The sequence below is a fragment of the Pogona vitticeps genome, chromosome 1 (genome assembly GCF_051106095.1).
Source record: "Pogona vitticeps strain Pit_001003342236 chromosome 1, PviZW2.1, whole genome shotgun sequence".
Classification (NCBI taxonomy): Eukaryota; Metazoa; Chordata; class Lepidosauria; order Squamata; family Agamidae; genus Pogona; species Pogona vitticeps.
In genome coordinates, this window is record NC_135783.1 from 287,885,906 (window position 1) to 288,110,453 (window position 224,548).

Here is a 224,548-nt window from a genome sequence, read left to right on the forward strand (position 1 = left end):
GTATACTAAGGCTTATATTCCATAAGGCTGGAATACTCTGCTAACTTGATTAAATGAAATGAGTTGTTTCTTGAGATTCTGAATATATTCCAGTGGATTCTGCTTCTTCATGCCTTCCCACACACACACTGTGTGTGTGCCTCCCATGCAAGGGACCAAGCATCTCAATGAACATTAGATTTTATTATGCTTTCATTTTCACAATGTTAATGTCATCTCAAGAAAGTATGGACTCCTCCCTCCTCACTACATCCAATATTTTTTAAAAAAGATTTTTAAATATCACAAACAATTATTCCTTTTCCTACCCAATTCATTTCTGGGAACAAAGATCCATTGAGTACTTAATTAATCTCTTAATTAGAATTGCTAGAGGCAGCCACTACCTAGGAGGTTAATTGTCACAGAAGTGAATTCATTTAACTTTCAAGAAAGGCGCACGGGGGCGGGGGGGGGGAGCCAAAACAGGACCAAAGGAAAGTGGCACAGAAATAACAGGGAAATTCTTAATCCAAAACTCTATGGCCCAATTTCAAAGGAGCACAGCAGACCTAACAACAGGGCAAGAAAGTCAAATAAAAGGTTAGCGTTAAGTCTATATTTCCATTTTGAAATATTTCTGTTATCTCTTAATTTAACACTTTCTGATGTTTATTTTATGCTACTATTTCTCTATTGTTAGGTTGTCCTTGTTTATTTTTGATTGTGTGGCCTTGTGGGACAGGAATGGAGTCTTTTAAAGGATTGCCATCATTTCTTGGGGAGAGGAAGAAGTCACACTAGAAATGAAAACATTTATTTATTTTTTTATTTTTTAAAGGTTTCCCCCTGCCTTTCTCCTTAAAAAAGACCCAAGATAGCTTACACCAGTAGAAGACAATATTTAAAAACTAAAAACAGCAAGTATACAAATACAGTGGTGCCTCGCATAGCGATGTTAATCCGTGCAGCAAAAATCGCTGCTAAGTGATTTCGTTGCTATGCGATTTTAAAAAGCCCATAGAAATGCATTAAAACCTGTTTAATGCATTCCTATGGGCTTAAAACTCACCTTAAAGCGAAGATCCTCCATACGGCGGCCATTTTCGCTGCCTCTTATGCGAGTAATCGGCGCAAAAACACAGCGGTGTTTTACCTGGTGGCCATTTTGGAACCACTGATCAGCTGTTTAAAAATCATCGCTTTGTAATGATCGGTAAGCGAAACAGGGAACCGATCATCGCAAAGCAATAAAATCGCATAGGAAACATCGCAATATGATTGCTTTTGCGATCGCAAAAAGTTAATCGCTATGCAGTTTCGTCGCTAAATGGAGCGCCCGTTAAGCGAGGCACCACTGTATTGCAAAAGAATCCAACAAATACAACGTTAAAACGGTAAACAAAATCAACACCAAAAACACATACAAAGCAGCAAGGTGCAACAATGCATTTAAAAACCACTCTCAGATAAGCAGTCACTAAGGGAAAGCCTTTCTGAAGAGAAAGGTCTTCATCTGCTTGCCGAAGGACAGCAAAGCTGGGGCCAGTCTGGCCTCCAATGGGAGGGAGTTTGAGTCTGTGAGCAGCAGCAGAGAACGCTTTCTCCCAAGTCCCCACCATACATACCTGTGAAGATGGTGGAACCAAGAGAAAGGCCTTCCCTGAATATCTTAACACTAGAGCAGCCTTGAAAAGGGAGATGCGGTCTTTAGGGCTTTATAGGTTAAAAGCAGCACAGACTAAATATTAAACTAAATATTGCTCTTTTTATATTGCTGTTTCAAAACAATGGTTCTTGCTATTGTGCTGTTAGATGAATAACCTTAAAATTATAGAACTCTCCTTATACATTCTAAATCTTGATTATATCATCTCCTAACACTTCAGATTTGTCTCATTGTGGGGAAACAGCATGAGCAGACACAAAAATGCAGTTATTTTGCGACACCTGCTGGGCAAATACGAAGATAAAGCATGCATTCAAGACCTCAGTTTTAAAATCTATGCATTTTTAAACTGCTCAGTCCACAGAACAATCCGGGCTGATTTCATAGATTGGAGGTAATTAATTCCCACCCAGTTTCTAGGGGTCTAATCTGGTTTAACTCCAAAAAGACATGAAATGTAACTTTAACTGAAAGGCTGGAAGCTTAAACACATTGACTACAGAAGATATTGCATTGAACTCCGTGGGCTTTACAGCCAGAGAAATGCACACATACAACTGGCTTCATGTCTCCTAACAGCACACTGCATAGATTCATATGTAAATAAATGTTGCCTTTCAGTAATAAAGATGGGATTTCCTTAGAGGAAAATCAATGAAGGGATTCATTCACTGGGCAAGCAACACAATAATTGGTTGTATTGAAAAGGAAGAGAGGGAATCATAAGGAAAATATCATAACACTGTGCAGTGAGCATATGTTATGCCCTCTCTTTGAATAATTCATATAGTCTGGAGCATTTTATATTCAAAAAACATAATATGAATAGCAAATGATAACGGCAATTATTGGAAGCACTAGAGAAGGAAGGAATAAAAGTTACTGTTTACAAATGAGGCAACTTGGCACTCCCAGAGCATCTCTTAATATCTCCCTACAACCTCATGAATCTGACCACTGCAGAGCCATAGAAAAAGAAAATAACAGTTGTCTTTAAAAACATTTATTGGAAATGTGTGTTTGTAAGCCCCTGCTTGTAAAACCCAAATATTCTCTTAGTGTTTAGTGCCTTGCATTCAACCACATAGAAATTAAAAAATGGCTGAAATCTTGTTGCTTAGTGCTGTAAGTCGTAATTCGAGTAGTAGACTCATCAAATCCCCACTGAGTCAATGGAACTAATGTAGTTATGACTTACAGTGCTAAGCCACAGGATTTCAGCCAATGTTTTTAAAAAGAATAGTAAAACGCATTCATAAGAGGGGTAAATATAAATCTGATGGTGGCCTTCTATGAATTGAAGAACTGTACTTTGCCGTAGATATGACCTATAAATTTTCAGAAAATGAGGTTCATTATTTATTCTGACTCTCACAGTTATGTCTTATGTAATGAATGCTACAAGTTTGTAACAGAATATATGAGATTCTGCAAGAGAACTGTTCCCTAGTCCTGAAACTGGCAAATTACCCGCTCAGTGCTAAATTGTATAAACTGGCAGTATAAGAGCCGATGGGTAGATCGAGCCCTCCAAGAAGCACAAGAGATACAATTGTTGATCAGAAAAATTAAGAAAAGTCATGTTCGTCCAAATCAACAGTAGGATACTATACAGTATTTATTAGGACCAACTGACATGTCACAGAATCAGCTTTCCTCAGCCCTTTGTCAGAGTGAATGGAGCAAACATGGAGCAGGGAGAAAAAAGCTGGTTGATGCTTGAAAAGCTATATAGAATGAGTGGGGTTTATTTTATATCACTCAGAATTATTAGTTGCTGCCACCTCTACCTCCCTTGTCCATCTAAGACAGTGGTACTCAACCTCGGGTCCCCAGATGTTGTTGGACAAAAACTTCCAGAAGCTTTCACCACCAACTGTGCTGGCCAGGATTTCTGAAAGCTGTAGCCCAAGAACACCTGGGGATCCAAAGGTGGGAACCACTGTTCTAAAATGAAGGAAAATCTTCCTACCTAGCAGATGGGGAGTTTTCTGATGTGGGGTCTATTCCCTTCCCTGGATCTTAGAAAGACAATAAACAAAAGAAAAGGAAAAAGAATTCTAAGGGCTCAGTCCCACTAGAAAAAAAAAACCCTGCTGTTGTACTGGATTTTTCTTTTTTAAATAATTTGAATTTTAACGTACACACAAGGTGCAGAGCACTGTACCAGGGAAGTGAGTTTTTCTGCTCTTGTGCCAGAGGTCCATTTATTTTGAAGTGGATGTGGTGAAATCAATCCATTGGAAACAATTCCACATACATTAATGCTCCATCCGCTTTTTTAAAAAATCCTGCTACCATATAGCAGGAATAGTATTAATAACAATTAAAAGGAACCGGGCCAGCAACCCACTCCCCCATCACCTCCACATCTGCCTGGTTTTCCCCTCACTTGCTCACTTTCTGAATCATCCCCTGCCCCCTTCCTCACCCCCAGCCCTCAGGTGCCAGTTCCCATGACCTCCCACATTCACCTTGTGCCCCCTTTCCTCTCATTTTCCTCCTCTCCCATTCCTTTCTCCATCGCTCCGCACTCACCCTCTTGTCTGCCCCCCCATTCACCCGACCACTCACACCTCAGACAGCTGTTCCTCTTGCCCCCCCACCTTTGCCCCTTGCCCCCTTATCCTCCTCCCTCTCCCTTTTCATTCTCCTCCTCCCTCAGATGCACCTGAAAGGAGATGGAGATGGCAGAGGCAACAGCGTTAGTAGGGCATCAGGGAGCTTGAGGCAGCAATGGCAGGGTAAGGATGCCCACACGGCCACAGAGGTTTTGCATTTGAGCTAAAGTCCACATGACTTTAGCCTGAATCAAAAAAGGGAGAGATCCCTCTGGTAGCTTATTTCTGCAGAGGGAACAGGCCCTAAGCCCACTGGCTTGCTCTCCCTCTTCTTGACTGTGGAGCTTTCTGATGCATGAACCAAGCAGACAGGCAATGGGCAATTTAGACCGGTTTCTGTCTAAGAAGAAACTAAACTTTACTATATCTTAAAGAAAAGGGTTACAACACAGTCAAAGAAAGTTAATGCAGTGTATGAAAATCAGAGACAGTTTGAATTACAAGAGTAATAAAAGTAGCAAGAAAATGCAGGCATCATCAAAGCATCAAAGAAGAGGGTCCCCCAGAAAGAGCTAATTTAAACATTCCCTCAGAGAACCTGATTGTCCGATATCTGTGAATCACCTGTAACATTACCCCTGACATCACAGGCAGTCTGCTTCAGGGTGTTAACACTTTCCAGGCATATATGTTGCAAGCCTAGAACATGAGAATTGCACGTTTAAATACATGTTGCTGCATAATGATACAGATGGATTCACTGTCATGACAATGTTGTAGTGACCAATTCAACAATCAGTAGTTTATGGATGGAAACAGATGAGATGGGGAGCTTCACAATCAGCTCTGATTTAAGCAGTAGAGGAGGATATGTGATTATCTCCTAGTATCATCTGCTGCTTTGCAAGTTATAAATTAGCTTGTTTTTGTTTGGCAGTCAGTCATTAGGAGGAAACAATAAGTTCTATTTGCATATTGATTGTGGAAAGAATGTTTCTATGCAAAAATAACTCAGTGATCTGCTTTAATAGTAAAACAGACTCTTGAAAGAAATGTGCAGACTTCATGGTTTCTGTGGAATAGCGATAATTTTCAAGGACAAATAACCAGTGAAACAGATCATTCCCCCTCCATTAAAAAAAAAATTACAAAATCTAACCTTTACTCAAATCCCTTTTTGGGTCTAAGTAAAATGAATAATGTTGTAAAGATGAGAAATCAAACAAGGTAGTCTTTTATCTGGAGATTATTTTTTGTTGCTGTGCTAGATTTAAAACAATCAATTGTAGCAAAAGAAGTAAGCCTGCCCTAAGGGATCCATCTAGTTATGTATTTAGATGGTTTCCTTTACACTAGCCCATGGAGTATAACAAATCCCTGTGTAAAATACAGACTAAAATCTTATCAAAATACAAACTATAGTAAAGAGCCTTTCTCTGATAAAAAGGAAGATATCTGAGCAACTCTAAAATTTCTTTATGAAGGCTTCCAACTGAACCATTCAAAAATTCCTTGGGGAACCAGCATTATAAAGGTTTACTTTTGCTTCATTTTAGTTTTGTTTTACATGTCAGATAATTTAAACATTTTGGTCTCTTACTGCACACAAAATAAACTGATGCAGTGCTAGCATTTGGCTGGGTGCAGCCTGTAATAGATTCTTACTGCCACCTAGTAGCCAGTCATAAATATTATTTGGTCTGTGTTTGTCAATCCCTATTATAAAAAGCATTAAGAATCTCCTGACTGCTGTGAAATGTACATGTTGTGCCAGAATCACAACAAAAGCAGTTTGTGATCATGGCACATGGCACAGTAACTGACATTTTCCTTGCCTAAATGCAGAGGTTTCCAAAGTGTGCATCCCGGTGCCCTGGTGCACCATGAACCCTTAGCAGGGGTGTTGTGGACTCCCCCTCACCACTCTCCCTTCTTTTTTTCTTACCCCCACCCACTTTTGCCCATTTAGTGCCCTACAATATTTTGAGATGTGGGTTCCTCTCTTCTTGCCTTCGTTTCTAATCTCAGCTATTGATTTGGGCTGGTTGGGGCCCAGGGGGGGTTCAGTGGGTGCTCCGGATGCCCCACTCCAGTGATGGTGAACCTATGGAACACATACCACACATGGTACACAGAGCCGTCTCTGTGGACACGCAAGCCATAAGTCGCAGGATCACTCCTCCCCCCCCCCAAGAGCCAAAATTCAGGTGGCAGCTGCAGACGCAGTGCCGGCACTTCGACAGGTGGGGGGCCAGGATCCGGAGCAGCTGGTGCTGGTGGCAGATCCGGAGTGGGGTCTCAAGGCACCTCCGTGCTTGGGATTTCCCCTTCCCCCGCCACTTCTGGTTCCACCACCTCCGGTTCTCCCGTCCGCTGGCTGTCCCCCCCCCCCCCAATTTGGGTACTCAGGCCCCAAAAGCTTCGCCATCACTGCTCCACTTTATCTCCTCATGCAGGCAACCAAACAAAGGAGGAGGCAGGACAACGAAGCTCACAGTGCTGCTTCTGATTGGGCACCTGTGGATGGAGGTGGAGCTGAAGGGACAGGTGCATGGGTGTGACCATGCATACGTGCACGCATACGTGTGCACGTTCCTGTTCTTTTTGTTGTTGTTAATAATGGCAGATGGAGATATCACCAATTTTATGGCATTTTGTTGTTTAGTCATGTCCGACTCTTTGTGACCCCATGGACCAGAGCATGTTGAACCCTCCCGTCTTCCACTGCCTCCCGGAGTTTGGTCAAATTCATGTTGGTAGCTTCGGTGACAGTGTCCATCCATCTTGTCCTCTGTCGTCCCCTTCTCCTCTTGCCTTCACACTTTCCCAACATCAGGGTCTTTTCCAGGGAGTCCTCTCTTCTTATGAGATGGCCAAAGTATTGGAGTCTCAGCTTCAGGATCTGTCCTTCCAGTGAGCACTCAGAGTTGATTTCCTTCAAAATGGATAGGTTTGTTCTTCTTGCAGTCCAGGGGACTCTCAAGAGCCTCCTCCAGCACCACAATTCAAAAGCATCAATTCTTCGGTGGTCAGCTTTATTTATAGTCCAGCTCTCACTTCTGAACATCACTACAGGAAAAACCATAGCTTTGTTTATTCAGACCTTTGTCAGCAAGGTGATATCTCTGCTTTTTAAGATGCTGTCGAGGTTTGTCATTGCTTCCCTCCCAAGAAGCAGGTGTCTTTTAATTTCGTGGCTACTGTCACCATCTGCAGTGATCATGGAGCCCAAGAAGGTAAAATCTGTCACTGCCTCCATATCTTCCCCTTCTATTTGCAAGAAGATGGTGGGACAAGTGGCCATGATCTTAGTTCTTTTGATGTTCAGCTTTAGACAGTGTTTTGCACTCTCCTCTTTCACCCTCATTGCAAGGTTCCTTAATTTCTCCTCACTCCTGTTCCTTAGGCCCTCAAAAATGTTGGAACTATCTGGTGTAGCCCTCACAGTCAAAAGCTTAGAGAGCCGTGGCATAAAACAAAGAGCAGCAGCAGAAGAATCCAAAAATATTGGCAAGACATTGTAGCTGTGACATCTCCACTCAAATTCAATCTCCACATGGGAACTGGGCATGTCATTAGTACCTGTACAAACAACAGATTATACCTAGCAGTGTGTATTAGATGGAAAAGCAATGGTGGATCTCTATTTCTAAAAACACAATGTGGTTTCTAGCTTTGAGCAAAAACAGTGACTAGAAAAGAGCTAGAAAACATCCTTAGGCCTAGAGCTGGGAAGTCCTGGGGAAAAACAAGAAAAATGTTTTTCCCCAGATTTTTTTAAAAATGTGTAATATATTCTTTTACAATGATAAATAATATATCTATGACATGGTATTCAAACTATATAACATAGAGAATTTAATGAAATACTTCTGAGACTTTACTGTGTTTCCCCGAAAATAAGACGGGTTTTATATTAACTTTTGCTCCAAAAAATGCATTAGGGCTTATTTTCAGGGGATGTTTTATTTTATTCAGGTACAACAATCTATATTTATTCAAATACAGTCATGGTATCATATTCTGGTTGCCGCATGATGCTGCACAATGGTGGAGGGTGGGGATTCACTTAATTAGGGCTTATTTTTGGGGTAGGGATTATATTACACGCATCCTGAAAAATCATACTAGAGCTTATTTTCAGTTTAGGTGTTATTTTCAGGGAAACAGGGTATGTATTTAAGTTCTCTGTTACTATTATAGATGTGAAAACTGAACATTGAGAAAAGTTGACGGGGGAAATCAGTTTATTTGAACAGTGCCATACAGATACTGTGAGTCATCAAAAAGACAAAAATAAGCAGGTTTAAGATGAAATTAAGACTGAACTTTCACTAGAAATTTAAATTATTAAACTGAGACTTTCATATTTTGGGTGGTAGCATAAGAGGGCAAGACTCACTGGAAAAGACAATAGTGGTCGGGAAAGTGAAAAGCATTAGGAAAAGAGGAAAACCTGACATGAGATTGATTGACTCAGTAAAGGAACCCTGTATTGACAAGACCTGAGCAAGGTTATTATTAATAAGACTTTTTGGAAGTCATTAATTCCACTAGTTCAAAGTGACTTGGCAGCACATAACAACAATGTAATATTCCTAGACCATGCAATTATGCACTGAATCTTGGAACCCTTCAAACCTTTTGCATGTTTCTTTGAGCTTAACATTTCCGCATTCTAAAGCAACTCTATTCTGTTATCTAGCTATTTGTATTGCTTTATTGTTCACCCTTTACAAAACTCTACCATAATGCGTACTATTCCTCAATGCTATCATTGTGTATCTTTGCATTCTCATGTATTCAATAACATTTCTTCTTTGAAATCATTGTGTGTCAGTGGCTTACTGGGAACAATTTGCTTGGATGCCCTACTGTCAAAGTTCAAAGATCCCTTACAGACATATATTCTCAGAAAATATGCAGTTTTATACACCTGTCTTGACAGCATACTTGATAACAAAGCAAAACATCAGAAAACCAGGGTTGAGAGAGAATAGTGAAGTGTATCCTGCAAAAGAGCATGGCTGATGCCCCAAACACGAAATTCCCCAATGTTTCTCCACTATTCCTTCCATCTCTGGTTCTTGCCTGTGAGTGTTTGACTTTTGGCTCCATCTTTGACTCAAGGAAATCAGATGACTTTTAATGCTTAGAAACAGGTGAAAGATGTATTGGTGTATTTAATAATAAACGAGCATCCTGAACATGATCATGATCTCTGTCTCCTTCTGCCAATGGGTCCGGAAGGGGTCTCCATTCTTCCAACAGAAACGGCTTTCCAAAACTATTGTTTCAAGGTCCCGGGAAAATGGGGGGGGGGACCTAGTCTCTTAAGGTCTGCCCTGTTGGGTCATCCAACAGGGGCACAGTCTCCTCGTCCACGCAGTCGTCCTACTGGATCCTTCCTTCGGTATCTCAGCTCTCCCAGGATCCTCCCTGTAACTCCTTCTCTTCAACTCCCATACTCTCCATTCCAACCTTTCCCTCCTCTCTCTCTCTACATGTTCTTTTTCTTCTCTCAATCTTCTCCTCCACTCTCTCATCTCCACCTCTCCCCAATACAAGGGTCTAGGTGGAATGTCTGATCTTCTCCTATAATCGGACTCCTCTCTAGGGACCCCCAACCTCTCCTATTCTCCGGTCCACAGGTCTTGAATCTAGACTCATTCCCCAGCCGAATGGTAGCTGCTCTACTTTCCTTCCTTCCTTCCCTGTTCCTGCTTCCAGCTCCACCCTCTTTTTTCCTCTCTTCCTCCCTGGACTTCCTCCACCTTTGCTCTCTGTATGTTCTCTGTCAATTCCTCTATCCTCACCTCCTGCTGGGATTCCTCTGTCCCTCTGGAGCAGGCCTGGGGGTTTCTTCCTTCGCTTTGCTGTTGAGGAGGGACCGCTCTCCATCCAGCGAGAGGGGTACCCCCTCGCCATTTCTCTCACATTGCCCCCATGCAAGTAATTTGGAATAATTGCACAGTGACCTTTGATGAATTGAAACAAAAGCCACATTTCTCAAAGCATCCTCAACACTACAGTACCAGGCCATTACACTATTAAACTATGGTAATTAACGCTCTTCTAGTGCCTTGATGTGTAATTGTAATTAATCCAAGGTGCTACCAAACAACTGAAAGGCACCAATTACAATGAAGCTTTTCTGTTCTGGTGCAGGATCCAAATGCCTCTTCTCAGGATGATACTTCCCTTAAAATGAAGGTACTTTTTGTTAGCATTCAAACACCTTTGTTACTGGGGGAAAGTGTTCTTCCAAGTACTGCCAAAACATACTCCATCCTTCTCTTTTCAGTAATCTACATCCTGTTAAAGCAGTTGCTATTCTTTGACCTGTGGTAGAGATATGGGTAATGTTTTGTTTTCTTTTAAATGGTATCCAGGGGTACAATAACCCTACATTGCTTCTATGTTTGGCTGCCTCCTCTAGATCTGTAAAAATTACATGTTTGTATAGGAAGCAGAGACAGTCCCATCCTAATGAACCCAGATATAAAGTGCAGAGGAGCACATTCAGTTTGAAAAACCTAACTCCAGAGCAGAATGGATTCACTTAGGAGAGACTGGGGGCTTTTTCTGAGGTTGAACAAGTCTGCCCTTAGGTGTCCCAAGCCTCATTTAGTTTGTTTATCGCCAAAAGTTCTCAATGTAAAGGGGAGATTTTGGATCCAAATCTGCAGTAAACCATTTTCTAAATGAGATCCAAACTAGCCCTGTATTTCGTACATAACCCAAAGAGTAGAATTATTTGGTTTTTAATTTTTTATATCGTTCTTTTATTTTAATGTTGAGTGTCACTTTGTTTGGGGTGGTGATAGGGGGCAAGAATGAGGTTCTGATAAAACATACGAGGTACCGGCTTTACAATTTAAGACAACACATGCTATTTAATTCACATGTACTTAACATTCATAATCAGTATTTTACACAAGAAATCATACCTTGTACCTATAACTGAAATACGAGTTCTATTTCCTTACTATAATGATATTCTATATGCATTTTGTACCTGTACTTTATATGCATTCTCTATAGTCAATGTATTTTGTATCCTCATTCCTGACCCCTCCCGCTTGGCACTCACAGAAACATTCCTACATTATCACACCGCTGTTAAACTGACAGAGCTTTGTGAGAAACACCACCCCCATTCAAGGCCAACTCACAGTGTTTCAGGCAAAGACTGTAATATTTAAAGATAAGCTGCACAATGGGTCACACAAATTCACAAACTTGGCAGCCACTAACCCACAGGCCCAAAGGGGGGGGGGGGACAAATTGGATATTTTCTTACATCTATCACATCCAATAGGATGACCCAACAGGCACCCATAGGGTTCAGGAGACCAATAGGGGATGCTCTGCTTATTGTACTTTGTGTAAGAAACTTATAAAATGCTTTACCAAATGTATGATGGGCCCCCCGGTCTGCCTTTTTAGGAATGAGGCCCAGCTATGTGTGTTTGAATAAAATTTGACTTACATATAGACTGAATCGATGCACTGTCTTTATCTGTTATTCCCTGCCAGAGAATTGGGCCCAAAAATTGGGTGCTAACAGTGGGATGCATGTACATGTGTTTCAAAACAAAGGGGAGCTACTGAATGTTATAAATTTTAAATAATAAACAGAAATTATCTGTGCATTCATCCTCTTTTGCAGCAGCCTTTTTCATAATTGTATTGTATATTAATTGTTGTAAGCTGCCCAGAGACCTTTGGGTAGTGTGGGCGCCATATAAATTAAATGAATAAAAAATAATAAAAAAATAATTACACCCTTATTCAGATGATGATGGTGATAGTAATAATTACTCAATGATCTATAATAGGTACAACCAAAGATTCAAGTAACACATATCTGCTATTAAACTTTCTTCTCTTTTGATTAAAATAAGGTGACATTGACTTTTATAGTCAATTTGCACACTTTTTTCCAAAGCCTTTTGATATTAAATAGTAATAAAAATGAAAAATGCAGCAGCCATATTGCTAACTTAAGGTGGACACAGGGATCACACAACTCAAAGACCACATCTCCTTTTATGAGCCTGCTTGAGTGTTAGGATCACCAGGAGAGGCCTGACAAGAATCCATTTTTAGAAATTCACTTGCCAGCCATTTACTCAGGGAAAGCTTGCCTGAAGAGAAAAGGCTTTGCTGGCTTGCAGAAGGACAGCAAAAATGGGGCCAGCCTAGCCTCCTATAGGAGGGAGTTACAAAGTCTGGGATCAGCAACAGAAAAGGCCTCCTCTTGTGTCCCCACAAAATGTACCTGTGAAGGTGGTGGGACTAGGAGAAAGGTCTCCCCTCATGATTTTAACACTTGAGCATGCTCATAAAGGGAGAAGTGATCCATGAGATAGCTTGGGCCCACACTATTCAGGGCTTTATAGGTCAGAACAAGCACTTTGTCCAGAAATGGATTGGCACCCAGTGGAACTGCTGTAACAAGGGTGTTATGTGTCCCCATAGCCTGGTTGCTATGTTTTGGACCCCCTGAAGTTTCTTGGCATTTTCCTAAGGCAGCCCCATATAGAGTGTGTTACAGTAACCCAGCTGGGACATAACTAAGGTATATGCCACCATGACCAGATCACATCTCTCAAAGAATGGGTGCAGCTGGTGCACTAGTTTTAATTGCACAAATGCACTCCAGGTCACCCCCAAGCTGCACACCTGTGTTTTCAGAGGGAGTGTAACCCCCATCCAGCGCAGGCTGCATACCTCCCTGCTCCTTGATCGGCCTTTCAACTGACCATGAGCAAATCTGTTTTGTATGTATTAAATTTCAATTTATTCACCCTCATCCAGACCATTACTTCAGGTGAGATTACACTGGCAAGCCAAATTGGAGTGACTGATTCAGTTTCTTTTACAATTGTATTTGGTTCAAGTGAACACATGATTCACTTGAACCAACTACAATTGTAAAAACCCTTGATTCTTTTGCTGCCCGTGTCCACACTGGCCTTCAATCCCATGCAATTTGATATGCTCCCACAACCCCTTTCCTTTGCTGCTGCCCCCTGGTGATCCCTAGCCCTACATTCCTCTTCATTTTGTCTGCACAGTGGTGATATAGCACTAATGTACTGATGCAGTGATAATGCCACCTTGTGTTCTTTTAAGGAGAAAGGCAGTATAAAAATAAAATATTTTAAATAAAGTGATGCAATACTAAACTTGCTTTAAAATAAAAAAAAAAGTCAGGTAAGTGAGGCGAAAGATATCAAGTGTGGGTGTTCCTGCTATCCTAAAATGTGATGTCCCAGCTTAATACAGTACACCACCATAACACCATCCAGAGTCATGCCCCATTATCCTTTTGTAGAATGAAACAAACACTCCTGAAGTTTTTGTCAATGTAGGTACAGCCTTCTATTCACAATCTTTTCCCAAAACAGATCACACCAATTCTCACACACTGCCCTTAACAAACTCTTTCCCTCCCAAACACCCAATCACTCGTCACCCACCCATCCCCCGCGCCCAGTTATACAGAACCATACCTCTGCAGCCAGGAAATAATGTGAACCAATCCGCCTGCAGTTCCATTCAAAAACATTCTTCCACATGTCTCAACTGTCACTCTTGGCACACATCCCACGCTCAACAGTCAATCAATTCCATCCACTTACCATGCAAGCCAAAACTACAAACCTGTATGTACTATACCTACATATACCTATATATATTTAAAAAACCACACATTTACAGGGCAAAATCGCCACTAAAGTTTGATAAGATTTCCAGTGAAATAACTGAGAGACCTACAATTAATGGCTATTAACATGATTAGGTAGAGCCAGTTCAGGATTTGTCAAGTTTTCCTGCATGCAGTATTTATGAAACAAAAATGAAAATGAATAAAGGTGTACATAAATACATTTTATTTTATTTTTTAAATTAAAATCGAAAGGGGTGAACCAGGGAAGAACCAGGTGCCCCACCCTTAAGAACGTCAGGTTCAGAAACCCACGTCACCCACTCAGCCCGGCCGGCTACCTGGCTACAATGTGACCTCCACAACTAAAGGGGTCGCTGTCGGCCGAATAGGCCCACCTCAGCCTCTTCCTTCTCCAGCGCCGGATATTGCATATGCTGTGCGCGGCCTGACGCCTGCCTAAGCGGTTCCACTCGTTTCCGTACCCGGGGCGCGAGGGCCGGAGAGAGGCTGTTGTCGTTGTCGTAACTGCCACTGTTGGTGAGGGGTTGGCAGGCAGGCCGGCCGGCCTGTGAAGCAGGACCGCCACCACGATGCCTACCGTGGAGGAGCTGTACCGTAACTACGGCATCTTAGCCGACGCCAAGGAGACCGCGGCCGAGGTGGGAGACAATGCGGGGGCCAGGCTTGCCTGCCTTTCAGTCCGCTTCAGGGGCTCCTAGGCCTAACCGGGAACGAAGGTGGAGAGAGGGAGAAATGGCTCTTTACTGTCAGGAAACCTCCAGGAGGAAACCGCACCGGGCGGGGAGAGGGCTCAGGTCGAGCCAAGGGGCGCCTTGAGGAAACCCACCCTCAGCAGGTGCAGTGCGGCCCTGGGAAGGCTCCTTAAGGCAGGGAGAGGGCGGCCGGGCGCCTAGAGTGGTCTTAAGCGACTACATAGGCGGGATATAAATTAAAAAAAAAAATTCCCCGGTCAGCACCGACAAGAGGCATAAGTGGCTTGCCGAGGTCCCTGCGTTACTGAGGGGAAGTGTCTCGGAGGCCGCTATTTGTAAGCTTTTTGGAGGTCGTCGACCCCTCTTTCTGCCCCCTCACAAATTATCTGGCTGTATCGCTCTGTCTTCATGCGTTGGAATAACCGCCGCCGCCGCCAAGTTTGGCATCGCCTGGCAGCACCCCTGTCGAAAAGTGGCTCTTTGCGCTTCACTAGCTTCCCCAGTCCTGACTGATACGGCTGCTCGAGCGAAATTGGAGTGATGAGATTTTTACTTGAAGGGCTTGAGTCCCTAACGGAAAAATACTGATATAGTGAAGAACTTTGCCATGTATTTCTATTTAGTTCGAACTAAATTATGTCTCGGTCAGGAAATCTTAGTCCCTTGAGAGAGTAGTAAGAATAGCTCCTTTGTCATTGTGTTTAGTCTTGTTTTGTTGTGTCCGGAGTGTAAGTTCTGCAGGTACAGCAGTTTCCTTGCCTTGTCTGCTAGGAGCAAAAATCAAGTTCTAGGTCCACTTTTCATTTCAGGATTTATGCAAGTAGTTTTTGCAGCATAATCCTCTTAGGTTCCCAAACAATCTGCTCAGATTTCAGTATCTTGACATAATTTTCTTTCTGTAAACAAAAATGTGTGCTAGACATAAAGACACTTCAAGAAATCTATTGATACAGTATATGCTGTGGGATGTTATACAATAGGGATTCCTAGTGTGGTGATAGAGTGATGTACTGGGTTTCTGAGGGCAGAGTTCAGATCCCCACTTAACCATGGAAACTCACTGGGCAAGTGTTAAAGCCATTCCTTAAACATCTCACTTACCTTGACAGCCCTGTTAGGATCATTTTAAATTGGTTTCACATTAATGGGACAGCACACATGAACAAACAATGTAAAACCTTTTAATATAGTCCTATGAGGTTTTTTAAGTGATGCACATTAAAGCAGCAGTCTTCTATGTACTCACCTGAGAGTAAGCCAAATCTAATTCAGTGTTACTTTTGTGTAGGCACATGTGCAAGTGCACTTTCCCACTATAACATAAGTATGTATTTTTGAGAATATTTTATTTCTCTAAAGATACAGTACAGTAGCCTTGGGAAAGTGAAAGATCACAAGCAGAAATATTGGCCTTAATAGTTGCTGTCTAATGCATAATCCATGGTTCTGCCACTTGGTTTGTGTGTCACAGGCAATACAGCTCTTAATTTGTTTTAAATGATCTTTGATACCCATGCTTGTGTCACAGTTCAGTCAGTACTTACTGAAAAGTAAGTCTCACCATGTTCAGTAGCTCACACTTTTGACTGTTGGTAAACTGTCTTAGACTAAAGCTTCTGCACCATCCATGTTCTTCAGCCAAGCCCAAAATGATGGCAAAATGTACACATAAACACAGGATTTTCTCATGTAAGAGATCAGAAAGAGACCTTATGTTCCCCCTGTTGCTACCCAGGAGGGTACTTCATTGTTATTTTCAGCATCTGTGGAAAGCTTTCATTAATTTACAGTCTCCAGAGGAACAGGCATGTTAGTCTGTTGTAGCAAAAACAATGAGCAATTTTATGACACTTGAAAAATGAATGAATTAGCCTGTGTGGTTCTACAGCCCATTCTAGATATTTTATTTTACAGGAACATGGTTTAGGAACATGGTGCTGCAAGGCCAGAAAACCAGCAGTTGTAAGATCGAATCCACACAAGGAGTGAGCTCCCGTTACTTGTCCCAGATCCTACCAACCTAGCAGTTCAAAAGCATGTGAAAATGCGAGTAGATAAATAGGTACCACCTCGGTGGGAAGGCAACGGCGTTCCGTGTCGTCGCGCTGGCCACGTGACCACAGAAACTGTCTTCGGACAAAACATTGGCTCTATGGCTGGGAGACAGGGATGAACACTGTGCCCTAGAGTTGGACACAACTGGACTAAATGTCAAGGGGAACATTTACCTTATTAATCTCTGTTTACAGCCAGTTTTCTGTAGAATGTAGCAGATGCCCCATTTTGTCTGTGTGCATTTACACTTTTCTTTATTCTAAAACATGTAACAATGTGTATTTTTAATGTGTATTTGTTTTGTACTCACATATCCCTGCCGAATCTTTCATTTGAATTGCAGGTACAGTGGTGCCTCACATTACAACATTAATTCGTTCCAGCGAAATCGCTGTAGAATGAAAACGTCGTAAAGCGATTTTTTAAAAAGCAAAAAGCGTGCTGCTTATATACCACCCCATAGCAGTTCAAGCACTCTCTGGGTGGTTTACAAGTTAATTATGCAGGCTACACATTGCCCCACCCCCAGCGAGCTGGCTACTCATTTTACCGACCTCGAAAGGATAGAAGGCTGAGTCAGCCTTGAGCCGCTACCTGGGATTGAACCCCGGGTCATGAGCACAATTTTGGCTGCAGTACAGCAGTTTAACCACTGCGCCACGAGGCTCAAAAAAGCCCATAGAAATGCATTAAAACCCGGTTAATGTGTTCCTATGGGCTGGAAACTCACCGTGCAGCGAAGATCCTCCTTAGCGCGGCCATTTTCGCTGCCTGTGCAGTGAGGAATCCGTCCCAGAAAACAGCGGGTGGCCATTTTGTTTACCCAGTGGCCATTTTGAAACCGCCGATCAGCTGTTAAAAAATCATCGCTTTGCGAGAATCGGTTCCCGAAGCAGGGAACCAATCATCGCAAAGCAAAATTCCCCCATAAGCGATCGCAAAAACATCGACGTCAAGCAGTTTCGTCGTTAAACGGAGTGCCTGTCTTGTGAGGCACCACTGTATTGTGTTAATAACTGCAAATTTCTCATTTACTATCAAAATGAATTGTGCAGATCTCTACAACTGTATTCTTTTGTTGAATATATGATAATCTTTTAGTCTTGCATTTGTAATAAAGAAAAGGACTTCTGCTTTCTCCTTTAGCACAAAGATGCTTACCAAGTGATTTTGGATGGTGTCAAAGGAGGAGCCAAGGAGAAAAGATTAGCAGCACAGTTTATTCCAAAGTTCTTTAAGTATTTTCCTGAGCTGGCAGATTCAGCTATCAATGCCCAGCTGGACCTTTGTGAAGATGAAGATGTTTCTGTAAGTGCCTTTTTGTTTCCCACAAGGTGCTGTGCTGGTGCTTGATACTGGTGTCTTGTTCACTGATAATTGTGCTTTATTCTACTACAGATTCGGCGCCAAGCAATCAAGGAATTACCTCAGTTTGCTACAGGTGACAACCTTCCTAGAGTTGCAGACATCTTAACCCAGCTTCTACAATCAGGTGGGAAACACTGGTGCTTGCATTTGTAGAAATCTTGCAAATTATAATTGAAGCAAGGGTAAAAATTCACTTTAGCCTTCTTACCTTATCATCAGCAGTATATACTTTAGAAGAATTCCTAGTTTTTACTTTTCTGTTATTAGTCACATTCCTAAATGCTTTGGATATTTCCTGCATAAAATGTACCATGTATGTTCTGAAAAGTGTCTATAGTCTCAGTTCTTGCCATTAAAATGTTGACATTCAGAGTATAGTGGAGGAAAGTGCTATGCTGACTTGTACTAGCACATCAAATTGTTGTAAGCCGCCCAGAGACCTTTGGGTAGTGTGAACGGCATATACGTTAAATAAATAAATACCCGTATTTTTCCATGTATAAGACGCCCCCATGTATAAGACGCACCCCCCTCCCACTTTTCTACTCCAAAATTAAGAAACCTAAGTGGGGCTTAGCAAGTGGAGGGGAAAGCAGCAATCAAAGCCCTTCGGGATCACTTTGATCCCTGCTTTCCCCTCCACTTGTTTTTGTTCTCTCCTCAGCTTACATCTGTGTATAAGACGACCCTCAAAATTTAGTCTAAAGATTTTAGACAAAAGTATAGCCTTATACACGGAAAAATATGGTAAATAAAATCTTTACAGCCAGAAATGTCCAGGTATGAGCCAGAAGCTACCATAGGTTTATTGGAATTCGTTTTAAGTACAAATAATGAAATGTCCATCTCTCTTTACAACACAGTAGTTCAAGTAAGAGTTATCTGAGTGCAGTTACTAAAGCATCATTGGTCCTTCATGCTGTTTTTTGCTTGTTTCTAATGTAAAATAAGCATTTACACCATAGATGGAGAACGTGACATTTTTAGATGACATTTGGCCAAAGCTCCTATTATTCATCTTCATTGACTAATGTGGCCAAGCCTCAGGGGACTTCCAGTCCAGCATCCCAAGTGCCATGCATTTTCCACCCATGATTTACACTGGCATTGCACATGCCATTTTAGGGGGAATAGTACATAGTCTTATCAATGTAATGTCATTAAAAACATTTTGATCACACCAAGGCTTGTGTAATTTCCACAATGGCCATCCATTGAACTACAGGAAATCCACAACCTGGGAATTAGTGTGCCCTGCCAACTGATATTTAGAGATGAGCACCTGTAGTATAAGAGGTGATCATGACTAGTAGCTATTGATGCCCCCATGATACAGCCTCCACTGTGTCTAGGTTGGTAGCCATTACTATGTTTCGTAATGACATTTGATTTTATGGAATGATTTTAGTTTCTGTGAGAGACATGGATTTATAGCATCTGTGATCTGCAACTGGTCTTGTCTCTGAATTAACTTTTTTCATTTTGGAATCAACATCATCTCATACTTATATATAGTTGTTTCCAAGCATAATAGAGCATCTGTGCTTTCTTGCTTTTATGTGTTATGCTTTGCTTTACTTTGGTAACAGAGTAATATAAAAGAGTTCCACTGAATAAATAGCCTTGCCTTTGAAACTGGAGAAACAAAGTCTGTTGCTCAAGTCTTTTTCAGTCAATCAATCTTTATTGTCACAGACCCAATACAAATCATTTCAAAATTAATTAAAACACTGTATAATTGTTTTAAACCCTTTTTGTACTTCAGTATGTATAAAGAGTTTAGAGAAAGGGTTATTCTTCATTTACTAAGAACTTTATGTAAAGGAGCTATTAAAATGCTGGTGTCTTTCTCTTTCAGAGATCATTGCATCCATATTACCCAGGGAGCCAAAACTGGTCTTCAGTAGAAATTAGAAATTCCTTTTAGCTTCTCCAGTTTTATTCATATTCCTGTTATTTAGTACAGTGGGGTCTTGACTTGAGAACTTAATCCGTATTGGAAGGCGGTTCTCAAGTCAAAAAGTTCTCAGGTCAAATCTGCATTTCCCATAGGAATGCATTGAAAACCATTTGATCCGTAGCTGCTCTTTTCCGTCCATAGAAACTAATGGGAAGCTGCTATTCCGCCTTCGACCACTAAAGGGGGATATTTTGTTTCTTTTTTTCTTAGGTCAAGAAAGGTTCAGGGAAGGCAGGGAAAATACAGTCCAGGCAGTCCAGTACCAGGCAGTCCGAAGACTGTCTCCCAATCCACTCTCTAAATGCTGGGAGGAGTGAGGAAGCAGACAGGCACCCTTTTCACTGGCCAACAGTTAACTGAAAGTTCAAATTTTGCACTTTCCCTGCCTCCCACGTGGTTTTTTTTTCAGTTCTTAACTCAAATCTAAGTATGTAAGTCAAGTCAGTATTTTCCTATGAGAGTGGTTCTTAAGTCAAAATGTTCTTAACTCAAGCCGTTCTTAAGTCAAGACCCCACTGTACTTCATATTGGCCAGAACCCTGTTGGCAATTTACACATTCAAAAGTGAAACTGTATATCACAGTGACAAATGGCTTCTAATTAAAAAGATGCCAGCCACATTTGTGTTTGCATTGCTGTTGTGTGACCAGTACTATGTTAATTATTGGCAGTTTTTCACTTTACTTACTCAAATTCATTTACTTGCATGTAAATTACCTGTAGGATTCAGGTCATCAGGTTGTATCAGTTTTGTAGTATTGCAGGTCATTGGTTTGTGTGTGCAACAAACTATTCATTATTATTATTATTATTATAAGAAGTGTAGAAAAATTGACTGTATCCACTCCTACACACCACACACAATTTTATATGATTTGAGTATTGATTCCTTCCCCTTACCTTTTTCTAATCTAAGGAGCCCCAAAATCTAGTCCGCTGGTTCTTAACCATGGGTTACTCAGGAGTTTTGGACTGCAACTCCCAGAAGCCTTCACCACCAACTGTGCTGGCTGGGGTTTCAGGGAGTTGCAGTTCAGAAACATCAGAGTAACAAAGGTTAAGAATCGCTGATCTAGTCTTTCCCCATAGAAATATTATTTAAGTCAAAGTTCATTTTAGCTATACTTTTCTGCAGCTTTTCTAGCTCTTCCTATTGTAAGAAGATGACAAAAAAAGAGCTGGGAGTTAGTTTCCACTTGCATTTTGTTTTTGAAGTGTCATGATGTATATATTCTGGAAGTGTTTTTTCACGTAAATTATTTAATAGTTTCTTTGTGCAATTTAGTTGTGTTTATCTTTAATGAGCTTAGCAAGACTTTCAATACTTTTTGTTTTCCCAGATGATTCTGCAGAATTCAACTTGGTTAACAATGCTTTGCTTAGTATATTTAAGATGGATGCTAAAGGTAAAGAACCTAATTTTATCCTGGTATCATTTATGATTTGGGTTTTTTTTAATTTGCTTACACACACGGAATGGCTGAAATTCTGTCACTTGGCGTACTAAGGACTCAATCAGATGGGCATTTATCCCACAGTTAGGTATGATTTGCGGTGGGGGTTGGTCTATTTTCCCCCCAGGCAATCAGTTGACCCAATCACTAGAGCAGACCAATCAGTCCCCAGAGCACCTTTACTCACTTGCCCTTTTGGAATACCTGTAAGAGGCTTCTGCTTTTTTGGTGCAAGTAAGTGCACTCTAGTTTGTTCCCAGTGCATGCAGTTCCTTGGAATGGACCAAAATTGAGCTTTGTAGCTAGCAAAGCTGCCAAGGCTCCTTCCGCTCTTTATTTTCAGTATCATAAATTGTCTTAATAAGCTAGACAGTCACTGATGCACTGAATCACTTAGACTAATTTTTAAAAAAACATTCGTTACCCTTTCTATAGTGCTAATCAAGAAGCTACCCATAGCTGCAGTAATTAATCTCAGTGATTCAGTGCATCAGCACTAGTCTAGCACAGGCAAAATAAATTTTTTCACTTCCCCTATCCATCTGCAGAGGAGCAGGGACAGTGTTCAAATTGCCAATATCCTGAAGTGGCTCATTTATTAAGTCACTTCACAGTTCTGGAAATAGAGTTGCTTGAGTTCATTATGCCATTTTGATATGAGGATTGCACCTCCCTCCAACCTCAAGTGGTCCTTATTTTAGACCACACGAACTGGCACCAAAAGGGCTAGTATGGTTGCATCCTAAGTCATAACTGGGTTAGACCCACTGACTCAATGGAGCAACCAACCAACCAATCAAGTGTTGGATGCAATAGCATCCTAAAATGCCAACTGGTAGCTCAAAATTATTGCCCTACTAAACACCAGTGTGACCTGTTTACTATATGCAAGAAGGATCTTGGGGTTATTCTAAATTACAAGCTGGATATAAGAAGGTGCAGGACCTGTTCTCATTCATTCCAGAGTACAGGAAAGGTAATAATGGGCTCAAGTTACTAGAAGCCAGATTTTGGCTAAATATCAAGAAAACCTTTGTAACGGTTAGAGCAGTACAACAATGAAACCAGTTACCTCAGGAGGTGGTAATTGCTCCAACATTGGAGGCATTCCAGAGGAAGTTAAATAACCGTCTGTCAGACATACTTTGAGTTGGATTTCTACATTGAGCCGAGTATTGAACTCGATGACAGTATAGGAACCATCCAGCTCCATTATTCTATTATCTTATGATTGTTTGGAAGAAAATATGGAATTAAATATCATTAGGAAGATATGATGGAAAAGAAACTGGCATAAATGGTTACGTCATTTACTACAACAGTGGTACAACAAGTTGTACAAATGTCAGAAATATGATGTTTTAGTTGTTGTGGGTTTTTCGGGCTCTTTGGCCATATTCTGAAGGTTGTTCTTCCTAATGTTTCGCCAGTCTCTGTGGCCAGCATCTTCAGAGGACAGCACTCTGTGCTCTGGTGCAGTTGGCTTGGGAGTGCAGTATTTATGGCTGTGAGATAGGCTTTTGTCTTTTTCTGTAGATGGGTGATTAGTGTGTATTGTTGTGAGTGTATTGTTGTGCTAAGGAGAAGAGATTATCTGTCACTGTGGTTGATGGGTGTCATTAGCTGATCTTTTGTGTGTCTTTTGTAAAGCTGTCACTGTCTTAATGTAGCCATGACTCTTGCTTTAATCTGTATAACCAAAACTCTGTTTCTTTCTATTGTAAAAGAAATAATTGGGAATCCTTGTTTTGTTTTAGGAACACTGGGTGGTTTATTCAGCCAGATTCTTCAGGGAGAGGATATTGTGCGAGAAAGAGCCATCAAATTCCTCTCCACAAAACTCAGAACTCTGCAAGAAGAAGTGTTAACAAAAGAAGTAGAGGAACTCATATTGACAGAATCAAAGAAAGTGAGTTTGTTACTTTTTAATAGTTACACAGGAAATAGTAGTAACACAGTTGCCTGGGATTGGTAAACTAATACAGTGGTCCCCAACTGTTTTTGACACTGCGGACTGGTTTGGGGGTGAACTGGGTCCGTGTGGATGCACAAAGGGGTGGCACTCGCTCGTGTGGGCGGGCACGCACTAATGTGCAAAGGGGTGGGGGCACTCGTGGGGCTGTGCGGGGGGGGGCGGGGAAGATCTGTGTCACCGCATATTGGCACTGGGCCGCAGAGCAGTGGTTGGGTTCCCCTGAACTAATATATAGAGAGCAGTAGGAAAGCTTTTGATGAAATCCATGTGCAAATAGACTTCTGCTCTCAGACCAGTACATTTTCCCTCCTTTGTCTGTGCACTGCATGCTAGATCTGATCTCAAGAGTCCCCCAAGTCTCTGGGACACATTTTGAAGGCATGTAGGGAGCTGCATGGTCGGAATGTTTTGCTCCTCCCTGGTCTCTTGATCAAAAGAGTTCCATTCTTGGGAAGACTTTACTTGAATGCTATCCAGTATCACAGTTCAGCCATAAATGATAAACACCTCTCAATGCTTTGCAGTTCAATAGATTCATGTTCTCATTCTATACGTTCTAATATAGGGGTCTCCAAACTATGGCCTGTGGGCCAAATCTGGCCCACCTTGCTGTTTTATCTTTTCTGTTCCCTTAATCCTGTGCATGTGGGGGGCATCTGTGCATGCTTGCATGTGTGCTGGGGTGCATATGTTCATGTTCCTTTGGTCCTATAAGATCTTGAAAATATCCATTGTGTCCCTTAAAAAGTTTTGGGACCCTGTTTAAGGTGACATAACACTACCAGATTTGTCTGTGGATTATGTACAAGACAACATAAGATTATTTCATTGCCCTATTTTTCTTCACTTCGTTCCCAGGAATACAAAGATCCTGTTTAAATTAGTGCTTGAGCTAGATCTGAATAACTGTTGGCATTCATATTTGTAGACGAGGAGCAGTCTGTTTTATTCTCTCAGCTTTGCAAAGCACTTTTGTTCGATTATCGGACTACTGCAGGCTAGATCTTTTAATCATTTAATTCATTGGCCATTTCTAGGTAAAAGGTTTCCAGTCTATCTTTTAATTGGTCTTAATAAAAGTAATGTGACGATTTTAAATTTGTATACATAAGTGTGTAAAATTGTTGTGCTGCAACTGTAAGAAATCAGGGTGTCTTTCCTATGTCCATTTGCTCCCATATGCTTCCTCACTAAGGCTTCATCATATTATATCTTGAGTGCCTTAGTGGTGGAAGGTTTGGATACAACACAAATAAATGAAGAAATGAATTTGTTATACCAATCAGTTTCAGAATGACAACTAGACACAGACAACCAATATTTAAGTCTCTGCTCAAATACCAAAAATTGACATAAATTACTTTCAGCCGTTCCCTTAGCATTTAACATTAAAAAATCTTTTAAAGTTATTTTTGCACTTAAATGTGTGAAGAATTAAGGAGCGGTATCCTGTAAAGGAAGGATACTTGTATTCTCTGTTATGTTGATCTCTATCTTCTGTTACTCACTTCTGTTAAGGTACTTGAGGATGTGACAGGTGAGGAGTTTGTCTTATTCATGAAAATTCTGTCTGGCTTGAAAAGCCTGCAGACTGTGAGTGGGCGACAACAGTTGGTTGAATTAGTCGCTGAACAAGCTGATCTCGAACAAACTTTCAATCCTTCGGACCCTGATTGTGTGGACAGACTCTTGCAGTGTACCCGCCAAGCAGTCCCACTTTTCTCAGTAAGTATTTGTGTTAAAAGAGTGTTGCAGGTTTTATGCCTATTTAGCACTGCAAACACGCTGTGTTGGAGTGAATGCTCAATAATGTATATCATGACTATGTAATGCTACAAAATAATTGTGTTTGTGAATTTTATGTATTGGTTTATGAAGTAATTTATATTTTGCTTTTTGATTCTTAAAGGGGAAATCTGAAGTGGCTTACAATAAAAACAAAGAGAGAAAGGGCACAATAAAATGGAGTTAAGATGCAGTGAAATTGATGGGAGGATAAAATTAATCCAAGTGTGGTTGAGAGGAAGACAAAAGATTCAGAGAAGGTTAAAACCAAACCAAAGAATAAAAATGTTTTAGCAGCTCATTTAAAACTTAAGTGGAAATGGGGAACCTCCTAGGGATTTCTGTCACACTATATTATCCATCAATCAACCCTGAGTATTCACTGGAAGGACAGATCCTGAAGCTGAGACTCCAATACTTTGGCCATTTCATGAGAAGAGAAGACACTTTGGAAAAGACCCTGATGTTGGGAAAGTGTGAAAGCAAGAGGAGAAGGGGACGACAGAGGACAAGATGGTTGGACAGTGTCATCGAAGCTATCAACATGGAATTTGACCAAACTCTGGGAAGACAGGAGGGCCTGGCATGCTCTGGTCCATGAGGTCACGAAGAGTTGGACATGACTTAATGACTAAACAACAACATTCATGCTCAGTTTTATAACAATGTGTTTTTCTCTTTTGGAAGGCCTTTTTTGAGGATCAATATTTTAATTCCTGTAGCATGGATTCTTTTTTAATTTTTAAAAGTGAAGAGGCCAACAATTGCTGTTTAAGAGAAGCAGGACTCGTCTTTTCAATTTATCTTATCTCTTAATTCTGCTGACATTTACAGTCATTTATTTCTGAATGTGGGGAGGTGAAACAGTTTGACATTTAAAACACCATGACACAAAAAGGCGTTGCCGAATCTTCCCCAAGTTAGGGTCAGAGACTTTCTGCTTGAACTGTGCCATGACTAAACAACAAAATATTGTCCATCTCTTTAATGTACTCTATAGCAGCGGTCTCCAATTTTTTTGGGACCGCGGACCGGCTGAGCCTCTGAGGAAGGTGGGGCACCCTCCCTGTGTAGGCACTCTCAGACACATGCGCAAATCAGTAGGGGAGCACGTGCACCAGTGCCAACATGAGCACTCTCACACACCTTCGCGCATGCACAAGAGCACCTGCACGCCTACGTGCCCACCTATCCCTTTGCGTGGGCGCTCGGGTGCATGCATGAAGGGGTGGGGGAGCACTCACGCTGGTGCACATGCGCAAAGCAGATGGGAGTGGAGTGCGTGCGGGGGGGCTGTCTCTGCGGCCCAGTCCGACTCAGGCTGCGGACTGGAATCGGGCTGCGGACCAGAGGTTGAAGATCTCTGTTCTATAGCACCTGTTGCAATATAACGTTGTCTTTGCTGGTCATGAGAAGTGGCTAATATGTATCAGATTTCTACATAAGCACCAGAAATGACAGTACATTCAAGAGTCATGCGGTACTATAAACAATAACACATGTACTGTAGCATGCATTATAGTAGGCTCAATTCAAGACAGTTACCTGATGTTATAGTGAACGTTTCGGTATGCCTGCTCCTGACACAGAGACTGGTATTTTCAAAACTCCAGACAAGTTCAAGTACTGTCTCAAGTACTGTCTCAATTACAGTTTCCTCAAATAGGGATTATGCTTATCCTTTCTAGTTATTTTCTTAAACTTTATTCTGGAATCTGTATACTGTATTGGGAAGACTGTGTAGATGGCTGCTCTACATTTTGCTTTCTCCCTGTGTTTGCCTTGGCAAAGAGAAACATCTGTGCTCTTTTGAAAGCCTAACCCTCACTCCACACCAACCTGCCTCATTAATAAGTTAATCACCTGGAAGGGATTTTTCCGTGGCCTGGGTAAGTGGCTATCTGCAGGAATGCTGTGACTTTATGTAGATAGCATACCGGTTTAAATGAAGCTTTTGCTTCCTGGAAATTTTGGTGGTGGTCTCATGCTGAAAATAAGTAAATAAATAAAAAATAAGGCCATGGTTATCCAGTACTTTGATAATGTGTCAGCACTGTGATATATTGATTTCTGGTAATAGCAGTTACCATTGAAATACTGGAATTGTGCATTGGGGCTTGGGAAAAGTTTGCAATAACAACTGCTGTTTTGCTTTTCCACAGAAAAATGTTCATTCTACAAGATTTGTCACTTACTTCTGCGAGCATGTGCTGCCAAATCTAAGTTCTCTTACCACCCCAGTTGAAGGCCTTGATATCCAGTTAGAGGTAAGCTAATCAGTAAATATCTAGCATGCCTTTGGTAGCTAAAATTTAGACTATGTCAAATGCTGGATAGAAGAAATAGATTGCTGAGTTTGATAAGTATGAGTCTGAAGATGCATTACCTCCTGCTGGGTTTGTTCTTTAACCAAACCTTATACACATTTGTGGTGATAAACACACCAAGTTAAATCTTTCTTCTAGAAAGATCTTTATCTGCCCATGATTCCAGTGGCTTAATTTTCTAAAAGTAAGTTTTAAAAAATGTTCAGTCTGATATTTGACACAGGACTTTGTTATTATTGTCAAGTTTATATTTGAATTACGAACATTACTCCCTTATTAGCCTCTTTTGTAATGATAGCAGAATACTGGGATTATATTTATAAACTATTTATTCATTTTTATTCACGTTGGACTGCTGTCATCTTTCCTCCCATAGTCTGTTATGGTTTAAAATTGTAATGGTAGGACATGGCAAACCTTAGTTTTCTAAGGATTATCTGCTTTTTTTCTCCCCAAGGTACTGAAACTGCTTGCTGAGATGAGTTCCTTCTGTGGAGACATGGAAAAGTTAGAATCAAATTTAAAGAAGCTTTTTGATAAACTACTGGTAAGAAGATTCTTTTCCTCAGAGATTGTAGAGAAAGTTTGTAACTGGATGTACTTTATTTGGGATTGAATGATGCTTAGCATGTTGGTGGAAAATAGTTTTTAAAGAGTATGTATATTGTCAGTGTTGCAGTAGCCAAAATTCTATTACTTGTGATTGTTGGGATAAACCTAGTGGTGTAAATCTCAGCAGTGAATTTCCATTGATTAAGAGATCAGCACTTGTAGTTTTTCGTTGTACTGCACACAAGTTCATGACTTAGCATACAACAAGTATAGGTTTTGACTGGCAGCAATCCACTGGTGACATTTGCACTGTGTATAAGTAACAGGATTTTAACCATAGCCTATCTAAAGCAATTGTCTATCTTCCATATCCTTACTGGACCTCATACAAGCCCTGTTACCTTTATGAAAATATCTCAGAGTTCAGTCCTCAGAAGAGTACACCACCTGAAAAGTAGACCCGACCAGTAGCTTAGAGGTAATAAACTTTTTTATTAAACAGCAAGGGTTCACATTTTGTGCTGGATAGCCAACTCTTTGGCTCTATTAGATTAGTGGTAAGCAACGTATCTCCCTCCAGATGTTGCTAGATTACAGCTTCCATTACTTCTAATCAACTGAGCTAATTATGAGGAGTGGCAGTTGCAGTTCAGCAAGTTTGGAGGGCCACAGTTCATCCACCCTTGTACTACACCTTTGGGTCCATTCAAAATATGTCAAGCAGAGAGAGTTTGCCAGGAGTGTGATAGGAACTGGAGAATGGAAGAACAACTCTGCAGAGGTAGCAGTGTAGAGTGAAGCAGAAATTAAACTGAACTATGGGAAGTAAGAGGGAGACCTGAAAGCCTTTTTCAGTCAGGCAGTCAGGAATTGGGGAACGGAGTAGTAAGATAATAGGGGAAATGCTAGTAATTAATTTTAAATTGTGAGGGGGTAAAATATTATTTCTCTTGATTGGACATTGATCGTAATTCAGGAAGAATTAAATTGTTGATGGTTTTGGCTGCTATTTTAAGAAAAACCTGGTTTCTTATTCAAATTTACATCTAATTGATACTGCATAATGGTATAAAATACATGACAAATACAGTGTATATCTACAGTAACAAGTGCTGTGCATATTCTTGTTTTTTTGTTTCCTAGGAATACATGCCACTCCCTCCAGAAGAAGCTGAAAATGGGGAAAATGCGGGTAATGAAGAGCCCAAATTGCAGTTCAGTTATGTGGAATGCTTGTTATATAGCTTTCATCAGCTGGGCCGAAAACTTCCAGACTTCCTAACCACCAAGCTGAACACAGAGAAAGTTAAAGACTTCAAAATCAGGTTATGTTTCTTTCTTAATTCTGGCAGTAACAGAATAATATAAATGTAGATTCTTGACATTCTGTTGATTAAAGTTGATTATGGTGATTGCCTGTCAGGGTAGATAGGAGGGAAAAACCACTTAATTGAAGTAGAAAAAAACAAGCTAATGACAATTTTAGACTAAAAATATGCAGGATACTTATTCGTAGTTTGGGGGAATAGGAAAAATGTTTTTTGTATCAGGACTTTTTCTGCATCCTGGAACTGGTATCGAAAACATGCTTCGGCCAGCAACCACTAAAGACTTATTCACAATTTAGATGCTTCTTAAGTTTTAGTCCTGTAACTAGATTCTTTGGATTGAAGTCCTATGTGCATTTGACCTGGGAATGAGTTCTCTGGATAAATACAGTGGAACCTACATCTCACCAAATGTGCATAGATATGCATGTTAGTTTTGTTGTCTTCACCATTCGCTTTTCTGATTCAAAAGGCCACTTTGATTAATAGCAGCAATACAAATTAAGGATTACAGTGCACTTCCCGAGATAAATCTCAGTTTGTGTCAAGCTAATATTAATATATATGTATATAAATAATACAATATTAATATTAAAGATTTATTCGGCTGAACTAATTTTTTCCATTATCTGAGAAAATGCTTCCATACTGTTGCCTCATCACAATGTCAGTAGTCACCTGAAAATGCCCTTCTAATTTGGTAACTAAATGGTAAGCTTACAATAAATGGATAGAACCAACTGGCCAGTGTGCAACTGTCCCTGCCACCATTGGATAAACTCTTCAGTACCCACTAGCAGAGGATCTCTGGAAAAGTGGAGCCATATGTTCTGTGTTCTTACAGATACAGCAAAGCTTGAGACTGACTTTCCATCACAAGCAGTGCTGCGACAATGGTATCTAAGGTGCTTCTCAGTGACCAGGGATAGAATAGTATATGGCTGCAATGTGAATAATCATCTGTAAAATACTGATCTGTCTATCTGTCTGTCTGTCTGTCTGTCTGTCTGTCTGTCTGTCTATCTATCTATCTATCTATCTATCTATCTATCTATCTATCTATCTATCTATCTATCTATCTATCTATCTATCTATCTATCTATCTATCTATCTATTTTCAGACATATACCCTGCCAAATTATATATCAATGTGCCAGATCTCTCATTTTCTTGTGTCTCTTTAACAGTGAGCATCTTTACTGCCTGTAGATGGTGATGTTGTCCCGCCCATCTAGATTGAGTTCTACTCTGGGTGGCTAACAGCAAATTCATAAAACAATTTCATAAAAACAATAGGTGTATAAGATAACAACAACATAATATGATACAAGATGGCAAAAATAAATTAAATAATGGCAGAAGGGAAGGCCTGCCTAAAGAGCCAAGCCTTGAGCTTGCTCTTAAAAACACCCAGTAAAACTTTCTGATATAAAAATATTTCATTCATAAGTAAATATATCACAGCATTAACTCTCTAAGCAGACACCATTGTTTGGATCACTCTACATGCTGTCTCTGGTGGGTGGTAGGTTAGTTTTGAAGTTGCTAGCTGTCACCATTTTCATTATCATCTGAGATACTTCATTTTGTTTTGAACATACCATTGCATAACTTACCTTTCAACTAATCTGTTTTATTAGACTCCAGTATTTTGCTAGAGGACTGCAAGTTTATATCCGTCAACTTCGTTTGGCACTCCAGGGCAAAACAGGAGAAGCATTAAAGACAGAAGAGGTATGCAGAACTCTTAACAGCACTGTTTCAGCTGAATTATCAAATGCCCAGTTCACATATCACACATTCAAGTCATGACATAGCAAAAGCAAGTAATCCATGACAGGTCTTAGTTTTATATGGCCCTTCCCCCCGAAATCGACCAGAATGAGGATCTAAACATTATTTATTTGTGTCTTCTCTAGATTTCAGGTAGTCACCAAGATTTGGTGGTTTATAAAAAGCTTTGGTTAGTTTTACTTGCCAGATTTAGCAACTATGATTTGAATTTGGGTTGTTCTGAAACTTGCTAGTTCATAATAAACCCCTGCCCGTTCTCCACAGGATTAGCCAAGATTTAGAAAAACTAGAGTTAAACAGTACTGATTTTTTTTTTCCTGGTGGACTAAGTGGAGGTAAAGTGCATGAAACTTCCACTTATTCCTTCTTACTGGGCATGACAAACTGAGATGGAGGAACTTTTTGGAGGAGTGGATACTTATGATTTGAATGCAAGCTAATGAATAGGATCCATAGCTGAGTAGAGCAGAATGATCCCAGAGGCAGAAGGAATGAAGTGGGTCTCAAGAGATTTCCCATCAGCTTTTCTGTCTTTTGTGCCCCTGGTAAATCTGTGAATCTGGATTAGTGAACTTTTGAGACTAGTTAGTGAAGTGGTGCTAGAGATTGCACTGGGAAGCAGAATGGTAGGAAATAGCCATCTTGTCTCTTTTGCTCATTCTTTATTTCTGCCACTAGTAGAGAATTGGTACACATCTGCCATTCTTAGAAATCTGTGCTTTCGTCGAGAACAAAAAAGCACTATGTTAATTTCATCACTGTCTGAAACTGGAGAAAAAAAAGAAACACTAAAATATTGCAGATGTGATGTGTCTTTCCGTTGTCTTATCCTCCACATGAACCAGTGGGTGGTAACTGAATTGCATAACAGGATTTTGCATTAGATTGAAATGCAGCATTCTAACTGGGAAATACTTATCTCCAGCATTTAAAAAGCACATTCAAAAAATCAGCGTAAATCTGAGAAGAATGTATTGTAGCACTTTACAAACTCTTTGTTCTTTTTGCAGAACAAAATTAAAGTGGTTGCATTGAAGATCACAAATAACATCAATGTTTTAATCAAGGTAATTATTTTATATTAAAGCCTTTGTTAGAAACACAGCACTAGGGTAAAACTATAGTATGATTTTTTTCTAATTTATATTTTCTCTTTGCTGTGTTTTATATGAACACCATAGCAGTTTTATAAAGATTGTAGTATGCCTGTCTTCAGAAATAATGGTTAGAATCCTATGAGCATTTGTGTAAGGCTTTTATAACTTGCTGTGGCTAACTGCAGCTAATTGATGAAATGTCAGGTCATATTTTTTATTGCAGACAGGGTTGATCATATGGCCAGGTGCGCAATATAGACATGCTTCAGCACCTTGTCAATTACTCACAGTTAGTCACAGCAAACTTATGCAAGCACTAATAGGCCTTTGGACATGATTGAACATCACTTCCAAAGAGATGCACATATTAATCTGTGCCAATATGTATAGCAAAAAGAAAAAAGGAGAGAGAGAAAAGGATATGTTTTTTTTAATTATTTTTTATTTTTAAAAACTAGGGATAAGGTAAGGAATATAAAAGGTAGAAGAGGATGTAGGGGAAAAAAAGAGGAAGGAGAACATAAAATGTACTATCATCCAATCTGTTTGTTCACGTTGCAATATCAAGTCCACTTTTTGCCTTTTTAAAATTTGATTGCCCTCCATGTAAAGCAAAAAAAGCAAAGTGTGCTGCTTATATACCGCCCCATAGTGCTTCAAGCACTCTGGGCGGTTTACAAGTTCATTATGCAGGCTACACATTCCCCCCCCCCCCCCGCAAGCTGGGTACTCATTTTACCTACCTTGGAAGGATAGAAGGCTGAATCAACCTTGAGCCGGCTACCTGGAACTGAACCGCAGGTCATGAGCACAGTTTTGGCTGCAGTAGAGCAGTTTAACCACTGCACCACGAGGCTCTGTGTACATTTACATCTTAGTTTAATTCTATGGTATTCAAGCTCTATCTGGTGACTCAAGCCATATAATAAATCCCATCATTCAGCTGTCTTTTGTATTGGTTAAAATAGAAAAGGAGAGGTCTTGTGGCACCTTAGACATGAGCAGATTTATTTGTACTATGAGCATTGAGCATTTGTAGATTACAGTCTATTTCTTCAGTAGAAAGTAGAGTACTGTATTTGATTTGAACAAACATGCAAAGAACCAAAAGTGTATTTTATACAGTTATAAAGTATTAGTATATATTATTTTTGAAATAAAATCCTGTTTTGTTTTTAGGATCTCTTTCACATCCCCCCATCATACAAGAGTACAGTCACACTCTCTTGGAAACCAGTTCAGAAGTCAGATGTTGGGTAAGCAGTGAATTACTTTGGAGTGCTTTCTGCACTACTCTGTTTATTGTAAACCTCAGTAACTTTTTAATGTAAAGTGTAAATTTTGTTTTATATTGCTCAGTGTAAGTTATAGAAGCATAGAATAATTGAGTTGGAAGGGGCCTATAGTGACATTGAGTCCAACCCTCTGCTCAGTGCAGGAATCTAAATTAAAGCAGATCTGACAAATGGTTGTCCAATTTTCTCTTGAATGCCCGCAGCATTGGTAGTTCAGTGTTAGTAATGCAGAATGAAAGAAATAACATTGAGAATGCATTTTTTTGCAAAGATATGGCCAAATCTAATAGCTGGTTTCAGAAAGGGATTCTGCAGAAGCCTTGGAACCATTAGGGGGGAATCAGGAATACTTTTTTTCCTGAAAAACCACTGCATCTGAAATCCTGTTCTTCTACTTATGCCACATAAAGCTGATAATGCTATTAGCTATGGTGATTTTTTTTTCAGAAACAAAACATTCTTAATTCCCTCCCTGAAGGTTCTGAGACTCCTGAGGAATCCCATTGTTCAGGGCTATGAGACTGGTAAATTATCAAAAATTGCCACCATTAGTAAAGTCATCTCACTGACAGTGATTTTCAGTAATTAAGGGCTCCCCCCACCCGCTGTTCTGCAGCCTCCAATGACTTTCCAGTGATGAAAAGCATTCCACAGGAGTCATGGGATCTTCAGAGAGAAACTGGAAATATTGTACACTTTTCCCTTCAATAAAACTGAGGCACCAGATACCCATGTAGTTCAAAATCTCTGTATAACTTTTATATGCCCCAAAACATAACTGCAAGCCATAAACAGTTGATTATAACACACACACACACACGCACACAGATGTAGAACCATTATATTGGGGTTCTCTTCCATAGTATTGACAATCCTTTTCATACAGTACCATGTATAAAAAGCCTTAAAGGTCTTTGTGATCCTTTATTTAAGGCTGAATTAGAGTTATGTTTGTGGGCAAGTAGACCACTTCAATTCTTTTGGTGTTGAACCCAGGATTTATTGAATATTTATTTATTGGAGTATGCATTTATTTATTAAAAAAACTAATCAGTGTGTAACCAAAACAGTGCTGCTGGCACCCATATAATTCAAGGGAAAAGCGTATTACCAAAAAAATTGTCATGGCTGTTCACATCATTCCAGTGTAGCTCACGGCATCAGGATTTCAGCTACTATATTTATGGAACTTTGCAAATCAACACAAATGTGAAGTCCCATTGATTAATGGATCTAATGCAGCTGAGACTAGCAGTCAAATTCAGCCCAAAGTGTTTGTTGGAAAAGTGTAGTAGCTCTTTTCTTACTTTGTATGAGTTATGATCCACATTAGTGATAAATTGCATACTTCATATGCAGACAGTTCACCCCCAAGCAGGATTAAGGCAAGAATTCTGCCTGAAATTTTGAAGTCCGTCAGTGTTGTCAATACTGAGCTAGATGGACCAAGAGTCTGAGTGTAAGGTAGCTTTCTGTGTTCCTTCCCCACCCCCTTGCAGTATTCTCTCGATTTTTTTTCTTCAGAAGGTCCTTCACATTCAAGTAGTTCCTTCCAAGACATTGGGGGTGGGGTGGAATAAAGGATATCTCCATTGGAACAAAATCTATTTTGACGACTCCGACTATTCAGGGGAGCTGAATATGAGGGGGAGAAAAGAAAAATTGATTGCACAAATCGCCTTTCACTTGTAGAATAATTTATTACAGTGGTCCCCAACATCTTTGACACCAGGGACCGGTTTAGTTGAAGACCATTCTCCCAAAGACCCGTGTGTGTGTACTTGTTATGCAGTAGGTTGTTGGAGGATAGCTTTGAATCGAGCTCATAAAGGAAAGGGCGAGCAGGAGGTGAGCTGCAATTGAAGCTCTGCCTCCTGTCAGATCAACAGTTGCTTACAATCTAACAGGAGCACAGGCTCCTATTAGATTCTAATGCCACAACCACAGCTGATCTAGCTGCAGCAGGAGAGGAATGGAGAGCAAAGCTCCACCCCCTGTCAGATCAGCAGCAGCATTAGAACTTAATACGAACACACTTACAGGAGGCAGAGCTTCACTCACCACTCAACTCCTGCTCGCTGCTCATCTGTCCCAGTGACCCAGTCCTTCCATGGCCATGGATTGGACCGGAATTGGGGACTCCTGATTTGTTACAACTTTCCTCCACCTTTCTACTAAGTTTTTTGATTGGATTGCGGTTTCTAACCCTGCATTGTATTAAGATTTGAATCTTTATTTTCTTGGTTTTCTGCAATACTGCAATTCTGTTTCCTGTGAAGACAAAAAAGAGCCAGTGATGATGCACCTTCAGACTTGCCAGCAAAGAAGGCTGCAGCAGGACCAAAAAGAGATGCCAGGCAGATTTACAATCCACCCAGTGGGAAATACAGTAGTAATCTGGGGAATTTTTCTTATGGTGAGTATTATGGAAGGTTGTGTTGTTGTGAGCAGCAAGGCGCATTTTAAATATGATTGTTTTGTGAAGCTTCCATGCTTTGTATATTTTTCCACTAGTATTCCTGCTTATGATATTTGTCTCCCTTGGTAATATTTAAAAATAGAACCTCTGTATGATTTTGCTTTAAATATAGTGGATAGTATGGGAGCCAGTTTGGTATGCTAGACAGAGCATGAAACTAGGACTCAGGAGACTTGAGTTCAAATCCATGCTTGCCCATAAAAAACTGACTGGGAGATGGCAATGGTAAAACACACTTTGAACTTCACACATACCTTTAAAATCTTATTTGGGTTGCCATAAATCAGAAGATGTCACGTAATAATAAAAATGTCTTGTATAGGATATTTTCTTTTGATTATATTAGCATATAAAACTATATAAACTTGTAAGGGTCCTAGCATATTTTGAGAGAAGTTAGCAAACATAAAAAATGAAACATTTATATGTATTGGCTAAAATCCTGTTACATAGCTAGATAAAAAGTATAACTTTTAGAGGAAAATTAACCTAAGAAGTCTCCATAGGCATTATTTGTTACATATAGAGTCATATGATTCAGTTTGCCTGTGGAGATTTCTTAGCAGGGCACTTCCTTTCCAAAGGTGATACTTTTTTTTGTAATTTGTGCAATAGGATTTCAGTCACTGAAAGATCCTGTTTCATTTTGTTTGGATAGTCCCTTGTTTATTCTTATTCACATATTCTTGCTTTTAAATGTGTTTTAGTATTGGTTTTATTTACTGTTTTTAAATTTAAATATTTTTAATTTTTTTGTATTTTTATACTTATTCTTTTTAAATATTATCTTTAATTATGTTTGGGTCCTTTTTCAGGAGAAGGAAAAATATTTTAAATAAATAATAAATACTCTGTCTACTATAACTGCTAGCTACTACAAATGTTTTTGTTAGCATTAAGCATTTTTGGGGTTTTATATTTGTTAGCTGACATGAATGACTGAGGATGCTTTGAAATACAGGATATAAATATGTAATTTTTATATGAAATAAGCATTGGACAGGTCAAGAAAAAGTTCGCTTGTGTCCTCTTTTCCCTTTAACAGAGAAGTTGCTAGACAGTATTCATTTCAAGTAAGCTTTAATAGTTTGAGTCATGATTGCAAACCTAATGTGTAAGTTTTAGCATTTATATGTAATTTATATCATCAGTTTTCATTCAGTTGCTAATATACTAGTCAGGTTCCTAAAATGTTCCTAGGAGTTAATCAGAGTTTTCCAGAATTTTGTAGTTGCTTTTAGATGATGTAATGTCAGTGAAGAAGTAGCATTATGGATGTTCCTACATGGGTGCGTGGTTCCCATTAGTTGACTTTATATAGAGGCACAGTTTATTATATGTTCTGTTAAGCCAAGGCTTACAGATTGGTCCACAGAAAACATTTGTTGAGCAGAATCTTTTTGCAGAGTGTATCACTCTACTTGGGTGCAGAATGTAGTTTGCCTCATTTGAAACAACTTGGCTTTCTGATTGCCCAGGTTGTTTGTGGATTCCTCTTTGTACAACCAAAGGAAAAGTTGAACTTAATAAAAAACATAAGAGAGTAAAAATGTACACATATATTTGCAAACTTCCCCTGCAGTCAGTTCTTACTTCTCACAGGTAACTTTGCCATATCCTAACCATGGCATTAGACGTGGGGTTTTAATTGTAGTTTTTATTTTTTGAAACCTATGCTAAGCTCAGCCCAACATTTCACAAACTGAAGCAATTTTTCTTTAACAACTTGTTCTAAAATCTATAAAGGTCGTTTCATCATGTTCTATATAATATGGAGGCACGCCCTGAAAATACTGACTTGCATCTTTCAAATGATTAAAACCTCAGTAAGTCCTTAAAATGTTTAGTTGACATAATTTTACTGGCTAGCAAGAACAACTCCGATTAGCATGCTGCACACTAGCACGTTTCAGATGGTGGGACAAGGGAATGAATGACAGTGTTAGATCAAGACAATTTCACAATACCAAATGGTTCATTGAGTATTGTAAAGTGTATTACCATGTGGGATAAGGATAGTGCAGTTTGAGTGTATCCGCTGCAAGTTTTAGCTCTTTTTGGCCTTGCTCTGCATAGTTGTGTCCCGTGCTGACTCCTTAATATAAGGAATGGTGAAGGTGAAGGAATTTCAAAGTGTGATACAGGTCTTAATTGTTGGATTAAATTAAATATGTGTTTTTAAAGATAAAAATTAGTAATATGTTTTTACATGATACATAATGTTAGATCTAAACTACACACATTGCATTTCCCTTTGTTTTCAGAGCAAAGAGGTAGTTTCCGTGGTGGAAGGGGGAGAGGATGGGGTGGACGTGGTAACCGCAGTCGTGGAAGGATCTACTGAAACCTGTGGCACTTTCCCAAAGCTGTTGTGGTGAAAAAAGTCATTAAAGTGTGAAAGATTTGCCTGGAGGGCTGCATTCTTTAAAGACTGCCTTCTGCGAAAGACTCATTTAAATGTTCTTATACCTTTGTATGTATGATCTACTTTTCTAATGGACTACAAACTCTCCCACAGTGAAGCTACAACTGTATTTTTGGATGTTTAGCAGCTGCATTTTTATTTTATGTTTGTTCTTTTTAAGCATCTTCAGGATTTATTCAGGAAAAAGCATGGGTGTTCCAGCTCAAGCTGCTTCAGTATAGATGTTACATTCATTTCTAAATGTTTAATACAAAGCTGACTCCTTAATGTATAATACTATTCACATGCTAGCAGTGGATGAAAATACCATAACTGCAGCTGAAAATCAGTAGCAGTCTTTCTCCAGACAAAATCATATTTTTTTGCAATAAGTGGGGAAGAGTGATAGTGCACCAACAAAAAAAGTGTATGGTTTAGTGTATGCATTGATTAGGTAGAAATCCTTGATTTTAAAATGTGCAAAATGGATGCAGAAGAATCTGCTCTTAACATATGCTAGTTCATCTACTTGTGTGGGAGATTTGCAGGCTCTAACACCACATCTTGCTCTTCTCCATATATTGTAATATAATGTGTGTTTTGCAAATGGCTTTTTATGTCCTTTATAAATGTGTGTGTGCATGCGCATACATATGTGCACATATATATGTGTGCCATAAAATTCTAAGGAAAAAAGAAGATAAAACTGTTGGAATGGTAATCCACAAGAACATGAAGTTTGAGATGCTAGAGCAATTCTTGAGCAATCTGAAGTAAGCAAGAATAGGATCCTGACTATTTGTTGTTACTGAAGCATCAGTTAAAATGGCTGTTTCTAAATGTTATACATGGCATTAGAACTTAAAATCACAATCACTCAGCAGCACGTGGGCAAAAACCTCAGATCTCTTGAGAAGTGTTAATGTGATAGTGAGATACCCAGTAGCTTTATTTGAAATAATATGGTTTATGAAGTTTGATTTTTTTAAATGTTTTGCATTTAAACAGTTTATTTTTTAAAGAATGAAAAATGTAACACAGGATGGAAAAAACTGCACTGCACAAATTCTTAACTTACCCATCTTCAAGCATCCTTTTAAGGAATCACAAATTCCTTCTTCGCCTTGTCCATATTTTCTCTGTAGAGTTTTGGGGCCCTTAACTGTAAACCAGATTTTTGTATTTAGATATTTCAGTCAAGCTCTTAATGTGTGTATTGGTAAATTATAACTAGTTTATAAAACGGACAAAGATGTCATCTTAATTGTTACTTGATAATTACAAGTTTTGTTTCTTATAGCTAGCACAACCTTTTTTTGTAAAAGAGGTGTTTATGAACAGAGCAGTTAAAGAGGTCAGTTTGTGATTGTATTCTTGTGTAAGGCAAGGAGATTTTATAAGTTCCCACAGCCTAAGTGATTGAAGAAAATACATTCTAAACAAAACAAATAACCAACTTCTCCCATTAACGTATTGGTCTAGAAGATAACTGGTTCAAGATAATAATTGATCATTGATCATAATAGATCTTGAAATTTTTTTGCTAATTCACTATGATTATTTTGGCTGTTATGGCAATTTGAGGGTTTTTTCCTGACAATATGAAAGTCTAATTTTTATAGCTGTTCGATCACTGTGCACAAGTAGCTTGGATGGGCAGTGCCCCTTGAATTACAAGTTGACTGTAGATATTTCTACCCACAAATAATGTGCAGATTGTCCTTAGAAATAGCTAGTTTGCATTTTGTGTTGCAGATGCAGTGAATTATTTCGGAAACATCTCCTAACCATTTTATTTGTAAAATTCCCCTATTCCTTTGCAATAAATCCATTTTGTAATTTTTGTTAGTGATTTGTGATTGGTAATTGTATTTTAAAACAAACCCCTTTGCTGAAAACAAGAGACATGATATCTGAATCTAAAAAATACTCTAAATGTTAGCAATTTGGGGGAAATTTCTTAAGAGGTAATGTATGATATTGTTAAAATGTTTAACTAGAAGAGGCTAGTTGGATGTTTTCATGGTCTAGGAATAAAGTACATCCCATGTGGTGCTTTTGTACTAAAGAAGAAAATGACCACTTAACTAAGGGAAGTGGAGTAGTAATATTAATGTTCTTCCTGTGGACTCTAAGCATCAGCGACAGCATGATTCTTGTACATCAGAATTATTCTGTTGAACTGGACAGTTTGATTGTAAATAGGACAATGTGCCTCACAGACAGGATGTTCTGAAGGGACTTCTCCAAATGTCCTTTTTGAAAGAATTTGGTACTACAGAAAGCTACTTCCACTGGCAGAAGCTGCTTCCACCTATAGGACTGAGAAAGAGTGGGCTGCAGGGAGGAAGAAAAGAAATTGCCACTGATAGCACCCTACTGTCATAGAATGGAATCATACTGTATTTATAGCCGCTCAGAGTGGCCGCATAGACCAGATGGGCGGGATACAAATCAATTAAATAAATAAAAATACTGGCCTAAGCCATTAGTTTATCTACTGTATCTCAGTACAGTGGTGCCTTGCTAGACGATAATTCATTCCACTAAAATAGCTGTTTAGCGAAATCATTGTCTAGCGAAAAGCATTTCCACATTGGAATGCATTGAAACTTGTTTAATGCGTTCCAATGGGGAAGAATCGTCATTGTCTAGCAAAGATCGGCCATAGGAAAGCTGCTTCGTGAACCACCGATCAGCTGTTTAAAGCTGTCTCGCGAAGCTTAGGTCCTGAAAACACCCGTTTTGCAAGCATGGAGGGAGCTGTCAAAATCGTCTAGCGAAAATTGGTTTGCGAAGCAGGGACCAAACATTGTCCAGTGAAATTCCCCCATAGGAATCACTGTTCTACGAATCGCTATAGCTATCGCAAAAAGTCAATGTCTAGCAAAAAAACTCATGCGGGGTAACTGTCTAGTGAGGCACCACTGTACAGTACTGGTTCCAACCACTAGAGCTATGGACAATCCTATTCAAGCTACCAACTCTGAATTTCTGACCTTTAGCTAGTTACTCGATCAGTTTTGCATTATCGGAGGAGGACACTTTCAATCAATTTGTCATTGACTTACTGAAATCACTGGATGATCAGAATACAGTAATCCCAAATTTGTTAGAATAGGCAAATATAAGGATTTCCTTAAATGCTTGGGTTTTTTCCCAGTTCCAGATGTATATAATTGTTCCTCTGTAGCATTTTTGTCTCCACTGTATTCAGATCCTTAAAATACAAAGGGTGTCGATCCACACTCCTGCCTTTGTACTTTTACTGTTTTCCCCAAAGTGTATTTTTCCTATATTTTCATTGGAAACAGCGACTGTTCTGTTATGCCTGTGTAAATTGCAATGTCATAAATGCTAGCAAAATCATTACATATTTCCTATGGTTTGAACAGCATTTATTTCTAAAATTTATGCTCAAGCATTCAGGAGGTAAAATTTTTATTGTTCCAAAATTCAAAACATCCTTGTCCACATTTTAACCCACCCCCTCATAACAAATATGCAAGCTTCTCATATGGAAGGGGCCGCCTTACCTCATCTGGCCTAAGTTTTTTTTCTCTATCGCTGCCTCCTTCATCAGACCCAATCAATATGCACCTACAATATGCCTGTGTTGAGTTTAACTAAAAGATCGCTCCGTTGCTGTTCGATGCAGAACAGTTTAGGACGACAAGCACTGCGGGACTTGCCACGGCAGACCCAACGTAGGTCAATGTTTACATAAATCTCACGGATCAAAGAGATCTAATCTACTTGGAACAAGGCACCGGATTTAGGCAGAAACGCACAAAAAACGTTCACGAGTCCCTCACGAAATCCAGGAGGCGGGCAAGCGGTCCTGCTTCCTGACCACACCGAGCACTGGCGGGTCCGTAGAAGAAAAGGAGCGCCGGCCCCTCCCTCCCTCCCTTCGAGGGGAAAAGGCTGCAGGAAGCCTGAGATGGGCGGCTGCCCTCTCGTTGCACGTCCGCCCCCCTCCCTGCCTACCTAATTGCTCGGCCCCCCGCTTTTTTCCCGGCAACTTCCCCTTTGAGGTACTTTTCCCCCCAATCCTTCCTCGCCGACTTTGCTCCCTCCCATAGAGATAGGAAAAATGAAGACTGAGGGGCACGCAAAACTTACTCTCATTTTTCATTGTAAAAATGAGCTGATTTTTCCACTCGTAAAAGCCAAAGTAATTCCCACGGACAGGGTGCTGCTTCTATATTTGTCTTCCGAGATGTTACTCGGCGGAGCAGAGGAACCTATGACGGACAAGGCCGGCTTCCTTTTCAACCCCAACCTTGAGTCTATGTGTGACTCTACATGTTTCCAAGCGCTATGTGTCGCCCTCCCCCCTCTTAGCGCAACGTGCTTCCTGCTTCAAAATGGCGGCGGAGGCCGTTCCGCTTCCGGGTGGCGCGGTCAGGCCGGGCTTGAGGAAGATGGCGGTAGCAGCCGGAGAGTCCGGGTGGGGAGACCGAGGGCTAGCGTGCGCCTTCTTGCCACGGGCGTTAGGTCTCTTCTTGCTGCTGGCATGGGCGCCTCGGCTGGGCGCCGGGACCACTCACTGGGTGGTCACCGAGGACGGCAAGATCCAGCAGCAGGTGAGGGAGGGGCTCCTCTGGTCGCCCTGGAAACCGTCGCCGTCGGAATACTTCCCCTTCCTCCGCTTTCCCCTCTGGTCGGCTCGGTGTTCTGTCTCCCTCTTTCTCTGCTGGCCGAGCCTTTTGCCCTGAAGTCCCTCTCCAGCAGAGAGAAGGCGCTTCCCGGAGTTTTGTGGCTGCTTCCAGGGAAGTCCCATCGGTCGCCTCCTTTCTGTACAACCGGTTGTCTGTGGTGGTAGCAGGACCCGGGTCTTAAACCGAAGTGAATGCCCCGGCTGGGTAGAAGCTACATTTCAATCCTCCGTGTAGTAATTTATGGCCCGTTTGCTTAGCTTGGCAAGATCTTTTAGGCATACTTCATCGTCTTAGATTTCCTCCAGCCCTGACTATACCCTCTTCAGCCCAAGGCCACATTGCTTAGGTGTATTAAATAATGGTAATCTCAGAAGAGTCTTTGGATACCCCACTGCCTTCAGACAGAGGTTATGGAAAAATCTATTTTTCCTCCTACTCTCTTCCCCTTACTCTTTTGCAAGTTACTGAACTATTAATGGGACACTAACTGCTGTTGTTTTTAGGAGTGCTCATCAGAAGCTCTTTGGAAGTCCAGGTACTTAAAATCTAGTGGTTCTCTAATGGGTGTTCCCCTCTTTGTAGCTGTCAATGTAAGAAAGTAAAAATAGCTCTGATACTTCAGTCCCAAGGTCTGCCTGGTCCAACATTATCTTCCTGCAATGGCAATCCAGGTGCCTACTAGATCTAGTATAAAGCGCTCTATCTCTTTCCAGTCCTTATGTACATTTGTTAATAGTGTTCAACAGTTCTAGTTTTAAGAGTGTGATAATTGTGTCTAGGGTGATAATTACAGACACAAGTTTTCAGTTTCTCCGATGGATTCCTTAAGTGGTTTGAGTTTTGTGCATGATTTTGTCACCTTTGGTCTCCATTTGTTGTTTCCACTTTCCTATGAAGGATTAAGAGATTTGTGGCAAAATCTGAAAAGTACAAAGTCCTGTTTTGCTGTGGAGTGGTGCACTGCCACGTTTGGGTGACCTACTGTTGCAACACAGTGGTTGTATAAATTTAAATCTGCAGAAGAAAAAGGCCAGATTACATAATTGCTTTGAATGGAGTTTCTCATTCATATAGTTTAGTAACATTTTTAACAGTTCTGTAAATCTGACCATGTTCATTCACAACTACCTAAATTGCATTTACAGTGTAGTTTCATTTTTTCCTATCAGGCATTGTATTTATTTAGTGCATATATTTTTGGTATGGTTTTTTTTCCAGTGGAAAAATCTCTTTGAAATATTCCTAAATAAAGACTTTCTTATCATCAACAACCATAAAATTTTTTGGCATTAAGTATGATTGTAGACTGCCCACATACTAACATTGTATACTGCCCAGAGAGTGCTTTAAGTACTATGGAGTGGTATATTTTCAAAGTATTCAGATTATATATTTCTACTCATCACTGTAGTGCAAATGTTAATAACTAGTAGTAATTACATTGTTTATCATAAAAGATATTAACTATAAGTGTCTATAGCATTTATTCTTCTTCTGATTATCTCCTTGTTGGATATAAACTCTGAGAGTTGGAGAAATTCCTATATTGCTTCTGATTGGTTAGAGATAAAGAATACTAAATGTTTAATGTGAGCAGCTGTGGTTATAGTACCCTCCTGCAATATCTTACTGCACTTCTTTCCTGTTAGTGTAGTAAAGACGCGCAAACATCCCTTAGTGAAGGGAAGCATATTAGACTGATCTTCTCTGTGCTATATAGCTCAGGGCTGCATGCATTTACTCGGATGCAAGTGTTCCCTAGTAAATGGGCATAGGATTGCTGCTTTAATCCCTTATTTATGTTGTACCTGTTATTCTGTAATAATCCTGATCTTAATCCTGTCAACTAATTAAAATAAATTTAATGTGGCTATTGATATATGTTTGTGAAATTTGGAAATTATGTGCTTTTTTGTGCTTGTTGTAAAGGTGATAGTGTTATGTGCATTGTATTTTCATCTGCTGTATCATGTTACGTGCATCATAAAATGTCCTAGTATTCAGCTAGAAATGTGGTTGAATTGGGCATATCAACAATATTTTTAAAAGAATGAATGTTGGGAAGGTGCACTATTATAAAGTTATATGCTGAGAATGTATTCTCAAAAGCTTTCATGACCAGGATCCGATGGTTGTTGTGGGTTTTCTGGGGTTTGGCCGTGTTCTGAAGGTTGTTCTTCCTAACATTTCACCAGTCTCTGTGGCCAGCATCTTCAGAGGACAGGAGTCAGAACTCTGTCTGTGCTCTGGTGCAGTTTGTTGAATAGTATTGGAGGGCAGGATCTGTGCGCAGGGGGGCGGGACACCCCCACACTTGTGGGTGGACAGGGCACGCTCATGTGCATGCACAGATGGGTGGGGCGCTCTCGTGGGTGGGCTTTTTAACTTCAGTACAAAATGAGCTTGTCTCTTTCACTTCATGAGTCCTAATTTTTTTTAACAACTGCACTAGGATTTTGTTGTACTTTCCTGTTTCATAGCTCTAAAAATGAAGTGGAAGTTTACAGGATTGTCAATTTTTTAAAAGCATAATTCTCCAGACAAGTGATTGGATAGCTCAGTAGTTTCAAATACTGCATAAACAGTATTTAGGTTTAAACATACAAAAAAGAAGTAGAAACTAAAGAGTTAGTGAATGTGGCATATTACAGTGGTGCCCCGTTTAACGAAAAAATCGCATAGCGATGGCTTTGTTGCCATCGCTTTTGCGATCGCACAACGATCTTGCCTATGGGGAAAAATCGCTTTGCGATTTTTCCCCATAGGCACCATTTTCCCCCAGCTGAGCGGCGGGAGCTTTGAAGCCCCGCTGCTCAGCTGGGGGAAAATGTCGGCAGTGAGCTGCGGCCTCGGAAGGACCCCGAAGCCACTGTCCCCTGCCGACAATTCCCTTCCGAGCTCTCAAAGGGCCCCCTCCGATATTGGAGAAAGCCCTTTGAGAGCTCGGAAGGCTCTCAGTGGCGGCGGGGGAAGGGTACCGGGGTGTCGAAGGCTTTCAGGCCTTTGCCTGGAAGCCTTGCGGACACCCCCCTACCCTGTCCCCGCCGCCTACCCCGGCCGTTCTCGGACGCCTGGAAGTCCGAGAACGGCTGGGGAAAGTGGCGCGGGGAGGCTTCAAGCATCGGGGACAGGCTGGAGGATGGACCGGGGAGCTTGAAGCCTCTCCGCGCCGCCTACCCCGGCCGTTCCCGGACTTCCAGAAGTCCGGGAACAGCCTGGGTAAGCAGCGCGGGGAGGCTTCAAGCTTCCCGATTCACCCCCCAGCCTGTCCCCGCCGCTTGAAGCCTCCTTGCGCCGCCTACCCAGCCCGTTCTCGGACACCTAGGTGTCCGAGAACGGGCTGGGTAGGCGGCGCGGTGAGGCTACCGGCATCGGAGACAGGCTGGGGGGTGGACCGGGGAGCTTGAAGCCTCTCCGCGCCGTCTACCCCGGCCATTCCCGGACTTCTGGAAGTCCGGGAACGGCCTGGGTAAGCAGCGCGGGGAGGCTTCAAGCTTCCCTCTCTTTTTTTGTACTTTTTATTTTTTATAAGGGATAACAGAAAGGAAAAGGGAATTGGGATTGATGAGGAAGAGGGGAGACAATAACATACTTTCATCCATTCTGTACCTATTACCATATCAAGATTTTAAATTATTCTGTTTACTCTTTTCTGCCTTCTAGATTCAGTTCTCCTTTCAATATGTACTGTTCACAAGCTGCCTGTTGATTCTGTCCACTTGTTAAATAGATCCCATCTTTCTGTTGCCTTTTGCAAGGGATAGTCCTTCATGACTTCTGATAAAATGTCCATTTCGGCTATTTCCCGTATCTTTTCAATAAGATCTTCTTGTTTCGGTACCGTTGATCTTTTCCAATTTTTAGCATATAAAATTCTAGCTGCCGTAACTATGTATATAACTATATAGTTCTTTGACTTATCTATATTTTCAGGTATCATACTCAATAAAAACAGTTCTGGGGTTAATGGCACTTTACAGAGCAATATTTGTTCCAACATTACATGCACTCTTTTCCAATATTGTTTCGCTACTCCACATGACCACCACATATGATAATAGCTTCCCACTTGTGATTCACATTTCCAACACTTATTTGATACATCTGTATACATCTTTGACAATTTTTCTGGGGTCATGTGCCATCTATAAAACATCTTATATATATTCTCTTTAAAGTTCACCGATCTTGTAAGCTTTATATTATTTTGCCATATTTTCAGCCATTGATCAATATCAATGTTATGCCCTATATTTTGTGCCCACTTAATCATACATTCCTTAACCATTTCATCTTGCATCTTAATTTCCAACATATAATTATACATTTTCTTAACAGTTTGTTCTTTTGAACCTAATAAAAGTTTGTCAAAAATCGTTTGCTCTAAGTAGAAGCCTTCTATTTTATCTTTTGTATATCTAGATTCTAGCTGTGCTCTAGGCCACCACTCTCTATATATATTCTGTGACTCTAGCTCTTCTTTAGACTTGAAGCCTCCTTGCGCCGCCTACCCAGCCCATTCTCGGACACCTAGGTGTCCGAGAAGGGGCTGGGTAGGCGGCGGGGGGAGGCTACCGGCATCGGAGACAGGCTGGGGGGTGGACCGGGGAGCTTGAAGCCTCCCCGCGCTGCTTACCCAGGCCGTTCCCGGACTTCCAGAAGTCCGGGAACGGCCGGGGTAGGCGGCGCGGAGAGGCTTCAAGCTCCCCGGTCCACCCCCCAGCCTGTCTCCGATGCCGGTAGCCTCCCCCCGCCGCCTACCCAGCCCGTTCTCGGACACCTAGGTGTCCGAGAACGGGCTGGGTAGGCGGCGCAAGGAGGCTTTAAGCGGCGGGGACAGGCTGGGGGGTGAATCGGGAAGCTTGAAGCCTCCCCGCGCTGCTTACCCAGGCCGTTCCCGGACTTCTGGAAGTCCGAGAACGGCCGGGGTAGGCGGTGTGGAGAGGCTTCAAGCTCCCCGATCCACCCCCCAGCCTGTCTCCGCCGCTTAAAGGGTAACCGACTGTTGGTGGGATCCAAGCCCGGGATGCCTGAAAGGTGTCCCAATCCCACCACCCTCCCCCCGCAGCTTGGATTCAAGCCGCAGCGGCTACCCCAGCCATGGCCGGACTCTAGGGAGTCCAGCCATGGCTGAGGTAGCCGCCATGGGTCAGATCCAAGCCGCGGGGGGGAGGGAAAAAAACGGATAATCCGTTCCAATTGGAATGGATTAACCGGTTTTCAATGCATTCCTATGGGAAATGGTGCTTCACATAACGATGTTTTCACATAACGTTTTTTTTTCTGGAACCAATTAACATCGTTATGCGAGGCACCACTGTATTTAGGCATTAAAAATGACAGGGAGGCAGATGGGCCATATTTGTTCAATCAGAAACAAGGTAGTTTAGCTCTATGTTGTTAGTTTATGTTATTAATTAAAATCATATAAACTAACAACACAATTAGCGTCCTTTTAAGTAGAAAGGCAGGGTGATATATTTTAAATAAATAAAATAAATAATTTATGAACCGTTGCTTGATTTCTTATTATGAATGTTTGATTTTCTTTTGCTTGTTACCTGCCCAGAATAAGGCTTTGCATTATAGGGGCAGTATATCAATCTATGAAATTATAAATACAATAAATACAGAAATAGATATAAATGTCATCTACTAGCAAAAAAAGTAATTGGATATAATTTCATTAGTTTACAGCCTTAGAATATGTTTAAGTTCCTCGGGTATACTGATTTCTATTGTTCATCAATACCTGTAGCCCATATTTTACAAATGTCTGGTATTGCTGTTTTAACCCAAACATTAACATTTATCTTAACAAAATGGTTTTCCATAATATGTGAATGGTAGTACTGTATAGATAAAACTCTTGTCTGATTAATCCATACACCCATTCCAAAACCAGCATATACCAATCTCAAAATATGAATTTAAAAGCATCAGAATCATATGACAACGCATCTCATTCTCTCTTGGCCTAATTTTAAGGCAGTTAAATATTGTTTTCTTGTGGTATAACATTACATTATGAATTATATACATTTTAAGAAACAATTTGTTAATTAAGGTAGCAAAGTTCTACAGAAAAATGTTGAAATGCATATGAATCTTTGTTTACTAATTACAGTGGATCCCAACCTTTTTGATACCAGGGACTGGTTTAGTTGACCTTTCTCCCGAGGACTGGGGGCGGTGGCGGTGGGAGAGTGGGTGGTGCAGGCAGGGGGGCGTGTGTGCATGTGGGAGGCAGGGGGCGGGAGTGCAAGTTCGTGTTCCTTGAGGCCTCAAAATCTGTCTCAGCGGCCCGGTCCATCAAAGGCCATGGACCGGAACCAGTCTGTGGCCCAGGGATTGGGGGCCCCTGGAGTAATAGGTACATTCTTTTTGTCTTTTGCACCAGAAGACTGGGATAAGCAACATGTGGCCAATGAGTTACATATGGCTCCCAGGGGCATTTTGGAAACACCCGAGATCCCAACACCCCATACTCCTCATTTTTAAAATGTTGAAAAAAAGTGCTTAGAAAATGTTGCTTTGTGTACAAAGGCCCCAATATCCCCAGAATTTTATTATATAAAGTAAAAAATTGGCTCTGGTCACTAGAGGGCACAAGGGGTAGGTTTTTAAAAACATTATTTTGAAAATGTTGAGCACATTTTTCATTTTCCTTTTAGCCTAGTTGGATGTTCTTTTTAACTGTGTACTAGTTAGAATTTGCCAGCTTGAAAAAAGCTTTGCAAGTCAAGACTTGAGAGAAACCTTTAAAATGATCGTAAGTAGGCAGAAGGCAGATATGACAATTGCACCGTTCTTGCTGGTACACATTCCTGTTAATAACTTCAAAAATGAATGTCCTTACCTTGAATGTACAGTAGCCTCATCTGGCCATTTAAGGTACACTAGCTGATGACAATATAATACTGTATCATCATTTGAAACTATTATGTGACAAATTTAGTTTCAGTACAAGGTGGATGAGTCATTCTATGGAACCCCTAACAGAGATTGTTCCATTGCCTCAGTCACTACTGTTATATAATTGTTCAGCCTTTTTGTCTTGTTTGTGCTATATAAATCAATGGGTGGTTTTGCATGAGGAGGTGGATAATTTCTTAAAAACGCTTCCACACAGTGTATGTGAAGAGTGCTGTTCTCTACTACAACTTCCACTATTTTCTTTTGGACACTGGAAATAAATGAAATAAAGAACATTTGGTAGTCTGTGCTTTCATGAGAGAAAGGTCGGAATAGTTGTTTGCAACTGTGATTTTAAAAAATGGTATTAGAGAAGATACAGACACATTTCTGTCAGTTGTTATAAGCTGTTACAGGTAGAGCCAGGTAGGACAAGGTGCAGAACCTCTTTGCAGTGGTCCTCTTCAGGGTGCTGTAGAATGATATCCCTGCCCATGTTTTCAGGGGATTGGTAGATGCATAAACAAAATAAGCCTGACGCAAATGTTCCTACTTTCCCTTGGTTTCTTCACTAACTCAAATTAAATATTAAATTTTATTTTAGATCATTTTATTCAAGTCCATGACCTAAACTGAAACTGGAATTTTCATTCTCTCCCTATGAAACCTTCTACAATGACTCATGCTACTAACCTGTTGATGATTTGTGGGGAAAGGGGAAGCGTGAAACTGATAATGTAGTCTTGAAACTAAAGGGTTTGTAGAAGTCCTCATTTACTCAAAGGTATGTGTGTAGTAGTAATAGTAGATCCCGTTGAAGCACTATTTTTCAGATAAATACTGTAGTTGCTTCTGCATAGAAGCATAGGAACATAGGAAGTGGTCTTATACTGTCTTAGACCATTAGTCCATCTGCCCCAGAACAGTCAACTCTGACCAGCAGTGCTGCTCCATCTTGTGTCATTGTTGGTGGATACTTTGATTATCACTCACAGTACATTCTCAGCTAAATCAGTGTACTCTACTCTTCTAAAAAAATGAAAGACTGTGTTTTGTTTATTTCAGAATATATAACTGAAGTTGCTTTGTTGATATCTTGTTACTTTATTCTTCTTCTTAACCTAACTGCTTCTGAGTCTGGAGAAGAGGGAAGAAATCCACAATTAGCCATTGACAATAGTCTAAGTAAAAACTGTAATCACTTAATTGTTTCTAATAATGTAGAGCTTTTACTCTTCATATATTACATGTATATCCCTCCTTTCCTCAACATGTTGTATACGGTTATCCTCCTCTCCACCTGATCATCAACCCTGTAAAGTAGTTCAAGCTGAGCAAAGTACTCCAAGGTCGCTCAGTGAAGTCCATGATCAAATAAACCTTTGGACTTGGATTTACCACGTCCTAGTGCTCTAAATGGACAACACATGCAGCTTGAGAACATGGTGAAGCATTCATTCTCATTCCACCATGCTGTAATAAGCCAAAATTGTTGTATCTAAAAGGGCCCCAAGATTTAAAGACAAAACAAACATAATAGTGTTTATTTTTAATTATCTTTCAGGTTGACTCACCAATGAACTTGAAACATCCTCATGATTTAGTAATACTAATGAGACAGGAGACAACTGTTAACTACCTCAAAGAGCTGGAGGTGAGGCTGGCTTTTATGAATTGTGTTTAAAAATGTTCTAGAGAGAGCAGAGAGTGAGTATAAAACACTGATTTTCTATGTCAGACATTTGCCAATCATGCGTTCCCAATTGTTTGAATTACTGTTTACATCAGAGATGGGGAACATGTGGCCCTTCAGATGGAGTTGCTGAGCTGCACCTTCCATTAGGCCTAGCTAGCCTAATGGGTGGTGCATCATTGGTAAGAGATGATACAAACTAGTAGACACTAGATAACTGTGTGTTCCCTGTCACTGGTCCACATTAATAAAGTCTACAGTTTTTGCTATCCTATGCCACAGTAGGTGTAATAATCTAGTAAACCACATAGTAATTTCTATAAGACTAAAGAGCTTTGGGTTTCTTTTTCTTGAAGAAGAGCCCTGCCCAATTCTGAGGATATTTCTTTTGAAACTTTTGATTTTGAACTATCACAGCAAGCTAGTAATTTTAAGGGGGGGGGGAAGCATCGAGATTCAGGACAGAATCCAGGAGTACATATTTGAGGGAGTGTAACCCCTATTATTAATTAATATTTAATTAATGAAATGCCCATTCTCTTTGCTGCAAGCAAAGGACGTTTTACTATAAAATATATTGTGTTCTCCTAGTTGTCTAGGATGTTTTAAAGGGAAAGAATGCATTCTTCCATATAGTCTGTCTTGTCCATTAAGTTGGAAGCCATAGCACTGTATCTAGAGAAATATAAGGAAACTTCTCTAGTTCTTTTGTTCCCTGTACATGCAAACACAGTTGAAACATCTCTCTTGAAGATAGGCAGTCATTTAGAATGGTATGATATATAGTATAGCAGAAATGGTATGGCCGCTTACCAAAGATGCTTCATTATATGTGATACCCTTTGCATTACAGCTATCATTACGTGTGGATATGTGCAAGATTCACACTTCTATATTGAATAGAGATGTAAAGACATTTCTTATGTTCCCTAGCCAATTGTTTGTGAAAAGAAATATGAATGAAAATTTTGGATTGCATACTTCTAGATGTGTGACATTTTCATAGGGATATCAGTTGATAAACACTTCTAGTAATGTTTGTAGTTGAAGCATGTATTTTTATGCCTTTTTTTAAAAGAAACAATTAGTTGCTCAAAAGATCCATATAGAAGAGAATGAAGACCGAGACACAGGACTGGAGCAAAGACATAACAAGGAAGATCCTGACTGCATTAAAGCTAAGGTGCCGTTGGGGGATTTGGATCTCTATGATGGCACATACATCACCTTAGAGAGCAAAGATATCAGGTAGTAATATGAATTACAGTATACAAATTGACAATCCTTATAATTTTAGATGGGCGGAATTGATCGTTGGGGTAGTCTTTGCTCGGACAGAAGCTTTCTATGTTACTGGATGACCTTTGAATTGTAACCAGCTTGCAGTGCTGTAGGACAAAGATCCATAGGGTGGATTTGAGTTAGCTGAATAAAAGAATTTGATCCAGTCCATTAGATTAAATCCAGATACATTCATTGATGGAATTTCATCTACTAGAGGAGTGGATTCTTTCTCCCCTGCAGCCCCACCCCATACTCTCTCAAAACTATGGAGAAATACAGAGTTGATAAACTGAGTTAAAATAGCAAATTTTAGCATTCCTACCTACAGTATTTAGCTTTTGTTGTTAGTAGTTTGTGATCATTATCAACAAGTGCTTTAATATTTTCATTGCTTTTTGGTTTTAGTCCTGAAGACCATGTAGACACAAAATCTCCTTTACCTCCAGACCTAGAACAACCAGAATGTACAAAAATTCTAGATCTTCCATATAGCATTCATGCTTTCCAACACTTAAGGGTAAGCAACTAATTGTGTAAACTTCTGCTACTTTGCCTCTGCTCTGCCACTTTTATTGAGATGACATACATTCCGGTAATCATAACTGTTTTGTCTGTGTTACATATAGAATCTGTTAATAGAAATAAAAATTGAGTTAAGAACTGACATACTTTTCAGAGCAATCCTGTAAGCCTTTTAGCTGACCTGCATAACATTTGAGAGAATATTGTGTGGTTCAGAAACATTGTTCTAGTGCTTCATCTTTCTGGAGAAAATTTTCCATTTCTATAAATTATCATTGCTTCATAAATTTCACAGGAAACAGTGAATGGAGGCCAATACAGTGCTAGGAGACCTTAGCAGTTTCAAAGTTGTCTAAACCTTATCGTTCATGTTATTCTTGTATGTTTAAGCAAGTATTAAATCAGAACCTAGATTGTAATGTAGCTGGCTGTTGCAACATCAACGTTTTTCAGATGATAATCCCTGGGAGGTGTTTGGAGAGTAAATATGTATTTGATAGATATGTAGACAAGAAGTAAAAACCCAAGTACAAATGCAAATAGTAGCCAAATTACCTTTTGGATGTGCTGGTCCAGCCAAACACATACTGTGTAAATTTTACTTCCAACTTTATGTACTTAGATTGCACTGTGACTCTAATACGTGCCTTTAGGAAATGGCATATATCTATATTTATCTCCTTAGAGATTTGGTTAGTATGTGCAACAGTTGGTTTAAAAAGATGAAAGTTGAATACTTGCTGATATCTAGAATTCCTGTAAAGAATGCTGGACTACACTTTCTCTTCTTACTCAGCTGATGTCGAAAGTTAAGATTGATATAAATTAGTAAATTGCCAACTGTGAAGGAATCTTGAGTTTTACTATGTGACTGTAAAATACACTAGTTAATCACAGGATTTCTAGTTAAAAAGCTCAGAACATGCAAAATTCAAAACACTCTAGCCTGGTACTAGAGAACTCCACTGCTTATGTCCAGTCATTGATTCCTTTTCCTCCTTTTCTCTAGGGTATTCAAGAAAGAGTTAATCTTTCAGCACCATTGTTACCCAAAGAAGATCCGATATTGACTTATTTATCAAGACGGCTGGGAAGAAACATCGAGGAAATAGGCCATCGAATTTATGAAGGCCTTATGAAGGTATAACTGCAGCAGCCAGCTTGGTTGTGTTCCAGAAATTTCTAAGACAGATGCTGGCCATCAGGAATGTGCCATTTGGGGTGGGGAGGGTTGGACTCCAAATCCTAGAACTCCCCAAGAATTTCCCAGGCAAAATTCTGGGAGTTCCAGCCCACAAACACACATCTGCAGACACCTTCATTTAACTCACCTGGGCGAAGGCTAGGGCCTCTTCAAGACCTAATACATCCTGGGAGGAAGCTGTTGCAGTGCTTCTTGGGGCTGGTAGTTCTTCCAGAGGTGCACTTCTTATAGATTTGAAACAGCAATAACATCACCAACCCTAGAAAGCATTGAAGCACCTTCTTCCTGGGAAGTATTGGGGCAGGAGGAAAGTCCTAGAAGAAGCCTAGGCCTTTCTTAAGTGAGCAAAATGAAGGTGTCTTGGAGCTTGAGTTCATGGGCTGGACCTCCTATAATTCTGCTTGAAGAACTGTTGGAAAATTCTGGCATGCAAGAAAAAAAAGAATGACAGATATCTGGTGGCCATTTGTATCCTTCCCTAGACCCACTGTTAATGCACATCTGAAATTCAGCATACTGTAATGATAGCAAAACAAAGCAGGGAGCAGTTTTCTGAGTTTCAGAGGTACAGCAGCAAACAAATACTTCAAATAAGGCACTTTTGCATTAAAACAAGGTTTAGAGAGTATTTGTTTCTCTGAAATCAGTTAGCACTCAAGGAAATCCCCCTAGGCACTAATCAGGTTCAGAACAAGGTATTTGCGCCCCTTGCGCCTTTTTTTTAATGAGGTGCCTCATTTAAAGTGGGAAATTGTACATTTTTTACATCAAGCAGTAGCAGATGCAACCCTACTGAGCTAGGTGGACAGCTGTTCAGTTCCCCACCTCCCAAGAGTAGTTGCTTGATAGTCATCAAAATGAAGAAATTTAAAAATAGTGTTTGCTTTTTCTAGAAAGTCTGATACAGCCGAAATGTGCTTAAACATTATATTTGAGTTCCCTTTTTGTATCTGTGAATACTGTTTGTCTACTTGTTATATAGAAAAAAACAACCACAGATTATAGATGTGGTAATAGCTCATTTTTGCTGGACCTGATGTTTCAGTTTTATAGTATTAGACAGTTAAAAACTGGAGTGTATTTGAAATCTAGTTTTACTTTGTCCAATGAAAAGCTCACTTGCAGTTTGTTTTTACATTTCCTCTTCTTTTTACTCTTTGCAGAATTCTTCTTCTTGGGTATTGTATAATATGGCTTCCTTTTATTGGCGAATAAAAAATGAACCATATCAGGTTGTGGAGTGTGCCATGAGGGCTCTCCATTTTTCTACAAGGTAAGTAATACAGTGTTTTGAAAACAAAGTTGTATATTCCTTAGTTTTGGTACCCAGATATATCTGTGTGATAAGGATTTGATTCCTATGTAGATTATCCATAGGCTTATCATCCCTTATGTCTAACTTATGTTAGCTTGTTCTTATGTTAACTTATGTTATGCAGTACTTGATTAATACTGATAGGAATCAAATTGCAGTGAATGCACCTAGCCTAGTTCTGCAACCTTATACCCAGTATTTCTGTTTAGTCACCCTATTAATCTGCATGCTTTTAAATAACTTTTTGTTAGATCCTGTCAATAAAGCATAGCCTAGCAGTACGCTTGTATGAAGTCTGTGACTAAAAGAGACACTTTATATTGAGTCAGATGAGTATCTCAGCAAGCCCAGTGTTGATAGTATGACAAAAAACCAATCAGTTTTTGCAGGGGCTGAAGCTATTCTATATATAGTGGTGCCTCGCTTAGCGATCGCTCCGTTGAGCGACAAAATTGCTTAGCGACGGGGTTTTGGCCATCGCAAAAGTGATCGCTTTGCGATGGTCCCTATGGGGAAAAATCGCTTTGCCATGATTGCGGGGAAGCGATCATGGCAAAGCGACCCTTTTTAAACAGCTGATCGGCTGATCCTATGGAGGATCTTCGCATAAGATTAGTTTTGAAGCCCATAGGAACGCATTAAATGCGTTTTAATGCATTTCTAGGCTTTTAAAAATTGCTTAGCGATGAAATCGCTTAGCAATGTTTTTTCGGGAAGGGATTAATGTCGCTAAGTGAGGCACCACTGTACTTCATTACCTAAATGCAGCAGATCAAACATGGGACTGTACATTTGCGCGCAACATAGAAGTAAATATATAGTAACTTCCTAATAACTGTTGTGTTTTCTCTTTCAGGCACAATAAAGACGTTGCACTGATAAACCTGGCAAATGTGTTACACAGGGCACACTTCTCTGCTGATGCAGCCATCGTAGTCCATGCAGCTCTGGATTACAGTGATGTCTTCACAAGCTACTATACTTTAGGAAACATATATGCAGTAAATATAATATTACTCTTCATTTATCAGTTCATCTTTTCAATTATCAGTAAATGCTTTTGCAAATCAGACAGTAAGATAGAGACAAGAATGAGTTGTATTGCATTCAGTTTACAAAGCTTTTCATCTCTAAATTTTCAGTTTATTTATCCAGCCTTTGTACAGGTTGGGTGGGTAGGAATATTAAGATCTTCAAGTAATTACAACATGTCTAACAGAACTCAATTTCAAGAGTAATTGCTTAATAGTCATTAATATGAAGACGTTTGAAAATTGTGTTTGCTACAATTTAAAAGCTGCTAACAACTAGTTTCTCTTAATCTTTTTTCAGATGCTTGGGGAATACAACCACTCTGTTCTGTGTTATGATCATGCTTTACAAGCCAAACCAGGGTTTGAGCAAGCAGTTAAAAGGAAGCATGCTGTCTTATGTCAGCAAAAGCTTGAGCAGAAACTGGAGGCTCAACACCGGTAGTGTATTTATCCTCATTAAAGAAAAATTCATACCCTTGCAAGGAGTCACATCTGATGTGTGGCTACCAGTGGAGGTCTTCAACAGAATAGGGAAAGGTGTGATACTTAGCTATTATCCCTGCTTCCTGCAGCCTTCTCATTTTCTCTAAAGGATATAGGAAAAAGCATAGAACAGAAGGAATAATTGAAAATCACGCACCTCTTCATTCTGTTAATGGGAGCATTCTGTTGGTGGCAAAAAAAAAAAAAATTGGGTTCTCCCCCTTGTTCACATATACTTACTGGTCTAAATGAAGTTGTTTGTCCCATCTGGAAGAGACCAATTAAAAGAGAAGAAATTGTTTAAAGAACCTGTAAGTAAATTCCATTGAGAGAGTCTAGCCTAGTTAGGACTACCAGTTGGTTTTAAGCCAAGTTGTTATATCCTATTTTATCTATTGTAAACCACATGAGTAGTGCCTTGGCATTAATGAAGTGGTATACAAGCTGAATAAATAAATAAATTTGTAAATAAGCTCAAAATAAAAATTAAAAAAATCTTAACATCTAACAAAAGTACAGTATTGAAGGAACTTAAAAAAACGACCACATGGTAACAAGCCATAGCATAACTGCACCTTGTTAACATAGTGTACAAAATAATAACACAATAACAGCTTTAGTAATAAAGTAAATGTAGAAAATTGACATATGTAGCACCTTTATTTTCATGTTTAATTTTTTCAAGGTCACTCCAGCGAACATTAAATGAATTGAAGGAATACCAAAAGCAGCATGACCACTACTTGAGGCAGCAGGAGATCTTAGAAAAGTACAAGCTGATTCAGGAGGAGCAGATCCTGAGGAACATTATCCATGAGACACAGATGGCGAAAGAGGCACAACTAGGTATTTATGACCCCGGGAAAAAAGCATTAAAATGTACAAGCCCAAATATTATCCAGGACACTAAGTTGTATCTTGGTGATATATTTTGAATAAATTTTAACACTTTTGAGTAGAATACTTGCCAGATAAATGTTTAATATTATCACAATTCTGCATATTGATGAGTTCTTCTCCATTGCATAAAAGCAGACAAGAGTCATGTGTGCACCCCAAGGATATCCTAATCCTGGTGACATATTCCTTTCTCTGACAATTTCTCACTGATTACAGTTAGTGTCCTCATTGTTCACTGTTCACTGCTATTAAAAGTGACAAATGCTGTCTGCATCTGAATTGCTAGTGGAGCATCCATCCTCTCCCCAAGAGACTCTTGTATATATCATGCTTCCATTAATTGAAGGATTACCAAGGGAGGAGGGAGGTTGTCCATTTTTTACCAAGAGAGAAAAGGGTTTACTGGGCTATGTGTCTAATATACACTTGTGTGTGCACACATACCACCACTAATCCTCTGCATCATATTTGATCCTTTGGGGCCAAAAAAGTAGTGCACCTACACTCTTAGCAAAGGCAGCATTGTTAAAGGCCATTTGCAAGTCTTTCAAACTCTTTCAGGCAGTAAGCCTCAAAAGACAACTGAATGAAGGTCAGGAAACTCTGAAGCAACACCTCCTTAGCACCGAGTCACTTCCACTTGGAAAATCAGCATTATGTTTTGTAGCAGACATATAATACATAGAAGCATTGATCTGTTTGGATTCTGGTGCATACATTTATGCTTTTGAGTGCTCTGATCTACTGAAAATACATAAATGAACACAGTTTATTTCATAGTAGTCTTGAGTTTCTTGTGTTTCTTTTGATTGGCAAATACTTTTCATATACACTGGCCAGAATGGCTAAAGCATACAGTTTTAAGGATTAAGGTTTATGGATTAAGACAGAATACTAATAACTAGATGTCCAAAATATTTCTATTCTTTGAAAAACTGCAGTTATTTGAGAAGTAACACCTAAACATAATTAAAAGAAGACTAATAATCATTTCTACTTTCAGATTATTAGTTTGGAAGAATTCTGGTTTGTTATCCAGTTGGCACTAAATGCAGCCAGTGAACATTTGCATTAGTTTTTAACTTATATTTTCTGCTCATCTACTGCAGGCAACCATCAGATTTGTCGCCTGGGCAACCAGCAGCACAGTTTGCATTGCCAGTGGGACCAACCTGTCCGCTATCATCGTGGTGACCTGTTTGAAAATGTTGAATACGTTGAGGTTTGTCTGCAGCACATTAGTATGAAAGAAAGGGTGCATCTGTCCTATCCAACCCTACCCAGTTTGGACAAGAACAGACCTCAAAGTTACTTTGTTCTTGCTTGCCCAAGAATGATCACCTCCTGGGCCAAGGCAGCACCCAGCTCTTGCACCACCCAAAGAAATAGCAAATCAAAGAGAACTCAAGCCTGGGCAAAATTGACCTTGCATGGTAGACTGCTACTACCTCTATAAGGCTCTTCCATCTCAGGCTAGAGGAACCTTGAGCATCTATTGGATTTCTCTTGAGACTCTCTAGGGAACTGAGGCTTGAAATCAGGGAATCATTTTCTCTCAGAGACCCAGGCAAACACTGACATGTAGAAAGCATAATTTTCTCAAATGCTAAGACTCAGTAAACCACACAATTTGTTCGGAAAAATTTGTATTTTATTAAGGCAGTGAAGAAAAGCCATAAAAGCTGATTTGGTCTGATGGAAGCAGTGTTGGGATAAGACTCAAGAGACTTGGGTTCAAATCCTGGTTACCCATGGAAACCCGTGGGGGAGGCAGCATTTTTTATTTATTTGTTTGTTTTTATGCTGGCTTTCTCCAAGCAATGTTAAATCATTTCTTAAATATCTCCGATACTGCAAAAACCCTATTAAGGTCACCATAGATCAACAACAACTTGATGGCAAATGTTTGTTCTGCGCCATCAAGTCAGAACCAACTTATACAGACCCTAATAGGAGTGTCAAGGTAAGACAGATATTTAAGGAGTGATTTTACCAAACACCATATGGTCTTTGTGTCAGCAACACGTTCTTTAATATGAAGCTTCAACACAGTTTCCTGGAGACATCCAAGATCCAAGCATTGGCATCAGCTTGATTTGATCCTCACTAGACATTCTAGCCTTCCTAGTATTACAATCACACCAGTTACCAGAGTGCTGATTGCGATACTGATCACTCCCTGGTGTGTAGTAGAGTAAAACTGTGAACAAAGAGATTGTATCACATGAAAAAGGAAGGAAGACCACGTATTGACATCAGCAAGACTCGCGATCAAAGAAAAGTGGAGGAATTTCACCGAGCGTTTGAGGAAAGCTTTCCAGGCCCGGCTGATGCAAATGCACCTGAACGATGGGAACACTTCAAGAATGCTGTTTATAACACCGCCTTGTCCATATTTGGCAAGAAGACCAAAAATACGGCAGACTGGTTCGAAGCCCATTCAGAGGAGCTGATACCAGCCATCGAGGATAAGAGGAGAGCTCTAGCAGCATACAAGGCCTGTCCTAGTGAGTACAACTTGAAGGCTCTTCGAGCTGCTCATAGCCAAGTCCAACAGGCCAACAGGAGATGTTCCAATGATTATTGGCTTCAGCTTTGCTCTCAGATACAGATAGCAGCGGACACAGGTAACATCAAGGGAAGGTATGACATTACCAAGCAGGCTTTAGGTCCAATACAGAAGAAATCTGCTCCCCTGAAATCTGCTACAGGTGCAGTCATCCAGGACCGAGCACAGTAGATGGACCACTGGGTGCAGCACTACTTTGAGCTATACAGTGGGGTCTTGACTTGAGAACTTAATCCGTATTGGAAGGCGGTTCTCAAGTCAAAAAGTCTGTAGGTCAAGTCTCCATTGACCTACAGTGCATTGAAAACCGATTAATCCCGTAACAGGCCGTTTTTGTTCCATTTTGGTTTTTTTCTGGTCTGTAAGTCAATTCTCAGGCTGCAAGTCAAACCTAAATTTTGCGGCCAGAGAAGTCTGTAACTCAAAAAGTCTGTAAGTCAAGCCGTCTGTAAGTCAAGGGTCCACTGTATTCCAGAGAGAATGTAGTAACCGAAGAAGTTCTGAATTACATCGAGTGCCTGCGTGTCTTGGAAGAGTTGGACAGCGAGCCAACTTCAGCAGAAATAAAAGCGGCCTTGGATTCCCTTGCCTCCGGCAAGGCACCTGGAAAGGATAACATCCCTGTTGAAGTGCTGCAAAGAGTTCATTAGCACCGAACTGTATAAGTCTTTCATCTTTGCTGGAGGGTAGGTGGAGTACCACAGGACATGAAGAATGCAAACATTGTCACATTGTATGAGAACAAAGGAGACGGGGCGACTGCAATAACTACTGTGGCATCTCTTCTCAGCGTTGTAGGGAAGCTGCTTGCCCATGTTGCACTAAAGAGACTCCAGGTGCTTGCAGACAGAGTCTATCCAGAATCACACTGTGGATTCCGAGCTAACAGATCCACCACTGACATGGTATTCTCCCTCAGACAGTTGCAGGAGAAATGTAGGGAAGAACAACAGCCACTCTTTGTGGCCTTCATAGATCTCACAAAGGCCTTTGATCTGGTTAGCAGGGATGGCCTTTTTAAAATACTTTCCAAGATTGGAAGTCCACCTCGACTCCTCAACATCATCAGGTCCTTTCATGAGGGAATGAAGGGCACCATAGTTTTTGATGGCTCAACATCAGATCCCTTTGACATCCGAAGCAGAGTGAAACAGGGCTGTCTTCTCACGCTGACCCTGTTTGGGATCTTGAGGAAAAATTGTCCATATCTACTCATGTAGGTCTGAGGTTCAAGTAACTGGCACGTACTACAGCTTAAAATTATTAATACTTGAGCAATTGATATTCATGCAAGTTTCATTTGGCAAGGAATTTTCCCATGCTTCCCAATGTATTGGAACTATCCCATAGGCATGAAATGCTATAGGACCAAAATGTATGCAGATGACACCTGCTATACAGATATTTATTTACTTACTTACTTACTTACTTATTTATTTATTTATTTATTTATTACATTTATACCCCGCCTATCTGGTCATATTGGATATATATTTTCCAAACTCAGAAGGGAAAGGAAATGTGCTCATGAAGTTTTCAATTTTTTAAAATTTATTTGTTTGTTTATTTGCTTCCTCCTACTTTCTTTCGTAGCCCAAGAGCTATGAAGATTTTCCTTCTCTGGCACACAGAAAATCTATTGTAGCCCATTATTCTTCTTCGTGGCCTCTGTGAATGCACACAATAGGGTTAAGTCCGCGCCTGCGCCGGGCTTCTCGGAATATTCTAGAGCTAAGGAAAAAATTGAATAATTAAGTGTTACCCCTACAGCGCATGCTCCACCCGCTCGTAGCCTCAGTTCTATTTTACCGCCTTCGCGTACGGAATTTCTCGTGCTAGAGCTTTTATATTTCAACCTTTTCGGTGTTTTCGGTTTGACTTTGGCTTTCCAAACAACTATTCTATCTGTTGCCCCTTTACTGGATTATATTGCTTGTGCCTGACCTCAGACTGTCCCTTTGACTACGTTTTTGGCTTTTTCCCGCTTTCGGATTTGACCTCAGACTGTTTCTCGATTCTCCACTGGTCTGCTACCGTGAGTTTTTCCTCCTGGGCTCCCTGATTTATGTCCCCCTCAGGCCCCTTTAGAAAGTGCACCTCGTGTAATCGCAAACTGCCGTTTTTGAACGGACACAAGAGTTGTGTGTTTTGTCTGGGGCATTTAACGCAGTCTTGCAAAGAGTGCAAGAAATTCACGCGGGTGGCTCTCAGAGCCAGGCAACAGAGACCAAAACTTTTTCTCTGGGACGCCACCCTTTCAGCTTCCCAATCTAGCGCTATGGAGGTATCTCCATCCCATTCAACTGTGTCCAGGGCAGATAATTCTACCAACCCCTCCCCCCCCCAACCACCTCCTAAGCCGGGAAGACCTGCAAAAAAATCGTTGTCGACGACGTCTAAAGCAGCCTTACCACCAACTGATCCGTCTAGCAATCCCGCTCAGGGCACATCTAAAGAGGCTCCTGCCGGCAAACCATCCTCCAAGTCAGCTAAATCTACCAAGGAGCCTGCAAAGAAAGAGAAAGTGCCATTAAAACCCAGGAAGGACAAGGCGCATAAGGGGGATGATCATTGCTGCCCGGTCACTACCATCCCTAATTCACCCCCTCCCCCATTCTGAAGGAGGGTGAGGACCCGTACGAGTCTTGTCTTGACTATGGGGATTCTCTCCCACCCCGACAGCTACCGGCAACGGTGGGAACGCAAAGCCGTTCGCCCAGCCCTCACCCGCTAGATGCAATACCAATATCTAGCGCTGGTTCTGCCCTACAAAGACCTGTTTCCACTGGGTGGGCGTCTTCCGTGGTCTCCCATTCTCCAAGCCCGATTTCTCCACCCCGTAAGAGAACAGCAAAGATGAAGCATATTTCTCCGTCTCGGGCCTGGCGCCCCCACCAGGAGATACTCATTCTGCCTCGGCCTTCTTGACGCTGAGACAGAGCTTCCCGGGAAGACTCTTATGTTATTGACCTTGACCGCCATCATCGGCACCTAGGAAAGGACACTGATTCTGATTCCTTTTCTGATGATGGAGCCTACCACTCCCACAAGAGGGTGCGCTATGTTTATGCTTCCACCTCTTCACCATCTCCTTCCCCCCCAAGACATCGGGGCCGGGGAGCATCCTGAGCCCGAAAGCACGCAGATGGACCAAGGCCAGATCATCATAAGCCCAAGCCCAGTCATGATCACAGGGCCAAACCTTCCATTCCATCCGACGCCGTGGGCAGGCAGTCTACCAAGCCCAGTCATGATCACAGGGCCAAACCTTCCATTCCATCCGACGCCGTGGGCAGGCAGTCTACAACTGATAGTGTCGACCGGTTTCACGGGCAAACTCAGGACTCATGGGAAGAGACTACGCTCCCCACCTCCGCCGTTTTTACCGGAGGAAATGGGATCCTCAGTGGGTTTGACAGCACCTCTGGTCACCTCTCTTGAGGAATCGGATAATGAGTCAATTTCAGGGGCCCCCTCAGAGTTGGGCGCTTCAGACATCCATGCCCCTGCATCTGCCGAAGACTTTTCTTCGTATGTGCAGATGGTGTCTCGCATAGCAAAGGCCCTCAAACTTGATATTGAAAACACTCCCCCTTCTGCAGAGGATCTTGTGTTTGGAATTGATGATAAAGGCAAAGCACCCCCACTCAGCATCGCCCTCGTTCCTTCCTTGCTAGCTACGATTAAAGAGTCTTGGTCCACCCTGGCCACCTCTACGCAGGTCACTCGTAGAGTTGAGAACTATTACAAAACACATGGTGAGGATGCGGCTTTCCTAACTAAGCATCCGGTGCCTAACTTGATCATCGTCCAGTCTAACCAATCTAAGGCATCTTCAAAGGCTCAGCTCACCCCTTCCAATAGGGAAGGTAGGAAGCTAGACGTCCTTGGCAGGAAGATGTACTCCTTCACCACCTTTCTTATCAGGGTGGCAAATTACCTGGCAGCCATGGCTGCATATCAACACCAGCTCTGGGAGAGAGTGCTACCCGCCCTTCAAGAGATGCCAGAGGACTTAAGAGCTCTCCTGCTCAACACCTTTGAGGAGGCAACTAATGTAGCTAAGCTTCAACTGCTAGCCTCACGTCACTCTGCTGATATTGCGTATAAGACTGTGACATCTTCCATAATACTGCGTCGCCATGCTTGGCTTCGGTCCTCAGGCATCAACGAGGATGCCAAGAACCGTATTGAGGCTCTTCCCTTTGACGCCACTGGAGTCTTTAATGACAAGACTGACGAGTCAATGGAAAGCTTCCACAAAATGAAAAAGACGGCAAAATCCTACACTATACACCAGCAGCCAAAATTTCAATCTAATGGTGTAAACCATACAGCACGCAACATTACCTACCCTCTACATCTCAAACTTACCGGTCGTTCAAACAGCAGTCTCAATCTCGACTCCTTCATTCTTCCTCCGGGGCTCTTCCCTTCCGCTCTCAAACCTGGGGTCAGAGGCGTCAGTCCTATCGCCCTCCTGCCAAGAAAACAAGACATTATCTTTGACTCCACGACCACACTGGCGCATTATCCAACCCCCCACATCCATCTAGCGCCGTTTCTTCATAACTGGTCTGCTATCACAACTGACAAATGGGTTCTCGACATCATCCAGTTCGGGTATTGCCTAGAGTTCTCAGAACTTCCCCCGTTGGGACACATCAAACATACAGCCTTCAATCTAGCTGTACAAACAGAAATTTACAATCTGCTTCAAAAACATGCTGTGGAACTGGTCCCCCCCGAACAGGCCGCCAACGGATTCTTCTCCAGGTACTTCGCTGTCCCCAAAAAAGACGGGGGCATTCGTCCTATTTTGGACCTCCAGACAATAAACCGTTATCTACTCACAAGAAAATTCCGCATGGTAACAATAGAAACCATACTCCATCTGCTTTGTCGGGGCGACTGGTTCACCATCATAGACCTCCAAGACGCCTATTTTCATATTTCTATTCATCCTCATCATCGCAAGTATCTGCATTTTTGTTTTCTAGACACTGTTTATCAGTTCTGCGCCCTCCCCTTCGGTTTGTCTACCACCCCTCACACATTTACAAAGTGCATGGCCCCCGTTGCCGCATATCTTCGCATAAATGTCTACCCATACATAGACGACTGGCTAATCGTGGCGGACTCTCCAGAAAACGCAGCTCACAGCACCGCATTCATCCTGGAAACCCTCAGACTTCAAGTAAATATGTCAAAGTCCCGCCTCCAGCTCTCTCAGGTCATGGAATACATAGGCACCTCAATCAATTCCATCTCAGCATGTATCACCCTACCCCCTCAGCGCATATCCAAGATCCGACAAGCAGTCCACCGGTTCTGACCTCACAGGACAGTATCAGCCCACCATGTCCAACACCTCCTCGGCCTTATGGCCTCTACCACCGCGGCGTTTCAACACGCATGACTAAAAATGAGATCCTTGCAGACATGGTTTCTGACATTGTTCAACCCACTAATGGACGATCCGAACAAACGCCTCAGGGTGACACCAGAACTCTGGCAACAACTACAATGGTGGACTTTTGCTCCTCATCTCCTTGTCGGTCGCCCATTCCGACCACTCCAGCTCACAGCCCAAGTGACAACAGACGCCAGCCCTATAGGCTGGGGTGCCCATTGTGGCGATCACAACATTCATGCCCTCTGGTCACACAGGGAACAACAACTTCACATCAATCAACTAGAAATGTGGGCAGTCATAAAAGCTGTTCGAGCATTTCTACCACTTCTGCACGGGCAAGCCATCCAAGTGGTTACGGACAATACGACCACAATGCATTATATAAACAAGCAAGGAGGCACCCGCTCCCTTCAACTTCTTTACCTAGCAGTTCTTATGTGGGAATACTGCTATACCAATCACATATTCCCAGTGGTGGTCCACGTACCGACTGCCGACAACCAGTTGGCGGATACACTCAGCCATTTGACCACACAGGCCCACGAATGGGAACTGGATCCATCGGTCTTCCTTCGGATCTGCCAAAGGTGGGGGACCCCACACATCAATATGTTTGCAACCGACAGCAACAAAAAAATGCACCAGGTACTGCTCCAGGGCAGGTCGCGGCCGCGACTCCCTAGGGGATGCATTAATGGTCCCGTGAAACGAGACATTTATCTACATGTTTCCTCCTCTCTTTCTTGTTCAAAGAACTATATTCCGCATTCGCCAGACCTCAGCAAATGCCATTCTCATAGCACCCTTTTGGCCACGCCAGGCGTGGTTTTCCACGCTAAGAACCACGGCGACCGATCACTTCGAGCTCCCATGCATCCCGCAACTTCTCACACAAAACAGCGGCAACCTTCACCATCTGGATGTCCAGTCTCTCCATCTGGCAGCGTGGAGGATTCTCCCATGATTATAAACGTGCCAGAGAAGGCTAGAAAACCTTCCACTAACATTCTGTATACTTGCAAGTGGAAAAGGTCCTGCAAGTACGCTTCATCCAAAGGCTTCCAACCTTCTCCAGTCTCCTTATCGGATCTCCTCCACTACCTCAAACACCTGTTCGACCTCGGTTTATCTGTCTCCACTCTTAAAGTCTACATATCGGCCATTGTGGCACACCAACCACACAATTCCGATGCAGCGAAGTCCTTATCACATCCCACGCTGAAACACTTTCTGAAGGGCCTATCCAACCTCCGCCCTACGGTCAGATCACCTCTGCCTCAGTGGTCTCTACACCTTGTCCTTCATGCTTTGACACAGCCGCCCTTCGAGCCACTGCCATCTTCGGACCTTCAACTTTTATCCTTTAAGATCCTCTTCTTGTTAGCCATCACGGCTAGACGAGCTAGTGAGTTGGCCACACTCAGGGCTGACCCCCCTTATCTTCAATTCTTTTTGGACAAAGTGGTTCTTTACCTGGACACTTCCTTCCTACCCAAGGTGACATCCACGTTTCACCTAAACCAACCATTGGTTTTACCTTCACTTTTCCCCAGCCCGTCCTCTCCAGCTGAGCGATTACTCCACAGCCTTGATGTACGTCAGGCATTGGCGTTTTATATCTCACGGACTAAAGACTTCCGTCTCTCCAACAACCTCTTTGTCTGTTTTCACAGACAATGCAAGGGCCGCACAGCCTGGTCTCAAACTTTGTCACGGTGGCTGGTTTCCACCATTACTCTTGCTTATGAGATGGCAGGCAAAACTCCTCCTACTGGTATCAAGGACCACTCCACACAAGCAATGTCAACTTCTACAACTCTGTTGAGAGGGGTGAACCTAGTGGACTTCTGCAAAGCTGCTACATGGTACAGAGCCTCCACTTTCATAAGACATTACAGACTGGACCTTCGAGCAAAAAGGGAGGCCAGTTTTGGGAGAGCTGTCCTAACGTCTCTGCTTCAGTGATGTCCCTCCTCCGGTAAGATGGCTTGCTAGTCACCCTATCGTGTGCATTCACAGAGGTCACAAAGAAGAACAGGAGGTTACCTACCTGTAACCATAGTTCTTTGAGTGGACCTCTGTGAAGTCGCACTTCCTGCCCAGCCTCCCCTCTGTCCGTCACTGCTTAATTGGCTCTATGGTTTTGGGAGCTTACCACTGGCAGATAAAATGGAACTGAGGCTATGGGTGGGTGGAGCATGCGCTGTAGGGGTAACACTTAATTATTCAATTATTTTCCTAAGCTCTAGAATATTCTGAGAAGCCCGGCGCAGGCGCGGACTTAACCCTATCGTGTGAATTCACAGAGGTCCACTCAAAGAACTATGATTACAGGTAGATAACCTCCTCTTCTTTCACTTGTTCATCTCTTTCATTTTTCATATCTTACCTTATACAGTGGTGCCCCGCATACCGAGCGCCTCGGTTAATGACGAATCTGCATAGCGACGCGTTTTTTGCGATCGCAAAAGCGATCACATTGCGATGTTCTCAATGGCTAAAAATTGCTTTGTGATGATCGGTAAGCGTTTCACTTACTGATTTTCGCATAGCGATGTTTTGGGAATAGCTGATCGGCGGTTCCAAAATGGCCGCCAGAAAAAATGGCCACGGCAGCATTTTCGCGCCCTTTACTCGCTTACCGGGCAGCAAAAATGGCGGCTGCATGGAGGATTTCCGCATAGCGGTGAGTTTACAGCCCATAGGAACGCATTAAACGTGTTTTAATGTGTTCCTATGGGGTGTTTTGCCCCGCATAGCAACGAATCCAGATAGCAACATTTTTTTGGAACGGATTATCGTCGCTATGCGAGGCACCACTGTATACTAAAACACTCGATTTTCTTGTATTTTTCTTTTTCCTTCTTTCTCTTCTTCTACTCCCTTGGCACTTCCTGAAAATCCTTTTTTCTGGGGGTTCTCTGGGACTGTGTAGCTTGCCAGAGACCACACAGTTTGGATCTTCTCACAGGAAGGAGCAATGGAGAATGATCCCCTGATCCGTAGCTCTTATGACTCCAAATCATTGAGTCTTTCCATTATATCCATTTTTAAATACCAAAATGAAACCAAATCAAGCTATAAGTTAATTCTTTTACTGTGCTTTGAAGCACATTTCTTCAGTCCAAATGAGAGCCTCTTCACCCTATTTCTTTGAGCAGAGCAACCACTACCACTCCAGAAGTCACATCTGTCCTTTGTTGAGCATCCCATCCACCTTGCTTAAATCTTACACTAACCTTTGCCCCTACAGTCTTCAGAAAAAAAAAACATAGCTAGTATTATTTTGTACTACTTTTCATCTGCTGCTTCATAGTTGTTTAGGAGAAGATTCATTTGTCACATAAAGCAAAGAGGACAGTAGGTAACTTTTTCCTAGTTCCAAAATCCTCCAACCTGCAAATGATTCAAGGTAAATAACTTGTTCAGACCAATTGGATATCCCAGAATATATGCAGTCGTAAAGGACAGAGCTTTTGTTTTCAATATCTATAAAACCTGAGGCACATCTTCAAAAAAATTGAATTGCTGAAAAAGGTATCTCTGAAGCTTACGCATTCTAATATAGAAGGAAAATGTCATTTGATTACCTATTTGAAACTTTACCTATCTTAAATGTTCTTTTTAATGTTTTAGCATTTTGCTAGTGTCTCAGAAGATATTTGGAAGCAGAGAAAAATTTGATGAAATATTTGTGTTTCTAAATAGACTGTGGTGGTGGGAGTTATTTTTTCATCTATTTATTTTCAGTAATATTTTTCTGTTTCAAGTTGTTTTCTCCTAGTGAAAAATTCCATGCTTCTTATTTTTCCTTCTCTTTATAGTTTGGTGGTGACTCTTCAATTTCTGGCATGACATCCATGAATTCTGAACTTCATACCAACCACAGTGACCTCAGCAACACCATGGAGTCTTCCCCTTTGGTTCATTCCGTCTTCTCATTATGGGGCCTGAACTCTGATGCCTATAGGGTAAATGATAAGATGGATGTTTCCCTGTCCTTCACATGTACACTACTATTAAATAATTCTGCTGTCTTAAAGCACAAGTACATGACTGATAACCTGTGCTGGAACAAAAACGGGGAACAATAGTGAGGCAAGATTCTCTGCCTGTTCAGATAAATAACATTTGAGGCATGTTCCTCTGCTCATTGTTTTTGATGGGACCCTGGCTCTGCTTTATCAGATGAACCATAGAATCAGTAGTCAGCTGGTGTATGCATGTTCTGGATGAAAGTGGCCAAATTTATTGCTCTACTCCTGATCCATATGAGGAAGAGGAAAGAGAAATGAAGCACTCTCACCCACCATTTGCAGGTGCTAGCTAAGAGCAGTATGCAAGGGAATTGTTACTGTTATCCCCAGTCTCTGACTAAAAATGACACCAGGAGTTCTATTGCCTCTCCTTCCCATTATGTTACAGTATCTTATGGGAGAAGCAACTTAGGAGCCACCACAAGTCAGATTTTGATATATATTTATATATCAAAAGTGTATATCTATACATACTCTCCATCCCTCCCTCTCTCTAGTACTAATAAATATTGGACTCTAGATCAGCGGTCCCCAACCTTTTTCGGTCTGCGGACCGGCTAGGGAAGGTGGGGCGCACACACACACGCTCATGCGCAGATGGCGATGTGGCACTCGCATGGGCGTGCTGGAGTGCACACGTAGGCGCAAATAGGTTGTGCGGGGGTGAGTGGGGGGGTGGGGCGCGAGGTTGTCTAAGAGGCCCGTTCCGGCTCAGGCCACAGACCGGCACCGGGCCATGGACCCGGGGTTGGGACCTCTGCTCTAGATATCCCAGATGGCAAGGATGTGATTCTTAGCTAGGTATTTTTAGCTTTCTTTCTTTCTCCTTGCTTGAACCTTCAGACCAAGGTGATGATTGCAAAACCTAGCACAGAGTACAAAATTGCATAACACCCACTTAATATTTTTGATGTGTTGGCCTGCTAAAACTGCAAATTAAGCTTGATAAACTAGAAATAACTGTTGAAATAAAGTAGAATTATCTATAAGTTCTCACTTTATTTTTTTCATGTGGTGAAGAGTATGCCAGCAACAAATAAATCTGGAGTGATGATTAACGAAACCCCTTCATAATAATTTAAATAAACTGTTTTCTCTGTAATTAGGATAAGCAGAGCATTATGTGGCCAAAAAGATCTGATTGTGTCAAATCCTATCCAGTAATCCCTTCCCCAGAAGAACTACCAACCTATTTCTTGCATCCAGAAAACAAGGGACAGATGTAAGTGCTAATAATATATGTCTTTATATTGTTTTTTATTATTATTATTTTGTGCTTTTAATGCTTGTTTATATTAGATTTTAAATACTGTTTTTAGGATTGATTTACTTCTACTCGCGTACAACTTGATCAGCTATAAAGTATGTATATGTGTGTGTGTGTGTATTTATAGGACTTCTAAACTGTTGAATGACTTATTAAAAAGTACATATAATAATGAAAGTACAATAATGAATACAGTAGGACTGTCGTATCCATGGGCAATTGGTTCCAAGCCCTCCCCCTATGGATGATGAAAAATGTGAAAATATAGAACACTATACATTGCATGGTCTCTAGCTCCCCCTAGACATCAGTTCTGTTAAATATATACTGGAAATATGTATAAATACAGTATGTATTTCTGAGTTTTTTATTTAAGCTTTTCAGGCAGTAAATAAATGAATCAGCAGATACTGATCTCACACTTGTGGGGTTCCTACTGTAAGAAACAAATTATGTTCGTTGTTAAAACACAGGGTAATCACCACTGGGAAAAAGTGATGAAAATTAATATGCCTTGTATGTTTATAGCAGTTTTAGCCCTTCTAATATGTAGAATTCTCTGGCATGTAATACAATACATTAAAAATATAAAGTGCATCCAAAAAGAATTAAGTAGAAATAGCACATAATAAAATCAAGATAGAACCATCAGTACAAAGCAGCAGTACTTGCTTTGGAAAACAAAAAGGTCTTCTCTGGCTCTAGAAGCCCCCTGACATGGTCTCCAGGCAGTCCTCTGGCAGAAAGCACTCCACAAACAAAGCACCACTATGAAAAAGATCCTCTCCTTTGCATCCAATCCCTTTGCTTAGATTGGCACGGCCACCTGGAGGTCTGATGATGATTTTAGGCTATAGATAAGCAGCTTTACCAGTTAAAAAGCTGTTACAGTAGGTTCAGTGGAACTTCTCAGTAAACACTGAAATCATTGGCCTGTACAAGTTTCTTTTTCTATTTACTTTTTCTGTTTACTTTCTGTGATATGGCATAATAGTGAGAACCATATCAAATCAGGTATTTCTGTATGGCCAATAAGCAAGAAGTTTTGTAGGTTTTAGTTGTACTCTGTGGAGTTGTTTCAAGTTAATAATGTCACCTCAATCTTGTGGTTATATTTGTGTATTGATTTTTAGGATCCATTCAGTAAGCAGTCCAAGGGAGATCCATGCCCAAACAGATGTCTATGAACCAGATTGTTCTTCCATTACTGAGCCCTATAACGGTGACACTACATACTCGTTAATCAAAGAGTTAGACAGTCATCTAGATCTGAGAGTGAAGATGCCAGATGATCATGCAAAAGACGTAAGAAATTGTGTGTGTGCATGTATTGTTCAGTTTTCATATTCTCACCATCTTCTCCCTTTGTAAATGTCTGGTCCTTTGAGAAAGATAAACCTTTCATGGATATTTGTTTCAGTTCATACTCCAGCTCACAAAAAAGCAGAAAAGACAAGAACATTATTTTGTAAAAGGAAAGTACCATATTTTTTCGTGTAAAAGATAATACTTTTCCCTAAAATCATTAGAGGAAAAATTGAGGGTCATATTTTACACGGAAGTAAGCCGAGGAGAAAACCGTGTGGTTACAAAACTGCCTACCCTATGTTCCCCAGTGGGTCTGGAGACACCTCCATGCCCGGAATTCTCCCTTCTGCTTCTGCCGTGGAACTACCACCGTGGCGGACCAGGATCTGAAGCAGCTGGTGCTGGCTGCGGCAAGCTGGCCATGTTCCTCCTCGACTAGAACTGGATCCGGAGTGGGCACCTCCATGCCCAGGATTCTCCCCTCTGCTTTCGCTTCTGCTGCCACCACCCACTGGGTTGGTGTTTTGTTTTTGCTTTATTTTTTTGTTTTTTTCCAATTTGGGCACTCAAGCTCAGCCATCTCTGGTGTAGGCAGTGCGATCACTGAGGCCATAAATATGTCAGAAAATAAAAAAATTTAAAAAGTGAATGTCTTACTCTGCAAAATTCAAACTGAATGTAATCAGTTATGCAAACAAGCATGGAAATAAGGCTGCAGAGAGACAGTTTGGACCTCCTCCCACTGAGTGTATGATCAGACAGTGGAGAAAACAGGAAGAACAACTCCTTAAGATGCCAAAAAAGAAATGGCCTTTTGAGGAAAATTAGCAAAATGGCCAAACTTGGAGTAGAGGCTCAAGACTTGGATTTTGGAGCAGCGCCAGTGGGATATGTGTATCAACCAAGCTTATTCAACATCAGGCAAGAATGCTTGCAAGTGAAATGAAGATTGTTGATTTTACAGGAAAGGCAAAATGGTGCTTCAGTTTCATGAGGAGAGAAGGGTTGGCCATGAGCGCACAAACAAGGTTAGCACAGAAAATGCCACCTGTTTATGAGGATAAAATCCAATAGTTTCACTGCTATGTCATACAAATATGATTTTGAACCAAGTCAAATTGCAAACATGGATAGGATGCCTCTCAATTTTGATGGCCCAAACCTTTGCAAACCAAATGAAGACATCATGGCCATTTGGTTTGCAAAAGTTTGGTCCGGAAGACCTGGTGAGCTCTTAAAGAAGTCATCTCTACTTGTCTTTAATCAGTTCCGAGCACATTTAAGGGAAAAGACAAAAAAGAGTTGCATCGGATTTGAGAACACATCTACCAGTTATTCCTGGTGGACTTACAGGTCAGCTACAACCACTAGATGTTTCAATCAACAAGCCATTTAAAGTCCTGATGAGAGAAGAATGGAATAGATTGATTCAAAAAGCAGATGGTAACTTGACACCAACCATTACTGAGGTTAGCAATTGGGTTCTGAACTCATGGTATGGCATCAAAAAAGAGGTGATTGCGAAGTCCTTGAAGAAAATGTGGAATCAGGAATACCATGGACGGAACTGAGGATGATTTCATATATATAGACAGTGACTCAGTAGACAGCGATGATGCAATAGAAGTTGAAGAAACTTATGTTTGAAACTACTAATAGTGATAAAGAAGAAAGCAGTGATGCAGTAGAGGCTGAAAGAAGTGATTTGCTCAGCTAAGGGTGATGCATAATAGCATAGTACTGGCTTGTAAATGTTGTCTAATTACTAAATAAAAATGTGTTCCCTTCTAAGAATATTAATTTCTAGATGTTTGGCTTAGAAAATTGAAGGGAGTCTTATACATGGGGATGTCTCATAACTGGAAAAATATGGTAGTTTAATCCATTATTCTGCACCAGACAGGTTGTCACTGTGACTGCTCCATTCATAATTGTTATTTGTTGTATACTAGGTTAAAATATAGGAAAATACTCTGCTTTATAAAAGTACAAAAGATGAAATAAAACAAAGGTTTGTTGGCTGCTTCAGATTGGTAAAAGAATAGCATAAAATATGAAAAAAAATCTGACTAAATGCCTCTAAAATGTCTTAAAATTCCCTTAGACAATAACTTTTTTTTGGTGGGGAGATTAGAAATACTCCTTGTACCAAAACTGAAACTACTTATGTTACCTTTCAAATGTATCTTGATGTATCTTGATATAGTCTAATTTTCCTCAAAGTAAGTCATTATAGGTAACCATATTAGTTGTAATTAATTCTTGTAAGGTCTGTTATTATGAAGCTCGTTTTGTTCACTCCATTGAGATATATGGCAATTCACAGCTAAAAGTTACACTTTTGTGTAACCACATGACAGGATTTCAGTCTCTGAATCAGTAGAATTTTACACTGTTATAAAATTTAGCCATAACTTGCACATTATAAAAAAAAATGACACCCCCCATGTGTTTACATTTTGTGAGGAGAATCTAGCAATACTTTAGAATTCAGTGGTATGCCATCTCACATACAATTTAATTTATGTGCTTTTCTCTTTTGTACAGATTTTATACTCTCGTGTGAACAATCAATCAGTTACACAACAGCAAATAGGATCATTCATCCATTACGCCATTGTAAAGGTGAGTCCAGTTCTAGTGGCTGCAGTTTGTGGTTTTTAATATTTTATTCACTTCATGCTACATTAAATTTATGTCAGAGTTTCAGAGCGCTATCTTCTGAAGAAGTATGTTTAATAAATCAGAGTTCTACAACTTAACTGTACAGTAAATGTATTCCAATTCACTCTCTTTATTTGGTTTCAATTTTGATGTATGTTAACAGCCTGCACATATGACAATGATTGATTGACATAAGATAAAATAAGGAGTATTTGCATACAAAGAATACAATACAGTTGACTTCATTCTGCTTAAAATAGTCAGAAACTGAATCTGTTTCAAACTAATCTGGAAAAAAATTGAAAACATCAAGTGCCTTTTATCAATATTTCTAATTAACTCATAGTGGGCAGCATTGGATTGACAAATTTTGAAGTCAGTAGGAGGGAGATTACAAATCAATATTCTTAAACAGTGGATGTGTTCGAATGCCTTGACCTGCATTTTCAGCAGCTAAAGCAATCCAACAGAACTTCTGTAAAATGTTGTTGCAATGATGCTATTAGTATTAGTGTCTTAGTTTGTTTTAAGATCAGTGAGGGAATACCTCTTCTCCATCCCACCACTTTCAGTCACAGTTGGTGAGCACTAGAGGGCTTTTTGAGTGTCTGCTCCCAGAATATACCATTTCCCTGAAAATAAGACCTAACCTGAAAATAAGCCCTAGTATGATTTTTCAGGATGTTCATGCTATAAGCCCTATCCCAGAAATAAGCTCCAGTTAAGTGAAACCCTGCCCTCCACCATTTTGCAGCAACCGGAAGATGACATGACTGTGTTTGAATAAATGTAGATTGTTGTACTTGGAAAAAAATTCCCGTGAAAATAAGCCCTAGTGTGTTTTTTTGGATCAAAGATGAATGTAAGACCCTGTCCTATTTTCGGGGAAACACGGTAGAACTCCCTTCTTCAGGAGGTTCAGCTGGCTCCTTCTTTCCTTCCACCAGCAGTTGAAATCATACATCTTCCGAGAAGCTTTTAGGGAGCCAAGAGGCAATTGAAATTGGGAGGTTTAAGAGAAGTTTTGCGCACATCAGCTTTTTGTTTTGTTTTGTTTTATAGTTTTTAAATAGTGTTTTTTAAATATTTGGGAGCTATTTGTCCTGAAAAATAGTGGTGTCGTGGTTAGGAAAATTTGCCACTTACAATGGCACTGCAGACTACAGTCAAGTGTAAATTAATTAAGAGTAATTAATGTATTTTACAAAGGAAATAATTGCAAGATGCACACAATACATACATAGTCTCTGTAGTATCCATGCCAAGTTTTTAGAAGTCTAGACATCACATTCGTGGAGCTGTGGTGCAGTCAGACACATGTGTTCTCTTTTATAACTAAAGGCCTTAGTTGTTAGTCCCAACAATAGTAGACCTGTTGAGTTAGTGGAACTTCCTTAAGTATTCATTTGCTAAATCCCCATTTATTCAGAAAGTCTACTCAAATTAAGACTAACAATTGGATTTAGACTATATATTGGAATAATTAGGGCTGGGTCAGTTCATCTGTTTGATTTATATCCTGATCCATCAGTTGCAACAGTTTTCTTGCTGCTAGAATTAAGGTAAAATTCACATAATTATTATCTCAATTGACCACTGCATGTGGGATAACCTTTTCCTTTTTTCCTTTAATTTAAGGCAAGGGATCCCTTATGGCTTCTACTCAATGAGGCTGGTCTTTACTGGCGTGCATTTGGAAATGGCACCTTTGCCCTTACTTGCTTACGAAAGGCATTTAACTTGACCCCACATGAATTCAAAGATATTCCTTTAGTCAATCTAGCAAACCTTCTGATTCATTATGGCCTTCACCTGGATGCCAGCAAACTTCTGCGAAAAGCTTTAACTATCAGTGACTCTGAGGTGAGTGTAGTTGCTTTGAGATGTTTCAGAATGAATAAAACAGAAGTCCCCCACCCTCATCTGTTCTTTCTTACACAATTTCAGTGTCAAATGTGATTGACTTGTTTCAGTTCAACTTTGGGAAGCTGGGGTTTTTGTTTTGTTTCCACCTTAACTCGCAGGATGTGGGAGGGTGAAGTGTGGAGGAGACAAGCCAAGTCTGCCACCTTGAGCTCACTGCATGAAAGATACGTGTAAATGTAACAGGTACATAAAATATTGGGTTAATTCTGGAAATGAATGTTAGCTTAATATTAAAATAAACCCCCTTTTAAAAAAAATAAACTTTATTCTGCTTGTGTAAAAAGCTTTTTCCCAGTTTTGGCTAACTTTGCCTTTCCAACTACAGCTCACCATTATCTATCATCCAAATTCTTGGCAGGCTTTTCAACAGACATGGGACAAGTGGGAAATGAAAAAGCTTCCTTCTAGTCATGTTACTTTAGCATCTAAGCCAGGCAGTTCAGTGGAGCAGAACTGAACAAATGAATGCTGTCTGAAATCCCGTTGACACAACTACACCACATAAATGGTGATGATGTAATTATCCTGCACCATTAATCTTTGTTTTAAATTAATGTAAAACTTTCTAGCCCTCCCTTCAGGCTACAAAACTCCCTACAGGTCCCTTTTGCCCAAACTTTTGCAAGCCTCAGAGAGAGGAGGGGAGACGCCTTTGCAATTGGAAAATTGCTGCAAAATTGCCACTGGTGATGCTAAACTGACAGGGGGGATCTCTCACAATTATTTTCCAATTTAAAAGACTTCTCCCCCTGATACCAAAGTCAAATGGGATCCCTAGGGAGCCCCAGAATTGGAAGGATAGGAGGTTCTGCATTAAAATAAAGATTAATAATGGCAGGTAGAGATATGGCATTTTGTTGTTTAGTCATTAAGTCGTATCCGACTCTTCATGACCCCATGCACCAAAGCATGCCAGGCCCTCCTGTCTTCCACTGCCTCGCAGAGTGAGTCAAAGTCATGTGGGTAGCTTCGATGACACTGTCCAACCATCTCGTCCTCTGTCCGGTTCTCCTCTTGCCTTCACATTTTCCCAACATCAGGGTCTTTTCCAGGGAGTCTTCTCTTCTCATGAGATGGCCAAAGTATTGGCGCCTCAGCTTCAGGATCTGTCCTTCCAGTGAGCACTCAGGGTAGAATTCTTTCAAAATGCATAGGTTTGTTCTGTTTGCAGTCCAGGGGACTCTCAAGAGTCTCCTCCAGCACCACAATTCAAAAGCGTCAATTCTTAAGCGGTCTGTCTTCTTTATGGTGCAGCTCTCATTTCCATACATCACTACTGGAAAAACCATAGCTTTGACTATGCTGAACTTTGTCAGCAAGGTGATATCTTTGCTTTTGAAGATGCTGTCGAGGTTTGTCATCGTTTTCCTCCGAAGAAGCAGGGGTCTTTTAATTTCATGGCTGCTGTCACCATCTGCAGTGATCATGGAACCCAAGAAAGTAAAATCTATCATTATCTCCATATCGTCCTCTTCTATTAGCCAGGAGATGATGGTACCAGTGGCCATGATCTTAGTTTTTTTGATGTTGAGCTTCAGACCGTTTTTTGCAGTCTCCTCTTTCACCATCATTAAGAGGTTCTTTAATTCCTCCTCACTTTCTGCCATCAGAGTGGTATCTGCATATTTGAGGTTGATGATATTTCCTCCAGTAATCTTAGTTCCGGCTTGGGATTCATCCAGTCCAGCTTTTCTCATGATGTATTCTGCATATAAGTTAAATAAGCAGGGGGACAATATACAGTACAGCCCTGTTGTACTCCTTTCCCAATTTTGAACCAATCAGTTGTTCCATATCCAGTTCTAACTGTTCCTTCCTGTCCTACATATAGATTTCTTAGGAGACAGATAAGGTGGGGAGGCACTCCCATTTCTATAAGGACTTGCCATAATTTGCTGTGGTCCACACAGTCAAAGGCTTTTGTGTAGTCAATGAAGCAGAAGTTGATGTTTTTCTGGAACTCTCTGGCTTTCTCCATAATCCAGCGCATGTTAGCAATTTGGTCTCTAGTTTCTCTGCCCCTTCGAGATCCACCTTGTACTTCTGGGAATTCTTGTTCCACATACTGCTGAAACCCACCTTGGAGGATTTTGAGCATAACCTTGATAGTGTGTAAAATGAGTGCAATTGTATGGTGGTTGGAGCATTCTTTGGCACTGCCCTTCTATGGGACTGGGGTGTAGACTTCTTTTTGTTAGCCATGCTTTCTAGGGCCCACTCAATTTCACTCAAGTCTGGCTCAAGGTCATCAACCACAGTATCTGGGTTGTCCGGGACATCCAGATCTTTCTGGTATAAATCGTGTTAGTAGCTTACTACTCTGTGTATTCCTGCCACCTCTTCTTGATGTCTTCTGCTTCTGTGAGGTCCGTACCATTTTTGTCCTTTATCATGTCCATCTTTGCACAAAATGTTCCTTTAATATCTCCAATTTTCTTGAACAGATCTCTGTTTTTTGCCTTTGTATTATTTTCCTCCGTATCTTTGCACTGTTCAATTAAGAAGGCCCTCTTGTCTCTCCTTGCTATTCTTTGGACGTCAACGTTCCATTTTCTGTAACTTTCCCTATCTCCCTTGCATGTTGTTTCCAGTCTCTTCTCTGCTATTTGTAAGCCCTGGTTGGACAGCCACTTTACTTTCTTGCCTTTCCTTTTCTTTGGGATGGTTTTTGTTGCTGCTTCCTGTACAATGTTATGGGCCTCCATTCACAGTTCTTCAGGCACTCTGTCCGCCAAATCTAGTTCCTCAAATCTGTTCTTCCCTTCCACTGTGTATTCATAAGAGATATGGTTTAGATTATATCTGACTAGCCCAGTGGTTTTTCCTACTTTCTTCAGTTTAAGCTTGGATTTTGCTATAAGAAGCTGATGATCAGAGCCGCGGTCAGCTTCAGGTCTTGTTTTTACTGATTGTATAGAGCTTCTCCATCTTTTGCTGCAGAGAATATAATCAATCTGATTTCGGTATTGCCCATCTGGTGATTTCCATGTGTAGAGTCGCCTCTTGTGTTGTTGGAAAAGAGTGCTTGTGATGACCAGCTTGTTCTCTTGACAAAAGTCTGTTAGCCTTTGCCCTGCTTCGTTTTGAAATCCAAGGCCAAACTTCCCTGTTGTTCCTTTTATGTCTTGACTCCTTCCTTTAGCATTCCAATGCCCTATACTATAATGATTAGAACATCTTTCTTTGGTGTCAGTTCTAGAAGGTGTTGTAAGTCTTCACAGAATTGGTCAATTTCAGCCTCTTCAGCATTCATTGGTGGTTGGTGCATAAACTTGTGATGTTGAAAGGTCTGCCTTGGATTCATATTGAAATCATTCTATCATTTTTGAAATTGTATCCCAGTACAGCTTTTCCCACTCTTTTGTTGATTATGAGGGCTACTCCATTTCAATAGTAGATATGATAATTGTCTGAATTCAAACCGCCCATTCCTGTCCATTTTAGTTTGTACGGTAGTTGGAGCATTCTTTGGTGCTGTCCTTATTGGGATTGGGATGTAGACTGATCTTTTCCAGTCCTCTGGCCACTTGCTGGCATATTCAGCGTAGCACCTTAACAACGTCAATCTTTTAAGATTTTAAATAGTTCAACTAGAATGCCATCACCTCCACTGGCCTTGTTGTTAGCCATGCTTTCTAAGGCTCACTTGACTTCACTCTCCAGGATGTCTGGCTCAAAGTCAGCAACCACACTATCTGGGTTGTCTGGGACATCCATATCTTTCTGGTACAATTCCTCTGTGTATTCCTGCCACCTCTTCTTGATCTCTTCTGCTTCTGTAAGGTTCCTCCCATTTTTGTCCTTTATCATGTCCATCTTTGCATAAAATGTTACTTTAATATCTCCAATTTTCCTGATCTCTGGTTTTTCCCTTTGTATTATTTTCCTCTATATCTTTGCACTGTTTATTTAAGATTTTTGAGATTGTATCCCAGTACAGCTTTTCCTACTCTTTTCTTAACTATGAGGGCTACTCCATTTCAATAGTAAATATGATAGTCATCTGAATTGAATTCACCAATTCCTGTCCATTTTAGTTCACTGACGCCAAGGATGTCAATGTTTATTCTTGCAATCTCCTGTTTGACCACATCCAGCTTACCAAGGTTCATAGATCTTACATTCCAGGTTCCTATGCAGTATTTTTCTTTGCAGCATCAGACTTTGCTTTCACGTCCAGGCACGTCAGCAGCTGAGCATCGTTTTGGCTTTGGCCCAACCACTTTATTAGCTCTGGAGCTACTTGTACTTGTCTTCCGCTCTTCCTCAGTAGCATGTTGGATGCCTTCCGACCTGAGGGGCTCAACTTCCAGAATCATATCTTTTAGCCTTTTGTTTCTGTTTATGGGGTTTTCTTGGCAAAGATACTGGAGTGGCTTGCCAGTTCCTGCTCCAGGTGGATTGTGTTTAGTCAGAACTCTCCACTGTGACCTGTCTGTCTTGGCTGTCCCTGCATGGCATAGCCCATAGCTTCTCTGAATTACTCAAGCCCCTTTGCCACGACAAGGCAGCAATCTGTGAAGGGCTTTTACGGTACAGTTGTGCTAACTGAATGTAAACAATACCTCACTGTTCTAAAGAGGACAAATACAGTATGTATTCTCAATTACTTTATTATTTGTTAATTCGAATTTTTAATCCTGTTTTTTTAAATCATTGATTTGACCAACTTATATACTGCTTGCTGTATCTAATATATGAAATCAGTGTATTCATATAATGTAGTGCTTCCCAAACTTTCTGGCATTATCCCCTTTTTGGTTTCTAAAACAACCATCACAGCACCCTGCCTCTCCTTTATGGTTGTCCAACAACCACTTCTAAAAAAATTATTATCATCATCATCCATAAATTAAAAATAAAAATAAACAAAGAAATCCTGAATTCTAGTAATGATATATGTCACAGAAATCTCTTTAACCTATTTTTTTAAAATTCTTTTTGAACATGTCAGTCTTGTACTCCCCTTGAAATTTCTTATCCCCCCCCCCAAAGTATAAGGGACGTGGTGGCGCTGCGGGCTAAACCGCAGAAGCCTGTGCTGCAGGGTCAGAAGACCAGCAGTCGTAAGATCGAATCCACGCGACGGAGTGAGCGCCTGTCGCTTGTCCCAGCTCCCGCCAACCTAGCGGTTCGAAAGCATGCAAATGCAAGTAGATAAATAGGGACCACCTCGTTGGGAAGGTAACAGCATTCCGTGTCTAAGTCTCACTGGCCATGTGAACACGGAAGATTGTCTTCGGACAAAACGCTGGCTCTATGGCTTGGAAACGGGGATGAGCACCACCCCCTAGAGTCAAACACAACTGGACAAAAATTGTCAAGGGGAACCTTTACCTTACCCCGAAGTATGCCCTTTCAGGTTGGAACCAATGACACAATCATACATGTGGTTTAAGTACATTTATATTTTATATTTTTAACTGCAACTTCATGTAAAAGCTGCAAATACCTGAGGCTTGCAAGAGTGGGAAAATACATTTTTATAGTTAAAAGATTCTGCCTCAAGAGCAGTCTAGGAGTTCTGTAGATTTGGGGGCTGCCAGAATGGCCTTTGGGGCCATACTTTGCCCGGGCCTCCTTTAAATGTTGAAAAGATGTTGCAACTTCTGTCTCTCTTTAGCTAAAGGTAGTCATGTGCTGCCAAGTCAGATCAACTTATAGCGACCCTAATAGGGTTTTCAAAGTAAGTGAGATATTTGGGTGTTTTTACCAGTTCCAACCCCCCCCCATGAGTTTCCATGACCAAATGGGGATTCAAACATTGATCTCCAGAGTCCTAGTCCATCACTCTATCCACTACATCACACTGGATACCATTTGGGGAAGGGGAGGGACCACGCAGGCAATATGTTCAAGTGAAATTCTGGTTTTCCATCCTACACTGTGCTGATGTAAGTTTGCTTTCCTCCTTATAGCCTCTGACTTTCTTGAGCTTGGGAAATGCCTATTTGGCTCTGAAGAATGTCAGTGAGGCATTGCAGGCTTTCAGACGTGCCTTGGATATTGCTACAAACTGTCTGGAGTGTGAGAAGAACCTGAAGCTGATCCGTTGTTTGCAGTTCTACCCATTTCTCTACAACATCACCTCTTCTTCCTGTAGTGGTAAGCAGCTTCTGAAAAACTTCCAAAATTAATAACCTTTTACCTATTTATCATCCCATTTTTTCATCTGCCTTCATCTACCCAGCTGAAAAAGGGAACAGTGCTTTTCATTTAGATCTGATTGATCTAGCAAAGTTGCCCTCCCTACATTGCTGCCCCATTTCTTACGAACAGCAGAACAATTTATTCAAGGCACTGTCTCCAGATCACTGCTTGTAGTACTGAACAGTTGAAATGTTCTCAAGTTTATATCCCATTTATTTATACAGCAACTACTAAGATTCTAAAATTACGATGGAAGGGAGAACTTTCCAGAAATAACATCTCTCTAAATTTAGCCCTTCATTTGCTGATAAGAGATGATGTTGTGTTAAAAGCAAGTAGTCTGTTTCTTGAAAACCTGCAATGTGTACTTGAAGAATTATGGATTCCTGTTCAAGTAGAACAGTAGAGAACTTGAATAAATACCCTCAGTACTGTGTAAAAAAACTGTGAAGTATTCATCCTTAATGATGTTCATGCTTCATTAGAAATAAAAAGTTAAGAAGAACTCTTATGCTAAACTTCTGTAATGCATATATAGTTACTCAATAAAGCCGTTATGTCAGGGAGCATTTGAGGATTGGAGTGGAAGGCGTTTATCCTACTTGAGTATAAATTATAGATCATTTTCTGATGTTTCTGAAGATACCTTTTCAGAGGCTTGGAAACAGAACTGCTTATGTGCTGTGGTGGAGGATTGCTGTGGCCTTGGAGATGTTTGGGGGTGCAACTCCTGTAATCCTTTTCCATTGGCTGTTGACGAGAGCTGGTGGGTGTTGTTGGCCCAAAACACCTGGAGGGCAGCAGATACCTACTGCTGCTGTAAATCCAGGCTATCAACACAAATGAATAATCTAGCATAACCTTTCCTCAGAATTTCAATTTCATTTTGAAAATAAAGTTTTTACATTTTAGTAGAAGTGTACAGTTATGAGTAAAGGTTCTATGCAGGAGCCCCAGCTACAGTGTTGCTGAGCAACTGAATAAAATACGTCATGGCCATTTCCTGCTCCAGGTAGATCGTGTTTAGTCAACTCTCCACTATGACTTGTCCGTCTTGGGTGTCCCTGCACAGCATAGCCCATAGTTTCTCTGAATTACTCAAGCCCCTTCGCCACGACAAGGAAGCAGTCCATGAAGGGTGGAAGCATATTAGCCAGAAATAATTAAATGGATCGAAACTGCTGAATGAAAAATAATTAAATATGAAGCTTAATTATAATTTTCAGTATTTAAGGATGGAAATGAGCAATTGTTTAATAAAGACCAAATTGCACATCTTATTGGTGCGGCAAGAGCTGAAATTGCAGAAAACTGGAAAGATGCTCAAAATGTTTCAGTACAAAAATTTGTGAACAGAATCTGGCAAATGGTCCTGATGGAAAAGTTGTAATATTTTAAAAGAATTAATCAGGTATGTTAAACTATGAACTAGTGGATGTGTAAACAAAGACAATGTGCTGATAGACTGCGTAAGCAATGTGATAGTATTGTGCTAAATTTCTAACTTGCATTGTCATACTCTTTGAGAAAATATTGTACTAAAAAGAAAATTGGGGGGGAGGGGGAAGAAGTACCACAGTTACCTGGTGGTAGATGTTGCTGCTCCTATAAGGCACTGAAGGTTAGCTGTGCTGATGATTAGCATATGTTTGGACTATGCTTCATTTAGCATGGATAAACATCTTTGCACAGATCTTAATGTGAATACCAGGATTGAGGTTGGGGAGGGGGCAGCAGTGCCATCAGGTAATATATCTCCATCCCAAATAAAGCACATAATGTGTTTTCAAGAGAAACCCATTTTCTTGAATTGTTCTTGATGTGCCCATCTCTCTACAAAATTGCATTGTAAAAATGGTTACAGAACTGTTTGAAATAGATTATACTAATAGTGGTAGTTATGAGGGCTAAATTCCTGCATGTGTAGATGGTGTCTAATTAGATTTACAAGTACTCATTTATAAGTATACTTGTACTCATAAATATGCTCAAGATGGCACCCAAAATGCTCCATCCAAGCTTCCACTAGTGAAGTTCTGCTCATGTAGTGGAACATCCCCTTGTTCTTCTCCTCCTCATCCCATTTACGCGCAGTAAATCTGTTCTGTAGTGTCTCCCAAATCTCTGACAAAATGCAGATGGTGTGGGATGTAGGGCAAAATTGTTCCTCCGGCAATTTTCATTCCATTCTTGAAAGAGACGGCACCAGATACAACCTTTACAGCCTCCAAACATATCACCTTTTCATCTTAATTTATATTTCCTCCTCCCAAAACACAGAACACTGTACTTTGAAGAGAAAGATCAGCAAAACAAGCAGAGCACATTTTACATTTAGATGGTTAGTGGAAATCTAAAACATTTTGCAGAAATTGGGTGTAGTCTATAGACAGCTATTCAGAAGTAAGTCCTACTGAGTTCAGCGGGGCTTGCTCCCAGATAAACATCAATGCAATGCCAGCCTTAAAAACAGTTTGGACTAGATCAATCTGAGTTGGTGTCTCAGAAAGTAATGTCCAGCCACAGAAGCTGTGTCTTATTTCCCAGAATGACATCCCTAGTACAAAACAGATAAATATATATTACATTGCACCCAGTCCCTCTGTTAAACAAATACCTAATTTGAAATTGGGTGAGTTTGTGTTTGAAGTATACACTGACTACATTGAAACAACAAAAGACATTTTAGTGTTTGAAGTATACACTGACTACATTGAAACAACAAAAGACATTTTAGCATCATCACTGGTCTTTAATTTATAAACAATTTATATACAAAAAGATGCATGTTCAGAGATCCGATCAGTGGCTTAGGTATCAGTGGCTTGCAGATCCAGAGGTTGGGAGTTCAGTCCCTCACTGTACCTCTTTGACAGGTGAACTCAATGATCCATAGGGCCCCTTCCAGGTCTGCAGTTTTAAAATTACTGTTATTGTTATATATGGTAGGTGCAAAGTGCTCCTGCTCCTGCTGGTGTCATCTTTTGATACTTCTTTCAAAAAGATACTTCTTTCAAAAAGTACCTTTTCTGTTGGCAAGTATCTAAAGTCATTTGGAATTCCTATTCAAAGCAGTCCTTTCTGCAGTTCAAAGCAGGTTATAAGGCTTGAGAAAGATTATGAATGCTGGTTGAGAAATATAGATATACTGTATGTGTTATGGTTGAATTGTAAAACTTTACATAATTGGCATAGGAAAAAGCTGCTACACTGACCATCTTTTTCCATATTCGCTGAATGAAGGGCACAGAAAAACAGCTGTTTAGATAGACCTAAATGGTAACAAATTATAGTTGGTAACGCAGTAAAAATGATACTTTAAGTGCCTTCAGATGAGTATCTTCTAAAATGGGTACAGCTTATATAAATGTGGTGCGAACCTAAAATAATTTACATGCATTCATTTGCTTGTAAGTGCTCAGTAAGCCTCACAAAGCTCTGTTTCTGTTAACTATAGAAAAAATAAAAATACTGTAGTTTACTTGATACAGAAAAATCATGTATAGTGCAGTACTCAATGGAGAGAAAATTCTTCCTTCTTTCTCTGGCTATGATCTTGGGACCGGGGCAGGGTAGGGGAACCTCTCAGAAAGGTGTGAGCTGTAAAGTGGGCAGCAGCAGTGAAATGGGAAATTGAGCAGAAATACCTTTTTTGAGGGAAGCATCCATAGTCCCCCTGGTCCATTCCAGACTTTGCTCTCTGACCCATCAGAGGCATGGATGGATGAGTGGGGCTTGGGCAACTGCTAGGGATCAGGAAGGCAAGAGAGATTCCCTTTAAGTGATCACTGCAATGAAAATAACCCAGTATGCTGTTGCAAAGCCACATATAAAAATACATAGTTTTATAAAATAAATACTAAAATAAATATCTGAAGGAAGTGAAAATGAAAAGGGATAATACAGTATTAGTAAACTGATTGAGGATATCAGAAGAATCTTCAAAGGAATGGTTCCCAGGCGCTTTCTAAAGATTTTTTATTTTTTAATTTATTTCGTGTCATTTATAGGCCTCCTTTCTCCCTATGAGGGGACTTAAGGCAGCTCACAACAATAAAGCAAGTAAAATTTGAAACACAATAGATTGTACAAATACCAATTAAACTATAATAGTTTAATAATAATTAAACTAACTATTATATAATAATTAATAATTAAACTATAATAGTTTAATATATATTAAGTGATTAAAACATTTGAAACTGGAAAAAAAACATACTTAGCTAAAAGAGCATGTGGGACTCAAGCCTGTCTGAAAAGGTGGGTCTTCAGCTTGTTGGCAGAAGGATGAAAGGTAGGGGGCCCACCTAATCCTCTGAGGGAGACATTGCACAATCTGGGAGTTGCCACAGAGAAGGCCCTCTTTTGTGTCTCCATCAAGTGTACCTGAAATGACAAAGGGACCACAAGGAGGCACCCTCTGAGGATCTGATGAGTCGAAAAGGCTTATATGGGGAGATAAGGTGCTTAGATATTCTGGACCCAAGTCATATAGGGCTTTATAGGTAACGACCAGTACATAGAATTTGGCCCTGAAATGGACTGGTAGCCAGTGAAGTAGTTGTAGCTGTTATGTGCTACCTGTAATGCCCCAGTCAGCAATCTGGCTTCTACATTTTGAACCATGCTCAAAGGCAACCCCACCTAGAGCATGTTACTGTAATCCAAGTGGAATGTAACAAAGGCATGTATCACTGCAATGAAATCAGACATCTCGAGGAATGAGTGCAGCTGGCACACCAGTTTTAATTGTGCACATGCACTCCTGACCGTTGACAAAATTTGGGTATCCAGGCTCAAGGATGAATCCAGGAGTACACCCAAAATGCAGACCTGGGTTTTCAGGGGAAGCATAACCTCATCCAGCACAGGTTGCATTCCTATTCCTTCATAAGCCTTCCAGTTGACCAGGAACACCTCAGTTGTCTGGCTTAAGTTTTAGTTTGCCCTCACCCAGATGATTACTGACATCAGGCACTGGTTTAGAAACGAGATTGCTTCTTTGGTAATAGATGGAAAGGAGAGATAGAGTTGCGTGTCATTCGCATAGAGATGAGAGAGTTTGAAAAAAAATACATAGCTTTTTTTTCTTATAGGTTCTCTGCTTTAAATCACCTCCAGAGTAAGGTATTTGAGGGATCCCCATGGGGCAGATGCACTCTAGCTACAGTTTTCTACCAGGAAACATGTCTCAGAGCAGGTGTTGTAATATAAATGTGGCAAACTTTATTAGTATTGGTTTTATTCGTATGCCACATTTCTTCCAACAAAGGGATCCAAGGCGGCTCACCACATTAAAATTCACACAGTTAAAACACAGTTAAATATTGAAAGGCATATTAAACAATATCTGTTTTAAAATAAAATTGAAAAAGTGAAACAAAAAAGGAAAAGATTAAATGGGTTTCAGGGATTCGGTTGTAATTGTTAAAAGCCTGTCTGAAGAGATGGGTCTTTAGCCTTATTCGGAAGGATAACAGCGAAGAGGCCATCCTGATCTCCCGAGGGAGAGTGTTCCATAGCCTGGGAGCTGCCACAGTGAAGGCCCTGTCCCGTGTTCCCATCAGCTGTCCTTACACTGCCAATGGTACCGAGACGAAGGCCTCCTCTGCTCATCTTAATCGCCGAGAAAGTGCATATAGGGAGATAAAGTCCTTCAGGTAGCCTGGACACAAGTTGTATAGGGCTTTATAGGTAATGACTAGCACTTTGAATTGGGCCTGGGAACAGACTGGTAGCCAGTGCAGTTCTTGTAACAGGTGTGTTATATGCTCCCTGTAGCTGGCCCCAGTCAGTAGTCTGGCTGCAGAGTTTTGCACCAGCTGAAGTTTCTGGACTGTCTTCAAAGGTATTTATACTGTAGAAAGCATTCCTGGCTGCTACTTAGACACTTTTAAGCTCCTCATAGTTCAGCTACACTTACATCTAAGTAAATTGTATACAATACTTTTGCATTGAGTTTGGCCAATTGGATTGGAGTTCCTTCATATTTACTAGAAAATTTGGTCTTTGTGACTGAGTGACTTAGAAAATACATAGATTAATAGTCAAAGGAAGGCAAGTGGAAAGAAGCGCAAATATATCTGTCAATTCCTTTTCAAGTTTGTTTCCTTTTATTATTTCATATTATAGCTTTACATCTGTGAATGTGACATTCCTAAACATCACTACTAGACAACTGCAACACCAATTACATTTATGAAGATTACAGGCAAATACTTGCTTTTTGCAAACAAATGTACATTGGTAACAGCTTTGTGCAATTTCAATATTCTTTGTAGTTCATTTGCTATAGAACAACTGCCCACATCTATCTTAAGGTGATGATCTTAACCAAAAAAAAAAAAATGCAAGATTTCAGAAGAGGCTGATATCCTTTCTGGCATCTATGTGGCAGCAACACACATTTTTCGGTTGTGGAGCCATAGTTACATTTGTTTCAGAGTTGGTGTTTATCAGAAACTGTACCATAAACAAGTTCCTTGTGGGGCGTAGGTTAGATCAAGGCTACATTAGTTGCATTATATTTCCACTGAAATCAGTGGGAGTAATGCATGACTAACAGATTCGGGATCCAAGTCATTGCCAACAAGTTGCTTTCCACAAAACTGGGATGCATTAATGTTGGCAGCATTTGAATTTTAGTAGAAACTCATTTGGCCACCATTCTGGCTCATTCTAAGACATGATTCATACACAGGGCCCAGCAGCAAGACATAGTTAAATAATTCCTGAAGGTACCCTGTTTACCCGAAAATAAGACCTAACCTGAAAATAAGCCCTAGTAGGATATTTCACCCCTTCATGGATTGCTGCCTTGTCATGGTGAAGGGGCTTGAGTAATTCACAGAAGCTATGGGCTATGCTGTGCAGAGACACCCAAGACAGCTAGGTCATAGTGGAGAGTTCTGACTAAACGCAATCCACCTGGAGCAGGAACTGGCAAGCCACTCCAGTATCTTTGCCAAGAAAACCCCATGGACAGAAACAAAAGGCTAAAAGATATGACGCTGGAAGATGAGCCCCTCAGGTCAGAAGGCGTCCAACATGCTATTGAGGAAGAGTGGAGGACAAGTACAGGTAGCTCCAGAGCTAATGAAGTGGTTGGGACAAAGCCGAAAGGACACTCAGCTGCGGACGTGCCTGGGAGTGAAAGGAAAGTCCAATGCTGCAAAGGAAAATACTGCATAGGAACCTGGAATGTAAGATCTATGAACCTTGGTAAGCTGGATATGGTCAAACAGGAGATGGCAAGAATAAACATTGACATCCTTGGCGTCAGTGAACTAAAATGGACAGGAATTGGTGAATTCAATTCAGATGACTATCATATTTACTATTGAAATGGAGTAGCCCTCATAGTTAAGAAAAGAGTAGGAAAAGCTGTACTGGGATACAATCTCAAAAATCTTAAATAAACAGTGCAAAGATATAGAGGAAAATAATACAAAGGGAAAAACCAGAGATCTGTTCAGGAAAATTGGAGATATTAAAGGAACATTTTATGCAAAGATGGACATGATAAAGGACAAAAATGGGAGGAACCTTACAGAAGCAGAAGAGATCAAGAAGAGATGGCAGGAATACACAGAGGAATTGTACCAGAAAGATATGGATGTCCCAGACAACCCAGATAGTGTGGTTGCTGACTTTGAGCCAGACATCCTGGAGAGTGAAGTCAAGTGAGCCTTAGAAAGCATGGCTAACAACAAGGCCAGTGGAGGTGATGGCATTCTAGTTGAACTATTTAAAATCTTAAAAGATTGACGTTGTTAAGGTGCTACACTCAATATGCCAGCAAGTTTGGAAAACTCAACAGTGGCCAGAGGACTGGAAAAGATCAGTCTACATCCCAATCCCAATAAGGACAGCGCCAAAGAATGCTCCAACTACCGTACAATTGCACTCATTTTCACCCACTAGCAAGGTTATGCTCAGAATCCTCCAAAGTAGGCTTCAGCAGTACGTGGACCAAGAACTCCCAGAAGTACAAGGTGGATTTTGAAGGGGCAGAGGAACAAGAGACCAATTTGCTAACATGCGCTGGATTGTGGAGAAAGCCAGAGAGATCCAGAAAAACATCTGCTTCATTGACTATGCAAAAGCCTTTGACTGTGTGGACCGCAGCAAACCATGGCAAGTTCTTAAAGAAATGGGAGTGCCTGACCATCTTATCTATCTCCTCAGAAACCTATACATGGGACAGGAAGCAACAGTTAGAACTGGATATGGAACAACTGATTGGTTGAAAATTGAGAAAGGAGTACGACAAGGCTGTATATTCTCCCTCTGCTTATTTTACTTATATGCAGAATACATCATGCAAAAGGCCGGGCTGGAGGAATCCCAAGCCAGAATTAAGTTTGCTGTCAGAAATATCAACCACCTCAGATATGCAGATGATACCACTCTGATGGCAGAAGGTGAGGAGGAATTAAAGAACCTCTTAATGAGGCTGAAAGAGGAGAGTACAAAAAACGGTCTGAAGCTCAACTTCAAAAAAACTAAGATCATGACCACTGGTCCCATCACCTCCTAGCAAATAAACAGGGGAAATATGGAGGCAGTGACAGATTTTACCTTCTTGGGCTCCATGATCACTGCAGATGGTGACAGCTGCCACCAAATTAAAAGACGCCTGCTTCTTGGGAGGAAAGCTATGACAAACCTCGACAGCATCTTAAAAAGCAATGAACTCAAAATGAAAAGAGGGGAAATAAGTTCCAATATTTTTTATGCTATTTGTGAAAGATTTGTTGAGTTTCTATTAGTGAAAGGAAAGGGGAAAGCCTCTAAACAACAATCTATAAAATTTTGGAAAGGAGGTTTGTAAAAAATTATTGTTCAATGGGGTCCCGTGGGTATGGGGTGCACGGTAGAATTTAGTGTATTATAAGCACTAATATTTGTATTTTTGTGTTTTTTGTTGTAATTTTTTGTTTTTAATAATAATTTTTAAAAAAGCAGAGACACCATCTTGCCGACAAAGGAAAGCATAGTCAAAGCTATGGTTGTTCCTGTAACGATTTATGGAAGTGAAACCAGCACCATAATGAAAGCTGACCGCCAAAGAATTTATGCTTTTGAATTGTGGTGCTGGAGGAGGTGCCCTGGACTGCAAAGAGAACAAACCTATCCATTTTGAAGGAAATCAACCCTAGGTGCTCACTGGAAGGACAGATCCTGAAGCGGAGGCTCCAATACTTTGGCCATCTATGAGAGGACTCCCTAGAAAAGACCTTGATGTTGGGAAAGTGTGAAGGCAAGAGAAGGGGATGACAGAGGACAAGATGGCTGGACAGTGTCATCGAAGCAACCAGTATGAATTTGACCAAACTCCAGGAGGCAGTGGAAGACAGGAGGGCTTGACGTGCTCTGGTCCATGGGGTCACGAAGAGTCTGACACAACTTAACGACTAAACAACAAGCAAAAGAATTTTTCAGATTGCTCGTAATATAAGCCCTACCACAAAAATAAGCCTAGTTAAGTGAAACCCCGCACTCTACCGTTGTGCAGCATTGTGCAGCAATCAGAAGATGACATGACTGTATTGGAATAAATGTAGATTGTTGTACATGAAAAAAAAATAAAACATCCCCTGAAATTAAGCCCTAATGCGTTTTTTGGAGCAATAATTAATATAAGACCCTGTCTTATTTTCGGGGAAACAGGATATAATGGTTCTTCATTAAGACAGTTTGCATGTTTGGAAAGTGCAGTAAAATAAAAGAACAGCTGAGGTTAGAAATTACCATTCCTTGAAAAGAAAAGTTTGCCCACAACAAGCCAGCATCATGCTGAATGTCTGTGCCTTTCACCCAGCCCTGTGTTTTAAAGGACATCTAGTTATTTTTGAGGACTAATTGAAATTCAGGCCACAACACCGCTTAGCCTGCGGTACTATATGTAGCATCAGAATACCCTGAGAGGCATTGCAAATAGCATTTTCTAGTCTTTCTTATCTGCTGACGTCATTGGGGAGTTAAATTTAGAAAATCATCTTCCATGTTGGGCCTTGTTCCCAGACACTGCTGAGAACATGCTGTGGTCTCTATCGACGTCACAAATAATAAAATCCTGTTGTATATTGTGACGAGAGAGGACAAAGGGCGGGGTATACTGGCCTTTAATGTAGCCAGTTATGCCACCATCCTACCCCTTATTAATGGATCAATTGTGTATTTTTGAATGGATTATGGTACTGTCAGACATCCTGTTAGATTCTCTAGGGAGGTGGGCTTTGTGTACGTGTGTCGCTTTTGTGCCACATAGTGTTCAAATGCAGCAGACAGACGCTCATCCTGATTTTTCTTTTCATGATTTATTTAGTGATGGTTTATATTTCATAAGGGTAATTTTTAGCACTATCTTCACTGGGAACACAGCCCATTATGCAATGGTCAGACGTCAGTTGGTGTGCTTTCTTGCTGCTGCTGCAGCTGTGGTGAGTGCTGCTTTTCTTTATTTGTAAAACAAATCTCACAGTGATAACATTTAAAATAAGTAATATTGGGAAATCACATTTTGTCACAGTTTGTCCTATAAAACCAATTTATATGGTTAAGCACAGTTTGGAGGTTAGGGTACCATACATCAAAAATAAATCTATAGCTGGAAGCACTGGTTTGCTATCAATTTATTTCTATGGACATCATGATGGAATTTGTACAAATACAGTGGTGCCTCGCACAACGAGTGCCTCACACAATGATGAATTCACACAATGATGCCTTTTCCTGTTAAATTTGCTGCCTCACACAGCGATGTTTCCTATGGGGGATTTTCACACAACGATCTCCCTTTTCGCTCCTGTAAAAGTGTCTTACAATGTTTGGACACTGTTTTAAATGATTGCAATGGTTAGTCCACCTCCTGAAACCTATGCAAACTGATTTTGGTGTTGTTCTGACACTTTGTTAATTTATGATGATTTTTTGAATTTTCTCCATTGGAAACCATTGGATGGTCTGTCTAATGGTTTCCAATGGAAAAAACAAAAAATCATCATAAATTAACGAAGTGTCAGAACAACACCAAAATCAGTTTGCATAGGTTTCAGGAGGTGGACTAACCATTGCAATCATTTAAAACAGTGTCCAAACATTGTAAGACACTTTTACAGGAGCGAAAAAGGACTTCGCAAAGGCATTGAAATGTATTGAGTTGGCTTCAATACATTCCAATATAGGAAACATTGTTTCACTCAATGATGTTTCCTATGGGGATTTTCACTGAACGATGGCAATCCGTTCCAATTGGAACGGATTAACCGGTTTTCAATGCATTCCTATGAGAAATGGTTTTTCACAGAACGATGTTTCACACAACGTTGATTTTTTTGGAACCAATTAACATCGTTGTGTGAGGCACCACTGTACTGAAATGTTTGAAGCATCAAACATAAATAGCTTTTGGCTGCTTTACATTCGGATTTTTTCTGGTTTTCTACCCTGCACTCCAGTTTTGCATGCACAGGCCAAAGAGCCATGATCAAATAAATTAAGGAATGGTGTTTGCTTGTTTGTGTAATTCTGTTTCCAGAATTTAGGTTGTTGACGTATCATTAAAGCTTGAATATGAGAGCAGTCAATCTTTGCCTTCAGTAGGCCAGGGCATGGGGATGCTTTACCCCAAAATGGCAAAGTTAGCCCCTAACCTGATCAGATGATGAACCACTGGTGTTAGAGGCACATCTGGCAAAGATATAAACAAGAATCTTCTCAGTGGCTTAATTTGTTTTGTTTTGTTTTGTTTTCTAAAAAATTTTATTTAGTATAAACTACAACATAGAATACATAAACCAAAATATAAATCAATTGTGTTCTCCACCACCCTAGTTGGGACCTCTTGCAGTAGTCTTCTTCTTCCATTGTCTTTATTATTTATTCTTCTTCTTGTCCTCTTCACCAGGACTGCATTGATTCCTGGTTTGGAACTTTGCCTTTTCTTTTTGTTAGCACATATTCAATAAATTTGCCACATATATCATGAAAATTATTTTTTTCTCTTTCCTTTCTTGACCTTTAAATTGCAAGTTAATTTATATTTATAGCAATATTCCATATTTCCTTATATCATTCTTCCATTTGAAATTCAATTTTTGATTTCCAATTCCTGGCTATTATTAATCTTGCTGCTGTTAATAAATTGGTAACCACTCTCTAGTCATCCCTCAGTGGCTTAATTTGTATATCTTTATTACTCTTTGTGTTGTAATGTTAGGAGAACCTCAGAGTATAAATCGAAAAAGAATACAAAGAAGAAAAGGACATAGAGGTGACAACAAATAGCAAGATAAGAAGCAAGTTGGTAGAGATACAGCCATGAAATATACACATGGAGCTGTTGGGGGTAACTGAGCCCTATTATACAGCCACTTGAAATCTTGCTCTGGTCTTGTTGTCTTTGGCATTAGTTATATGAAGGCAGAACATTAGAAGAAACATATTAATGGATAGGATGGTTCAATTATGAAACCAGTGCTGGGGGGGCGGGGTTTTGGGGGTTGTACTGAGTAGTCTGCACTGAGTGGGGTTGGACTGAAAAGTCTCTAAGGCTGCCTTCAATTTTGTGATTCAGTAGTCCACATTTTTAAAGCAACTGTTATGGCAGGAGTCTGTATGATTCTCAGTCATGTGAGCATCTCCCCTGTTCGTTCTTTATTTTCTTCAAAATGCTGGGGAAAACTGCAGGTTGCAGCAGAATACTGCTCAAGAGGGTGACAGTTTACTTTTCTACAGTCCACACATACCTTCGTTTTCAAATGGGGAGGGGATTCACCTGGGGATGCTCATTCGTGCAAAATATAAGATAAAACCAAAGAAGGTTGAATTGTGTCCAACTGACCACCTGCCAACAGAACAGACACCATTGGCAGAAAAGACCTTCCTTTCCTTCTGAAAACCTTTGCACATGCATCCTGTTGCTCCTGTGTTAGGGGACTCTCCAGAGTGGATTTGAGCAGTTGAAAGGGAAAGGAAAGCTCACATGGTGTTGGATAGAATTTCTGCTGGAAAGCAATACTACTACCTATCATATCAGGCAGGCATCAGGCAGGCACAGTGGTCAATTTTGATTAGAGGACATGTCTAAAAAAATTGGGGCTGGCACTTGGTATGTCACAAAGGGAGGCATGTCATCTTTGATTATGGAAAATATTACAATTTGTGTGTGTGTGTGTATTTAAAATATCATGCTGTATTGAAAGCCTGATTCTTCATCTTTAGAACAATAAAACCATGATGCCTTATGTTAATGCAGGGATTTGTGGCTTAAAAAGTAAAAGTATGCTGCTTATATACTGCCCCTGGGCAGTTTACAATTTAATTTTGCAATCTACACATCCCCCCCCCCAATGAGCTGAGCACTCAATTTATTGACCTTGGAAAGATGGAAAGTTTAGTTGGCCTTGAGCGGACTACCTGGGCCTGTTGGGATCAAGCTCAGGTCATGGACAGAGTCTTGACTGCAGTACCACGTTGCTGTTTTTTAACCACTGTACCACAAGGCTCCTAATGTTCTCTCAAATTACTAATGCAAGTTCCTTTTGATTTCCTGGATAGATTGTGTCAATTGTGGACTGGATTATGCATACATGTTTAACACTGACAAGACTGCAACATGGTTTGCACATATGAGTCACCTAACGCCAGTTTCCAGAGAGTTCGCCTAATACAACATTCTTATCACTCACTGTTCTCTCAAATGCAATGCTTTTCAATAGCATTAGTTCTCCCTTTCTGCTGCAAATCCAGTGCACAGTAATCAAATCAAGCACATTCATGCAAGCCAGACTCTATTGAACTTGGTGTTGTTTATCCTTTCCTTGGTATCAGTAGGGGACAATTCTTCACCATTGCTATAACTATTTTAGTATTTGAAAATCTGCCCCTTTAGTCATTTCTAAAAGGTGTACGTACATAGATATGCCAAACTTTTCCTAACCAAAGAACATGTACATCCATAATACTTCATAATTTATTTCTTTTTAATAACATTTACAAAACACCTACAATCAAAGATTAAAAGATAAGATAGCAGCTGACCCACAGAAATGTAATCTGAGAGATATACAAAAAGCAGAAAGAAAACGAAAGGGGGATGGAAGAAGAAAGCAAACACTGGAGCAACACTTCATTCTCTAGCCAGTGGATGAAGATGGTCTCCTCCTTGTCCTGAAATTCTTCCAAAGGGGACCCTTAGCCCTTGAGATCTTTTGGACTAGAAGTCTCACATCCTTGACCATTGGCGATCCTGACTAGGGCTTCTGGGAGTTGCAGTCTAAAATATCTGGAAAGTCAAAGGTTCCTCAGTTCCAGGATGCAGTTTCCCAGTGACTTGTTGGTCTCTTCACTGGTAGAAGAGACAAAGCATGCTTCTTTTTAGCTCTACAGGCCGAAGGGCACATGTAAGTTGGAGAAAGATATTCTTTCTGGCATGGAGAGAGGAAGCTGCTCTTACTCTGACTAATTGATGAGGGCAACCAGGTTAGTCTCATCCTTGCTTTATGCTGCTTCCCTACTTTTTTTTCTGTAATGTTCAAATATCTTATCATAATTAAGTGTAATGTTGATCAGAGAAAATTCCGTTCTTTGTTTTGAATAAATCTTTGATTTATTCAATAACTAGTATTTGCTGTTATTGTGGCAGTGCTCTGATTTTGAGTCACACAGAGTTTTTTATCTTCTGGTGGAAGTTCTCCATATCAGTGTTACATCCAACTATTCACACCATTTGGTGCACATATCTCGACAGATACTTGTAAGAAATAACAAATCTCCAATGTGTGAGATTTACCACTGTTACGCCTACATGATTAGGACTAAATTGACTCCATGAAAACCAATGAAAGTATTAAAACATCCACCTTCTGAAGAAAAATACTGCATAGGAACCTGGAATGTAAGATCTATGAACCTTGGTAAGCTGGATGTGGTCAAACAGGAAATGGCAAGAATAAACATTGACATCCTGGGCATCAGTGAACTAAAATGGACAGGAATTGGTGAATTCAATTCAGATGACTATCATATCTACTATTATGGACAAGAAGCCTGCAGAAGGAATGGAGTAGCCCTCATAGTCAACAAAAGAGTGGGAAAAGCTGTAATGGGATATAATCTCAAAAATGATAGAATGATTTCAATGCGAATCCAAAGTAGACCTTTCAACATCACAATAACCCAAGTTTATGCACCAACCACAAATGCTGAAGAGGCTGATATTGACCAATTCTATGAAGACTTACAACACCTTCTAGAACTGACACCAAAGAAAGACATTCTAATCATTATAGCGCATTGGAATGCTAAAGGAGGGAGTCAAGAGATAAAAGGAACAACAGGGAACTTTGGTCTTGGAGTTCAAAACGAGGCAGGGCAAAGGCTAATAGAGTTTTGTCAAGAGAACAAGCTAGTCATCACAAACACTCTTTTCCAACAACACAAGAGGCGACTCTACACATGGAAATCACCAGATGGGCAATACCGAAATCAGATTGATTATATTTTCTGCAGCCAAAGATGGAGAAGCTCTATACGGTCAGCAAAAACAAGGTCTGGAGCTGATTGTGGCTCTGATCATCAGCTTCTCATAGCAAAATTCAAGCTTGAACTGAAGAGAGTAGGAAAAACCACGGGGATAGTCAGGTATAATCTGAACCAAATCCCTTATGAATACGCAGTGGAAGTGAAGAACAGATTTAAGGAACTAGATCTGGTGGACAGAGTGCCTGAAGAACTGTGGATGGAGGCTCGTAACATTGTACAGGAGGCAGGAACAAAAAACATCCCAAAGAAAAGGAAAGGCAAGAAAGTAAAGTGGCTGTCCAACGAGGCCTTACAAATAGCAGAGAAGAGACGGGAAACAAAATGCAAGGGAGATAGGGAAAGAAAATTGAATGCAAACTTCCGAAGAATATCAAGGAGAGACAGGAGGGCCTTCTTAAATGAACAATGCAAAGAAATAGAGGAAAATAACAGAAAAGGAAAAGCTAAAGATCTCTGTTCAGGAAAATTGGAGATGTTAAAGGACCATTTTGTGCAAAGACGGACATGATAAAAGACAAAAATGGGAGGGACCTCACAGAAGCAGAAGACATCAAGAAGAGGTGGCAAGAATACACAAAGGAATTATACCAGAAAGATTTGGATATCCCGGACAACCCAGATAAGGTGATTGCTGACCTTAAGCCAGACATCCTGGAGAGTGAAGTCAAGTGGGCCTTAGAAAGCATGGCTATCAACAAGGCCAGTGGATGTGATGGCAATCCATTGGAACTATCTAAAATCTTAAAAGATGACTCTGTTAAGGTGCTACATTCAATATGCCAGCAAGTTTGGAAAACTCAACAGTGGCCAGTGGTCTGGAAAAGATCAGTCTACATCCCAATCCCAAAGAAGGGCACTGCCAAAGAATGCTCCACATAAAAGGTTCCCTTTGACAATTATTGTCCAGTCGTGTTCGACTCTAGGGGGCGGTACTCATCCCCGTTTCCAAGCCATAGAGCCAGCGTTTGTCTGAAGACAGTCTTCCGTGGTCACATGGCCAGTGTGACTTAGACAGGGAACGTTGTTACCTTCCCACCGAAGTGGTCCCTATTTATCTACTTGCATTTGCATGCTTTCGAACCGCTAGGTTGGCAGGAGCTGGGACAAGCAACGGGAGCTCACTCCGTCACATGGATTCGATCTTACGACTGCTTGGTCTTCTGACCCTGCAGCACAGGCTTCTGTGGTTTAGCCCGCCGCGCCACCACGTCCCTTAAAGAATGCTCCAACTACCGTACAATTGCAATCATTTCACAAGCTAGCAAGGTTATGCTCAAAATCCTCCAAGGTATGCTTCAGCAGTATGTGGATCGAGAACTCCCAGAAGTACAAGCTGGATTTTGAAGGGGCAAAGGAACTAGAGACCAAATTGCTAACATGAGCTGGATTATGGAGAAAGCCAGAGAGTTCCAGAAAAACATCTGCTTCATTGACTATGCAAAAGCCTTTGACTGTGTGGACCGCAGCAAACCATGGCAAGTCCTTAAAGAAATGGGAGTGCCTGACCATCTTATCTATCTCCTCAGAAACCTATACATGGGACAGGAAGCAACAGTTAGAACTGGATATGGAAAAACTGATTGGTTGACAATTGAGAAAGGAGTACGACAAGGCTGTATATTCTCCCTCTGCTTATTTTACTTATATGCAGAATACATCATGCAAAAGGCTGGGCTGGAGGAATCCCAAGCCGGAATTAAGTTTGCTGGAAGAAATATCAACAACCTCAGATATGCAGATGATACCACTCTGATGGCAGAAAGTGAGGAGGAATTAAAGAACCTCTTAATGAGGCTGAAAGAGGAGAGTACAAAAAACGGTCTGAAGCTCAACTTCAAAAAAACTAAGATCATGACCACTGGTCCCTTCACCTCCTGTCAAATCGATGGGGAAGATATGGAGGCAGTGACGGATTTTACTTTCTTGGGCTCCATGATCACTGCAGATGGTGACAACAGCCACCAAATTAAAAGATGCCTGTTTCTTGGTATGAAAGCGATGACAAACCTAATCAGAATCTTAAAAAGCAGAGACATCACCTTGTCAACAAAAGTCTCCATAGTCAAAGCTATGGATTTTCCTGTAGCGATGTTCAGAAGTGAGAGCTGGACCATAAAAAAAGTTGACCACCGAAGAATTGATGCTTTTGAATTGTGCTGCTGGAGGAGGCTCTTGAGAGTCCCCTGGACTGCAAGAAGAACAAACCTATCAATTCTAAAGGAAATCAACCCTGAGTGATCACTGGAATGACAGACAATAAAGCTGAGGCTCCAATATTTTGGCCATCTCATGGGAAGAGAAGACTCCCTGGAAAAGACCCTGATGTTGGGAAAATGTGAAGGCAAGAGGAGAAGGAGACGATAGAGGATGAGATAGTTGGACAGTGTCATTGAAGCTCCCAACATGAATTTGACCCAACTCCAGGAGGCAGTGGAAGACAGGAGGGCCTGGCGTGCTCTGGTCCATAGGGTCATGAAGAGTTGGACACAACTAAACAACAACAAAACCTAAACTAAATGAAGTTAATTTCTTATCAAAGTATGGCAGGGTCTTGGCTTCACCAAATAACCAGTGGAGACAACCCACCTCCATTTGAACCTAATAATAAAGATGGTGCTAACTTCATTCTTCTGGAATTCTGTTGAGTGTGTTTCTGCTCTTTGTGCTTTCTACCACCCATCACTCCTCTATAGTGTCTTTCTTAATACTCTAGCATTTCCCATAAAATCTTCAATACTTAATGCTCCTCTCTTGTATCAGAATGCTAAAGTGCCACGGTTTCCTCTGCTGAAGGGCATCATTTTCTTAGAATACACCAAGCTTATCCTGAAGTCATTCTGGATCAGATGTCAGTGGCGAGGACTAATTTCAGCATTGGGGTTTTGTGCTCCCTATCTGTTATGAATTACACATGAAGCTCTCTGCATATTGCAGCGATTTAAAAATATGAAACCCATTAATTTTTAATGGGGAGTGGAGAGGAAGGAGATGAATGTGGAAGAAAAAATGAGACTCAGATGCTATGCTGAGAGTGGGGGGAGATGACTGAGACAAATTGAACAAGATAACATATTTAAAAGTATATAAAGTTCAATAGCTTTTTCCTTGGTTAGCCTATTTTGTAAAATATTTTCAGATAGCATCTCTGTTCTGTTATTTGCCATAATGGTTCCCTGTTGTGGAATGTATCTTAGATCTTGTTTTGTTTGGCCCTTAAATTAGCAGTGTATAGCCTAATTTATGTGAAGGATTCCAAGTCCTCACACCCTCACTGTATTCAGCAGGGACTGTGAATAACCAAGAATATTTTCTCCTCCAACAGAACCAGATTTAATGGCTAGGAGTCAAGTAAATACTTGGGGAGTGAGTTTAGTTTTGTTGTTGTTGTTGCTAGCCGGCTGCATTATTGGATGGGAAGCTGCAGACTACTTTGAAACTTTCCTTCATTTTCAAGGGTAGTTTGCTGCATGGCAGTGGTGAACTGAGAGTCCAGTTTCTTAAGGAGTCCTTAGCTTCTTAGACGTACTATTTACATCCTGGCCAAAGTGTTTTAAATGGGATTGGACAGAAACGTAACACAAACAGTACAGCAGGAGATTTGGATGAAATAGTACAGCAGAGATTTGGATGAAATAGTATGGAATTGCAGAAGACCACAAAAATACCAAATCCAGTACCAAAAAACTAGCATACTTCAGACTAAGATTAAATCACATTATTTCATTAAGTATATTTTGGGCTGCTTTCCAGCCAAATTGGTTTATAGAGCACTTTTTAAAAAGTTCCATTAAAATCAGTTAAGAAATCCATAGTTCAACCTATGCACTATTAATTCAGTGTGCACAACAGAAATCCCTTTTATCAACACTTACATCAATCTGCACAGCTCACCAGAATTGCCATCTGATTACTCAAGTGCAGAAATCAACCTTCATACTGCAAAGGAAAGGAAGTATAGGCAAAGCCACTCTATGTTGGGGTGATAAAATTCATCCTCAATCCAGTACAGATCCAGAAACATTTTGTTAACATCTCAAAAGCACAACATATAGTACTCCTGGTTTATTTTCAGGCTGCAGGAGTTTCCTGATAATAATCTTGCATTAAAAAAATCTTCAAAATAAAACTTACTATACCTAGATATCCTTTATAGATACAGGGCCAATGGCAACTGCTTAGAATTGAACTAGTCGTAGTTTTTATGCACCCAACTGACCTGTTCTCTCTATCATAGTAAAAGCTCACAGGCAAAGGCTCTGTGATCCATAGTACCTGGATCCTGTGTCTGTGAAGCAAGGGAAATCCATGCTTTCTTATGTAGATTTTCCTGGTTTTCAACCTTGTGCTGTAATGCTGTAATAGGAACCTAAGAAGCTGCTGTGACATTCTAATTATGGTGAGAATACTAAACCACTCAGAAATCTATCCATCAAACACTGATGCTGCTTGACCTCCTTGAACTTCAGTATCGCTGTACAGTTAGCCTTTCCTTTAGGCCCTTGTTTATGTGAATCAGTAATCCAAGGGATGTAGGAGATTTTTGCCCTAAGGGAGTGTGCATATATGTCTGTGTGTTTGTCACAGGTCATTGTCATGAAGAGAGTCAAGATGACAGCCATAGCAAGCAAAAATACTTTGACGTACAGGAGTCTGAGATCATATCAGTGGAAGAAAATCTTGAGACACCTGCTGAAGATGATTCAACAGATCTTGTTCGTAGTTCTTCAAGGGATTCACCTTCCTTAACTTTAGAAAGTAAGTGAATATTGAATAATGGAAACAGCAAAAGAAATCGGGGTAGGATCTTTTTGTCTTTTGTAGAACAATTGTTATTGTCTAGTGGGATGTTACATTTGCTGTTCATGAGTAGTTGTATGAGTTTCACCACATGCAACTTCTTGTGCAATTCACAGTAATTTGAAAAGTTTAATCATTCAACCTCCTTTCATACAACAGTTGTGAGTTAAAGCATCCTAAAACTGAACTTGCTTCTTTGTTGTGTAGATGCATTCTAAGTTTATATAGCATAGCTGGAGAACATGTACATGTTGGATTAAAACACGCATTATCCCTCACCTTTATGTAAACTGGGGTTACTGGGAGCTGCATTCCAGAAATATCCAAGGGGCTTCACATTTCTCAGTTCTGTTATATGTGATGCAAATGAATCACACATGTTTAAATGTCCATGTTTCAGTGCATTTATCTCATCTGCTTATTTGTACATCCTTGACACACCAGCTTCAGCCCCTGATCCTGGCTGCATTATAGTTAGTGCTAACTGTAGTTTGCTATCTTAATCCCAGTTAAGATGCCAAACAAGAGCATATATATGTATGGAGATGCCACTGACGTGCTTGTTACTACCCCATTTCCCCTAAAATAAGACCTAACCTGAAAATATGCTTGTAATATAAGCCCTACCCCAAAAATAAGCCCCAGTTAAGTGAAACCCTGCCCTCCACCATTGTGCAGCAACCAGAAGATGACATAACTGTAGAATAAAACATCCCCTGAAAATAAGCCCTAATGCATTTTTGGAGCAAAAATTAATATAAGACCCTGTCTTATCTTTGGGGAAAGACAGTAAGTAAGTGCTGCTGTTGTTGAACTCCAGTTGTTCATGAATTTTCCAGGTAGAATTATGAGAGTTCAAGCCCATAAACACACGCCAGCAGATATCTTCATTTCACTTACCTCAATAAGGCTGAGGCCTATTTCTAGGCCTTCCTCTGGGCCTTATTTCCTGATGCAATGCTATCTGGGGATGGTAGCCTCTTTGCCCTTTGTACTGTATAGATGGCACCTCCTGAAGAATCACTACCCCAACAAGCATTACAGCAGCTCCTTCCAAAAGCATTGCTGTGGGAAAGGAGAACTAGAAGGAAACCTCAGCCTTTTTTCCAGGTGAGTGAAATGAAGGTACACAAAACACAGACCCGCATGCACAAAAAACATGAATGCACATTCCTGCTTGCCACTTTGCAAGCAAAGGAGCCTTAACCATAATAGCTGTGTGCAGGTGTTAATGTTTAATTGTAGTTAACACAAATCAGTGGTTTTGCAAGCCTGAAATGTAAATGCACTATACTGTATAAACCTAGAGGTGTAGGTACTATGGTTGGTATATCACATGTCACTTTGAGTTCCCTTGTGTTTAGAAATAGGACCTTCTACGCACATAGCATTGTATGTACAACATTTCTGACTGGTGATTAAGGGAGCACTTTGACCACTTTTTACAGTATCTTTGTAGACATGGGCTCAACCTTTAAGTCAATTGTGTCTGAACATGATTTCCCAGAACATGATAATATAACCAAGAAGAGAAAAGGAAAAAAGAACCCCTCACGCATACAAACACACATACTAGCAGCCCCTAGTCCTGTCGCCGAGGTTGGCCAGGGCATGTTTTCCACCAGTTCTAGAGTCCCAAAATAATACCTTCTTTCTGTCAGGGAGAAGGAACAAAACAATCTTGAGCTGCTCTTGCTCCACCTTCTCTGGCCAATGGGTGGAGCCACAACGTTCTTCCTGCAAGAAAAGGAGCGGAAGCATGCTATTGGGCATTGGTCACTGGCATAACCACTGACTGAACCCAGAGTGTACTTCCCCTCTGTTCTCCAGGGCACAAGGCTAAATGGCAGGTGTAACAAACTATTTTTGCAAGAAGTGTTGGCAGGAAGTAAACATGATATTTTTCAGTGACATTGTGGCATTTGTCACGTTTTATATTCCAGGCAATTGGATAGTCATGTTTTGATTTTGGAAGTTATGCCTTATAGTTTTGCTGCATGCACACTCTTTTAAAACAAACAAACGGTACCCTCAACAATCCCATGCCTAGAAATGATCAATTCTGCAATATGGAGTCTGCAAATTAATTTATTTTTGCAGAATTTCTTCTACAGTTTTTGCATATGATAAGAGTTGAAAATTTATGCAAGGAAGTAGAGACCTGTCTCTTATCCATTAGAATTCATGTCCGATATTGTCTGAGTTCTGCAGGGTCAGGAGTTAGAAACTTGCTGAGCAACGCTGAGAAGTAAAACTGCCTAATAATAGATTTCCCATGTTTGACATTTGATTGCAGAATAGAAGGTTTGCAGAAGAAACTTTACAGAAATAGTTTGTTCTCTTAATGTGATAGGCAGTTTAGCTGTGCTTCTTGTGTTGCTTAACACTAATAATTTCCAAGTCTGTGTTTCAATGCAAAAAGTAGACAGAAAAAGAATGGATAAGATCAGGGCACAGAACATGTAATCTGCGTCATCTCGGTCATAGGAGCAGAAGCCAGACAGATGCCTGTTTTTCCTCAGAGGAACAAATGCGCAACTTGGCCAGCTCACACACAGGCAGTGCACACTGTCCTTTAATGTTCTCTGTTCTCAGTGGGATGAACAAGTCCACACGATCCCTTACTCTCTTCAAGCCAGCATGAGTTCTGCTAGGAACAATGTATATGTATAATCCTTTTCAGTTACATGACTTAGAGAAGGAAAATGCTGTAGTTTCTGGAACTGCTGCTCTTTTCATATAATGGAAACTTCTTACAGTTTTTATTAAGTTTTAAAAACAAAGCATGCAGCTGCTTTTGAATGATAGTCTCACTGCAGAAATTCCTTCTACAGTGTCCTTAAAGTTTTAATATGAGTTGAACATATTTTAACACCCTTTAGGTGCTACCACACCTGTCTTGTTCCATCTTTCCCTCCCTCCCTCCCTCTCTCTCTCATACACACATAGTCATTCATTTTTACTCCTCCCCAACTAGAGTTTTGAGAGCAATGGAAAGATTTTAGCCATTTTATCCTTAAGACAAGAAGATGCATGTTCCAGATTTTAGGTTGTTGCCCATTATTATTCAGAGTAGCATTTGAAAAAATTGCATTTGTTTCAGTGAAAAGAATAGGAAATAGATGAGGCTTATGATGATAGGTGCTTTTCAAATTATGACTTTGTATCATGTAATTGTAGATATATTTTAGAGAAAATACTCTAAATTGAATAGAATGCATCTTTACAACAGCATATACATATTTCACCCTATATTGAAGAGTGGTGTTATTGCTTGTTCTGCTAGACCAAGAGCAAGGTGGTGATAGATTGGTATGAAATCTATATCTCCTTTTCCATGATTAATCTTTTCAATACCTCAGGCTGTTGAAGGCAAAATGTTGCACGTTGGCTTGCCGCTTGAATCCTCATTAGAACTACTCTTATGAATCCTCCATATGAGATTCAAATTTCAGCTGCCTGTTTCTGAAGCAGATGTTGAAAGCAATATGACAGTCAGTGGTTCTTGTCCTCTTTTTTACTCAAAATGTTAATGTCATGTTCTTTGTTGAAAATAAATAGAACTGGATGCAAATCTTCAATGAGGATTCCCACTAATAGAGAGACCATTCACAGAAGGCAGGAGACACTTTTCTCAGTTCCTCCTGTGGTCTTCTGCTTTAAAACTGCTTTGGAGAATGTGGGAACTGTGGAATGTCACAGATGTAGTAGGGGATTGCAGTGGAGAAAGGGGAATTGTCTACCATGCCCCTTTCATTAGCAGAATTCTATTGGATTAAAGGCTCTTTCATTCCTAGATAGAAGCCCACCTTTGGAGCCAATCCATAGACTATTAGATTCATAATTAGAGCAAAAATACATTCAGTTTGCATGGTTTACTTTTGGAACAGGGCCTTATATAGTGATAGAGAAAACTGGCTTACTACACATCAGCTTCTTTGGAAATCTAACTCAATATTGTATATTTTGAGTAGCTGTGGCACTTCAGGGTCTGCCATTGATCTTATCATCTCCTTCCAAGAGAGCTGCATCGATGAGTGAGAATCCAGTTACATAAAATAGTGCTTTCAAGTTAAAAACCCAGTACATTATGACCCTATATGCATGGGATCAGAATCCATAGTTTCACTTATCCACAATCTGAAAATATTTAAAATATTTTTTTTAAAAATCCAGGAAAAAAACATTTTCATATGTATTATCAGAACAGGCCACTGGATGGAGTCAGAGACCTTGCTGTGAATACTTGTTAGTGAAGAACAACAGTTCAGGTCTTCTTTTTCTTATTTTGTTTCCTTGGCATAAATAAATGCAAACATGTAATGCTTTTTCTCTATTTTGGCAAAGAATCAAAGCACGGGTACAGTGCAGGTTAATGATTTATTTTGTAAAATCCCCTTTATAGGCACTGTTATTGCTGAAAGCAATGGATCAGAAGAAGTGGAAAGTTTTGGAGATGCTCAGATGTCTGAAGAGATGCTGGCCTTAGTTGATGAGTTTGAGAACTCTTGGCCCCTTGAAGCCTTTGAAGGTGCTCTGGAAGTGAAAGGCCATCGAATGGACCTGCAAGGCATTCGTGTCCTCAAGAAAGGTTCTCCAGACGGACTTGCAAGCTCCTGTTTTGGAGACTGTGGAGATGATGATGACGAAACTGAATGGGTAAGAACTTTCATCAACAAAGTCAAGACAAGTACCTCTTTGCACATTGTGTCTAGATTTTTGTGCCTTTAACCATGTTTGCTGTTTAATCAATGCATTTCTTTACATGCTACCATTTTATCTCTGAGCCATCTCATCTACAAGTACTAAAGATTGGTTATTTCAATATAAGTTTTTCCACATTTCTATATTACTAGTCTTTCTTTACATCTCTGTTCCTCATTTGGCCTCTTCTTTTGCTCTGTTTCTGTCTTTGTATCCCCTTAGGTTTCTCCTTCATGATAGAGATATATTATCTTGCCAATGCCAGTTTACTCTGAGTGACCTATTTATACCTGTTTGTGCATGATCCATAAATTCTCCAGTTGCTTTCTAGGGAAAACTTAATTGTCCTTTTACAGCTTTCTTAAGCTGATATTCGGTGTTAGGCAAATCACTTGGTTAAAACCAGAGTTAATTCTATCTTATGTTGGCTCAAGCTCCACAAAGCCAGGAAATAGAAAGTAAAGCATTAAGAGCTATGGGATTGCTTAGTGTGTCCAAGACCACACAGGCTGATTCATCCCCTCGGAATGGAGCTACAGATGCTTGTACGGTGCTTGTGCCCTTGTATGATGGCCCAAATGTTCCTGTGCCTGCCAGCTTGTATTCTCCAAGCTTCCATTGGCCCATCTTGTTTCTTCTCTCTGAACTACAACTGGTTTTTAAAGGGAATCAAACCATATGGTTGACTGGTACACAATTGGATTTTACTAGTCCACACACCAAACAGACTGGTACCAATTAAAATGGAAACAAAATAGTTGAACACAGACTTAGTTGACTGAATTACAACATTCATTTCCTTTATTACACTTGGGTTTTTAAAATAATTTTTACTTTAAGTTTACACCAGCTGTTCCTTCCATATTACTCTTCCTCCCCAAACACTGCCTGTCCCTCCAAAGTCAATCTTTATCTGACTATGAGTGATATATGTGTCTTTGCATAATTTAGTACCGTAATGACATCCAATTGATGAGATGCCAAGGCATATCTCAGTTGAACAGCCAAGCGTGTGAAAAAGCATGTGACCTGGCCACATGTACTTGGGCATTTTGTCAATTAGCCGTGGTAGTTTACACAAACTTTATGGAAACATTAATAGGATTCTGGCCACTGAGTCAATCTGCCTCTCTGCTCCTTAACCCCACTTCACAGCATTTTATAGGTTGAGACAAATGGATACCAACGCTGTCAATCACAACTTCATAAGTGTGGCCAGTGGGGCAACAGCACTTGGAATGCTCTCTTGGTAAAGCTTCAGGTGATCCCTTCATTCTCTTTCCAAAGCAAAGTGAAAACACATATGTACAAGCTGTGGTGCAGGAGGAAGATGCTTTCATTCATTTAGTTGCTGATTCTGGCTGAACATTTTACTGTATTTCATTATATATTTGTATAATTTTAATTACATTGTTGTTCTGTGTTTTATATAAGTTAAAGATGTATGGGATGTAAATAAAAATAAATACAATAAAATCTGGTCTAAAAGTATTGTGTGCTGGCAGCATTCTGATTTCCAAATGAAACTGAACACGCATGAGATAACTTCCGCAGTAATTGGTGCCATAGACTTTAATGGAGCAGGCTTTGAGCAGCTCATGTTCTTATCAGGGAGGGCATCTCCTCTGCACTGTATAGGGTGAGGTGCTACCTTGTGCCTGTCAGCCCCTCCAGGTGTGGCATCTTCATTTTAATACATTGTGCTTTCAACAGCAGCTTCTAGGCTCACAAGACACTTTTGCCGTGGTCCCCAATGTTGCCCGACTTTGTGTTACATGAATTATCTTCATATGCTTTTATTTGTACATTTGATGTATTGAGATGCAAGCAGAATGAGAGTGAAAGTAGAGAAAAGGAAAACTGTCTGGAAATTGCCCTTGAAGTCAACTCAGTCTGCAGGAAGTCAGCTAGCTCTTCGTTTTTAACAGCATGCCTGATACATTTATCCTGTTACCCTCATAGTGTTTTTCTTTGACAGATTACATTCCAAGTCAAACGTGTAAAGAAACCCAAAACAGAGAACTTGGATCAGCAAGAGCCTGCTGGAAGAAATGGAGAAGAAGGACTAAATGGAGAAAACGAGAACCTTTACCAAATGGCACTAGAGATCAGTGGGCCCAAAATACCGTCCCCTGGACCACCAGGTAATTAATACTTAGGTTGTTTTTTTAAAGTGGAAGAGTAAAACTTTCTCACAACTTCAGGTTGCATTCCGTGCATAAATCCAATGAATAAAACATTACTAAGGTATATATTGTGAAGGGTTATCCTCTGTATATTTTCACAAATGTACACCAGCTCCATAGGGCATTTTTCCAAGTAAGAATGCATAGAGCTTTATAACCTTGGCTCATCTCTTAAAATGGAAGCAAGCAAAACTCTGCCAAAAGAGAAAGATGTGGAGGTATGGTTTTTTTAATTATTATTACAGTCAATGAGATTGTGTTTATTGGTAGCATTAGTAGCCAGACCCATAATAAAATCAGTAGAATGGGCATGAATGAGAGTTTAGTTCAAGCCATAAAGATTATGCTTGTAATATACACCATTACTAGAATGTGAATTAGAAACAACTAAACAAATAACTGGTGATTTCATTAGATAACACAATGCTGGGATAATATTATTTTGAGAAAGTATTTCTGTGTCAGACATGAATGGGGAATGCTTAAATTTCGTAATGGAGATTTTAATGACAAGATAAAGGAGACTGTGGAGATATTGTTGGAAATATGTGCTTGGATCATGAATTAAAAGTAGGGAATGAATGGCAGAATTTTGTGGAATAGAACTTGTAGTCACCAACAACACTAACAAGAAAATTGCAAGGAAGTAAATAGATTAAATCCTAGTTAATCAGAATTTACCAAAATAGTGTTAAGTTGATGAAAATGTATTCTGGAGCCAACACAAATATAGAGCATAATCTTGTTATCACAATAATTTGCTTCAGAGAAAATACAAAAAATAAAATGTGAAAATCATAGAATCAAACAAGTGATTCAACTGTATATACTGTTTTAAAGAAGGGATTCATGAAGTCATCGATAAAAAATACACTGGTATAGCTTAGATATAATTGCTATTGCTGTAAATAGACAGAGGTATTTGTGGATGTTATGAACACCAGCCACAAAACTAAAGATATAAGCTAAAGGAAGATGAGAGAAGAAATATTAGAGCCAGCAAAAGGACAAAAATTATAAAATAAAAGTGATGTCAGATACAGAGAATTATGCAAGAACATCCAAAACAAAATTAGAGAAAGCAAATTAAATGGTCTCAACCAATGTCTAAAAAATAGAAAAGGCAGGTCCATTACTACTTTAATGTCCAGAAAAAGATCCAGATGGTAGATGGCATATTTAAAAACAACTCCTTCTCCTCCTTCTACTACTACTACTACTACTACTGCTGCTGCTGCTGCTGCTACTACTACTGAGGGTTAGCAATAATTCTCTGCTACCTGACATAAAGAGTAATATTATCATGTGGACAGAGTACATTAAATATCTATTTGAAGATAGCAGACCAACAGAATTTATTCTATCAGATCTTAATATGACCAGAAATAATGAAATCTGAAATAATATGGCTAATGAAAATCCTCAAAGCTCCTGGACTCTGTTATTTTTGTGGAGGCTAATAGAAGATTGTGGCACAGATGTTTCAGTGAATGTTTCTAATAGTCTGCAAAATGGGAATATATCCAAAAGATTGGCTCAGATTGGCCTTTATTGCCTTACTAAAAAATGAAAATGTCAAAGCTTACACTGACTACAGAGAAATAAAGTTTTCTTTAAAATAATCCATGTCAGAACTTAACAGGAAGTGCAGAGGAAAGCGAAAAAACACAGTTTGGATTTACAGGAAGGTTAGAAGCTAGGGAAGCTCTGCTTCTCATACATGTACAGTACTTGGGAACAAATGGCATGTTGTGAATGTGGATACACAGTATATCACAGAAATAAGTAGCACCCCCTCACACTTCATAAATATTTTAGTATATCTCTTCATCTGAACAACACTAAAGAAATGACACTTGGCTACAATGTAAAGTAGTGAGTATACCGCTTGTAAATGTGCTGTCCCCTCAACACACAGCCATTACTGTAATGTCTAAACTGCTGGTAACAAAAGTGAGTACACCCCCAAGTGACAATGTCCAAATTGGGCACAAAGTGTCAATATTTTGTGTGGCCACCATTATTTTCCAGCACTGCCTTAACCCTCTTTGGCACAGAGTTCACCAGAGCTTCACAGGTTGCCACTGGAATCTTCCACTCCTCCATGATGACATCACAGAGCTGGTGGATGAGAAGTCATCAATTTATGGTTACTTGAAATAAACCAACATCAAACTATGGTTTTTCAACCTGATTTGATGCAAGTAAAAATAATTAAGACAAACTGCAAAGCAGAGTTTGTACGCGAAGCTGGAGTCCCAAACCCTCCCAGTGTTTTGTTCTGCAGCCATACCCATCAAGGCCAAGAGTCAGGGACTCTCCAGAGCATTTTGGAGTGTCCAGGTTTTCCCACTCCTGTACTAAACTGGGGTTAATCAAAACACTGGCAAAACTTTCCAGTCGCCTCTTTGTAGCTTGTGGAGGAGAAAAGACGTGGGAAGCATGGGAGTGTCAGACCTGGTGCAATTCATACAACTAAAACCATGGGTTTGCACAGGACCTTCCAGGTGTTCTGGATAACATTATCTCTCATAATTGGCCATGCTGATATGTCTTATGGGAGCTGAAGTCCAAACATTTGGAGGGCACCAGGTTGCATACCTCTCCACAGTATGTCCAGACACAGCACCTTTTGAGCCTTTGGTTATTGAGACAATATTTAGACTTTCACCTCTAAAGTGGAAATAGATAATATTCAGCACCTCCAGCTGGGTCAGTCAGCTCTTGTCTGTTGGTGGCTTTCCAGGCAAAGAAAAACAATTGGAAAAGCTTCTTTTTTACTTGTGACTTTTTATGTGTGGGAATATTGTTACTCCAGCAAAACAGTATTTTCAGAAGCTAGGCAAGGATTGGGCCTGGTTTGTACTTGGATAGGGGTACACTAGGAGAGGATTATGTCTGAAACTCCAGAGTTGCTGTCTGTCAGAGTACTGGCCTAGATGAACTAATAACACTAATAATGTGACCCAGCATGAGGTAAGCTAACTTCCTGAATGTTGTAGCTTTTTAAACTTGTCCACTTCTTTTCAGGAAGCAGGAGAGACTATCGCAGCTTGGGCTGGCCAAGTCCTGATGAATGCATCAAACTCCGCAGAGTAGAGCTTACTACTGTAGCCAGCACATGGCTAGCTGTTTCTGCTAAAAATATTGAGTGAGTATTTTTGCTACAAAGAAAACTGGGTCAGTGACTAAACTAGGACAGAACGTATGGCCTAAAATATTCATCCTAATAAGCTGGTACACTGAACTGTGACTGTACTGAAGGTAAACTCTTTCATGGACTCTGGAAGCCCTGTTATTGAAGCTAATAATCTTGTCTGTCTAATCCAGGTTCATTCACTTTTCTGTTCTCTAACGTCAGATGTCACTGCTTATTATTTCTTGTCCACCATGCCCTCCAGCCATTTCTATGATGATAGACTTGGGAAAAGTACAGAATAATTTGCAAAATTCTCAATGGCTTCTTGCATTATGTAAAATAATAAAACCCTGTTATATCAGTAAATATTTGCAGACTTAGGTTATTTATAATCTTAGAACTACAGAGCTGGAGGGGACTCAGAGCTGGAAGGCACAGTGGGGAATTGAACTCTCAGCCTCTGGCTCCACAGCCAGAGACCTAAACCACTGAGCTATCCAGCAATTAGACTGTGTCTGGTGAGCTTGCTAAACTCCTGTGATGTTTTGGTCCCATTTCCTTAATTCACTTTGTTCACCACTATATCTCAACCTAACCAATTGTATACAAACCCTTTACCTGGTCATTGAATCTGGGACTGGATTGTACCAATGGGCTACAACCCCTCCCTAATGTAGCATCTGCTGATATTCCATCCAAGTACTAACCACATATGACCCTGTTTAGCTTCCAGAATTAGATCAGATCTGCGCAATGGCATACAAACTTCAGTTATTAAACTACATGGCTTCATATGTATTTCAGGATTCTTCAAGTGTTACACAACCATAAGACACTATCACTTTGCTTCTGCAAACTGTTGTGTCAGAAAACAAAGGCAATGAGTGGTAATAGAAGAAATTACATAGCAACATTGTGGCTCTTGATTCTTCGTGCAAGGCCTAATATAGGAATATTTCTGTTAGCCAGTCTTAGGGTGTTTCTCTTATTGTGCTGCTCTTCAGGTTCAGGACTCAAGATGCATCTTTTTTATTTATATCCCGCCTATCTGGTCGTGTTAGGACTACTCTAGGCGGATAACAACATAAAAATAATACAATAATATACATATAAAACCATTTTACATAACAAAAAACTAAACAGAATGGGAGAGGTATAGGAGAAGGGAAAAGTCGTCAGGAGTTATCTGTTGGGAAGGCCTGCCTAAACATCCATGTTTTTAATTGTTTCTTAAAAATACCCAGCGAGGGAGCCGCACAAATCTCAGAAGGTAGGTTGTTCCAGAGACGAGGAGCCACCGCCGAGAAGGCCCGATTTCTAGTCTTTTCCTTCCGGGCCTCCCTCGGCGTTAGGCTCCTCAGCCTCACCTCCTGGCTCACGCGAGTGACACGGGTAGATCTTGGTGAGAGAAGGCGTTCCGCCAAGTATCGAGGTCCTAAACCGTTTAGGGCTTTGTACGTTAGCATCAACACTTTGAAGTCGATGCAGAATCGGATGGGCAGCCAATGCAGTGCGGCCAGAGCGGGTGAAATATGTTGGTATCTTCTCACTCCACTGAGTAATCTGGCCGCCGCATTCTGCACCACCTGTAGTTTCCGCAGCAGCCTCAAAGGTAGCCCCACGTAGAGCACATTACAGTGGTCTAATCTTGAGATTACGAGCGCATACACCAAGGTAGTGAGCGCCCCAACATCAAGGTAGGATCGCAGCTGGGCTATCCGCCTAAGATGAAAAAAGGCGGTACGGACCACGGATGCCACCTGAGATTCCATAGTGAGCGCCGGGTCCAGATGGATCCCCAAGCTGCGGACCCCATCCTTGGCGGGCAGGGTCACCCCCCAAAAGTGAGGGTGTTTCCCAAATCCCCAACTGTGGGGGCGCCCACCCTTAGTACCTCCGTCTTGTCTGGGTTCAGCCTCAGCCCGTTCTCCTGCATCCATTCCAGTACGGCCTCCAGGCAGCACTGAAGGGACAGAACGGCATCTCCTGCAGTTGGTGAAAAGGAGATGTAGAGCTGCGTGTCATCCGCATACTGATGACACAATGCTCCACACACCCTGATGACCCCACCCAGCGGCCTCATATAGATGTTAAACAGCATTGGGGAGATGATCGATCCCTGTGGGACCCCACAATTGAGGCTCCACGGGGCCGAGACGCTCTCCCCAAGCTGTACTCTCTGGGGACGGTCCTCCAAGAAGGAACGGAGCAGGCCAAAGCCCGGCCACCTATTCCCAACTCCGTGAGCCTCCCCAGGAGGATACCATGGTCAATGGTATCAAAAGCCGCTGAGATGTCTAGGAGGACCAGCAGAGACAATTTGCCCCTGTCGGCCTCCCTCAATAGGTCATCACACAGGGCGACCAATGCCGTTTCTGTACCATGGCGCGGCCTGAAGCCTGACTGGAATGGATCCAGGGCATCTGTTTAATCCAGGAGCGCTGAAGCTGATCGGCCACCACAGTCTCGACTACCTTGCTTAAGAAAGAAACATTGGGGACGGGCCTATAATTGCCAATTTCGTCCACCGCCAAACTAGGTTTCTTTCTAATGGGCCTAATGAGTGTATCCTTGAGGGCAGAAGGAAATCTGCCCTCAAGGAAAGACCCATTAATTATTACAGTGGCCCATTCCGTTGTTGAGGGCCTGGCTGCCTTGATTAGCCAGGCCGGGCAAGGGTCCAGGGAGGAGGTGGTGGCACGGCAGCAGTCAAGCGCCCTGGCCACAGTATCGGGCATGACAGGCTGAAAGGAGTCAAAGGTCACCGGGCAAGACGGAGCGCTGGACATCTCAGCTCGACTCACTGTATTCAAAAAAGGGGAGAGGTCCCGGCAGATGGCCTCCACTTTCGATTTTAAAAATGCTGCAAATTGGTCCGGTGAGAAACTAGGGGGAGGCCCATCACTCAGACCAATTCAGGATAGGTCACGTACTATACGGAATAATTCCGCCTGCTGATTGGACGCTTCGCTTATCCGGTTAGCGAGATATGTTCGACTGGCAGCCTTTACCTTAGCCAGGTAAAGGTTAGTAGCGACCTTGACAGCTATACAATTGAAATCCATCGGGTCCTTTCTCCATTTGCGCTCTAGCAGTCTCCTGACCTGCTTCGATGCCTGGAGATCCTGGTTAAACCAGGGCGCCGGGCGGTCTCTGCGGCGGAGAGGGCGTTTAGGAGCGACCGTGTCTACGGCACTAGCCACGGCGGTAGACCAACCGTCGACCAGAGCCTCGACAGGAGCGCCAGCCAGGTCAGCCGTAACCCCTCACATGGCTTCCTGGAATCCAACCGGATCCAATAGCCTTGGAGGGCAGACCATGACAATAGGTCCCTGCTCCCTGCGAGGGGGGAGAGCCATTTTGAGGGTGCATTTTATTAGGTGGTGATCCGATCATGACAAGGGTACCGACTCGAGGTCAGTCACCATCGGACCACTCTCGCTCCCATTGGTGGAAAAGACCAGGTCTAGTGTATGGCCACCCAGGTATGTAGGGCCGTTGACATGTTGGGACATGTTCAAGAAGGCCATGGTCTCCAGGAACTCAAGAGCTGGCCCGGAAGTCTCTGCCCCCGCATGCATGTTGAAGTCCCCCAAAACCAGTAGCTTCGGGGAACCCAACAGTGCCGCGGAGACAAAGTCCACCAGCTCCGGTAGGGAAATGGCTGGGTCGCGGGGAGCACGGTAACCCAGCAAGATCCCAATACCATCCCTGGCCCCAGTCGACATGTGGAGAGCCTCAATACCCGGCTTTACCACCGAGGAGCGCCTAGCTACCTCCAGGATGGATTTATAGACAATGGCTACTCCCCCCCCGACCCTCCAGTCTACCCTGGTGTTGGACAGCATAACCGGGCAGACAGATGAGAGCTAGGGGAGGACTCCCCTCTCCGCCAATCCATGTTTCGGTTATGCAGGCCAGGTCTGCATCTTCCTCCAGAATGAGGTCGTAGATTAGCTGGGCCTTGTTAGATACAGACCTGGCATTCAACAACACCAGGCGTAGGGTAGAGGGCTGACTGGTCTGGCTACCTTGGTACTGGGGGTTGGTCTCCGTCTCAGAACAATGAACAGCCTTTAAGCATCAGTTCATCTTTCTTCTGACACGAGTAGGGACGGAGCCAACGCCATATCGCCCTCTACCCGTGATCACGGAGATGTTTTGAGGCCCCTCGCTGGGAGGGCAGGCCTTCCATTCCATGAGGAGAAGGGGGGGAAGGGAGGGGGAAGAAAAAGGGGAAAAAGACTAATAACTTAATGTAAATAAAACAAATTACAAAAGATAATATAATCAATTATACAATACGACAAAATAAAATAAAATACATCAGTGAGGAAACATGAGAAAACAAGACAGTGTCAGTCTTAATAATAATTAAAATAAAATGATTAAAAAATAATAATAATAGTAAAAAAATTAAAGAGCCACGATAGCTATCCCCCACATGTGTTCCAAAACTGAGTTTCTCCACCCTGTAGCCTTGTCCTTGATATCAATGGTGGCGCTAATTTATAGTCCTTGTTCATGGGGTGAAACTCACAGTTCTTGATTGTTAGTTCTGAGCCCACAATGTTATTCCCGGGCAAGGTCAGAAACACCAAAAGCCTAGATGGTGAAGGCTTAGTCCCTACCGTTCCCGGCCGTTGGGGATCGATTTGGGGAGCACCCTTGCTGGATGGCAAACAGCAAGTGGGGAGAAAGAGGACAGGAGAGAGAACCGCCAACATGGCGCCGGCGCACTGGCACTCCGGCGTCCCACCAATCCTGCGGCTCCCTCCGGCTCCTGGAACAACGCTGTGCTCTCCTGGCTCTGGCCGGCTCCGATCCCCACTCTCCGTCCACCCGTCTGGGGATCCCGCCGGCCTCCAGTCACCAACCGTCCGGCCCCCCGCAAAGCAAACTCCACCAAAAGTGTTCCCCAGGGCCGAGCATGTCAGTTATAAGTAATTTCTAGGTTAATATACTGTCATGTGAGGCTGCTTTTCTGGACTACTTGGAAAACTAAAATTAGTTGCCAATATGGCAGCTCCTAGATTACTAGGGCTGACCAGGCCTTCTCAGTTTTAAAATAACCTCTAGCAGTTTTCACTGGGAAAAAGCCATGTTGATGATTTTGGAATGGTTTTCCAATGTTTGCTTACTTGATGCTCAGTTGAATGACTTTGAATCATCAGGCTAACACTTTCTTGTTTGCTTGGACTTTTAAGGGGGCAACAAAGGTATTGCTAAAATGTTAGTTTTCATATATTACTCATTTATATTTTACACAAACACACACACACACACACGAGTAATATATGAAAACTAACATCTTAGCATGCACACACACACACACACACACACACACACATACATACATACATACATACATACATACATACATATCCATATAGACATATATACACACATACACATACAGTGGTGCCTCGCTTAACGAGCGCCCCGTTTAACGCCGAATCCGCATAGCGATTTTTTGCAATCACAAAAGCAATCGCTTTGCGATGATCGGTAAGCTGTTTCGCTTACCGATTTTCGCATAGCGATGTTTTAAAAACAGCTGATCAGCGGTTCCAAAATAGCTGCCAGAAAAAATGGCCAACCACTGTGTTTTCGCGCCCATTCCTCGCATACCGGGCAGCGAAAATGGCGGCCTATGGAGGATTTTCACACAACGGTAAGGTTTTTGCCCATAGGAACACATTAAACAGGTTTTAATGCATTCCTATGGGCTTTTTCTTTTCGCATAGCGACGAATCCGGATAGCGACGATTTTTCTGGAATGGATTATCGTCGCTATGCAGGGCACCACTGTACATATATACATACACATACACACACACACACACACACATACATATGTGTGTGTGCGCGCGCGCGCGCACGCACACACATTTATATGTGACTGCAGTCTAAGCAGTTGCACACAGCCACAATTAGCCTGCATCTAACTTGGTCTGGCTCCAACTCTCAGTATTTGGGTAGTATCTTACTGTACTTTTCATTTTGTATTTTAATGCTGTTGATTATCTACTGTTATATTTGGACACTATTAGCTATTTTGGATGAATACATTAAACTAAAAGCGGGGTAAGCATTGTTTTTAATAACAAAATTAAGAACATGAAATCTGCTGGCAGAGTGGAACATTTAGTACTTAAGATCACCTTAAATTTTCTGTCCTTCAACCTCCTTCTCTGATGACTTAAGTTGGCCATGTGGCCTTTCATTCCTTTTTAGCATTACAGAACACATAGACTTCGGCACTCCACTGCAAGAACCAGCCATGGAGCCTCTTTGCAATGCCAACTTACCTGCCAGTATGCATACCCTGGATCACCTCCAGGGAGTTGCCAATCGGGCCAGCCTTCATTATGTGGGAGAGAGTCAGCTGAAAGAGGTAGACTTCCATTGTCTTGTGGAATCATGATCACAACCTCAAATTGGATCCACTCTTTATCGTTCTTGGGAATCTGTAGTAAATGGACTGTTTCACCATCAATATCTTGCTAGCAGTTAAAAGAGAAACTTACTTTTTTCCCATGTATTTTATTGTATGGCCTGTGGAGGAGAATACTGCCAAATCTGAATTCAGATTTGGAGGCTGAAACTTGGTTGGTAGCCCCAGGTGAAATAGACCCATTGAATCATAACAGTTTACATAAGTGTTGATTTGCCATTCCATGACATACATATTCAAATTAGGAAAAGCAGTTGGAGTTAAGCCAGAATAATCATAGAATTATTAAATTGGAAAGGCCATCAAGTCTAGCACCCTGCTCAATATAGAAATCCAAATCAAAACATAGGACAAAAGATTGTCCAATTTTCTCTTGAGTGCCTTGAATCCTAATAATCATAGGAATTATAATACTCCATCAGTACATTGTACAGATCTTTGCATGTGTTTAATTTTCCAAATTTATTTTATTTGCAAAATCAAAGTCTTAATGTTTTCTAGGAATGTTAATTTATTTTCAGGGAATAACTCTGTATCGGCAGGAAGGGAAGGGAAATGTACTTTGGTGTCTTCTAAACAGGCTCTGGCCATAAGGTTTATAAACTTTTCTGTACTGACATGAAAATTGTAAACTTGCCATTCTTTACAATTGAATTGTGACATTAAATAGGCTTGTGTACATCACAGGTCTAGAACTCATACATTGTCACCATATGGGGCAAATGCATCCCAACTTCTGAGTTCATTCTCTAGTGAGTGGATTGTTGCTGTATCTAGAACATAACAAAGCTTGGATATAAACATGGGACTCAGCTTGTCAAAATGGAAGGAACTGTGTCTTCAGAGGGGAGGATCTATTAAGATGCTATGGGACAAATTTGGCTGTTCTGTTTTTCTGAGCCATTATCTTCTTCCTTAGGTGTTGCAGAATCTTGGGAAAGACCACTATGCACCACAGTCACTAGAACAAGTTGGTACTCGAATAGCCAAAGTTCTGGAAAAAGTAAGTATATCCAGATGGCAGAAAGCAATCTTATATTGCCCCAATTTTAGCCAGATGATAGCTAGTGCTGTGGTTTGTAGTACTGTATCATAAATTGCTATACACACTAAGTTAGTATTGAAGGAAACATTATCTTCCCACTTCTTGTATAAAATAATCAACAGATACACTACAGATATAAGATCAAAACTATCTGGCATACAGTGTGTGAGATATTTCTAATGAGGCAAAATTAAAAAAGCAAGCCATCATAGCTAGTAAGGACCATAACATACAGATGCACACTGAATTTAAGAGGACCATTATTTTTTCTTATACAGTGGTGCCTCGCTTAACGACGATAATCCATTCCAGGAAAATCGCTATGTAGCGAAAACGTCATAAAGCGAAATTTAAAAACCCATTGAAATGCATTGAAAACTGTTCGTTCCAGTGGGTTAAAAACTCACGGTCCAGCAAAGATCCTCCATACAGCGGCCATTTTCAGTACCTTTATAGCGAGGAATCTGTCCCTAAGCACAACGGGGAGCCATATAATCACCCAGTGGCCATTTTGAAAACACGCCGATCAGCTGTTTTTGATTGTCTTAAAGCGAAAATCGGTTCCCGAAGCAGGGAACCGATAATCGCTAAACAAAATTCCCCCATTTAGGCCATCGTTTTGCGATCACAATTGCGATCGCAAAAACATCGTCGTAAAGCGGATTAATCGTAATGCGGGGCAATCGTTAAGCGGGACACGACTGTATACAATTTCATCACATTGGACACATTTGCTACTGGCCAGGTTATACTGGTGTTTATGAGGAAGTACCAACCAGTAGAAAGATATAGAAAGACCTGAAGGGGCTGTTTTCAGAAGTTTCCAAATGAGAAACATAATGTACAGATGCACACTGAATTTTAGAAGGCTGTTCTTTTTCTTATGTAGAACTTACTATATATATATTAAAAACTTTTGAAAGTCATTGCTATTCTAGGAATTTCTCTTCATTATCCCATTATCACACAACATGAAGTGGCAAAATAAATGATGCTCTTAAAATGCGTACTCGTTCGTTCGTTCGTTTAGTCGTTTAGTCGTGTCCGACTCTTCGTGACCCCATGGACCAGAGCATGCCAGGCCCGCCTATCTTCCACTGCCTCCCTGGAGTTGTGTCAAATTCATGTTGGTTGCCTCGCAGACACTGTCCAGCCATCTCATCCTCGGTCGTCCCCTTCTCCTCTTGCCGTCACACTTTCCTAACATCAAGTTTTTTTTCCAAGGAGTCTTTTCTTCTCATGAGATGGCCAAAGTACTGGAGCCTCAGCTTCAGGATCTGTCCTTCCAGTGAGCACTCAGGGTTGATTTCCTTTAGAACTGATAGGTTTGTTCTCCTTGCAGTCCAGGGGATTCTCAAGAGCCTCCTCCAGCACCACAATTCAAAGGCATCAATTCTTCGGCGGTCTGCTTTCTTTATGGTCCAGCTCTCACTTCCATAAATCACTACAGGAAAAACCATAGCTTTGACTATTCGGACTTTTGTTGGCAATGTGATGTCTCTGCTTTTTAAGATGCTGTCAAGATTTGTCATCGCTTTCGTCTTTTAATTTCGGGGCTACTGTCTCCATCTGCAGTGATCATGGAGCCCAGAAAAATAAAATCTGTCACTGCCTCCATGTCTTCCCCTTCTATTTCCCAGGAGGTGATGGGACCAGTGGCCATGATCTTAGTTTTTTTGATGTTGAGTTTCAGACTGTTTTTTGCACTCTCCTCTTTCACTCTCATTACAAGGTTCTTTAATTCCTCCTCACTTTCTGTCATCAGAGTGGTATCATCTGCATATCGGAGGTTGTTGATATTTCTTCCGGCAATCTTAATTCCGGCTTGGGATTCATCCAGTCCAGCCTTCCGCATGATGTATTCTGCATACAAGTTAAATAAGCTGGGGGACAATATACAGCCTTGTCATACTCCTTTCCCAATTTTGAACCAATCAATTGTTCCATGTCCAGGTCTAACTGTTGCTTCCTGTCCCACATATAGGTTTCTCAGGAGGTAGATAAGGTGGTCAGGCACTCCCATTCCTTTAAGAACTTGCCATAGTTTGCTGTGGTCTACACAGTCAAAGGCTTTTGCATAGTCAATGAAGCAGAAGTAGATATCTTTCTGGAACTCTCTGGCTTTCTCCATAATCCAGCGCAAGTTAGCAATTTGGTCTCTAGTTCCTCTGCCTCTTCGGAATCCAGCTTGTACTTTTGGGAGTTCTCGGTCCACATACTGCTGAAGCCTACCTTGGAGGATTTTGAGCATAACCTTGCTAGCGTGTGGAATGAGTGCAATTGTGCGGTAGTTGGAGCATTCTTTGGCACTGCCTTTCTTGGGGATTGGGATGTAGACTGATCTTTTCCAATCCTCTGGCCACTGTTGGGTTTTCCAAACTTGCTGGCATATTGAATGTAGCACCTTAACAGCATCATCTTTCAAGATTTTAAATAGTTCAACTGGAATGCCATCACCTCCACTGGCCTTGTTGTTAGCTAGGCTTTCTAAGGCCCACTTGACTTCACTCTACAGGATGTCTGGCTCAAGGTCAGCAACTACATTGTCTGGGTTGTCTGGGATATCCACATCTTTCTGATATAATTCCTCTGTGTATTCTTGCCACCTCTTCTTGACGTCTTCTGCTTCTGTTAGGTCCCTCCCATTTTTGTCCTTTATCATGTTCATCTTTGCGCAAAATGTTCCTCTAATATCACCTATTTTCCTGAACAGATCTCTGGTTTTTCCTTTTCTGTTATTTTCCTCTATTTCTTTGCATTGTTCATTTAAGAAGGCCCTCTTGTCTCTCCTTGCTATTCTTTGGAAGTCTGCATTCAATTTTCTGTAACTTTCCCTATCTCCCTTGCATTTAGCTTCCCTTCTCCTCTCTGCTATTTCTAAGGCCTCATTGGACAGCCACTTTGCTTTCTTGCATTTCCTTTTCTTTGAGATGGTTTTTGTTGCTGCCTCCTGGACAATGTTACGAGCCTCTATCCAAAGTTCTTCAGGCACTCTGTCCACCAAATCTAGTTCCTTAAATTTGTTCTTTACTTCCACTGTGTATTCATAAGGGATTTGGTTTAGATTATACCTGAGTGGCCCAGTGGTTTTTCCTACTCTCTTCAGTTCAAGCTTGAATTTTGCTATGAGAAGCTGATGATCAGAGCCGCAGTCAGCTCCAGGTCTTGTTTTTGCTCACTGTATAGAGCTTCTCCATCTTTGGCTGCAGAGAATATAATCAATCTGATTTCGATATTGCCCATCTGGTGATTTCCATGTATAGAGTCGCCTCTTGTGTTCTTGGAAAAGAGTGTTTGTGATGACCAGCTTATTCTCTTGACAAAACTCTATTAGCCTTTGTCCTGCTTCGTTCTGAACTCCAAGGCCAAACTTCCCTGTTGTTCCTTTTATCTCTTGGCTCCCTACTTTAGCATTCCAGTCCCCTAGAATGAGAAGAACATCTTTCGTACTACAGGCTGAATAAGATCTGCATGCCTTCCTCCTAAGGTTTAGCAGGTGAAACATGGATCCCAAGTGGATTCCAGTGAGAAGTTTGTTCCATTGAGAAAAACACAGTGGCGCAGTGGTTAAAACGCTGTACTGCAGCTAAAACTGTGCTCACGACCTGGGGTTCAAATCCCAGGTAGCCGGCTCAAGGTTGACTCAGCCTTCCATCCTTCCGAGGTCGGTAAAATGAGTACCCAGCTTGCCGGGGGGGCAATGTGTAGCCTGTGTAATTAAAAATTGTAAACCGCCCGGAGAGTGCTTGTAGCGCTATGGAGCAGTATATAAGTCCAATCAATCAATCAATCAATCAATCAATCAATCAATCAATCAATCAATCAATCAATCAATCAATCAATCAATCAATCAATAAATAAATAAATAAATATTATTCTAAAGTTAGGATGAGTAGAAGGTGGATCAGGATCTCCTGGATCTCTGGGTTATTTGTTGTAAACCAGCAATGATTTCATATTCTCAGTTGTCTAAAAATATAAACTAAACACAGAGACACATTGTTTTGTTGCAGGGGGAAAAGAGGAGAAAAAGGAGTGGTTTTTAGCACTGGAAGAATATGTTCGGTTCTGGTACTGGTCACTGGAATTCCTGGGCTAAGCATGTCCTGATAGAAATGTTGTTCCTTAATTTACAGCATAGACCTACTTGCCTCGTTCATTATTTTGTACCTTTTGCTGATGGATCTTATTATTCTAGTAAAGAACAAAGTAGACCTCACAGTTCTGAAGTCTGTTGATTCCTGATCTAAAACATGTATTCCACGAAGAGCAGCCCATAAAAACCATTACCATACAGGTGTCAGATTGGTTTATCTTTAATGACAGTTCATAATACAATACATTTCTTGAATTGTTCCCTTTTCGATATCTTTGTATCGGACTGATTCTATAGCATGCAGAGGAGGAGGATGCACCTCTGGGATGGAACACTTGCTTTGTATGCCAAAGATTCCCAGTTTAATTCCCTTTCAGGTAGAATTAGGAAAGACTTCTGTATAAAACTCTGGAGAGCTACTGCTAGTCAGTGTAGATAATCACGGATTAGATTGATCAACTGTAAGACATCTACCTATGTTCCATAAAAGTGTTATTTTATTTTTACTCAAGCAGGATTCAACAACTGACTATTCAGAAAGGGGTTTTAAAGAATTGATATTGTTGTTGTTTACTCATTAAGTTGTTTCTGACTCTTCGTGACCCCATGGAGCAGAGCATGCCAGGCCCTCCTGTCTTCCACTGCCACCCGGAGTTTGGTCAAATTCATGTTAGTAGCTTCAATGACACTGTCCAACCATCTCATCCTCTGCCGTCCCCCTCTCGTCTTGCCTTCACACTTTCCCAACATCAGGGGCTTTTCCAGGGAGTCTTCTCTTCTCATGAGATGGCCAAAGTACTGGAGCCTCAGCTTCAGGATCTGTCCTTCCAGTGACCACTCAGAGTTGATTTCCTTTAGAATAGGTTTGTTCTCCTTGCAGTCCAGGGGCCTCTCAAGAGTCTCTTCCAGCACCACAATTCAAAGCATCAATTCTTTGGCAGTCAGCCTTCTTTATGGTCCACCTCTCATTTCCATATATCACTACAAGAAAAACCATAGATTTTACTATGCGGACTTCTGTCGGCAAGGTGATGTCTCTGCTTTTTAAGATGCTGTCTAGGTTTGTTATTGCTTTCCTCCCAAGAACAGGCGTCTTTTAATTTCGTCGCTGCTGTCCCCATCTGTAGTGATCATGGAGCCCAAGAAAGTAAAGTCTGTCACTGCCTCCATATCTTCCCCTTCTATTTGCCAGGAGGTGATGGGTCCGGTGGCCATGATCTTAGTTTTTTTTTTTATGTTGAGCTTCAGACCATTTTTTGTGCTCTCCTCTTTCACCGTCATTAATAGGTTCTTTAATTCCTCCTCACTTTCTGCCATTAGAATGGTATCATCTGCGTATCTGAGGTTGTTGATATTTACGGATTGCAGCTTTGGCGTTGCCGAAGAGGCTTGAGTTATTCAGAGAGCTATGGGCTATGCAGTGCAGGGACACCTAAGACAGACTGGTCATAGTGGAGAGTTCTGACTAAACGCGATCCACCAGGAGCAGGAACTGGCAAGCCACTCCAGTATATTTGCCAAGAAAACTCCATGGTCAGAAACAAAAGGCTAAAAAAATTGACAGTGTACAATTTTTTTCTTCTTCCAAATGTCTTTTTGCTGCTAATTTAAGCTTTTGCACTTTAATTTTCACATTGCTTAGAATTAATCTAATTGAGTGCAAGTTGAATGACTTCCAACAGTTGTGCTGTCTTCGGATTCTTGCATGAGTTAGATTGCTACTAATTGAAGAGTCCCCACTTCAGTTCTAGGTTACATATGAAGACACCTGACTTGCACACAACGAGATTAAAGAAATGAGGAATCAAAGCAGGGACTCTTTCACATATGTTTGATAACTTATGTTGGAGGATTGGGGTCTATATTCCTTTAATTATGTTTTCATTTCTGTATGTTTTATTTGTATTTTTTTTAATCTGTATCCCTCTGTACCTGTTTTAATCTTCTTGTAAACCACCTTGAGTCCCTGTCCTGGATGAAACGTGGAATATAAGTCAAAGCAATCATAATAATCATAGCAGCTTCAAGGCTTTTTTGTGAATATACACATCATTCCAGAATATGGCTGTTTGCAGTCATTAGGCATTTCTTATCTTGTTTATATTCTTCTATTTTGAAATCTTTCTATCCCACCTCATCTACACATAAGGTATAATAACATTTTAAAGGCACAGTGCATAAAACCCAATGAAAGCAGAAGAGAATACAGATAGATTAATTGGGATTTAACAGCACTGCCCAAAAGCCTTCCTGAAATGATGGGTCTCACAATTTCTCCCTATTGCATTCATTGACTTGCTGCTGTAGCATAGATTTTGCTTGGGAGACTATCCCACACTCTCAGGTAATTGCAGGGATTATATACTTGTAGGTAATTGTATTATGTGGACTCAAACTTTGACTTAACCTCCAAAGGAAATCAAGTTCTGTTACTAGTGGAATTACTGAGAATCCCAGTCATTTCAGCCTTGCACAATTCAGCTTCACTGCAGTTGGACAAATCTCATCTGGGCAATCTTTTAGACAGTGACAAAACAGACAAGAGAAGTGTTTAGACTGAATGTGGCACTTTGAATTCCGCTGAAATTACACATGGGGTCCACATCTTTTCCAATATACCTATTTATCATTCCCTTTGGCAGTGTGCCAAGGTCTCCAACCATTCACATGCAGGCATGTATACACACATGTACACTGACACAGATTTGGAGAGTGCTGTGAACCTTTACGATAGGTCTCTGTTGGTCCTTTGAAGGAATGTTACTGCCAGTGTTTATCTCAGGCTTACTCTTTTCCCCTCCTTCTCCATCCACTTTCCTCTGCCTAGGGCTAGGCAACTCACTGGGGAATGGATTCCATAAGAGATAGTTAAGTGTCTCCATTTCTATGCTAAGCAATAGACAAGGTTCTGATCTTGTAAGAATAGTTCTTACAACAGTTATTGTGATCGCAGTCAAGATCTATGTACCTCCGCCCACTGGTTATTTCAAAGGGTCAAGTGTTGTCTTATTCAGAAAGTTTGAAGTTCCTTATTTTTGAAATTCGTTTAGGCTGAAGGAGAAAAATTAAAAGGGCCTGGAACAAACATAAGTGATGCTCAGTAATTTTTCCCTCTCTTGTTTTTTATGCCACTTCAGAATCAAACCTCTTGGGTCCTTTCCAGCATGGCAGCCCTCTACTGGAGGGTAAAAGGTCAAGGGAAGAAAGCAATTGACTGCCTCCGGCAAGCCTTACATCATACACCCTATCACATGAAGGTGTGTATCTTATATCATCTGCCTTGGACATAATGTGTCTGCAATTTCCAGCAGTTTATGTGCTATCACTGAATCTTGTGTCTCTAGAACAGCTCTATTTGAATAAATAGCTGAATAACAAAGTGTTGTGGCTGCCCTAAAACTGACTTCTATCATAGCATAAAAAGCAAAAACAAAAGAAATGTTTTTAAAAATAAAGAAGACAGAAATCTTGTGGCACCTTAAATACTAACTGCTCTGTTTTAATGTGAGCTTCTGTGTCTCACTCTTATGTCTGAGGAAGTGGACTTGCCCACAAAAGCTCATATTAAAAGATAGCAATTAGTCTTTAAGGTGCCACAATGTTTTTATCTTCTTTAGTTTTAATATTTTTTAATGTTACTTTTGATTCTGCCTGTTATGCTAGCAGAGACTAACATGGCTACCTTTTCTAACACTTTCTATCATAACCCTCTCCGGTCAGCTGCCTCCTACAGTGTCCAGCTGACACTGTCATCAGCCATGCTAGATGGGCATGGTGGTAGTCCAGTACATCTTGGCCTACCAGGTTGGGTAAAATAGCTCTATAAATTCATAGTGTATACAAAAAGGGATAAAAACACATCACTCACAGTACCTGTGGGTGGCATCTCATTAATGTTCTTGGCTATGCCCAGCTGAAATCTGGCCTGGGAGGCCAAAGCACAGCCTGCACTTAGGAGGGATACCATGCCACATAGTTAAACACACGTGTTTGGATCCAAGCCTGTGTGTTATACATTTGCAGCAAACATGACAGGGTTTGTGCTCAATGACTATGGTCCTGTTCCCATAATAAAAGAGAAAGTGAGCTGCAAAGTGTTATGTTAACCTGGAGAAGAACTGAATGTCAAGATAAAAGCCAACCAAATTCTTTCTGCATTTTTCTTTAAAATGGGCACTGCCCATTTGGAATATGTGCCAAGTCATCTCTATTGATTTTAGACAGCTCATGTTCCTGAGGAAGTTAGATGGCTAAGCAAAATAGTAGTAATTTGTGCTGCTTTTCACTTTTTCAGGATGTGCCACTCATAAGCCTAGCAAACATCTTCCACAATGCAAAGCTTTGGAATGATGCCATTGTTGTGGCCACCATGGCGGTAGAAATTGCCCCGCACTTTGTTGTCAATCATTTCACATTGGCGAACGTCTATTTAGCTATGGTGAGTGAATAATCTCTGCATTTTATTTCACATTCTTTTCCAGGTTCCCAAGGCTCCATTGTTACTGATAGGTGATATTTTTACAGAAAGGCAGGATCCACAGCTACAGGTGGAGATAATATAGCAGACCCCCTCTCTCATGATTGATTTGGCTTCATAACAATGGTTATAAAACCAGCCAGTGTTAATCAAATCCTGTTTCCCTATAGGCTTATGGATAAACAGGGATTTTATTCCTGGGAAAATGTTGTGCCTTAAAATTAGCAAATAATTTTCTCTCTTTCAATCACCATTGTCCAGTTCTACCTGTGTTCTTTTTAACCTGCCAAGCCCTGCTCTCCATTCTGGCCTCCACTCTCCTCTCCTGTACAATTGCAGTTTTACCCCCGCCATTATAAATAAACTCAATCATAGTGTTCCTAAAAGAAGACTTGAATGCTACTGGTGGTGCAGAGAGCACTATTGGAACAGTTGCAAAAGTAGATCATGAAGTGAGCCATCATAAGTCGGGAGTCCACTGTAAACAATAGTGATGTCGGTAGACAGAAAAGTAGTCTCTTTGGTTTTGATTTTTTTTCCAGTTCCAGCTGATTATTGGAAGCTGACTTTGGAGTGGAAGGTGTCTATAAGATGCTAACTTGATGCACCTTGTCATGCATAACTCCACATGACTCATTGCTTCCTGCAAGAATCCAATACTGTATACTTAGGAACAGTTCTTGTAATTCTCATCTTTCTTTCAAAACCTTTAAGATATTAACGGGTGCTTTTAAAAGCCTCAACAGTCAGCAAACATTTGTATTTGTATTATTTGTATCTACAGAAGGCGGTGCTGACTTGGAAAGAAATTGTGTCAAATCAGTAAGCAAGCAAGCAAGCCATAAGCTACAGTTAAAAGATAAGAAAATATTTAGTTTGTTTATTATTCTGCCAGCTCTGCTGTCATCCAGGGATCATCCAATATTCTGCAGGAGCCACTGACTTAAATCAGAATGGTGACTTGGGAGTGGTAGCTGTCCATAGTCAGCATCCTTTCCCATTCTGTTAGTCAAAATTCCAAATTACAGGACAATTATTTAGACCTAGTATGTTACCATAAAACACTGCAGCCTCCATAAAACACCTGCACATTGTTAACACTGGCTAGAATCCTGTTACCTGCTGGTATACATCCAATGGCAAAAAAAATCTCAGCAGCTAACTGCCACAAGTTAAGATATCAGGGCTTTTATTTATCATTGCATACCTGTTGCATGACTCAGAGCACAAAGTAAAAACAGAGTTTGATTTCTTAATTGGTGGCAATTTGCTGCTGTGAGTCACGTCATTGGACTTAAAGCCAGTGTAAGCAAGTAATGGAATTCTGGATATTGCTTGTGGTTTGTATGTTAACCTCTCATAATACATTATTGTAGGTGAAATGAGCCAATGTATGCAATGAATTCCTTCTCATAAATGAACACTGTGCAATTTCATTTTTCAGTGGCTACTGTAATACAAAAGCCAACAAGTGAATTGAGTCCCATCATTCTTATTTTATGTCCTAGTATAATAACCTGGTTCATGTCTTAGTGCTGCATGAACAAGTATGGGTAAGCCTTGGTTCTTCATAGTAGTCTCTGTGAATGCACACAAATGGGTTAATCCTGCACCTGTGCAGGATGTCCAGAAGATCCTAGAGCTGGAAAAAGAAACAATTTAGTTTTCCCCCACATGATATAGGCTATGTCCCCTCAACCTTCCTTTCAGTTCCTCTTTTTCTGCCATTCCAGTAGGACATTAGGAAGAACAGAGTGAATTTGCTGCTAGGTGTTCTAGCTAGTTATATTAACAGAACTATAGTTTCCAAATCCTGCGAAGTGCTATTTCCCCTCTATTTGGCAGTGTTAGGCCTCACCTTGAGTATTGTGTCTAGTTCTGGACTCCACACTTCAAGAAGGATGCTGACAAATTGGAACAAGTTCAGAAGAGGGTGACAAGGATGACTAGGGGGCTGGAGACTAAGCCCTATGAGGAAAGAATTGGGCATGTTTAGCCTTGAGAAAAGAAGACAGAGAGGTGATATGATAACACTTTTCAAATACTTGAAAGTGTGTCATACAAAAGAGGGGCAGGATCAGTTCTCAATCATCCCAGAATGCAAGACTCAACAATGGGCTCAAGTTACAGGAAGCCAGATTTGAAATGAATTTTCGGAAAATCCTCCTGACCGTTAGATCAGTAAGACAGTGGAACCAATTACCTTGAGAGATGGTGAGTGCTCCAACACTGGAGACATTCAAAAAGAACTTAGACAACCACCTGGCAGATATTCTTTGATTTGTATTCCTGCATGAAGCATGGGGTAGGACTTGATGGCCTTATAAGCCCCTTCCAACATCACTATTCTATGGTTCTAAATAGATTACAATCCACACAGGCTTGTGTTGAAATAAATCTGTTTAATTTCTGTTGTCACATAATATACAAAGGTAAGCTTCAGTTTCTGTGGTACATGGCAAAATGGCAGCTTCCTAGCATGTCATCAAAGAAGACAGGAAGGAGATGCAGCATCTCTTCCTCTGGGAAGGTCCTTCTTGTGCCACACTATGGCACTTGCAATTTTGGAGTTTGTCCCCAACATCTTGGACCTCAGAGCAAGGCATTACTGAAATAGCCACCAGAGAAGGAGCCATGCTGTGGAGGCAGTGCAGAACAGCAAGAAGGCTGGGGCAGGGGTCCGTAGGGGGTGCCCTTCCACCGTTCCTGCTGCTGCACCACCTGACACAACCATTTCACCAGGGTTAATGCCAGGGTTGGTACTGTCTACCACTCTCATCACCTCCAGCCTGCTTTTGTTTACATAATGACAAACAATGGTTTGTTTCAACTCGGGAATATGAATATCCAGTCTCCTACTCTGGTATATTCTGGAGGATGGCAGCAAAACAATAGTTATGCTTAAAGAGCCTCATTCCCTCTCTACTAAAGTGTAATGATAATAATGATTGTTCCTCCATCAAGTCAATTTTGACTTATGGCAAACCTTCTCAGGGTTTTCTAGGTAGAGAGTACTCAGAAGTGGTTTACCATTCTGTTCTAGATTAGTATTCTTGCCGAGCCAGATCTACAGTACTAGTAAAAGCACAACTTGCAATTATATAACATAATGATATTATAATAATCTGCCATCAAATCATTTCTGACTTATGACAGTCCTCCCAGGATTTTCTAGTTTAAACTGGTTAGAAGTGACTTACGAGTCCCTCTTGCTGGTGGTGCTCTGAGGCCGTGTAACTCGCCTAGGGCTTCTCAGGCGGGAGGGTACATAACCTCATTAGCTAGACATACTTAAGATGACCTTGGTTGGACCTTTTCCATGGAGGGATTTGAACTCCTGACTCCAGCTCTGCAGTCGCTGTACCAGCTCTACATCCTCCATTATTATGGACTAAGTGCTTCTATAATGAGCGAAGTATAATCTCAGTGCTTTGAACAGTTCAGCTGACTTGTATTTGTTTCTGATGCACTGCTGCAGCACAACTTTGTAACAGTACAAATCCATACAATTTCCTGGGAAAAAACCACATGGAATTTTTAACAAGAGTGTTGAAAATAAATTGAACACAGTGGCCAGTTCTTGTTATTGGACCCACTAACTGCTCAATATAAGAGTCAGAAGGCAAGATTGTAGCCTGAGATTCAGTAGTATAGTTCTGCATAGTACCTGTTCAGTGTACACTGTGCTACACCCTATGTTATTTCAACCACTTACTGTGTTACATTGTGATTCCTACAGGAGGAGTTTGAGAAAGCCATGATATGGTATGAATCAACACTGAAACTCCAGCCTGAATTTGCACCAGCAAAGAATCGAATCCGTGCCATTCAGTGCCATTTACTCATGAAAAAAGAAAGACATTCTCCTTAAGGATCACAGCCTTCTCCCTTTTTTCCTGATTTATTTCATCCTAAAGCAATGAAATCATTTTTCACTATTATGCTTGTAATGAGGTGTGGTAATATAAATGGGGAATCCATGATTTCCACTAAGGATTGGGGGGTTCTTTTTATTATTCAGAAACCAAAAGTCTCTTTGGGGGGGGGAGTGTTACAGAAAACAGAAACTTGCATTCATCTGTATAATAAGATTGTGATCCCCAGAACATGCCCTACTACATACCTGTGACCCCAAACACTATTAGATTTTCCATATTACTCAATTTGATGCCAGCATAGAATGTAACCTGCTTCTTGTCTTAGCATATCTATGAAAATGCAAAGCACATCATTGCACCAGACACTGTACGTAGCAAGAAGCCATAATTATCTTTTCATTCATCAGGAACTCATGTTCTACCACCTCACTTAGACCATTTTGCAGCATTATGAGCTCGGCAGTAGCTTATGAGATAAGAATGCAGGTGGTTGTAGACCGTTTTGAATGTGTCTTAACAAGACAAAGCCATTTTATTTACTGTTGATTCCACAAGGAGTGAGTGGAAAGAAATTGTGGGAAACTATATCCCATGTGAAATCAACGTATTTGGGCTACAGGAAGAAAAGGAAGACAAAACAAAATGTTACTTCAGAGATTTTATATCTATATACAGTATATCTGACATCCTCTGCAGCCCTTTGCCAGTCTTTATTAACAATTTTTTTACCAACTGAATGCAAGATGGTGAAAATGTTAAAGACATGTGCAGACATGTTCTTTCTCTGTGTGTGTCGATGAATGCTAGAAGACGTAGGAGGAATTTAGCAAATATGACAAATGGTTTGTTTCCAAATCAGCATCCACCCAGGTCAGTAAAGGAACCTGAATCAAATCAACAAGGGCACGTAACCTGGAACAAAAATAAACAGTTACGTTAATGAATGGTATGTGGGTGCTTTTGTTTAAAAAAACAGTCATGTCTTTATTTCATGAGGTACCGGAAACATTTTCAAAAGGCTGCTTTGTTAACAAGTTATAGTGATGGTACAACAGAGGCCAGGTGCCGTTTAGAGACATTGGGGGGTGGGATTTGTGTTCCACATGACTCCTGCTCTGCTGGTCTGCTTCATGCAGTGACAAAGTGGGGCGGAGCTTATGGATCTACCCTAATATCCCCTGCAGCTCTTCTCCATATATTCACAGCAGGGGAAGGTCTAAATGGGCAAGTTTGCTCTAATTGCCCAGGCTTTCCCTGTGATTTAGAACTCTGTAGAATTTTACATGGCTAAATAAACATCTGGAATCCAGTGATAAGGAAGCAAGTTGGGTGGGATGATTTGGAGCAGAAAAACAGCTGGCAAAAATTTTCCTCTGGTTTGTGGCTACTGTTGATTCGCTATAGTGGAGTGTTTAGAGTTTTGCATTGAGATTTGAAAGATTCTGGTTCATGTCCCCCTGGAGCCATGGAAGTCACTAGGTGACCTTGGGCCAGTTGCTCTCTCACAACCTCACTAATCTCACCTGGTGGTTGGTGTGAGAGTAAGGGGAGGATAAAGTAATGTACATTGCCCTGAGCTCACTAGAGGAAAGGCAGGATAGAAATGTAGCAAATAGCAACAGGAAACTCTAGTTGTAGGGCCCCTTTTGTCAGCTTCTATAGCACCGGTAGCCCTCCCAATGTTTTGAACTGCAACTCCCCATCAGTCCAGACAGTACAGCCAATGATGAAGGATCATGAGAGTTATGGCTGAACGTGAGAGGGAAGGGGCTTTCTTCCCTCTCCATTCTTTGACTGTGTAGGAGAATTTCTCTCTTATCTTCTAGCAGTTGTACTTGGTAGGTGGAAAAGAAAAAGCAAAGGGACAAAGCAGAAAAGATGAAAGGGCATTGCTACTGGATTCTTCCAATGGTCCTCGCTGCCTGTAGTGAGATAGGAAAACCATTTCGAAGTGGAGATGCCATGCTATTTCCAAGCACTTCTCCAAAATGAAAATAAAGAGTTTGCATAATAAGATTATTTTGGGTGTATTCACCCCATTCCTCCCTGTTTTGAATGAAAGCAGAATGTTGAAACGGTGGTCTAACTTAGGAATTGGCACTCTGGCCATGCACCGCTGCAGAATGGAGATGCCTGGAAAGGAGCTCACTATGTGATTCTTTTGAGAGACAAGTTGTGGAAAACATTTGTGCTTTAACTCGCCTTGTGACACCAACTTTCTATTTTATTATTCATTTATTATGTTTTTGTTCCACTTTTCCACATGCAAGACTCAAGGCAGCTGACAACATTACCAAACACAAATAAGCCCTTTAACATAAGTATTAAAACAAAGTAAATGATAAAACAATTAGAATCAATAAACATCAGAATAGTTTAAAGGGCCAGTATGAAGAGATGGGTCTTCACTGTCTTCCAAAAAAGGACTAAGATCTGACTGTGAATCTCTGGGAGTGTGTCCTATGTTCTAGGAGCAACACATGAGGAGCTTTGCTGTGTGCCCATCAAATTGGTTTTTTCAGGTGCTTGTGCCCACAAGAGGGCCTTTCCTGAAGATCTTATCATTCAGACAGGTTTATAACAAGACAGGCTGTCTGTCCTCTGCCTCTTCCATAATAATATATTTTGAACTAACCTTCCCTATATCAGGCATAGGACAAAGACAGATAAGAATCTACTAATACAGCGGGGTCTTGACTTGAGAACTTAATCCGTATTGGAAGGCGGTTCTCAAGTCAAAAAGTTCTCAGGTCAAATCTACATTTCCCATAGGAATGCATTGAAAACCATTTGATCCGTATCTGCTCTTTTCCGTCCGTAGAAACTAATGGGAAGCTGCTATTCTGCCTTCGACCACTAGAGGGGGATATTTTGTTTCTTTTTTTCTTAGGTCAAGAAAGGTTCAGGGAAGGCAGGGAAAATACAGTCCAGGCAGTACAGTACCAGGCAGTCCGAAGACTGTCTCCCAATCCACCCTCTAAATGCTGGGAGGAATGAGGAAGCAGACAGGCACCCTTTTCACTGGCCAACAGTTAACTGAAAGTTCAAATTTTGCACTTTCCCTGCCTCCCACATGGGTTTTTTTCAGTTCTTAACTCAAATCTAAGTACTTAAGTCAAGTCAATATTTTCCTATGAGAGCGGTTCTTAAGTCAAAATGTTCTTAACTCGAGCCATTCTTAAGTCAAGAACCCACTGTATTGCACTGGGTAATAGGCATCAACTGATGTATGATTTGTATAGCTTGGCAACTATTCACTGAATGATAACAGTTGAAAGCCATTGCAATGGACATATATATATGCAGATCATTCTAGTATATGATTTGCAGCTCACCTCGAAGTCAGGGAGACAATACTTCCCACTACACCAATCACAAGCCTTCTATACGGCTCATTGGGTGCAGTAGCTATATGAAAATACTTGGCTGAAGTCCTGTTGTCAAAAGTTAGTCTGTAAAAGTTACTTATGTGCCATAACTTCCACTACTGGATTTCAGCCACTGAGTAAGATTGGCTCCATGTTTCTGAATGCTTATGGATATCAGATGGTAAACTAATGTATATACAGTACTAGAGATAGGCATGAAGCTCAGTTTGGAGGTTCATGCCAGTTTGTATGCATGGCACCATAGGTGCTGCACACTCCGCTATCTTCCCCCCCTTCCCCAGCTGGATCCCCTCTCTCCAGCTAGCACACACTCCTTTCTTCCTCTTCTTTGGCTGTTTGACCGGTCTCCAACAGGAGCATGGGCTTCCCTGCCCCACTTCCTTGGCTGATCACCTACTCAGGCAACCCCATATTCCTGCTGGGGATTAGTCGAACACCCAAAGAAGAGGAGGAGACAAGCACATTCTGACTGATGAGTGGATCATTGGCCAGGGAGGCAGGAGAAGGGAACGCACGGCACAAAACCTCCAAATCAAGGTTGATGCCCATCTCTATAAATATGCCACTCAAGAATATAAAGGTGTATTCGCCTGTTTAGGAAAACTAAATTGGCTTATTTTCCTAGGACACAGATTTGCAACCTGTGGGTCACAACCCCCAAGAGGGTCACAAAATATTTTCTGGGGGGGCTTTGTGGTTTTCAAAGAACATAGCCCTCAACTCCTACCCACCCACCCACCCATTTTCCTTCTGCACACACCCTTCCCCCTCGTTTGTAATACACGCAGCCAAGCTCTCTGGAATACATGGGCCCCTTGACCGTACACTCTCCTTCTCTAGTGGCACCAGCAGCTCCTTCTAAGCTCTGGTGGCTACCTGGCTGATTTCAGGTGGAGGACTGGGATGGGGAGGAGTGGGAGCCCCTGTGAGCCAGGCTGGCTGCAGTGAAGACTGAGAGGTGAGGAAACAGTGGCAGGCTTGAGGTGGAGAAGGAGAAATGGTGTCTCAGCCACACACTGCCACAGCGGTTACCATTTTAGGGAGAATGGCTAAGAAGAATGCAGAGTCACTACTTGAAGGGAGGACGAAAAGGGTAACAATTCCCTTACTGAGGGAAAACTTGCCCTCCACTAATAAAACCCAGGTTTAACCCTTCCTCATTACCTCCTCCTCGGAGCCCATTAAGGGACTGTGGCAGGGGGAAGAAAGTGTTTAACAAACACTCAGCCGTGAGTTTGAAGCTGGTTGCCCAGTTGAAAGTACCTCCATTGCATTAAATATTAGGGTAGAATTATACTCTTAAAAATCGGTTTTCTTTTAAAATGCCTTTTTATGCAAATATGGCAAGGGGTTGCAGGTTACCTGGCTATTATAAAAAGGGGGCATGGCTCAGAAAAGGTTGGGAAACACTGTTCTAGGACGTTCTTATCAGATCTAATAAAGGACTCATTAAAAAGCAGATGCCTCTTTTTTCTATCTTATCATACATAAAGAATAACTTGATTTCCCCAATGCATTTATTTTATTTTTACAGCTGATTTTCTTACTTGGGTGCCCAACAATGTGTGAAGTCAGTTTGTACTCCAATTCTGAATATTCTGACCAGCCCATAATGTGCCAACTCATGATAGCAGTCTGACTGTCAATGGTACCATTCCATAGAAGATATAATTTTTTAATTGGCAGAAGCTCAACACAACTTGGGATGGATTTATATTGAATGTTTTTCCACTTCCCAGGGGCCTATGAACAGTTTGTCAGTGAAAAGATGATCCCAATTGTCCATAACCCGAGGATGCAGAGCCAACTACCTCCAAGACCTAACATTAGAAACAATCATCCAAATGAATAATTATTTTTCACTATTTGAACAAAATCCTTTTGAGCAAAGAAACTATTTTGGTTGGATGATTAATTTCTTCGGTCTCAAAAACCGAGAGATAATTCGATAAAAACAGATAGAAGAAATAAGCATGCAAAGAAATAGTCAAGAGGCCTGAAAATAAAGCAGCTTAACAGCAACCCAACCGAAGGCCCTACCTGTGCAAGCATTTCACCAAATCAAATACTGTAGTCCATCAACTCCTCATTTATTGCAGATCTGACATCACCATAGGAAATCAGAAGCTAAAGGTGAAAGAAACATTACAGGACCATTAAGAGAATTGGAAAAAGCTATTTCACCTGCAAAAATGCAAGGCAGCAGCTGGATTGTATCTACTGTACTCATAGGCATCCTTCAGTCTCGAGAGACTATGGTATCGTGCTCTGTATGGAGGACTTGGAACAGCGTCTAGTGTGGCTGAGGAGGCCAATTCGAGAGTGACGATCCCTTCCACACTTAGGACAAATACAATCTGTACCCCGTCTAGCTCCCTGATTTTGCTGCTTTCGTGACTGCCTCTTTGCCTCAGCCTGCTGGGCAAGGGTCTCTTCAAATTGGGAGAGGCCGTGATGCACCGCATGCCGCCAGGCTGAACGGTCAGATGTCAGGGTTTCCCATCTGTTGAGATCCATTTCCAAGGCCTTCAAATCCCGTTTGCAGATATCCTTGTATCGCAGCTGTGGTCTCCCTCTGGGGCGATTTCCCTGCACTAGTTCTCCATACAGGAGATCCTTTGGAATCCGACCATCAGCCATTCTCACAACATGCCCGAGCCAGCGTAGGCATCGCTGTTTCAGTAGTGTATACATGCTAGGAATTCCAGCTCGATCTAGGACTACTCTATTTGGAACTTTGTCCTGCCAGGTGATACCAAAAATACGTCGGAGGCAGCGCATATGGAACGTGTTCAGCTTTCTCTCCTGCCGTGCATGAAGGGTCCAGGACTCACTGCAGTACAGGAGTGTGCTCAGGACACAGGCTCTATAGACCTGGATCTTGGTGTATGCTGTCAGCTTCTTATTGAGCCATACTCTTTTTGTGAGTCTTGAGAACATGGTAGCTGTACACAGAACAGATAAAAGTATTTTGGCATAGTAACAAAAAGTTGGTTCCTTGATTTATTTAATAACTGCCTTGATCTGCTCAGGATTTTTTTAAAAATTTGAGAAAGTCACAAATTACTGCTATTTTGAAACCTGGTAAAGAACCCACATATTCCAACCCCCCAATGGCAAAAAAAAATCCAGAACAATCTGACTACTTTTGCCACCTTTATAAAGTTCTGGAATGAATGATTCTTAACTGTCTAATGGAGATAGTGGAAACGTCCTCCACCCACAACAGACTGGCTTTAGAACTAAGGATTTTACATCACAAATTCTATATTTAACATATACTGAGGATGGAGTGTTAAACTAGAAACTAGAAAGATCATAGGAGTAGCCTTTATTGACCTCTAGTCAAGTATTGTTGACAAAATTCCACAATCTAATCAAAATTTGTAGGATAAAGTAATAGCAGTTCTTTACAAAATCACCCTCCTTAGATTATCCTAGACACCAATCTGATTTGCCTTTCAACAAAGAGAAGGTGTCACGCAAGAGACTGGAAGCCCCAGAACTCTCCGTACCGACCAAGAAACGTAAACAAAATGAAAATCAAGCCACTGTCAATGCCACCACAGTTTACTCTGGTCCTTCCAGACATGACATCGTGCCAATCTCAGTATCTACTGTACCAGACGATGACCCTATACCAAGAGCCTACAGAGTCAGACTTCGCTGCCCCTCGATACTCTCTTTTTTATATAATACCAAAAAAACACCAAAAAACACATACATAAAAACAAAATACAGAAAAAAATACAAATAATAGTGCTTATTATAAACTAAATTCTAACGTGTACCCCATACCCACAGGACTCCATTTAATAATATTTTATTACAGATTACCTCTCCAAAATTGTATTGAGTATTTTTAGAGGCTTTCCCCCTTCCTTTCACTAACACAAATTCCACAAATTTACCCCAAATATCATAAAAATTGTTAGAACTTATTTCCCCTCTTTTTATTTTAAGTTCCATAGTCAATTTATCATTTAATGCAATATCCCATACTTCACAATACCAGTCTTCTATTTTAATATTGTGACAAACCCAGACCTACTGGGATCTGCCACACAGTTACACTAAGCTGCCACCAACCATTCCCTGTAAGAAGTCACACAGACCAGGGATGGATTTTTAAACAATCAAAAGAATAAGGTTTATTTTAAATACACACAGGGTAAATAAAACAATCAGGTGGATAAATAAAGTAACGTGGCTTATTCTCACTCATACAAGCATACAGTTTGGTTCACCCAGAACCTTGACTTAAAGCACAGACCCTGAACCTATCAGTTCTGGCTAACCAACAGACACCTGAACCTATCAGGTTGGTACTCTGACACACAGTAGTACCCTGTCTGACACACAGACTTCCACAACAGCTTCTTCTTCCCAGCTGCTGCTTCGTCACATTCCAGTGTCTCTCAGCATCTCCTTAGTGTGTGTCTTCCACCACACAGGCATCACATATTTATACAGTACAGCCCCTCCTCCTGATGTCCCGCCTTCCACTCCCCATAGGATGGAACTTTCCCTCCAAACCCATGACAGACAGGTAACATCAGTGCTGTATGTAACACCTCCCCTCTTTATAAGTTGTTTTGTAGGGGGAAAGCTAACGTGCTTTTCACCAAAAAACAACCTGTATAAAATACACAACAACAGTTATACATACCATATTATACCATACTTACTCATACTTACATTCTAAGTTAAACCATAGCAAATAAGCATTTAAACATTTACCATATACATTACATCAATTTACCTTTATTCATACAAACCAAATTCAAAACCAGGTACATTTAACTTTTGTCATCATTATATACACATAGTCCATGTTCTTTCGCCATCTTCATTCTTCAGGTCTTCTTGATAAGGCGTCAGCAACACAGTTCACTGACCCTCTGACCACCTTCACTTCAAAGTCATAGTCCTTTTTGAAGTTTCCTACTCAGGTAGGACACTGGATGCTGGTCACCATTCTCATCCTCCTGGCACAGAACTGCTCCTACGCCGCTGTTAGACGCATCGGTGTAGATGATGAACTCCCGGTCGAAGTCTGGAGCACGCAGGACAGGATAGTTGATTAACGCCTCCTTCAACCTCTGGAACGCCGCCTCACAGTCGCTGGTCCACGGGATGCGGTCATCAGCCTTCTTCCTCGTCAGATCGGTCAGCGGAGCCGCAATCTCGCTAAACCTCGGGATGAACTTTCTGTAGTAGCCCACCAACCCAAGAAATGATTTGACTTTTTTCTTGGTGGTGGGTCTAGGCCAATCACGAACAGCTTCTATTTTGGCCTCCAGGGGTTTTATCATTCCTCCCCCTACCATGTGACCCAAGTATTTTATTTCTGGGCTACCCAGCTGACACTTGCTGGCCTTTACTGTTAGCCCTGCTGCACTTAACCTCTGCAGCACTAACTCCAGGTGTATCAGGTGATCTTCCCAGGTATTACTGAAGATCCCTATGTCGTCAATGTAGGCCACTGTAAAGTCACTGAGCCCTGCCAAGGTCTGGTCCATCAGCCTTTGGAATGTGGCTGGTGCATTTCTGAGACCAAAGCTCAGGACTCGAAACTCATAGAGACCAAAAGGGCTGCAAAAGGCAGTCTTTTCTTGATCCCTGGGATCAATTCTTAATTGCCAATATCCCTTTACCAGGTCCAATGATGAGATGAACCGACAACCCCCTATGGTTTCAATCAGGTTGTCTAGCCTGGGCATTGGGTAGGCATCAGGAGTGGTTACACGGTTTAATTTCCTGTAATCAACACAAAACCTAATGCTCCCATCAGGCTTGTCCACAAGGACTATCGGAGAGGACCAAGGGCTAGAAGAGGGGACGATTATGTTCTCCCTCAGCATCTCGTCCAGCTCCTTCCGCACCTTGTCCCTATAGGGTCCCGTTACTCGGTATGGGGATACTGCCTGCGGGGGTGCATCCCCTGTGTGGATCCGATGCATCACTCCCTTCACTATCCCCGGCTTGTTGGAAAACACCTGTTGATATTTACTAAGCAGCCTTTTTAGTTCTTGCTGCTGGTCTTGTGTGAGTGCAGGACTGATCTTTACCTCCTCTGGGTTGTATTTTACTTCCCCTCTACCCTCCCAGAAGGGTAATTCCGCTTCCTCACTCTCAGCTGCTTTTATCGCGAATAGAACCCTCTGTTCCCCTCTGTAGTAGGGTTTTAGGGCATTCACATGAACCACCCTCCTTGCTTGGTTCTCCTCCTGCTCTATTAGGTAGTTCAGGTCTGACATCTTGGAAATGACCCTATATGGTCCTGCCCATTTGAGCTGCAGTTTATTCTCTCTGCAGGGCCTAAGCCAAAGCACTTCCTCCCCTGGGTCAAAGTGCCTCTCTCTAGCTTTGTGGTCATACCATGTTTTCTGTCTGACCTTCTGAGCTTGCAGGTTTTCTGCTGCCAGCTCTAGATTTCTCCTTAGGTCATTCATCAAGGTGTCTATGTATGTCACCACGTCTTGTGGGTCATCCTGGGTGATCTGCTCCCAATTTTGTTTGATCAAATCAAGGGGCCCTTTCACCCCTAAGTGTGCAGCAAACATGTCAGAGTGACCCCTTTGTAAGATCATGGGGCGATACTTTTCAGGTACCACCAGCTGGCTTCTGATCCCATCTCCCCCTTTTGAGATATTCCTCAGGGTTTCTCTATATAAAATCCCCTTTTTCTCCAGGAATCTCACTGGGGTTTCAGGTGTTAGCTGGGCGTCAGTCACCTGTTCAAAACACTTTTGGAGAGTGGCGTCTGCCTTTTGCTCCTGTCCAAATCTGCTGTCTGTGGTTAAGGTTTCCACCACAGCTTCTGAACTCCCCTCTGCTTCCGTCTCTGGCTCATCATTACCCCCCTGAACTGTCCCTGTGGTGGCTTGTGAGCGTGTAATCACTAGCACCCGTTTCACATGTTCAGCCAGGTCATTTCCCACGAGCACGGCTGCTGGCAGAGTCGATGAAATCGCTAGCCTCCAAACTCCCCTCCAGCCTTGAAAGTTGACAGGTACCTCTGCTACTGGCAGAGAGATTACCTGCCCCTCAATCCCTGCCACCTTTATGCTCTCATTTGGGATTATAAACTCCCTAGGGATGATATCTGGATGGCACAGGGTTACCTGGGAACAAGTGTCCCGCAGCCCCCTATACTGACGGTCAAGTATTCCTACGTCCACCCCTGCTGTCTCAAACAACTGGGAATCTGTTTTCACCAGCAAGCAGCGCTTCACCTCTATAAGAGGACCATTTTCCTCAGCCTGATCAGCAGAGGTAGCTGTTCCAGACTGAGTAGCCATGGCAACAGGCTCCCTCTGTGACACTGAGCCTTGCTCTTTCTGGACACAGAACACAGCTTTTGGCTTGGTTCCACTAGACTCCTGAGGCACCATTCCTTTTAGCTGCTTTAATTTCTGACACTCTGAGATTAGATGACCCTTTCCCTGACAGAAATAACATTTTCTGGTGTATTTTGATTCTCTCTCATCTTGTTTTGGTTTTCCCTCCAAAATCTGAGGTCTTAGTTTCATGTCTGAGGGCTTCCCTTCACCATGGGCCCCTCCCCCTTGCTGGCTTTTCCCTGGTCCCTGAGAGTACTTGCTGTAGGTTTCTTTGGGTTTACCTACAGATTTCCCCTCACCCAAGGGCTTTCTTATTTGGGAAATAAAATCTGCGATTTCTGCGGCTGCTGCCACAGATTTCGGTTTCCTTTCCCTCACCTGGAATTTCCATTCCCCATGCAGGACTGAATAGAACTGTTCCAGGGCTATCAAGTCTTTAAGCTGCTCATAGGTCTCTGTCCCCTCCTGCGACAGCCATTTCTCAAGCAGCCTCACCAATTGGGCCCCCACTTGGGTAAAAGTCTGTTCTGGCTTCTTGGTTAGGGACCTGAATCTTTGTCTCAGCTGCTCTGCATTTATCCCATGTCTGGCAAAGACCAGTTTTTTAAACTCTGCAAAATCTTTCATCAGTTCCTCAGGCATCTCGGCATAAACCTCAGCCAGGCTACCACTGATTAAAGACCGCATGATGGTCATCTTCTCAGTTTCCCTCACTGAGAAGTCCACAAACGCTCTCTCCACTAAGGAAAAGAACACCTCAGGACAATCTCCCTTGTGGTACACAGGGAATTTCTTCAGGTCAGCTTTAGACAGTTGGCCTCCCTCAGAATCCCTATTGTTATTATTGTTCTTGTTCATCAGTTCCAGTTTTCTTAATTCAAATGCCATTCTCTCTCTCTCCAATCTTTCCTCCCTCTCCATTCTCTCTCTCTCTAATTCAAATTGCCTTTGTTTCTCTCTTTCCCTTTCCTCCATTTCAATTTGCCTTTCCCTTTCCTCCCTTCTTTCTCTCTCTAATCTTTCCTCCACTTCAAATTGCCTCATCCTCAGTTCATGCTGTTGGGCTAAGAGCAATTTTCTGAGTTCTGGGTTCTGCTCTCCTGTGCTGTCTCCTTGCACTGAGCCAAATTCATCCTCAGAACCTTGGTCAATCTGGGGGTCTTTCACTTCACTCATGTCGGCCATCTGGCTTCGAGTCAAGGGCATAATCCCCCCTCAGAACAGGCTGCTTTAAAAAGTCAAGCCTCAAAATAAAACGATCACTTTTTTCCTTCTTGCCTCAGAACCAGCTCTCCCTAGAGATTGCTGCTGTTCTTCAGCACTACTTGCAACAGTATCGAGTCAGAGCCTACCCCCCTCTGCTGGGCCTCTCAGCTGGCAAGCTAGCTCGCTGTTGCTACGCAGTTTTGCCTCAGCGTTTTCCCGCCAAAATCAGGCTGCCTCAGAGCACCTTAATCTAAGTCTCCCCAGTTGGCACGTTCTTCCACTAGTGCACCCCCCCGTGAGGTACACCTAGAAGATTACCTACGCGCCTCAGACTGTCCCTGACTAGACCCCCCTTGCTCTGGGCACACTTGCCAAGGCTTTGCTGGACCGCTGGACAACTGGACCAGTCGTATCCCACACGCTGGACACCAATCAATGTGACAAACCCAGACCTACTGGGATATGTCACACAGTTACACTAAGCTGCCACCAACCATTCCCTTTAAGAAGTCACACAGACCAGGGATGGATTTTTAAACAATAAAAAGAATAAGGTTTATTTTAAATACAAACAGGGTAAATAAAACAATCAGGTGAATAAATAAAGTAACGTGGCTTATTCTCACTCATACAAGCATACAGTTTGGTTCACCCAGAACCTTGACTTAAAGCACAGACCCTGAACCTATCAGTTCTGGCTAACCAACAGACACCTGAACCTATCAGGTTGGTACTCTGACACACAGTAGTACCCTGTCTGACACACAGACTTCCACAACAGCTTCTTCTTCCCAGCTGCTGCTTCGTCACATTCCAGTGTCTCTCAGCATCTCCTTAGTGTGTGTCTTCCACCACACAGGCATCACATATTTATACAGTACAGCCCCTCCTCCTGATGTCCCGCCTTCCACTCCCCATAGGATGGAACTTTCCCTCCAAACCCATGACAGACAGGTAACATCAGTGCTGTATGTAACAAATATCACTTTTGTCTTTCCAAAATCTAGCTATTAATATTTTAGCACTTGTCATAAAATTGGTGATTAATTCTTTCGAGTAATAATCCAAATCTGTGTTATTAAAAATTGACAATAAAGCAATTTTAGCATTAAAATCAATATCTTTACCAAATATATCACACATTTCCTTAAAAATCAATTCCCAAAATTTCTTAACCACTTTACATTCCCACCACATATTAAAATATGTACCAATTTCCTCATCACATTTCCAACATGCTTTGGGGTATGCTGGATTTATTATATTTAATTTTACAGGAGTCAAATACAACCTTAAGCAGATCTTTTAAAAAATTTCCTTTATTCTTGTTGACATTAATCTTAAGACTCTCATCCTCCACATTTTTATCCAATCCTCTATTTTAATTTCTATTTTTAAATCATTTTCCCAAATTAATTTCAAACCTTATATTCCCCATTCTTTTTCCTCTTGTTCCAAAATTATATTATATATTTTACTTACTATTCCTTGCATATCTTCATGTAATGACAGAAACTGTTCGTACTTAGTAAGTTCTCTACATTTGCCATTAGTTTTCAACCAATCCTTTGTCCAGGTGTCTAACTGAATAAGATTATACCATAACAGTTTATTAGTTTGAAGTTTAGACATAATCAACTCCTTCGATCTCATTTTACACATCCAGTCCTTCAATCTTGCAACCCTTTTATTCTTAAACAGTTCTACTAAATCCTTTAAATTTGTAGGAAAACTTTCTATCTCAATCACTAATTTTAATGGTGAAGTTGAGGGACAAAACTTCTCTTTATATTTATTCCATATATTTAACAGATTTCTTAAATAAGGGTTTTTCATCTGATTTATTAAACTTCTCTTTACTATATTAAACAAGTATCCTTCAGCATTTCCATTTATTTCTGAAGATTTCATCTCCCACCAAATTAATTTTTCTTTATTGTATATAATATCTCCAATAACTCAAGTGATTTGCTATATAATAATTTTTAACATTAGGCATACCTAAACCTCCTTTTTTTGAGCCTTATACTAATATCTTTTATTTATGCTAGATTTTTTGCCTTGATTACAAAATTGATTAATTAATCCCTGCCAATACTTAAAATCCTCTTCTAATTGTATTGGGAGCATCCTAAATAAAAAAAGTAATCTTCGGTAATATTTTCATTTTAATTATAACAATTCTGCCAAACCATGATAGTTTCAATTTGGCATACTCTTGCAATTTATCTTTAATTTCATTTTTTAATTTATTAAAATTTTTCTCGTTTAATTTTTGAATTGTTCTAACTATGTTTATACCTAAATATTTGATATGATTGCACATTTTAACACTGTATTTATTCACAAACATTTCTTGTTCCTGTATATTATAATTAAACATAATCATTTGTGATTTTTGCCAATTAATCATTAAACCTGTTATTTGCCCAAATTTTTCTAAATGGTTTTTGATGTTTTCCATACTCTCTAGTGGATTTTTAATAGTCAGTAAGGAATCATCAGCAAATTAATTTTAATTATATCATTTTTACCTGTTCCTTTAATTGATTTATCGTTTCTTATTGCATTAGCTAATAATTCTATAGCCATACAAAACAATATTGGTGAAAGTGGGCAGCCTTGTCTAGTGCCTCGGCCTAGAAAGATCTTTTCCTTTAAACCATCATTAACTATTATTTCTGAAGTATTATCTAAGTATAATTGATCTATAACCCCTCTAAACTTTTTACCAAACCCCTAACCCCTTGTAAGAAGTTTTAGTGTTGACCATTCAACACAATCAAAAGCTTTAAATATGTCCAATGATAAAATCATTGCTTTTATTTTTTTTCTTTTTCTATTTTATATATAATATTTAAAACTCGTCTAGTTAAATTATCCATTTGTCTACCCTTAATGAAACCACACTGGTCTTCTTTAATATAATTTGCTATGAATCTATTTAATCTATTTGCCAATATAGCGGTAAAAATCCTAGCATCTTGGTTTATTAAAGATATGGGTCTATAGGATCCCAGATCTATTTGATCCTTATTGGGTTTTAGAATAAGAATCGTTAATGAATGCTTCCATGAAGCATGTATTGTCTCTCCTTCCATTATCTTATTATAAAACATTTTAACTTAGGTATCAAAATGGAGCTAAAGTGTTTATAATATTCTGGACCCAATCCACCAGGGCCTGGTGTTTTACCATTTTTTAATTTATTTATGACTTCAGCAATCTCTTGTTCATTGATCTCTTCTTCTAATATTCTTTTACCATCTTCCAATAATTTAGTTTTTAAATTATCATTTATATATTTCTATACATTCTTTCTTTACATTATTTCCTTTATACAGTTTCTGAAAAAATTCTTGAAAAATCTTCAATTTTTTTCATTATATTACAATTCTTACCTGTTCCATCTTTAATTATCCCTACTGAATTTTTTGCTCTTTTATTTTTACACATTATAGCTAGCAATTTTGAGTTTTTGTTATTAAATTCAAAAAAATGTCTCTTTAAATATGTCAAATCTCTTTGAACTTTCTCTATCTCTACATTATCTAATTCCTTTCTCTTAGCCTGAATTTCTAATAAAATTCTTCTATCTCTTTCTGTAAAAAATTTGTTTTCTAAATTTTTCAAATCTTCCAATTTTTTCACGTCTCTCCTTATTTTTTTAATTTACACGATTCTCTTATTGTTATTCCTCTTGTAATTGCTTTCATTGTGTCCCACAATAGGCCTGGTTTAGCACCTCCTGTTTCATTTATTGTCCATAATTCTAGCCATTCCTTCTTTATCTTTTCTATTATTTCTGGGTACTGCAAAATATTATTATCGATTCTCCACCTTTTGGAGTCTTTATAATCTTTCTTTATTTCAATCTTTATTAACATCAATGCATGATCTGTTATTTTAATAGGGTTTATTTCAGTATCAACTATCTTAGAAATTAAATCTTGAGATATAAATATATGATCTATTCTAGAGTAAGTATTCTGTACCACTGAAAAATAAGTATATCTTTTTTCATCACCTTTCAATTTTCTCCAAATATCCTTCAAATGGTTATTTTTTATATTTTTACTTAATATTGTGTTTCTATGATAAATATCATTCTGACCATATGCAGTTTTCTCTTTTATCTTATCCATAACCATATTGAAATCTCCTGCCATGATAACATAACCTTTCTTTACCTTTTCCATTTCTTTAAAAACCAAATCATAAAATTCTCCTTGTTTATTATTAGGTGTGTACACATTTACCAAAGTATATTCTTCCAACCCCATTTTACCTTGCATTATTATATATCTACCATTACAATCTTTTACTACCTTTTCTACTTTAAATTCACAGTTTTTGAAAATTATGATTGCTACACCTCTAGATTTAGTTCTTAAAAAATTTTCATAAATGTCTATATTGTTCATCTTTAACTCATTAACTCCATTTTCTGATTGATGAGTCTCTTGTAGAAAGACAATATCCAGCTTGTTTTTCCTCAACAATGCTTCTATTCTTCTTTTTTTCACTGTTAATCCCAGGCCTTTAACTTTTAAAGTCGCAAGTCTTATTTTTCTACCCATACGAGTTCGAACGTTTTCTTTCCAATAGGTCCCATGTGTAACCTTGCCTCCCACCAACCTACCAAAAATAAACTAAAACATAAAATAGACATAACAACACCCCATAATTGATTTTCACCAATTTTTTGAACATATACATTAACATCCTCTCCACCATGGTCCCATGCCATGACCAGTGGCATGAGCAAAAGGTGGGGGGGAGACACCACCATGGTCCGGTGGAACCACTGCCGGAGCCTCGCCTCTGATCTTTTCATTTGACTTTTGCATTTCTACTTAATATTTAATACTAAAATAGTAATAAAATAAGAATACCCTTCTCCTTCCCCCTTTCCTCCTTACTAGAATCATTTAAAAAAATTAAATTTAGTTTGTAGTAATTTTTATTTTGTTATCACTCTTACTATCTAAATTTAGTGTGTTTAGTATGATTATATGAATATAATTTATACAAGAAAGAGAAAGAAGAAAGTAAAGAACAAGAATAAAGTATATAGTATTATTCAATAAAGTTGATTAGAAAACAAAAAAACAACATCAAAAATTAAAAGGGAGGAAAGGGGAGGAGAGAAACATATATATTTATATACAGTGGTGCCTCGCTTAGCGATGCTAATTGGTTCCAAAAAACATCGCTATGGGAAAACATCGCTAAGTGAAACACCATTTCCCATAGGAATGCATTGAAAACTGGATAATCTGTTCCAATGGGAACGGATTACCGTCCTTAAGCGAAAATTGCCATAGGAAACATCGCTAAGCGAAACGCTGTTCCCCCATTGGAATGCATTGAATAGGTTTCAATGCATTTCAATGGTTTTGACAGGTCCGTTTCCGCTATTTTTAAAGTGTCTTAAAATGTTCAAAAACTGTTTTAAATGCTTGGAATCGTTAGTGCACCCTGTAAAACCTTTGCAAACTTAATTTGGCTTTGTTCTGAGTCTTCATTAATTTTTGGTGAATTTCTCCCCCCCCCCATTGGAATGCATTGAACTGTAGGTTTGACAGCTGTAAGTGAGCTTGTCAGTCACCCATTTGTGTGCATTCACAAGGCCACTACGAAGAAAGTAAGGTTACCTACCTGTAACCATGGTTCTTCTAGTGGACCTCTGCGAATTCACACACCCCTTCCTTCCTCCCCTCTGTCCATCATGTTGTCTCTTTTCTTAAGCAATCTACTTGGACAGCGGCAGACTCTGCAGGAACTGAGGGGAAGGTTGATGAGGCGGAGCTTGCGCCCTCAGGGGGGTATCTCATTATTTACTCTTTTTTTAAGCTCTAGAATCTTCCGAATGTCCTGTGCAGGTGCAAAAGAAACCCATTTGTGTGAATTCACAGAGGTCCACTAGAAGAACCATGGTTACAGGTAGGTAACCTTACTTTTCTCATGAGAAACAAGTGGACATGTTGGAAATCTGAATTTACCATGAAGAGTGTCCAGCTAGATCATTTTGCCCCAAATACATAGGTCTTAACTTTGTGTCATATGGTACTACTACTAAAAAACACTGCCAAATTAACAAAGCAAAAGGACTCCACAAGGAACAGTGTTCTTTGAAAGTTATTAGGAGCCATCTGGGGCACACAACCGCAAACACTAAATTTAGCTATTCTGCAAGAGAATATACCAGCCTGGCATGGTACAGTTCACCCCACACAAAACAGGTAGACATATCACTTGAAAGCTATAGAACCATTACATGCTTCAAGCTAACCTATATTGATAAAATCAACAATATAGCAAGCATTACATCCAATGAGATATGGAGAGAGGTAGCACTTAATAAAAAATTCAAAGCATATACATCAAATGCACATTCACTCTTTGGCTACCATCCCCTTTTTTTCCCAGAACATCTGTGAATCTTGAAGAAACAACAGAGGACTATAATGTGGAAAGAAAGAACTACCCACCTCTTGAAATAGATGGAACCTCAGAAAAATATGGCTTCTCCACTCACACAGAGAACTGGGTGACTTGGAAGTCACTTAATAGGCTTCAGACTAGAATTGGCTTAACCAAGAGGGACCTGAGAAAGTGGGATGTTCGCATTGACACAGTTCGTTGTAACTGCAGAGAACAGGCAACTCCATGCTTATAGCAGCGTAGTCTATGTGCCTCAAAATGTATCCTGGAAGAGTTTATGTCAGCTGCCCAAGTGGTCTTGACATTGCCTATTATTGACAGAAAATTATCTGATGTATTTATTCATTATATAGCGGTCCTTCCTAGTTCCTTGCTAGGTACCAAGGATGAAACAAGTCAGTCCCAGATTCTAGATTGTGCAGTGGCATCATATTCCCAAATTTTGGCATCTTAAGGGAGGTCGTGTACTATAAAAGAAGTAAAAATTGTGTGTGCGACAAGTGCAGTAAATGTTGCTAATCATTTCTACTAGACTGTCTAAAGTGCTAAACAATGGTGAAGCAAGCATCAGACTAACTCAATTAGGATCCTTGGGTTCTTACTAAATTACATTACAATCACTTAACTAAAAGAAGAGATTTTGGACTAAAGGAAAATGAAGAGGAGCAAATAATTTATCTCATTGTCCTATTGCTTATGAATCACTTGTGGAATGGTCTGTTCAGCATGTGCGTCTCCTTTTTCTGCCACTTGCACAAAGGGGAATCCATCAATCCCTTGTGCAATCAGAACTCCTCATTGTTTTCAACAGGGTGATCTCGCGCTTTGATAACTACAAGCCAGAAATCTCCAGGGGAAATGCAGAGCACTTCAGCTGTGCAGCCCTTACACTCTGTGTTTGCCAACAAGATTCTGATGTTAAATTTTCATTTTTACAGTGGAAACAAAGTTTTAAGCGAAATGCATCTCTGAGGCTATGTGGCAGAACATTTTACCACAAACTCACCAGGCTCCACTAAATAGTCAAATTACATTTTGCATCTAGTTTTAACTGCTGAAAATATGAAAATAATGGCCACCTCAAGATGTCCCAGTTCAGCATGATTATAAGGGACTTATGCCTTGAAATTGCAATGCACAGGAACTCCAGTAATTAATCTAATGGGGTTGCTGGGTATACTCTATCTATTGGGAGAGCTTAGCAGGAGTTTCAGGACTTGGCATTCAAGGCACTGTTATCAACATGCTGATTATTCCTATTTCTCTATCCTCCTCTCTCCTTCTTTTCTCCCTACTCCCACCCTTTAGATTCCAGAGAAGTCTTGAATCTGTGTCCTGGTTCAATGAGCAGCACATATGAGCTACATCCAAAATCCAGTATGGACAATACCTCTCCTAAACCACTACAATCTTACAAAAGGGCCAGTGTTAGAGCCCTACAGGCTGGACATTACATATTTTTAATTTGGATTCCTGCATTGAGCTTGATAGACTTATAGGACACTTCAAATTCCATTATTCTGTTATTCTCTGTTATGAAGGAAGGAAGAGAAAATCCCCAAACTCATATTGGCCCGATGTTGGGGCCAGGCTGTCTTGTTTAAAGTTCCAAAATGTAGTGTGCAACCTTTCAGACTCTTGAAGTAGTAGTTTCCACCTCGGGATTTCACTGCTATTCTTTGTCTCTTAGAAATAGGTCTGCCACGCATTTATTGTTTTCCCCATTGGTACACAGATTCTGTTTAGCTTTTACTTTTTTTTTTCTTTTTTTTTTTGGAATCTAGATGTGAGGTAATAATTTAAAACTTTCCTCAGATCCCAAATCCCAAGATACTTGCTAGCAAAATTCTCTTGCAAATGATGAGCCCTTAGAGGCCCCACCAGCCTTGATCCATGACCCTTATATACTTCTCACACAGGCCCTTTCATAGTTAGCCACCACTGCAGTGAGGCCAGTGTCTTAGAATCAGCACAGGATCCTCTTTTCTTCGCAGAGTGGACCTGACAGGAAGCACTCTGCAAAGAAAAGAGGATCTTGTGCTGATTCTAAGACACTGGCCTCACTGCAGTGGTGGCTAACTAAAGAAACATTTAGCTGCCAAATGATGGGGCATCTATCCTACCTACCAACAACGCCCTCAATGTAACCAACGGAAGTGACCCTACAATTCTCACCAGAGGTTTCAATGTGAACCCCATTGTCACACCTTATTTCAAACCACAACAATACAAACGTAAACCCCGCCAACAACCTATGCAGAGGCGCAACAATCGCAAACCCAAACATCATGCTTGACATCTTCCTGACCAAGATCATAACTCAACACTTCCCCCCCTTTTCTGCGGAAACACTTACCTGTCTGGGAGTCCATCACCACCTATGCCTGGCTTCTGTCCATTGTCCAAAATGGATACTGCATTCATTTCCATCATCCCTTCCGCCACATCACATTGTTACACCACCGTCTCAAACTTTACAATAATAGAAAATTTACTTTTCAAGGACGCCATAGAACCAAAACAGCAACACAACAATGGCTTTTTCTCATGTTATTTCACCGTCCCCAAAAAGGACAGCAGTCTTCGTCCTGTCCTAGACCTCAGAGAGCTCAACCAATATGTCATTACCACCAAATTCCGTATGGTGACCCTCGAATCAGTTCTGCCCTTCCTCAGAAAAAAACAACCGGTTCACAATCATAGATCCACAAGATGCGTACTTCCACATCTCTGTCCACCCCTCCCACAGACACTTCCTTCGACTCCAACTCAGTTCCTGGGTCTATCAATTCAAAAGACTTCCCTTTGGGCTTGCAACAGCTCACAGAGTCTTCACCAAGTGTTTTTACCTTTCAGCAATCATCGCTGATCGACTTCTCCGGCGGCTTGCTTTTTCAGGCATCCCATGCTGAAGCGCCTTCTAAAAGGTTTATCACATGCCTACCCAGATGTTCATCCACCTTCTCTGCAATCGTCCTTGACCCTTGTCTTGTGACAACTTACTAAACCTCCTTTTGAACCATTAGCTTCAATGGACCTTCATCTGCTTACCTTCAAAACAGTCTTCCTTGTAGCAATCACATCAACTTCTCGAGCAAGTGATTTAGTGGCTTTGCGCCATGACTATCCTTATATACATTTTTCCTGATAAAGTCAAACTACTTGTGGACATCGCCTTTCTCCCTAAAGTTGTATCTCAATTTCATCTTTCTCAGCCATTGGTCCTCCCCTCCTTTTTTCCATCACCATCTTCAGCTCAAGAACAACTCCTCCACACTCTGGACGTCAAGAGGGCCCTTGCCTTTTATTTGACTCTCAAACAACCCTTTCAGCATTCACTGCACCTTTTTGTCAGTCATCAGCCTCCTACTAAGGGTTTACAAGTAAATTCACAAACAATTTCTCACTGGGTTGCCTCTCCTATTCACTTTGCATATCAGCTTGCTCAACAGCCGATCCCTCAGGTGATTCGCACTCATTCCACTAGGGCTCTAGCAACTTCTATAACATAACTCTGTGGTGTGCCTCAACCCAATGTCTGTGTTCAACTACTTTTATCCGGCACTATAGACTGGATGTTTGACAGAAGTCTGATGCGGCATTTGGATGTGCTGTTTTGGCTTCCACCTTGGCGTGACACCCTACCTCTGGGTAAGACCGCTTGTTATCACCCAGGGTGTGATTCACAGAGGCCACAAAGAAGAACGACAGGTTACTCACCTGTAATTGTAGTTCTTCAAGTGGACCTCTGTGATTCACACATCCTGCCTGACCTCCTCACTATCACGCCATATGGATTTCTTTCTTGCAGCGGTTGATGTAACTGGGGGGAGAGTCTTGGTGCCAAGGGGGAGGGATCTATTCTAATGTATTTTTTGCTACTGCAGAAGCTCTAGAATATTCTGACAAGGCTCCCCGCAGGTGAAGATCACCCAGGGTGTGAATCACAGAGGTCCACTTGAAGAGCTACAATTACAGATGAGTAACCTGTCATTTTTTAAAAAAACATTTTATTAGTTTTTCAATCTATCTACATTCAATTCATGCTTGTTAAACATTGTGTTACATGGGTTGCTTATAATTATTTGTTGTTGTTTTTTGCATCTTAGTGTCTTCTTAGTTGTCCCTTCAAAATCTATACATTTTTTAAACATTCAAACCATTTTAGTATATAATATTGGCTCCTATCATAATATTGTTCTCAGAGCATACAATGTTCTCAAAATCCTCTAATAACATACCTAATAAAAATATTTCCAGTTTCATATCTATATAATTTTGAGGTGATTTAACCAACGAACTTTGTATTTTATACCAATAATAACTAAATAGGTTCCTAATACATAATAGATGTTATCTAAAGCATTTTATACAAAATTTCTTTATATAATTGTTCAGCCATTTCTATCCCCACATTTTCTATCATGTCTATATCAATATCATATCTAATGTATGTTCTTTAAGTACTATTTGTTTTGCCTCATCCTTATATCTAGCTTTAATTTACCTTAAGAACTACCATGTTGTGCCTTTACCCTGATTAGTGGTCCCTTATTTCAGTTTAATTCCCTTTTCTAATATATAGGATATGCCCCCTTACAATTCCAGAAGTTAGGTATATACATGATTTCAACGTTGAAGGCCACCTTAATATTTTTTCCCTTTTCATCTTTCTAAGTAACTCCTCTTATTTGTCTTTTCCCAATTCTTGTTTCTATCTCTCTAAAAAATCTGCTGTCCCTTGTGCCATCTGAGAACATTCTATATTCTTGATCTATCTCCAAAAGATCTTCCAGGCTCTTTTTAATTAGATCTGCTGGTTCTCTCCCCTTATCTTCCCTTAGCACACCTAAAATTCTCCACAGGTCCAGGGTTAGAATTAGATCTCCTAGGTTTTCTTCTCTAATTTCCTCCAGCCACTCCTTTGATTGGCATACATCATCCACCACCTTCTCATATCCTTTTTCATTATTCCTTGTCTCCTGTTGACTATAGTCCTTCTTTATAGTCCTTGAATAATTTCGCCTCTTCTTTGTGGGCTCTCACTATTTCTAAAATTGCTCCCAAAATTTTCCTTGATGTAACATTATGTCCCAAATAATTGTATTCCAAATGAAAGTTGTCCAGATGCTTAAAGCAATCAGTCCAATTCCATCAATACTTGCTTCCATAGGTCCACTTTAATAGATTGATCATCTTTAGAGATAAACTTGAATCCAGTCTCAGACGTATAGGGTTTTCCCCACCTTAAAGGCTCAAGGTAACTTGCTTACCAAATAGTTATCTCAATGTTTATGTTCATGACCTGATGTCTTTTGTAATCCAGCCCCAGAGGCAATCCATTCCAGTATTGATTCTATCTCAGCCTGTGCTCCAGTCAAGTTCATAACCCAGGATACAGTTTAAAAGTTCCACTTTAGCTAGATTAGGCTTTCTAGGGTTAATTTATCTGTACTTCAGTTCAGTCCTCAAAATGAAAGATAATTCCAAACAGCCATAAAGTGTTCAAGGTCATTGTTCTAGGCTTTTTGCAGCACTTTAGATAGCTGTTACAAGTAACATAAACAAGTTTAGTTTCCCAGAGTTGTTGCTAATGATGATTTTAAGAGAAAGATTCTTAAGTTTCTAACAGCAAAGTATTACCAAACTTCCTTCCTTGAAGTATAATTAAATGACTAATGAATGTCCAATTTATTTTCTTTGTGTCTCTTTGCATCCCTTTCCTCTCTCCATATTCACCACTGCTCAAACAGTGGTGGGGGATAGAAGACACTATTTCTGTTGTACGGATTGTCTCATCCAGGAATAGTCATAAAGCAGTACAGTTTAAAAATATTTCTCACCCAGTGGTAACACAATGTTAATTAGCTGATTTATTGCTTTTCCATTGCTGGCTGCTGACGACTTGCAAGCAAGCTAGTTCAGCTACTTGTTTCCGCCCGCTGGTTGATTGGGGAGTTTCCCGGATCAAATGTGGGTAACCGCCGTCTCTCCCCCCCACCCGCGATCAACAGGCTTCTCCCCCATTTGGAGGCGGGCCTTTGTTGCAGTGCTGCCAGTAGCTCCAGAGAGAGCTCTCTCTGGAAAAACTGGAACCGTCTGGTCCAGGATCCCCTTTTTGAAATGGGGATCGAAGGAGAGTCTAGGAGAAGTCTCTCTGAAGCAGATGGTGAGCAGCAGAAGGAGAAGAAAGGGATGCAAACCCAGACTTCTTCCCTCTGAAGAAATCACCCAGCATGGATCGGAGCAGGTGCCATATTTGGCACAGAGCCGTGAGTAGCCCTTTACCGGGGGAGAAGAGAACAGCCAATACAAGATTAAAATATATAACAACTAGAGTAAGCTGAAGCCTTTGATTTATGAAACAGCCCGATTAAGCTGAAAATAAGAATGAAAATATTTGGCTGAAAGAAGAAAAGCAGCAGTGAGCCTATCTTATCAGTCTGCCTCAAAAGCGAAACTAACTCTCCTCCCCAAGTGAACTCTTAATATAGCAGGCTGATTTCAAAGCCGAGAGAGTGAGAAAGAAAAATAAATCTTATGTTTCTGGAAAAGAATCCCAGATGGTTCTAATACCATCGGACAGGATTTAAGAGACTTGAGTTTCATGAATGCAGTTTGGCTGGGACATGTTTCTCTTTGCCTTTTCCTGGACTCTGTGAACTGTTTATAACAGAATCTGGTTGTTTTCTGGAGAAGAAAGAAGGAGCTGACGTGGTCGACTGGACTGAGGAGCATCAAGGGGTTAATGGAAAGATCATGAGACAGGCTTCAAGGACAACTATTGGACAGTTTGAGACTATGTGACTGTCATTTTGTTTGCTGGACTGCGAGTGAGACTGATAATAGAAGCTTGCTAAACTCTGGAGAAGAAGAAATAATTGTGTCACGGTTCTATTTGATTTTGAATTTGCTGGGTTAAAAGTTGATTTTTATATTATGATATTTGGATAAAGATTGGAGGGAGATCTAAGGGGAGGTTTATGACTAGGGGTTTGGATTGTTGATAAAATTGTGGAAACTGTTGAAGGATATATAAGGGGCGATCATTGTGGTTAAGGGCATAGTATTATTTATACAAACCCCATTCATTGGTAAGCCTGAGATGGCCTCCAAAAATTTAAGACAACAAATGGAGACTTGGTCTGTTCAATCCCAAAGTTTTGGAACAGTGGTACAAGAAATAGAAAAGGAATGGCAGATTACTATGCAAAAGATAATAATAACAGGATTTCAGCAAGTGAATGAAGGTCTTAGCAAAATAGAAGATCTGATGAAAGTGACGAAAGAGAGGACATTAGATGGCAAACAAAACTTAAATGAAGCTGCACAAACTTTAGAACCGTCTTTATTGGGCATGATACCAGGTAACATAGATGGGATAGAGGGTTATCCAGTGACCTATGCAGATTCCAAAATTAAAAAGCATTATGTGAAAAATCTCAAGAAAGCAGAGATACTGAAACAAGAGAATCTTATTGTGAAAATAGGGGAAGTGACGAAAATGAATATTCTGTCACATGGGCTGAAAGACTTCAATTCAAAAGGAAACTGAGCGATGGGATGTATTGTATAAATGGCTGCAGTTACCAGATAGTGTTGGAGTAACATAGAATTAAACTAAAATTAAATGATAAGATGAAAGCAGGAGGGTAATCAAACTGTGAAAAAGCAAAAAGTTGATTTGTTACTGTAATATGAATTGATTGGATGATGGTATACTCTGTGTTCTCCTATCCCCCTAACCTTTTTCTGGCTCTTCCTTATTCCCCCTTATTTTTTGTATTCCCTACCCTGTCCTTAAATAAATACTTTAAAAAAAGGCTTCTCCCCCATTTTACCTCCTCTTCAGAGTGGTTTTAACCCCCCGGGGGGGTCCCAAACAGGTCATAATTCAGCCCAGGGGATGGAGCTCCATACTCCTGCTGCTGTCTCGTAGCAGGGTCAAGCTGGAAGTCTACTCTCAGAATCTTTCATGGAGGAACTTGTGGCTTATTAAGTCATCCAAGCAGGCTGTCCTATATGGCCAAATAGAAGGTATTCATGAGCTTTGCTTGCATCTTTATAAACCATGCTGTCTGCACATCAGACAAGAATTTGCCTACGTCTTCAGGTTGGCAGCAGGGTCTGCCACACCTAGCTTTGTTGATAACTCTTTGGTGTTGCCTCATCTCAGGATTTAATAAACTGTGAAGGATTTCTCTAACTTGCATAGTCTTTGTGCCATCCTGACCTGCTCTGCACATTGTCACAAATAAAAAGATTCCCTCACTAATTTCCATTTAAGCATTTTATATTCACATATTTCATTTCTGTTGTTAGTGTAATTTCAAAGAATGCAAGCAAGTGCTCTCATAAATGAATATTTTTCCCCCTAATCAGACACAGGGAAAAAGTGATTTTGACACTGTGGTTTAATTCATTCCTCCCAAACAGGGATTCCTTTTGACCTATATCAGGAAGTCACCCCATCCCATCTTCCTTAAGCCATCTGCACTCTTAAAATCCTTGCTCCATAATTTGGAGGAGGTGCTTCTCCTGGTAGATCTTCTCAAAGCAGGCTGGACCCAAGCATTTGCTGTCTAAAGCAGAACAGCAAATGGCCTTCCAAGTCAAAGTTCAGAGCAACGAAAACCAGTCAAGTAAATTTGGTACATGAGGCAGAAAATCCCATGAGCACCTCTTCCCATCTCTGCTACTAAGAACACAATAATAAGTTAACTAATCATTCGCTGCCCTTTCCTGACACAAAATCTCCTGCCTGGGGTAGCCATTGTGTCCCACCTACCAATACAGTTGGCCCTGAATCAGACATCTACCTGTCCTACCACCTGGCTGTTAAATGCAACAGTGTTTGTACAAAAAACAACCAGTGGGAGGAGCCTTAAAAGGAACATTATAGAGATGGAAGACATCCAGAAAAGGATACTCAAATTACTTGGAGGACAACAGCCAATCTCCTAGGTTTAAATCATTTGAGGCTCTTTTGTTATGTACTGTGAAGTTGCATCCAACTTATGATAACCTAATAGGGTTTTCAAGGTAAGTGAGATATTTCAGGAATGGTCTTGTCTCCTCCTACCATGACCAGGTTGGAATTTGAACCAGGCCTCTTGAGGCCCCCCCTTAGGGGGGAATGCAAAAAAGGAAGGACGTGACAGAAGTACAGAAAATTATGCATGGCCTGTATAAGGTTAGGAGGGTTTTTTTCCTTGTGTCATATAATACTATAGTCCCAGATCATCCAGTGGAGATGAGTGGTGAGTTTCCAGGAGTGCATGTTTAAGGGAACAGCAGAAACATTTTTGGAACAGGTGCCTGATGAAACAATGAGAGAGAAGCAGACACAAAGACAGAAGGCTGGAAGCTGCCTTAAGCAGCCAGGAGTCCATTCACTGGGAGAAAGGCAGCATAAAATGCAATAAATAAATAAAAATAAATAAAACAAATTGTTGAGGCAGTTCTTGGGAAATCTAAGAATGTATAGCAAATTAATTATTGTTAAAAATGCTCTTCTCTTTTTCCTCACCTATGACATCTGAATCATTCCCAGTGATTCAAAGGAAGCCGAACCATGATGAGTTCTGCCCCTGGAACCTCTGAGCACTTGTGGAACTGGAGAATTATAGCAATATAAGATACATCCCAATCTCTTTTGCAAATTGTTTTTCTTTAATAAGGGGCAGCACTAACATCTTCAGCCTCGAATTCTCTCTCAGTGATTTCTCTCTCAGTGACTAAAATTCAGTAGTAACTCACATTTACACCTATTGAATCAGTGAGATTTGGAGAGTGAACACCTCTGCAAACTTACTCCTGGATTTGACTCTCTCTCTCTCTCTCTCTCTCTCTCTCTCTCTCTCTCTCTCTGTGTGTGTGTGTGTGTGTGTGTGTGTGTGTGTGTGTGTGAAGCTGTTATGCTGCAGATTTTGGAGATATAGCCAAAATATAGTACTTATGGAATCCTCTAGGTGGCAGCCAGATCTCATTTTAAGCACTGCTGATAAACGCAGTAGTGTAAAGAAAGCAGGTAATGTGCACAAGAGTATGTGCCAGTTGCCATCTGTGAGAGTTAAATCTGGGAAGCTTTAAAGACAAGACAAAACACTAAAACTGGGGGGGGGGGGAATCCTTAGCATGATACCATTTCTCATCTGAGGTCTGGATTTTGGTTTCTTTTTTTCTTTTTCTTTTTCTTTTTTCTTTTGGCTGTCTGTAAGAACATTACAATCGAAGAAAGATGGCAGGTGTTGTTTTGTTACCTTTTAAAACTAGAATGGAAGGAGATACACAAATGGATCACCGTCCATATGGACTAATCTCACCGTCAATTCTGCTAATTACTGTAGTTCTGCACATTTTTATTGTTTCAAAAACATACAAAACCTGTTTAGACCACAAGTAATAAAGGGTCAGAAAGGATCTCTCAAAACCATAGTCAGAGCTCATAAACAAGATTGTGCATGTTCATCCTCAGAGGGGATCTAGTGGGCGATGCAGAGAGAGTATTGTTCATCACCAGTGTCAATTTTCATGATTCAGTTTTATCATCCATATGGTTGAACATAACATCTGTATCAGAGATGGGAAACATTGGCAGGCCTGGAGGTGACCCTAATGGCAAAGGTGAAGAAATGCCCAGATGGATGTTTCTGGTTCACAAATTTGGTTTCTTTAAGGGTAGTGGTGTGGCTTAACCCCAACCACCTCACCCAAAATGAATAAAGCAAAAAAGAAATTTGCAGAAAATAAAACAATAATTAAGGCAAAGCTGTCAATGGGGGCTCCTTAGTGTGGTATATAATCAGCTCCTGATGAATTTCCATATTCCCTAATTTCCTGATTAGCTTACAAGTAACTAGGAACACAGGAAGCTACTTCATAATGAGACAGATCACTGGTCCATCTTGCCCAGCATGTCCATCTTTAGCTAGCAATGGCTCTCCATTTAGAACTCTTTCCCATTCCGTTCTGGACATCCCTGGTATTGTATGTTCAGAATGTGTAATGCCTCAGAAATGTTGCTACGAACTATCTTGATGGTTTTTTTACTCATGGTTTTTTAGGGAGAATAGGAATCCACCTAACACACTTCCTTTCAACACCTGGGCATCAATGTGAGAACAACTCAATTTTATTTGTTGCCTGATTTGGTCTAGTTTACTTATCTTGGATCCTTGTGCTTTCACAATCACTCAGACAGCTGTTCCAAAATCCTGTAGTCAAATTTCTGACCAGGCCAGTAACATCTTCAATGGCTGCTGGTCCATTTTCAGATTCAATTCCAAATGAATGTTATCACCTAAAGAGCCATAAACACCTTGGGTCCACTCTCTGGGAAGGATTACATCTCCACATACAAGCCTCCTCTACTTTTGGGATCTCCTCTACTTTTAGAATATTTTCTTTCAGTCCCACCTCAGTCCCAGGCATTCCTGGCTAAGGCTATACGGCTATACGTCATATACAAAATTATGCAATAGTCATAACATCCAGGAATAGACAAGCTACTGCTAAGTGCAGCAATTACATTTAGATCAAGAAGAGAAGACATACAGAGTGTTGAATCAAAGTTAGTTCACTGGTTGCAGAAAAATGAGACCAGAATCTTGAGTTTGATTTCCTATCATGACTGTCACAAAGATAAGGAGTCCAACTTTCACCATTAACCAGGACCCAGAGGTCAAGGGACAAATGACACAAAATGGAAGAGACCGAAGTCCCAACTTTGCACCTGAGAGTCATCAAAGGAACCCTCAACTCTGAGATCTACACATATAGGCCACTGGCATCTGTGGCCTTTCAATCCAATTCCACTAAGAATATTTGAGACATTAAGGACAGTGTTTATTCACAGCTACAGTTGTGTTCAAAATTATTCAACCCCCCACTGAAATTGAATGTTTTGGCCATTTTGACATTGATTTTGATCATTCAGTCATCTTGCTTACATTTACATGAAAGAGGCACTTGTAGGTCAGAGAAATATAACCTTTATAATGAAATAACCACAAATGTCTTTTCTGTGCTCACATCATTATTAGTTTTTATTCAACCCCCAAGTGACATTCAATCTTAGTACTTAGTACAACATCCTTTTACAGTTATAACAGCTTTTAAACGTGAAGCATAGCTTGACACAAGTGTCTTGCAGCGATCTACGGGTATCTTCGCCCATTCTTCATGGGCAAAAGCCTCCAGTTCAGTCAAATTCTTAGGCTTGCGCACTGCAACTGCTTTCTTTAAGTCCCACCAGAGGTTCTCAATCGGATTTAAGTCTGGTGACTGTGATGGCCACTCCAAAATGTTCCAGCCTTTCCTCTGCAACCATGCTCTAGTGGACTTGGAGGTATGCTTGGGATCATTGTCCTGTTGAAAGGTCCAACGTCTCCCAAAGCCTCAGGTGTGTGACGGACTGCATCACATTTTCATCCAATATCTCCTGGTACTGAAGAGAATTCATGGTACCTTGTACACGCTGAAGCTTCCCTGTACCTGCAGAAGCAAAACAGCCCCAAAGCATTATTGACCCTCCGCCATGCTTCACAGTAGGCAAGGTGTTCTTTTTGTCATATGCCTTGTTCTTCCTCCTCCAAACATAGCGTTGATCCATGGGCCCAAACAGTTCTAATTTTGTTTCATCAGTCCACAGAACACTATCCCACAACTTTTGTGGTTTGCCCACATGACTTTTGGCATACTGCAGTCGACTCTTCTTATTCTTGGGAGACAGCAAGGGGGTGCGCCTGGGGGTTCTGGCATGGAGACCTTCATTACGCAGTGTGCGCCTTATTGTCTGAGCTGAAACTTCTATACCCACATCTGACAAATCTTTTTTCAGTTCCTCAGCAGTCACACTGGGACTTTTCACCACTCTACACTTTAGGTAGCGCACAGCAGTCGAAGTCAGCATCTTCTTTCTTCCACGACCAGGTAGCATTTCAACAGTGCCCTTTGCCTTGAATTTGTGAATGATGCTTCCTATGGTGTCTCTTGGTATGTTTAACTTCTTTGCAATCTTCTTATAGTCATTGCCCTTCCTGTGAAGACAAATCACCTCTTCTCTTGTCTTCCTGGACCATTCTCTTGACTTCACCATGTTTGTAACCACACCAGTAAATGTCTAGAAGGAGCTGAGTATCACAGTCCTTTTAAAGCTGCCTAATTGGTGCTTATAATGCTTGATTGGTGCTCGGTGACATCCACAGGTGTTTTCAATACCTGATCGAAAACACCTGAATGAACCTCTCTTCTTCAGAGTGGTAGTCTTTAAGGGGTTGAATAATTGTGGCAATGAAGAAACCACAAAAGAAACATTTACTACTGTATTACATAAACAATTGGTGTTATTTTAGTTGCATTTGGTTCTTTAAAACGTCCTTGTAGGATTTCATTCTGAATACAATTCCAAATGTACACTATAGTCCCTAAACCCCTTTACAGCATTGGGGGCTGAATAATTTTGAACACAACTGTATTAGCCTATTTTTCTCCAAAGCAATTTCCTTTAAAATACATGCTAGCAAAGATGAGCACAAGCCAAATTGTGAACAAAAGAAAATGTACCAGGCTGGTTTGTGGTCCAGTTTGTGACCTGGATTTGAGATCTCATTTTGCCAAAGCAAAATAAAATACTGAATGTTTTCCCACTTTGCACTTCATTTGCTTTGGTAAACCAGAATGGCCCCCTTTCCCATCTCCTGGTCTACCTTTTCCTGCCACCATGCCACTGCTGCGCTGCCACCACTGCTACTGCAGTCACCTCCCTGGTTGCCCAGCCGCCATGTTCTAAGGCAGTGAACAGGCTCCTTGCAGAGAACCCAATTGCTGTCTCTGAGTGTGCGCCAACCTGTCAGCTGACAGAGGCAGCACCCTGTCTTCCCTGCAAGGAGGACAGTTGTTGCCTCAAAGTATGGTACCCAGGGACAATGGCAGCAGTGTAAAAGGAGCAGGTAGCCCCCCCCCTCCCTGGGCACGAACTGAAAATCAAATTGTGAACCAGTTCAGTTTTCCAGTTGGTTGATGGTGAGTTCTTGGCTAACCACGAATCATCATGAACCACCATTTTCCAGGTTCATGTCCATCTCTACATATTAGCAATAAGACCTGCAACTTAATCCTTATTGCTTCCAATGGCCAATCACAAAACAAAGCACATTAAATGCAAAATATAGCGGAATGAGAAAGCTCATGCTATGAAAACAGACATTTCAGGGCCGCTACTTCTAAATACACATTCAAAGTATTGTGTCATTTAATCTTGCTTGAGAAAAATACAGCATTTTTTCTCACACCACAGAATTCTTGAGACCATAGCTTCCTTCCTATTGTTCATTTCAGTAGACTTTCCTTGCTCCAACACTCTCTGCTCTTCAAAGAAAGGTTTTGGAGATAAAGCTCCACAATATGTAAAAGGAAAGAACCTGTGCATGTGCTGTGAGTGTAAGGTTTTGTTTCCTTTAACCAAGAATCATCCAGACTTTTCATTGTCCCCCAAGAAGTGAGACTGGTCAGATCTTCCTAAGCTTTTCTCTGCACCAAAGGGAATAACTAAATTCCCGATCCCTCCAACCACTCTTGTACTTGATTCCTTACCCCACTGACCCAAATTCTCAATGGACTATGCAACCAATGGGAGATCAAAGAGATTCCAAGTACAAGGCTCCAGGCTCTGCACTCCTCAGTAAGAAAGCAAAGCCTGAGAGATATATAGAGTGTGATCAGATGGTGAGAAAGGTGCACATCTGATCTCAACAGAAAAGGTCACTTTGCTGGGATCAGTCTCCCTTAAATCTCCCTTCCATCCATTAGAGAGCCACTCTAGCCTGGCTCTCAAAAGTAGTAACCCTACCAAAAATTTCAGCATGGGCACAGATCAGGGTCAGTTGTGTGATCGTCAGGAAATAGCTCACACTGGACCACACTACAAGTGGTCCAAAAATAAGTTATATGTCCACATGATCGCATCTATCGTTAGGATCAGGAAGTACCCAGTTCAAACTTAGAACAAGTTTGAAACAAGTGCCTTGTCTTGTGGGATCCCAAAAGACCCTGCCTCTTACAAAAGAGGAACAGACAGGACTTAATCCCATATCAGGACTCAAGTAAACTAAGAGAATCTTTGAATTTCAGTATTCTTATTTAGAGCAGTTCTGTTGTGGGACTGGACCCTTCCTGTCTCTCCTTTTTCCCTGTCTCAGGCAACTTCTGACCCATTTGTGAGCTCCATCTCATCAGAGCTGGATAATTGGGCAAGTCAACAACAGTTTCAGCTTGCACATGCTCCATGAATGAGGCATCTTTACTTCAAAAATAAATTGTGAGGCTTGTATAATTTTTACTGAGTGCTTTCAGAACAAACTCATGCCATAAAGCAAGACTAGGGAACTTGCAACCCTCCAGATATTTTGGACAACATCCATCACTCCCAACTAGTGGCCATGATGACTAATGAGTGTTGAATTCCTGCAACCTCTGGAAGGCTGCAGAGTTGCCACCTTCCTATAAAGAATGAAATACATCTTAAGGTGTTTCTAGATTATCATTATCCTCCCACCCCACAGTAAAATATGTTGGTACTTGTTGCTCATTTATTGTTGCAGGGGGACAGAGCTGGTAAGTTTTTAACTCAATTATCTGTTCTTTTACAAGGACATCACATTCCCCCAGCAATCAAGGAAAGTACATTCTTCATGAGAAAAATCTATCTTTTTCCTTCTATCAAGGGGTCTAGTGTTTTCCTGACTACTGCGCTAACCATAAATGCATGTGAGCTTGTACAACTCTTGCATAAATTTTATAATTTTTCATCATGTTTCCTTCTTCTCAGTTCTTTTTACAGTTTCTTTCATTTACTTTTAAATCACTTTTTAGTCTCATGTAGCTTTTTGAGCAGTTAGACTCCATGCACACAAGGAAGATATTTTAATTCAGTAACCAGGATCCATATGTGAGCTCTCTTAAAATTAGGTAAAGGTAAAGGTAAAGGTTCCCCTTGACAATTTTTGTCCAGTCGTGTTCAACTCTAGGGGGCGGTGCTCATCCCCGTTTCCAAGCCATAGAGCCAGCGTTTTGTCCAAAGACAATCTTCCGTGGTCACATGGCCAGTGCGACTTAGACATGGAACGCTGCTACCTTCCCACCGAGGTGGTCCCTATTAATCTACTTGCATTTGCATGCTTTCGAACCGCTAGGTTGGCGGGAGCTGGGACAAGCGACGGGCGCTCACTCCGTCGCATGGATTCGATCTTATGACTGCTGGTCTTCTGACCCTGCAGCACAGGCTTCTGAGGTTTAGCCCGCAGCGCCACCACGTCCCCCACTTAACAATTAAGGTACAGCTAATTCATGTCAATTATGCAGCCATACTTAAGAACCTTGAAGGATCAGATCAAATTTCCATAGAGCCCTGTAATTTTTTCCCCAAGAACTTCAACAGTGAGTAGGCACTGGGTTTGGCATAATAGAAGCTGACCCATGCTTACATTAGTAGGGTTACTAGACTTCAAACGCCAGTTCAAGTCTCAGGGAGGTGCTGTGCTTTACCAGGTTTCCAGGCAGGCAAGACAAATCTCATTGCAAGAACAGTTGGAGAAGACGATTAGATTATTTTTATTTGTGATATGTCTTTAAACCCTGGGGCACCTATTGCCAACCTTTCCCAGCTAGTCCAGGACTACTGGTCATTTTTTGTATGTGTACTGTGTATGCTTCATTCTCAGTCTTTGTCCTTTCCACCCTGTAATGTCCCAAGGACGTCCTTCCCAAGTGTTAGGTTTTGGCTGTGAAATCTCTGGGAATTTGATACTGCCAACCTGGCAAGTCTATCCATCATTAAATTGTAGTATCCGCCACTTTTTAAAGTAATTGCTTCCTTGCTGCTATTTACTCATCTGTAAGAGTATTTTCATCCAATTCATAACAACAAAAAATCAACACCAGCATGTCTGCCTTTACCTCAGAAATATCCTGTCATTTCAAGAACCTTCTCCATACTCATTTTTCTTACAAGAAAGAAAGAAAGAAAGTTTCAGTGGTGTGCTCTTACTATATACAATTTAATGATGGTTTCCGAAGGCATTTGTTTTCATACCTGCACAAACAAACCATTGTCTCTTTGGCACAAGGGGGCACCATTCTAAAAGAACTGTTCTGGCTTTATTTAAAAAGAAAATGCGGATAAATATGATGAAGACAATTTTCACAGTCCGGTGAAAATTAAGAAGCTAATTATTTCCATAAACTCAGAATGAGGTAGATTCATGCTAGCATGTTTGAGACAGAAAAGCAAGTTGAAAGCAATTCAAAAACAAAAAAAAGTCATTCAAGAGTTCAGGCTGCTTGTGATGAATGGATCTGAAATCCACTGAATCACATCATTTAGTCACAAAACCATTAACTACAGAAATTTAGTCAGGAATGGACTGTTGAAAGGGTTTCATCTGTAGTCACCTTTTCCTTTTGGTCTTTTAGTCTTCATCTCTTTCATGAGTTTTGAGCTAGAGTATCTCACACTGTTCCTGTATTTTACAAGCTCTTCACTGCTCTTAGCTTGTCCATAATAAACTTACCTACTTCTTCCTCAAATACCCTATTTATGGTCATTCTTCCTGCTTAAATTCCATCTGTTGTGACTATGGCACCAATCTGACTATATACTAATGGAGTCAAAGCTATGCAGCTAGCTACAAAACAGTTTGTGGTATATTTGATAATGTAATAGAGGAATAAGGACCTCTTCACACACTATGTGGTGGCAAATTTCTGATTTCCACATGAGATCTGACATTCCTGTTTCCTAATGGGCACAACCTATCACCCATATAGTTGACATCAGACATTCATTATGTGCACAGTGGTTAGCTGTATACAAAAAAACTTTTAGATGCAATGCGCAAAATGGCCTTAAATTAAAGCAAAATTTGAATCCCTAAGAATCTCAGTGCATGTTGCAACAATGCACAAAAGCTGCACTGGATAGTCAGCAGCAGCAGCAGAGGCTGCAAGCATAAACTGAATGAGGAACATCTGGACCAGCTCTAAAACTGAAATGATCCTTCAGTGGCCACCCCTTATTGCTGGTGGTGGCTTGTCTTGCCACTGTATATGGGCGACCTGCTCACTAGAAATAGAAGACGAAAGTAAACGTAATTTCTGTTGCCAGGCTTTATAGTATGATTCTTATGCAAAGGGGAAGAATAAAAGAACGGTTAAATTCAAAGAAATAATGAAAAACCAGCAAGGAACAAAAACTCTCCATCTGAGCTGAGCGCTGCACAGGCAGGAACCTGCTCTGACGTACATGAAAACCCCACAGGGATTAACTCTCTCTTCCCCATGAAAGCCAGCTTTTTCACAGTGTCTCCTCTGCCATGTGTTTCATGCTGCTTCTGTTACACCACAAATATATTGATTTGTGCCAGTTAGATACTTCCCATCTTGGTGCTGAAACAGCCCAGTTTATTCAACACTGATTTTATTAGAAAATCTGTCTCCATCTACTGATTCTTTTTTTTTAAACAAATGCATATTTATTGAAGCATTATTTAAAAAGTAGGGGAGATGGATTTTCTTTCTACGTGTGATATGTTAAATAAGCAAAGATAAGAAAGGAGAATAAAGTCCATCCAACTAGTTCCCTCAGTTCTTTTCTCTTATAGTAGAAGCAGGCGTTACAATGCTTTATCAATGGCACTTCATTAATTCCAAAGGATTTTATACAAAGGCAATTAATGGAGATTTGCCTCTTCCCAAAAATGCATCTGACAAATAAGATGTAGCAGAGTGGTAAAGCTTTTTCTGAAATGGATCAGTTCGTGCTTGTAAGGAGATAGAGTTCCCATCATATTTGCTAGATGTCACTCCCTCTTACAAAACTGAAGCACAGAGGTTGTAATGATACTAGCTGATTTCTGGAATCTTCTTTGTGACGACTCCTCTTCAATGCCATGGTCATTGTCTGAGAATGTCTCTCAGTATCCCATTTTCTCCCCCAGTTGCTATTTAACATATGCATGAAACTGTTAAGAATGGATGTCTTGAATCTGGGAGTCTGGCGCTATCAGTGTGCTGATGATACCGAGATCTAGATCTCTTTTTCATCTAAATCTCAGGAAGCTGTTCTTGCTCTAAATATGTGTGATGTCAGTAATGGAGTGGATAAGGGCAAACAAATTGAAGCTTAATCCAGCAACGTGCAAATACTCCTAGTTAGCCGAAAAGCAGATCAGAAACAGGGATTCAACCTGGGGTGGACAAGGTCATACTCCCATTAAAGACTCAAGCTCAGAGTCTGGGCATACTCCTGGATTCAGAAGTGAACCTGAACATCCAGGTTTCAGTGGTGGCCAGAACTGCATTTACACAACTTGGCCCTAGTGCACAAAATGTACCTATTTTTGGACAGGCCTGATCTGGCCACAGTAATACATGCCTCACTTACATCCTAGTTAAACTATTGTAACACGGTACCAAAAGACAGGGTGGAGTAGTGAGGAGAGTGACAGATTAGGATTCAGAGGCTCACATTCGAATCCCCCCTTGGCCATTGAAATTCACTTGGGTATGGCAATGATAAAAACCACTCTACAATGGCCTACTTTTGAAACATGATCAGAAGCTTCAAGATGGTCCAGAATGTTGTACTGTTGAATGGGCAAATTACAGAAAATGTATCACTCTCTTGTTTCATACATTCTCTGGCTACCCAGTCTGTTGCTCAGCACAATCAAATTTCTGGTTACAGGCTGTAAAGCACTTTGTGACTTGGGACCAACCTATATGAAAAATCACATTGGCCTGTATAAGCATGGCCTGCTTTTATGATATTTGGAACTGTTTTTTTTACTTGACCCCACCATGACTGAAGGTATGTGCAGTTACAGGAAAAATTGAACCTCTTTCGAACTACAAGTCCCAGGGTCACACAGCCAGTATGGCCACATTCTGGTAGAACTATGGAAGCTGTGGTCCAAAAAAAAGCAACATTTCCCATCTTTGGCTATGTTTAGCAGATGTATCAAAAAACCAACAAAATACCTGCTCAGTGGGCACTCCCAAGTTTCAGAACTCCCTGATGTGGGATGTGGGGTGCAGTCTAGACGGGCTCTTTCTCTCTTATCCTTTTGCAACGGTGTTTGTTATTCACACATGCCTTTCGCAGGTAAGCAGATCTACTGCTGTGAGATGTATAACTGATTGAGTATTGCCTATGTCTTTTACAACCTTATTTTCTGCCCTGTTTTAGCTGATTTGTTTATTATGCTACACTTTAACCAAGATTTTGTTGGTTAAATAACTTTAAAATTATATTTTTGTTGTTGGAGAATACAATACAGATTTTGACTGCAATACTTCAGGTTTGCAGTTCTGGATTTTGGCTCAGCTGGTAAAGAGAAATAACAGGGAGTCGCATTTTGAGCATTGAGACTAGTATTGCACATGGCACAGAATCCACACCAAGTGACAACAGGAAATCCCAAAAGGAACTTTTCTAGAGAAGTTCCAGAATTAACTCTTCCTTTTCAAGCCATGCACACTTGATGCATGTGAGTAGGGCAACAGTTTGGTTATAACTAGTTACTGCACTGCAACAGGAATATAGCAAAGCTGTGAAAGGTGCAGAAAACAGCATCCTTCAAAAATGGAAGCAGGTAAATGCAGAAAGGTTATAATCTTTGGGGATCTGTAACTTTAAAAAGATAAGGAGAGGAAGAATGATAGTGGTGTGCAAGATTACGTGTGGTGAGAAGTTGTAGGCATCCTTCAGTCTCGAGAGACTATGGTAACGTGCTCTGAATAGAGGTCTTGGAACAACGTCTTGTGTGGCTGAGGCGGCCAATTCAAGAGTGACAATCCCTTCCACACTGAAGACAAATGCAACCTGTCCCCTGTCCAGCTCCCTGATTTTGCTGGTTTCAGGACTGCCTCTTTGCCTTGGCCTGCTGAACAAGTGCCTCTTCAAATTGGGAGAGACCATGCTGCACCGCCTGCCTCCAGGCTGAGCACTCAGATGTCAGGGTTCCCCATCTGTTGAGGTCCATTCCTAAGGATTTCACATCCTACTTCCAGATATCCTTGTATTACAGCTGTGGTCTCCCTCTGGGGTACTTTCCCTGCACCAATTCTCCATACAGGAGATCTTTTGGAATCTGACCATCAGCCATTCTCACAACATGCCCAAACCAACGTAGACATTGGTGTTTCAGTAATGTATGCATGCTAAAAATTCAAGCTCCTTCTAGGACTACTCTATTTGGAACTTTGTTCTGCCAGGTGATAAAATGCATCAGAGGCAACACATATGGAACGTGTTCAGCTTCCTCTCCTGCCATGCACAAAGGGTCCAGGACTCACTGCAGTTTAGGAGTATACTTAGGACACTGGATCTATAGACCTGGATCTTGGTATATGCCGTCAGCTTCTTATTAAGCCGTACTCTTTGTGAGTCTAGAGAACATTGGCTTTGCCAATGCATTTATCCAGCTCAACATCTAGGGAGAGAGTGTCAGAGATCATTGAGCCAAGGTACATAAAGTCATGAACAACCTCCAGTTCTTGTGTGGAGATGGTAATAGAGAGAGGTGAGTCCACACCCCGGCCCATGACTTGTGTTTTCTTCAGGCTGATTGTTAATCTAAAGTCTTGGCAGGCCCTGCTAAAACGATTCATGAGTTGTGGGAGGTCTTCAGCAGAATGGACAACAGCTGCATCATCGGCGAAGAGGAAGTCTCGTATGCATTTCAGTTGGACTTTGGTCTTCGCTCTCAATCTAGAGAGATTAAAGAGCTTTCCACCTGATCTAGTCCAGAGATAGATGCCTTCTGTTGCACTTACGAAGGCATGCTTCAGCATCACAGCAAAAAAGATCCCAAAAAAGGGTCAGCACGAGGACACAGCCCTGTTTCACTCCTCTTCAGATGTCAAAGGGATCTGATGTTGAGCCATCAAAAACTACAGTGCCCTTCATTTCCTCAAGAAAGGACCTGATGAGTCCTGAAGGAGTTGAGGTGGAGATCCAACCTTGGGAAGTATTTTAAAAAGGCTGTCCTTGCTAACCAAATCAAAGGCCTTTGTGAGCTCTATGAAGGCCACAAAGAGTGGCTGTTGTTGTTCCCTACATTTCACCTGCAGCTGTCTGAGGGATAATACCATGTCAGTGGTGGATCTATTAGCTTGGAATCCACACTGTGATTCTGGATAGACTCTGTCTGCAAGCACCTGGAGTCTCTTCAGCACAACATGGGCAAGCCTTGTAAGATCTATGAAGGACACAAAGAGTGGCTGTCATTGTTCCCTACATTTCTCCTGCAACTGTCTGAAGAACGTAGACACACATTTAAATGACAGAATTCACTATGACAAGACATAGTGATGCTAAGTAAGTTGGGCAATTTTAGAAAGGAATTAGGGAAATTAAGAGTGTAAATTCATGTGATAATCCCAATTAAAATGGATCGGTCAATTGCTGAACGGACCCAAAACTGAAATAAATCCTATGAATTCAATGGATTTATTCTCAATGGTCATATATGATGGATTCAAACCATGAAGGATAAGACTATCAAAGACTTATAGTGTTAATTATTTCTAGGATCACAAACAGTATCCTTCTGAATATGGCTGCTGGAGAATATGAATGGTTGGGTGCTATTGCATTCCTTGTTTGCATCACATCCTGGACATAAATGCAACAGTACCAAACCTAACTGGCCTCACAAGGAACAGAATACTGGATTAGAAGAGCTTTTGGTATGACAATACAGTGTTCTGCACAGCAAGCTGTTGCTACCAATCAGTTGGTGCAATGTCTGGATCTGTAAATGTTCCTACTTGGAGCTATCCTGCATATATTTAATCCTGCACACTCCACCCTCAGCTCTGCCAGGAAGCTTACACAACTCTGTGCCCATAAAATTCTGTTTGATAGCAATACCTTTTGTTTGAAACTTCCAAAGTAAAAATGGGCCTCTAACTGGTAGGGTATACAATACTCCAGCTAAACCACTTGAAACACACACACAGACACATGCACACACTGGGAGCAACCATACTCTTTGTGCTGCTGCCATGACCACCATATCAGAGGTTCTTCTTCGCTGCCTTCCCTCAGCAGCAATTCATCTTGCTGTTTCCATTTGTTAATTGTGAATATGAAAACCTGATCCTTGGTTACCTGAGGCCAAAAACCTTGCAACTCTCTAGTTTACAATAAGCCCATATTGTAGCCAGCAACATAATTAAATTGTAGGAGAAAAAGTTTACCAAACCCTCCATCGCTGCAATCTGATCTTTTAAAATGTGTTTAGCTTTAGATGCATGATATGTGCCGAGTAACATATGACTCACTGTGTGCCTACCTTTATAAAAATAATCAAGGGTGTTTTAGAAAAAAAATCCAGTCGGCATAGTGCCAAAGTGCTAGTAGTTGTACCAGAACAGAAGGACATCAGCGAGTAACTCTCCTAATGAGCTGCAGAATTCCTAAAGGCCTAATACTGGTCCTTTCTACAGATCTCAGAAGTCAATTTGGTTGCTTTTTTGAACTGCAACTCCTAGAATCCTTCAGTCTCCACATAATGCTTTCAGGTTCTGACCCAATATAACACATTGGTTATTTGAAATCACTCACTCACCACTTGTTGGGTCTCTCTAGTGCTTATTTTTCTGTTCTGAGCTAGTGATGGTTGTGTTTGCAGTAGTAACCGACCAATGAAAAATTTGACTCTGTATGCAGCTGTGGGAGAAGGAATCTATTAGGATGGTCTGCCCACATAGGCTATTGGATCCTAATGGTTTTCGAGAGGCTTTGGGAGAGTTTCCAAATGAGCTGTTTGGTGTGGGTGTCAAAACCTTGGTCTCTGAATGGAATTTGGCACCAACCCAGGCAGTCAACTCCATTGCTCCTAAACACCCTCTCCTAAACACCCTCTCCAACTTCCCCATGGTTCACCGGGGAGTTGCAAGCCTTGAAACAAGCTAGGAGAAGACTAGAGAGCATCTGAAGGAAAGCTCGCTCAGATGATAATAGGGTTGTGGTTAGACACATCTCCAGTGACTATTGTAATACCATCAACACTGCTAAGAAAGCCTATAATGTGAGACAAGATCGGTGAGGCCACTAATCATCAAGCAGAACTTTACAGACATCACTGGTGCTGGGCAACATCTGGGACCATAACAGCATGCTACAACATATGGTTTGCAGCCCACTTTTGATCCAAGATAGTCGTCATCCGTAGGGACCTGGAATCTGTTAGCATGGCAGTAATTCAGAGCAAGATCTCTTGCACTCTGTCTGGTCCAGTATTATTGAATCTTCACCCGATGATGCCTGATGATGTTGACAAGGAATTTGCATGTTTTAAGCCTACCTCCTCTCAGTTGGACCCATGTCCCTCTTGGCATTTAAAAGCCACCAGAGAGAGGACTATAGAATGGGCCTGCCAGATAATCAATTCCTCCTTCAGGGAGAGGTATCTTTCCCTCTGTCTGAAGGAGACATATGTCAGGCCCATCTTGGAAAAGGCGATGTTTGCATCAGACAATTTCAACAGCTATAGTCTCATTGCCAATATTCCCTTCATGGATAAACTGGTTGAGAAAGTGGTGGCTGGACAGTTGCAGACATTCTTGGAGGACACCAATAGACTTAATCCATTTCAGTTTAGGCTGTGCCATGGGATTGAAACAGCTTTGGTCACAGTGCTTGATAATCTTCTCTGGGAGGCCAACAGGGGGGAGAGTGGCCCCGCTGGCCCTCCTAGATCTCTCAGCAGTCTTTGATACTGTCTGCCACAATATCATCCTGGACCAGCTCTCGGGTATAGAGATTGGTGGCAGAGCATTGAATTGGCTCAGCTCCTTCCACAAGGGCCAGTACCAGAGGGTTTAGACAAGGGAGGCTGTTTCATCCCTTTGGGTGGGTTGATCATGTCTTCTCTGCTGTTCAACATCTGTATGAGACCACTGAAAAGCATCATCTGGAGTTATGGAGATTGCTGTCATCAATATGTTGATGACACACAACTCTATTTCTCCTTTTTCTCCTCAGCAGTGGAAGCTATGCAGCCCGGGAGCATTGCCTGGTCACAGTTATGGATTGGACAAAGGCTAACAGACTGAAACTGAATACAGATAAGATGGAAGTCCTGCTGTAGGAGGGACCCCTGATCGACTCAGTGGCAATCTGCCTGGTCTTATTGGGGTTACACTCCCCATGAAGGATCTGGTGCATAACTTTGGTGTGCTATTGGACCCGGCCTTCTCAAGAGAGAACCAGATCTCAGCCACGGCCAAGTCCACCTTTTGCCAGCTGAGGCATATTGGCAGGAATCTCTTACAGCATTAGTTCATGCACATGTAATCTCAAAAGTAGATTATTTCAACGTTCTCTACATAGGGCTGCCCTTGAAAGCAGCTTGAAAGCTGCAACAAGTATAGAACACTACTGCCAGGTTGGAGCATCTTTTTATGACCATATAAACCCTATCCTGTCTTGTCTACCTGTTTGCTTCCTGACCAAATTCAAGGTGCCTATGCTGACTTTTAAAGCTCTTTACAGTTTAGGACCTTTCTACCTGGCTGAATGCCTCACCTTTGAAACACCTACCAGGCCCACCCGCACCTCTCATATTGGGTGGCTCAAAGTGGCGACTATGAGGGAGGCCTAGAAATCAGCCACTTGAAACTAGGCCTTCTCTGTGGTGGCCACTTCACTCTGGAACTCCTTCCCACCAGAGCTGCAATTGGCCTCATCCCTCCTGGGTTTTAGGAGGCAATTGAAGACCTAATTGTTTTCCCCAGGCTTTCAATAGTTTGCCCCTAAATAAGTAATTTTATGTATCCATCTTGCCCTTATCCTGCCATTAATTTTCACTCTTGTTTTACTGTGTTGTTGTTGTTGTTGTTGTTGTTGTTGTTGTTGTTGTTGTTGTTGTTGTTGTTGTTGTTGTTGTTGTTGTTGTTGTTGTTGTTGTTGTTGTTGTTGTTTATAACTATGTGTATTTCTGTTAGCCACCCAGAGTAGTAGGTTGGCTACTAGTTGGGTGGGATATAAATGTAAATTAAATAAATAAATATTCAACAGATACCATGCTAAAGACCAAAAATAAAAGCTACCCATATCATATTGCCTTATATAAATTGATGATGCAATTGAGGAAGAGGAGGAGGAGGAGGAGCTGGCATAGTTACAGAAAAGGACAACTACAATTATACTCTGCCAGTGGCTGAAGAGTATGAGCCAGGGTTTGAAAAGTCTCTGATTAAGAAATCTTTTCTTTGCCACAAATCCACTAGGCACTAAGCCTACAATCTTACATCTCCCCCCTCTTTATGTAAGATTACACTATAAATAACCTCATGGGGCTATTCTTTTCCCAGGTACAATAATATTTGGAATACTTGAATAAATAAATTGCAAGCGGTGGTGATGAAGAGGAGGAGGAGGATTCCTCAAGTCATAGACCCCCGTAATCAAAAGGTTCCATTCCTTCCTAAAGAAGGAGAAGTGTTCCACCAGTCAAGGATAGATCATGGTCCAAACAGAAGAGTGGCTCAACTCCCACAATGGTGGGGTGAGGCATTCTCCTTACTTAGAATATGCAACACCAATACCACCAAGTAAAGAAATGGCAGGATGATAAAAGTCCAAGAAGTACACTCTGATACTATGGAATGACTATATTCGGAATCTTGATGCCCAAGAGAGATTACATTGAAGATCCTTTATGAAAGTTTGGGACGGAGCGTACATCACCAGAATTTCTTGGCAGAGTATTGAATTTTGGGTTAAAAACTTCCATCTATGCAGGGGCCTACAGAGCAGAATTAGCTTCAAGTCTCTCAAGAGTAGGGCACCCCTTATTGTGTCATGCATGGCACTTACACTCCCAATAACTCACTCTGAAACATTGGTACATGAAAGAACAAAAGGTTTCATTTGCTCACAGTTCTGAATAGATCAAAAAGAGCATACTATATAAAAAATGAGTAGCTACACAAAGAAGCCTTGACAGACTCCCACTAACTGCGCACACAACTGCACTACTGATTACATGACTGCACTACTATTTTCTCATACCAGTGATTACATAGCTAACATGACTAACTGTAGACTAAGGGACAGCAGACTAAAGAGGGTGGGAGAAATCTCTTGAGTAGAGAGGTGTGGCTCTGTTCAAAATCAGAGGCAGAGAGGGAACAAATGGTTACTGCTGGATTGATTGACAGTCACCCCAGATCAGAAAGGCCCCTCCCAACCAAACTTCTTAAAGGCAGCATATGAAGGTTGCCAAAACTCCAACAGAATTCTGGGTGCTGATGCTGGAGGACTTTATGGCAACCTTCAATTAATTTAGTTAAGCTCATAACTCCAAACTAAAACAGCTTAAATTGAATGAATTCTTAGATTCCGTCACTACCATTCAGTGCCTTCTCCTCAATAAATGATTTCCTCATTCTGCTATAAACTGGATGCAAATCTCTCAAAGTAATGCAAGTGGAGCTCTTTGGAGCTGGATTTTCAAGGAACCACAAAGACAGATGGATTGAGAAACTGGAAGTCTTGCAATGATGTATTTGGCAAGTTCTGTGTCTCTGTGGCTACTGGTCAAAGCTCTTCCTTGGTGGACACAACAATGGCTGAGAATCTAGGCAGAATGTATCAATGGGTCTAGCTTGCTATTTTGCTCTGATTATTTCACATGTGAGAATCAAGCCAGGAGCTCTTTGGCTGAGCATAAAATTCTAGCCGATGAACAAAAGAAAGAAGAAAGGCTCAGAAACCTGTACAAGAACTAAAGAGGAGCAAAACAATAAGAAGTCAAATCCAGTTGCTAATTCCAACTAGAGTAAAATCACTGACTTTCATAAGTCAACACTTACAAAAGCCCCACAGATAAAATAGGTCAGCTCTAACTGGGACTAACAATTAAACTTAACCCAATACTTACTCTGCATGAGATTTTTATATTTAACAGACCAGATATTTGATGGAAGAAAAAAAAACACAAAACAACCCCCTCCCACAAACTACCAGATCTCCCAATACTGTATTCACACTCTTCCCAGCAATGCCAACAACATGATTCAATCATGATGGGTAGTTTTGATGTTTGGGAGGGAAGATGTGTTTTTTAATAGCCCAGCAACAGAGAAAGGGAGTATACTGCCTGTTACATACAGCACTGATGTTACCTGTCTGTCATGGGTTTGGAGGGAAAGTTCCATCCTATGGGGAGTGGAAGGCGGGACATCAGGAGGAGGGGCTGTACTATATATATATGTGGAGCTTGTGTGAAGAGAAGGGAGAAGCTGGAGAAGAGCTGAGAGAAGAAGCTTGAGTGGGAGTCTGTGTGTCAGACAGGGTACTACTGTGTGTCAGTCAGTACCAACCTGATAGGTTCAGGTGTCTGTAGGGTTAGCCAGAACTGATAGGTTCAGGGTCTGTGCTTTAGTTAAATGCGTTCTGTGTGAACCAAACTGGTGTATGTATGATTGAGACTAAGCCACGTTACTGTATCTTATTCACCTGATCATTTTATTTTCCCTGTGTGTTATGTAAATAAACCTTGTTCTTTTATTTGTTAAAAATCCATCCCTGGTCTGTGTGACTTCTTATAGGGAATGGTTGGTGGCAGCTTAGTGAAACTGTGACATCCTCCAGTAGGTCTGGGTTTGTTACACTGCCTTCACAGACCTAGATTTCAAAGGCTTCTCATGAAATGAGAAGGACATTGTGGCTACAGAGGCAAAGTAACCTTGATAATGTTGGCCATTTTTTTCTTCAGCACATACACACACATACACTCCAAGAGGAGGAAGGAAACAGTGACTCTTAAAATTGCTTTTAAAATCTTAAAATGCCACAGGCAAAGCAGAAAGAATTTATGTGGGGCTGATCACTAATGATGTCATCAATATTATCCAGAAGGATCCATGACATGTGCCATACAATAAATACAGTAAGTGTTGGAAATGCAGAGTAGAGAAAGAATTTGGTTTGTCCAGACTATATACTACAGCTTGACTTATGGAAGAATATGAACTATATGAAAGAGAAAATATACTTTGCTCAAAGGGATCTTGAGGATAGACTCATACTGTATGTAATAAAATGAGCAACAACCACTCATTTACTTCATTACAAGATAAGAACATAAGAGCCCTGCTGGATCAGGCCAAGGGCCCATCTAGTCCAGCTACCTGTATCTCACAGTAATCCCACCATATGCCTCTGGGAGCACACGAGACAACTAGTTACCTGTCTCCTGATCCCCCTCCCCTGCATCTGGCATTTAGAGGTACCTTTCTTTTAAGCCTGGAGATTATACATCTCCATCATGGCATGTAACCTGCGATGGACTTTTCCTACAGGAATCTGTCCAATCCCCTTTTAAAGGCATCTAGGCCAGATGCCCTCACCACATCCTGTGGCAAGGAGTTCCACAGACTAACAACACACTGGGAAAAGAAATAATTTTTTTGTTTCTTCTCACTTTCCCAACACTCAACTGGAGTGGATGTTCCCTGGTTCTAGTATTGTGTGAGAGGGAAAAGAGCTTCCCTCTATCCACTTTATCCATCCCCTGCAGAATTTTATACATCAATGTGACAAACCCAGACCTACTGGGTCCTGCTCTCCTGTGCTGTCACCTTGCACTGAGCCAAATTCATCCTCAGAACCTTGGTCAATCTGGGGGTCTTTCACTTCACTCATTTCGGCCATCTGGCTTCGAGTCAAGGGCATAATCCCCCCTCAGAACAGGCTGCTTTAAAAAGTCAAGCCTCAAAATAAAACGACCACTTTTTTTCCTTCTTGCCTCAGAACCAGCTCTCCCCAGAGATTGCTGCTGTTCTTCAGCACTTAGCTTGCAACAGTATCGAGTCAGAGCCTACCCCCCTCTGCTGGGCCTCTCAGCTGGCAAGCTAGCTCACTGTTACTACGCAGTTTTGCCTCAGCTTTTTCCCGCCAAAACTAGGCTGCCTCAGAGCACCTTAATCTAAGTCTCCCCAGTTGGCACGTTCTTCCACTAGTGCACCTCCCCGTGAGGTACACCTAGAAGATTACCTACGCGCCTCAGACTGTCCCTGACTAGACCCCCCTTGCTCTGGGCACACTTGCCAAGGCTTTGCTGGACCACTGGACAACTGGACCAGTCGTATCCCACACGCTGGACACCAATCAATGTGACAAACCCAGACCTACTGGGCTATGTCACACAGTTACTAAGCTGCCACCAACCATTCCCTGTAAGAAGTCACACAGACCAGGGATGGATTTTTAAACAATAAAAATAATAATATTTATTTTAAATACACACAGGGAAAATAAAACAATCAGGTGAATAGGATAAAGTAACGTGGCTTATTCTCACTCATACAAGCATACAGTTTGGTTCACACAGAACCCTTAACTTGAAGCACAGACCCTGAACCTATCAGTTCTGGCTAACCAACAGACACCTGAACCTATCAGGTTGGTACTCTGACACACAGTAGTACCCTGTCTGACACACAGACTCCCACAACAGCTTCTTCTTCCCAGCTGCTGCTTCGTCACATCCCAGTGTCTCTCAGCGTCTCTTAAACTCTCCACACACGCTTCACATATTTATACAGTACAGCCCCTCCTCCTGATGTCCCGCCTTCCACTCCCCATAGGATGGAACTTTCCCTCCAAACCCATGACAGACAGGTAACATCAGTGCTGTATGTAACAGTCCCAACCATGTTTCCCCTCAGGTGCCTTTTCTCTAGACTAAAAGGCCCCAAACGCTGTTGCCTTTCCTCATAAGGGAGGTGCCCTAGCCCAGTCATCATTTTAGTCACCCTTTTTTGCACCTTTTCCAGTTCCACTATGTCTTTTTTGAGATGCGGCGACCAGAACTGTACGCAATACTCCAGCATTTTGTACAATAGCATTATAATGTTAGCTGTTTTATTTTCAATCCTCTTTTTAATGATAATTAGAATGGAATTGGCCTTTTTCACTGCCACCACACACTGGACTGACACTTTCATCGAGCTGTCCACCAGCACACCAAGATCTCTTTCCTGATCCATCACAGACAGCTCAGAACCCATCAGCTGATAACTAAAGCTTTGAATTTTTTGCCCCAATGTGCATTACTTTACATTTTCTTATACTGAAACTTCATAACCCCATCCATCTTCTATCATTGTGAAAAGTCACAAGTATCCCCTTCTGGTTCCTGTACCTCATTCTAAACACATTTTTGTTCTTTCCAGAAGGTGTACATTTTCCAAAACCAGTCCTTCTCCCTCCTTTTCCTAACATAATCCTCTTGTTTCTTTCTCATCACAGCCTTCTGTTATTATAACTAACACTGCACATGGTGTATTCTAAGTTTATTTCTTTTTCATTTTATTTTTAGTGAATAGTGCTCCTCACCACAGACCACTGCATGTGTAAAGCACTTATTTCCAGATAGCACATGCCATTTAAAAGCCCCACAAATTCCACTGAAACAAACACAACATGCTTCCAAGTAAATAAAATTGTTATTTTCCAATATCTCCCTGTAATTGGAAGATTGAGGACAGTTGCTTTCTGGGATTCAAAATATTTGTTCTTTCGCCTGCCTTGCCCGTTATCTCTATACGTCACTGAAGTAACATCCGTATCTCTCAGCCAGGGTTGCCTCTGTGAACATTCTCCACAGTTATTAATGGCAGCAAACTCTGTTACCCAGTATTAAAAATATACCTTCATCTAAATATAGGCAATCTTTGTATGCCTAACTACTACAATGGAGAAGTGAGGGGAACCAAAATATTGACATCCACTGGGTGTATATAATTTGTTTTGGTCCCTGCTCTCTTCCTGGGTATTATCCACGCCTTCATGGAAAATCTGTTATTATTTAGTAGGAAGAATGTGCAAGGCATTATTTAGATGTGAGCTTGTTAGATGGAGTTTCCTCTGTTTGTTTTTCCATGCTCTTTCCAAACCATGTCAATGAGACAAGCATTTGCTGAGCTATTTATAACCTCCTTCCCTCCTTCTCTTGCCTTTTGCGAGGGCCTGCACCTTTTCATCAACATTGCCAGAATATGGTATCGCTGGTTGGGGGGGGGAGGGGGGGACAGACAACTTCTGGGGACACAGATTGTCTGGTGAGTGCAGTGTGAGGAAAGAATAGGTGAGCTGAGAATACAGACATTGCTAAAATTGGGCTGAGGGGCAGAAGGAGGGACCAGGTAGAAAAAAAGAACAAGGAGGGAGAAAAACAAAGCTGAGGAGAGGAAAAGCAGCAGAGGGAAGCACAACGACCTGACAATCACAGGGAAGATGTTAAAAGCAAGGGAAAGCAGCAAGCTCCATGTTCATTCAAACATTATCATGAATGATTGTCTCATTCACTGCCAGCGCTTCACACTTCTCTTCCCTCAACAGACATACACATGCCTTCCGCATGACCACTCCACTCTTTATCATGAGATGGTACTGATTCTTAACTTGCCTCCCACTCCTGAAGAGTCATTCCAGAAACCGTCCCCTTCTTAACTATTTTCCTGTAGTTTGTCATTTCTATCCACTCCCTATTCTGCCATTTCCTTTTTGTCTAATTTTACATATGGATACAGTAGTAGGAAGGAGAGGAAATGAGCCACTGACTTGCTCATGTTAAAGGGACTATTTGCAAATGTTTATTCCCCCCCCCTTTAAACCAAGGCAACAACATATAAAGGAAAAAATCTTTAATACAGTCTGCAAACCTCAGGGTATGGCACAGAGCAAGTGAGGTCTGTATCTACCCTATCCACTCTGTGCATAGAAGAGCATGCTGTGGGTACACTTCCCTAGCATATATACCAATGTAAAGAGCTGCACATATATTTCTAATTTATACAGCCAGGGCTTTATATACATCAGGGTGAGCGACCTTTTTGGTTTTGCTGATTTGAGAAAGGTGCTCAACAGACACACACACACACTGATACACATCTGGCACATCCCAACAATGCTCCTTCTTTATCCTTTATAAACTACAGGAAAGCCTTTGACTTTGTGGACCATAAAGAATAATGGACCATTGTGAAAGAAATGGGCGTGTCTCAAAACCTGATTGTGGACAAGAAACAAGTGCTAAGACAGAATATAAAAAAACAGAATGGTTTCTCATAGCCAAAGATGTCAGACAATGGTGTATTTTACTGCCATCTGCTTAATCTGTACACAGAATACATCACAGAGAAAGCTAAACTACATTCAGATGAAAGTGGAATGAAAATTGGTTGAAGAAACATTGATAAATTAAGGAATGCAAATGATACCATATTATTGACAGAAAGTAACAATGAATGTGAAAAAACAAAGTGCAAAAGCAGGACTGCTATCGAACATTAGGAAGACAAAAACATGAACTACATAACTGTAATGCTGACAATGAAGAAACTGAAACTCTTAAACATTTTGTATACTTCAGTTCAGGAATCAAAACAAAGACTGCAGCCAAGAAATCAGAAAAGGAATGAGACTGGGAAGGGCAGCAGTGAAGAAACTAGAAAAGACATGTCAGCTGGACATGTCATCCACACTATTGTATGCTTGGTTAGTATGTATGGATATGAAGGCTCAACAATGAAAAAAGCTGACCCAAAAAAAGAGTTCATCTGAAGTACAGTGCTGGAGGAGAACTTTGCAGAACATATATATCCCTGGACTCAGTCCCCTGGGCATTGTGACCCCCCCCCCATCCTCTGTCCATCAGTAAAGAGACATCATACATGTCAGAGATCACAATTGCACAGTTCCACTAGTTGCTTTTAATTAGCTTTCAGCATGCCCCATACATCAACACCACGCTGGTAGGACCTGCTCCTTCAATTGAGTGAAAAGGTTTGCTGAAACTTGCACCCTGTGTAGTAAGGCAGTGGTGGCGAATTGTCCAGGACAGTCACAAACACCAGTCTTTCCAAACAGACAACCTCCACAAAGCTTGGAGATCACCCACCCTCACCACCGTTGCTTTTGGCAACCTCTTCCACTGACAGATAACATGAGGAAGCTCAGAACCATATTTGTTGCTGTTAACTGCAGAAGCTCCTTCCATGTCAGATGGGATGGGTGTCAAGGGCCTCATTAGCTATTACAGTACTTGCACATGACTCTCCCAACATTAGGTAATGGCTGCCAGGCTCAGGGTCCTATCCATTGCTGCTACTTACAGGAACTTTTCCCAATGTCAGATAAGTACTGATGGTGTCAGAACTCCACCCATATTTATAATCTTCAGGAGCCTTCCCTGGTGTCAGCTAAGTCTGGTGAGAAGCCCAGAGGGAAGGTGAGGTAAATCCTTGTAAGTTCAGTTCCCCAGACATCATTGATTACTGCAGCAGTCCTTAAAATTTTATTGGAGGTACCTGAAGGGGCCCCTCCTCCAATAGCAAATAGTGGGTCATAGCTGCGAAGTGAGAATTGAGGGGCGGCAGAATCAGGTCAGATGATTTCTTGAGGAAAGCACTTGGGATAGAAATGGGTCCTGAGCAACCCAAGTCGGGATAGGCTGCTTTAAGTCCCCAGCCTCTGTTGGGTTTGCACTCCTATTCCTGAAGGCCCACTCCATCCTTGGGTGAAACCTTTACTCCCTGCTGGTGCTACTGAGTCCGCACATTCCATTGGGACCTTGCTCTTGTTTGGCCTGCCCCTCCCGTTCCCTACTGAATTGCCTTGCCAAGGCTAAGTGCCTTCCCACAGGGCTGGCTACCCACCACAGTTTCCCTTGAACAACCAGGGAGTAACTTGCTGCTACCTGCTGCTGTCCCTTGTCTCCTGCACAGGTTAGTTGTCCCATCCCATCAGCATTCTCCCTCTCCTCTTGCTTCCTTTCACCCCTTTCCTCTTCCATGCTGTCCTTTCCTCTTCAACCCTGACTCCATCTCTTGGTCCACTCTTGTTCTCCACATTTCTCCTGCCTTCCCATCTAATTTCCCCTCTGTCCTCCTTTTGAATCCCCTGCACTCCCTCCTTGTTTGCTGTTCCTGCAACATCACTTGGTTGCCGAGCAACTCCCTTCCAGGGTGGTGCAGACTGCTAACACTATTTCCATGTGCTGCAACAGGGAACCACCCAACTCTCAGCCTGCTTCATCATGGAGGCCAGAAGGCACAGACACAGGCTCTTCCACATCCCTCCCCCTCCCACATGTAAAAGTAAGAGTCATGCCGGCCAGCCCATATGCCGCACCACACAATTTCCCCTTCAAGAGGGCCTTTGCTATTATCATTTCCTGAATTCCTGATGGAAGAAATAATTGATATTAGCATGAGACAGTCCATAAAGTAACCATCAACTTCCTGTATTATATTTACAAAAAATATAATAAGCCTACCTCACAAAGAAGGGGGGAAATTCTTGGTTTGTTGTCAATAAATTAAGATACTCCCCGGACCCCATCTCCCACACTGAAGATGGCAGGACAGGAAGTCACTATAGCCGCTTGCGTCAGAACATTCCACCCTGAAGTCTTCCACTCAGCTCAACAGATGGCTTCCTTCTTCCCAGGACCATCTCACAAAATTCTGTGGCACAAGAGAGATAGTGCATTTTTGGGTTTCTGTGTGCAACTGTATCAGATTTGACTTTTCTTCTCTTTGTGTGTGTGTGTGTGTTTTTCCAATGCAAACCAAAGAAATTAACATGTGAGTACAAAAACATTTGCAACTGCAACAATTTTCTGAGAGAAGGGTTCATTTTCTGACTGAATTGCAAGGGTGCCAATATTTTTGGCCATGACTGTATGGACCAGATAAGAAAACTGGGGTTATACTTTAGGCAAATGAAGAGAAGACAAGGCTTAGTGGAAAAGACAATAACATTAGAAAAAGCAGAAGGCATTAGAGGAAAAGAAAGACCAAACATGAAATACATTGACTCAGTAAATAGCCTCAAGCTGACTTAATGACAAGACCTTTTGGTCGTTATTAATTGGGTACAGTGTCACAGTGAAAAATTACTTGACAGCATCCCCCTCGCACACACTTTTGTTTTTTGTTTTGTGGTGTTTGTTTTTGATTCACAAAGAAAGTGTTCTCTGTGTCATTATGTTGTAAACTGCCCAGAGTGCTCAAGCACTATGGGGCAATATACAGCCAACAGCAATACAGTAGTAATAATAATTTTGCCCTATTACCTTTTCTTGCTTTTTTGCTTGTTTTTTACTTACTTCTTGATATTTCCATCTTGTTCTTCCAGCCGCCTGGTTTGTAACTATAGTTCTCACACTTCAGCACCTGAAGTTGCTCTTTCTATACATGATTTGCATTCATTTGGGATTTCTATTTTATTTTACTCTTGACATTACCTGTATTCTGCCCTTTCCAATTCAGTGCAGCATTTTAGCCTCTGGAGAGCTCATATCCAGAGACCTTGCTCAGACACTTGCTTAAGCACCATTACCTTGAGCACAGATCTGACATTGCCTTTTGCCACTGATACATTCTTGCCAGTCTCCCTTCTACAGGGCATGCAGTGTGACGCGTCATTCAAAGAGTACCACTTGGGGAGAAGTTACACACAAAACCTCAGTACTTAGTTCCAGACCACCGGCCATTATTCTTTACCCTACATATCTAGTTATCATGTAGGGATTTTGTTACAAGCAAACCCTAGTGCTAGCAATATGCATGTGCCTAGCTGGACAGGTGAGGTGTTCTGTTTCTGCAACTTAAGCGTCCATGGACTCCAGACGGTTTTTGCAATGGTCCATATAACATTTCATCTTCTCCATCCTGAAACCTGCACCAAGCAGCACCCTTCTGCCTCCTTCTATTCCAATCTACTTCTCCTGTGAGAGGCTATATATCCTACACTGGCAAATCCTGCACTGCAGACTCGTGTACAATATTATATACCTCGGTACACAAACGAACATCCACACACACACACATATATTGGTTATACAAAAGAAGACGGCAGGGCTATAAAGAGAGAGAGGGCGGCTCGTGGCCAATGCAGCAAGCGGGCAGGTTGCGGGTGTGTGTATGTGTGTGTGTGGGGGGGGTGCTACCCGTCTTCCTGCCACCGCTGGAGGCCAAACGAGTCTTTCTACCGGGCTACAGCAGCAGCCACCCCGCCTCGCCGGCTGGCAGGCTGGCGCTGGCATTGTGCAAGGAGAGGAAGCGGGAGGGGGGGAGAGGACGGCCAGATGGAAAGCCGAGGGGAGAGGGAGCGCTGGAGGCAGCCGAGGGAAAGGGGGGGGGGGAGCGAGACACCTACGCAACCACCGAGCGAGAGGAGATCCTTGGATGCAAACAGAGGCGTCCTCCTGCCGCTCGGCTCCCCTCCCCCCGCCCGCAACCCTCTGCTCACATGCCCCTGATTCATTTCCACATGCCGCGCACGTGACATGCTAATTCAGGGCTACTACACAATTCCAGGGCGGCGGGAAGAAGAAGAAGACGACAAGGCGGAGGAGGGAAGGAACGCGAGGAGCCACGCAAAGCCGCGGCGGCAGCCGGGTGGCTTTCCACGCTGCCAAGCGAAGGGAGAGCTGCAGCCCCATGAAAGGAAGGGAGGGGCGGCAGGGAGGGGGGTGAGAAGGCCACTGCACCCCACCTTTCCCGGGCGACACCCCAGCGACGGCCGGGGCTGCCCCCCCTTGCTACCCTCTCCCTTTCTTCCTTCCTTCCTTGCCCCTCGTGGCGCGTCTCCATGTGACTCCCGCTGGCGGCGAGAGCCGCCGTGGCAGCAGCCCGCCCCTCTCACCCTTCGTGGGGACACGGGGTGACGGCAGAGGCGGGCGCCCTTCGCCTGCGCTTCCCAACACCCGCGCGAGGGGCTGCGCAGGGAGGGAAGGGAGGAACCAGCCGGCCGCCGCTGTTGCTACGGCCGCTGCCCGCTTCTGCCCTTCCTCTCCGAATTTGGGACCTCGCGAAGGGTGGAAGCTATATTTAAACACAGAGAAGCGCACGATCTTATTCGCTAGGGAAAAGGGGGAAGTGAGGGGGGAGGCGAACTACGCAAGCGGGCTCGGCCCCTCCCCTGGCGAGCTTGGCGGAGGCTGCGACGCTTCGCACGCTTTCCTTGCAGCCCGAGTGGGCTCGGCCGGACTCAGGCGGGGATGGGTGGCGGGGTGGGAGGAACGGGCGGGCGGGCTGGCTGGCTGGGCTCCCTTGTGAGCAAACGCGCCCAGGCGTCGAGGCTGAAGCCGAGTGTTCCTGAGGCTGAATGGATCGTCTTCCCCCCCACTAGTCTGGAAAGGGAAATTCCTCAATGGAAGGACTCGCCTCCCTCTAGCCCACAGGGTTTAGGGCTGGTTTTCTGTGAGCGCAGTCAGCCGCCCGGTTTGGTCCAACGTGTCACAGAACAAGAGGGAGAGACGTTGGAGCGCGTTTCACAGCTCCGGTGTATTTCAGGACTCGCTCGTAATGTCTCGGCACTAGCTTGAGGATTGCGAAATCCCAAGACAGTAAAGAGACCGCCGTAAACATAAGGACCAGAGAGCTGTTGCATTAGGGCGCACTTTATGTGCCAATCCACTGAGAAATATTTCCGATATAAATATATTTTAAAAGTTGTGCGTGTAATGTACCTGTACTAGACAACCAAGCCAAGGGCAGTATATACATTCAGTTGTGATTGTAATGCAGGATGCTATTCTTCAAAAAAATAAAACGTCGGTTTTTAAAATGTTGGATATTGTATCCAATGCAAAACATCAGGAAACGACCTGAAATCGCTCCACAATGTTGTGTCTGTATTGCCGGCAGGAAAAGGGATGCCAGACTTCTCATAGCAAAGGGCAGTCTGAGTGTTGACGACACCCATGTCAGCAGTCAAGATGGTCTACTGGATACTGTACCTCTTGTGCTCATTCACGAAGAGACACCAAGCTGGAGAAAATTCTGGAACCTTATACAGTAACTTTTTAAACCAGTTAACCAAAACACAAACCAATTGTCAGGGCTGTTTTTCAGCAAGTTGCCTAATTGTCTATCATTTGGAGCCACACATTAATCAAAGTGCCTAGAAGAAAGATATTTTTCAGGTTAGCTGCAGCTGTACAGCTGGAAGGTATGGGATTGTTAACCCCCAAGGATTTTACAATAATTTTGAATGTTTTGGCTCCAACCTGACAAACAGCACACATAACCATTTGTGTTTGGAAAGAAGTCTGAGCCATATTCCTTCAGGGGCAATGTTCTTTGACAAAGAGTGGTGAACAACACCCAGAACTTGATAGAGGACTAGATACTTGTTGGAAAATTTCATTTTAAATCACTCTCAGATGGTGGGCTGTGCAGATCTTTCTTTGTAAAATGATGCTTACTGGTGATTTACTTGAACTTTGGAATGCAAGTGAAATGGCTTAAATTAGGATATCTGACTGGCTATCTCTTTTGGATTGAAAAAATTATATTAAATCAGTTCATCACACACACACACACACACACACACACACACACACACACACACACACACACACACACACACACACACACACACACACACACACACACACACACACACACACACACACACACACACACACACACACACACACACACACACACACACACACCCCTTTCTATTTCGTGAGTTGCTCCTGTCCATTAAAATGAATGGAGCAGTAGATATTGTCAGTTTTTCTCTCATCTTAACGCCAACATTTATAAATCATCACGTTGTGCTTGAAAAATTGACATCCAGATTCAAAAGCAAGAAAGCAGCAAGATCAAGTTCAGCTGGTACTATGCTTGAGCAAAAAAAGGAAGGTTCCTGATGCAGATGAGAAGAAAGCAGAACTACCTCCATCCTCTAAATCTGCAAAATCCAAGATCTGAAATGTGAAGTCAAAGCCACTTCCATGCACATCTGCAATATGTTCAAGGGCCGGTTCATCCATAAGTGTGATTAATTACTTCAAGATGTAAAAGCCCCTATCAATTTAGCCTCCCCTTCCTGCAAAGGAAATATTTCATCAAGTCACTTGAACAGCTGGATAGCATAGTGGTTTAGGTATCTGACTGCGGAGTCAGAGGTTGGGAGCTCGATTCCCCACTGTGCCTTCTTGACAGGGACTGGACTCAGTGATTCATAGGGTCCCTTCAGCTTTGCAGTTTTGTGATGAAGATCATGATGATGATGATTCATCCATATTTTCCAAGCAAAAGATGCTTAGGCAACATATTGAAAAATAGCCCCAGCAATTACTATGTGTTTAGGTGAGAAGTGGTTAACTGATTAAAAAAAGGAGTCCGGTTCTTGGATTTTCCCCTGCTTGGTGTCTCAGTGGATGATCGTGAGCACAAGAGGGTATCCAGTAAACTATCCTGACTGTTGGCATGGGTGTCAGTCAACATTCAGGCTCCCCTTTGCTATGTAAAGTTTGGTATCCCTTTTCCTGTCAATGCAGGCACAATAATGTGCAGCAGTATCAGACCATTTCCTGGTCTTTTGAATTGTGGATACAGAAGCACAATATCTCACATTCATAAACCAGAGTGTTTTTGTAGAATTGAATTCCCTGGCTTTTTTAAAATGGAAGTTTAAGTATACATAAACTGAACACACATTCTAACAACAATTTCCCTCATGTAGAATTACCCAACACTAGAGGATCCCAAAAGATGATTACATGATTTGTAATGTGGTTGTTGAGGGAGGGCAGAACCAAGAACAGCTTGGATGTGGCTTTAATCCCTCTGTGCCAAAATACTCTGAAGGGCTATTTTGGACTTAATGAACAGGGGAAGCAAAAGTGCAGCAGTATTGTCCATTTCCTGGTGAGTGCAACACATACAACAGAGAAACATACATACCCATTGATCTCTCTGGCAAATTAATGTTCCTATGCCTGCTCCATAGAATATAGATTAAAAAATCATCTTCCAGTTTTCAAACCTTTGCTCTACAAACATATGCCTGCATGTTTTCCAAAATATGTCCCCTCATCTTTTGAAATTTAAAAAAGGTGGAAGGTTGAAGATTGTCACTCAAAACCAAGTTAAGAATGCAGTCAGGGAGAATAAATTCATTTGAAATGTGCTGTTGGAGGTGAGCCTTGCTAATACCTCAGACCACCAAGAAAGGCAGATAAGTCGGTGCTCAATCAAGTCAAGTCTGAAATCTCACTAGAGCAAAATTGAGTAAATTGAGGCTATCCTACATTGCACATATAATGAGAATACAGTATTGACCAAAAAAAGACAATATTGTTGGGGAAAAAGGAACAGGCAGTAGGAAAAGAAGACCTAACATGAGATGGGTTGACTCAGCAAAGGAATCCACAGTTGTTAGTTTGCACAAATTGAGCAGAAATAACTGAAAAGACGATTTTGCTAGGAAGGGGAGGGTGGTAGGAAAAAAGAATGACCTAACATGAAATGGTATTGATATGCAATATCGGAGAAAAGTTATTGATGATATTACATTTGGGAGGTTATTCATGTAGTTGCCACACATCAGAAGTGACTTGATGGAACATAACATCTTTAGAGGTATCATCATCAAGCAATTGTATAGTGAATAGAAAACAGGAATTGAGACTATGATATAAGACTATGACAGGATGTCAGAGTTCTGCTAACTTCAAGTAAGACCATCCGTAATCACAAAGCAAAAAAAAAAACAGCAAAAAACAAACATTTATTTCACAGTTTAAATGAGTGAGCTTCTGAATATTTCTTCTGTGTTCTTTTTTAAAATGTTTTAATATATTTTCAATATCTGATTTTTTTTACAATTACTGTATATTCTTTTTGTGTCTCCATTTTTACAACCAGACACAGAGTCCCTGTGCAAGCTTCATTCTGATTAGCCTGTTAGATCCGAACGGAGTTAAAAAGTTAAAAGTTAGCTAAGTGTCAGCTAATTGTATCCGGGTTAACAGAATCAAAAGTTGAGATTGCCCCAGAGGTGGAGATGATTCCCACTTTGAAAACTTATGTGAGCACATTGTTTTATCTCAGAAATCCTGAGAGAATGTTTATTGAAGATACATGGCAAAAAATATTTTCCTTAAAGCAAACTTGGTGGAGATTTTTTACTCTTTAAAGAAAATCTTTCTTTTAAGTATGTTTCTGTGACCTTTCCCCTCTAAATATGTCCATCCCCTTTGTAGGTACAAATATATACAATGTTTCATTTTGTGAAGCTCCAGCTAGTAGCCTGTAGTAAGCATGCTCTGTGTTATTTTTTTAAGACTGTTTTTCTCTTTTGAAAGGCCACTTTTGTGGATTGAAATTTCAGTCCCTGCAGCCTGGATTCTTTCCAAATTAAAAAAAAAAAGCAGCTGGGGCCAACCATTGTATTTCAAACTATGCAAGGTTGGTCTTTTCAATTTATATGATCTGGAGATATTTCGGGAGTTTTTAAATATTTCAAGAGTTTTTTTAAAAAAGATATTTTGAGAGTTTAAAAAATAGTTTTTTAAAAAATCATAACTCAGAAACTTTTTCCCCAAATGTCCCCAAATTTGACACAGAACAAGAGCGATCTGTCTACTGCAACTGTACCAGAATGGTTGCTGATCTGAAATCTAGTTTAAAAGTTGTGATTTTTTTGTTTGGACCACCCCGATGTTCAGAATTGCCTGATAGAATGTTGATTTGCTCTGTCAATACAAGATCATTGCTACACTCTCATACATCAATAATGTGTGCTCTGATCATACTTTTCTTTCCTACTCTGTCAAACATTTGTTATATACTTGTTATATTCAAGGCTGCCTCTACTCCACATCATTTCTGGCCATTGTGACCAATTGCCAGTGATTATGGGAATTGAAGTCCAGTAACATCAAGATGCTACAGTGTTCCACCCATCTCAGCAGTTAGTTCTGTGGGTCTAACTGCAGTGTCATTGAAAAGGGCACAAGTCTGCTGAAACAGCAGTTGAAAGAGGCTCTTTTTTCCTAGTTGTAGCCCCAGCAGCAGCTGCTACTGCTCACAAACAAGAAGATGAAGCATCCAATGCTATATGAAAACAAAAAAAGAGTCTTGGAACAGACAAAGGAAAGCAGTGGACAGAAAAAGCAATACTTTAGGATTCAAAAGGCACAAACAATTTATACAGCAAATACTGATGAGAGAAAAATGGACCAGAAATTTGTGGAAGGCTGAAAACTAGCTATGGGAATAGTTTATAGTGGTAACTTCTCAGCACTTTTGCATAATATTTACTGCAGAGATGGGGGCCATTCCAAGTGTTGTTGGATTCCACTGAGAGCACAAGGTAGTTCATTAAGATCTGGCGCATCAGGTTCCTCATCCTCGACATTCATGAGAAGCCCAGTAAGAATTCCTTTGCAGTTGTTCAGGAAACTAGGGGGCTGGTCAGACCTTGGGTTGCTGTAGCATCTTTTTCTCCCTCCACGTTATAATTCGCAATGCTTTTATGTACTTTATTTTAAAACAAGCCAACTGTGAGAGTTGCAGAAAGCATCAGTCATGACCATATGTATGGGATGTTCATCACATCTTGCAGACATCATCCTTCCACATGTAGTCTTTAGTTTTATTTGACAGTCCAGTATGAGTCCTTTCATTATCTTGTGGCTTCAGGAGAGGGCAGGGAGTATCATCCCGAGTGCTAATTTAACTAAACCAGAAATGGGTAATGTAGGGCTGTGTAGATGGTGTTGGGCTGCAAATCCCATCATCCCTTTCCATATGTCAGCTAGGACTGATGGAATGTGCAGTCTCAATAACATTTGTTGAGCCACATATTACCCAAACTGTTCATTATTAAATCACAGGGTCCATTTTAGAATGATTATGATGGACTCCTAAGATTTTTTTATGTTTATGAAAGAAGCATTGTCCTCACCAACAAAAGTTCTCAACAAAACTTTGTTAGGAACCTATTCCTCATCTATTGTCCTTGAATGATTTGGTGGCAAATTCTTGAGATCAGACCAGTTTTTAGATTAAAGTTGGGAAGTTTATGGCATCCCAGATGTTGATGATCTATTATTTCCTGTATAATTCAACATTAGTCCCACTACACTGGTGAAATGCTTCATATATCACTGGCATGACAAAAACACCAGCAAAACACAAAAATGACAACAGAGTGGCCGGAATGAGGCAGAATAATGAAAGGGATGCAAGCTACAAAGAGGAGAATAATATTAATTCTGCATCATATACTTTTTCAATCAACATATTCAGTTAAAAACAACACTTTACACCATTTCCAAACTTGGCACAAGGTACTTTTACCCCATTGGCTTCAGTAGAAAGGACAGGATCTGAAAAACAGTAAGACGCCCATCTGACAGTAACTGCCCCATCCACATTACCATCATAGCATAGGATATAGTCAGAGTCAGCACCCTCACAGCAGGTCACTAACCAATATATAAATCTCACACAAGGACCATAACTCAGATTGTTTTATATAGTTCAAGTGCCAAAGGGGGGAAAGGGCACTTTGCATTGTATGAAACAATCTGACAAGAGAATGTGAACATATTGCTAACAATTCTCTGCTTAGGACCTTATGAGGCATCTCACCTCTGAACTTAAGAGTCATAACACCACATACCACACCACTCCACACAGATCTTGTTTTTTAAAAAATATGTTCTTGTCTATGAGCCTCAAATATCATAAACACTATAGAATGTTTCTGTGAATCCCAAAAAATAATGTTTCGAGATTCTGCTGCTAGTTGTACATGCTAAGGAGATCATACCACACAATTAAGCAATGAACGGGGAGACGTTGCTGGAATGTGTAACTCCTTCAATGGTCTCCCATGTCTCCACATCCCCTTTGTCCTATGGCAGGGCAAGGAACCTTGGTCTTCTAAGTGTTCTGTACCAACACCCAGAAAGCACAGACGCCATGGCTAGTGCTAAATGATTGTGGGAACTGTACTCCAGAACATCTGGAGGATCAAGATCTCCCATTCCTGCCATCTGTGTAGTCTGTGTCTGTTCAGAATTATGTTGTGGTAACATTATTCCAGCCCAACAAAGATGAATGGATTGGATGTTACCTACACAGGTGGTGGAGGGGGGCACTCATTCCACAGTCAAGTAGCCTGTCTTTTGGCAAAGACATTGTCAATTATTGCAACCACTTACCAAGCACAAATGACACGTAAGTACATTTTCCTTTCAAAGTCATACCCTGGATGCATGGAGCAGACCAAACAGCCACTGAACACACCATGTTTTGCTAGAAGCCCCAAAGGGATAAAAATTCATACCCAGTCTCCTTCTCTTTCTGTCCTTGGAACCGGGGAAGGCCAAGGCAAGAATACTGGCCAAACACCCAGCTGCCACTACTGTATTCATTTTCTCCTGTCACTTTTTCTTCTCATCTCTTCATAAATAGCTACTGTGCATCCTGGCTTAGAGCTACATGCTCCAGCTATTGAATGTTACTGGTTCTTTTCTGTCTTCATCTTTGCTTGATTTCCATCTAGCACAAGGCCCACCTCATATCATATTTTTACCTATGCTGAATGTAAGAAAGTGTATCCTCCACATGACTATCAATGCTAACAGGGCTGTTCATTCATATGGTTTTTAACCAAATTGTCCTAGGCATGGATTTTTTACCTTTGTTCTGTGACAGCTGTTTATGAACCAGATACAATTGCTTCTAGCATCATTATGTAGTGAAAGGCATTTGCACCATAGGAATTATGTGTATAGGATTGTAGTCATGGTCCACTAATGTAATGCCCCTAAATTATGTTCTAAGGGATTTGGGGAGCCATAACCCCCAAAAGTAACTTTTTAGGTTCAAAGGGGCACAGTCTTTGGCATACAAGAAAGATAGCAATCACACATATAGAGCAGGATACTTTGTTCTGAACTTCCCTCAGATTGCAGCATAGCAATGAGAATGGAGTCAGCAGGAAATGTGAGATGAGGCCAGGCTGTCTTCCCTCATGCAAGACTGTATGGAGCATAACTCTCAAAAAGAACTTATTGTATTGTGGGCTGCACGACGAGGTCCAAACCTTCAGTTTGCTCTTGTGGTGAAGAATTCAGAAGGTGGGTTCATTTCAAGGTTTCCAGGATATAAAAGTGACAGGAAAGCAATACTGCAGGTTAAGTAGTGATAAAATATAAAAATGTGAAAATAATGATTTTGTAGAGTAGATGCATCTAAGTGGATGGTGTAAAAGCCAAACAGACAGACAGACAGACAGACAGACAGACAGACAGACAGACAGACAGATAGATAGATAGATAGATAGATAGATAGATAGATAGATAGATAGATAGATAGATAGATAGATAGATAGATAGATAGATAGATAGATAGATAGATAGATAGATAGATAGATAGATAGATAGATAGATAGATAGATAGATAGATAAAATTTGTAGTAAAGCCAGGAAAACAACCAGAAAGAGAAGAGAATAGGGAGATGGGTCCATGCTGTGTTTCATGTGTCTGACAAATACGGATCAGGTAGGTAATGTCCATCCTATCAAAAAAAAGAGGTACTCTATTTACGTTTTATTTCTATCAGTCAATGCAAATGTGAAAACTAGTAATTGGCACAAAAGGGGATGGGACATCTTGACCATTAAAATATACAAAATTACTGAAGGAAAGGGGGCCTTAGGAAGGAGCTTGTGTTTCCTCCAGCATCCACTTGCATCTAAAAAGGTCTGGTCCTAGGTTTAAACAGAAATAGTAATCTGTCTGCTTTTTTGAACTGGGAGAGCCTAAATGAAGGGTAAAACAAAAGTGGTTTAGGCATCCGGCTACAGAGCCAGAGGTTGGGAGTTTGCTTCTTAAATATGCCTCCTTGACAAGGACTGGACTTAATGATCTATAGGGTCTTTTCCAGATCTGCAGTTCAATGATGATGATGATGATGATGATGGGGAAAAACATCTCAATTACAGTGGAGATGGATACCAAAGGACAGGGCTGGTTCTTGGGCCCCATTTCCCTAGAGTAAAAAAATTCAGCAGAAACAAAGAAAGTGGGCAGCACACACTGTTTAATCTCATGAGCATTTTCAAAAATAGGTTTGTCTTTCAAAAATCTCTGAAATGGAATGAACTGTTGTGTTTTACATCCCATCAAGTCACTTCTAACTTACTGTACAGCATCCATAACAGGCTTTTCAAGGTACGTGAGCCATTTAAAGAGTGGTTTTATCATTTCTAACCTGGCTGTCAGGAGTTTCATGACTTGGAGGATGGAAGAGTAGCAGAAAGAATTTGGGTAAAAATCAAAGGAGAAGAAACAACATTCACATCTCTCTAAGGCATCTTCTACAGATCTCCAAGCAAGGCTGAAGATTTGGACAATGCTCTTCTAAACCAGACTACTAAACATTCTGGAGAAAAAGGGATACTATGGTAATGGGAGGCTCCAACTATCCTGCTATCAGCTGAAAGTCTGATTCTGCCAAAAATATAAGGGGCAACAAATTCCTTGTGTGTATTACTGACAACACCTTCTAGAAAATGCAAAAATCGATAAGGGGATCACCTGTACTTGTTTGGTCCTCAGTAGCAGGAAATAACTGATCAATGTGGTGAAAATGGTGACAACTTTTGTTGGAAATGGCTATGCCCTCTTTAGATTCATTATGCTGACTTAAAAGAAATCTGAAAGTAACACAAGGTACACAAGAAACCTGAAGCTTAAGGAAATATGGGGTGAGATGCCATGGTCAGAAATACTCAAAGAGGAGTGATTTCAGGAGAGACGAGAGTTCCTTAAAGGTGAGGTGCTGAAGGCAGAATCAGAAATAATTACTGGGAGATGGGAAAATAGGAGCCTGTATAAGAAATGGAAGGAGGGGCAAGCCACCAGTCTGCTTGGGAATATGTGCCCCCCTCTTCCTGTGCAAAACTCTCTGTTTCTTCCAGAAGGCTCTGTGTGTGGTGTGAGATATACTCACCAACATTGTCACTCTGAAGGGCTTTGGACTTTCTTTTAAACTTTACCAGGGAGGATTGGATGGAAAGTTACAATTTGGCTTATTCCAAGCCACAGGATTTCTCCCTAAGTAGCATAGAGTCATAGAATTGTTCAGCTGGAAGGGACCCAAAGCTCACCAAGTCCAACTCTTGCAAAAAAAGAGAAATGCATCACTAAAGCATCTCTGACAGATGAGCAGTCCAACAATTATTTTAATATCACCAGTGAAAAGAAATCCATTATCTTCCAGGGTAGTCCATTCTGGTGTCAGATAGCTCTTACAGTCAGAAAGTTCTCCCTGATGTTTCACTGAAGTCTCGTTTCTTGTAATTTGAATGTATTTATTTCAATTAATTTGAATCCACACACTCTGGAGCCACAGAAAACAAGTTTGCTTCATCTTTCACATGACAGTCCTTCAGATATTAGAAGTCAGCTACCATATTACTGTACCTCTCAGTCTTCTATGGACTAAATTTCTCCAGCTTCCCCAACAGCTCCACATGAGGCTTGATTTCTACACCTTTTACCTTCTTGATAACCCTTCTGTGGTCACATTCCAGCTTGCTGACATCCTTCTTAAACTGTGGTGCTCTGAACAGGACACAGTATGCAAAATGAAGCCTGTACAAGGCAGAATAGACTGGAACTATTACCTCTCTTGATCTGGACATTGTAACGTCTTTGGTGCAGCCTAAAAAGCATTAGCATTTTTTAATTTTTACTCTTTTGCTATCCCACCCACTATTGACTCATGTTTAGCTTGTGTCTACTAAGAGCCTCGTGGCACAGTGGTTAAAACGCTGTATTGCAGCTAAAACTGTGCTCACGACCTGGGGTTCAAATCCCAGGTAGCCGGCTCAAGGTTGACTCAGCCTTCCATCCTTCCGAGGTCGGTAAAATGAGTACCCAGCTTGCTGGGGGGAGGGCAATGTGTAGCCTGTATAATTAAAATTGTAAACCGCCTGGAGAGTGCTTGTAGCGCTATGGGGCGGTATATAAGTCCAAAAAAAAAAAATCCTTTTCAAATGTACTAATTCCATGCCAAGTGTTACCCATCCTTTGTGAAGTTTTTTCCCTGCCTAAATGTATAACTTTGCATACTTCTCTTTTGAAACTCATATGTTGTGTTTTGGTTCCATTCTCCAGTCTGTCAATGCCATCTTGAATCCTGATTCTGTCTGCTGAAGTATTAACTATGCCTCACAGTTTGGTGTCATCTGCAGATTTGATGACTTTCCCCTCTGCTCCCTCATCCACGTCATTGAATAATACTTGGACAAGGACAGAACTATGTAACAGACCACATGTTTCTTCTCTCCAGGACTCACCACTATCCTTTCCTTGTGATCCACAGGAAGAGAGGAGTAGCTTTATGTGTAATGATACATTTACACATCTGTGTGTGTTTGTGTGTGTGTGCATGTGCATGCAGTCGTGCACACACATTACATATATAAATTAAAGAACAAAACCATAAACTATAAGGAAAACTTGGGTGGGGGTGGTTTCTTTAACCAAGAAGCACTCAGAATGATCATCTTTCTTTTCCCAAGGGAGGGGTGGATACTGGGAAGATTTCTTCACACTTTTCTCTTCACTGAAAGAAGAATAACTATATATAACTGTATATAACATGACTTTGCCTTCATACCTTTAGCACAGAAATAGTCAAAGCTAGATTAGGATAGAGTGGTAGATATCTAAGTGCTTAGATGCAGATTAATGGTGGGAGGGGTTCCTACCCCTAGTTGCTTAAGGCATATCAATATGATTTTTCTGACGTAATTTATACTACTGAAATGAAGTTCCAAGCCATATTCCTAGACTCAGTACTGACTCAAAGGTACCCTGATCTTTGATTGCAAGTATGTATTGTTTACCCTAAGTGTACAAGGCTGGTATATCTTGAATGTCTCATGAAGTGTGTCTACATACATACATAAACACATATATACACATGCTTGATCCAATGCGCCTCAGGTCTGCTCACTCTTGCTTTACACTCTTGGAGAATAGACTAAGCTGAAAGCCCTTGCCATGGGCACTACAGTATTTTTGTTCACATCTCCTGTTTATATCAGATTCCCCTTAGTCTAAAATTATAATATAACATAGGTTGGCACAACATGCATTTGGTTTCTCTGCCACACTGTAACCCACATTAACTGCTTGCACACATGGCAAAACTACTTGTGAAAAGAAAATGCTATGCTCCCATAAGGGAGCCGTCTCGTGTCCCTTTCATATTAAGCTTTCTTGAGCCACATTACAGTTGCAAGAAAAAGAAATACATTACTGTGCATAAAGTCCTGGAGAGTGTGTATAAGTATGGGTGTACCATTAAGTCCTTTGATATAATGCAGAACTTACACACCAGGCTTGGATTGCCAAAGCACTTGTTCTCCGTGGGCCAGAGCTCATTACAGACATTTTCTTGCTTTGTACATCCCTTTTCTTGTGATTCTCCCACAGAAATCTAAGTTGCATCTCTCATTAATTCAAGAAGGAGCAACTCAGGACAATAGTGGACTGGTTGGCTTGCTGCAAGCCTCCCAGGCATAGTACATACATTATTTTGGTTCATTCAGTTTTGAAGATCTTCTTGACAAGAGATATTGTGTGTGTGTGTGTGTGTGTGTGTGTGCGCACGCGCACGCACCCACGCACGTGCACGCGTTCGTGTGTGTGTGTGTGTGTGTGTGTGTGTGTGTGTGTAATTGAGAAAGAGAAATGTGGGCAAAGTCATATCTAGTCAATTCCAGGAGTTTCGGTATCGTATTACTGGGTCACATGAGATTGGCCTGCACAGAGAGAGGATGAAGAAAGGGAGAGGAAGGCCTGGGTCTCAGCATACAACAGCCGTATTGCTTCCAAGCTAAACCCACCTTCTTTGTGTTCCTTTCTGCCTAAAAAAGAAGGGGGTGGAGGTGGTTTATGTGCTTCAGACAGCAAGGTCCATGCTGCTCTGGCAGCAAGTGTCATTGGTCAGTGTTGTGTCCTTCCAGTAGCCTCCTTTTAATTATATTCTGGAGGTGGCTGCACGAAGAGACCACCCATGCCTCTTCTGTTTCCAAAACAGAAGAACAGATTGTGTTGTTTTTTTTCTTGCTTCAGTTCCATGTAAGGCCATTCACATGAAAATCAATGTTTCGGAGTTGAGGTCATATGGGGGGAAACAGCTCTTGCTCCTGGCGTTTCATTTTTCACATCTGCACAGCATCACCTTGGATACTTTTCTGACCATCAAATGAGGAACATGCATGTGTGAACTTTTCCTTTTTTGACAAAGACTGAATAAACAAGCCACTCAGAGATTAGTGCCAACCATGCTTCATTTTCAATATGAGAGACACTGCAGCACAAGCCTGTTTGCTCCCATCTAATCCCCAATGTATAAGCAGTGGCTGGGATCACGCAGTAGAGAGTGGAGAGAAAAGAGGATTACGCTTACTCTCTTTTTTCTTTTTGGCAACCCCTTCCACGATAGGAGCACTAGGAGTGGGGTGAGGTTACATATAGGAAGTTGAGCCTCTTCTCTGTTGGTGTGCGCTTGAGAATATTACTATTAAAGCAGAAAAGAAAACAGCAGGGCATTGGATTAACATGCTTTGCAACCCGTGCAGGTATTACAGTCGTACCATAGGCATGGAAAAGGAGGAAGTCCAGCTTAAACACTGCACGTGAAAGTAGTCTAGGTTTAGCCAAACGATCAGAATGAATTGGTGGCTGCTGGTATTCCACACCTATCCGTTTTGCTCATTTCCCAGCCCAATGGTGAAGAAGGTAGTTCTCTGCACATGTTCAGAGGCACTTGATGTGTAGGTGCTACGGGGCGGAGCCTACAGATCAAGGCTGAAATGGGTTCGTATTTTAAACCCCCCATCTAGTTGGTAAAATAGGGGTGGGGCTACTCTTTTCCACGCCCTTTCTAGCCCCAGCAGGCGGGGGGGGGGGAAATCCTAGACCTCTCTAGCACTTGTGAAAGCAGATCCAGGACAGGAGCGGGGGAAGGGCGATCTCATCCGGGTTCATTAACACGGAGAACAAGCGTGAAGGTCTGTGCGCCGAACAGCCGGCGCGCAGACGGCCAGGGTGGATGGTTTCCTTCCCGCGGTTCCCAGTTCTGCGCTTCCCGAGGAGCATTTCCTTTCTCCCGGCGGCGCCCTTGGATCTCTGCGGGTCACTCGCCCGAGATGAACCGCTTCTTTCGGCACACGCCGCCCTCCTTTTTTCAAATCGCATTGCTTGGGGGGGGGGGTTGATGATGGGGGAGCGGGCCGTTGCCGTCTCCTGTTCTCGGGGAGGGGAGGGGGGTAAAAGAAGGTGGCAGGCGATGCACGGGAAAGGGAGCCAAGGCGAGCCACAAGAGGGCATGCGCTGTTCTAATTCATAAAATGTGCATTCATTGAGAAAAAGAGGCAAGAAAGGGAAGGGGAAGCTGCTGAATGACGGGCGCGTAAGTTCATGCCGCGGCGAGAAGTCTAGGCACCTGCAAGTGATCGCTGGCGTCCGGGTGCAAAGGAAAAGGGACAAGCAGGCCCGGGCCCGAGATCGTGTGAAGCCATTGGCAAAGCTTGGAGAAGTTACTTTTGGGGACCACGCCTCCCAGCCGTTGCGGGATTCTGGGAGTCTCTCCTGTCTCCCCCCAAAAGGAACTTGTTCGAAGAGAGCCAGCTTCCCGGTGAACAAGTCTGAAACAACTCCGAGCACAAGCCCAGACGTGTTTACTCCGAAGCCAGTTCTGTTTTATCCCATCAGGCGTACTCCAGGGAATGGATCTCCGCGAGTTGAGAGCCTGGGAAGGGAGAAAAAGCGGGCTAAACACCACAGGGACCAAGCTTTTCTACTTTTTCTTGCCAGGAAGGAAGTGGGGCAGGTTTGCGGATTTTTCTGCCTCGACGTGCCAATGTAATGTGACTGCCCTCTTCCGAAGGCGGGGGATTGTTTGCTTTTTGCCTCGGGCACCAAAATGCCTTAGACCAGCCCTGAGCAACGCGCGCACAATTACACGCACCCTTTAGAGAAAACTTTCCTGAAGGCTGGGCTGCCTTTCTTGCTTGGAAGCCAATGTCACTGCAGACCGTTCCGGATGGGAGCGGGGTGGGGTGGGGCGTGAGTTCAGCCGCATTCCCTCTAAACCTTTGCCCACCCCTCCACCCCGAAGAGAGAACGACGGCTCTTCAACCCCGCCCGAGCTTTGGGCTTGATCCCAGGGAGGGGATCAGGTCAAGGACTGGCAGATGTCAACGTCTGAGGCTTCCCGCTTATAGCCAAGCCGGGGGGGGGGGCTCAATCCTGGTGTTATAATTAGTCATCTCTGGTGCCACACGTTCAGGCAATCATTCTCGCTGGAATTCGGTCGGGTCGGGTTGGCCCTCCAGCGAGGTGCCCCAACGCTACGGAGCAAAAACCCTCAGGGAAATGGCCAGGCCGCTCTGTGGTGGGTCGTCCTCGTCGGGGAGAACTTGTCTGGCAGGTGGACACCAGAGTTTTTCCATGGTGCTCATGAGGAAAAGAGAGCCACATTATAAGTTACTGAATCAAAACCCCAGAAGAACTTAAGGGTTACTTTTTAAACCAACAAACAACCCAAAAGTGGCTCTTAACATAGGAACAAATTTATTACAGCAAGAGATTCTGAAATGACCCCTACCCCCACCTGCGCGCACTTTGCTCCGTAGCAAAGTCACTTTGTAGAGTGAAGGAAAAAGTCTTCAGTCTGTCTCTGATCTCAGCTTGGGATCAGCTCCAGTCCATGTCTGAATGGGTACCAGCAACAGTTACTGCAAGAACCTATACTAGGCACAGTTACTACTAGTGTTGGTTCACACACCTGGTAGTGACTTTAGCATGTGTGCCTGAATGAGCCCTGACTTATAAGCTGAACTAATCTAAAGGCCTTGCCCTTCACTGGTCACAAAATCATTTGCTACTTGGCACATTCCAAACCCTGGAAAAGTAACTTGTTTGAACTGTAACTCACAGAATTCACCGGGCAGCATGACTAGTGGGATTCTGACAGTTGTAGTCCACCCCCCACCCCCACAACAGCAACTACTGCAAGGTCTCTGAACTGCAATCAGGGATCGAATGATCAAGGTGATGAATGAACACCCAATGTGTGAAGGAACCACCACCTTGTCCCTAATCGGTGCTGAGCGCAAAGGGCATGGGGCTCTGTATAAAGAATTCAGGAATAGAAAAGGACAGGTTTTGTCCCCAAGGACTGAGAGGTTGCACTAGATGGATGAAACAGTGGAGAGGAAGAGGCATCAGTGGAGGGCCCTCTGAAGGAGATGCTGACTATAGGGTCAAGAGGATGGGATGGATGGAAACCAAGGATAGGTATGAAACTTGGAAACAAGGACTACTCTCTGAATTATGGAAACCAGAAAAATAGTTGAGATGACTAGGATCCTTCTAAGCAATGCAAGCTACCTACCAATAAACTAGCAACACCCCAGAGTGAATCCTCTTGAGTGACTACTTCATACCCTTTAATTATTTCCCTTTCCTTCCTAGTCTTCTGGGGGGGGGTAATTTTTCCTATAACCCCTCATTTCCATGTGGAGTACAGATTAACTTTCCCTCCTGTTTAGGGACAGAAGGTGGGATACGGACAGTGAGTCACTCTGGGTTAATCAGTGCGGGATCAAAAAGAATAGATCTTTGTCTGGCAGGCATACAGACGACATGTCAAGTGTCAGTGGAGATGGATGAGTGAGCAGGTAAAGATGGATTTGTTCTCCTAGGGCAATGTACTTCCATGGAGCTTGGAGAGAGGCTGGTCTTGTAAGACAGAGCCATTAGCCAGGGAACTGGTGTTTCGCTTCATTCAGAGGGCCAATTCTCTGGTTCCTTCCTACCATAAGATTTTGGACGGGATAAACTCTTGGATATTGGACCAATACTGTCAGACTTTGCCAACATAGCATCTCCATAAACCCAGCTTCCATCACCTAAGCACCATGTCCATGGTAGAAGTTGTAGCCTAAGAAATCTGAAAGGCACCACATGGGGAAAAGGAGTATATGGCTTTTCTCTCCTTTCTCTCTTCAGTATCCCATTGACATCAATGGCAAAAATCACCATTTCCTTGACATTGATCTGCACAGTGCTTCCAGCATCTGCTAGCTTTGCTCTTCAAAGCATGACATCTCTACCTATGGACCACAACTTTAGCTCTATATCTACCCTGGTACAAAACCAGACCAGTTTGTTTTTCCTTTTGAATTAGAAGTTTAGACAAATGTTCCTCACAATTTCATTAAAAGCCCTGATCTCAAAAACTTGCCTGAGGTGCAATAGGCCCGGTTGAGTCATTTTAGCTTCTCTGAAAGTCCAGACTTGACTTCGTCTAGAACCTCTTGCTTGTATTTTTGCCAGTCTACAATGTCCAGAAAATTTCCTCCAGCATCACATTTCCAATGAATTGCTTTTTTTTCTCTTGACATTTTGTTTTATCATCCACTAGCATGTTGTTGATAGTAATCAAAAACACCATAATATGGGTGACCCTGGCCTTGATCACCAGTGACACATTCTTACCCTAAGCATCTTTTAAAATTCTTTCATGGCTGTTTTTCAAAGTATCAATCTTCTTCTGGTTTCTTGGAAGCAGACATCCTTTGAATTGCTGATTGGACCCAAGTATAGAAATCTTCCAAAGTTTTATTTCTTCTTTTCCAATATTAAAATTGTATGTCTTCTGTAGTCATCATTACTGCCTTCTAAATGGTAAACTATAATCTTGCCTTCACACCTTCTTCTATAACCTCCTTCAGTACTTACTCCTGCAGCTAATATACTGTCATTTACATATCCTAAATTATGGATGTACTTTTCTTCAAATTTCACTCCTAAATTATGGATGTTCTTTTCTTCAAATTTTGCTCCTTCTTCATGTGCTTAGTCCCCTTTTTTATGTATGGTGTATTCTGATTATAAATAGAACAGGTGGGAAGATAAAAATGCATCCTTGTCTGACACCTTCACCAACTGAAAACCACTCTGTTTTCCCACAGCCTATCCTAATTGTAGCCTCATAGCCGTAGAATGGGCTATGTGGACATTTTGGTTAAACATTGTGGCACACTTATTTCTTTTATAATAATTCATAGTGTTTCATGACACACACAATCAAAGGCTTTGCTATAATCAAGAAGCACAAACAAATTTTCTTTTGAAATTCTTAGGTATACTTGCACACAATGTATATTTACAATATGATCTCTATTGCCTTCTCTTTTTCTGAATCCAGGTTGAATATCCGGCTTTTTTTCACTCCATATATGATAAAAGTCTGTGTTGCAAACACTTGAACACCACTTTGCTTCTATGGTAATTTGATCTTTTGTGTCTCCTCCCTCTGGGATTCAAATATATATTGAATACGGTCCATTGTTTTGCTTTCCATATTTATTGGCAAGTTCTTATTAGACTTTTGACAGATTCAGTCCCTGTAACTTGAAAGAGTACTATTGATATTTCATCTATTACTGGTAATTTCTTTCTTTCAATTGCTTTAAGATAAATTTTTATTTCACTTTCTAAAAGTTCTAGGTCTTTATGGACAGTTTCTTCTCTGAAGGATCTTTAAACTTCTCTTTGATTTCTTGGAACTTATGGGAAAGATTTCTTGTTTCTCCTCCTCTTGTCTGTTTTTTGCATTGATTATTGCAAAAGTTCTCCTTTTCACTATTTGCAAGTCCTTTAAAAGTTGCATTTCAGATTCTGGCCTAAATTCTGTCATTCTTTTGTTTCTTGTCTGTCATTAAAATTTTAAAAATGTAATCAGTCCTCCACTAAGGCTTATCTTTTCTTTGGACTACAGAAAAAGTCTTTTTTCATTTTTGCTGATAGTAGCTGATTTGTGGACAATTGAGATTAGCAATACAAAAGAGTAATGCAAATCATTTCTTACATGGCAATTACATTCTTCAAGAATATTATTTAAATTATATTTTGGCACTATGATTGTTTCAATGATCTTATTCAGCTTTTGATATTAACAATTGATTGCCAGAGCCACGATCTGCTCCTAGTCTTGTTTTTTTGCAGAAAGAATGGAGTGTCTTCATTTTCTGCTTCCTGGTTTTATAATATTTTGATTCTATGTTTGCCATCTAGGGATGCCCACATGTATTGTCTTCTGTTCAGTTTCTTGAAACATATATTTGCAATAAATAAATCCTGGCTTCATAGGATTCTAAATCATCTCTAACTCCTAGGCCAAATCTTCCAAAGCTGTTTGGCTGTATTTTTGATCATGCTGGTAGACTTTCCCTGAAGTCCATTTGATGTTAGTCTGTCAGATTTTGCATTATAGCTGTGAATTGCTTATGTTACATCTCATTTCATTATTACAATCATATAGGGTTTTTCTGAGTTTGTCATTTCCAGACTAAAACACTTTGTAATCATTTGACTAGAAATGTTCTATTCTGGTCCACTTTTGTTCACTCAAAACAAGTAATGCAATTTGAAACTTTTAATTTCTTGTTTAACTATCTTGATCTTATCATGATGCATACTTCGCACATTCTATGTTCTGTGTATTCCAAAATTTCTTTTTGTGTCTTTGCACATTGGCAATCAGATGCTTCCCCCCACCCTCGAGTTTTAATCCAGTTCCTTCATGAGAAATACTGTTGTTTTATCCTTAGCCATTCCTCATTAGATGAAGTACCTTCTGATCTAGGAATCTCATCTTTCACTACTATCTTTCTAGGTTTGTACCAGGGTCTTATTCCTGTGTTAACTAAATGCTACTTGTCAGACGTTTGGGCACAGTCAGTAAACAATCCCAGGTCTAACACCCAAAGGAAGCATTATTGTCCATAGGAGCACAATGCTCCCTGTCCTTACTTATCAAACACTCCTATCTCACATCAGGTCTTACACTTTATTAAAACAAGTCAAGAGTCATCTCTGGGTTTTTGCATAACCAGATGTTCTCATGGTGTCTAGAAATTACGCTCTGTGCCTGTTTGGGTCATGAATGCTGAAAGGTTTGCTATTACTACAACACATTTCATTTTGGATACATTTCTAGTTTTTTTATTTTGTGTATCTTGTCAGAAGTTTGGTCAAGGAAAGTGACAGCATGTCCAAAGTACTAAATTACATTTAAGATCTAGTTATTCCGCTTATATTATCTAGTAAATTGGACTCAGATGCCCCTGGCTACTAATAGTCTGTTTATGTCCCACTTTGTCTTCAAAAGGATCAAGATAATACCCTTACTTTTTATTGCCTCGTAGTACAGTGATTAAACTGCAGTACTGCAACCAAGACTCTGCTCATAAGCTGAGTTTGATCCCAACAGATTCAGGTAGCCAACTCAAGGTTGACTCAGCCTTCCATCCTACTGAGATCAGTAAATTGAGAGCACAGCTCAGTGGGAGCAGGGATGGGCAATGTGTCATCGTTGTCTAGTCGTGTCTGACTCTTCATGACCCCATGGACCAGAGCACGCCTCCCGGACTTGTGTCAAATTCATGTTGGTTGCTTTGATGACACTGTCCAACCATCTCACCCTCTGTCATCCCCTTCTCCTCTTGCCTTCACACTTTTCCAGCATCAAGGTCTTTTCCAAAGAGTCTTCTCCTTGGAAAAGACCTTGATGTTCTCCAGGGATGGGCAATGTGTAGCCTGCATAATTATGCTGCATATCACCCAGAGAATGCTTTAGCACTATCATGTGATATATAAGCAGCACTCTTTGCTTTATTCTCACAGCAATCCTGTGAGATGGCTTAGGCTGAGAGGTGGGTTGGGTCAAGGTCACCCAGTGAAACGTAATGCCTAAGTAGTGAATTGAACCTGGATCTCTCTAGTTCTAGTCATAGCTTAGAAATAATGTATTATGATATTACACTTTATGTGCAGTTAGTTGTTTGTGACAGAAATGAATATGAAATATTGTTTCCCATCTGCTTTCCTTTACCCCCCAATGAGAATGGAGGGCTCACACTACTTGCTATGAAGCATGGTCATCACCATGTCAAATCGACATCTGCCCCAAACGGGCCTTTTCTATATATAAAAAAAATTCAAGCTATTTGGGACAAGTACAATTTCTTCTAAAAGACTAATAATACTCTGGAAATCCTGTTATATAGTATTTAACTTTAGGTCACTCTAACTCTATAGCTGAATAGACCGCTCCTAGAAATTACAGCATTAGCACATCCGGGAGGAATTTTGGAGTACTATTAGCATTTTGCGTAATCTCTACAGGTCTCACATGGCTTAGAATTTGATGTGTGTGTTTTTTTTAAAAAAGACTAAAGAAAAAAGCATGGTTCAGATTTTGGCTGCAGGACTTGTTGGTTCTGCAAGGAAATCCTTCAGGAGAGCCTTGCTCCTTTTATTTATTTATTTTACAAAGGAAGAAAGCTGCTAACATTATAAATTCAACCTTCCTAAGTCCAGTTTGTCAGTTTTTGGTACCCTGAGAAGTCAGATCAGAAGATGTCAAAGAAGCCTTCATTATATCATGCATCAGACGTCTGAATCCAGGCAGTTCTGGTAGATCCCATTACTTTTGTAAATGTTTAGCTTGCCCCAAAATATTGCTCAGTGCCCTCAAAGTCTATTTGCCTAATAAACATTTCTATCTCCGTTGTTTCATCTGTGATCTTTCAGCTGTTAGTCCAGTTACCCCATCATATAGAATTGGTAGCTTTGACTCCTTATTTAATAATGTAAAGTTTTCTATTATATTACAAATATCTCCCCCTTCTTTCTTTAACAAGGTGCCATGATAGCTATGGGTGTTGTGGGGGGGGGCAAGGGACAATTACCTCTGCCCCACCTATCGTTTATCTATTATGTATTTAAAGTATACACAGAGGGACAGTATACTGTAGTGTGGATGTTGTGCATAACAATTAACATGCTACTAGGCAGCTTGGTGCACATGCATTCACACATGCATAGACTTGCACACACACTTCAGGAAGTGTGCGCCTAGAGTGGTCACAAGACCAGATGGGTGGGGTATAAATGAAATAAAGAAATAACTAAATAAATAAATGGCTGCTTTCCCACACTGTGAACCCTGTCTGCCGTGCATGTGACATCTGACGCTTTCAAAGCAGGTCAGCAAATCACCAGGTGATCAAGGCACTACACCATGAATTCATGTTGTCCTACTTGTAATTATGACATTACTTACTACCCAGATCTCCACTGCCCAAGGAGTGTCCTTGACAGCAGAAAAGGAAACAAAAGGAAAACAAAAAATAAAGAAGGCAAAGTGAACTCGAGAAATGTCCATGAGAGCTCACATTAAAATATAGCAGTTATTCTTGAAGGTGCTACAACTTGCCTTCTTTATTTTTTTCTTTTTCTTTTGTTTTTGCCTGATAAGCTAGCACAGACTAACACGGCAACCTCTTCTAAAACTTGACATCAGAATTTATTTATTTTTAACCTGAGTAATGATTCCTTTCCTCCTTGGTATGTCTTGACTTGAGATCTTCTTCATTCTCTGTAACAGCAGAGGAGCTGTGAGTAAAGGAATAAGACCTCTACCCCATATCCAAACATCTTCTCCATTTCTCAACCTGTGCCAATCAGTTACCCTTGCTTGCAGAAGACAAGCCTAACTTGGAAGCGTCAGTACCAAGCACACAGACCCAGAACTTCCACCCATCTGGCAAGCAGACTGTCAGTCTTTGTAGCTTCATAATTGTTTTTCATTGTCGAGTTTGTTTTATTTCTTGGTTAAGATTTGGTTTCCATTGTTTTAGAAAAGTGTAAGGTTGTGTCAAATTTGTTTTAAAGCAAATTTTCGCAATGAAAAAAAGGTTTTACTTCTTTACATCTCTTGCTTGTCTTGATCTAGCATCACTTGTTTGTACAAAATGTCCAGCTTTCACATCCATACATAGTGATTAGGATTAGGGTAGTGTGGGTGATCTTGACCTTGGTCTCCAGCGATACATCCTTACACTTGATAATCCTTCATTGCTGCCTTTCCAAATCTCAGTTTTCTTGGCTGCCTTCTCCATTTGGATTTATGATTGAAACAAGGTATAAACAGTTATACCTCTTAAACAATTTCAACTTCTTCATTGCCATCACAAAAGTTATGTAGCTTGATTGTATGTTTGCTTGTTTTATTTATATGCCACCTTTCTCCCAGTAAAAGTATCCAAAGCAGCTCACACTATTAAAAATAACAGAGTTAAAAACATAAGTTAAACATAAAAAAATTAAACTATATGCTAATTAAAATATAATTGAATAAGTATAAGCAACTGAGCATTAAAAACTAACTGACTCTAAGAACCATTGTTCTGATTTTTGTCTTCTTAACATGTCCCAAGACCACATAGACTGGCTTTCCTCCTACAAGGGATATTGAACTCCCAAACCTTGGCTTGGCACCAAGTGTTGCAAGGGTTAACAATTAGATTTATTCCTTTACTTGTAATTTTAATGGTGAAATGTATCACAAAATACTAAGTGAAGCAAAATTTTAGTGCTAAAAATTCCTGAATCCATCAACTCTTAACCAATCTGTCCAAAAAAAAAAAAAAAAAAAGCCAAAAGATTGGACTCAGGTAGGTTTACTGAAATTATACAGATAACTTTTATGTCAACTGAACGATATTAACTCTTACATTGACTATTCTCAACTGGAGTATCATTGTGATATTGCAGCCCTACTATGGTGCAGTTTTCTAGGAGCTTTTCTTCTTAATGTTTGCATGGGCTTCTCTTTAAATTACATGCCTCTCAGAAAAGGGTGGGTGATAGCTCATTCGCCACAAGCAGGCCTTTAAAATAGCCCCTCTCCCCCCTCCTTTTTTTTTTTTTTTTTTTTTTTTTTTTTTTTTTTGCACTATAGCTCACAGGATTCAGGGATCCATAGTCCAAAAGAGCAATGTTTCCAAGCTTTAATCATAACACCTGACAGCACTGGATATACAGTATTCTGGAAAACCTTTTAAAAACTGGTGCCTAATCAGTACAAAGAGCAGAAATATGTGACAAACTGGAGAGTGTGACCTTATGTACAACACACACACACATACACACACACACACACACACACGTATCTATGTATGCAGTATGTAAATATGCATGTGCATACACACTCATGAACTATACAAAGATGTGAATACTCATTGAAACACATTCACAACAAATTAAAAATAAAAGCAGAAAAAGCACAAGGACCCAAGATTGGCATTTGATCAATGAAATGAAACAAGTTTTGGGCAAGGTATAAAAGTGCTGTTTTAAACACAAGTATATATTTCGTTCATAATAAATTAATGTATTAGAATACAGTAGTTGATGTCCTGCTGTATTTATTGTAGATGGAGTTGTGAAGTGCTAATCCAAAGGTAGAGAATGTGTGGTTCTCTGCATGTTATTAGATTGCAACAACAAACCAGCATAAACAATGGTGAGGAGAGAGTGGAACTGCAGCCTAACAACATCTGGAGACCCACATTGAATGTTTCACATCCAAGTGCTTGACCAAGCCACTCTGAATTTTCTAGGATATACATTGCTTCAATGAGGAACCCATTTCACCCTGTAAGCCCCAGGCATGTTTCTGCAAGGCTATCTCTAGGGATACTCACAAAATACCTCCGCTGGCCTTGTTTGGACTCCAGGTTCAGGAAACCCCAACAGGTTGTCAGGAACTCTTAAGGATTACCAGGAACCCTTAACGTGTTGTAATTTATCATAATCTGATTTTTTGCTATATCTGCCATGAACTGCTATTTCCTGGGTGTGATGTGATGATTTAATTTATTGTTAAATGATTGTGCTTTTATGCAAACCATCTTGACCACTTATTTAACTAGAAAGGCAACATAGACTTTTTATTAAAGATGAGCACTATCTTCAGACAACCGTGTGAAAACATACCAAATCTGTGTAGTCTTTCCCCTCCCCTCCACAGGGCAATGAAGATAGCCACAGATTGCTCATGAGGCACAGCAATCCCATCCATAGATCCTTCATGTTCTATCCAGCATTCAGTGGGTTCAAAGAGGACTGGGGAAGGAAAAATTAAAAGTAATACAGTATGTAATATCCAGGAAGGCTCAGCTGGGCCAAAGGACAAGCAGAGTGACAGGTGAAACCCCCTCCCCAATAAAGCCCAAGACTTCTGCTGCACCATTCCAGTGACTGAGGTTCTTGGAAGGACTCAGACTAAGGACATCAACCATTAAATATTCTCTTGCAGCTGCTTGGCCATCCATTTCACAGTTAGAAGCCATCCAGATGCTTGAGCGATGCCTGGCTTCAGTACTGAAATGGACCAGGGCTAACAGGCTCTAACTGAATCTGGACGAGACTGATATTTCATCTCCTGGGTCAACTACTGCAGTGGTCTCTATGTGGTGCCTCCCTTGAGACTAACCCAAAGATTACAGGTGGTCCTCAATGCGGCAACCAGATTGGTGGCTGATGGGAGTAAATTGGATCACATCACTCCAGTGCTGGTTACCCATTGTGTCCTGGATCAGGCTCAAGGTTCTGATTCTCATATTTATTTATTTATTTATTTATTTATTTATTTATTTATTTATTTATTTATTTATTTATTTATTTATTTATTTATTTATTTATATCCCACCTATCTGGTCAGGTCAGGACCACTCTAGGCGGCTAGAACATAAGAAGAGCCCTGGTGGATCAAGCCAAGGGCCCATCTAGTCCAGCTTCCTGTATCTTACAGTGGCCCCACCAGATGCCTCTGGGAGCAGACGAGACAACTAGATGCCTGTCTCCTGCTACCCCTCCCTTACATCTCACATTTTGAGGTACCTTCCTTTTAAGCCTGGAGATTATACATCCCCATCATGGCTTGCAACCTGTGATGGACTTTTCCTCCAAAAATTTGTCCAATATATAAAGCCCTTCATGGTTTGGGACCATGTTAGCTGTTGGAGTGTCTTTTCCCAATGTCATCTCCCTGACCCACCAGATCTTCTCAGTCCAGGCTCCTCCATGTAGCAAACTTGAGAGAGGCCCAAAAGTATTCTACTAGAGGCAGGGCCTTCTCGGTGGCACCAACATTATGGAACCAACTCCCAGAGGAGCTTTGCCTGACCTCCTCACTGTATTCATTTAGGAGGCAGTTTGAAACATTACTTTTCAGGGAGGCCTTTCATGCTGACCCTGGTTGAATGCCTCAACTCCAGTCCTGCTTCACTCTGAAAATTGGTTTACACTATTGGTTCTTAATTTTCTAGGCTATGTTTTGTATCTATGTTGTATCTACAGTATGTTCCCCCATCTTCCTCTGTGTAATTTGTTTTAACTGCTTGTAAACTGCCCAGAATAGTGCTTTGGCACTAATGGGTAAGTAAGTAAGTAAGTAAGTAAGTAAGTAAGTAAGTAAGTAAGTAAGTAAGTAAGTAAGTAAGTAAGTAAGTAAGTAAGTAAGTAAGTAAGTAAGTAAGTAAATAAATAAATAAATAAATAAATAAATAAATAAATAAATAAATAAATAAATAAATAAATAAATAAATAAATAAATAAATAAATAAAGGAAAGACCTGCTTTGTCATTGCTAGGTAGGTTTTGTGTTCTAGATTTTTATTTATTTGTCTTTCTGTCTCTCTTTCTCTGTTAGGTAGCTTAGTAAACAAAACAACCGTATTAGCATGAAATATGCGGGAGAGACTGTAGACAAAGGTCTGCGTTCTTTTTCTGAGGCCTGAACTAGTGCGTTAGTATTTGTCTTTCTGTATTTCCTGCCATTTTCTTCTTGTTTTTACTTGTTGGTATGGTGGTGTAAACACTGCTGCCTGTTGGCCTTTATGCTATTGCCAGAGGGTATTTGCAGAAAGAGGTGAAATATTTCCATTGGTGTGTGTCTCTGAATATTTAAGGTCTACCATGTCAGTGAAATGCATGGCACAATGTAGCCCCCCACCTCAAGTTACAGCCAACTGAATTTCTCCATTCACAGGAATGGGGGTTTCCATGGAGACCCAGAAACACACAAATACAGGACAAGGATCAAGCTAGGGTGCCACCAAAGGGCAAAGAGAGGGTTAGGTACAAATATATATACCTTTGTTGAACCAGGTCATGCGGCCAAGGCACACCCTTACCTTTTAGCAATAAATAATTTAAAATACATTTATTTCCCCCACCTTTCCAAATTAAAGGCAAAATTCAGGAGGGCTTATAAACAACTTTAACATAAATAATAACATCTCAAGAAAGCCTGACAATTTAAAAGACATGATCACAGCAGATGAAATAACACAGACTCAATCTTTGGGAAGTGAGTAGACATGCATTGTCGTGTATGTTCTTGCTGAAATTCAGAACAAGAAAAATGAGTGTCTCAGCTTTAAACAAGAAAGGTTTGGCAATACATTTTCCAAACTGAAAGTGCATGACATGCAAAAGCAGTGAATTACAGCTCCAAGCCTATGAATGTGATGGTGTTTATATGGTTCAGCTCATCAAGCAAATGGAGCACAAGTGCAGAAAGAGGAAAAGAGCCTTGACATATGGCACAGATGTTTTGGACATTGTGACCCAAAGGCAATCCCTGAACTACAAAACTAGAACAGGTGTATAAGCTGTATCAATGAGAAAGGTGTTAGACTTTCATTCCTGCTAAGAACTGAGAGGAGACGCTCCATGATGCTAAATCTAATACTGTACATTTATATGGGATGCTTAATATGCCATCACAAGGGGGGGAGATAGATATATTCTAATCCTGCTGGATTTCTTGAGACATTATGTTACCCATCTACTGAAGGAGAAGAATGACATGCATGAGATGATCAACATGTTTGAGAGGAAGCCCCTCAAAGTGACAATGAGCAACAAACAGGGAGGAACAGGGAACTTCACCTAGGAGCAGAGTGGCCCCTACTCCTAAGAAGAATAGAATGGCTGAAAGAAAACTGAGATGTCTACTAGAAATGACATGATGGATGCTCACAGATGCACAACTCTCCGGCAGCCTTTGCGGGCAATAAAATCCAAAGGCCAACACATCTCCAGAACAGATTGCCAACCAAGAGCATCTCAAAGACCCAGTTTTAGCTATGGCATGGCAGAGTACCAAATCTGAAGCACACTAGAGTATTCTGAAACATTATCTAATGTCTACAGGCCAAACCAGAAAAGAGATGAGCTGGATTTAGAACAGTACTCTCAGTTTTGACTGGTAATGCTCTTAGAAGCCATGGATATGAACTGAAGAACTTGAGAACATGCAAAGTCTTTTGCTCCTGTTGTTCAAGCACAGGACCCTAAGAATGCTCAGTCCAAAGTGTGTCTCCAAGAACATGCAAGTTAAGCATCTAGACATCAACAATGGTTTCCTACATGGAGAGATTGCTGAGTACATGGACTGAGGAAGGGGTCCTCCAAAGGATCTACTGTCCAATTGCAGATACGACAGCAGATATTTTCATCAAACTAATAATGAAGGGCCAGTTTCAGAATCTGTAAATAAAAAATGATTTATTTATTGCTCAACTAGTAGCTAGGCTCCTACTCTGGGTGGCTAACAAGAAGAACAAAATCAGAAACAACAGTAACAAAACGGCACTTAAGTATTCTTGCATGCAAACATGAGGCGCAGCAATGGAAAAATATTTTATTTATTTATTTATTTATTTATTTGATTTTTACCCCACCCCTCTAGACAATGTCTACAGCCTTGTGTGCTTCTTCTTTAATGTTGAGTATCCATGGGGAACGTGTGTCTGCCACTAAACGCAGGGAGTTTATTCATGCCTCATAGTCTGTGAAACCACCTCTTCCTCCTTGATGCTTCATTTGGTAGCCATCTTTCCTCTATCTTCCATTTTCTGCTCTCTGAAGTTAGATATATGGAGGTGTCTTTTTACACTACATACAGTATACAAAAGAACAACACTATATACTGTAAAACTGGGGTTTTAAACTCAATTTACCTGGGGGCCGATAGAGACAGAGTCTGGGTGAGGCTGGGCCGCATCACATTTTCCGCCAAGCGGAGCAAGAGCCCAAGGAAGACACCCAGGAGTTTCCTTAGCCGACAGACAGGTGGGCTGGCTGGCAGGCTGCAGTTCTGGATGGAGGGTGCAAGAGGTGCTGTCTTGGGAGAGAGCCGGCGAGCGAGGCAAGGCTTTTTTTTTACTCTTGACAGCAGAGGGCGCTTGGGGGGGCAGGCAAGGCGAGGGCCACAAACTATCATCTGAGGGGCTGCAAATGGCCCCTGGGCCGCATGTTTGAGACCCCTGCTGTAAAAGCTTTTTGTTCCCTTTAACTCAAAAGTCCCCAGACTGATAATTTTTCCTTTTCCAAGGGAAGTAGTGGAAGTGGGCAGATCTTCCCATGCTTTCCTCTCCCCTAAAAACGAAATCCCTAACAGCACAGTAAGCATCCCTCCCTCTCTGGCAGGCTCCACTACGTGTGCCCATTCTCCCACAGATTGCCTTGCATCCAGGCACACAAGGAGGAGCTTGTCAGAGCAGGGGAAAGGTGTTTACACAATTGCCCTTCCGCTCTGTGTTTCTGCAATAGGATACGCATCCTACAATTCAGCAGGCTAAAAGCCTAACAACAACAACAACCAACAACAACCAACAACCAACAACCAACAACCACAACAACCACAACAACCACAACCACAGCCACAACAATAACAACCACAACCACAGCCACAATAACAACAATAACAACAACAACAACAACAATAATCATCATCATCATCATCATCATCATCATCATCATCCCAAGAAGGTTTTAAAAGGGATTCCTTATTAATCAAGGAAATTGTGCTCTTTGGTAAGTAGTAGTGTGGTACAGTGGATAGAGTGCTGGACTAGGAATCAGGAAACCTAGTTCAAACCCACACTCAGCCATGGAAAGTCACTGTGGGTGGCAGTAGCACTGGAAAAAACACTCTTTGAACATCTCACATACCTTGAAAACCATAAGTGGGAAGTGACTTGGTGGCCCATAACACTTGCAAGGCTCATAGTGCAGTTATACAAGTATTCTGACTGAACATGTTTTGAATACCCTACAGTGTGATGACTCCAAAAACTCCACATTGTCTGGGATGGTATAACAGATGCCTGGAAGGAGCAAGCATTACTAGCTACGTAGCACAGGGATAGGAATCTTTGGCCTTCCTGATGAAATACACCTCCTGTAATTCCTTCTGAATGGCCTGCTGAGTAAAACTGATAGGAGTTGTTGGCCACAATATCTGGAGGACCCGTGGTTGTCCACCACTGGTATATTAGATGTTTTCCTGACAATGGCCAGGGATCTCCAGAATGTGCACATTTTTCTCCCCTCCATACTCTTTTTCCTAATGCAATTAAAGCATTTGGAAATACTTACTTATTGGCCTGCATAGAGCCTCAGAAAGGGAAAGTGTCCATTGAGGAATCAGCTAAAATCCATTGATAAACATATAGGTACTTAGCCATCTATTACTATTCATTAAAATTCAGACTCTCCACCCTACATCTCAATATGCATATAAGTCTCCTCTGCAACCGCTAGCCTTTCACACAACACATAACTGGTGGGGAAACCAAACGTATCTGCACCTTTCTTCATAGTGCTCAGAACCAGAGTTATAAGCTGAAGTTTTTGATTTGGAGCAATTCATTTACCCACATAAGTGACCTCCCCTAGTCACTTCAGGGGGAGCAGCATGCCCCATTTGATCAACAAGAGACATTCTTATCAGCACCTCCGCTTTTGTACAGTTTAGGACAGACTTTCCTCTGAATGTCAGGATATGAGGCTCTACATAACAATTCAACACTGATTGGCTGCTTCTGTTTTCATAAGTTCATTCCATTATTGCCTTTATTTGGTTAACCATGAGGCAGACAACTAAGGATAGGATAAAAACTGTAAAATAAATAAATATCTGCAACCCTATATACCAATCAGTTGGCTGGATAGCTCAGTGGTTTAGGTATCTGGTTTCAGAATCAAAGGTTAGGAGTTCCATTCTGTGCTTCCTATGAGTAGAGCCAGCCTGTGTGGCCTACATGGTCCCAGAAGATGGTAAACTATTTCTCAGTATTCTCTTTCTGGAAAATCATGAAAAGAGTTGCCATACAGTAAGTCAGGATTCACTTGACAGCACATGAGGATGATCGTGTACCAGTCATAACTTTTATTTCTAAGAACTGTGCATCAGACTGCCTTTCAGACTTTAGGTATGATCCTAAACTAAGTGAGTGGCTCTCTTAACACATCTCCCAGCACCAGACAGGAGGCAAGACTAGAATCCTTTTCCATGATTTTTAGAAAAAGGTGATGGTTCTGTTCTATAACATTTGTATTTTGTGCGGAGACTAGAGGTCAGTCCCATCTCCAAGGAGGCCTAGGGGTGATTTGTTTCTGAAACATTGAAACAGAGCCATATGTAGCCGAGCCTGACTGGGCCATTGACCCAAGTTGTCAGATTTAGAAGGTACAAAAATTTGCTGCTGGAAGGGTGTGAACCCACCAGTTGGTATTTGCTGTGTGGAGTCTCTTTTCATATGAAGCATGAGTCCATCTTTCAAGTGTGAGGTAAACCCAGTCCTGTAATTAACATTCTCAAGAAAACTGATCCTCAGATACAGTATCTGTAGGAAAGCAGATCGATTTTTAAAAGCTGCATTGGACTTACATATCCATGATTCACTGATGTTTTGAGACACCTGTGCACAGGGGCCTGAACCCGAATCTGAATACGAACGTGTCTTACTATTCTGTTGCAATGACCTAGTTTATTTTTATTTGTTTGTTTTGTCTTTACTTTTATTTTTTGTTAATATCAACAGTGAATGTCAGTACATAGAGTCCAGCATGTCATAATTGGATAAAATTTAGACAATCTTAAGCTACACATTTCAAACCCCAAATCTTTCTACTGACAATTGCAGCAGGACGAGCATGGGAAGAAGCCACACATGGGCACATCCCATGTGACAGGGTGTGAGACCCGAGACGAGGCTATAGGAGCGCTCGCCAGAGTGTTGTCCTCCTTTAAGAGAGCAAAGGAGACCCAAACAGAATTTGCAGCTACCCGCGTCACGCATCAAGGTATAGATACCTGTGACTAGGAACAGGGTTTGATGAGACTGTCGGTAGCCATCCAGACAGGACTAGAAAAGGCGGGAACAAGGGTGAAGGAGCGACCGTTGGTAGAGGCGGGACATGGGGATATAAAAGGAGAGCGGGACAACATACCCGGGGGTTGGGAATTAATATGGGTGGAAGATCCCTGGACAGGGAGATGTGAAAAAGTAAGGGTGCCTCGGGAGGAGGCTGATTACAGGCGACGAAGAGGTTTGCCCCCCAAACCATCCTATTGGGGACAATCCGAAGCCAGAGAGTGGCGGAGGCGGTTGAGAAAGAAGCGGTAGAGAGAGAGGAATGAGAAAGGAGAGCATGGCGTCTAGAGGAGGCTCGCCGGAGGAGGTATTTACCGGACCCTGGGACCCCTATGCAGAGGGAAACGACCCCTATGACTATGAGAAGGGAGATGAAGAGACACTACCTCTGAGTGATGTGGACATTGATAATAAGGACAAGGGTGAGACTAACCCGTTCTCTAAAGGACCCTGGTATGACCCAAGTTACAACCCCTTTTTACAAGTTTTATGGACACCTTCATTTGACCCATTGGCGATGAGAGAAAAGAACAATGACCAGTTTAATGTTGATACTTTTTTATTTGATGTTCCAATAAACCCCAGTTCTGTTTTTCAAAAAACTGAGCATCCTGTGTTTGTGTCCAACCAGCCTGAGGTTAATCTTGAACCCTCACACAAGGTCATCGGATATTTTATGTGACACAGAAGAAGCAACATGTGGTGAACTCTAATGTTGCCCCTAGCTACTGCAAATGTTGCTTGGCCTCCCAGCTCTTAAGGCACAGTTGTTATATGGCATAATGGTGGGCACTAGTTATTTTTCCGTCATTTAAGGCCCAAGACATGGATCCATTTGAATGAATCTGATCTGGGGTTGTTGATGTGATATATGAGGTGATATGGTGAGACAAAGGCATAACATAATCTACTAGAAAAGTATGCTCAGCAGACAAGGTTAAATGCCAAGGGCTAAATCCAATGTTTAGCTCCAGCTAAAGTAGACAAATAAATTAGTACGATTTGTTAAACCTAGTCTAATCTACCTGGGATGAATAAGTGGACTGAGCACAGATTTTATAACTACAGTTTTTTTCTGATTACACCTACTGTACCTAAAATCAGGAGTTTTAAACCTGTTGCAGCCTAGTAGCTATGTAGACATTATAAACCAGAAGGTCCTTAATCCAGAACTCACCTTTACCATGAACTTGTTAAGTGACTGATATACAGAAAGTTACTTTTTCTCAGTTTTAATTTACTAATCAATAAGTGGGTGTCACATACAGCACTGATGGTACCTGTCTGTCATGGGTTTGGAGGGAAAGTTCCATCCTATGGGGAGTGGAAGGCGGGACATCGGGGGGAGGAGCTGTACTGTATATATATTTGGAGCTGGTGTGGAGAGTTGGGAGTTGGAGTCTGTGTGTCAGACTGGGTACAGCTGTTTGTCAGTTAGTACATACCTGATAGGTTCAGGTTTCTATCTAGGTAGCCAGAACTGATAGGTTCAGGGTCTGTGCGTTACCTTAAAGTGTTCCGTGGGAACCAAGCTGTTGTATGTGTGTGATTGGGACTATGCCACGTTCCAGTTTCCTATTTACCTGATTCTTTTATTTACCCTGTTTGTTGTTTCAATAAACCTCGTTCTTTTATTTATTAAAATCCATTCCTGGTCTGTGTGACTCCTTACAGGGAATGGTTGGTGGCAGCATAACTATAGGGTGGGATACTCCAGTAGGTCTGGGGTTGTCACATTGATTGGTGTCCAGCGTGTGGGATACGACTGGTCCAGTTGTCCAGTGGTCCAGCAAAGCCTTGGCAAGTGTGCCCAGAGCAAGGGGGGTCTAGTCAGGGAAAATCTGAGGGCGCGTAGGTAATCTTCTAGGCTTACCTCACGGGGAGGTAGGCTAGTGGAAGAACGTGCAAACTCAGATTGGGGGGACTAGATTAGGGAGCTCTGAGGCAACCCGTTTTGGCGGGAAAGGGCTGAGGCAAAGCTGCGTGAAGTAACA

General features: G+C 41.2%; 2 protein-coding genes and 2 long non-coding RNA genes across 7 annotated transcripts; 2 read left to right on the forward strand and 2 right to left on the reverse strand.

The window, feature by feature from the left end:
* Positions 1-14,337: 14,337 nt before the first annotated feature.
* Positions 14,338-40,322, forward strand: API5 (apoptosis inhibitor 5). The gene is made up of 14 exons (XM_020798207.3): positions 14,338-14,547; positions 17,803-17,964; positions 18,055-18,148; positions 21,325-21,390; positions 23,196-23,347; positions 24,932-25,138; positions 27,361-27,465; positions 27,983-28,072; positions 29,221-29,402; positions 31,046-31,139; positions 32,210-32,266; positions 33,476-33,552; positions 35,871-36,007; positions 38,335-40,322. Exons 1-14 carry the CDS (start codon positions 14,479-14,481, stop codon positions 38,412-38,414), a joined length of 1,572 nt encoding a protein of 523 aa, XP_020653866.1. The 5' UTR covers positions 14,338-14,478; the 3' UTR covers positions 38,415-40,322.
* On the reverse strand, positions 29,339-31,123 carry LOC140703150 (uncharacterized). Its single transcript, XR_012082502.2, has 2 exons — positions 31,022-31,123; positions 29,339-29,493 (listed from the first exon to the last, which is right to left on the reverse strand). It is a non-coding gene; the product is annotated as an uncharacterized LOC140703150 (long non-coding RNA).
* Positions 40,323-42,829: 2,507 nt separating the features above from the next.
* Positions 42,830-135,097, forward strand: TTC17 (tetratricopeptide repeat domain 17). 4 transcript variants are annotated; one of them, XM_020798184.3, is made up of 25 exons: positions 42,830-43,063; positions 51,618-51,707; positions 52,825-52,994; positions 53,436-53,547; positions 54,562-54,693; positions 55,920-56,029; positions 56,928-57,072; positions 57,404-57,543; positions 58,274-58,434; positions 59,598-59,710; positions 70,298-70,444; positions 71,617-71,732; positions 72,911-73,082; positions 75,633-75,710; positions 77,388-77,612; positions 83,594-83,780; positions 103,959-104,129; positions 108,577-108,830; positions 110,854-111,019; positions 114,092-114,212; positions 120,438-120,597; positions 121,577-121,660; positions 128,936-129,055; positions 130,093-130,236; positions 134,015-135,097. In XM_020798184.3, exons 1-25 carry the CDS (start codon positions 42,845-42,847, stop codon positions 134,144-134,146), a joined length of 3,669 nt encoding a protein of 1,222 aa, XP_020653843.3. In that variant the 5' UTR covers positions 42,830-42,844; the 3' UTR covers positions 134,147-135,097. The 4 variants fall into 4 exon arrangements, with proteins under 4 accessions (XP_020653843.3, XP_078245482.1, XP_072842069.2 ...); XM_078389356.1 differs by lacking the exon at positions 42,830-43,063 and adding an exon at positions 43,128-43,545; XM_072985968.2 differs by lacking the exon at positions 42,830-43,063 and adding an exon at positions 43,135-43,673.
* On the reverse strand, positions 134,797-188,032 carry LOC140703149 (uncharacterized). Its single transcript, XR_013543062.1, has 3 exons — positions 187,899-188,032; positions 139,583-139,669; positions 134,797-135,065 (listed from the first exon to the last, which is right to left on the reverse strand). It is a non-coding gene; the product is annotated as an uncharacterized LOC140703149 (long non-coding RNA).
* Between the last annotated feature and the right edge of the window lie 36,516 nt (positions 188,033-224,548).

Excerpts from the sequence above, each read along its gene's own strand:
- API5 (XM_020798207.3), top strand. The coding sequence starts at position 14,479 with ATGCCTACCGTGGAGGAGCTGTACCGTAACTACGGCATCTTAGCCGAC. Across the intron at positions 21,391-23,195 it reads ATTTAAGATGGATGCTAAAG|GAACACTGGGTGGTTTATTC; the intron begins GTAAAGAACCTA and ends GTTTTGTTTTAG. Across the intron at positions 32,267-33,475 it reads ACATCAATGTTTTAATCAAG|GATCTCTTTCACATCCCCCC; the intron begins GTAATTATTTTA and ends TTTTGTTTTTAG.
- TTC17 (XM_020798184.3), top strand. The coding sequence starts at position 42,845 with ATGGCGGCGGAGGCCGTTCCGCTTCCGGGTGGCGCGGTCAGGCCGGGC. Across the intron at positions 54,694-55,919 it reads TTTATGAAGGCCTTATGAAG|AATTCTTCTTCTTGGGTATT; the intron begins GTATAACTGCAG and ends TACTCTTTGCAG. Across the intron at positions 120,598-121,576 it reads GAGAGAGTCAGCTGAAAGAG|GTGTTGCAGAATCTTGGGAA; the intron begins GTAGACTTCCAT and ends CTTCTTCCTTAG.